Genomic DNA, 254,793 nt, shown 5'->3' on the forward strand with positions numbered 1-254,793 from the left:
TATTTCATGCATTCACCTCTTCACTTATAATGTATGAGGAAAAGAAGGAGCTGTATGAATCGTGTCAACTCAGTGTCAAGCACGCACACAGTGTAAAGAGCCTTTAATGGATCCATTCTTCAGGGAAATTCACTCATCCATGTTCTATGTAGGAGGAGAGTCAGTCTTGAATCCATTCTGATCAGCAGTTATCATGAGTATCTATAATTTCTGTTGCAGACAGCTACTGCTACTATACATGAAAGAACAAATGAAAATAATTACTGGCCTGGCATGCCTAATAACTTCAGACTATGTTTTTAGACAAATGCATGTGTCTACATCCACTCAAAAATGAACTCAATTCAATGAAATGTATTGTGAGCAGAATCTATCCATCCATCCATCCATTGTCTTCCGCTTATCCGGGGCCGGGTCGCGGGGGCAGCAGTCTAAGCAGGGATGCCCAGTCCTCCCTCTCCCCAGACACGTCCTCCAGCTCTTCCGGGAGGACCCTGAGGCGTTCCCAGGCCAGCCGAGTGACATAGTCCCTCCAGCGTGTCCTGGGTCTTCCCCAGGGCCTCTTCCCGGTGGGACATGCCCGGAACACCCTCCCAGGAAGGCGTCCAGGAGGCATCCGGTAAAGATGCCCGAGCCACCTCAGCTGGCTCCTCTCGACGTGGAGGAGCAGCAGCTCTACTCTGAGCTCCTCCCGAGTGACAGAGCTCCTCACCCTATCTATGAGGGAGCGCCCCGCCACCCTGCGGAAGAAACTCATTTCAGCCGCTTTTATCCGAGATCTTGTACTTTCGGTCATGACCCAGAGTTCATGACCATAGGTGAGGGTAGGAACGTAGATTGACCGGTAAATAGAGAGCTTTGCCTTTCGGCTCAGCTCCTTCTTCACCACGACGGACCGGTACAACGACCGCATTACTGCAGCTGCCACACCGATCCGCCTGTCAATCTCACGTTCCATCCTTCCCTTGTTCACTCGTGAACAAGACCCCAAGATACTTAAAACTCCTCCACTTGAGGCAGGATCTCTCCTCCAACCCGGAGAGGGCAAGCCACCCTTTTCCGGTCGAGAACCATGGCCTCGGACTTGGAGGTGCTGATTCTCATCCCAGCCGCTTCGCACTCGGCTGCAAACCGCCCCAACACATGCTGGAGGTCCTGGTTCGAAGAGGCCAACAGGACAACATCATCCGCAAAAAGCAGAGATGAAATCCTGCGGTCCCCAAACCAGACTCCCTCCGGCCCTTGGCTGCGCCTAGAAATTCTGTCCATAAAAATAATGAACAGAACCGGTGACAGAGGGCAGCCCTGCCGGTGTCCAACATGCACTGGGAACAGGTCTGACTTACTGCCAGCAATGCGAACCATGCTCCTGCTCCGGTCATACAGAGACCGGACGGCCCGTAGTAGAGGGCCCCGGACTCCATACTCCCGAAGCACCCCCCACAGAATGCCACGAGGGACACGGTCGAATGCCTTCTCCAAATCCACAAAACACATGTGGACTGGTTGGGCAAACTCCCATGAACCCTCGAGCACCCTGCGGAGGGTATAGAGCTGGTCCAGTGTTCCACGACCAGGACGAAAACCGCATTGTTCCTCCTGAATCCGAGGTTCGACTATTGGCCGAATTCTCCTCTCCAGTACCCTGGAATAGACTTTACCAGGGAGGCTGAGGAGTGTGATCCCCCTATAGTTGGAGCACACCCTCCGGTCCCCCTTCTTAAATAGGGGGACCACCACCCCTGTCTGCCAGTCCAGGGGCACTGTCCCCAACTGCCACGCGATGTCCCCTCCTTGAACTGCCACCTTATTGTGGTGGAGGGGTTTGAGTACTCGAATGATCCTAGGAGCTATGTTGTCTGGGGCTTATTGCCCCTGGTAGGGTCTCCCAAGGCAAACAGGTCCTAGGTGACGGGTCAGACTAAGAGCGGTTCTATAGCCCCAATGATTGACACAAAAACGAGGAAGACTACGTCGCCCGGACTGGCGTTACCGGGGCCCCACCCTGGAGCCAGGCCTGGGGTCGGGGCTCGTAGGCAAGCGCCTGGTGGCCGGGCACAGCCCGAAGGAGCGACGTGGGCCCGCCCTACAGTAGGCCCATCACCCGCAGGAGGGATCAGAAGGGGCCGATGCGGTGGGATTTGGGTGGCAGTCGTGGGCGTCCCAATCCCTGGACTCAGAATCTGGCAATGGGGACGTGAGCAGAATCTCCATCCAAAAAAATATATGTAGTGCCAACTCAAACAAAGTACGACCATGTTATATAATTTAACTGAGTTAGTAAAACCCATTTGCCAATGGGGAAATGCACAAGGAAAACATCTATGAGGTCACTGATATGTTGTTGGTTCTTAACTGAGTGGAAGATGAAAGAAGAAAAAACATTGTCCATTGTCACCTGGTGTTCACCTCTTATGCAAACAACTTGATCTTGTTTTTTTGATTTAGTATTTTCACATTTAGCAAACAGATTCATAATGATCTTCTGGAAGAACTCGAAGGTGTACTTGAGCTTAGATCAATGGCATAAATCAGCCTAGACAGTATGTCGAAAGCCATGATGACACTGCCTACGTTGCCCAGAACTTTAATGTCTTCAGTCACAAGTCCCACATCCTCTGGCTCCACATGCCCATCTATTCACACCGTATAAATCCCCATGACTGTATTTGCAATACAGTAATCCCTCGTTTATCGCGGGGGTTACGTTCCAAAAATAACCCGCGATAAGTGAAATCCGCGAAGTAGATATATCTTCATTTTTACTATTATTACGACGGCCTTGTTGCGGACTGTCACAGCTCTTTTTGCATCCGTGTTAAAGTTTATTGCTGCTGTTGCCCTGATTTTATTTTCCTCCTTCTTTATGTAACGAACCGAAGATTCATTTATTCCGTAATGACGCCAAACAGCCGCATAGCTTTTACCGTCCTTCAGCATGTCCAAAAGTTTAACTTTTTCTGTAATAGTGAGCATCTTCCTCGGCCTCTTCGGTGCGTCTGGAGGCCCCTTTGTTGGCGCAGAACGCTTCTTCGACATTGTGGGTTTTGTCAAGGAGAAAAATTGCAAACAAATTTGGCAGAATGTGCAGAAACGAAAACTGTCATAAAAATATCAACTTTTCACTTCTAAACAGTGAAGCCACTGAGCCAAATAGGATTCAGAGCACAATGCACTGTAAAAAAAAGCGCTGTAAAAAAAAGCGCTGTAAAAAAAATCCGCGAAGCAGCGAAGCCGCGATAAGTGAAGCGCGATATAGCGAGGGATTACTGTATCTCTCTCTATGCATCCTCAGCGGTGGAGGCCTTCATGTTCAGCAAAATGCTGAACACACCTTAGAAACAGGCAAACAATGTACAAAATTATGAATAAGTATTTTCTTAGATCATCAACTGCAGTTTAGAGAAGCAACTGCATCAGCAACTGTCAGTTTCACCTTCAACTGCCTTTTTATTGCATATTGAGTTATTGATACTGACAAAGTTTGTGCCACACCCAGACCTTTATAGCAGTGCAAATTGACCTGCTGTAGAAGCCATTCTATAGTGGTCTTTATTAAGTTCAGTTTTTACAGTGAATTTTAGTTACACTTAATTTAAGCAAACAGTAAATTATAAATACATTATGTTATAATATTAAGAAAAGAAAACCATTCATTTATCTTAGTGACGTTTGGATATGGGTGGAGTACCTGTATCTGGCCTGACGCACAGGTGTGTGTTTGGAGCCCTTTGTTCTGAGAGGGTGAGCAGGAGCGTCATGGCAGATGTTTTTTGATGTTTATGATCTCGGATCTTGAATCATGCCCTTTGAATTTTTGTATCTTGGATTTGCTTAAATTATGGACATTGTGGAACAATAAAAGGACACTAACATCAGATCTGTGAGTACTTTCAATTGTTTCATATTTTGGACTGTGGATACGCGTCAAAACCAATAGACTGCTCCTATCACCCAAGTGGCAATTTTTAATTTTATCTTCCTTGAAAATTGTCACTACACCTGCTATTAATCTGAAGTTGATTCCTTTTAAAAACTGCTGCTGATCCTCTCTCTTTTCCACTCATCGTGTCTACCTTTGCTTTCGCTGCAACCGCCCTCCCTGTTCTCTCTGCCTTTGCCTAAAATAGAAAAGGTCTCTCACAATGCTGAACCCACAGAATGAGCACACTTAGACCACTTTTATCTCATTGCTTTCCTTTCCAGCAGACACCATAAAGCCTGCACATAAAGTACGCCGTATGCTTAGGTCTCATGCCTAATGCAGCCCACCATATTCTCCGAGCTTCTCGAACACCATTCTCTCAGATAATGTTCCCACATCTGGTGTTGTGGTGATGGTGGTGGAGATGGCTGTCTGACATGTTGTCCACTATCTCTGGGGCCACAGTATATGGTTTCCATCATTTCATGCTCATCAAACCATTGAGTGACGCCTCTTCACCAGGGCCATAAGACTGTGGGGGAGACAGTGTCCAACAGAGGCTTGTTGGCTTATGGCTTGTTGTGCTCTTTGTCAGTGGGATTCAATGCTTGAACTGGGGCTCAGCTTCAACCTTTGTTCCATCAAGACAAGGTACTGTCTCGTTATGTATATCACATTATGTCATATACTCTTCACATAGCACATTATGTATGTATTCATGTTAGCTGAGTTAGAAGACCCATCCTTTGAAAAAAGATATGATCATTTATTCTATACACAACCCTGATGTGTGTGTTCACAAAGTGGTGAACCTCACTCCATCCTCGCTTGCGAATGACTGAGCCTTTCCAGAATGCTCCTTTCATCCCCAATCATGATACTATCATCTGTTACCTGTGTTACCAATCAAGCTGTTTACCTGCCTGTTTTTTTAACTTGTTTGAAACATGTTGCTGCATCAAATTCAAAATAGTCATATATTTGCAAAAATCAATGAAGCTGATGAGGTCTAACATTAAATATATTGTCTTTGTGCTGTTTACAATCGAGTATATGTCAAAAAGGGTTTGCAAATTAACTACATTTTGTTATATTTATGTATTATGTAGGGTCCCAACTTTTTTGGAATCAGGGTTTTAGAGATTAGATTTATTTTTTTGTATATGACTATGACTCTTTTCATCAAGGTTCCTGAATACACAGCATCTTTCTATTAAGAACACAAACAGGTCATTTCCAGTACATAATGTGCTATCTGGGGAGTCAGACATCAAAACCTTTGAAGGTAGAACAAAGAAAGCACATACTCATTTTAAATGCAGTTAATAAGTGACAGGTCCAATCCTGCAGACATAGTCTGTGTCGTTTGAACAGTAAGGCTTTTAGTCTGTGGGGCTCTGAAGAACTCCACCTGGGAATAAGCCAAACTGTGATCTGACAGAAGAGAACAGATCGAATCTAAATACTCATGTAATCTGAGAGCAGACTCATGTAACTGCTCTTGGGATGTCGCTAGTTGAAGGTGAGGTAAACTCTCAGGGGCGAGCGGAAGTTACCTGAAGTTCAGTCGCCATCTCTGTGAGAATGCAGGTAAACTCATAAATCCTGTTCACATCAAACAAACAATCACACACCACATGAGGCTTTTCAGAGCTGAACAATAGAAAAGTGCTATACTTGCTCAAGTAAGTTTAATGGAAGTTGGAAAACATCAAAATTGCGCAGTGCTACTTTCTTTCAGTAAGACTTGTGGCTTTATTGATGGACTGTTTTGAAAAACGTGCTGGTGACTCTGCTTGGTCTCAGCAGTGTAAAACTCCATTCTGTCACCTTCACCTGTGTGACCACTTTTTCATTGTTTCCATTGTGTCGGTAACACAGTAGAAAAGTTATCGTTCAAATATCTGTCTGCTTCTGTTGTCAAACAGCTCCATGAATATAACACGGCAACATTCCAGACAGTAAAACTTTCTGCCTTTGTTAGAAAGCGCCTGCTAAGCGAGGCTCAGGTTAAGTCAATGCTCCATGAAACAAATCGACATTTTAATGTCATGTTGTTGACCACAGGTCCCTTCTCACATTACAACATTACATTTCAAATGCGTTCCCCCTGACTTTTGGTGCTATAGTGCCGTCCTAACACTTGGAGTCCCCAAAGAGAGAAAAAGAAGCATTTTCAGATCAATCCACATCAAAGCAGACAGAGTTGTCCTGTTTCTGATTTAATTCTCCCATTTGTCAGAGGGGGACTCTGATTCATACTATTTCGCCCTCTGTCTTTTCACACTTTCTTTGTCGGTGCAAATGGGGCATTTAAAAATCTCTTAAATCATAAAAGTATTCGACCTGCACACATACACTTCATGCATCTTTAGCTTTACTTTATTCTACCACCCAATCAGGTGTGCACTATATCGTCACATAGTTTTCATTATCTTAAATTGAGAAATGTTGGTTTATTTTATTCTAGTATCTTAATTTTATTTTATAATCGTTCTTATCTTTCTTATTATCTTGTTTCAAACATGTCATGCTCAATGACAATAAAAAAAATCTTGAATCTTGAATCTTGAGAAAGATTTTTGATAAATACCTACCAGGTTTGTAATTACAATGAAGAGAACTGTACTCTTCTTCAAATAAAGAAGATACCGTGAACTGTGTCAGGAATTGTGTCACTGTGTCGTTATATATAACTTCCTGAACTTTGATGCCTGAAACACAGAGCAGACGCTCACTGTCTCACTGTGATGTGGGATGCGTGGGATGCTTTTATCCTCTTCCAGGATCGGTGTTTTACGCAGCGGCTGAAATGCTGCTGTACCTCGTGTTTTCGTCTGTCACCACCACTGATGGCTTATTAGAAACAACCTGAATGTGGGAGCTGGTCACCGTTCTAGGACGACATCTGTTGAATTGTTTATCTCCCCAGTTTGCAGGAAGCTACACGCCTAATTGTATGTATTCTGTTTGTTTTTTCTAATCTGTTCACAGTTCTTCACTGGATCTAACACAATTCCTGTGGACAGTATTGCAGCAGGTTATTAGTCAATTTATTGTTCACAGCACCCTAATTTAAGTAAAGAGAATTTAAAATACACTGTAATTAGCACTTAGGGAGTAATAGTGATTGATGCCAACACGTTATTGTTTCATATAATTTAACTCTGAATGGTCACAATTTCAATATTTTTACAGTATCATTCACAGAGGCATGAGTGACATTTCTCATTAAGGAGGACATTCATCAGGTTCTGAGGCTACATGTGGGTGATTGACCACAGGCTGCTGACACATGTAGCACATTACCTATTAACCACTGCAAGCTAGAGCCCACTTTGCAATGACTCACAGGAACGTTCTTTGGTTGATATATAGTGCCCTCCTGTGTTTAAACAGTAAAACACACATGCAGGCAGCCGCAGCGACATGGTGATGGAGCTTCATTTCGGTCATCTGTCAATAGCTGAAACCAAGAATAGAACCAAGTGCTTGCACGGGCACAATATATGATAATTCTGATATAAAGTAGCATGTTATGGCTGGGCTGCACTGAAAAGTGGGCAAAGAGAGATTAGAATAGCTGCATGAGCAAATGAGTGGGGCATTTTTGCTTGTGAGCATCACCACAGAAAAGGGACAATGTTGCTGAAGTGATTCAGAGCATCTCGATGGAGGAGACTGGAACAGTTTATTGGTAAAAGGCAACAAAATGTGGAAAGTTAAACAACTTGGGTCTCCTGTGCACAGTTCTGTCCACCATTCAGTCGTGATAACATTGTACTCATCAAAGTAACTGTGGAGAAAGAGAAAATCACAAAGAAGAAGACAAATGAGCAGTCAGACAGTCAGAGAGGTTGAAAACAAACCAACAGTTTAGTAAAATTATGAAAAGAACTTTATTTAGAGGCAGTGACAGTGAGGGCACCCAAAATGTCCTAATAATACCTTAATAAAAATGAGACGATCACTTGTTGAGTATAGAATTATTACTTCTGATAGAATTGATGGCCAAAAATCATGAAATTAAGCCCCAAATTGCAATTAATTAAATGGTCCTTTACTTTTGTTTACTTCAGTTGTTACCACTTTAGACAGCTACTGAACAGAAGGGTTTTGTTTTTTCATGTAGTCACACTTCAGCTCAGGCCAGTCATTTCTGTCACTGATAACTAACTCTCACAGCTGCGACAGGCCTGTAAGCCACAAAGTGACGCAGAACTGTGAAGGCGTGAAATGATTCTGACTTAGTTCACACTCAGGAACTGACTGTGCTTGCATGATAGTTCAAACTTTCTCAGACTTTTGAGGGACAAGAGAACGAGGAGGAAATTAAAAAAAAATAAAAGGCACTGGGCTGAATAAAAAGCCTTGTTTTACACCTACTCATGCCTTTTACAATCAGCCAAACACTTTTTGAGTTTTGACTTTTTGGAACAAAGAAAGATGCTAAGGTGCATAATTCTGCACAATTCTATTATCTGTGCATTAGAAGATGATAACAGCTACAATAATATCTTCTATAAAAAACACAGCCTGTCTGGATATTTAGCAAATAAACCTCAGCATACAGTTCATTTTAGACTGTAGATTTACTGACACAATGCAATATGTAGCACACCGAAGGTAATACAAGGGAATATCTTGAGCACAACAGGGCAGTCCTGGGGTAATAATATGGTCATTTGGATGTTAGAAAACTAATGTGTTACAGTAATATATTACTTTCTCCTGTGCATGCACTATGGACAGAGCCAGTCCACAGCTCAGAGACGGCCCGTCATGCAGACAGAAAACGTGACCAGTGCACCAAACTGGCATTACTGGACATAACAAGAAAACTGAGATGAAGGATATCACTCAATGGGATGCGGCTTCTCTCAGCAGCAGCTACATGAGAGCAGCCAGTGAGATAGACGATGGAGAGTCACAAATTCGTCCAAATGCTTCTCCAGTGACTGTTCCTGTTCTTGTTTACTGACAATAAATAAAATGTCTGTTGTATGCAAATACAGGAATGAAATGAATTAATGAAATGAAAAGATGTTGGGTTCCTCTTTATATTGATAATTTGTCAATATCGCCAGGTAATAAGCAAACTTCCTGTCAAAACCAATCGTAAGGAAAGCTAATGTTGCCATAAAAACCAGGTTACACTGAAACTATAGTAGTGACCCTAATATATAATGCTAGTCGTACTTCTGCAGTTATTTTGGTGAAAGTAATGCTAATATAGCTGCATTAACCACATTGACCCCATTTCTAATTTGACATTACACACAGTGACAATGCCACATTTTTATTAGGATAGTCTTAAAGCATGAAACTACTAATTATGAAATTGCTGGGAGCAGATTAATAATGCTGTTCACAATAATTGCTAACTTGTTATGACAAATTTATTGTTAATATTTTAACTATATCTGTTCCTGTTGTGACGAACATGTTCTTCCCAGTATCACTCTCGTGTTTCTGCCGTAATATTGCTTTATCACAGAGAACAAACCCTGATACTACTATAACAATCTAATATATAGTAATGATAATGCTTCTCATTGTTATCACCAAATTATTACCAGGCTATTAACTGTAACTACCATGTTATCAACAGTGTAATTACCATGTTATTAGCGTGTAAGTACAGGTTATTAACTGTGTAATTACTATGTTATGATGTGTAATTACAGGTTATTAACTGTGTAATTACCATGGTTATGACCTGTTGTTCACGAGACATTACCCCTTTCTACTTTGTAATTACTGATCTATAATGTGAAGTGCTACAAATTTAACTATACACTGCCACACATCCTAGTATTGAGACATCATTTGCATGCAAGAAATGTTATTATGCATTCACAATAAAGCCTCATACTGTTACATTTAGACAATACAGCTTTTATTTCTATTTAATTCACAAAAACATCATAACATTAGTTTGATAGTGTATAGAGGAGTGAAACTTGCCAGTTACTTTAGATTTGACAAAGCACTACATTGTGGTATTAATTCAGTTATTCTTAGCTAACGCAGTATTCAGTGTAATTATAGACATTTAAAACATGGGATTTCACAATCAACTGTGGCTGGCTGACATATTTTGCACAGCTTGCTTCACGGCTCTTGTTATTTCCCGCTTTTCGACACCGCCTGTACTGCTTTGATCCACTCCTTTCTTTCTTCAGCTGTAGCAGCTTGGAGGAAGTAGTGAGTCTCATCTGAGGTGATGATCTCAAAGAGGTTGCCATCAATGTCGTATTTTTTGGCTGAAACCAGGAAAAGAGGAAAAGGAGTTAAAAGGGATGGGTTGAAGAGAAACTACTGACAGTAAAAACAGCAATTACATTTCCTGGTCACAGTCTGTCACAGTGGGGAAGCAACACAGGGCATGTGTATCCTGTCACAACAGTGCCGCTCACCATCGGGGACATACTCCACGGCTGTAACCACAGAGCCACGGAGATGGATGGAGCCGAGCGGGTCGTCACCCTGATACGAAAGACAAGAGGCCGACAGTTGAAACAAGCAAAAAAGAAACTCTCATTCTTATTTCTGCTTGTTCAAGTCAACACATTTACCTTTGTAGGATCATAATAATGCATAAAAGCAGGGTCATCCCTCAGTATGAACTTTCGCACCTTCCAGTTCTTTCTCCGATGTCCCTGTGATGGAAGAACACAGCGATTTACTGAACAACGCTCAACAGCAAACATGGCACTCTGCCAGGCGAATGTGAAGGAGACTTCCTCTCTCAGCGAACATGACAACTTGCCAACTGTAATAACAAAAAGAAAAAAGCTCTCACTTTCCCCCACAGGGTTGCTGTGGAGGAACATGGCTTACCTAATTGTAATAACAAAAAAAAAAAAACATGTTCACATTTTCATCTGCAGGGCTGCGCCGTGTTATTTTTATCTGCATGCGTGTGAAAGTGAGAACTTCTTTGAAAAATGTGGCTTCGCGCCAAGGCATTTGTGTTGACACAGTGTTTGCACCTGACACGTTTGTCGCTTCATGGTTCACCTGTTTCAGCAAGCAGCCCTGTTTAGTGATGTTTCCTCTGAATTCCTCCTTCACGAGGACGTCTTCATCGCTGGAGTAGCCTTCACAGAAGAAGCCGCTGTCTGCCTGCCGCAAAGCACACCAATGCACACACAAACACATCATACAGAGAGCTAATACTGACTATGTGCCAACATTTGTCTGACTGGAAAAAGTGAGATTCAACTGTTCATTTACAGTAACAATGACATTCTTTGTCAAATGATAACTTTTTGACACTCAGCTGAACTTACAAAGTAATATAGAGCGTTTATATCATCTAAGAAGACTGATTGCTCTCCACTCTCTGCTCCCTCTTTTGACAGGTCGCCTGCAGGCTGGAGAAAACCCTCATTCAGGAGCCCCGTTGCTAACATGAGGGCCTCAGGCCTATTTCTCGCTCTTCCGTTTGAAATCAGCCACTCCACCACTGTTGCACCTGTGCAAAAAAAATGGAAGGAGCGACACCGTTACAAGATAAAAATAACAACTTCTTCCGCAGCTGTAACATCAATAAAACCAAGACAACAGTACCGGTGAAGCAGTGGTTGAAGACTCGATTCTCCTGCTCCAGTTTCAACTCTCTCACTCCATCATCTTGGTCTTTCATCAGCGTGTACAGCTCACTGAGAAAGCACAATGCAGACATTGTTCACAGGGCTCACCTTGCTTTCACTCTACCACTAAGTTTCATCAATACACCAAACCCCTGCCCCAAACCACGAGCGTTTCGGCTGTAAACCACATATAAGGGCTGATCAATCCACCTATTGGTCTTTTCAAATATGTGTTCCAGCACCGATAAGATTTTAAAGAACATACGTCAGGTTGACTGTGTCGGGCAGGCGGATGGAGCGGCGCGTGGACCTCCTGGCAAACTTTCTTCCCCCTTGTATGCAGGTAATGGCTCTCTTGATGTCCTTCACCCACAGCTCTCTCTCCTCCACATGTGAGGCTTGGAAGAAGTGATCCTGCTTCTTGTCTGTAGTAATCTTGAAAACCAACTAAATGGAGTGTTTTTGATCAGTCACACTGCTACATTTTCTGTTTACTCTATAACATTGATCACCAACCCGTGGGCCGCGGCCCACTAGTGGGCCGTGGGTCATTTGGTACTGGGCCGCACAGAAAGAAAAAATAATTTCCATTATTTCGTTTTTTCACATAATTTGTTTGTGGTCCTCTTGTCATGTTTAAAAAGTGGATTTATGTTCATTATTATTGTTATTATTGTTATTAAAGAGAAAATACCACAGTTTTTAATGCCGATCTTATCATTTTATTTTGTTTTTATCTGCTACACCTTTAGACTGGGCCGTGAAAATATTGTCAGACATTAAACTGGGCCATGGTACAGAAAAGGTTGGGGACCACTGCTCTATAAGATTTGTAGATATGAGGAAAACCAACAACAAATACGGCTGCTAACTTGGTAAATGACTTAACTATTCTTCGCAAATTAATCAATACATTTTCAAACTTGGTATTCTAATTTTTAAACATGTCTTAACTGTACTCTTGAACTCCATGACTCTTCTCCTCAGTGCCATTTTCACATCTCTAATCCTTCAGTGCTCGTTCAGATTTTCAGCAGCCATTCTTCACATTTTCTTACCGTCCTCTTGCCAAAATCCTGGCAAGGACTGATGAGCGTGGCTCCCTTTAGTGGAATCATTCCTTTCGGAGAACGGTCTGTTTTCTTTTTATAGAATTCCACCCCATCATCTGACAGCACCACCCACACTGCCTTCCAGGAGTTTAGCACTGTACCCTGAGGATCAATGAGACAGGTGACAACAGGCAGCCTTGAGGACAAGTGCGAAAGCGTTGTTGAAGATATAGTTGTTACAGAAGGCATGTTGTACATTTCTGAATATTTTAATTTATACACACTTTAACATTTCCCTGTCACCAGTAAAGGTACCTGAGTCTGTTATCCTCCTCATCTTCTCTCTTGCGCAAATAGCACCAGGAATAGCATCGTACATCACAAGCCTTACTTTCAACAGTGACCTTCAAATCCGAGGCGGAGTGCAGGGCTTTGAAGGTCACTAGTCGCTTAAAAGTAAGAAAGTTTCCCATTAAACAAGAGAGTTAGAGAGTTTGTTTTTGTTCAGATGATGTGACATGAAAAGCACTTCCCTCTATGTCCCTCTGTAAATACTCTTCTGCTTGTTTGGTCACATGAAGTGATCAGTTAACATGCAGCCTTGAAAAATGAAAGCAGACAGCGCTAATGTGATCAGCACATGCCAGCTGCATGAAAATGCAGAAATGAATCTATAGTTAGGATTCTGGTAAAAGCCTGCATACGGGGAAGAGGAATCACTGACTTTGGCAACTCCACTCTGGAGCAATTTGGGCTTGTGTTTATATATGTTCCTTGTCACTTGGCTTGGTTTTGAACAAACTATAATGGCCTGTTGAGCTCGCAGTGTCTTCTGCCTCTTGCACTCCCACAGGGAACATAAGCAGCTTGTTTGAAAAGCACATCTTCTTCCAGAAAGCCATGCTTTTGAGAATGTATAACATTTAAAGTTACATAACTTGTGTGCAAAGCCTTCCCAAAATATATTCGCTGTGAAACATATGCCTTCAATCATCACAAGAGAGCTGTGTGCAGATGTACGGCTGTGCTCATCAAATTAAACCACACAGGGGATAAATAACATTACAGAAATGTTTAATCATATGATGTTGGAATATCAGCCTTTTCCTTCTGAACATCTTCTATCATGTCATTCATGTGGTCCACTGTATAAAGCAACGTTGACTATCATATATTCTTCCATACATAACACTGTGTATTGTTTAAATACTTAAATGTTGTTCATGCAACACAGATTTGTAAAGTGTATGTCATTAAACTGGGCACACATTCATAAACCTGATTTCTACTCCACCAGGCATCAACACTAATCTAAACTTTTCTTACTGTTTAATGATTTTGTACATGTCTGTGGCACACAGCAGTACGTTCCCATGGAAGAAGCACAGGAAGTAAAAGCTGGTCAACAAAAACATAGTTTCTTTTTGATAGGTCATTAGTGATTTAAGTTGGCATTTCCTAAATCAGCTGGGCATTGTAGATTTTAGTAAAGAATACTTAAACAGGAATAAATAGTGCATAAATTGGGGACTATTTTCAGTCGTGGATTGATACACATTTGGTGCTCTTGCAAGTATTGTGTATATTAGACTGACTCAAAAAATCTACTGTGCCCACATTTACCTTAATTGATGTATTTTAGATGTATTTTGAAGGCCTTTGGCACAAAGGAATAAGCTACTGTATATCAGAGTTGGCTACACTCATTATAATTAATAGTCAGATCAATTTATTGCTGGTAGAAAAATTACCATCATTATCCTTTAATGTTGAAATGTCTGTTTTAATCTGTGTGTTTGATTGCATTTTATTGACAGTAAGTCGTCGATGAACATAGACATAGAGGCACCATGTCGCCTAACACCTGTGTCTGTTCCACTCCACGCAGAAGAAATGTTCTCTGACAACGTCTGAACCATCTTCAGGCGTGACCATTACACACAGCTGTGGCTATTTATAGCAGCCACAGTGTCATCGGATTGTGCATAAAATAAAACACTTCAGTCATGATATCTCAAACGATATGATCAAACATGGAAAAGGCAGTTAATAATGGGTTAGTTACTTACATGCACATACAGAGTTTGCAAATTGCTTCATAATTAAGGACAGCATGAAAAGAACATACGGGGCAACAAAGTTTTCTGTTATGTCAAGCTATTTCAATAAAAAGAATAATAAATCTGAGCACAGAAAAGCAATGTATTAAGATGTAGTTGATAAATGTGCCTTTGATTGGCATGTTAGATGTATGGAGAAGGAAAAAAGTCACACTTCGCTCAATGTAGAAAAACATCTGTGCGGTTTAAAGTGTGAAACAAACACATTTTCACAGCATTTTTAAAATACATCGGCTTATGTGTGAATGTTGAGCAAATACCGTGTTTATATATATATTCCTCCTCTGTCTATGTTTGTGAAAGCGGGTCGAATTTGCAGAGTGTTTGTGGACTTCACAGCACATTCGTGGCACATTGCAAAAAGAGTGTTTGTTTCAGGTCACGGCATCCTCACATTTGTGAAATATAAATCTGCTTGTGCGTAGAATAAACTGTGAAATGCGAGCGACAAAACGCATTTCATGTTTTACTCTTGGCTCAGGACAGAAGCAGGAACTTCACTTTTGTTGCAACTGAAGAACAGAAGTGTGTGGCTGCGTGTCAGGCAGCAGATTTCAAATGACATGCGCATATGACCCCCTAGGTGCTGGTTTGACTCAGAATATTCCTCTTTATCAGCCATGTTTTTCTGGTCCAGACTTTTTCAAGATGTTTGCTGATTTATTTTTGTTGCAGTGTGGGTGACTGATGTAACAGTGACAGTGTTAATCACCGCTTCAGCAGTCACCTCTTTAAAAGCTCAAAAATGGTCAAACCGCTGGATCAGTTCTGTATCTCTTTTAACTCAGAATGTTTCTACTTTCTATGTCAGAAGTGATCATAAAGTTGTCAATTCTGCTACAACGTTGTCAGTGTTAGACTTGTCCAGGCTCATGTTGAAACTCCACAAACCCAATGTGATGAACGGATTGTATTTTCTTGTAGTTCTTACCTTTTTCACCAAATATCCCTCTCTGATCTCTTGTGGTTCCATTACCACGGCTGCTCTTTGCTGCTGCCAGCTGCAACTTCTGTCACTTTTTAGAGGCTGTCAAAAACATTTCCTACACAGTCCACCTACTCTCTCGCTCTCTCTCCCTGTGTGTGTGTGTGTTACTCTCTTCTTCTCTGTCGAAACCACAAAAACACACAAGCAGGAAGTTGTGCCTTTGGGTGCGTTACAATGATGAGTGGTCAGCTTCCTCTTCTGTGTCGTGTTATCAGTTACAGCTGCAGCTTATGTCTCTAAGCTTTACGGTGTTATAATATAAAGCGGGAGCTCGACAGTGGTGAAAATGCTCGAAGATGACTTGGACATTTCAGCAAAGTTACAGTAAAACTTGCACTAAAACTAACATTTTAAACAGAAGAGCTGGAAATGCAGTGAACCACGGATGAGCCTATAGAAAATCTCTTTTCTGTAATGTTCATGTGTGTTTCAGTGGATCTTAGCTTCCTGTGGTCCTCTCATATAATTGTGCTGCAGTTTTCTACATTTTATCTGATGGTTTTATACTTTTTACTGTTCCGTAGCTAAGTGTGTGTTTTGAAATGCTCCAGAAATAAACTGTACTTCATTAGTAATGTAGGTTTGCACACACAAAAACCAGTTGTCATCTTAATATTATGAGTACATGTGTAGCTATGTTTGGATACATCGCAACAGCTGACCAGACTCAGACTTCGGTTTAATCTATTTCTGGAACAGCTAGGTTCCTCTTTTCCTAATTTATCAATGTGACTAAGTGTGTTGTAGTTGCAGCGAAGTGGACAGGCCACATCACAAGAGAGGGGAAACAACACTGCGCAAAAACTCATTAATTCATTCAAGTTCAAAATGAATGTAAAACGCTTCAGCAATCAGACTTAAGAAGAAACAGAGAACATATACTACATAATACAACGTGTATTCATTAATCATGAAGATGCTTTCTGAGTTGAGCTGCTGCAGCAGAATTCACTCGCTTCTTATCAGAACATGTGTCACAGCATGTCATTTCACAAACTTGTCATTTCATGGCATTGTAGGAAGTCTTTGTATCTGAGGTGTCAGCTCTCATCAGCATGTGACCCAACCATTTGCGTCAGTGGAACGACTCTGAGATCCGACCACGAAGTGACTGGCAGGGGCAAGACACTGAGTGCTACAATGAAAGGGTGTTTGCGAAGGCTGTGACTGAATCAATGCAGGTTTGTCTTTGTACTTAGCGGCTGATTTCTCATAATGTGAATAATTTAATACGGGGGTGGGGAACCTCTGCCCTCGGGGCCGCATACTGGGCCTGTGACACCGTTTGATCTGGCCCGCGAGGCAATTCATAAAGACAAAAAGCAATTATGTTTAGTCAGTGATAACTTTAAATAGCAGAGAGCAGGGGTGGGGAACCTTTTTAACATCAAGGGCTATTAAAATTTTCATAACATCCTTTGGGGTGTCTCTGGTGATTGGGCAGCACCTAAGAAGCTTATTATACATATGCAATAAGTGGGAGGGGGATGTTCAATTGTATCAGTGTGGCCATGGCCCCCCTGGCCACCCCTTGGCAGTGCTCCTGGCCATACTAAATTATTGAACACATACTGTGTTCAATAACACAGGTGTCTGATGTCATATGGTAGTGATGGTGCTACTCGCAGCTGGTTTCCCAGGTTTTTTGGTCAGTTTTTCTTTTTCTCTGCTGTTAGGTTGTTGCTTTGCAGCTCAATGAGTTCATGTGGAGGTCGCCAGGTACGTCAGCTGGTTCCACATTAAACGGTGAAGTGAATATGTTCAGTTCCTTTTGTTCGTGTCCTTGAACTGCTCGTCTAATGCCCGAAGGAGTTTTGCATGTTCCCCACCACATTCACATGTGTGCTGCTCCTGTGAAAATGTCTGCGAGCGTAATTGAGTTTGGTCCTCAAAGGTTGTTTTAAATAAGAAATGGCCCTTGATAGGAAAAATGTTTCGCACTCCTGGATTCAATTCATCTAATACAACATACGGCACAATATAAGTTTATTTCAATTCATCTTGCTCACCTGTATGGAGCAGCTTACAGGTGGTCAGCAGTGGACTGTAACTAAGCACATTTACTCAAGTACTGTTCTTAAGTCCTAATTCAAGGTACATGTACTGCACTTGTGTATTTCCATATAATGCAACTTTATTCTACGACTCCACTACATGTCAGAGGCAAAATTGTACTTTTTACTAGCTTTAGTTACTAGTTTCTTTTCAATTTACAATTCATGCCCTTTGTGTTCAGTATCTCCAAATCTGGTGATTATGGCTTGAGGAAGTTCTCCTACCCCTTAATCTAAATGAATCTAATTTAAAAACCCTCTTGGATCAGCTGGAAAATAAATCGTCACAAACCTGAAATCACGGCTGCCTCTCTGAGCTCAGCTGCTGTTTAGTGATTCTAACAGCATCGGTAAAATTAGCTCAACCATAAACACAGGCAGCAGTAAAATGCAACATTCACATTAATTAATTAATTATTAACCCAAAAATATCATGTATCATTGACATTTTGCTGATAATGCTTTAGGCTGGTTATTTCAGTATGAGTTTGAATGCGGGACTTTTACTTGTAGTGGTGTATTTTCACAGTTTGGTATTAGCACTGTTGCATAAGTCAAGGATCTGAATACTTCTTCCACCACTGACTATAATGTTCCAATACAACAGCTGAAAAATCTCATTTCCGTTCAATGGAAATCCTGAGAGATGCAGTTTGTGGTTTCAAAAGATGGAGATAAAATCAACACCTCTCTTATTCATAGTGCGTGGGATGACATGTTCTTACATCAACATCAGTTAAAATGGTTTGTTATGATGTGATGATGTCAATGTTCCTCTAGAGGGTCTCATAAACACATATGAACTGCATGACATGTGAGATGTGCTGCGCTGCATTCAGGGGCTACACCAGCACTAAGAAGAGGATGAGGAGGGGGTTTGAAATCAGTCATTGATTGGGTAAACATTGTTGAGGCAACACAAAAACAAGCTGATTGAATTATTTATAAGACGCCTTATGTATTCAATAACACCTAATGGAAAGACAGGTTTAAGACAGCTGCCTCTTTTTAAATCACAGTTTTTTCAAGACCATACTATTAAAAGTCACCTTCTGCTGATGATCTCATCCTATAAACGCGGATCTCGGGGACGTTCTCCACGACCGGGGCATTTATCAAAAGAGACGCTGGCCATGCTGTTTTTTGTCTGCCCGCCTTGGATCATGTTTTCCTCTTGCACATGCCATGAATAATCATCACGGGGGCTGGTGTTTATGAGTCCATTGATGAATCTCTGGGCGGTGAGTTTCATTAACTGTCAGCGTAAGAGTCGTCTCTGCGCCGCGGTGATTGAAAAGGGGCTCCAGGTATGGAATGTTAATGCCAGTGAGAAAACACGGATGGAAGCAAAGAGGACACAGCAGAGCATTTGTAATCTCTTGTTCTAATCAAGACCAGTCATCAAAGACGGCCTCAGAAAAAAAAAAAAAAAAAACATTAACCCTGGATGTCTTTGTATGAGACACATAAAGACGCAATGACAAAGGCTCAGAGAAAGGGAATCTCAATCCAAACAGCCTCTATTTTACTGAAATCATGTCTCTTTATCCTTCTGCTGTCTGTCTATCGACACATGGTGCACAGAGCATGTACGACGTACTGTACATCCTGGGAATAGAAAAAAGAAACTTAGCACAAAGCTTGAGGAGGAGATGAGCAAGGTACTGTAAGCATGATGAAACTGAAGAAACAGTACATCTTCAGCAGAAAAAAAAAGCAACACACAGCCCATCTCTTTCAATCCCATGAACCCCTTTCACACCTGAAACCACCTACGAACACGTATTGTTAAACATCGACCGGGGGTGCTTACGTACACAATGTACCATGACCGTTGTTACAGGGAACTGCTATCTTCTATACAATACATAACATGCTGCGTCCAGCTTCCTGGAGTCTGAGACGCTGTGCCATGTGTAGGTGAATATCCTGTCCTGAAAACTCTCCCAGGTCTTTTGTTGCATGTCATCCCCATATTTCGCCCACTCTCTTCTGTGGAAATGCAACGCTTTGAAGTGAAACTTCTCTTCAGGTGCTGACTGACAACCGCAAAGTCTGAGTTAATTTTTGCATCTGGCAGAAAACAGTCACGCTTTAATTCATTTTTGCAAAGAATTTGACTTCATGTGTTTTTCGTTGAAATATCCCTTGCGAAAGATTGATTTGTTTCTTGTTTCTCAGTTCTTAAATGTGGCATTAATAGAAACCCAGGGGTGGACAGCAAGGCTACTGTACCTAAAGCTGCTGTTTTTAACATTTCTATATTAACTATGGATCACATTACATGTTAAAGGGGTTGCTCTAAATAACAGATAATTGTTATTATCTCAGCGTCCCCCAAATGTCTTCTGACTTTTTACTGTCTTACTGTGCATTATTTTGTTTTTAGCCCCACAACTTTAATGTTTTGGTTGACTCTCATCAGTGTTTTCTTCAGCTGTTAACAGTAAAAAGGCTCGGATAAACCCACTGCCCACCACAACCTGCCCAGCACCATATGGAGAGCAGGGCAAAACTGGTGACTAGCAACTACAAGCACTGCTATGCTCACCAGAACAAAGTATAATGAGCAAGATATTTCCCTTGTGAGTTGGTGGAAGCCAAAGCAGAGCTACAAGGAGAGTGAATATTGGACTAAGATTCACAAGGTGGACAAATGCTTGACTCCCAATGAATGTTCATGCTGCTGGATGCGTATCTGTCGGTCACTGCAGCAGTGGTGTGTTCACAGCCTCTTTATGCTGCCCCCAAGTGGCCAAATGCACCAATCAGTGCACGCCTGAGAACAATATTGAGTGCTGCAAAACAACATTTTTCTCATATATCATTTCTTTCATTCAGTTATTGCCAAATTTATTGAAGTAAAGGAACTGACTGCCTCCTCCAACACTGCAAAAACAGTGTAGCACCAGTGCAGGATGAGTCCTGTTTCGCTCCACTTTGGAGATCAGCTCCATTTTTCTTCCTCTCTTCCCTCATATCGAACACAGCAATAAATACTGCATGTTGTTCCTCCTGGTGCCCCACCCTTTGCCATAGTTCTTGTTTTGCTGCCTAGGGATTGAGACATCTTCATCCCAGTCCTCTGTACCTCGCAAGCGCCATCAATAATTCTGCTAAAGAGTGCACTGAGCTGAAAATGGGAGGGGAGAAAGGGGGTGGGAGGGGGGAGTTGATAGCTTTTCCATGGTACACTCAATCTCTCTCCTCTGCCTCCTTTCATTCCTGTTGTGCTCCCACACTTCCTAACATGACCTCCTGCAATGTTGTTTATCATTTTGTGCTGTATGGACGACAGGCATGTACAGCAAGCACACAGCCTTTCGCTCTGACATAAAGAAGACCGGAGCTGCTGAATATACTCACAATAATCTAGTACACTCTAAGAAATGAAATGTTGATTTTACTTAATAAAGTTATGTCAACCGGTCCCACACAACTGTGTTGTTTAAACAGGAAAAGCAAAAGACTATTAATGTGAACAACACATATTTAGTGAATCTAACTTAATATTATTACTTTAAAGCTAGATGATACTGTTATGTTGCATAAACATAACAACATTATGTTGGATTTACTGAGACCGCATTAAGTTAACTTAATATTATTAAGTTCAATTAACTTAATATGATTGAGTTCAATTGACTTAACACAAATGAATATAATAAATGTGGTGCATTTGTGTTAATCTAACACACTGGTTGTACTGGCTAAATGAAAAAGTTAGATACAATTTAAGTTGCTTAATTTCACTTGAGCCTTTATTATACTCTGCAAACATTAGGAAATAGCAAAACTATTACAAATAATGTGTATCATTGCAAATCTGTACAGTATACACAGACATTCACAAAAACTGAATTAGGAAATCAAAATAAAGAGTATAGAACAAGTTACTCTTAACCCCACACCTGTTTAAATCTACATTTGTTGAACCAAGTAGGTTTCATAGATTATTTAAACATTTGGTTAACTATGAACTGGTCAACCTGAAGGATATGCTTATGAATTCCAACTCCATCACTTGTGTAAAAATGTACCACAGGTGGAAAATTTCAAATAACACAATAACAGACCAACAAAAAAATGTCTTGAAACTGAACAGCTGAGTCCAGCATCAGCCCACAGTTTTTTCTCTTGTGTAAGAATCCGCACAAATCCAGTTCTTGTCCACAGTCTTGATGGCAATTTACTCATGCAGTTTGTTTTTAAGGACTTGCACCTTAGTAGAGAGCTTGTTCCCATCCAATCCCATCACCACTTTTTGAAGAAACTCGAACGTGTATCGCAGGTCCTTGGGATAGCTCAGGTTTAAACAATAGATCAAGCCAAAGAGTGCTGCGCAGCCATTCGCCACATCTCTCAAGTCTTGTAGCACCACACATCCTTCAACGATGATGCCAACATCCTCCGGTGGATCCGTTCCCTCTGCTCCCCCTCGCTGCACAACGTAGATGCCCAAAACCACTTTCTCCATTTCTCCCTCTGCACCAGCACCAGCATCCTTAAAATGGCAGAAAGAAACCGTATTAATCAAACATGTATATTATTAATGTATATTTTTCATTAATATATGCCAGTGTCTATAAGAATAAGACTGGTAATTGTGCTCGATGAACAATTAATCTACATTATCCAATTAGGAGGAACTGGAATGATTTTTATCAGCCTGCAGTGTCTTTTCTAAATACCATACTTGTGACCATATATGTGACCAAACACATGTATACACGTCTCTGCTGTCATTGGAAAATTTGATGCTAAAATGTCATAATTACACATATCAAAGAGTATTTGAGTGTACACTATCCAAGCATGTTTTTGAGATATTAACATGAAATCAGGGTCAAAAAGTGATTTTCTATATTAATAGTGATGGTTGATCAACAGTGTCATAGCTCACCATGTACTTCTTAACAAGGTTGTCAGGATCTTCATTTAAGTAGACGCATAATGCTTTCAGTACGCATTCCCGTCTTACTTCAGTGCTTGGATTCTGTGGGAGACCAAAAAGAAATGTGTCTTTTTTTTTTACCAACCCTTTTTAAAATAATTGATGGTTTTAGATTTGTAATTCTTAATATTGAAGAGAGGTTGACAGAGGATATTGAATGATGAAATAAAATTAGACATTGTGTTAATGATGCTCATGAGTTCATTCTTTTATAATACTATATTTGATTATGATATGGGTGCAAAGCATATTTGAACTTGATGTGAAAGCTGTAGTAAGAGGTATAGTGGTAAAACAGTAACACCAAACAGCTTATTTATGTTGACCGTTCAACTCTGAGTCAGGGTTTAAGTGAAAAACACACACCTGGTCTATGGCTTCCATGATCTGGCTGATTCTGTGTCCTGCAGCTCCTCCCTTCTTTTTGTAAACCTTCGTCAGTTGGCTGGAGTGATGATCCAGTTGAGCCATAAAGGTTGACAGCAGGGGGACTGTGGTAATGCGGGTAAACTCTGCATTTACCTGATACACATTGAGACAGAATCTCACATGAAACTCTCACATCACTTTTGACTGGTCACATGTTGTGGAAATGTAACCATAAGTCTGCTATTGGTTCTAACTTTTGAGGTGGTGCGTTAATTGGGCATTGTAATGCAGACAGATTGACCACATGCATGGAATTTCTCCATGGCTCCATGGTTTTCACTTGGTTCAAAAGAATTACACCAACACTGACATACTTGAAAATCAAGAGCATTTTGTTCAATAAATGTACAACTATAAGAAAACAAAAAACATGAATATTACCTGATTCTCAGAAAACAGGGCTGGCCATCTGTTTCTGAACTCGGCAATGAAGGGCATATCTTCAATGACTTCTCGTCTCCTATGGGCGAAGGTTTTCTCCATTTTACAGTTGATTAGCTGAAGGTTGTTCTTCTTCTTCACCTCTAATGTAAGTGCTTCCCTTTCCTTTTCGAGGCTTTCTTTGGTCTCGCCTGCTGGGTAGTCAGGACAGAAGTTTACTTCTGCTTTCTTTGGCTTCTTTACCTGGTTTGGACTTTGACCCATGGCACCTCGCCTTTCTTTGACAGAATTGATGCTCAACTCTGGGCAGCCAATGTTCCTCAGTCTCGTGCGGTAGTTTGCCATTTTATATTTCAGACTAATTTTCCATCCATAGAAGCCTGTAACTGACCCCTGCTCCTTTAAACAAGGATACTTTGTTATCAGGGCCTGGGCGACATCATCGAACTCTGAACTTGAAGGATAAACTTTGTATTTGACAATTTCTAAAGCCAAACCATCAAGTATATCTGACTTTAGTTTGGGACTTGGACTCAAAAGAGTACCACTGTTCAGGAAGGCTTGGTTGGCCCTTTCCAACTGAATGTGTACCTCATAATTAAACTGGGGTATCTGGAAATTTTGGGGCCATGGTTGTGACCTAAGGGAAGAACCTGAAGATGTGGAATCAGATGAGGAAAGTATATCTGTGTCTGATGCTGAGGACAAAGAACTGCAATCTAACTGTGGAACAGGTTGATGTGTGGTGGTGTCTGACTCATCTGTTAAGTAAATGACTTTAACAGTACTCCTGTCTTTGATTTCTGAGATCTCTGTCAAGTTCACAAACTCATTGTCAAATTCAATGTCTCTGTACTGCAGTCTGAAACATCCAGGCAAGTTGAATTGTCTTTTAATTTCTTCTTTGAGAGCCTCTACTGAATCCGGCATCCCATTGGGCAGAGTTAGTTTTGATGCATTGTCCACTCCAAGCACAACTCTTAGTGAAACAGCCATCATGTGTTCATTCTGAAAAACAAAAACAAAATACTTAATTTTCTCACATAAATCTCATCAGCTTTTGCATAATGAATTTCAGCATTGCAACACTTTATTTAGAAGTAACTGAGTTTTAATAACTGACAAACCATTTTACCATATTTCATTTAAAGAAATCACCTGTGACATGTACAAATCTTTTTAAAGTCACCATTCGTACAGATCCAACTCTGTAGTCAGCCAGAGGATACTGGTCTGAAAGCTCTTTTAACTCAACCACTGCAAACTGTCTTGTTGGATGCAACTCAAAAGCTCGATAGTGGTCTCTGTACCACGAGGTCAGTTTTTTAATGATGAGACTCAGATCATTTCTTATTATGCACAGCTGAATTATTTCTGAAAATTCTGGCAGACCACCACATGATCCATGCACAACTATCATACCTTTTTTGTACTTTATGCCATTAACAGTGACACTTTGAGCAAGGTTTACAGTAGTGATTTCAGGGTATTTCTGGGTAAGTGTGTTCACAACATCATCATTGAGGACATCAATGGGGACCTCTGAGATTTGAACAACATCCAAGGAGAGGTTTTCATTGTCAGGACAGAGCATACGATGCGCAATCATTAACTGATGTTTTGTTGCCAATGACAAAGTTACATTCCTAAAGTTGTTTAAATGCCTAACCACCTGCTTAAAAAAGCTGTGTTTGGCTTCAAAACGCATGGTCCATAATGACACAAGGGGACCAAAACATTTTATCATTTCTGGATAGTGCTCCAGAAAATGATGTTTGGGCAACAACTTTTGATCAGGAAACAGTTCCTGATAACGTTTTCGATGATCTGATATTTTATACTCCAAGTAAGCAATTGATTCTAGACTATGAACAGGTGCAACAACTAATTCTGCAATATCTTTTAAATCCAAAATCACCTGCCAAGCAGGTTCCTCATTGGGAACAAGTTCTCCTACAATAAAAGGGAGTAACCGAAGGAGACACCAGTTCTCGTGGGCGTTGCCACCTACTGTGTGATGCTTTTGTAAAGTTTTTGGTAACAAATGAGGCCGGTTAGTTTTATCTCCCTCTTTGTAAGGAAAAGAATGGATAAGATTATTGAGGTGATCTAGAGTGAACAACTTTTTAGATATAAGTACACCAATGCACCTTGCTAGTTCGACAGGAACTATGCCCTCAAATATGTCGTGGACAATATCTGGGGGATAACCTGTTGTAACATTAAAGTGAGAAAGGCTGTTGGTTAAAATGCAAGACTTTCTTACCCCAAAACAGCTTATCTCCTTTTCTTGAGCTGTTTGGACGTGAAGCTGGTGAACTTCCTTGGTTCTGCACTCAAAAACTCCTGTCTTTACTTCCTGCGTCTGGATGTCAGAAAGCTGAGCTGTACAAAAACGACAGAAATATTTTCCTGAAAAACTCTCTACAAATCCAGCTAGCCCATGAGCGCCCAAATTGTCAGCAACAACACACTGTATTGTGCCCTTGATAAAAACTCCAAGATGTGGAATATATAGGCCTTGCTGTTCCAGAATCACTAGATCATGCAACAGAGGTTCAAATATCTTTTCATAGCCAAAAGTTTTAACATAATCACTTTTGCATAATAGCGCCAAGTAGATTGAGGAAAGGGTTGAGCTGCAACCAGGAGGTAAGTTACCTAAAATCCAGTAAACTGCACACAGTTTGTGTTTCTTGCGCGACGTCCCCAACGGATTGCAAACCTCAAAGTCGTCAATATAAAAACACAGGGAAATCCTTAAATCCTCACCAAAAAAAGGATTTTTTTTGTGATGCTCGCCATCCTGAAAACACGCATACTGGTTTGCACTTGCAGATGAGGTTGTATGATTATCAACAAGCTTATCAACTATATCTTTACGAGCAAGTAACTGCTGTAGAGACTTTAGTAAGGGAACGTACTGAAATGTTTTGTTGGACCTCGCCTCCAGTACATATTCGACAGGTTCCACAACCTTAAATTTTTCCTTGTAGTATTGTTTGCGTTTGAAGGCAGATGCCAGTGGACCTCCCTTAGCAATAGCTTTTACCAAAGGATTATTAGTAGAAATGGCAACACTGAGTTCATCAATTATCAACTGGTCAACCTGTAGATTATGTTTACTGAAAATGTCAAAAGCTGTGCTGTGTGATATAGGCAGCACTGCAGAGGTCAAAATGAAATGTAACTCCTCAAGCAAGCCATCAATTGCTGAACATGGCAGATGTGAAAAAACCTCTAATTTCAAAAGAACAGTTGCCAATTTTTGTATGATTGTTTCTTGCAAATTCTCATTTGGTGTGTCAGTTTCAATCAAATTATGATAATCTAAGTCCGAAGCAGTTTCTCCAAGATCAGCTGGATGGTCTTCAGAAGCATGAGGGTCATCATTTACAGTACCACCTTTCACTACTTCAACTTTGAAGTCTTTAACTGTGCAATGTGGATGCCTCCTATTCTTGTGTGATTTGTAAGTAGCATATATATTAGTTTGAAACGTACAATTCTGAAACACACAAGTCACTGTTTCATAACACTTAAGGTGATTGTTGATGTGAGAAAAATACTCTCTACTAGACGGTATTTCACTTCCAGGGCACAAAAGGCACGTAAAAACTCCTTGTTCTGCACTTCTAGTACGTAGCACATCAACATGACATCGACTCAGATGAGTTTTAAGAGCATTCCATGTTTTGAATGAGCATGGGCATTCATAGTATGTGCATGGATATGAGTGTCTCTGACCAAAATGACAATGCTTCAATTTGTAGTGTTTTAGTAACTGGTACCTCGCAGATACAGTCTCAGAGCACTGTTTGCACCTTCACATCCAGAGCCTAAAAAGAAGAGAGACAGTGATTAGTAATCTCTTGTAGAACAGATATGGAACATTGTGGATACCAATTAGACATTGTGCTTCTCTGAGTTACCAGACCTATACATTTTTACCAATAGTAATTAATGGACTTAAATTAAGATTTTTTTGCAACTACATTTAAGCCTCTGGCTTTGCATTTATCAGGTGAAACACAAAGCAATCAAACCACAACAAACAAAAACCTCTTTCATGGTTGGCACATAAAACTTACATGTATTTTTATATTATAATATTACATACATACATTTTAACATTTCCATCTTTGCTCACCATCTTATAATTTTAGAGATTTTATCCTTTATAACATCTTTTCATCTTTTTAAACATTCCACATGTTCAGATCCTTAAAAAATCTGAACTGAACTGCATCCCTAAATATCTGCTCTTACCATCACATTCTCTTAAAGATTTTTTAAAATAATTTCAAACATGTTGAACAGGTTTATCTGGACTTCAATCGATTACAACATTTAATCGGATTAGTCACAATTTAAGGCTGTGATTAATCATGATTAATCACATTTTTAAACTACTCCTTATTCATGCAACTCATTTTTACTTAAGGTGACCAGACGTCCCAGATTTCCGGGGACAGTCCACGTTTTGGATGACCTGTCCCCGGCTAAAGCTGTTCCCGAAAATGTCCCCGATTTGTGTGTAGACTAGATCAACGGTTACGGTAGCCGGTCGCGCAACATAAAAACATAGCAGAAGAAGAGCAGAGCGCGCTGCCTGCAAAAAGAGACAAATCTTTTTCATTCACAGAAACACGTAAAAAAACAAAACGTGTTGAACATAAAGCAAAATCACCACCCCATAACGATAAGAACACAGTTCAATGCGGTAATTTAATATTAAAAATCGCGACCTGCAACTGCTGCCTCTTCCTGGTAAAACGAAGCGACTTGTCCTGCATGCTCTAAACTGACGCCATTCAACAATTAACCATGGCAATTTACCACTGAAGATAAACTGCACTGGGATCGAAACAATGGGATTTTCACAACGATTCTAGCCAGTATTTGTTTCCTTTCTTTTAGTTCAAGCTTTAAAAACAAATTAACAAGAAACTGTCTCTCTCTGTGTCTGTGTGATTTAAGCTAGCAATGACCGTTTTCCAAACTCTTTCAAATGTACGACAGAGGGCAATAAAATCTGAAAACACGTATCGTCGGTTGACACAACGTACAGTTTCACACTGTATTATTAAGGAGATGTTTGTACTTACCAAGTTTTTCGAGGACGACCGCTTTCAACCGAGCACTTGGCGCGCGACAGGTGGCGACGGTTATTTTGCTCTGTAGTTACTGCGCATGTCTGAGAATGCGTTTCGTGTGATTCGTTGAGATGGTTGTGTTCGTTTGAATCTTCTGTGTTTTGTAGCCTTGAAATTTCTCACTATTGGCTAATTCCAATGAGACCTTGTTATTTTTTTGTAGAAACTTAATAGTTGTAGTAAATGTACCACAACAAAGTTACATAAAATGAACAACATCACTATTTCATTTCTTAGAGTGTATATCATGAGTTACTAAGGATAAGTATCCACAGGTAGAATGTACAAGGCAATTTCTGAAGGTTCATGACATTTGTTCGAGGATTATGTGGAAAAAAACAGCACGACATGGAAAAAAAAAAACAGCTACTAGACGTTACTGTGTGTTTGTTCGCACACTGAGCCGCAAAGTTCAGTTCTGTGTTGAGAGGATGCAATCTGAAAAGTTCAGTTCTCAAATTAACAAGAGTCTGCCTCACACATGCTCTCATGAAGCACTGAGAGTGATGCTAATAGTTAAGGTGTTACAGCACTTGTCTGTTTCCACACATCCCACTGAGCCAGTCCCTTATTTCAAACTCACATCTCCTGATACCAAATGAATCAGACGAAAGATTTTTTACTCTCTGGCTTGGAATGTAATAAAACCTCCCTGGACTGTTCTTTGATGGATATATTCTTTTCATCTGAATCCAAATAATAGTGAATTAAAAAAAATGTTTCTTTGCATTGGACATCTGTCACTTTGACATGTGGTGATGTGCGTGATAACATTGCACACATTTTATGAGCTGTCTACGAGCGTCTAATGCAATTCAGTGCCTTTGAATGTTTTCAGAAAACACGTTAGAATGAAAAGCCAGTTCAGAGTCATTAAAAAGATTTTATTTCACATGCCAGCTGTGTGGCTCTACAGATGCGGGACGAATTGTCATAAATTTGGTGATCCCTTAACTTCTCATCATGTGTCATCATCAGCTCAAAATTTCCCAGTGACACATCAGCTGCACTTCAGCTGTGTTAGGTGCTAACATTAGATGTTAGGGTTAGGGTTAATGTTCCACCTGATAAACTGATAAAATGACCATGTGATGATGTATCATCATTTGCCTACGTTAGCATTTAGCACAAAGCTTTTGCTGTGTTAATGCTGTATCAGTCTAGATGAGCACAGGTGCCTTTGTGTCTACAGAAATCCTCCCAGACTGCCGCTGAATTTATCTTTTTACTCCCAGTGGAGAATCTCTAGGGGTGAAATGTATTTCCTTTTGTAAGTAATTACACAAACAATCAGGAAAATAAATAAATAACTAAATGGGCAATTGCCTCCAACAAAACAACACAATACAACAAACTATCAGACAGAAAATTACAAGTACAATATTCCTACCGTACTGTATTGTTGCCATTTTTTATACAGCTACATGCTGAAGTAGCTGAGTGCCACATCTCTCTGATCTATAACATTAACTCAATTTTTTCTTATGGTGAATTTCTCACTAATTGCCTCTTGATTCAATCATCAGTTAGGGTGTAAAATAAAACAGGATATAAAGGGCAAAGACATCAAATTCACAGCCCAAATTGACAACAAAGTGAAATGAATGAGCTGCTGGAGAAGATGGCCCACTGTGGTGGGACTAATAAACCTGCAGGCTAGTTCAGACGGAGGAGGGGGCTCCTCCATCTGCCAATTAAAGGAAGAGGAAATTAATGGATAAACAGTTTCATTGGGGATCAGACACAAGTGATGGTGCTGCGAGCCCTGCAGGAAGCTTCACCGCACCGCAGCCACAACCACCACCACCCTCGTGTTGTTAACAGCCTCCAGGAACAAGCAAGCTTATTTATTCTCTTTTTTTTTTTTCTAATCTCTCCGTGCCATTGCCAGAAACTCCCTTCAAGAGTTTAGTTCTAAGGCAAAACTATGCTAATGTGATCTTTTTTACAGTATATTTGCTCTTATGCAGATAAGCCTTCTTATCCGTCACTTCACACCTGTTCTGCTGCGAGCTATTCCTGCCCATTATTGCGGATTGGATGATTGGGTACACACGCCAGGTTATGGCTTCAAAAAAAAAGAAAAAAAAAACTTTCCATGGATTTTCATATGATTACATTATATGGAGTGAAACAGCCACACAGTAGCAATACCAAACGCAGAAGCTGAAAGAGTTTGAGTGCCTTCATGTGCCTTGTCTAAACCCTTTAAAAGGTATTGATTTGAGTAACAGCCCGCAGCGTCTGAGGTGATTTCTTCTCATCATCAGACCGAAGCACTGAAGAGGCTTATCCATATGTCTGCGTGCTCAATCTCAGTGCCCTAAAGATTGTTTTTATTTCTTCGGCTTTTACATAAATTCTTTTTGATCTGTAGTGTTTTGGCAACACCTTTGGATGATGTTACAGCGTTGCACCCCTTTAGCTCCTTAAAACTGATACTGACATTCACGCTTGTGGCTCCAGGCTGGGCCATTGTGCCCACATCATTAGTGTATAAATATTAAATTGTGTTTTTTTTTTTATGTAAGCTGGGATGAATGATTGTTCCAGCTGTGCATTCATGTGCCCCAGGCCTTGATCTCAGTTGGCCTGAGATATAAAAAACAGATCGCAGTCAGCCTCTGCACCCAGTGAGATTACTTTGACAGCATACAGGCTTTTTTTTTTTTAATTCCCACATTCTATAATAATAATTCAACCCCCAAAACACATAGCGGTGATCTGTACAGACCTGTACAGTAATAACTATTCTGACATGTCATGGAAAAACAAATGTGTAATCTGCATTAAAATGCTTCATATCATCGCTGCTGTTGTTGATGATCTAGTTTAAATTAAAAGTAGGTAGTTGTGGCTGAGTGAGAGCACTGGCATGGAAATTATGTGTTTTGATGGGAAGAGCTGGCTCGCTCCTGCTCTGGGGGACAGAGGGTAGCAGGGAGTTAGAAGATGCCAAACAACAGACTGAGGCAGGATATAAATCAAATCTCTCTGGAGACAATGCGGAACACACACATACGCACAGCGTTTTCTGGGGTCTGCTGGAACTCCGGTGCCTCAGCCACCAGGTTGGTGACTTCAAACCTCGGTGGGAACAGAAGCATACACAAGCGATTACAACAGCAGAATAATAATTAGCAGGGAAAGCAGAGTAGATTTGATGTCAGAGAAATGTACAGGGAGGACTATTTTTAGCAGCAAAATATCCTTAAAATGTCAAAGTAAAAGTTCTCATTATGCAGAATGGCCCCTCAGTGTCATATGACTGCATCATTATTGATAAATTAATGCATAAGCAGAACTTTAATGTAACTTATTTGATTGAGGTAGAGCTAATTTGAACTACTTCAACTATTGGTTGATGCATCATATCCTATAAAGTGATTAAAAAAAATTGTAAAATCTTAATCTGAAGCTGAATTTCTCACCTTAGTTCTTCTCTTCCTCTAGTTTAAGTTGAAAAGTGAGGGGGGTTTTATGTCTAATCTGTGACTTGTCTTTCTCTCCTAATAACTACACTGGACCAGTCTGTGACAGATAGGGGGCTTGTCTGGGATCCACAAAACAATCCGAACCTGCTCCCCCTCCCCGAACGATAGTCTAGCTTCATAGAGACTAAGCTTAATGGTGCATTTGGGTGACCCTCGACAACTTGTAATGCCAAACATTTCAAGTTTATCACCAGGAAGCTGCCCTCAAATGGCAGACAAAGTGCAAATACCACAAGGACAAATAGCATAATATCTGATTTACAGAGGGAGTCTTGACACCAACGCATATTAGACTACCTATCTACCTGAGATGGATGACCAGCTGACGGTAAATTTGACATTATGTGGTATTTCTTAACTTTACAAGTAGACAAAGGTGACCTGAATGGCATCAGACAATTGACTAGTGCACACCTTCGTCAGATCTTGAAGGCTGCAAAGGATCCACCTGTTTTGTCCTGGGCAAATGAAGGCAGCACATCTGGTCTTGAAGCCCTTGAGATGAAGCTCTTCTCCTGGGGGATCCTGAACGGTTCCCAGACCAGGTGGGATATGTAATCCCTCTGATGTGTTCTGGGTCTGCCCCAGGGTCTCCTACAGCTTTAGTCTTACCCAGAAAACCTCCTCTCCAATCAGGTGAAAGAGCGAAGCTGTTTAGCTGGCATCCAGTTCTTAAACACAGTCTGGCTTCATGGTTGACTCCAGGCAAAAGTGAAGCAAAAGTAAAAGCTATAAATCTCCTTCAGTCTGTCTCAGAAAGAAGAAAAAGAACCCGGTCCATTAATCAGCACTTTCTGGATGCTTACCACAGCAACATGTGAAAGATGACATCAAATCCTTATGGGAGCCCACGCATACTGAGCTATGAGGTTGACATCCTGCCTCTAGCAGCAATGCAAGTGGTGCATATTGTGGTTCTATATGAAACAAGTATTGATTGGCTCAGCCTTCTTTGATCGTAAGTTATATAGACGGGTATTTTTACCCAGGCCTATAGCAGCTTTCAGAGAGCAAGTTGGAGCGGTCATCAACCCACACTGAGCTTGGCACTGAAAAATAACAATTCGGAGAAACTCACGTCATGGCCTTACACCCACTATCAATAAACTGTTTATAGATGTTGACAGAAGGACTCATTCTTCAGTTGCTTCAATCAAAATGCTAAATACTAACAACAGGCAACTCATTGCCTGGGTGTCAAATACCAACGCTTTCTCAATTTCCTACAACTCTTTAACCCTTTAAACTATTGCTGTCACATCAGCCTTCACAGGTTTGCAACCTATTCTCATTCTTAGAGTGTCATATATGGCCTGCTATCAAGAAAATGTTTGTAGATGATGACGGAAGGACACATTCTTCAGATGCTTCAATCAAAAAGCTACAGCCGACTCATTCCCAGGATGTCAAATATTAGCGTGTCTAATATTGCCGTGGATGGGTTGACATTGAAGTAGGCTGCAAGCCTCATACAGATGCTGAAGGATGCCTTGTGCATCTGAATGAAACGCAGAGGAGCCTGACAAAGCGCTAATATTCTACAAATATTAATGATAGCGGGCAATATTTGACGCTCTAAGAATGAGAATAAGTTGCAAACCTGTGATGACTTATGACAGCAATAGTTAAAGGGTTGAAGAGTTTTCGGGAATACCCTTATTCACCCTGCAAATTCAGTACAAATTAAACGAACAGGATATAAGGTGTTGATTAGTGAGCTAAAGAAGTGCTGATAGGTAGCATTTGTTAGCTTTAGCTTTGTTAGGCTAACTGTTTCCCCCTGTTCCCAGTCTTTGTGTCAAGCTAAGCTAACCCACTGTGGGTACACAGCCTTGCCTGGAGCCCATTTTTCTCTTAACTACAGCTATCCAGATTAAATGACTAAAATTACAGTGTGCAAAGAACTCGGCAAAAACCTGCAGAATTAAGGGTTTTCCATGCATACATGCAAGTGCTGTGATTATTTCATCCCTGTACTTGGAACTGATTGCCAAACGGTAAAGTTAGACTATAGTTATTCTAGTGTATCCTAGCCCATGCTCATGCCCCTCTTTGGTGCCAAATCTGGCCTTGCCATGCAAAGCACACAAAGCTTTTAATGTGCCACAGCATTAGGAATCCAGAGGCCTGGCACCTCCAGCAGCTCCACAGCCAACTCTTCTCCTGGCTGGTCAATCAGAGGCCTCTGGATTTTTGGCTCCATAGAGACTCACACAGTCACGTCCAGGAGGATCGCTGCAAATAAGTAGTGGGCATGATCAATAAATGTATTGCTTCAGGAAAGATGTCGCTCTGTAGTTTGTTTGTTATTGATCAGCACTGTAAATCCATCGATTCTCACGTACTAATTCATTAACAACCTATCATGCGTCTGCTTTAAACATGTTATCATACAGTTCTTGGATGTCAATCAGGTTTTCATTTCATTCATATGGATCACATATGTTCTACACATCATATGTCACACGCTACATCATTTAGAATTGGTACAAGATTAATAACATGAGCCCTTGAATCAAAGACGAGCTCACATTTCATTATAAGACAAGACTGGGTCTTCTCACAATGATTACACAATGCAGGACTCTTGGGAAAGTGTATTGGAGGTACTCCAGCTTTTCCCGTATGAAGGACTATTGTGCTGCTGTCTTAGTTTTGTGTATCTACCAAAACCTGATCATTATTATTTCAGCCTTCAGTAAATGGTAAATGGTAAATGGACTCTATTTATATTTTGCTTTTCTAGTCTGATGACCACTCAAAGCACTTTTACAACACAAGTATATATTCACACATTCACACACACTTGTACGTAAGAACATTTTCAAGTGTTTATTAATGTCTTTGCCAATAGTTTCTTCCATGAAATAGTCATAGCTTTTGTACACACAGTTAGAAGATGCTTCATAACACAGTACAACATAGTTGAAAACATATATAATCACATGTCTTCACTCGTTTAAAGCATCTCATTGAACACACAGCATAAACAATTTTAAATAGCTGTACACATTGTTAATGCACTGCAATGTCTGCATAAGCCAATATAAAAACATTGTAAACAAAATCAAGAAAACACAGGAAATTGTAAATCGTATTTATTTGTATTGTATTTGTATTTGTGCAAGTGTTTTCATGAGCTATAAGATAGTAGCAATCATGTATTAAATGTAAATACTTCTGAACAGTTCAAACAGTAATCAACCATGTGTGTCTTGCATGTCTGATATGGGGCTCAAGTTTTTTGTTCATTTTAATATTAACCAGTTATATGATGAGTTATGTACTGATCGATAACCAATTTACACTGTGGGACGTACTCAGTGATTTGAACTATTATCTTGATAATAGTTAAAGACATTGATAAACATGCGTGCCCTTTATCTGTTCATCATTACAATGTGTTAGAAACCATTTCTTATTTGTTTATGTGTTGGTTATACAGTAAATAAATAGCGGGGAGTGTTACCTAATAAGAGAATAAATGGTAATAAAAACTATGAATGTTGTTGCATTGTTGTGAGCTGTGAGTATGAACTGTTGAAGTTATGGCTTGCTTAGTGTTGATATAAATGTAACCTCTATTAACTGTGGGATGCATAGCACTTAATTATATAGTTACAGAGCCATTGTTCTGTGCTATCGTGTCTGAACCTGCTGCCAGGTATTCTCAATCACCTGTAGCTCTTGCACCACCTGGGCAAAATGCAATTTCAGCCATTAACTCCAGATCGCTTTCAAAGTAAAATATGCCATGTTTTAATTCGTATTGACTGTTTCCAGCACAGATAGGGACTCTGTGAATGCTTCATTACATGAGAACTGAGTTTATAAATCCAAGTCTGTCTCTCTTAGGCTGGCTGTCATTTAGTCTATAATTAAGAAGCTATTTCTTGCCTCCAGTGTCAGTATATATCTAGATCGATATGTCTTTTGTTGTTCACCTCCAATTCACTGATCGTTAGATACATGTTGCCTCTATGACATGTAGTTTCATTTGCTCATGATTAACTCAATTGCTTTACTGTGATGTAGTTCGTGCTGCTTATTTGTCAATGATGGGTGAAAATAATGGCCGTCTGAATGACACTTCTGCCATGCTTCCGCTGTCACCCGTAGGTCTCTGGTCGTGACAGCTCCTTTGTAAACAATGTGGAAAAGGGAGCCAAATCAGTTGGTACATTCACGACTGATTACCACCTGCCGTCAGCACACAGTGATTGGCAACCACCTGTCATTGGCCAGGCTCTTGTTTGAGTTGATCCTCATTTCAAAATCCATCCCATCACGTGCGCTGCCTCATGCATACCAAGCACACGGCTGCCTGGGAGGTTAAAACAGTTCAACATCTGATTATAGAGGGAAATTTGTGGAATCACCAGTCATGGTGTTGTAGTTGGTTAAGAAAAAGAGACAATTTTTAGCGGCAGAGGATCAGATTTGGCAAACAGCGCAGTGTATATTTTTAGCACAGGCACAACACATTGAGCACTCACTTTGGGCATATTAACCGAATGTGTCACATTTTGTTCTGTGCAGCAATATGTGTGTCATGTTCACAGTGTCCAAGATGTTAATTAATTATGAAAAATTATGAGCTGTGCATGAGAACTTGCCCCTGAATTTCTGAAAACTAATTGAGAGAAGGTTGCTGTTAAATTGAAATACAGAGTTAACCATGTTTGGTGTTAAATAAATATACCAATAGATCAAAAACAATAATACGTAATGTGTCATGGATTTCATAATTGTTTCATTCCATTTAAGTGAATAGCAATTTTTGTTTCATAACATTTTGTATTTGTCTGTATTCAGGGTGAATTAATGGTTATTAATCCTCTGACATCAATAAACAGGCTGTACACATGAAAAATGATGTGCTGTCATAAAGATTAATCGCGCCAGCTTTCGTTTTTGGACTCTGTTATGTGTACAGTATCTAAACGGCGATGGAAGCAACAGGGCACATGTTCCAAAAGATGGAGTATAAACTTTAAGTATGTTTCGAATGGCTGGAAAAATGAGAGCGAAAGTAATATCCTTTATGTAAATCAGAGCAGCGTTAGCTCTGGATTCAAAGTCAGATGGATGTACAGCTCTGCTCGAGCGTTATGAATCATTCAAGCTGTCAAGAAATGTTACTGCACAGTAAAAGAGACCCAGATCTGACATCTTTATCTGCATAACAAGGAAGGACAGCGACTTCTTACAGACAAAAACCTCAACGTTTCTTTGATGTAATCCGCATGTTTTATTCATCGAGAGCTTACTGTGAGATTTGTGGTTTGTCCAAGTGCTGCGTGCTGAGCCATTTAGCGCTAATTCCCCCTGAAATATCTGTTATTGTTTGTGCTTTAACAACAATACTACATCCTTTAAATCTCTTGGCTAATGGATCTGTCAGACAACCACAAATGGAGTTTAATTAGATTAAACATCTCTCTGCAGCCATTGGCCGAACTCCTGATTGAACCAGACAGATTGAGTTATTATGATGAAACTCTGTGTTTATGGACGAATGATTCCAACCTACCTGAAAATCGATAAAGGACACCTCAAGGACCGTTTTCATGAGAGGCAGCCTGCGTTGCATAATAAGGTTTCTCCAGCTTCTACCCGGTGATTAATTACATTCAATACTAGTGTTGAGCTTAGTCATTTAGTTTGTGTAGAGAAGCATAAGCTGCTTTAATGCCTGTCTCAGATTCAAATATGGCCTTTAATCCCTAATAACAGTCCCGCCTGAAATCCCCAATTTTTTCAGACGTGGTGTAACGTTGTGCACGTCTGTGTTTGGACATTTTGAATCACGGTGTCACAAAGTATGTAGTGTCCTTTGCTGAAGGGCTCTGCAGCTTCCCAATCGCACAAAACTGAGCGAGAATCTCTTGATGGGAAGCACCTCACACAATGCATTTGTTGAAATCAAGGTTCATTATTCACCTTTTCGTGGAACACTGCTGCTCCGCTTCCTGTGTTTTCACAATAGCACCATAGCAGAGGCTTTGTGGTTACTCATGTTTGCTGCAGGTTGTTCTGCTAGGAACAGCGAAACATCCGCGTGTGAAAGTTAGTCGAGGTTGACCTGCGCTCGCTTTTGTCTCCACTACTCATCTTTTCTTGAAAGTTCTTACGGGAAAGCATAGTAATGTGACACTTTGCTGAGAGATATACTCACGCCGCGACTGACCCTCTTGCAGCCTGTTCAAGATTGTGCGACCATGAAAAACAGCAGATCTCCAACGGCAAATAAAAAAGTATTTCAAATAGGCAATACTGATAATGTGGGACAGGTTTAATATTTTGGTATTCTGCCAGTTTACCAGACACACAAAACAATCCTCCTATGATCCTGTCATTGTCTTTATGCACTGCTATGAATTGTTTGATCTTATTTCAGGGCTTTCTCTAATATTTATTTAATACTTCATGCATATTTCATGCTTTGCATGTGTTGTGTTCTCCGACTGCCTGCATTTGAAGAAAATAAAGCCTTGAAGTTTGAATTGATATCTATATTTTTCAAGAGTTATTCATTCATTCCTTTCATTATGAATAAGGTTTTGGATTAAAGAATTTTCAAATTAAGGGACATTTTTTTTTCAACTAATTTAACAGTTCATTTACTCATCGAACTCGTGAAATTGTTTTTTCATCTACTTTTGTTTTTCTGGAAATAATAAATGTCAGGAAAGTGGGGACTAAAGGGAACTAAGGGGTAGAACCCACATGCAGACACACAAGGGGGTGCTTGACTCGAATTAATACATTTATTAAACACAAGGAAAACTCAAGACAACCAAAATTCAGTGGACTAAAGACTAACGACACACCAGGGTAACAGAATTCACACAAAGACGCAACGCAGGGAGAGATAACACATTAACACAAGACACATGAGAGCAAGGGACAAGGCTAGGAATAACTAACAACGAATAAGATAAAGAACAGAAAACGCTCCCGGAGGAGGAAAACGCAAAGGGCTATGGAAAACGGAACTGACTACTGAAAGATCTAGATAAGATAAACTAACAACTCTTGGAAAACAAAGAAACAAGAATCTTAATAACAAAAGTAATCAAACAGAAAATCACTCTTTAACGAGGAGAACAATTCGGCTATGCTAAGAACTGAGAACGGAAAACAGAAACTAGGTTTTAAATCTACCAACAGAAAAACACTCACAAAAGGACTATGGCGTGGAATCTCAAACAGTAAGGGAAACGCAGACAACACTAAGGACGGTGGAACACTGACAGAGAACAAAGCCTGGACATGAACAAGGATAACGCAACACGAAACACTTACATGAAACACGACTCGGACATGACAAAGGAATCACAATGACAAACACTCACTTACAGGACTATGGCAAGAACTATGACAATGGCAAGGTGACATGGACAACAAGGTGACGCAGACAACGACCCGACAAAGACAGTGGAGAAGACACGGACTTAAATACACAAGGACGGCACACTAATGACACACAGGTGAAACACATCAGACAATCACAAGGGCGGGAAAACACAGGAAGTGAACCAGAACACATAACATGAACCTTCAAAATAAAACAGATGTAAGAAAACCCAGACAAAGACAACACACAATGGGAAACTTAACAAAAACCGGCGTGCAGAGCACTGGTCGTGACAATAAATTACTCAAAGTCCACAATACATGAGGGGAATTGAAGATCATAACCCATTGACCCACCCATTCACAGCCCTCTGATAAAAACAAATGGAAGTCAGCAATTCAAGTCTTTGGTTAAAAAAAAAGTTAATTCATCTTCACAACAGCAACGCTCATACATGTCCAGAGAAAGATACTACACGCACAGCAACCATGGTAACCAACCAGGTAAAATAGTAACCTGTTATCTCTTAATTCACAGTGCAAACAACCTAAATAGGCACTTACTTGCACTGAGCTGGAAGAGCAGCAGCATCATTAGAGGAAGCAGCTAAAAGTACATCATGAAACTGAAACAGGTATTATCAACAGTTTCCATTCTTCTTCTTCTTCTTTAAAAAAGGGAATAAAAGTCAAGCTTGTGCCTTGCGGCTCAAGCGAGTCTGACAAAATGAAATTACTAGGATGAAATAATTGATCTAAGCCTCCTCACATGCTGTCAAGCATGACATACATATTTATAACGAGGCAGGTCTGACTGGTTTGATCAGATGTGGAGAGGCCATTTGACCCTTGGCCTCTCCACACTTATCATGTTATTAGTGATGTGACAAAATGATCATCAGGGTCAGTGCTTATGGATGTAGAATAATTGCATAACATCATGGCTGTAGCATTAAATCAGAATAGCATAAATTAAAAGTTTTGAATGGGAAGAACATAATCTTAAAATTACAATAACATAAATGATTTGCTTCCCGGTGTTTCTTTCCTTCCCTGATACTAAAGCCTTTTTTTTTTTTCCTTTTTACAGGTGAATTTGACCTGGATTTAAGTCTCGGTTTATGTCTGATCTTCCCTTTCATGGTAGGACACGGAGAAGTTGAGAAGAGAAACTGTTAAAAATGCTGACATATTTGCATACACTTGGTTGGAAGTTTGGAATTTGCAGATCAGGGCTTACATGGGATCAGCGTGGGATGAGATCGGGAGAGACTTTACATGCAGGCACCTCATACTGTACAATCTCATGTGCAGATTCAGCACTAAAATCAAATGCGCTTGACACCGAGCGTGTTTTCACTGTGCTTTGCGAGATTTACAGTAATGACAGAAACAAATAGACAAATCACAACTGATCTTTCTAGCCCCGCCTGACGGATAGATATTACATAGAATGTCGACACTTGCAAACAGAGCAGACTAAAAACACAGTCAACTCAGCTGTAAAAATATAATGCTCCTAGGCAGCTATAAATTGTTCTGTGCTGTATAGGAGTGCTTATACACTCTACCTCATTCTCTACAATCTGTCATTAAGAAGGAACAGCCGGCAGACATATGCTTATTTGTATGCAAGAAAACAGCAGATTAACTAGAAACGTCTAATTTACCTCATCAAACTGACAACCACATAAAGCCTCAGTGCTGCAGATATTATTATATTAGATTTAACCCTTACGGTGACATTGGCTTAACTTCCTCATTGTTCCAAGCTCTACAGACCCATTAATAATAATAATAATAATAATAATAACAATAACAATAATTGTAAAGTCAGGACTATCAGTTCCATTTTCATCTGACCTTAATAAAACCCAATAATGCCACAAACTTCTGAAAGTGACAAGACAGAAATGAGCATGATAAATTGTTATTATACCAAAAATAGGAAAGTCAAAAGAAATGTACAATAAGTTATCCCACAGAGTTACTTGCTATATTTTTTTAAGCCACTTTGACCCCAGAGCTCTGACTCCCTGTTAGACCTTCAATAAATTAAATAAATAAATTGGGGATTTTGGAGGTGTAGTGCTGCGTAAAAAGCACTGCCAACACCGATTACAGTTAGAGAGGATAACGAAAATCCATTGAATTCAACGACGCTTTGCAGCTGGGAACTCTAAGAACCCAAAGAGAATTCAAAACGGGCAGGCGAGCGGTCCGAACAGGCGGAGAGACTAATCCACAGCGGAGGACTCGGAGTGAGTCAAAGTGCGTAGCCTCCATGCGGCGGAGCTCATTAAGGAATTGGGAGCACGTACGCAGGTGGGTGTGACAGTCAGGTGATGGCTAAAGGCGGGAAATACTGAGTGCAGGCAGTGACAGGAGGAATTAGTGACTGGCGAACTGACGACAGGAAGACTGATTGTACGCAATGCTAAGAAGGTCGTAGCTTCAACGCGCTGTGTTCTTTTCATTTTGGCACATAAATTCACAACATTATCCATCTGCATTGAGGGCATTCAGTGGGGCTCCATGGCGATTTGGATTAGTTCCATCCCAGTGATATTTAATTCATTTGATGCTCCGAACAGAATAACGAATATGAGAATGAAATCGGATGCCAGACCCTTCACCAAATGATATAACGCAACAGAAATCACTGAAAGTGCGTCTCCAAATCCAAAATCTCATCATCTGGCCTAAATGTGGTGACGGGAGCTGGACATAAAGACATTCGGGAGTCCCTGCTGCGCGTCTCAAACTCTATAGCACAACTTTGGGTGGCGCCATAGCGCAAGAAAAGGGGAACTGGGGGGTAGATCGAGACAACTAATGGGTTAATCTGCCCGGAGGATCGCTTTATGGCTTCGGCCGTCTCCACATCCCGCTAGATGATGTGTGAATCTTTTCGGCGGGTGGTTGGACTTGCCACCTGTCAGGAATGGTGAACAGTCACCGCCGCTGAAGACCGAGCAGACCTCTTCCACCGTGTGGTTGGAAAACGTTCCCGTTTTTTGTGCAGGCTCGCCTGCATTAGTGAAATGAGCACGGACAACTTTGTCTGACCGGCTGCGCAAGAGAAAGTGAGCCGCACGCATATAACCGGCAGTGGTGAGATTATAAACGGAGTCTCTGTGCGCCCGGGAGGCTCCGACCCATCTCGCTTTGAAGATTAGGGGGTTGACGACGTCTGAAGGACACTAAGAACAGGATTAGGTATTGTGCAGTCTAACCTACTTCTCATCACTCCTACATCTTGTCCTCTGAATATTTGCGCAATGACCTTTGGTGCACTTGGAATACAGCGGGTGCGCCCGTAAGGTAAGGAAATAATTTCCGATTATTATTATTGTTGTTATTTGACGATGTTAATTACATTATATGAAGTTGTGTCCACTCTGAACACATACCAGTTTTTACAGGGAACACTGCATTCTTTTTGGAGCCTGTTACACGCAGGTGCCATCGCAATCCTTCTGAAACATTTAATCGAAAACTGCACATATTTGACGGACATGGTGATAGTGGATCGCTGTTCCTCTTGTTGCACGCTTAGCCAGAAACCGTGCGCGGTATTTCACGCGCTCGACACGTCAGACTACTCAAGCGCTCTGAGGAAACAACGCTCCGTGCGCATGAAGGCTAATGTAATTTGCAGGATGTGCACCAATTCAGAGGCGATCAATAGTTCAGGACTTCGTGTTTTGAGTCTGCGTTACTGCGTGTTTGGTGATGGCCAAAGCTGCTATAACAAGCCTCGACCTCTGATCAGGGCATCGAAAACGATTTGGCTTCCTTTGGAGAGCCACTATTAAAGGAGCACATGTGATTTGGACAGTGTTGGACAGTGCAATCATTTTTATGTCTCCCCACGCCTGGAGCCAAATGAGACATATTTCTTGTCATAAGAGCTATAACATGGAGGTGCTTCAGAGTAGACAAATCTTATTTTGGGAGTCAACGAAATGAATGAAACAATGAAGAGCACGTTCTGTTCTGTAAAGAAAACCAGCATTTCACAATGCTCCCAGGCTGTCCCTGCAGCAGCTGTAAAGAATTTACTATTTGTAGTTCACCAAAAATGCAGCAAAGCCTTTGAAGATACTTTAAAATAGACTTGTTGATGAACCGGAGTGCAAGTGATTCCGACCAAACGACTGAGGGCACAGAAAGCTGACTTTATTGCACAACATTAAAATGCAATGCCTTGACTGCAGTCTGTCCATCTATACAAGATCAAATCAAGGAACCGAGGGCCAAGTATATGAGCACAAGAGCCATTGTAGTTTGTTTAGTATAGTATTGGGTGGCATGAGCAAAGATGCCCCCTTCTGCAACAATCTCCCTCTGTATTCCGGGGGACACAGCTCTGTTCAGTGAAGTTTGACTTAAACCACAGCCATGTTTTGTCAGGTTGTGGTCTTTGCATCCCTCTGAGGATGACAGAGTGCTTCTTTTCTGAACCTGACACATATCTTACTCGGCTGTGTTTGTGTGGCTGTAGGTTGTTGCAGACTCATCCAGTAGGAATCAGTGAGATGATGCATATGGATATTATAGTGTGTGCATAGTGCTGCTCAGATAAAAAAAAAAAAAACACACAATCCTATTATCCTGTTCTTTATGGATGTGTTTAAAAATACTCTTCTCTCTCTACTATGGTGTTATTGTATCTTGTGTGTACTACAGTTCCCAACAGCTACCGGGTTGGGTTGTGCCAGAGAAGGGTGCAGGGAATGCTTAAAAAGCATTGCTATAGGGTGTCTTCATCAGTTTAGGGTTGGGCCAGCTCTTTCCAGAGGCTCACATTTGGGAAATGAGAGATGAAGAGTAGCGTAGCTCAAGCCAGCCAGACTCCATTGATATTCTGCCTGTGTTCTGCTCCATAGGCAGCCCATTGTCATGGCCCGCTCAGTGGGAGAGCATCTGATGATTGAGGGGTATGGAAGAGGGTTGAAAGCCGGTCTGGACAGAAACTAAAGGTTAATTTATTGAAGGTTAAAGATGTATCCTCACAGTAAGCTCGTACGTGTGTGCATATTGTGTGAGAGTTGCATCCAAAACATCTAGTATGATGTTAATGATCGTTTAGCTTGTGTTTCTTGATGTGCATCTCACTACAAGCCCAGACTAATGTGGTCAGTTTGCCTTTGTCTGCTAATTAAATTAAATTCGCTTTTACTTTCTCAGTGCAGGATAGTAATTCGGCGCATATTTAACACCTGACTTGTTCCTCCACGGTATGAAAATAAAAAAGGGATTTCCCAAAGCAACGCAGGTGCATCCCAGGTTTCAAAGGGTGCAGCCTCTCTAACGTCAGGTGCAACAGTGCCACGCTGTGTGGCCACTCAGCCCTTGAAGATTCATGGCCAGCCGAGCAGAAAGATTTATCTGTCGCGAGGGCGTGAAATTGCAATGCTCTGCAGTATTCTGTCCTCGGCCGGTGAGAGAGACAGATCCTCCGTTGCTTTGGGAAATAAAGAAGTAACAGAGAGGAGTCACGCACAGAAATGTAGCAAGCACTAATGGCTGCCTGTGCTCTGTGTCAGGTAGAGATGATCAAGGCCCTTCTCTTTCTCTTTCTTTTTTCCTTTTGTTTTGGGAAAGAGAGAAAGGAGATCAGCGAAAAAGAGCAGCAAAGAGGGAGTAACAGAGAAAATCTTCTGAGGAGGCGAACAAATAAGGGTAACTTTTGAAGAGTGAGAAGTTGAGACTGAGGTGCGAAAGTGGCTGCAGTAGTACGACTGCACTCTTCCAGCACTGATTATTTTTTCGCACTTTTTATGTGCTGCACCTTCCAAATGTGCTGCCACTTTCCGTGAAAGACAGCGTTGCAGTGTTGAGAGCTTATACAGAGGTGTCTAGTTCATGCTTACACACATGAATTGATTTAACTGCAAAAGGATTGCGCTCTGGTCAATAGGCGAATCAGTGGGTGTTCTGATCCTTACAGCCTTAGTCTGTGGATTCTGAGGTGTATATATCTGTTCAGAAGTTTGGAATCACCTGTCATGGTGATGCTTTTCATCTTTCTTTGAATAATGCCTGTTTTTACATGCATTTAAAACGTCTAATTCATTATTTTCCAGTCCAGAAAAGCATAAGTGAGCCTGTTTCATTACTGAACCACAACAGTGCAATTAGGCTCTAAATATTATGGGAACCTGTTTTTCTTTGGGCGCTCAGCAGCCTGCTCAGTGGTTAGATTGGATAGGTTCAAGCTGTGATTTGTCAGTCCACAGTATGCTCAGCTGATGTTCTGCAATCCATTTCCAATAGTGCGAACCCGAGACTACCCCTCTGTTTCTGTTTTAGAAGCTTCAAGAATAGCTTTGATTCAGCAGCTTGCCAGTTAATTCCAACTTTTAAATGGCATTATTGTGCTCTTGACACTGAAAGTAGAACCTATTTGAATATGCACCGGTTTTGATGCTAGGCTTTCAGTTTCTTTTACCAGTGATTGATCTGTGGCTGGCGTGTCAGGTGACGTCTTATTTAACCGCTGCTCGGAGATATCTTTGTCTTATTCTGGCCTTTCAGTTGTCAGTCTGTGCAAAACTTTTCTTTTTCTGGCAAACCCCTTCATACAGAATAGCATCTATTTGTAAAGAGGACTTTCTGCACTCTAAAAGCGTGAAAGACCATTCAGAAATACAGAATAGTACTCTCAGCCATCTCACCGCTCTGAATCATGAGGCGATTCCAAACTTTTGAATGGTAGCGTAGCTCTTACTGTGATATATTGATGTGTACATGCACTTTTGGCTCATGCTTTAGACCACAAATTAGAGGTTTGCCTGAACCATTTTATCAATGTACATCAGGTAATTGATTATAGTCATTATATTATAGATTGATAATATATGGAATTTAGAATATTATTAAAATGACAGTAAATATGCCAAAACAGCTAGTAAAGATTCAGATTTAGGGCATTTTTCCTCATTTTGGAAGGCCCCATGGGCTGCTGTGACCTTCAGATTGAGAATACAACATTTCATCAGCTCCGTCTTGAGGTGTTGTAAATTCACCGCCAAAAGCTTGTGGCTGCATTAGGTCTTAGTACAGCTTGACTAACTGTCATGGCCGGCAGCTGTAGCAGAAATCTGTGTCCAGGCCCCCACTGAAGCATGAAGGGAGGAGATGATTTCATATAAGTTATCTCCGTGTGGCAACACCAATACTCTCAAAATTAATGGAAAGGGGACTTGATATGAATATGAAAAACCATGCATATGGGCGCGCTGCACATCTATTCTCTGCTTTATCTCTTTTCTTGTCACTCTCACTCACGCATGACTAGTTCTGTTCTTTCTCCCTTTATCTCGGAGAAGAACGGTTTATACTTGGAAGCAGGTTTATGAAATAATTTGATTACAAATATGTTGGATTTTTTTTTTAAGATTTGGTTAACATACAGAGTTTATTGTAGTAGAGAGCACAATCAAATAATCCACAGGAGAGCCTTACAATGCTCAAGAGCAGTTCGTCCTCAGCTCCTGTGCTTCCATGCTCTTGTTAAGTCTCTGAATGGAGATCACACTAACTGCTGCTGACTGGGCAGCAGGGTCTTGTGGAGAGCAAGCGTTCAGACATTAAATGACCATTGTTGGATGGACGTCCTTCCTGGACATGCTAGCAAGATTGAAATATGTTGTTGTGACAAATGGGCCTATTCAGCTACTGTGCTTGAAAAAATAAGTCTTAAAAACAATAAGTCAATGTTTTTATGTCCAAGTGACTAATGGAAACAAATTTTTTTGATATTTTTCCAGTATTAAGCGAGAGCACTGCAACCAGCAGCCACAGAATGGGCTGCAATGTAGTCGGAATCAGATTATTATTCTCTGTATCTGACAACATTATGGAAAGGGTCCATACAGAGATGGACCTTTTTTGTTCAAGGGTAAGATCCAGAAACAATTGATATATCACTCAAGACACCAGACTCCATTCACAGAAACCCAAATTTTATCATCATACAACAAACTTCATTCAAACTTGACAGAAACAAAACATAACTCAACAAGACCTTTTTGATCCATCACTCTGGTTTGATCGAAATAGACTCTTAATTCACAGAATCAGGAGAGGAGCAAGAGAGAGGGCAGACATCAGAGACACAGCTGGGGAAAAAACAGCATGTAGAGCCAGAATATTTTTACATCTAACTCAGGAATTTTCACCAGACATTATGACCAGATAGATTTAAATATGTTGGACTATAAAGAAAAAACAAAGACACATGTATTTGTGTTTTTCATAGCAAAAATATGATCCATGATTAGCTCAATGTGCATGAATGTATGCCATGTGTTAGTTACTTAGAGGACAACTATGTCTGTGGCAACTGTCAGACAAATACAATCACAACAGAAAGACATTACGATGAAAGACAAAGTCTCACACACCTCATACGACTAGGATTTGTTTCACAGAGCTATATTAGAGGCTATGCAGCTGTATGTACTTGTACCATGTGTAACCGCTCTATATGAAACTCTCATCAGGTGAAAAAAGAGGCTGCGCAATAGGGTTTCCTCTGTATTGAATTGCCCATTTTAATAACAAACTACAATGCCAACTCGCTGATTACAGCAGCTGTAAAAGCTAGAATTGTGCAGTTATCATGCTGTTGATATTTGCGCCTTTGCCCTTTGAATCAATAATTAGAGGCTGAAAGTTGTGTGCGGCTTACTTGCCCCTCAGTTAAAGTCCATCTAATGAGCAGGATCCAACGGGTGCATTAGTAATTTTACATTAAAAGTCGTCTCCCTTTAGCAGCAGCCCTTGGAAGGAATTTATCATCATTTAAGTTTTTGCTCAAGGAACCACTGACAGCTGAAGTTCTGATGGGAAATTGAGAAAAGCAGATATGCAGATTATTTTCATCTGTAATTCGTGAGGAAGTTTGGCAGGTGTCCATATATTTTCTGATTGAAATTCTGTTAGCATAAATTAATATTTGCCCCAGCTCCAAAACAAATACTTCTGTCCTGATAGCAAATAGAGAGGAAGGATGTGGATTGCCATACTATGAAATAGCTTGGCTAAGCACTGGCTGCAGCATTTGTAAATGTGGACAGATAACATTATGGCCATGTTTTTAATTTCACACTTCAGCAAGAGTATTTATCTGTGGCCGGTGCGGCAGGTTACGGTGTATGTTCTGTAACTTCACCATCAAAGAAGACTGCATGAGTCCCCCATGACCTTGCTTCTATATGCACTTTATGATTACTGAATTATTAGAATGGTACATGAACAGTTAACTAATTTCTAAACAGTCAACAAAATCAGAGCTGCTGTCTTTGATATTTCTGGTAATTCCTTGTTACAGAAAGATTTTGAAGTTTAGAAGTAAAAGGCCCATCAAAATTTCATGTGACAATTTGGGGGCAGTATAATGAGCTGTAAACATGGAATTGATGTACTGTGCTATCCCCGTACAAAGTGGTTCCGGCAAATGTGTTATACAGTACATACTGGCTTATTTACACATCCAGCAGACATGGAGCAATATAAAAATTAATTTGGAGTCATGTTTCTGGCAACCAGATGACAAATGCAAGTCTAATTTGTACTCTTTTTAGCTCTGTTTTGGTCTCCATCAACTTCTGAGCTGCTAATTGCTTCACTATGTTCAACAGGTAGTTGTTAATTTTGCCTTTGTACCTTTTGGAGCCTGGCGGGCAGTTTACAGTTGGTTTTTTAGAGATTTTTACTGCTCTCTGCTACTGCTTAAAAATCCAACTCAGGCACGTCCATTTGGAATATATGTATATGTATATTTATATATAAAAACACTTGCAGACAACACTGCACTGCTACATGTGGTGCTGTTATTTTGGATTGGTCATTCAGTTTGGATTCTTATAAACTCAAGGATGCACTCAGTGAATTGACAAGCTGACAAGCCCTGCTCTGACACTGGAGCTGTGCACTCCACAGCCTCGTCAGGAAAAGCACCCTCGGTGTAATGATGCTTGATCTGTAATCTATTGGTTTTTGCATTCTGAATTCTGAACAATTCCGGACATATAGGTTACGCCATTGGCCATATCAGACAAATTAAAAGAAGCATCAAAACACAAGGCAAGCTGCTGAGGCCTGCCTGTGAAGCATTTTAATCTCAGAGGGATGAATGTTTGAGAATTTAAGATCCACACCGCCACCCTACCAATAAAACATCTTCAGCTCTCAAGCTCTCTCACTCTCTCTCTCGAACACACACTCAAACACACGGATGCATACGCACACACGCAGCTCTCCTTGAATATCTATTTGAAGCCTAAAAATAGTGAGATGCACACAATGCCATGGAGCTCTGAGGCAATGGCAGGTTGTGGGAGCACGATGTGTGATTCCAGGGTGACATTTCACTGATTGTGCTTTAAGTCATAGATAATCTGAAGCTTTGGGGTATTTTTCTCACCACATGATGTACACAATTAGCTGAAAATAATCACAGGTTTGTAGCCCTAAAGCTTCATATAGGGTCAAAAGTAGCTGCGGAGTAATTTTTGGCCTTTAGGTGGCCTTATAATTCATATAAAGAATTTCGAACACTAATGCTAGCAGGGTCTTTAAATTGCTTTCAAATGAACATATTGTTTGTGTAAGTCTACAATCAGCACGACACACTGTACCCCTCTTTAGGTGTGTGAATACTAAATGCAAACTCCATTTGCAACTGTAAGGAGTTTAAGAATGATAGGGAAGATAGTGAAATGAAGAGTTGCGCATCGTCAGCGTAGCCATGGTAACTAATGTTTAATATTGTTGCTAAAGTTTGGGAAGGAGGAGTCCAAGGATGCATGTCTGTGGGACCCCACATAGTGGGTATAATGGGTCTTTCTGACATTACACTTGATTCACTCCAACAAATTTGACACACTAAGACCACATATCGAGTGAATCCTGCATTGACAGACTTGGTGAATGAAGCATGTGACGTACATTGAAGCTTCCACTCCACCGAAGCAAATAAAAGTAGTGGCAGACAATAACATCAGATCTGCGTCATAGACTGTATAATAGTGGACAGAGCTTCTGGGTCTGAAAAGTGCAGCCAATGTGGAAGTGTCTTAAACCGGCATTATTTTTAATGGCCAGCAGGGGGCGACTCCACTGGCTGCAAAAAACGAAGTTCGATTGTATGTAAGCTTATGATAAAATGACTCTCAGGTGAGGTGTTATTACCTCAGTAAACATTTTCCTAATGAGACAATGTTATAATTGCTATATTCAATGCAGCATGCGATTATGGTCCCGTTTACAGTAAAACAGACTATAAAGCAGAATATGCTTTAGGGATCAGCTGCCTTGTGATTGACGTCGCTACCACGACGTGTTGTCAGACAGATCCAATAAGGGTCAAGGCGCAGCAATGTGCATCGTCCCCAGCTCCACGTCTCGTCCGAGTATGATCACTTCTGGCTCCAAAACGACCGAGATGGCGGCAGCCATGAAGCCAAACTCGCTTCAAAACGTTTGTCCAATCGGTGACGTCATGGTGGGTTCACACTTGGTCTGTGTTCCTCAAATTAATACATGAGACAATAATGATGCCATAATTCCCTCATGTTTTTCACATTGTTTTCCGCCCTTTGAGTTTTGACGTGTGCTCTTTTAATCATGTCGTGTTGCTGCACCCTCTTCTTCAGCTGTGGTTTAATGGCACCCGACTGGAGAACAGAGAGTGAATATTCATACAGCAGTTGTTGTACATGTACTTGGTCAAAACCGATTAGATGTGAGGACAGGCTGTCAGACCATTCTTGGCAAAAAGAAAACTTGCTCTTCACTGCTTCGGCGCCGAGTATAAATATTGTTTTAAGCTGTTTGAAGAAGCGACCAGTGTTGTCGGTTTTTCTGGAGAGAAGGAGATAGTCTCAAAAGATCATGTAGCTGGAGGCGCTCAGTCTATTTCTCTGCATGAAAACAATATCCAGCTGTTTGCTGCATGCAGGGAAGGACTTCTGAGCACATGCTTTTTTAAGGTTATCTTCATTAAACATTAGGCGTGAAACATCACACAATTTTTATCACTTTGATTGTAGGCACACCAGAATAAACAAAACTAAACCCCTCATGCATTATGTTGTGAAAATTGTGCCTCATCTCTTTAGCCACGCGAGCTATATCTCGACTTCCAAGACGCTGAATGCCGCACCTTTGTCCGCGTGGGTATTACCTGGCAATTTAGCTGCAGGTGTAGAGGTGAGACAGGTGGAGGAAACAGGTTCATCACAGCCGCCAGTGTCCTTCAACAAGAGCAAGGAGTCTAAATGTACCAGATGGAGATTTAACGCATGAAATGGATGAAGCATGAGCCTGAAGTCTGCTGTTGCTTTGCAAGTGACTTAAATTTGCTTTCAGGTGAGAGTAAATAAAGCCTCCTCATTCCCAACGACAGAGCCCATTTGGAGGCCCATTCACTGTCACCCCGTAGGGTTCTTGTGATATAGACTATTGATTCAGGAGCAATTTTGCTTTGCGAGGTTTGTTTTGGCTATGGCATAATATTTCTGTCACATTGCTCTCTGGAAAGCTTTAACTTTATTTGTCCTTTCCAAAACTTTTCTTCTGTGGCGTTTTGCCAGCAAGGCTTTCTCGCTGTTGTGTAGCAAAGTCTTAGATTGAATATTAATCAAAGCATACTTGTGACTGATGTGGCCTAAAAAAATAAACCCATTCATCTTAAGAAGGGGACATCATTGTGTTGACGTCTGCTGATAATCAGGTCAGATGAAGTAGAGCTTGACTTGATCAAAACCAATGTAGAGCCTCATTTGTAACACACATACTCCATTAGTCGCTCTACAATGAGCAGACCCTGCTTACTGCTGTCATTCTGAGTAACAGCTCAGTCTTGCGAATGCATATTTGATACTGCACATTTTCCACTCGAGGAAAGCGGTGTCCCCGCAACCCTTTGAGGTGGAATTTTTGTTTCGGTGCAAGCAATTAATGGTCAGGTTTCAAGCAAATCGCGGAGAACCCTGAACAGTTTCATTCATTCTGACAGAAAGTGTATGCGCTTAGCAATGCGCACGTGTGCATGTGTGTCAGGTCGAGTGCCTTTGTCACATCAGTAATGACTGTTGCGAAAGCAATAGAACAAAGGATAATTGTGACCTTTAAACGTCAACCAAGGCCTATAGTTCTTTACTTGCTCTTCACACCACTCGTGAGTCACTGCCAGTCATTGGCTGCAACAAGATATAAACAACATTGATGTTTTTCATTGAAAATAGCACTGGAAGGCTATAGACTGTCAGAAAAGTTGTAAGTTGAAAGTAACTGAACTGAGAGAATTACGCCTAATTGTTTCATCACCTCACACAGATTCTTGAACTCCCGTCGCTGTCTGCGTACCCGCTTGTGAAGTGTTGATTGGGAAGTGAGAGAGTCATGAGTGGCCCAGCCAGTCAATTAGGGGCACCTTCACCTAATTAACCTCCCTCTCTATAATGCTAGACGCTTACTGAAGAGCTTGACTAAAATACCATAGTACATGTCATGGCGCTGAATAATGAGAGTCCACTCAGGCCTTTCAGCTTGAAAAGGCTATCATAAGTACAGGCGGCCGCTGGACGGGGAACATGTAATTAGATACTTATTCCCAGGAGAGGAAGACTGGCGTCTGCAGGAATGATGTGGAATTGTGTGTGTCTCGAGCTAACAAATTGACTAACAATGCATAGAAGGGAAAACACTGACTGCTACCGTTTGATATGAGAAAATTGGCCAGCGAGTTGCAGTTTTCTGACAGGCAGTGGTCAACTGTAGTGGGCTTGTGTCGCCACAAGGCTGGCTCATGTCTAAAGCAATAACATAGTTGCAATGCAGCAGTGTCATAACATGTACAGTATGTAGGGTTTTTTTTGTTGTTGAGTCACAATCAATCAGTGCTTTCTAAGTCAGAGTTGCAACGTTTACGACTAAAAGACTATTCCAGTAGTGAACGATGCAAAGTCTGCTGTCTCTCAGCCCGCCGGCCAATTCAGAGCACGCCAGAATTTCCACTTTGAGCAGTGGCCAAACAGGTTTTGGGCATTTGCTCTTACAAATAATTCCTCATCCAACACTTACTCTGGATGCAGCAGATGTGTTCACACCAATGTCAGCGTGTTAACATGGAAGAACAGTCGTGGTCAATATTCATCCAGCGTAATGCCTGTGTTATATGTTAGGATCGTGTGAGAGCAATTAACTGAGCTGAAGCCTTGAACATTAAGGTTGGGGTACACTTGAAAAGAGCTTGTTCGTACGATCGTGCTCTGTTCAGTTCTGCAGGCAAAAGAGCTTCTAGCTGTTCAGAGCACCCACACTCAAAGCTGGAATGAAAAGCAACAACTTAAAAAAAACACGATGACGGTCAACTCCTTCCTTCTCTTCTCTCCTGGAAGGCATCCTTAGTGTTGCCCTCATTTGTACACATGGAAAGAGACAGAAAGACTTGTGTGAAGTATGAAGGAGAGAGCTTGAGAGCGAAATTCCACCCTGGCTGCTTCGACGGGAACAGGACAGCAATTTACTGTTCAAGATAACATTTGAGATTGGCACCCACCACTGAGGCTTTTCTTGGTATCAATTTGGTGTCGTTAGCAGGAAATCTCTCAAGGCACCGGAGCATTTCAACCTCAGGTGATTTGCTTCCTGTTTTTGGTGATCGTGATTCTGACTTAAGTTGCAAATTGTCTTCTTGGTTAAAATGCATTTCAACTTTTAAGCGCCACAGTATAGCATAGGCTGCAGTTAAAGAGAAGGAAGGGAAAAAAGTACTGTACCTCATTATATTTTACTCTCTCCTAGCGCTAATCACCGTGGTCCCGAGTCCACGCTGCTTTTCCCTTATTTTGACATTTTATATCAAATATTTCATTAATCCAGCCAAGGAAGGAGCTGAGAACACTGTTTGAACATGACAAGCTCAAGGGGATGAGGAGGAATGGGCTTTTAATGAAGAGGACAAGGTTTTAGCTTGGGAAAATGAACACCAGCAAAGAGTGGGAATTACTTCTCTGTCGCTTTGAAGTTAATGTTAGAGGCTCAATTAAATTGAAAAAAAAAAAAAAAGTTGTCTTTTTTTCTGCACTTTGCTCTGCTTAGCAGAAATCCGTAACCTCTTGCGTAAAGAGCCTCCCCACATGTCCCGGACGTCAGCGCCTCTGCATCTTGTTTCACACTCTGGGAGATGAGGAATTTGCTGTTTTTGCTGCATGTGGGCTGTGACACTCTTGGTTGACAGCAGCGTGTAAATGCACATGGTCAAGGCCCATTACCTCACCAGTGAGTGGTAGTACATTCAATAGAGAAAATGACTTTTTGGTTCAGCGAAATAAGTGAATTTTCTTCTCCATATGTGAGGATAAACACTTTCCTTGCTACAGGGATTGGAAATGCAGCTTGCCAGAGCAGACTGTTTCAGTCATTTCACATAAGGCAAAAACATGATTAATTTGCTTATTTGCACTGTTGCTTTGATGAAAGTTTACAGCACATGATATTCACACTTTTTCAGGGAACACATTATTTGCAGAGAGCTGACATTGTAGATTAAATCAGGAACAATGTATGCATTGAAAACCAACAATCTGTGCTCCCACTCAGCGATTCAGCGGATTCCACTGAATAACCGGACCGATTTGCAGGTATCTCTCGAGCCTTAGCGCTGCGTTAAATGCACATCACACGAAGAATGAATTTAGTTAAACATCAGCTCTCTTTCCATTAGAATTACCATCGAACTGCATCTTGTGTGTTTCAGATGTGATCCTACCTCAGGCAGCGGACTGAGAGCTTATGCTGATTATCAGACAAACTCCCCCTGAATTACTAGGGTTACTATTTGTAAGTCTGTGCCGACTCAAGGCCACACTAGACTCTGAAAAATGTTTAGGATGACTGGGGAGAAGAAAAGCCAGTGCAAAAAAAAGACAAATATATCAGATTTAATTTAGAAAATAGAAATAATTGAAATTAGTGACACATTTGTCTGTAAAATATACTGTAAACTGTATACTGAGGTGGTTTCACATTAGATGTCTAGGCTGCTTGATTGATGAGCACATATCTTCAATAAATTGTAAAACTCCTGATTCTTAAGTGTCTTTCATTAATACCACCAGCAGCAGCACAAAGACCAAAATGTTTATTAATGGAAGGCAATGAGACATCTGTCATGTCTTTTAGATTGCTTTGATTCATGCAGTTATGCGTCAGGGAATGAGTGAGTCATTTTGAACCTCCTGGAAGTGGACTATGGTGAATAGGGAAATGTGTATCTTCTTGATTAAGGCAGTCAATTGATGCTGTTTCAATGTAGCTCATGTGAAAACTTCTAAAAGGCACATTTCCACATTCCGTTGTCCATATAATGACTTTTATGAATGAGGCTATGTGAAGCATCACATAGGAACATGTGGGACTGCTTCATCTGATCGTTTTTATAACTGGGCTGGAGTATGTGTGTATACTGTACATATCTACATCTATTTATCTATCTATAGATATATTTATATCTACATATCTATATTCATCTATGTGTACCGGATATACCTATAATGTGCGTATATGTATGCATGATTAAGTTGTGGCTTGCTTAGGGGGTTGTGTAACCATTGTTCATACAGTTTGTTGCACATACATTAGTCAGCTATAACAACACATGATGTTAGAGTGACTGCTGGCATAGTTTAATCATGTTGAAAATATTACAGGTCAGCCAAACCTCTAGCTAAGTGGTATTAGGTGATACCATGGATGCAGCAGGTTGTAAATTAGCATGGTACTAACCAATAGCAGCAAATAAAGTAGTTTGTGGTTTGAATTATTTCATGTACCTACTTGCGCCGAGCAAATGAAGCCACTTTCCAAACTTCCACCCTGAGGAAAAGTTGCAGTGCAAGCAGAGGTCAGGCTCATCTGATGGGCTTTGAAGACACAGCTAAGCAAGTTTTCATTTCAGTCAAGGGAGACAAGTGAACGAAGTGAAGATAATTGTTTATTCTGACAGATGATATTTGATAATTAAGTCCTATCAGAAAGTCTTCGGCACTTGGACTCTACGGGGAGACTTTGTAATTGCGGGGCGTTGCCCTGAGCAACAGCAATAAAAATCCCCCCATGGAGTCCACTGGTGGTGGTGGCTGATGACTCTGCTGACTGATGGGGCTGATGAAGTGATGAAGCTGAGGAAGACCAGGCACATAACAGCAGCATGAAAGAACTAAGGCAGAGAGAGAATCATATTGAAGAAGACAATCTAAAGAAGTTGTTATGAGAAAGAAGCTACAGGTGTTAGCATGCTAAAGAGGAGCCCTCCTGACTGACCTGCGCTGTAGCTTCTTTTCCTGCAGGCATTGTGGGTGCAGCACAAGCCGGCCAAGTCCGACGAGCTGGCTTTGTACTGTTGCTTTACAAATGCAACTGTCAGGATAGTGAATGGTGAATGAAAGGATCTTAACATTAGCTATCTGCTACTTTGATTCACTGTGCTCGTTCCAAGGCTGCCACCGACTACCGACAACTTTTAAGGTGGAATTGTTTTCTTGCATGCTACTCAGTGCGTGAGTTGGCATCGTATCAATCAACACACCTTAAAGATCAATGACAAATTTGACTGTTCTGTTACTTTTATTGGCTCTCTTGCGTTAGTGATGATTGGATCTTCCAGCACATCTATGTGCTGGAAGATCCGTCTATGATTTTCACCCAAATTATGCAAAACCGCGAGTATTCTATTTCCTCATGTGGAGAAAAGAAGTGGCGGAGTGTCGTTTGGGTGCAGTCTGGCAGCACTACATCTCTCCATATATCTCACTCCAGTGTGATGACATTATTACCACATGAAAAGTACTACTAATGCGACTCTTCTGGTGCATTCTGTGCATTTTATTTGAATTTCTTTTCCATCTTGCATTTTCCTATTTTCTTCTCTGAGGAGAACATCCATTACAGAGGACACCAAATCAAGCGGTTTGCCAGAATGTGCTCTCCTCTTGTCTAATCCTTCCCCGAGAGTACCGCACTTATGAATTCTTCTGACATCTCCGATAACACCAGACGCTGGAGGGCTATTTATACACCAAAACGGCATTTGCATCTGAAAGCCACTTGGCGAACACCATCACCATTCTCGTAACACCCACAACAGGGGCCTCTTACAAATATTTCCTCAAGTTTGACAGTGCATTTATTCAGCAGGCAGGCTGGGGGAGCAAATGGCTGAATAACCTTGCATCCCATCCCGAAGGTTATCACTTTCTGAGCTGTGTTAGAATGTCTTGCAGGTGCGATGACAATTTCACGACCAATTACGCTCCCTCTCACTCATCACCGTTTGACAATGTCGCCCTAGATGAAGTTGAGGATTTTTACCGCTGTTAGAGCTAAACTGTGCTGCCCTCATCCTTCTTACTAAATAGAGCTTTACCTACACTGTTTTAGAAACTTGTCTTTTATCGCCGAATTCCTCTGAATATATGTGTCTATATATTCAGAATGAAACTGCTGGACAGGGCTCATGCTGATGGATGAGCGACTCGAGGTGAAAAAAAACAAAAAGAGATTGTGGAGCCAGAGCAGTCCTCTTGCTCACAGGCTGTCAACCTGCCAGCACTCAGCCGAGACCACAAGTGATTGCATACAGACCGTGACACAGTCACACAAGGACCACACAGGCCTCATGATAGTGTACATACCTCATACTGCAGATGGAATCATTAATAATCGAGTGCTGCTGTAAACTGCAGGGGCTGCAGAAGGCTGCGTGCCATTTGAAGGCAGTGTGGTTTATGCATTTATATTAATTGGCCTTTAGTAAAAAATCCCACAATTTGTTTAGTTATGCAAAGAAACTCCCAACATTTATTACAGTAATCTTCAGAAATAAGAGTTTTCTTTGACTGCTACACTGATCAACTTGCCTCTTTGTCTTCAAGCAGATCAAGGGGTCCCAGAGGAGATAAAACACTGTTTCTACTCCTCTGAGGGATGACATTTACCCTCCAAAAGCATATACAGTGAGCGTAGCCTTTATCAAAGCAACATATGACAGTGACATTTAAGAAAGAGCCACGTTGCACTTGCTTGCACTTGTAAGGCTGGTGATAAAGAGGGTTCCTCTCAGCTTGAGGCTTCATTAATGCCTTTCTGAGCGTGGAAAGAAAGGGCCAGAGTTTTTACTGGCTCCCAGCGAGATTGTGCACTAGCCATATACAGCTTGTGATCTCTGTAAATTAGCTGTGAAATGTGGAGTTGTGCTGATGTCGGGCTTTAATAGAAGCCCTCTTTTACACTTTTAAGGTGAGCTACGTGTTGGTACGCAGACATTTTTCTTTTTCTTTTTTTTTTACAAGTAGAGCATGACAAAACCTCAAAATTAAAAAGTAAATCATAGATCATGCTTTTCTTTTTTTCTTGTGAAACACATTCACACATTCATTCACTTTGTCTGTCATCTCAGCCTTCATCTCATCTCAGTCATCTCAGCCTTTTTCAGGGTTGCTGTAGGCTGGAGTCTCTCTCAGAATATATTGCCAGTCCACCCCGTTACAAATATATGGTATAAATTATTTGTATCCGACACACAGCCTATTCTCTGTGCTCTGGTGCCTGGAAAAGTGTTCCCATTTAGCAGCTTTTGTTTTTTACCTTATTGTTCAGTATGATAGGTTATCCAGCAAAATTGGACACGTCACCCCAGCTTATAGATGTTGTCCTTTGTGACCTTAAGTTCATACAGTAGAGCCCGGTCTTGTGCAAGAGAAATGGCTGTGGTCTATTTATGTTTATAGTTTTCCTGTAATCGATTTTCATTCGCAGGGATGCAGAGAAAAATCTGGGCCACCTTTGGAAAGGCCACCAATGCCTCACCAGGCAATCAATAGCCAGCATTCCTTTTTGCTGGTAGTGTTTTCATGGGGAAAAAAAAAAGCTTGACAGCAGACATTTTTACATACAAGTCTTGCATGTTAAATGTTACATAATGCAATGCTCAAACACAGGTTTTATTCCAGAGTTTACCAGTATAGGGCACAGCACCACATGCACACCTAACGGCTGTGTCTGTTTTATTTAGTAGCCGGTCAGACTGAGGTCTTGTTTTGGCAAGAACCTTACAGGGTTTAGTCAGAAAATGGGGACATCAGCACACGGACTCCTCGCAGTGCTGCGGGCTTTGCAATGGAGAGCGAAGCTTTTTCAGCACAGTCATGGTCTTTCATTTCCTGCAAAATAAGGTCAACGATAATTACTACTAACATAATCACTGTCGAGTAAGTGATAATCTTGGTTTTCTGGTTATTGAAATCTCCTTATTATACATTTCAAATGGGCCCGCATGCAATTCAAATAGCCATTCATCCGTTCATGAAAGGGACATTCAATGCATTCTAATAATTAAATTATACCCAATGTAAGGCAATGCTTGCACTGACAGCTGCCATGTTAATATCTTCACCAGGTGATCTTATCTTATTAAGGGTATTTTTCTTGACACCCTCAAAAATGGCACATTTTAATTTAGATGTAGTTGTTAAGTAGGTAAACATTGATTTTTGTGTATGTGGTGATAAAGGCTTTTAAGAGTTTACAGCCAAACTAGCAGCTCTGTGAGGCTTAAGTAAGGCACAGGTGCTTTTAGCTAAATGCTAATGTCAGCATGCTAATATGCAACCATGACAATTCTTTTTTATTTTCCTTCTTCCTCGCAAGACAAAAACCAAAACACTGACAATACAACACAAGAACAGCGAATACAAACCAGTGCTGTGTGTGTGTGAACAGGTGTGAGTGTGTGCAGCAGCTGTTGCTGGGGTAGAGAGGCCAGGAGACAGCAGAGAGCCTCTAGTGTTCCCGGCTTCTTTAACAATCAGGACAGACCAGGTACACCTGAGGGGAAAGGACATAAAAAGTTAAAAAAGACGCCACAGGGGACCAGCAGAGGGACAGCGTAACACTCATTAATCTTTCACATCACTCTTGGTTTACAACTTTGCCTCGTTTCTCCCAGTGTTTTGTTTCTGCACACGTGCCACGTAGGTCATCCGTGTGCTGGATGGAGGAAAGCAAAAGAGCAAGAGTTCAGCTAAAGAGCTAAGCTTCTTCGCAAAAAACAATGAATACCAATGAAGTCCCGCTGGTTTCCTGCTCTTTTTTTTCCCTGCTAGCCTTTGGGCTACCGCTCATTCCTCTGGATTTACAGTATCTGAATTATCAAGCAGCACATGTAAACCTTTGTCAGCGGTGAACCATGTAAACTCCTTTACTGTGTTCAAATGAAGATGTTATGTTCACATGAAAGAGAAAAAGTTGCAAAAAGCAATTCAAAGCTGTTACAAGTCTGTCAATAGAGAGCTCACGGAGTGTAATGCAGTTGCCTCCTTCACCGTTTATAGACACTTAGTGAATGGCTTGATGTAATCTTGAAGGCAGACCTTCAACTCAAACTCACAGCCTTTAAAATGTGTTCTCTGGACTCTGGAAAGCAGCCATCAATGATGGCTGTGCTGAGAAGGATAAGAAAAAAAACTCAATAAATTGCATTAATCTTTTTACTTTATTCTGGATTGTAATAATGGCATCTGTTATAAATTTGTGGACAAAATGGAAAGATCTCTCTCTCTCTTCTCATCTGTCTTGCTGTCTCTCACTTACTGTGTCCACACTTCCTTTACAAAGTGGCAGTTTGGGTGTGGCTGTTTTCTCCCTGGAGAGTGTCTCAATGGCTTTTACTTTCCATTAAAGCACATCAGCCATGACACGTGTTAATAATAAGAAATATCTCAGCTTAATGGCTACCGCCACAGGTCCTGGGCTGTCAGGCTGTGAGTGTCACCTGGTGAATGAATTCATAAAAGGGGAGCTGCTTTTAGCACCCTGCACTGACAGTGTTGATGAATGATCCCATGAAGTCTTGTGCCTCTACATACAGGGTGACTGCATTTGTGTACAGGTGTCAGAGGATTATTTTTTAGAAAAAAATGTTCCATCATAATACCTGCGATCAAACAATGAGCTACCAGTCATTGGCTGTGTGAGCTAACTCAAGCAGGTCACATTTGAAATGTTGCTCTAAACAAACTGAGAACAAAACAAATCAAACGCAACTCAAAAATGTGTTTTGAAGTCATGCAATTTTTGAATTCACACCTTTGACTTTACTTACACTCTTTTATGATGTTTTATAACGTTAATACATAAAAACAAGCAGTACCAATTTCAGTATGCATGATAAGTAGGAACAAAAAACAAACAAACTTGGAAAGCTTTTCCTCCCTAGTTTAGAATGCAGAGCTTCTAGCTAAAGCCCCAGATCACACCCTGCCTTACAAAGCTACACTGTCAAGGGCATCATTCCTCAACGGCCGCCCACCCTGGAACACTGACAATGTTTGTTGGAACATAGACCTTAGCCGAGGTTGCTGCTGTCCACGACTGCATTGAATTTCCTTTTTCATTCCTTTTTTTCCTTTTTTTTTTTTTTTTGCAGGCCTTTGCTCCTTTGTAACATGGAGTTATTATAGGTGAACTGGTACACGCAGTCCAGATGTCACTCAGTCCCAGTGCCCAGCCAGGTGTGCAGCATCAGCTGGTTTTGGAACGGAGGTTGCTGTAGTCCTAGAGCGGTTCACTCAGCGTATTGCCAAGAAGAACAGATGCACATTACTGAATTGCTATGCACAGCTAGCTTGGCTGTCAAGAGTATTTTGTTAGCAGAACCCAGACTTAATGAATCCTTAATTCTCATATGAAGCAATGCACCCAACTAGCACAGTGTTGCCATCAAAAAATCTTTCTAAAGCTTAAGAGTGGTACTGCGAAGGCGTTTTCACAGCAGCTCACAAGCAAGCTCTCAGACTGCAACCAAATGTTAGTTCAGTTAGAGTTTTAAGTGTTTCGACACAGTTAGAGTTTTGTGGTCTTTCGATCGTTGCTTGAGACGGGACACTGCTTCAGAGACTATACTGTGCCACAAAGCCAAAGTCATCAAGTTTCCCTCTCTGTTGGTATTGGCTTTGACAGTACTGTAAGTGCTGAGGCAGAAGGATATGCATGGCTGGATTGAGTCAGTAGTTGACATGAAAAACTTGAGTCCAACAACAAGCTGCTAGTAGCACAAAGCTTTTGTAACAGTAAAAACGACGGCTGAACAAATAATTTCATTAATGCGTTGACTTAGCCGCTACATTTAGAAAATCACTAACCCATTACCTGGTAGGTGGAAGTGCAGCACAGCAGCTTCCAGCTTGTTGATGGTTGTGATTTATGCTTGTGTCTGTAAAAGGGCAGTGTTTACCTGATGAAGGGCTCTTAAGAGCTTGGGCAGTACAGCTAATACTGTAATTACAATAAACAGTGTTAGGAAAAAAAGGTTTCCCCGAAGACACAAACAAAGAATCCACAGGCTGACCTATAGAGATGCTCTTCCTGCTCCCCACTAAAGACATCAACTGTTTCATTGTTGTGCGCTGCTCCTTTATCTCTCCCTCTCGAGTCTGCAGATAGACCAGCTCCTCGACTGCGGACAACTGTGGAAAGAGTAATGCATTAATTAATATGCACGGCCTACTTAATAGGGATTTTGCTGTTATAGTGATTTACCATAATGCTGTTTGAGGTGGTGCCTCTGTGTACACGTAGCCAAAGCTGCAAGACAAACACAACATGGCTCAACACTGATGAGTCACATAATCAGTCCTCATATGTGCTTTTTTTAATATTATTTTTAATTTAGTAGCTGCGTCTGTGTGGATAAGAATCATAAAGTTCCGACTGTTTAAAGGACCATGTCGTAAATCTTAACTTTGAAAATAAGATATTGATTTGCTTGCAGAACATATCTCATAATATGCAACATGAACACGCTGCTGATACTGGATTAGTAATAGTAATAGGTTGCCTTGATATAAAAAAGCAATGCATTTTCCTTGAATGTGCATTTCATGAAAATGCATCACTTAAATTTTAAAACACCTGCTAGAAAACCAACAGCTTCCATTTGGATTTTGAGGGCGAAGGTCCGTATTGAATTGTGATATCTGTAGATGTGCTGTTCTATCTTAATACCGCATGGCTCAAGCTCTGCCCCCTCATCGTCTTAACAGCCAGACTCTGAGACAGGCAATTAAGAGTGTGGTGGAGCAGTGCGGGGTGAAGATCCTGCACCTCAGATTTCTAATTATCTCCACAAAGCAGATTTTTAAACACTAATCTGTATGTAAGTATTGTTGTCTTTACTCAAAACTCGAGTTCAGCTTGCACGTAAACAGATTCCTTGTTTCCTCGCGTGTTTTACTCATCTAACCTTAATCATACAGTTTGATGTTTTGGGAAATATGAATTTGTGCAACTCCCACGTCTGTTAAATACAAAGCTATTGACAGGAGAGAGTTGGCTCGTAACAAAGGCAGGAACCTGACAAAGTCTGGCTTTGTCGAAATTAAAATCCGCCTACCATCACCAAATTAATTAAATTAACCCCCCCTCCTTTTTTTTTAATCGTACAGAAAGTTGTGGTTTTGCAGGAAGTTATGTGCAGGAATATCTCAGAACGGTTGCAGTTACCGCCTGTAGTCTTATCGACACTTTATGCGATTTCCTTCTGCTTCCGGTCTTTATGCTAAGCTATGCTAGCAGTCTCCAGGCTACACTTTCATATTGAATGGACAGATATGGGAGTATATTAGGATTTTGTCAAAACCCTCATATGTGTTGTTTTTGGAGCGCACTGACTAACCGCCAATTTTGTTATTTAGGTATGAGGACTTGTTGGCCCCTGGACAAGATTTCTAAATGTCAAAGGCGGCTGCGGTGGTGGATATACCACTGCCACAGGGAGAAGCCATTTTGAAGGCAGAGAGAAAAGCACCATATGGCCTCAACAGAAATGCTGCACTCTTTAGATATTGCCAGTTTATGTGCAAGATGGCCAAGAACAAAACACCAAATGGGATTTCTATGTCCTTGTTATTTGGCAAAATGTTAAAACAACTCCTCAGGTTCCTCAAGTCCAATAATATTCTTAATTTGACACTTGGCTTGTTCTTTCCAAATACATCATACCTGCGCAGTCAGCTGCAGAACAGACTTGCTCTGTATCCTGCTTGAATGTTTATTCTTTGGACTGACATAGTGGATGTAGCACTTGGCAGTTTAGCTGCTGCGAAAGCAACTCCTTGCATTCAAACTCTGTCCATCTCCTCACTTCGTATACCTCTCATATTCTCCCTCCCACTCCAAATCTCTGTTCCTTTGCTGCTTCCCCTCTGCTTTCTCCCGTTTCATGTTCCCTCTCTCACCCAGCGTCTATCATTTCCTTTTCTCTCCCTCCCTCTCTTGCTCCTCTCTCTTTTCTCTTGTTTCCTTTGAAGTGCTAAACAATGAGAGGGCTACACTCCCTGTTAAGCTCATAGGGAAATCCAGGCTGAAACTGCACGGCACAGTGCAGCACAGCAGAATCTTGTCCTCGGGACCACAGGGGGGATGGGAGGGGAGGAGGCAGCACCACAAGTACGGTCAGCGTGCAGTGACAACGACTGCACAGAGCCTTGATCCTCCAAGCCGTCACCAGACGACATCAGCACAACATGGCTGATGAATGCTGTGACTAATTTCCAGAGACTGTCTGTGTCTGTCGTGCTGATTGTAGAACCTTGACAGCTCTCCATTTCTTGACAGGATGTGCATGTGACTATCAGCGTGCAATTATGGAGACCAGGAGATTTGCATGTCAAGACCCTATTGACTATAATGATTGAGTTAAAGCATCTCATTAGGCCAGCACGTCAGTGTAGAAGCGAAAGACAATCACTTGTCCTTCCATTGTCTTTCTCTTCCCTCTAGCCTCTTTTTCCTTGCATGCAGCGACAGACACATCCATGCAGTGATGAATGCTATTCATTACTAAAGGATGGAACGGGAAATGAAGCAAAATGAGTGCTTTGGGAAGCAATCTGTGACTGGAGCGTATACTATCTCGTGCTGAAGCATCTGAGACATGTGTTTATCCACTCCCACATGTTTCCTTGGAGCTATATCTCGCAGTTACTCACATTATGCTGTACGCACCTCCGGTTGAAATCTGATTCGGCCTCTCTCCTCTCTAATTTCCTCTTTTCTGTCTGCGTCTGGCTCTTTCTCTCATATTCATAGACGCTAATGCCAACACTGCATGATGTTCTTTTATGTGGCCCTTGATGCATTTCTTGAGTCAATCTGTCTCATAGAGCAAGCTCAACATGTATAATTCACTTCCCATCAAACACCCTTAATGCAAGCGAATGCCTCTCTCCTCTTCATAGTGACATGGCTGATTCCACGAAGGGATTTGTGATGACAACTTGACATTTTGTATTTGTTTTAATGAATCAAGAATGTTATTGAGTTTGTATCTGTGTAGGAATAGCATATATATCACATCTGCTTCTCCTCTGCCTCTCCTCACACCTTTAATTGATAATTCATATCACATTGTTCATAAAGCTCATGCAAAGTTCATCAAAAGCTTGGATGCATGAACGTCCCAAACTGCAATAACCTGCAGCAAAGTCACTTATGTCAAGTCCAGACTTTGCTTAGAGGATAATTTCCACCTCAGAGTAAGTAAGTGCCCTTAGTCATACTTACAACATTGATCGTCAGTCTAGTGTTAAAAATGAGGTCTCTGGGGCCAGATGCATAAAACTTGATCCATGACTGAACCTGTGTGTGCACACAAAAAGGCAGAATGTGCGTACACACTCTTTTCATCAGAGTTACAAAGCAGTGTGTATGCGTGATCCTGTTTCATAAACTGAATCATCATGAAATTTTTATGCATGTGCACGAGCCTGCTTTCCACGCCCATCTTTAGCCAAGAAATGATGTAGACGATCCTTAACGGATCATTTGCATATAAAAAGGCTGTTTGCATTACAACTTATTAGACATGACTATGAAAACAAGAGCAAAGAAGAAGCACATTTTCACAAAATGTGAAACTGAGAACGAAGTATTTTATTCGGTGGCCTCAATTCTGGAATCATGAAAAGAAGAAAAACTACTGAATGGACAAAAGTAATGGAGGCTATCATCTTAGTATACCCAGAGCCAAGGACCCTGGCAGAAGTAAAAAAGAAAGGTCGGTTTACAAGCGAGAGACAAAAACTTCACACTAAGAAAGCGTTAGAGGCGACTCCTGCTGTATCTACAGCCGATGAACTCATGGCCTCTGTTTTGTGTTACACAGCTTTGCATGGAGTTTTTGGCGATAAGGAGGGAGATGAAACATGGTACAGTATGTTAGTCATTTTAAAATAAATTCAACAGTTGTTCCACAGATTTGAGTGTCCAGTGTCCGGTGCGTACCCCCCGCAGTTCGCCCATATGTGCGAGTCCTCATATATGCTGCGTTTGGGTCACATAAAAATCTCATTAATGCAACTGGCAAAGTTGCAATGGAGTTAAAGAGAGTTGCAAATTGTTTTGTCAGAGATAAATAGCGCTTGGAACCTATTTTCAATGCACTTTGCAGAAATGAAACTTCACTTTTAATCGATGCATCACACCAAGAAGTGTGTCATTAGCTGCTTTTGTTAGTGCTGCGTTACGCAACACAGCACAGGCCCAGATAATCTTGCAAACCTTTTCTGGCTGATACAATCTACCTCCAGATGAATCCAGGCGCAGCCAACTTCTTTTAAGAAGACCGATGCAGCACTCCACAACAGAGCGACTATGATGGCTATGCACAACTGGTAGTGCGTTTGTTGTAGATTAACGAAAGAGGGGCAGTCACCAGAGATGCAGGGGGTAGTTGTTACCACCTATAAAATGTGAAGCACAACAGATTTTGAATTGCGCACTTAATACTCATACAAACCTTAATACTATGCATGTATTTTTTTAATTATTCATGGCAGATCCTACCAGGGGGCCATCCCTCGGTTACTGCACCAGCTTGCAGATTTCTCCCTATGCTTTGAGACAGTATAAATGAGTCACGGGTTGAGCTTGCCAGTTAGCCACTGCGTGTGTCAACACCATTTGTGCATCACAAATGATTTGGATGTTGACAGAATGAAAGTGCGTTCTGTTTATACGTACAAAATCATCATCCCAAGGTTGCCTTATTGCGACATGTGTGCAGTCAATTGCTCTGATTGTGTTTGGAAAACACAAAAACACAAAAAAATCAGACGATATAGCTCCAATTTAGAGTAATAATGCCTTCACACACAAGTGACATGTGCCATGACCTGAAGACCGACAGGAATTGCATGATTTCTTTGGCTCTGGCACTCTGAAGCTACACCCAATTCTCACGCATCTCGAGGAGAACTGCTCTGTGAAGCCTAAAGCGGCATATTGGCCACCGATTATGTTGAGCCAGAAAATCAGAAAGATCTGTAAACACTCCTCTTAAAGTTGCATTGGCAAGGTCCTCCAGCAAGGCCAGAGCAACCATCCTTAAGCACGACCATTACTCATGGCTGTAGCTATTTATAGCACCCACAGTGACAGAAATAATAAGATAAAAGTACGCAGTCAATTATTTACAGTGCAATTAGTGAAAGGTAAATTGCACATAAAGTAACAGGTGTGTGTGTGTGTGTGTGTGTGTATGTGTGTGCGTGTGTGTGTGCGTGTGGTCTGAAGGATGTGTGATTCTCACCGCACACTCTCCCTGTATAAATACCAGTTTGTGGGCCTACGCATGGTTGTGCGTACACATCATTCATACATCCTGACCCTGCAGTGGTGTTTTGTGCGCTTTGTGAAGCATGTGGGTGGAAGATTGCATCGTTCTCAGTGGCTCTCTGCATTTTCATCTAATGGCTGTTTAATTTGTTTCATTACTCTGATGAGGTGAACAAGTCTTAAGGTCTCTCCAGAATTTGCAGAATTCCCAAGCTCTCTGCAGGTCATTTAACTCGACTAGAAACACGATTTCATAATTACCCAGCCCATACTAAAAGGTGTGTGTAGAGGGTTCAAGAGACAGGTGTCACAGTACAGGTGATCAGTATTGATTTGAGAATTGATTAGATAATATTTTTATGTCAAAATACACTTCACATTACATGAGTAATATCAAGAAATGTGTTTCTCCTGCCAATAATGGAACAATTAGTCAGCCAGATGAGAAGGCTGATATCAGTTTGTTCTCTGTTATATATTTTACTGCAAATGTTAAGCCTAGAACTGACTCAGGATCATACATTAGTCCTGTATGATATTTCATACGAGAATTTGTTGTGGGGGAAAAATAGTGAAAATGCAAACTCTGAGATGAAAGCTCCTGAATAACTTAAATGTCAGGCAGGTGTGAAATAACAGATAATAGCCTTGCTACCAGCTCTATGAAGCTGTTCTAGGCTCAGGCGTGTTTTGAGCTAACTGCTAATGTCTTTACCAACATTTTATCTTAGCGTGTTAGCATGTCAACATTTGCTAATTGGCACTAAACACAAGGCTGGGGTTGTCATCAGTCTTGCAGGTATTTGGTCACAAAAACAAAGCACAATATTGGACAAATTTAAATGTAGGCCAGGCTGTGGTGCTAGTTTTTTTTAATTAAAGGTTCCCTGTTGAGTTTTTGACCTCCAGTAGCACTATGAAGCTGTTTAGTTTATCTCATACAAACACACACACACGCTCATAGCTTTTGTTTGTTTGAATCAGGGCTGTGTTGAGCCAGCTTTTTTTTTAAAGAGCTGGGTGAAGCAGTTAGCCTCTAAAATAAAACAAACTGACCTTCCAACATCTCCAAAGCAATCCCCCATTATACATTATAGCATGCTAACTAGCAAGCTCAGTGACTGTAGCTGGCAATCACTCCAAGAGGACGGGACATCTGACACGCAGCATGTAGTCACTCTGTTGATCATTATGTAAGCTAACTGCCCTTGAATCCACAAAGTTTTTTATTGTACAAATTGATTGTCTTTCATTTCCTTCGTGTGGACAGCTGGCACAGAAAAATGTAATTTGATACTGTCACTCAGATGAACGGCAGCGTCAAGGCTGAGTCTATTGTATGCAAAGACAAAACAATCTCAACAAACTAGCAATTAATTGAACCTTCGCATTAACAGAGAAAACAAGAAAACACGTGTCTTTGTGTCTATTCAGAACAGGTGATGTGCATGTCAGACCTTTATGCAGTCTTAATGTACTGATAAACTAGTGTGTTTAACACTGTGCAACAGTTATGAAATGCACACAAATTCAAATCCAGCATGAATATCACACAGTGTGCAGTGCACAGTGTCCAAAAGGGTTCAGCTTTGGTCCACAAAATAAGATCTGGATTAGGTAAAAGACAAATCAAACACACTGATGATGCTTATTTTCCAGCCGGGCTGCTAGTTATCATAAAGGTGTCGGAAATACACGCCCAGGATCCAACCGAAAGCACAAGACGAAGTCAGGTGTTTCTGGGGCAGCTAGTGTATGCATGACTGAGCAGGATAATGGAGACTGACAGGAAATCTGAGAGAATGAAAGGATATTAACTGAGGAGGAGATTATGAATTAAGACTCATATTCACAAATAAGTGAGTAGATGATTGTGCTATAGTCGACTGAGACGTGGTATTCCTCTGCATTTGTTTCTGTGTAGATGTTATGAACTGTCTCACACAAATGTGCACTGTGAATCTAACTCTCTCCCTCCCTTTGCTTCATAGGTGTGTGTGTATATTTGACCAAAGGAGCGAGATGTGGTGCGATCACAGGAACCCAAATCAGGTATTTCTCCCTCAGATTTGAAACTTTTGGTCGTTTTTGTAGCCTATTAAAGATTCAGGCTGTGTGTTTCTGTTGTGTGCATGCATGTGTGCGTTAGTGTCCCTTCTGCCACTCGGCCAGCCTGTGATTTTTCTCTAGTGGACTAGAGTGGGACATGCCAGAGACATACTGATTCAGACAGGATGGACCGTGGAGGTTTTTAAAGCATTGCTTTGCTATGTTTTATTGATGTCCCTAAGATGATTCACCCTGACATTTGCTGATGCTCTCTGTCTCAAGCAAATCTCTTGCCATCATAAAACTGCTTGTCCGGAGTCCATTTAGTAAATATTTAAGGGGTCCCCCCGTTGGTGTTGACCATTCCCTATATGAGCCCAGGTTGTGTTGTCGGGAGAGCAAGAATTTTACTGTTATTGAGGATTACCAAGGTCTACTCTTACTCTACCTTTAAAGCCAGGGCGCAACGCAGTCTCTAGAACACACAGCAACAAACATTTGAGCTGCTGTGACTCAACCACACAGCCAGGCACCAAAAATTAGCTGAATGTGGTTAAGAGCTGCATAAAGCAGCAGTCTGTGGAGTTAATTTCCAGTGGGATTCACAGTACTAGCAACCGTTTCAAATTTCAGGGAATTATTTCATTCAGTGTCAAAAATATTGAATCTTCGTGTTTGGCCTCAACATTAAAGACTCTTCACATTTTGCTGTTTGTGGGTTTAAGAAGCTTTGAATTGGCAAGCCTCGGCGTTATGATTGATCCCCATGTCCATTACCGTCTCAGCAGAATCTCTGCTCAACATGATGATTCTGTCTGGCGCAGGTTGCTTTTTTTGTTGCTCAAAGGGCAAAACCAGCAGCGCATCTTGATAGTCAATATCTGTATCCTGATAGGGCGAAGGGGGCATGCAGAAGACAAAGCAGCTAATTCAGCAGGAACTGCTGCTGCCTGCACAGAACACATGAGGAAACATTGTGTTTTGCTGCTAAATTAATCAAACAGAGATGTTAGACTGTTTATTTATTTATTTAAATTCATTATTAACTGGAATGATGTAACTGACAGACAGCTGAGTGCTGGCCCCACTAGACAGAAGTGACACTGAGTGTTGTGCTTAGCAACAGCAGCTCAGTGTACGTCAGTGCTCGAGGGTGCCACTCTCAAACTGAGAGTTCTATAATTATTGACAGAATTATTACAAAATATACTTTTTACACCAGGTTGTAAAGACTTAGCAGATAGTTGTGCCGTGTTGAATGCTTGTACAACTGCAATTAATGGTGTTTTTCAGAATTTCTCCTAAAAAAAAGAGTCTTTTCAATGATGCCAGATGCAAGTACTCATATTTTTTTTTTTTTTTGCAAATGCAAATTAAGCCTCATATGTTGATGATTTGAATTTCTGTGTGCCTGTCACTTTCGGTTTTAACCGTCTTATTCGCTCTCTCTGTGTCTGCCAGTCCTTTGTTGTGTAAATAGGAAAATTCTTGTGTTGACTTTAGCTTTTGGTCCACCACTTCTGAAGGTAACGGGCCCAGTAACTTCTGCACATACACACTCACAAAGTTGTGTTTCCATCACTTTTGGGGACATTACATAGCCTTTCATTCATTTCCTGGAGACTTACCCTAACCATTTCCAATATTAACCTTAACCTAAATCCAAACCTAACCTTAACCTAAGTCTTCGATGAGTCCCCACTTAAACAGACCTATGTCCCTGCAACGTGAGTAATACACATGCACGCACGTACACACAGACACACACGCACACTTCTGTCCTTGTGAGGTTCAGGTTCAGAGTTTGTGTTTGAACTGAAGAACAAGGATGATGGAGGAGAGAGGTAGGATAAATAAAGAGGCAGTGGTGCAGGAAGGGAGGCGTGTACCACAGTATCAAGCATATATATGCTGAGCAAGTGGTCGGAGCGTCAAGGGGAGCGGAGACACAGTTGATGGGGTTCAGATGGTTATACTCATAGATAGCATGCTCAGTCAGACATCAGGCTCACATGTTGCTAAGATTGGTGGTTCAGGATCAGAGGTTGGACATGCAAGTCAATATTGTATGTGTAAGTGAATTAAATCACATCAAAGGATGATTGCATGCTTCCACTGAGGAGTCAGCGAGACACCATTTGTTCCTGAGGCGTAGCTGAACCAGGCGCAACGGCTTCATCGACTCATTGCCCATATTCCACATTGTTGTCTTGCAGAGCAGTCCCTGCCTCTTCATGTGATTTCTGTCAGAATAAAAGGGATGGAGAAAAGTGTCCCTCTGAGGACAAAGACACAGCACTCCTTTACTGCTTTACTGTAACACTGATATAATCTCCCTCCTCACTCAAGCCCCGGATGCATCTCCCCTGACAAAACCGTAATCAGTGCACTTGCCTCTGCCACCCATCCCATAATGGGATGTTAAAAACTGTGGCATGTTTATGACTGCTTTTTCCAGTAGGCAGAACACAAACAGCGATTCAGAGAGGCTGTGCTAACGACTTTGTGTGCGTCTGCGTGTTGACATCCTGCAGCCTGTTCTATACTGAACTGCTGTTCACTTTGGAGGCAGTTTGAATGGGTTTAGGAAACGTACAACACAGGTGGTGTGTGGACGCCGAGCACACAACAGGGTGGAATGATTATTATATTATATAATATTATATTGTTGTGGCATGTCAAAGAGAAGTGAGAATCTACTGTATATGTATATATCTAGTTGCAGATGATCACCATATCACCTCAAAACTGATGGCAAGTAAATGGCTTGAGTTAGCCATTGTCTGTCAGCCAAAAAAGTCCCCATCTTATTCTGTGAATTATCTCTAACAGAGGTGACCCAGAACAACTGTGCTGCGAGATGGAGGTGAATGACAGGAACAGGGAAGAGATTTTGTGTCCCTGTAAACAAATAAAAACTCACCATTCTCTTGTGGCCTCAATACTCAATACTTTATTTTGTTTTGCCCAAAAGCATGAAAAGCACTTCATTACCACTGCTGAACCATTTACCATTGCTGACCAGATTCTTGAAAAAGAATGAAATAGAACACAAAAGGTGTATAGGTTGATTGTCATTGTGACCTCTGCCCATGTGCACAATCAATGTGCATAATATTTTCACATCGGATGTACTGTGTGCATGTACTCTATAGGGTATGACCAATAGCTTCACAGATGTACCAGCATCTGCACGGATGTTTGCGGATATGCAGACAAATAGCAAGACAGTAAACTGCAGCAATACATTTGGCATATTTGAATTTTTGTTTTATGTGAATTTAGTAATAGCTCTTGTTTAAACTATAACATTTTCTGTTAAGTTTACTGTTCATAATTTACAATTGTGTTTTCCTGTCACTTCCACTGAAATATACAATAATACAATAAGGTACATTGATATGACAATGACGGCTTTGAATCAGCTTTAAATGTTTATGTTTTGTGTTTTTGTGAAAAAAAAAATCAGCTGATATACAAACCTGTTTTCAGCCTGGCCCCTGTGTAAAACGGAATTTAAACAGACTGTGATCATTTGCTAATTCCTTTTGACACATACGTAACTAAAAACAGTACAAAGACAAATGTTTTACCTCATCTGCTTCATTGATGTTTATAAATATCTGTTTATTCTGAATTTGATGCAGCAACGTGTTTCAAAGAAGTTGGGACAGGAGCAAAATGCTCCAAAAACACCTGTTTGGAACATTCCTCAGGTAAACAGGTTGATTGGTAACAGGTGATAGTATCATGATTGGGTATGAAAGGAGCATCCTAGAAATGCTCAGTCATTCACAAGCAAGGATGGAGCGAGGTTCACCACTTTGCGAACACATGACATTCTTTGCAAATGTTTGCATTCTGTTTTTATGTTTTACACAGCATCCCGACTTTTTGGGAGTCTGGGTTGTAGTGGGATTCACAGGTGTTTTAAATAAAAGGAGAATATATCTTCAAGTCATGCAGAAAAAGACGGTGTCCACATGTCTACTCGTCAATAAGCTGGTGTGTCTCTGGTGCAAGGGCATGTTCAGGAGACACAGTATCTGACAAGTGATAAAATGGAGTCCTTGCTGCTAAGCCCAAAGCTATGATTAGGGCCAAATTCTAATGCACTTCATTTGCTGTTCGTCTGACAGCTGTCTGTCTCCGGTCCCGTTCGGCCTCCAGTGTATTCAAGGCATCGCGGCTATGTTTTTGAAAATGGGCCCGCTCCTTCACCACCTTCAAATCCAATCCTTGTCACGTCACTTCTGTCTGATCGCCTGAGAGAAAGGCGTTTTATAAATGTCTGAAATTACATAGTGTTCATCACATGCGTTCATGTACACGCACACAAGCACTTTTTGCTCAGGAAACAGGAAAGACGTGAGCGTGGAAATGAACTGGCGGGTGCCACTCTGGGTGTTTGCAGAATGATTTTAAAGATGAGGTGTGTGCTTCTGAGAGGCACAGCTATTATGCGTGTAGAAATAAAACGGTTCGACTAAAGTCTAGATAGAGAACAATGTAGGCTAAGCACATTTAGCTGAATTCAGTTAATCTGGCATTTTCTTTGATTTGTGGGGGCTGTTTGACTAGACAGTCTTTGTCTCCTCTGAACACTAGTGAGGCAGATTTAGCTCTCTGCATACAGGGCACACAGGTAAAGGGCATTTTTGCAGCGACGGGGAGTTGCATCGCTTTTGTTCGTTCTCCTCCTCTCCGTATCCGCGGTTACTTCTTTATCTCTGCCCCATCTCAGCCTTATCTCCCGATAGCATCGCCGTCCTTTATCTCCTCCATCTTATCTGTAGTGCCAGACGCAGGGAAATGCAATGCAAAAGAGTGAGAGATAAAGGGAGAACAGGACTCAGAGAATTAGGGAGAAGAGGAGAGATGGAGAATAAATGGTGTGGCAGAGTGAGAAAAAGAGAGATTCAAAGGCTCTCTGTAGGTGCCAGTGAGCTCTGTACGCTCACAAAGTCAAAAAAAAAAAGGTTTGACTATGTGTCAGTCATCTTTTCCGCTGCAGAACAGCATTCAAACTGTGTCTTGTACAATCGTAATGTTAGTAATTTCAATATTTCATGATGAAAAAAGTCATGCATTTAGGCACGTATGTATTTAATGGTATTATTTCAGCTAAAAAAAGTAGCCTTTATCTTCTATAATCCTGTGGGCAAAATAATAATGCATCTTAACGGTCTTGTTTTGGCTGTGTATGGATTTTCTGCGAGTGATAAAAGATGCAATCCCGGCTCTGTGCACGAACTCTGGCTCCGGTCGGCGTCCTCACAAAGCGCTCACTTTGGTGCCTTAATTGATCCTAGTTTGCACAATCTGTCTGGTTCTGATGAATAACAAGCTCTCGATCCAATTCCGTCCAGTTCTGAAGTTGAAAGTCTCTGCTAGCCAGCTGAAGAAGTCAACTGCTCTTCTAGGTGCTAATGGACTCTCTGGAGGTTGCCCCTGGTTATAAAAGTAATAACCTGTGGTAGCTGTCAAAAGAGCTCTCTCTCCGAGGTTGCCAAGGTGCACTCTGAAGAGGAGAAGAAAAGGCAGGAAGGGGGTAAAAAAAAATCAGTAAGAGGGAACATTTTCATTACAGCCCTCAGTGTTGGTTTCTATGGCCTCTGGGATTCCTAGTAACAGATCTGGTGCTCGTGCGCTGGTCCTCATGTGTTCCAATTATCAGACCCCTTTAGCCTCTTTGCCTGTGTGTGCAGCCCAAAGAAATCACGTCTCATGAGCGTTTTCTGTCACGCAGCTGAAAGCCTCAGCTGAAAGAGAGAGCTACAAAAAGTTTTACAGAAATAACCCTGCAATTATTTTTAATTCAGCTGCATTCAGCTTAGTTACTAGTAGCAGACATTCCTTAAAGCCGCTCTTTTAGATTGACAGTGGCTCACGATGTTTGACATTACTTGTGTGCCAGAGGTGTCCATATTTTGCTTCAGCATGCAGCTGTTTTCAGCGATGTACCCACTGTACAATGCCTGTCCAGTTAGCAACCAGATGGTGAACACAGCGGAGCATTTGGCAGCTGAAGAGCCAGATTTTTCCCTTGGTGGAGAACAAAACAGAGCTCTAAAAGAGAGCAAATATTAGACCTATATTAACCAGGTAGCCAGAAACATGACTCCAAATGAATATTAATGTTGCTACACAGCTGATGGATGTGTACATATTTAGTTAATATTTAGTTAGCTGTATAAATTAAATTATGATAATAGTAATGTTGCTGTTGTGTTCACAGCTTTCAGTCAGTCATTTCGCAGAGTGAAAATCTCAAGACACACAGCTGGTAGACAAGGCTAAGCAAGCTGCCGCGAGTGACAAGATGCTTTTGCTCGTGTTGTTTTTGTTCGATTGTGATGATTGACCTGATGCACCTGCACAGTCGCACAGATTTCTCACACTAAAAGCCTCTTCACACCAAGAATGGTTTCTCATGCAGAAAACTCAGACAGCAATAAAATATAAATTGACTCCAGGTCTGCACTATAAATACTTGCACAGTAGCTCAACTCTGGGAGCAGTTAGATATTTTGCATAATTATGCACTTTCAACTCAATTGAATAGGACATTGTCAGATTAGTGCTTGGATTTAAATTCACATCCTCGCTTGGCATATTCCCTGCCTCAATAAAGACGAGGGAAACACCACAACATGGTGTTTTGAACAAACTAGTCGCAGCTATTTTTAAATCCACCCCCTGTACGGACTTAAGCCCATGGATATTCAGCGCTAAACTGGTGAGTCAGCTTTGCTCAGGCCTCAGTCCCCTCTTTTATTTTAGTTGGAATAACAGCTGAATAACTTAAATCTAAACTCAAATCGGTATCTCTGCAACCTCTTAAGTGTTAAAGTGTTCAGAGTATTGACGCCTGGCTTTCTCCAGGTAGCAGTTTCCTCCTCACCTGAGGTTACCATCGGACATAATTGTCTGTATTATCCCTGGGAATGATTAGAGTATTTGGAAGGCTCGCCTGCTCTCCATGTGTCTTTATTTCTCACTCTATCTCTTGTTCACTTGTTTTCTCTGACCTCTCTCTCTCTCTCTCTCTCTGTCACACACACACATACAGACACACACTCCGTTGGCTTTCTCTGACCTCCCTCTCTCCCTCCCTCCCTCGCTCCCTCCCTCCTTCTCGCTCCCTCCCTCTTGCTTGCCCGCTGTCTCAGTAGCTCTGACCTCTCAATATCACACAAGCTGTCAGTGCCAAACTATGAATGTCCCTTGACACTTATTCGACTCAGACTCCCTTCGGCATTTCCATTTGCACAGAGCCAATTTCAATTTTTATAGCTGGTCGGGTGGGGGCTCGGGTAAAGCCTGCAGTCAGAATAAGCCAAAGTTGGAGACACAGAAACAAGCGCCCTAAGCAGAACTATGTGCGTTCTTGTATGTGTGCCTGTGTCTTTGTTTCCTTGAAAGGGTGGCTCACTCAACCATGGAGGCTATCTGAACACACCTTTTGGCAATTCTACCATCCGAACCAACTACCCACCATCCTTTTAAATAGCTTGTCAAGTGCACTCCTTGGATATTTGTCTTACTGCTTAGATAAATCAGCCTAATGCATAACAACAAACTGTTAAAGAGATTATTAGCATGCTAATAAAGAGTCATGGCAGCGAGCTCACCAGTAGGAGTGTGTGGTGCTTTTGAGCTACGAAGCCTCTCTTTCAGCACCATGGTCAGCACCGAATACTTCACACTCTGTGTGGGAGTCTCGCCTGCTGCCCACATCAGTGTAACCATGGATAGTAGCTCTTAAAAAAAACCTCAGCATTCAGAGTATTTAATCGTTATGGAAAAGTTGGTTTGAGCTCTTTCATGTGTGGCCTTGTGGAGAGTAGAGTTCTGAAGTTATAGCTCTAAAAGTTTCGAAAAATGTGCTCATATTTTGTGTTTATTTTCTGGGAATGCAGGGATGGTGCTTTTTTTTTTTTTTGGCGGGAGGGGGGCTGTATTTTGAAGTCCACTTCACATGCCTCCAGAAAATGTACTGGGAGAGGACGAGAGGGAATGTGCCATGGCATCGCGCTGTGCTCAAAATCAAGGCATCCTTATCAGACCCTAGATTTTCTTCACACGTGGTGTCGCCTATCAGCTAGTTTGGAAGCTGTCTCGTCATCTCTCAACCTGTGGTACTCTGCGCAGATGGTTCGAAGAGAGAGGCGAGAGAGGGAGATTTTTTTTTGTTAATCTTATCATATCGTCAACAGAATACCTGGCACGCACGCTTGTTTCAAATTGCTGCTCAGTTGCAGGGTTAAGATTTGAGCCCCTCAGCTGTTTCGCAGCTTTAGATCTGCGTGTGTCTATGCGAGTGTACACACTCCGGCGGGGTTGCCTACGGGGAGCTCGCAGGCGGAGGATTTTGGGACTAAACAGCTGAGTGCATACACACGGTCCAGGGAAATAACGCTTCAGCGAGAAGAATTGTTCAATTTGCCCCGAGTGAAAAACAATATTCAAGATGAAGCATGTGTTTTTGTAGAGCCAGTATCTGCTCGCTCTTGATTTTTCTTCCTCACTAGGCTGGTGCTGCTTTGGTGAGCATGTTGACAATACGCTTTAAAAGCTCACGTGAAAGCAAGCCGTTGTGATCATTTTGTGCTCATCCGGGTATGACCGCGCACTCCTAGAAAAGAGCCTCTGAATGTTTTATTGTGCCGTTGATTCAGAGAGCTCAGAAAGAAGCACACGCCCCCAGTTGACTCATTCTCAAATAAGAAGGAAGCGTCGGTTCGCTTGCGCTTCCTTTCCAGGGCTGTGCTGACTGGATGGTTGTGTGAATCTCACATTAGTGGAGTGAATTGATAGTGCTGAATAATGTGGCAGATGGTGTGCATCCAATTACCAAAACAGTGTCTATCCAAGTCTGAAAACATCCAGTGGCTCTTTAAAAACAAGTCATATTCAAACATCAACATGTAATGACCCTGAAATCTGTTTAATACGTCTGCAAATTTCAAAAGATGAACAATACACCTTCCACCTAAAACAGAATGAATAAACACTCTCCGTTTCCTCCAAATACGACAGAAGAAGGCACTCATTGAGGATGATTAAACCACTGCTGTCTGTCACTGCAGGGAGTTCACATCTGCGAGGCAAACTCCACTCCTTGAGCTTTAAAGGAACGACTGAAGGTGTCGTATTAATGCGACATCACTAATAGGAATTATTTTCCCTGAAGAAGACTTGCCTGCTTAGCGATTGAACCCTCAACTGAATACAAATGTGCAGCGTACTGTACAGCATTCATGAAGGGACCCTCAGGCTTCCCGAGTTGTACAAGAAAACAGCACAAACATTGATACAACTCGGAGCGTACTCGGAAGAACGCACGGCACCTCAAAGTCAACTCACCTGCTCCTGGAACAAAATATTTTCTGTCTGCATAATTAGTTTGGAGGTGACAGGCTTGTAAATATTAGTTCAACTATGCATCGCTCATCCAACCCAAGCCACTGAGACGGATCCTTTCTAATATTGTTGCCATACTTTTTGTTATACAAACATTATTAGCGGAGGATGGGCACACACACTGCAGATATTTGAAGAATGATATTATGAATAATAGAATAATGAAAAGCGAATGGCTCGTTAATTTATAGTCATAAAAACTTTATTAGACAAGTGCCTGCAGTTATTATTGCACTTTTTTCTCCCTCATTCCTTTCTCGTTTTTAGTGATTAACTGACATACTGGCAGAGACACGTACATTCATACATAATAATAATCTCAACCCACATACATGCATAGATGGATAAATCTGGATATATTTATATATATAGTGGCTGCAGTGGGTAGCCGAGGCAAGACTTTTTCCAAAGAGCTGCACATCCCTTAATCACCCTCCTCTGTGGAGTGTCTTCACTCCTGCCTGAACCCTGGCCCCTCGTCTTTCTGTGCAGCAACAGAGACGAGATGAGAGGAAAGAATTAGCGCTGTGGCAGGGTCTGATTATTAGAGAGCTTCTGCTCAAAGCCCTCCTCATACCAAAAACAAGCTAGGCCAAGTGGAGGTAGTGATGACTTAACCCGGATTAGCTCTCCTTGCTCATCCAGGGCCTATGCATGCCAGTTTGGAGGCTATTTTGATTCAAATGTTAAATTCAGCGAATGATTGGTCGGCTAAATGTGCGACTGCCTTGTGTGGTAAATGCATCATTTAAAAATGTGCTGCGTGTCTTTTGAAATTACAAGTCGCCCAACAAAAATGACATGAAAAAAAAACAACATACAGCTACATTCTTTTGAAAAGGTAGTTGCTACCTCAGCCGGTCTCAAACACAAACTGACACGTCGTGCTCTCTAATGAGCCCACACTCCTGCATTATACATGGTGAAGAGAATCTAAGCACTCATTCAGTGGAGACGGTCAGAGTTTAACACTCCAAACACAAGTAAGTGGACCTTTGTGTTTAGATTCTTACTGTTCTCAAAGGTCAAGAGTGAACATCCATCCTAGTCTGAATTATATGTGTCAGTAGTGTTATTTAGAGGAGCGGTTCTCAACTTATTTTGGGTGCACAGCCCTCAGATACCCTTTGACACTGCTCACCATGTTTTACACTGTGTTTACGCTGTAAATTATAAAAAAAGTGGATGCTGTCAGACATGACCCTGGATTTGCCAAGGTTTTGGTTTGGTCTGTTCTTCTGATGATGTCTGTTGGTCTGTTGGCCAATCAGTTGATCTGCCACGTCGTTCCAGATTGAAATGTCTCAACAGCTGTTAGATGCAATGCTGCCGACTTTGGTGGCCTGCTAAACATCAGCATATATGCCATTACAATTTGGCCTTCCAGAGCTGCTAGCATGCCTGCAGACTTGGACATGGTGAAGTCTTGTTGCAGTCATGCACAGATTATGAGACAAAGGGCCCCCAGGCACAGACATGTAAAAGCATGTTTGTTTAAATTAGCATCTTTGCAGTGACATTTTGCAGGTTAACCAGAACCCACAGTGCTGCTGTTGATTGCGCCTGACTGATTTTCTCATGATTTTTCAAATTAGTGGGGCTACAATGTGATGTTTCCTTAAACCACAATCTGTTCAGCTGTTTTCATTACGAATACGTCTATTTTGATTATGCATGTTATGCAAGGGTGTCACTTTAATCTGAATCGTTTAATTGTGAAATTAATTTGACTTAACACTGCTTTTGTTAAAAGTCTTTATCGATACTGGCAATTTGTTCATGTCTCATCAAATCACATCTGCTGTTTGAGAGAGGTGAGTTTATATTGTCAGAAGAATTGGACTTTTGTCAACGTGTCATTTGCGAACAGGAGCTCCAGCTGCGTCTCTGGTGTTGAACTCGTTTTATTGGATATTCCCTGCAACCTTTCGTCAGGACTTATTCAGCACGCCATCCAATTAGAGTATATTGATGGGAGGCTTTTTTGTTGTTGATTGCGGTTAAGCTGGAGGGAAGAAATGGCCAGTGATTGTTGCAAAGTGACAGGTAGATCATACTGTAGTCAGCTGCCTCCAGTGGTATTATTTCTCAGCTCCACTCCAGTCGCTGCAGACAGACCAGGCTAATGGATTTAACTCTAAAATAATTGACAACTGACAGTAAATAGCTTTTGTTGACCTTCAGTCAGTTTGCTGTGTTGAGAGAATGACAGTGCAGGCCACGTACTGTAATAAGTTATGGATTAGTTTGACCTTCATGAGTGAGTTTGGTGGGTTTTTTTCCCCCCTGCTTCTTGTTTATGGCACTGAATATAATTTGTCTTGTGGGGTAGACACTGTACCTGAGTTGGTCAGCTGCATATCTAGCAGATATGAGGTTGGAGGAGGGGTAACGGAGGTTTAGCCAGGGCTCACCTTTACTGACCGGTGTAATAAGATTACCTGCTTCACACGTCATGTCCACACACACACACACACACACACACACACACAGACGCAGAGAGAGAGAGAGGGGAGAGAGAGGGATGAACAGAGCTGCTCCGTGCAGCTTGCTCGCATTAGACCCAGGATCCAGCCCGGTGAAGTGTAGCTGCGTCGGGCTAAAGACGCTGGGGCAACACAGTGCTGATGTGCCCGTGTGAGGAGGCTGCAGCTGCCCCGCCAGCCGGTATTCGTGGCTCTATTTCCCGACCGAAAGGGGGTTTTGTGAAGTGCTTCTGGAGCCAAAACATGGTAAGACGCGTGCTTACGTTTCCTGCATGACTATCGTTACAATGCGGGCTCATGAATTACCACATGGGCGTTACGATGCGCACAGGCGCCGTGGACCAATTAACGCTCTCGCTGCGTAATGTGTCATCTTCACCCTCGGAGCAGGAGCTCGCTCGGGACGCGCGTTGCCAGTGTTTCCACCGTATCATGTCGGTTCCCCGCCGTGAAATGAGTAAATCCATTGGCAGGGCGCAGTCACTCACCTCGTGCCCTGATCCGCGCCGCAAATCTCTGGAGGGTGAAGTTTTCAAACAGTGACTGAGCGCATCAACGTCCATGTGGGATTATCTGAGGGTGATATCCCATTAATGCCTGTGCTCGACTGTAAAAAGCAGTTATTAGTTTGGCAGAGCATGCAGAGGCTTAATGTGGTTGTTTTCCTAAATATTGGTTTATATGAGACTGATTACCGAAATAAAACATTTTTTGCGCGTGTGAGGAACCCTCGCTGAGTGCGTCAGTCCACCGGCTGAGCGCCAACAGCTGCGCGTCCCAGGCTTTTTCTTTGTCAATTTTAGGATCTCGACTCATACGCATATCAATAGGAGCCTTTAAAAAAAAAAAAAAAAAAAAAAAAAAAAACAGATTGGCAACCAACAACTTCCCCCTTCGGCTTCTTAGCTGTGTCGCGCTGCAGGAGGTAACGCACGGCCCTTCAGAACTTCATTCGCTTACTCAAAGCCCATTGACAGGCAGACACCAGTGCACTAATAGAGATTTTGATCCTGAAGTGTACTCTTTTTAGACTTTAGAAACCGTTTTTAACATCCCATATAACTGCAGGATCTAATCACTTTGGCAGTAAACGCCCATGTCTCTGCAAGTGGTTCTCTTGGTGTTTGGGACCCCCAGGTGCCTGAGATAAATTAGAGGCATATGATAATGTATTTTGCATGCTAAAAATAGCAACAACAATAATAATATAGTCAACCACAGCCTGCAGTCTAATGTGTTTTATTGTCTAGTCTCGGTATTTCTTGTAGACCAGTAGCCTCTCCTCTAATAATGAGCCTTACTCAATGCAACATTAAACTTGAAACACACATACAGCTTTGAGAGCCTTCACAGTCTGCAGTCTCTGGGTTAAAACGCTCTCTAACTCTACATGACTGATCCTCTTGAGACCTTATGTTCCCATTCGCAAAACCTCCACTCTCACAGAAAAAATCAGCCCGAAGCTCACTGAGACTGTTGCAGTTCAGCCGACCGCTCTGAGCTACGAATGATCAATTACGGCTCATTGTTTGTCAAAGTTTGCATCGGTTTGAAAAACATTTGGTGCTAAACTTGCATGCTTGTTGACGCGCTGTGTCATAGCAGCAAAAGCACTGTTGTAATTAATAACATTTGTGACGTCTGCGCTCCATTTAGGTGTGCCCTGTTCTGAATTGCAACGTATTCATCTGGCTCAGGGAAATTCAGTTTCTGTGTTAGTCATTTTCATTACAGGCACAGGTTATGTTGTTAAGATACCAGAATTTTAAACTTTGACACAATACTGGTATAAAGAAAAAGTCTCTGAATGCATACCAACACCTTTAGTTTTCTGCCCTCCTGTTCATCTGTGCAGCCTTGGGTTGAAAATCTGATAGTAAATAAAGTAAAGTAAAGAAGTAGTGTGATACTTTGGAAAACTCACACATAGACCAGAATAATATGCACACACACTGGAAACACAGTGGTGAGATGGCAGAGTGATGGGGCTGCAGCACATAGTCAATGTAGGATTCTTCGGGGCCTTGTTCAAAGGGCAGTGCCCTGGAGGTGAACTGGCACCTCTCCAGCTACCAGTCCAGACTCTGTAGCATGGCCCTGAACTGGCCACGCTCCAGTTCCCAAGCCAAGCTACTGCCCCCCGTTCTGATGGCTTGGCCTACTGTGACACTTGGACTGACCTCATTAATGTTACTGGCTCACCTGTGCTGTGCTGCTATGGCAAGTCAAATGTTTGCTGTTAGGAGGCAGTGCTAGTTGCTACCTCCATATGAGAAAGCTGAAGAAACTCTCGAGCAATGCTCTTTAATTGGCTGTTTTAGCAATAAATCCCATTATAGGAAAAAAAAACCTGAAGTGAGGACAGATGAGCTGATGCCCTTATGTTTGTAGTGCAATCTACAGGTAGTTTAGATGAGGTAATTTAGATGCTTCACAGGCTTCTTAATTAACAGGAGATGCTACGCCGATAGTGTGCAATTAGACATCTGCCTCTGCATGTTAGACAATCAACTTCAAATGGCCCCTGTACCATATGTTCACTTAGTTTGTGCATGTGTGCGTGCGTGCGAATGATTGTCATTGTTTTTCTGTCCACCTTGGCATTTAGCACCAAAACTGTCCAAGACGGGAGATAGGGAGCCTGCAGTTTGTTCTATAGAACCACTTGCATGTAAATGTTATTGTAATGCTATTTTAGTGGGCAGCGCCTAATATCACTGAAGGTATATAAGCCTACAGATCTGTTTGGCTTGTGTGTGGAGGTCTCAGAAGTCAGATGTGGGTTTATAGTTGTGCTCAAAATGCCCACCTAGACATTAGTAAGAGTGAGATATCAGCATGAAGACCCTGAACTTTCTTTAGGGTTTGCTTGGGGCGAGCGTAAGTGGCCATTAGAGGAACTGCATAATAATGTACTTCTGCGTTTCAGCTTTGGTTGATTGATATAAGGTCTTTACCTCTGTTATGGGCTTCACGACTGGGAAAAGGCATATACCATTTTTATTGTCATGATGGAGGACAGGAAGCTCAAGGCAGTCTTCTCTTTAAGTATTAATAGGGTGAACTAAAGATGTTATAAAATACTCTGGTTACTGAAGGGAACCAGAGGGGGTGAATTAGGCAGTGGTGAATCATCCTTAGAAATAATGGAGTGTCTCGTTCACACCAAAGGATGGAGAGGAAAGCCTTCAGGGTGTGGCTCGTACAGGTGGAAGAATAATCATCCCACCGGTTGATCGGCCCCCACCAGAGCTAGCAGGTTGTTTCAGATGGAGCAGCCTGTTAGAGAACTGGGCGGCTTCCCTTGTTATTCCGCCTCGGCTTTATCTTTCAATATTGAAAAAAGGATGCTCAGCTGTCCACAGTCACACAGCTCAAGGCGCCTCATGCTTGGATCGCTTTGGGCGAGCAGTTTGCATTCATTTAGTCTTCACCTCTTTATTACATGAGCTCACTCCAAGCAGATGCGTGTGTGCCTGTGTGTGTGTGTGTGTGTGTGTGTGTGTGTGTGTGTGTGTGTGTGATAGAATGGTAATTAACAAAGGCTGCAACACTCCCATGACTGACTAATGATCTAATCTTGTCTGTTGCATCAGCGCTTCACACCAAAAGCATTCTGCTGCTGAAACAAATAAGACTGCACTAATTTTGGAGCCCTTGAGCAATGAAGGCAGAAAACAGTCCTGGGAGTTTAAAAAATGGTCTAATTGTAGGCTTTTAGTGTTGTGTTATGCACAAACGTGTAACATAAACCACTGCTAGTTAAAGGTTGAGGCTTGCAATATTCTATAGTTTGGTCATTGTTAATAAATCCCATTGAAGACCATTGCCAACAATGTGTTAGTCTGTGTCTGTGGCACTTAACACCAAGCCTGCTGGTTCCCACTGAAGATGTAAATCTTTAAAACAGGTCACTCGTATATACTTTCATTTTAAATTTTTTTTTTAAAAGCAGCGTAGGTCGTTTTTAGCAGACATTACTCAAACAGGAGTAAATAGTGCATTTGTTGGGGGCTGCATCAAGCTGCAGCTTTGTCGAGCAAGCCAGTATTTACAGCAGCGGGGCCACGTTTGTGGGTCTGACTCAAGATAAACAGTGCAGTGCTGTGCCTCGTTGATGAGTTTTTTTGGACATCAGTGGAGGTTTATGGCATAATGTGTCAAAGTTTGGCTACACAGGCGGCACTTGTTAGTGGAATCAGGTTGTTGTTAGTTTTGGTCTTTTCAGGGGTTTTGCTGGAAGTAGGAATGTTTCCTGCCTTATCCTTTAAATGATGTTTGGTTCAAACAGTATAACTAATTCATGTTTTTTTTTATATGGTGGCATTTGTTTTGAGAGAAAGATTTATCGCAGGGGTTTTGTTTAAACCTGCATTAACTGTTTTTTGGCGCTCGAGTGTGTCGAAACGAGTAAACACAGCAGTGCGTTATTATGACTTTTTAAAGTTGTCATGGCCAATATGTCATTTACGTTCCAGCTGACGCGCGTCTAGTGTGAGCACCGATGAGAGCATTGAGGCTGAACCAAAACTGTAAAGTTGCATGCCAAAAAACCAGGACGATGATCTGAAAGCTGCTACAAAGCTCTGCGGAGCTGAGGGGAAATGCAAACTTTTATTTTGTCTGTGGCTTCATCAGTGTGAGCGATCTCTTCCACACACGCATCGTCTGTTGATCCAGTGATCAGATGAAAATATTTCTTGGAGCAGCTCTAAGTTTGGCTCGATGTTGTCCGAACCTGTTAAACACTGTAAAAAAAACCCCAGAATTTCACCAAAAGACGATAAGATCAAGGAAGTAATTAGGTGAATGGTCGCAGGTTAGCGCCTAAGAGCAGGCTTGGATTTCAAAATACAGCATGTGCTCCTGTGCTTGTGCTTCAATTTCAAATTTTTGCTCTCAAGTTTCACCGGCTGAAGAAACAGAACGAGTTATAAAAATGGGATTTCATCATAGCTTAAAGTATATTTTCCCCACAGTACATTACTATCATAACTTACTTATCATTCAGCAAATATCACTTTATTCATATGCACAATGGACACCTCAGGGTAACCATTTCAGTATTATTTGATAAGAGACTCGTGGGTAGTGATGCCTGAAATGATTTGGGCCCAAGTGCATAGAGAGAGGAAGAGGAAACAGGAATTGTGAAATGCTCTTTCTTCCTTTTCGCCTTCCTCCTGGTGTTTCAATTTCCAATGATGTTCTTTCGCACATTCGGAGGAGATGCAGTGTGTCGCAAGCCCGCGCAATGATTTACCACCTTCTCCCTCCCTGTTTCCATGTGGGGAAGGGCAGGTCCTGCACAGCAAGAACACCATTATCAGATCAGCAGCTCAGTGTCAGATATCAGAGGCAGTAAACTCTATTTCATCTCCGCCACCTGTAGTGAAATGAAATGTGCGAATGGGAACCATTAGTACTGAACCAGTGTAACAGGCTGCAGCGAGCATGGAGATGAGTCAAAGACACGGGCGTGGTGCATGAGATTGACAGATCTGATGTCTGCACCAGGGGAATGGTGTCTGTGCAGTTCTAGGACATCTATTTTAATATAATCACACATTTCTCAAGTGGTGCATCTTTTGTTTCTCCCCTATCAGTCTCCAATTGTTTGCCCTCTTATCTCTCCTTCCCACTCTCGACCCCGCTACAGTCGTCCTCATTACTGTCGATTACGGACTTGTCGCAAGTTTTGCATGCAACTAGAAAACTAATTAAATATTGAAATAAAGCTTGCAATATGATCTTTCTACATTCAGTCCACCAGTGCCGGTGTCATTGTGCCGTCAGCTCTTTGTTCAAGCCCTCCTCTCACCTTTGCGATACCAGAGTGTGAAAGCTTTAACAAAGGAAATAGCTCAAGGCTACAATACAGCTGCACATAAGTATGGATTCTCTTCAAAGAAAAAAAAAAGAATCAGCACAAGGTGTTTCGGGAAAGTAAGTCACTGTTAATAAGCTTAGCGGAGATAGAGGTATTGTACAGAAGCCGAGCAGTAAAGCCAATGAAGCGTGGGATCTTGCACTCTTTCTTAATTAACTGTAGATCACATATCACACATTGTAAGTAGGTAGTCAACATCTGTTTGGAGTTTTTCCCTCCCTTGAAAGGCATTTAGTGGAAATGCCAATGAGATGCTGTGGGCTGCTCGCTGAAGAAGAAGAAGACATGAACGAAGAAATGAATGTGCCTTGGCCTCTGACCAATCATTAGTTTATACTTTGTAATGAGAAGTTCATTGGAAAAGAAGAAAAAAAAAAAAAAGAAAGTTTGATTTGCGTTCGGCTCCTTGCTGAGCCGAAGCAATAAAAACCCTATTTGAAATTAGGGCATTTGCATTATTTATTTGTTTATTGTGACTTTAGTCTGACTGGTTGTGTTCCAGCTGTGAGCTGTTGACTGGAGGGAGGCTGGCATTACATCTGTGGCGCCTGTCACCACTGCAGAAATTCCCTTGAGCCATGCTTTAAACCGTGTGGCGCTCTGCAGCGGAGACAACAGTGCACGCTGAACTTTCTGAAAGTTTTACTCGTGTTTCTCACCATTACAGTGTAGCACACTAAACGTGCAATTAACCCCACAGCATTAATACACCAGAATTGCTCAGGGATTGTATACTTTTCCATTTTAATCACAGAATTGTTTTGTTTGAGAGATAAAGTTGCAGATTGTGAGCTGCTGAAAACCCCTCGCCTCACCTTCCCCTACAGTGGCCGCTAAAAACATGAGAAACGCAAATGGTGCTCTCTAGAGTCAGTGTTTGAATTGCCTGTTCTGGGCTACTGTAGAAACATGGCGGACTCCCTGCAAGAGGACTCGTACTTCCTGTATATATAAAGAAAAAGGAATGTGAAATGTAAACATCTCTAACTAAATACCTAAACAACCTATCATTTAGCAGCTTGCTTCGTGGTTTGGCTGTTTTCTTCTAATCACTTGGTTTCTCATGTTCTGTCTGGGTTTGTCCGTGATTTAAGGACACGGGACTGAGGTCAGGGATGTCCTTTGGGTTTAAGCATCCAAGTGGTGCCTGACTGTGCTTCTACTGAACAATCACTGTGACACATATTCACCCAAATGTTTCTCTTAGGCCTGTGTTGGCCCATGAGAGACCCATTTCAATACAGACGAGTTCAAAAATATGAATAATCGTGATATCTAATCTCAGACTTGAGATGTGTAATCTTATAAATCCATACAGAGTGATGAATCTGTTGGATATAGATTTCTGAATTGGATTGAATGATTGTCTTGTCCTGACCTTGGCAGAGCAGATGGAGAGATAAGATATTTTCATTCGTTTATTGAGGTCTACTCTGCGGCCAGAGGGGCAGATGGTAATGCAGAGTGTTTAAACGATATAGATTTGCTTTGTTTTTTGTTGTTGTTGTTTTTTTTTCACTGTAACAAAGATGCTGATGCTGAACAGGATATCTCACTGCTGAAAAATAATCACTGATACAGATGTACTGCACATACTAAGCTAACATCAGCCGGTGCACCACCCCAGCTCTTCAGGGAACAAGCATGGAGTTATTACGACTTTTGCTCATCTAGAGAAATCCGCCAGAAATGACCACGAAGGTCCTAATTCTAAACATTCCCCTTTGGATTTTAGTGTTCTGTGGACGGATTAGTGATTCCATTATGTGCTCGGAGACAAACCCTGTGACAATCTTAGCCAAGCTGCGATTAGCAGGGGTTAAAGTCACCCACTGAGGTGAAAGATTTACGAAAAAGTCAGAAACATGCTTTCGTCCGGCATCAGCTGCATGTGTTTAAGGCTGTGTGGCTAAATGGCTCCTATTGTGCCGAGCTGTGTGCTTTGTGACATGGATAGGGCACTGGCGATGCTAAGCAGACAGCGCCGAGTGGTTGTGGCACCCACATGGACTGAGCTCAGCGAGGGTTTAGAGATTTAGAACGCGGTCATGAGATGACTAAAGCAGAGGGATTAGAGCCTCTGAGAGCCGCCTCACCCGCTCTGAATTAGAGAAAATGAGAGCTATAGTGGACCACCGGGCTCTGTTGACATTGGATGCAGCTGAATACATTATCTACTTTACTGCGCTGCATGTAGGTTTACTTTTCAGCTTCCTATTATGGGTTATTTAGCAGAATAGAAAATGAAGCTCATAGAGATACTATGGTGTGCAATTATGGCCTTGTAGTGATCTGTGCTTTTTTGTGTTTGGTCCGATTTTGAATCAGATTTTAATGTGTTTGTTTTATACAATGTCTTTAAATATATTCAACAAAACACAAATCTAAATAATTTCTTGGCTTCAATAGAAGATGGTGGTGCACCCCACTGATTTTCACCCGTATCATTCTAACTTTCTCCTGCCTGCTTCTCAGCTGCTGCTTCATGTCCTGCAGCTAATAAAACATTAAAGCCAACAGCCCATTATTGTGTTACCCTGCTTTTCTTTATAATATCTAATAGGCTTTATCAAACTTTGCACCAATATATGATTGTTGCCCCTTTCTGATTGTAGCTTTAACTAAACCCTGAAGCTGTTCCATAATGAAGTAGTGCAGAATGGACTGCCTCTTTATGTGATGATGGCAGTAGCACTGTACATTTCTAGTGGCCTGATCTTCACCAGGTGGGACCTGCTTGATGCTTTGGCTGCACAACCCAGATTCCAAAGAAGTGGGACGCTGTGTGAAACGTGAAACAGAACGCAATCATTTGCAAATAAACTGTTTACCGACAATAGTTTTATGAAGTGTTCCTGAGCCCATGCAGTAATATCCTCTCGCTGCATATCTGTATGTTTGGAGGTTATTTTCACTGCTGCGTTTCTGTGTGCGCCTTATGTGCTAATTCACTTTTACAGTTTCCGCTGGCTAACCATTGGGAGGCTTTCATTGTGATGCAGCTATAGGAAGTGTATTTGTCACTGAGGTAGCAACGCTTTGGAAGCAGTGCTATTGTTTTAAATACTGCAGGGAGGAATAATAGAAAGCGAAATGTCCAGAGCTCACGGTGAGATGATTTGTTTGTGAGGCCAACCATTACATACATATATTCTTGGACAATGCTCATCATCATCACAGCTTATTTATTGTGTCATTATTGCCATTAATCTACCATACTTCCATATCCTGCCTGCAGATACGCAACAGGAAAGCACTGGAGCCCTCATTTCCTCTTTTCCTCTCAGTTCTTCTGCTTAGATATTTTCGTGTGGGAAAGTACATTGCATAAACAGGTGCACAGGGTTTAGCATGCTCAAACCATCCTAGCCCATCACAATAAGCATGAGAGCACTTGAGGCCTACATTAAATCTTTCATTTGCTGCTAGCAGCACTGCAGAAGCACATAATGGTGTTTATACGTTTTCCCATTAGGGTCAGTCTTTTCTGCCAAAATACCCCGGCTCAACATCTCAACCTTTATGTCTGTGTTTCGCATCAGCACCAGTCAGCTCAGCACGCTCCCCCATAGGGAATATAATAAAATATGCCCCGTAACAGAGTTGGCATGCAAAAAAAAAAAAAGTTATATAATGAGGAAAGCGAATGAACACTAACTGCATAATAGCTTTTCTTTTCTGTGTCAAGTGCACATTGAGATCACTGCTCCCACTGCCACCCCCATGCATACAATGAGCACCCTGTTAGGAATCACTCTTGTCATAATAGCGGTTACATCACACTACAGAGGGAAGCACCCGCAGTGTTTGTGATTAAAGACAAACAAGTAAATACAATTTTAGAGCAATCCAATGGGGCTTTACTACAACCCATTACCAAAACCGCCAATGCAAACACTATTGATATTGATAATGTGATATTTATGCACACACAATGGTGTGGTACCATACATTTACTCGACCAGAGCAGTCTCATGAGCTGTATTGCAGCGTTTACGATCGAGATAAAATAGCATTTGTGCAATTAAACCAGGATACGATGTGGGCTGCGTAGGTTGTTTACAAAACAAATGAAGCTTGATTGGTTGTGATACTTGCACTTTGCATTCATAGCTCTGCTTTGGTGTGTCCAATCGAATGCTCCGGATTCAGGGGTCAGCTGTCTGACTAGACCTCAGAGGGTGTTTGTTTTGATCACACTGTGGTTATCAAGTCTTGGCTTTCTAAACATGACATGTTGCTGCTGCTGCAAGAGTGTTTTAATGTCATCACTAAAGCGTATACTACATTGTCTGATTTCATAGAAAGAAAAGCTGATTTTTACATTTTGAATAGTAGATTAAATTATGCCCCCCCCCCCCCCCCCCCCCCCCCAAAGATAAATGAATAATTACGGCAATGCCAGCCATAATCATGGAGCCCAATATAATACGTTATTGTGTTGATGAATGACTCATTCTGCATCAGTTTCTGGTTGCTTTCCTCTCTGCCCTCATAAAGCAATAAGTAAAAATTGAAATTGTCAGTAAGCAGGATTTTGAGAACGTCTTGCTTCCCCAATTTGTCATACTGTAATGAAAGATCAGAGCAGGCCATAATGCAGAGAGTAATTACTCAAAAGCTTATACCAATCTGATATCTGTTAGGGAGGGAATTGCATCGGGTAGCCGAGGTTTGTTTTGCCAAAAGACATTATTGATCGACGCTGGACCCGCTTTTGTTCCATAAGACGAACCATTAAAGATGCACTCTTTTGGAGGAAGTAAAACTGAAATTTGGCATTTGCTGTTAAATCGGTGTGTATCATGGCATGTAAAATGGAAAGTCTAATGAGGTGGAAAAGCCATTTTTCATTTCACTGTGACTTTAAGAGCAAATTAAAAAGCTCTTTCCTAAATGAGCGCTCCATTCAAAGGGAACTGGATCCCCACTGGTTCAAACATCGCTGACCAGCCGGATTAGTAATCATAAGCGTGATGTGTGCAGTTTACTGATGTCGAGTCCAGTTCAAACAGTGGCTTCTCATAATAAACTAAGGTTGCCTGGTGCAGCTGGTCCAGCAGTGCAGAGCACGAGTTACAGTGTCCTCTCGAACGTCTCCCTGTCTCAGTGATCAAATACCTTCCAGTAATCAGTTAATGAATTGTCCTGGTGTCTATGAGCTGGTGGAGGTGGATTGTATAGATAAACACAGAGGAGGAGACAGATAAGGCTTTGGCACCAGCTGCTCGCCTGCATGTTTAGCCTGATCTCATCCTGTTTGTTATTTGAATGCTATCTCTAGCTGGGTGAGAGCCACGTGCAGGCCAGCCTGTTAGCCGGGGCTAATCACTCTCGTCATTAGAGCCTCTTGCTACCACTGATTGCATCTCACAGTAGGTAGTGAATAACTCTGCAGTGCACTGGCACACCTAAACACACTGAGTGAACATTTGCTTTATTTATCGATCATTTTTGTGGATTTGGTGCACATGCATGCACGTGTTTGTCTGCGTATGACCGTGCGTGAAGAAGTGTCAGGTTCGTTGAGTTACACACTAGAGTCGAGCACTTGGTGTTATGTTACTGTGACTGGTATAATATGTGATGCTTGAGGCTTAAGATCAACTTACATTCCCAGGTAGGGCATGACTTACCTGTGATGTAACCTGGCGAGACTTTTTGGTCATTTACTGTAATGACTGACGCGCTGTGTGTGTGTGTGTGTGTGTGTGTGTGTGTGTGTGTGTGTGTGTGTGTGTGTGTGTGTGTGTGTGTGTGTGTGTGTGTGTGCGCTCGCCACTGGTTGCTTTTTATCTGACCTGAGGCCCTAATCATATAGAAGCTGCACCATAACCAGGTTCTTATACAGTAACTTCCGTTTGCCAGGCTCAGAGCTGCCCAGAGCTGTTTCAGGTGATATTTTACGAGTCACCGGATGATCATAAAAATCACATCATATATCATAACAACACAGAACTTATAGTAAAAGCGCATTTTACAGCAAATAAAAAGCTGCCTGTTGGAGTAGCAAATGCGTCTTTCTAGGATGTCTGGAATTATGCATAAAATCTCATCTCTGGTGCTCTGCCAGCTCACAGTCTGGACAGCAGAGAGTGTGAACATGTTGTGCAGCTATGTGGCTGTGGATACAAGAAATATGATTTTTTGTCCTGAGGTGTCTGTATTTTCTTATGGTAATGGGTGAAATATGTGAGAAGTGCGACATTGGTGGACACTGGGCGACGTTAACCCTCTTGGGAATGCCAGGAGTGTTGGCAGGCGTGACGATAAGACATATTTTTACATGAAATGTTGCTTAGCGAGCCGTCATTAATCACCATTTTGCCGTGCTAGCGAGGCCTAGCTGGAAACAGCATGCCTTCTGCAAAAATCAGGACCATTGCGAGGCTAACTTGCAAGCATTCACTTTCATGCATACAGTGGGAAGTTCAGTTCCAACTGCGCCTGAGCTGCAGGTCTGTGGCTGTGTGTGTGAAGAAGGCACCCAGAGGGAATCAAACAAATGAACATGCAAACTCCACACAGAAAGCATCGGCCTTCATGTTGTGAGGAAAGAGCGCTGAGCCACAGCCAATCAAATGCTTTTAATCTCGTGAAATAAATCACAAAACACCCACTTTCCTACCAGCCCCAGTCTTACCTTCTTTTTGTTGCGATTGTTCTCTGTCTATATGTTTGCTGGCTTGTTGTGAAGGTCAGTCAAAGCATTTCTTTAGTTCATCAGTCTTTGGCTGAATGTTTCTTCTTGCTTCTTGTAACTTATTTTTCTCCGTGCTCCTGTGAAAGGACAACGAGTGCTGCTGCAGCTGTTTTAAATATGAACCTGACAGGACGGTCTGCTGCCATTATCATTCTAATTGGGATTTAATAAGGTTGTAAACATGGTGATTAAACAAATACTCCTTTGTTGCAGTTTATGTGAGCACGCTGGCATTATGGGTAAATTAGCGTCCACTGATATTTGATTTATGAACCCATGTGCTGCATCAACTAGGTTTTATGGCTTAGATCTTTGCACAATTTATCGTGCATTGTTTTTCATTCGGTCACTTGATCAATCGGACGTCTGGCGCTGTACTGTAAATGTGGACGTGGAGGAGCCATTCAAGGTGTAATCCACCGTTTTTGTCCACAATTTGCATTACCTGCAGTGCTGATATGAGTTTGAGGATGGGAACTCTGTTGAGAAATGACTCTTTGTTGGCACTTTGTTGCTGAATGTTCAGCTCGGTTGGGGATTCCAAGAAATGAACCACTAGCCACAACCTGAATAAGTTCAATTAAATTAAATCCCATTTAAATACAGCTTTGGAAAAACACTGAGGCCGTTTCATGTATTACTTTGTTAATGTGGAAAACAACACAAACAATAACATTAAACCCTGCGTCTGCAATGTTTTTTCCCATATTCCATTATTTTTATTGCGTGGTTGAACACACAGATGTTTGTGTTTTTTGTCCCCATTTATATCAGTGGAGGTAGGCTAAATAAGAGAAACATCTCTCTGCATAATGCAACACCGTTCACCACAAGCTGCAGCCTCCACAACGATCCAACAGTCGGTTCGACATCTCAATAAAAACATTTCCAACAAAAACTGTGCATGAAGGTGGGATTTATGCCAGGACTGTTGCATAAGACTGCATTTGTTTTAGCTAAGTGTACCCACATAACAAACTGGCAAATGAGTGTGGAGCCGGCACATTAACGGTGGTTTTAGCCAAAAATCAATGAGGTTGATGAGGTAAAACTGTGTCAAAAAAGGCTAGCAAGTTATCACAGTCTGTTTTCAAGGTAGAGGTTTCGAGTAGTATGATATTATGTTGATATCTCATCGTGACGTGGTTCTACAATTTTTCTGACGTAAACAGGGTGATTTTGAGCAAACTGTGATTAAAAAACATCCAAATTGAGTTATTGTAGATTCAGTTTTACAGATAAGAGTAAAGAGAAGAGTTTGGTCTCATGTGATGCATAACAATGGAACACAGTTCTTTGCTTTGAGCATCAGTTTGATGACTTAATGTGATTTTTCAACATATCATGATGTATTTCCTTGTAAACACAGTGATAATTTCAGCCATATTGCCCAGCACCAGTGTTCAGAATGCAGTGAAATATGTAACAGTCAAGATAAGACATTGTTGAAGTGGCGTATCAGCAGATTATGTCAGAGAGTTTTGGCTCTCTGCTTCTAGTCCATTTTGTTCTGCTACAGTGGTTGACTGTGCTGTTGCATATTTAACAGACGCTGGTTTGAGGTCGACCCACTGAAAAATCCTCCACTGTCAGCTTTCAAAGAGGCGCAGAATCCACACCTGCACTTAACAGCTGGAAAACAGCAGTAAGGTGTCATTAATTCACTGCTTCAGTGGTCACCATCTCAGGCCCACATTCTCTCTCTGACAGTTTTGGCTATTCTGTAGAAATGAATGGATGTATTTTGACATGAAACAGGCACAAGAATGGAAGCAGCCCGGCAGTTTCGTATAGCCTCTGCATGAAAGGAACATGTCGCTGCTGATTGTGTAGAGGGCGGATTCAAGAGATTCAAACATGACTAATTCTCACTAACTTCAGTCAGCACCGCCAGTCAAAGCCCATCTTTCGCCTCAGAGGTCACTGCCACCTTAACCACACTTGACAGTATTTTATTAGTCGTGTGAACTTGTCCGGTTTGACATTTGAGTGGTTTTCTCACCTCCTTCTGCTCCAAACACTAAATTACAGCAAAAAGCCACTTGGCAACTTTTAACAAAACTGCCTAGAAAACAATTTCACTCCTGGCTGGTATATTGATGCGATCATGAAATTTAAACTGAAAAGATTTATTTTTTTCAGCTTGTTAAATCTGCTGCAAGCGATAAATGACCGCTGCAAATTAGCAATTGATTTGTGTGCATCTTTTTTATTTGCTTATTTATATTTTGGTCACCAAACCTGATGTTATAGCGTGTGTGTTTGCTATTAATTGTGACTGCGTGATTAATTTAAGTGGTTATATTTTCTTCGTTCTGCATGGAGCAGTAAATCATTAGTAATATCACGCTTCCCGCTGTTTTGCGACATGTTTGGCCTTGAACAGTTAACAAAAAGTTGTGATTTTTGTTCGAGACATCTCTGACAGTCTGTCAACACCAAAGCACACGAACAGGAAGAGGTGGGAAAAGAAATCGATGCCGGATGAGAGGCGATCGAAGGAACACAGACAGAGGAAGAAAGAGAGAGGGAGACGAGCTGTTTTTTTTTTTTTAAACTTTCTTTCAGGGAGCGCAAAGCCCCTGCACTTAGGGGATAAAGAACTGCATCTTCACCGTCTGTGTAATCCATAACTGTGATTGCTTCATTCACCTCTCCCCACCCTACCTTTAACACCGTCTGCTCTTCCCTGACCACCCCCTGCACCATAAGTTTAATCACTTTTCCCGCTTCACCAGAGAGATATGATGGCTGAGATACTGTAAAAACATAATCGACAAGCCGGTTTTATTCTGCAGAACTTGCAGGGAGTTGAAGCTGGATTGCGGTTGCCGTATCTGCATTCGTGTGGAGCAGAATGGAATTGAACCGTTGGCCTCAGAGTTTCATCAAAGCATTGTGTTGTTGCCGAAAATATAGATAGCTGCTCACGATGTATTCATGGACCATTATGAGAGGCCTGCTTCGGAAATGGAGTATTAGAGAGGTTTTTTTTTCCCAGCACTCTGTCTCTCGGTCAGCAATCTCTTCAGTCTCCCTGTTCATTAAGTTTGAAGGCACATCGTTGTTAGCCTATGTAAATGAGATGCAGCGTTCCCATGTCAACCAAGAGGAGATTTGGAGGAAGCTATGGAAGGAAATAACTTGCCTCTTCAGGGTGGCTGGTTCTGCAGGAGTTTTCTCATGTGAAAGGGATCAAAGCAATCTTACTCAGCCCTCTTAAGAAAGATAGATGTACGAATGTGGGAAATCACATCTGCCTCAAAAGGGAGCGCCACTGGGAGCCGGAGAGATGAGAAGGCAATGAGAGAATAGGAAGCCAGTGTGAAATCACTCCTGTTGTTGCTGCTGTCTCCTGCTGTCCACAGAGTGCTCATGCAAGATGTCTGTTGTTTGGGTTCAGCGGTGTTAAATTTGTTTGGGTGTGTGTCTGCACAGATTTCGCAAGAAAGCAAGTGGATATGGGCTGTGCGTTGCGTGCGGTGGGGAGCGGAAACGAGAGGGAAAATCGCTCTTACAAATGAGGAAACGCTGATAGCGCGGTAGAGATTTAGCTGAACGTGCTTTGATATGATAGTGTTGACGTGTGTGAGTCCCCTCCCGTCCCTTTAACATATGCAATGAAAGCTGATTTCACAGCTTATCAGCTGCTGTGAGAATAAGCCTCATGAGGAAGGTGTGACATGAAATAGCTTAGACAGATAGAAGCTAAAAAAACGTTTCTTTCGCCCGCACTGACGCCTTGCCTTCCTCTAGCTGAGAGCGGAGGCTGTGCGTGCGATGGATTTGCGCCTGCGATGCACGACAAGGCTCGACGTACAATGTGTACACACTGCTTTGCCTGTGATTTCCACCAGAGCCTGAATAGCAGTATTTACAGTAAATCCTGTCTGTCACTTTGGCACTGGCACCATTATTTTTGGAGCTAATGTAACGCCTGTGCTGCAGTTAAGGCTGATTCTTTGGTGCTGGCTGATTGTGATTTTTAAAATACAAGGTTATGACTTCTGACAAGGCTGTTTGTATGTTAAATTCCACCTGAAATCAATTAGTTAAAACAAACAAAAAAAAGTAGTATAGGAGCCAAAGCATCCTAGATGTGATTTGGACTATGGAATAGGCCTTTATTTCATTTCTATAACTGCCTACTGCCATATCCTACTTTGGACATTGAAATTCAGTTTAACTGTATTTCACATTGTTGTACTTTCTCAGTCTCTAATTAATGTTTAGATTGATAACTTTGGATATATTTGTACTAAGCATGTTTTATTCAGATAGATGAGCCTAGGTAACTCTTTTATTTAGCTTAGAGCTCATGTTCATTTTTTAGGGTACTGGCCCTTTAAGGGACTCAGAGACTCAGCGACGGGGGTGAATTTGGACTAAGAGCATACAGTTTTCTTACTGTAACTGAAGCATTATTTCGTGGCAAACAGCCAAGTTTATGGTTTAGTCAAGGAAATATCATTTACCCCTGTAACGAGATTTCGCCTGTGGAAGAATATCATCTGTTCATCTGTCATCTTTACATCGGAGTGCAGCGGAGTTTTTCCCTGCTAGTAACGAGCGTACTTCAGTAGGAGTAACGTAAACAAGTCAAAATTTAAACAAGTATCAAAACTTTCTGCGAATCTTCCCAAACATCACTTACAGCATAATTCATTAGTCTTAATGCATTAAAGCAATGCTTCAGTCATATGGCCACTAACATTAAGTACCCTGCTCTCTTTTCACTCCTTCATGCCTCCACCCAGTCTGCTCGCCAGCGGATGCACATCTTTCCTTCTGATCTGTTAGTTGGCCGGAAATCTGGAGTCACAACACTAACCTGCCATACGGATGCATCCCTTTAGCGGGCAACAAGGCGGACTGATTGGTAAATCTGATTGGATTGCGCTCAGTGTTCACCTGAGTGAACACCGCTTAACCAGTCCTCTATGCGTTGTCTGTAAGGGAAGGGAAAGATGACAGCTGCTCTGAATCCTCCAAAGAAAAGTCAGAAAAGGTTTTTGCCTAAAATCAATTCTCAAGCATTTTTTTTTTTAAAAAGAGAGAGATTTGAGACAATGTGAATTAAATAAGGGCTGTAATTCCATTTAAATCAGCATGTATCACCAAACTATTACTCCGTTTTAGAAAGTTCATCTTTTTCGGTTAGGGATTTTGGAGTAATCCAGTGGATTATGTTATTTACTGTAAGAAAAGTTGGATTGTGAGATTAATGTGTTCTTCAGAAATATCGACCTGATGATAATGCTGTAGGTGTGTGTGTGTGTGTGTGTGTGTGTGTGTTCACGTGCATTGGCCACAGCTGTGCATGCGTGAGCGCCGGAGGGCTCGTTGAGACATGAATGAAAAATCCTCTCTTCCCTTTTTTTTCTTTCTTTTTTTGGTCCAGGTGGGCAGGCAATAAGGCTTGACAGAAGATGCGACGGGGGTGGTGGCTCGTCAGATGGCTGGGGACAGGAATGGCAATCCTCTCTTTGCTAACCCACAGCTGGGGCCAGGACACAGAAGGTATGAGCAGCCAGCGCTGAGGCGAACACCCTCAGGCCTCCCCCTCTTCAGTTAGCTGTAGCTGCACTGCCAAGAGGAAACTCGTAATGTGGAAAAGGCAATGTTTCTTTTCACTGTCAGAAGACCAGCATGGTGGAAAAGCCTTTGTACAACAGCAGAATGCTTCTGTTGCTGATAAATGATGAGCTAAACTGAGGTGTGGAGCGCTTGAGCAATTTTACAAACCCTTGCAAAATGGGCCAAGAGTAGAACTCCCCTTGAAAGATGTGAAAATGGTTTTACAGCTCACATGTAAAACATGTTTTTAGACATTTTGTCTTTATTCACACAACATATTTTATTTTGTAAGTCTGTAAAGAGAGTTTTCATCTCCCTGCGCTGTGAGTGCTGCCTGAGAACACATGAATATTTACAATTTTTATGCTCCCACCACTCACTCAGCTGTAGCAAATAACGCAATGTCGTGTTTACGGACAAGTAAGGATGATTGTTTTCATCCTGCAGTAACAGAAAGTCTGCGTTGAGTTTCAGTCAGAGCGTAGTAGTAACTTTCATGTGAGTTCAAGAAAAGTTTAATTTCGCTGAAGTGGAGGCGGACGCTGAGACGTTGCTCTCAACATGGTGCGTGACGTTTCAGCACAAATAACTTTGCTTTCGCAGTATCCCGACTGTCATCCCTTTCAAATTTCCCTTGTTTTTCAAAAGACATTATTTAAAGAGAGGGCGTAAATCCAGCTTTCTTCCTACACAGTTCACTGATAGCGCTAATCGGATTCTCCTTGTAGCTTCATGTTTAAGTTCCCATGTTACAGAGCGAACCTTGGAATTTATAGTCTCAACACACTGACTTTGCGGCAGATGCCAGTTAAAAGTGAATTTCAGCTGTGTAAGATTGGCAGGTCTTTAAAAGATGGTGCTGAGGGGAAGCTGCGCGTGCTTCTCGTTCCCCCCGGTGTGGCGGCATCGCACATAATTCAGGTCAATTTTGAGATCCCAACGCCGCTTCCTTCTCTCTTTTCATCCCTCTCCTGCCTCCCCGCCTTCCTTGACAGGCTCACTAATGTGAAAGCATTTTTAGATAAGAGTATAATCTCTGCTTACTGTCATTCGAATTAAGGTTTTGTTTTGAGGGGTTTGCATCATGGGTTCGTATGCTACCGATTTAGTTGAGGAACGTCTTGCTTTTTGAGCCTTTGAAGGTGAACGAGTGCCTTGTGGATTCCTTTTTGGATGAAAACGGCTCTGACCGCATTAATAGATAAGTTGTTGTGTGGAGGGAGGAAACCACTGACCCAAAACATAACAGCTGTGGAAGTGCAGCCTTACAGAATATGAGTTTGTGGGTAATTGCTCTTCCAACTTGGGATGGTGTTAGTAGCCTACACGAAGGTCTGTTTATCATAAGGTGTTGTTTGACATGCAGGACGATGAACTAGTGAAATAGGTTCACTGATCTTTGGAGAAGATTAATCTGTGCTCCGAGAAAGTTGTGCTAATGTGTAACGTGAGCAACATGAACGTGATTAAAACAAACAAACAAACAAACAAACAAAAAACAGTCTTTATTTGCCAGAAAGGGTTCAAAACATAAAATAGAAAGGCAGGAAGTGGAGTATCTGAAATGAGAGGAGAGCTGAGTATTTCAAAATAAAACAGGAAACAATGAATAATGACAAGAAGCCATTAAAAACTTAATCAAGGGAGCAGGACGGCTGTCAGTGTTTTCCTGCTCTTTTTGCCCAAGATTAAGACATCACAGTGGAAGGCAGCGATGTGGTTTTTGCCATGGAGCATTCAAGAAGAGCTTGACATAGATAGATATATACATCCACGTACCACATTGCTCACTGCTGTTCATTGGATTTGTACAGGGAGGTCACACGAGGTCTTTCCAAAATCAAAATCATCATGATTTCAACCAATTTTCAAGCAGTTTGGTTTCTCATACATGCCAGGCCTATGTTTATGATACAGGATACTTCAAAATGCAGGTTGCTATATCAAAATAATCCCATGTAGATAGTAGCAGTAATAGTTCTATAATGTAATATTTAAGATGAACTTACCCCACGTAATAAGCTTCTAAGCATATTAACCTATTCTTTTCTGTTAATGACTGCCTTGATGTAATTTTGTTTATTATTTCTGAAAAAAAGGCTTCATTAATAAAAAAGACACAATTACAACATTTTTAATTACACATTTTGTGAAATATTCACATTTCGCTAATTTACATTTTAAGTGACTGCATGTTTAAATAAATGTATAAAAAGGATAGATGATGATTGGTAACTGATATTTAACTTTCATAAAAGTGTTCTGCATTCTTTTTCTTAACCCGACATAAGGAGGCTCAACTTAGAACATGCACAGTCACTTAACTTTATGTTAGCTTAGCATAAGGACAACTTATTGATGCTATAAAATAACTTAGTATAATAAATAATGTTATATAACCTGCTGCAAGATCTCCCAAGACGGGTGCACCATCACTGTATACAATGTATATGTCTATGGGAGCATGACGTGAGAGGATTTTAATATAGACGCAACATTACAATATTGTTTCAGTTGTAATTTCTGGTTCTATTTTTAATATTCACTCAGTTCAGTGAAAACACATTGCCTCTTTTTTTGAACGTTGTACTTGGAATTTAAAGATGTGTTACTGTAAGGTTTTCTAGACTAATCATAGCAGACCATAAACATGTTCATTTTCAGAGTCTGTTCTGCAGGTAATGGATCAAATTGTCTCCTCTCTTCATCCTCAGTATTTAAACCCAACCTCATCATCTAGGAATTACGTTTATATACTTCTAATTTGCTTTGCCAATTGCTTTTTAGGGGGAAATGTAATTGCTGCCCGGATTATGTTCCTCCTTGGCAGTGTTTTTTCTCATGCAGTGAAGTCTCTTAATAGTAAAGTCTCATAATTGAACGCACAGTTTTTCAGTGTGTGGGTGCCTATTTAAGACCACAACAAATCCAACAAAGTCTCGGTTTCTATGAGCGATATTGTACGAAGAACAAATTAAATATTTTGTCAGTGGAAGTTATGCTGCAATGCAACTTGGTACGTAGTTAACAGAATTTCTTCATTCTGTTTATAGGAAATGTAATCTAAGCAGCATTTCTCACAAAACATATGTAATTGTAGTCTATTTGTTTAATTCCTAGAAGACACGGTTGTTGTTTGGCTTTTCAACATCTGGCAAAAAATGCTAGATTCCTGGAATTAACCTAATTCATGTGCAACTTGAAGTTATCATCAGTGATGTATGTTCATCCTAAATGAATATCCTTATAACACAGACACAAACTAAAACAACAGCATTTTTTTTCATATATATTTTGAATCGTTCATACTACAACTAAGAGCTTTCTTGTTCCCTTTCAGCTACATTTGTAAGCCTACTGTAAAACAGCTCTGTTACCTGAGATAACATAACGCTTTTCAAATAACCCCATATTTACCATGCCTCATGCCCCATGGAATAATATTGATCTGTACTCTGATCTATACTGATATTGTCAGAGAATAAAGGCAGAGGAGAGGGTTCATTCTGTTGATTATGGATGTGGCTGCAGCCTGTAATTTGACCGGTTGCAGACAGAAATAATTATGAAGGCGTGCGGGGGTGGTGTGGGGTGGGGGGGCAGCTGCGAATTAATGATAGTCACTCTGCGTGCAAATAAGCACTGATTGGATCAGAGTCTGCCAGCAAATGACCCACAGTGTCATAGTTGTAATAAGGGAGCAGAGGGTGAGAGTCTGAAGGGTGAGCGCACAAATGTGGATGCCGTTGTTGGCTCCCTTCGCCGCTCAGTGTCGCCCCCGGATGAACTTGGGATTTTCACCTCCCTCAACACCACATCCCTCATCTTTTCACTCATAAATCTCGCTGCTCTGCCCACCTCGAGGTGCCCTTGGACTTTTGGCTCTGTCTACTTGTTTGTTGTCTGTCTGTCAAATGAAAACAGCAAACTGAAATGTTTAGATGGCATTGAGCTGTGATGCGTATAGTAATTTCCCGTGGGCGTGCGCCGTTTCTTTCAATGTCTTGATGCAATTAGCGGGGAGACATAATGAGTCTCGGACCTCTGTTTAATGTGAGTGTGGACACAATGTGAGAAAATGCAGCTGACATTGAGAAACGTTCCATTTCCTTTTGTCTAATTGAAAAAAGTGTCAAACTATTAAATTATTGGCCCTCCTCGGATGAATACATTCATCCGGGGATCTCTTTGAAAATATTGTTTATCAAAACTAAAAGCGTATTTATGAATACTCCTTCGTGTCTGTTTCTGGAAATGACTTAATAGCTCATTCATCATCAAAAAGAACATATTATTAAGCTGAGACTGTAAATGACTGATTAGTTTGAACCTCATAGTGGGCAGCCATTAACAAAATTTAAGGATTGTTGCGTCTCTCGGTTGCTCTCTTCCATTTCTCCTCCCACGTTCGTTCAGTATTCTGTCCCTTAATTTCCTTCCTTAATACTTTAGAGGTTTCATTTTTCATTAATAATCTTCTCCTTCGTGTGCTGTTTCATGTTCTCCTCCTTACCTCGCATCATCTCAGTGCAACTCCGGCCGGAGTTTCGCTTTGCGTGCGCGTAAGCCCTGCAGCGTCCATCGATCCTCGCGTGAGTGGAGACGAGTGAACCCAGCAGTTTAACAAACGGTAATGACGGGACAAACTTCAATCCGGAGCCGAGTGGACAGATGCACACTGTCCATACCTCTAAATCCCTCCACGGCTAAATCCAGATGTCGGACAAATACATGTACTCACACCCACGCCGAAGCACGCTCGGTTGTATGTGTGTGTGTGTGGTGAGGTGAGGATTAGTTGGTATGCCTGTGTGGACACTTCTGCCATGTGACATCAGCCTACCTCTCTCACACTGCTTCCCTCTCTCTGCCTCTCTTCCTCTCTTCCCATCTGCACATCCACTCTGACCCACAATTGTTTGTCTATTTTTGGGATTGTCTGATTAGGGGCCAGATGTGCAGACTGTGTCTGGCTGCAGCAGAAGCCTGTGGAGCGGGGGAGCAGCAGAGTGACGGGGGGAAGGGGTTTTAATCTGCCCGCCAGTAGGCTGTAATCAGGCTCTGGGCAGCATAAGAAGGGGGGGGGGGGGCACTCTGCTTACACCGGGCGCCTGCTGCCAGGGGTCTGTACCACTAGGCCCATACTGGAGCTCAGTATGTGTGCATGTGCGTTCTGAACTGTTCACTGGGGGTGTGATTTCAACCTTTGCCCTCCTGCCTGTGTGGTTAACCTCACAGAGAGACGAAGACGGGCAGCAGTGAAGAGGAAGTCTGAAGATGAATGGAAGGCGAAGCTTCTGCGAGGGATTACACATCAGTAAAATAATCCCCTTCTCTCTTCCATTATCAGCCGCTAATGACTAACACGCTGCTCCAAGAATTCATTCCATGTATCTCTCTGACATTCTTCATCACTGTTACAGTCGCTGCTTCTTCTACCCCCCCCCCCATTCACTGCCCATCTCCCATTTGTTTTCCATTTCACGCATACATATTCTACCACACTACCACACTTGCGACCCTTAAAAATAAGTACATATGCACAATTATGCCGAGAAGCCCCACAGAGGGACCCAGGCTTCTAATGATGAGAGGTTTGGAGAGAAAGAAATGGAGAGAGACAGAGGCGGTGATTGCTTTCCCTGTGCCAAAACACAGACGCCCTGCTAGACGAAGTGCTGTCTGTCTCCACATCAATTTAGCTGTTTTTTCCTCTCAAGTAAGGGTGGGTGAGTGGCTGAATGTCAGCATGTAAGGGGGGGAGTGCTGTGAGATTTTTGGTTGTTCGCAAAACACAGCTGACACGTTCACTAGTATTGTTGTTATGTTGAGCTGTGTTTGAATTCTTGGGTTGTTGGCTGTTCTGATCCTTATTGGTTTGTAACTGCATCAGATCTGTCGTCTTGGGGAAATGCAGCGGCATGAGATCAAAGCTGAAACAATGCCTTCACCATAAAGAAAACAAATCATTCTCAGATTCAGATACTCGCTTTTCGTTGCTTTGCACATCTTGAAATGCAAACGTTGTTCAAGTTCCTGGCAAGAATGGGCTTAATCGTACATAAACTGGAATAAATCGAGGCTAGTACCTATGTGTAGCCCTTGTATTTAACATGATTTTCAAGCATGATTAAAAATCATCATTAAATTGGATTTGTATTTTACACATGTAGGATATTTCTCCTTGATGGTTTCACATTACAAATAACCTGAGGGTTCAGCCAGTCAGCATTAACAATCACATAGTGTTTTCAGGTGAAAATGATAAGCCCCCCCACATGATGCTGATGTTACAATGAACAACACAATGAAAAACAAAAAGCACCTCATATTTTAGATTAGACAGGAAAAAAAAGCACTTTATCAGGTATGCAGGGCAGTGTGTGATATATTTGTTTCTCACACTGTATTGAACATTTGGGTGGCTTTTCAGGTGAATTGAATGAGTGTCATTGCTACAAGCAAATTTTAGCACTTTTTGGCTAATAACTTACAAACATACAAAAAAATCTGGGTGCTACAGCATCGGTAGAGCTGCAGTAGCACCGTCTTGGAGCAGTCACACATATTTTGCGCATTTTCTAGTGTGCATGAGCAGGGAGGAGCAGAGGAACATGACCAATGCCTGTGACGAGTAAGGCTGATCGATCATCGTGATGATATTCTTGAAAACATGAAGCATTTAGATAATCAATAGTACATTTTCTCGTGACATGCTTGAGGTGTGACAGCACTCACTCAATACTTAAGCTGTGGGGGCTTACAAACCTGTGGGCCACAAGCCCACTCCATACTACAGGACCCCACCCATGTCCTGTGCAGGGCCTTCAAATAATTTTACTTAACCTGATGAACTTGATGAAGAAAAATGTGTCCTTTTATATTATATATTATGCCATTAAGTTGTTATTACTCATGCTTTAATCTAAAAGCAGGATTTTACTGTTGAAGTTGTCTTAGATAGACATAATTTTCAAGATGCATAGATGCAATAGATGCATCATAGTTGTGTAACTGCAGCTAATGATTACTTCCATTATGGATTAATCAATCACTTGAAAGTTTGGTTTGTTTGAAATGTTTTTGTACCATTGTCGAGTAATTGACTTGTCCATTGGCTGATCGATTAATTCACTAATCTTTTCTGCTCTACTTGTGGGGTAGTTAAATGTATGTGTATATATAAAAAAACATTTTATGGGCTCTTGCATGTTCTGCATGCAAAAAAAAATGTCAGATAATTGAAGTGGAGTAAAAAGTAAAATGTTTCCCTCTGAGATGTAGTAGAGTAGAAGAAGAAAGTGTCATGAAAAGAAAAGACTCAAGTAAAGTACAGCTCTTGAGTAAATGTAGTTACACTTCACCACGGGTTAATAGATGCATGTATCTCACATACATTAATTATGGAAACACTGAAGTTTACATCAGAATCAATCTCAATTTTAATTTGGATGCGCGCCAAAACGTCTTTTAGAACCTCAAGCAAGTCCTGTTGCCTTTGTAACGCACTCAAAAGAACAATCTCAATATGTACGATGCAAAAATCACTCGAACAAACATTTGAAGTCCTCGAGACATAGCAGAGGAACGACTGGTGGGGAATTCTCAAACAAGAAGGGAGCGTTATCGTATGATGTGAGCTGTAATGCACAGCGTTGACATCTAACCCCTGTGGACATCTGGCCGCAGCCTCTTTACGACAACACAGACCGCTCATCTGTTTTGACCTGCTGTCTCCCCATGAGCGGCCATCACCTGGCAATGGGTGACACTGGACAGCTGCCCTTTGTCTGTCTCGCCGACTTTTTGCCAGGCCTGACTGGACCTGTCCCAGAACCCCCCTCTGCCCCACTGGACATGGATCCATGCAAAATAAACTAGCAATCCGACTGGGAAATTAAAACAGTGTCCCTGTTTGCACTGTCTCCATTCATCCCTGTCGTGGGCTGCCTGCCGCCCCAGGGATTAGTCATTACTCTGACCTCCAACCTTGAAGTTTTTTTAAGTAGATGCTGGTCAAACCGGAGGTCAGCAGATGTCCCTCCCTCAGGTGGACCACTGGATGTGGCTTAAAGAAGAAAAATGATCTCATCCACATTTCCTGTCCTTGCTGGAGGAGCTTTCCGTAGGCTCTGTTAGATATTTTCTTATAGGGCCTGATATTTATATTAAAGAGCAGAAGCATTATGATTCTATATGGACATACAGTCTGTAACATTATATGAAAAGAGTAGCCTTGAGTTGGCTGTCTGCCATCCATCTCAAGGATGAGAAAGTAGTTCCTCCTTTGTTGCTTTTGCCCTTTCTCAAGAATCTTTCCCTCTCTGCCTCTGTCTTTCTTCACTGCCTCTCCGTTGACAGTTTCTAATGAGGGGCTGCCCACATGCAGAGAGGGCAAGTGTGTTTTGATGCAGTATGTGAAATGGTTTGCATTTCTTAGTTATTTAAATAAGATTCCTCCCCGATCCTTTTGTAAGTTTGTTGTAAAGGTGTGCCAGATTGATTGGGGCAGTGCAGCCGCCTGGACCATATTGCTTGTTAGGTTAGTTGTCCTTTAAAGTCTCTCTCTTTTATTTATTTATTTATTTTTTTTAAATCTCCACTCTCTGGGAGCAGCAGTTTGATTTATTGGTTGCTAAAAAGGTGCTTTTGCAGATGAAGCCACAGGAAAGCGCAGGCTATTGAATCGAGTGGCAGGTAAAGATGCTTTTTGAAACCAAATGTCAGTGAGCAGAATTCATCTTGCCGCTGCCTTGTTGCACCAGTAATATAGCAGTCGATGAGCTGCCGTGTGAAGACTTAAATTGCTGAGGAGGTCGTCTGCATCTGACACTGTGATGAAAGAGCTATGTATATCAAAAAGTAAACCCACATATTGGAGGTGCGTATGAAGGCTTTCATTTTCTCCTTTAAATATATAATATATACAGTAGACTTCCTTTGCATTCGCAAAAACATCTTCAAGTTGACAATTAAATTATTCACTGCATTTGCCAGAATGAATCTCATCACTGTTTAATTCACTTTTTAATTAATTTATTTTAATCTACGGCGTCTTTCAAAGTGTTGAATAGTTGCTCTTACGAAGGCTAAATTTGAAACAAGCATTTCATTGTTTTATTTGCGTTGATAAAGTCTTCTCAGCCCTTTTTGTAAAATGTAATGGTTTTGCAAGGAAGAGCGCTGTTTCCACAAACTGATTGAAGCTTGCTCGCATCTACCCCCCCCCCCCCCCCCCCCCACACACACACACACACACACACACACACACACTCACACACCTGATTCCTCTGTGAGACAAGCGGTAATCACTTTGTAATTGAAGTTTTGCGCCTTCGAGTCAACATTGTTAGGTTGATTAGTGAGAGGATCTCTTTACGTGAGAGCAAATTACCCCGACGTCAAAGTTAGAAGATTCTGATTGTCTTTGGATGAGGCCTCTGAAGTGTACAGTGCCCTGATTAGTGACTGGAAGCTGCGCGCTGCATTTGTTATGATTCCCCTCTTTTTAAATCCCCCTCCCATGTGAAGCCAACTTAGTACAACACGCCAACAAACCAAAGTTAGCTTGCAATGCTCCTGCAGTGAGAGATAAAAGTATGTTTAATCAAATCATTGGCTTTGAAGCCATGTTCCCTTGGTATTGCAAAACATATAGTATGAGCATCAAACAATGTGCTACTTGCCTGTTCTTAATTATTTGGGCTTTACTTTTGTCTCCTCAACAACTTGGCTTGTGAATGTGCTGAACACCTTTTATAATCTTGCACATGCTTCTATGTTACAAATGCAAACATCTTAGAGATGTACCCTGTACTGGCTAAGAATAAGCCAAATTTGGAGAGTCTCTTGGATCCAGTTATACCACCCAAACTCAGTTCAGTCTGCTCCTTGGTCACTCTTCCATTTCCACTCAAAGCGTTATGTTGCTTGGTTTGCCTCCTTGTCGTCATCATCTCAAGCTGCTTTCTTTTGAATATTGCATGACCATGTCATCACAATTCTGTGACTGATGTACCGACTTCAACCTCCCAACTGAAGGTCTGTCGAATATTTCCCTCATCCACCGGCACAGGATGTTCCACCACGTGCGTCCTCTTTCGTAATAGTATTGATTTATTATATGAAAACCAAGGCCCACAGCCCTTTCCAGTAAAAAAAAATCCTTTGGTGGAAGCGTTTTGTTACCTACAAAATAGCTAAAGCATTCAGCTGCCCAGTGCAGTGCAACCACACCGTTCTACTCAAGAAGTGAAGTTAAGAGTTTTGTGTTCTTACTGTTTACTGTTCAAAATGCATGTGGTTGAAAGCGAGTGAGTAAGTGAGCTCTCCATTGTGCTGCCTACCTCTCTTCCTGAGCTGTGTGATCAGCCCTGTCTTTCATCCTGTGCCCACTCCTCAGCTCTCTGTTGTTTTTGACTGGTTACCATTTTAAACAACTCATCTTGTCACTGACATTCACTCATGTGGACTGACTTGGGCACGTCTCATATTTAATATGTACACTAGGCCCTCCATATCTGCGACAACATATGCTACCTACTGTGTACAGTCGTGAAAAGCTAGGCTCTCCTCTGCACCACCCTCCATTTTTTTCATCCTAAATCAAGGATGAAGCTTTTTCGCATGGGACATGGTCTCCCAGATAAGTGGATTAATCAATAAGTAGTTTTCCGATCATGTATGTTTGCTGTATATATGTGTAAGCGTCTGCAGGTCACATCCTGCATTATTATCTTGAGCGCTGCAGGTGGGGATTATTGTTCTAGAACGTTTTTAATGCCAGGAAAGCTTGATTTAGAACGTCATTAGAAAATAACACCCGCTGCTCAAAGGTGTAAATAAGAGGTTGGGATCATTCCAATTTCGGGGTGAGCATGAACATCAACAGTGAGCAGGGTGTGTGTGTGTGTGTGTGTCTCACTTGCTCAGTGCAACATGTTTGTGCTGTGATCACAATATAGGACCGTTAGCACTGCGCTATTCCTTGTATCTGCTTGGTTCTACCTTTTGTCTTCAAAGCCGACTCTTCAAATCTTGCTCTCCTGCTGCAACTACCACTTAAAGCTGCGTGCACACACACACACACACACACACACACACTTGTGTCTGAACACACATATGCAAAACTAACAAAACAGACTGCCTGTGATCCTTTAAAAAGCTTCTCAAAATGAGCGCAAGTAACTTTTATTCCGCGCTCTCGCACACGCCCACATGTGCACACTCTTTCTACTTCACACAGAGTGTATTCTCTCAGAGCAGATTTGCATACTTATTTTGATGTTGCTTGTTGTTTATGTCTCAGATTGCGAGGTGTGACCCACTTGCTCTGTTCATTTTGTCGCTATTAAAGGAAACCCTCATCCTGCTATTTCTTCAGCAGATGGGTACAGGTTTTCTAATTGCTATAAAACCACAGAACTCTTAAAATAAACAGTGCGTACACCTCAGGAATTAGCAGTGCAAGATGAGTATTTGTTGATAATTACCCCTTAAAGGTTTTAGATAGAAAAGGTCGTGCATGCCTGGGGGGATTTTCAGACAGCCAGTCACATGTGGAGCAAGATGAGATTCCTTGTATGGATGCAAATCTCGGCTCCACATAAACTCTTCATAAATGACAACTTAAATTAGACGAGAGAAGGAGATGATGACTCAGAAATCAATGATTTGCATGAAACATTCCCTACTGTAGCCTCAGGTTTTCATCGCCATTTAATTGCTAATTATTGTGTGTATCTGCACTTTGGAAACAGCCATGATTAAAAATGCAGCTACATCACATCCTAAGGTTTTTTTTTTTTTTTTTTTGAATCTCTGATTAGTATGCACTTTTAAATCATCACATTAGTGAAGGCTCAGAGGCATGCATATTTAATGAGAAAACTACCCACTGCTTTGCACCTGGCAACAGGTGCACAGTTGCACGACTACAGTCGGGCAACAGAAGGCGGGTGTGAAACCCTATAGCACTGACTATAGATGTGGTGTCACTGACCATGTGTCTTTCTTTTCTGTCCATCTCTGATTACATGTAATGTAAGCGGACACCACCTGACTGCAAGCTGCTTGGGATTCAATATCTTCCAAGGTGGAGGCAGAGCAATTTAAGAAAGAGATGCTGAATAGCTTGCGTATGGGCTCCAGTGCCTTTTCGTGCTGCTTTTCCTGCTTGAGAACACATGGTACCACTTAATTTAGCGAGCAAAAGTGTTTTAGTTTTTTAAATTGATTCATGTTTGTAATGCACCCCACTACCTCTCTTGTGGAATAATGTCAGCCGGCAGCTACTGGCAGCAAGAAGAGATCCGCTGGCCATATTTGTAAAAACTGTGTGTGGTTAACTAACATACGCCAGTGTATCCTCCCTGAAACTGCCTCTCTCTTCCCCCTGTTTTCTAATATCTGTTCTTTTGTTTTTTATAATGATCTTTTTTTCCTCTTTCCTAACACCAGAGCTGTTCTTCTACCAACTGTTTCATGCTTTTCTTTTCTTCCATGCTTCTGCTCTGCTTCCCTCTGGCTCCACTAACCCCTGACCCCTTCAGACTGGCAGTATGAGGGTAAGAGGGCAAACATCCGTTGCCTGTTTTTACCTTTTGTTTTATTACATTCCTGTATTCTCTTTCAGCATTTCCCTCCGCCTCTCCCCTCCTCTCTCTCTTCCCTGCTGAAAGACAGTTAATCTTGAACTTTCCTCACATCAGCTGCAGAGCGCATTGCCTTGCAGCGCCTGTTCCTCGACACAAGACACCTCCCTTCCTCCTGTCTCCTCCTCTCCACCTCTCCTGCTGCCCCATCTGGTGCTGTCTGTCAAGCTGCCATTACCTGTGTCCCATGTGCTCGTACCATCTAGCTGCTGCGACCTCCATCTGCGCGGCTGCTCTCGTCAGTGCTCTGCTTATGATGTTGCACACATGCTTTGACCACCCCGTTTGTCTGGTGTCAGTATCGTACAGTCCATCCCCCTTGATGTTTGTGCAGTAGCAGTCATCGATGCCACCTGTTATAAAATAATGTGTCAAACGTGACAGCTTATGGCGTGACAGAAAGACACTGAAGCAACGTTTTGAGGTTTATTTCCTCAGACCAATGAAATATTTACAATGTCAGGTTGTTTTTACAGTGTTGTTCTAGCGTTGCTGTGGGCTTTATTCAGGCAATACTGTACATCAGGCCATTCAAAAAAACTGCACTTTAAGTGAAAATACTCCTGCTGAGAGACAGCTCCTTGACTAATGCATTATTATATATTAAATTGTTAAATTATTAATACTGTGAGTAGTGTTTCACTGCTGAAGCTGGTCGAGATATAGATAGTTTTAATTCTTTATATATAAAGTTAGGTTCCTTGGTCTAGTGGGTCCAGAGAGGATTAATAGGGGAAGAGAGACGAAAAGCAAAGTTCTGCTACATATTTTTAAGGAGATGTTTTTGGGACTTTTTGTGTAATTGTTGCTTTTTTTTGGTGGAATATTGGAGGATTTTTACCTCTTTCAGCCTCAAACAGTCATTTAATTAAACCATGGGAAAATGTTTCTGTAATGGCACTGCTAAAACCTCATAAACATATGAAATGTGCCCTAAGTTAAATTGCTTGGAAAACACTGGTTTGGCCTATAACAATGCACTGTATTTTACAAGCTTACAGTGTGAGATGCTTTGCTTGAAAGGTGAAATGTTTGATTATAGCTGCAAAATACATGCAGTGAAGTAAAACGTCCAATGTCTCCCTCTTAAATGTAGTAGAATATTAAGTATAGTACTCAAGTAAATGTACTTTCACAGTTTAGCCTCAGGACTAAATCTATTTGCAGTTCTAAAATATGCAGTCATTTTCATAAGCTGCCATGAAGCACAATATACCAGTGGAATTACAAAGTAAATTGCTTAGATAAAGCAAACAGAAATTGAGCTTCTTCTATTCTAATTTGCTTTTTCTTTTTGGGTATGCAGAGTGTAAGCTGTCCCGGCCAGGCCCCCCTGCAACCATAGTGACCATTGATGAGGAGAGCCCCAACGGTATGTACCAAGCAGTCGCCCACCTACGCTCCTCGCTTAGTTTTCCTCCACTTCATTCTGTATTCCACTATGGTAAATGATTCTGCACTCAAGTGGCGTGGATTACACTGCTGGGATTGTTTGTGTGTTACAGTGATCGTTGCTTTGGTAATGCTATACATATTAATACTTCCCCTGTTGGGATTGCTCAGTGCTGTAGTGTAATAGAGTACAGTCGCTCAGCTGATGGCTCTTGGGGTGGGTTGGTTATAGGAGATGTTTTGTCAGACATATTGGATTGTCACTTTGATTGCATTTTAAATTAAAGACAAATAAATTCTAGTTGTTCTTGGTGTGCATATTTGCGCTGCTCTCCCAGGGCAACTCGGAAGTGTGTACGTTTGTGTGTGTGTGCGTGTCTGAGTGAGTGAATACAGATGGTGTTTGGCATACAGACGTGACATGGGGCTCCAGTAATGAGTAGTCTGCTCCCCACACAGGTTGTCTTTACTGTGGTATACCTGTGCTACAGCAATACATGAATGCATAGAGCAGACATGCAGCTCTGGAGTGTGTCAGGTGAAACCATTCTGCTTCTCTGTTTCCTGTTCCTTTCCTTCTCCATTGTCTTCTGGCCTCTCCATCACCTGCACCCACTTATCAGCCCCCTCTAAATTCCCTCTCGTTTTATTCTCATAGCTCTTTGCTGTGAGTGTTGAGCATTTGCCATCTGTGTTTTGTTGTTGCCTTGTCTGTGTCTGTGTGAATATATATGTGTTTGTGTGTGCGTGTGTGAGGCTGGGGAGGAGCTATATGTTCATTGAGGGAATGAGAAGTGCATTTCCCTAAATGGACCAGGTGTGTGCTCGTCTCACTCACTTCTCCCTGCAGATATTAGTGCTGCAGGTTAATAGAGTTTAATGAGCAGCTCTCACTGAAGATAGAATCCAGAGCTTGTTTGTACAATCAGGGTACTATTTCACAGATGGTCCGCTTCCCTGCTATATGTGCTGGGGCACTGCTTTGTGGGTGGTTGTGTGTCTTACAGAGACAATTCTTGTGTGTGTGTGTGTGTGTGTGTGTGTGTGTGTGTGTGTGTGTTTACATATGCATACACCTTACAGTATGTGCATATTTGTATCCCATGAGTATTATTGGGTGGCTCTGTGTCAGATGAGGCCGTCATTCGTCAACGCAATAGCCTCCAATTCAGGCTGTCATACTGTCTCACCTACTCCTTCCTCTGTGTGTGTGTGTGTGTGTGTGTGCAGCTGTGAGTTGGGGCTTTGATCGATTGCCGGGGGAATGTGTGAGATGGAGGTAGCCAAGCCTGCATCCAAAAGCCTCCCTCGCCCCACGTGTGCCGATGCGGCGTGTGTGAGGGATTTGCGCTAATCTTCCTCATAAAGCACTCATTTACCTGGGATATGGGTCTCTTCTGGCTCCACCATCCTTTTATTTATCTCTCCTTGATGAAACGGCCCAGAGCCCGTCGTCCCCATAATGGAATGTAAAACAGGCAACCCGCCGTTATTGACCAAAGCAATTATCCTTCTAAATGTGTTTCATCTCTTCTCGTCTGTCACACAGAAACCATACAAATGGCACATAATAAGATTCCATCTTTTTTGAGCATTTGCCTTTATGGTCATTCATGTCAGTGAATGGGGAAGCAAACAACATAATCACCCGTCTGTCTGGCTTTGTTTGGTTGAGGTCAGAAAAGATAGACAAACAAATAAATGTGTAATCTGTTTCCCTTGGCTCCTCAGAAGAACAAATTTAACACCAGCCAGTGGAGCCAAGAGAGTGCAGGGTTCCCTCTGGAAGAGCTGCGTTGCTCAGAAACATGATGACATTTGCAATTGTCAAGGCACTGTGTCTCATCAATAGACCGTTCATTGATTGTCTCAGGTGGAATTATATTTGACTCAGTTATAGACATTGTGATATAAGCGAGTTTTCTTGGTTCTTTTAGCCTTTCTTTTCATTCTAAGCTTGCTGGGTTTTATTCTTGGAGGTTTTCACTTTAGAGAAACAGGAAGTCACGAGGGGATAGCAACCCAGTTGCTCAAATGAAGCGTAACATGTTTAATTTATCCAAGCTGCTGCTTCTGCAGACCCACTGACAGGTGCCAGACACAACACATAAAGTCTCACTCACTTGCAGGGGGAAGACGGAGCTTGTTTTTCTTTCTGTAGGCCCCTTTGCTCATTCAGCCTGTGAGCTAAATCCAAAAGCAGTTAATCAGATTGAAAAGACTTCTATCTCATAGGAAAGGGGCAGCTGGATATGAGGAAGGGGGAAAGAGAGACGGTGTATGTTCTCAGTGACAGAAAGCTTCCTACAACAGCACTGGGAAGTCAGCGTGTCCATAAATGAGGATGCCGTCTCGTAGCTTTTATCTTGTCTCTGTAAATTCATGATTTGTATCAACTGTTGCCTGAAGCGTGCGAGGATGCTCTTGACCCCCTGCATATTGAGCAACAGCTTATAGGAAATCAGAAAGAGTGTTGCTGAGGGGCTTTATTAAAAATTAGTCAATGCAGCTTTCTTTTATGTTGTGTATCTGCCAAGGTGGATTTACTCTCAGTGCCAATGAATGAATGTGACTTGAGGAAGGCTGACATCCACTTGAATGAGGCAATCAGAGTGAAAAATCCTCCATAGGCTGATGATGCAAGTGATGGTATCAGTTACTAAAATGCGTGCTTGACCTCAAACATTACCCTCTGGGTGCACTTAATGTTCAAAACAGGTGGTTTGATGGGTAATTGAAGCTATTCACCAGCCGCAGAGGAATGCAATGCTGTCAGCTTTGGAGGATTCCTTTGGTTATTGCAACTTCTCTCAACTACTGTTTCATCCATCGACACCTTAGGAATTAAATTGTTTTTTAAAACTGTTTAATGTTTGCATTTTCCCTGCCAGTGAAGTGTGAGATCTTGCCTTGCATGCACTTGCACAGGTGGTGGTCCAACTTTAACCTATAACCACTGCAATATACCTAGACAGCCTTGCAGTAATTGTTATGACAAACTATTTGATTGATTCAATATAAGCCCTTAATTAAGGCCGAATTCATCACCAGTGTTGAAACTGTGAAAAATAATGATTAAAACTTCATGTTAGCGCCACAAGCTGTTGATATTATGACCTACTGAAAAGCACAGCGGGGAATGAGGCAAATTAACAGCTTACTTCTCTCCACTTTAAAGTTTTGGAGATTATTTTATGGTAATTTAAGCCCAGTTCAATTTGCATTGGCTTCATATTTGCATCATTATATCTGCAGTGGATTCATGAAAAAAAAATAAAATAAAGCTCTTCATTTGAATAAGATAGTGGAGAAAATGTTATCTGAGAGCTGCACTCCAACACAAAGCGCTCCTAACCCTTCCATCACTTCATGCCCTTTCGCTGTTCCAGGTACTCAGACCCATCACTCATGTGATGAAAGTACACTCTTTTAGGAGGAAACAATATCCTCGTCTCGCCTCTGCCTCTTCACACTCATGTCTGAGTGTGCACCAAAGTCAACCACACAAAGCTCCGTCTGCTGGAAAATGAAGTGACAACTGCGCCACAGCCTGTCTGAAGTCGAACAAAGTGAGCCGCTGAAAACATCTGCAGAGTTTCGGCTGCTTTCTCTGGTCTATTGTCAACTCCTTGCTTCGTCGTCTTATTTGCGTGTCGTGTTTAGACTCTGCACTTCTGTTTTTAGACCCAAGACGACTGGCCGCAGAGCAGCCTTGACACAGCATTATAAGATCTGACAGAGCTGAATGATGGCAAACAGAAAAAATGTAGGGTGCAGATGCTAAATACCATGGAGTTTAAAGGTCTCTCATCTCATCCAGGATGAGCAACGCAGGCTTTTCCTCCTGAGCATAATACCAGGTCCTGTGTCTACTGCTTTGCCTCCAGTATTCAAAGGGCTTGAAGGCAGGTCTAGAAACTCTTAAATGCGTGAGCAGGCTTAAACAATTAATGAGACGAGCCAGCCTATGTGAGTGTTTTCCTCAGCCACCATGGACTCATTAGCTTCTCTCCTTAAAGTTAATTCAATCCCTCACCCTGTTTCTCTCAATCGAGCTTGTCATTAGTTCGATCATACTCTCTGTTGCTTCATTCCTTTACATTAACATGAAAGCGCTTCCCTCTCTCGGTGTCTACTTCTTTTTTTGGTCCCATATTTCCAGACACAACATCTAGCCAATTGTAGGAGTGATATTATCCGTTCATGTGCACCATATGAACCATGAATCATTTTTATGCACCTGTAGAGAGTCCTAACCCTTAAAATACGGAGAGTGATTAATACTGTGAGAAATTATCTTTGAATTTGTAATGCTTCTTTTGGACAGTGGATATTAAATCAGAATATTAAGTTGTCGGGCGCATTTTAAGAATAAATGCGCTGGCTGGAAATTAAATGTGTAGCTCAAATATCGTGTCAGGTTTTGTAATTACAATTGAACTTCCTCAGACATGAGGAGTCTGTAATTTTCCATTAGCTGCACCTGGATGACACAAACATCTCCTCCAAGTTCAGACCAACAGTGGGCTAACACTCCAGTTAGACACCCTCAAAGATGTAGCACTCTGCCTTGCTTGCAAGCACCTGTAGTCCTGAATTCCACTGGTTTCAAACAATAGTAGTTGTCAGCAAGGGAGCAAATTGATGTATAGGGCTTTCAGTGTAGTGCTTTACAAACAGCGAGGGCATAATTTGCAACCTTTTTGCCAAGTGGGGGGAAAAAGTTTTGATCCCGGGCTCAAGAGCAGAACGAGGCACGTTGCTCCATCATTTGCCACAAGTGAACAGAGTTAACTAACTGTTGGCCACCGTGCTGCATTTCAGCTGAATATATTATTCTTGAAAAAAGATATTTAAAGTTCCAACCAATTTCATTGCTTAAATATGAAAATGGTGCATCAAGCCTCTGCTGTTCAAACAGTCTGTCCTCACAATACATCTCATTTTTGATGTGGTTACAAATATCTCACTATTAAATTATTAATACACCCAAACAAAAACAAAACAGTCAAATCATCAAATTTATACATAGTAATATATATCCCAGTCCAGTACCAACATTCAGTGGTGGTGTGCAGGCAGTAGTGTATAAAACCCCTGAGCCCCACTAACTGTGTCCCAACACCCACCCTAACCCTTTACTCCCTCTAATCTGGGGTTTGCATTGCATCTCAGAGCGGGATGTTTGGGGATTGGTCTTTTTTTTTTTCACTGAATATTAAAAAAAGTCATATTTTTAAGTCTAATATCTGATCCTCTGCATTCGCTTTGATGAGCAGGTTGGTTTTCAACAGCTTGAATCGAAAATGTTCGATATCCTCGCAAGGTTGGCTTCAATTTTGCTGATCAGGACTTTGAACGTTCTTGTTCTGCCTAATAATTGCATCTTAACAGTTCAGAAAACATCTGGGCAAATCGGGCTGCAGCTACCCAAGTGGCCAATTTGATTTTGTGGAGCTGTGAATCTGTTACTCAAACAAAACGAGCACTGCTGTTCTGCGTGCACACACAACTGAGCGCTTGCGAAGTGTGTGTGTGTGCAGTTGCGGTGTTTGTTCATCTGTGTGAGTGAATGATACCTGGGGGACATGTTGCACTTGTCTATGATTTCCACTTTCTTTCTGTGATTAAGGTTTGAAACCATTCTCACTGTTGCCTTACACACACACACACACACACACACACACACACACACACACACAAACACACACATACTCTTTGTTCAATTCTATGTTCGCCTTCAGTTCTGATGATTGCTAGGTCATCAATACATAATTGGAGTAGAGCTGAGAGGCAGGGATTAGTGCACAGCACCTGTTCCTTGTGGATTAGAGAGCAAAACAGGAGGGCGGGGCATGCAGAGGGTTACAGTCTACCTCAGGACAGCATCTATATTTTTGTATGGTTTGTTTTTTTGTTTTTTTTTACACAACATGATTTATGGTAAACGCCATCTGAAGGTCTTTGTCTATCAGGTTTGAAGTGGCCTGCGACAGCCTGTACCTCCTCATTCATTTGCCCCTAATTAGGCTAATAGTCATGTTAATGCTACTGTTTTTCTTTAGAAGTGGAGAACATATTTTAGCGTTTGATGTGCGAATAAAAACAGCAATTACAGAAGATTGTGTAGATAAACGGTCAGTATAATTACTTCCTTTCCCGTTTTCCTTTCATGTGTTGGGCTGCGCTGTGTCATTATTTGCATGAGCATTCTCTGAGGCTTTAAATATCAGTGTAAAATGCTATCTGGGATGCAAATAATCTCTGGATAAAATTGCTTAATCAAATTTAATGTTTTCATGCATGATCAGAGAAAATAACAAAATGTTAAGTAATTGGTCTGGGCTAAATCCACCCAAACAATTTTCCTGTCATCAGATCTTGTTATAAGAGGTGACTGAAAGAAATGTCTTTTTTATGAGAGCTGGTCCTGGTGAGAGCGTACAACCCTCCCTGCATTATTCAGCTGGTTTTCCCCAGAATATGGTGAGATTGTCATCTTAGATTAATAGTGTCATCACAGAATATGTGTGTTTTTTTTTTTTTTTATTCACATCTCTCTAAGGGAATCCCAGTGTTCTTCCACTGCAGCATCTCCCCCAATGTACGTGAAGTGACTATAGAGCAGAATGACAGTTGCTGGTTTTCCACGCTGTGCTGTGGCGGAGACGAGTGGGGAGATCGCCGCAGTATGTAAAAAGTAACTTGATGGCCTCTGCCTGAGCAACACCACAATGAAATCTGCTGCACAAACAGTGAAAATTCTTCACACATTATGCAATGAGATTTTTAATCACAAAATCTACCCTTTTATATTGTAGCTCACTTGACATTCAAAGAGTTTTTCCTCCCCCAAAGCTCCAGAGCGAACACTGGATTGATGGCAGCATATAGCGAGATCCCAGAGCTGTTCCACTGAAACATTGATGCCAAGTTTGCGGACACCAGAATAATACTTGGGGCGATTTTAATGATACTGGCATTTTCTGGCACATAACTGTTAACGCTGCAGTGACACTGAGGTTAAACGAAGCCTCTGTGAGTCTTTGGAGTCGCACACAGCTCCTTGTCAACAGAAAGGACCATGTTTTTGCTGAACGTTTTGTGAAATATTGATTATATATTCCACATTATATCACAACTTGTAAGACTTATTAGTGGATTTATGTTTCTCCAGTATACTGCAGAAAGATAACAATTGAATTTTGTAAAGAAACACATACTATATGCTTGTGTGTGCTTTTCTTTTTTGACCTCATTTAAACCTGCTCTTTATGCTTGTTTAGATGCTGACTGTATTGTTGGATTTATTCGTGTTTGTCGGCTTTTTAATTTGCATTCCTCTGTTAATAAGATACGGAGCATTCGCCAATTAATTTCCAGCATATTGTAATGAGATTCTGGATTAGTTTAATCCTCACATTAGGCTGCACAGACATTAAAATGATTGGTCATTCATATTTCTTGTTTGGATCTAATTTTCACGCAATACAAATGTCCTAGCAGAACACAGTATGTGCTGTTCAACAATAGACAGGCTGCTGTGCAGATTCACGATGATACAATGACCACACTCCCACTTTGACTTTGGATTAACAGCCATGGTGGTAAAATGGTGGCGGTAAATGGACTGAACTTAACATATCTAATGATTTTCAAGGACAAAGTGCTTTACAATTTACCTCTGATTCACTCGCTGGGAGCAATTACAGGTTTATTTAGTAGCTCGAGGTTTAACTCACTAACCCTGTCCAACAAAGTGTTTTACAGCCGCCGTCAGTTACTCTGCAACAATGCACCATTGATATCCACCCTGGCCACTTGACCATGAAAGTTAATGAAGAAAGGCTGTAGAAGTCTGCTGACTGCTGAGAAGTGCTGTTTAAGTGTCTTGGCTCCAGGGAAGTCAATGTTGATCGGTTGGTCTGTCCACTGGTCTAAACTGCTGATTGCTGGTACATTTGGTACAGACATTTGTGGTCTCAAGAGGATGAAACCTAGTGGGATCCCCCTGACTTTTCATCCACAACCTGTTGACTGTGTCCCTTATTTAGAGAAATACCTTAATATCTAGTAGATGTTTGCAGAAAATCTTATACAGACAGTATTACAACCAGCGAATCCTAATGATTGTGGTGACTTCTAGCGCCACTTCTAGCGGTTGACATTTTTGGTTTTGCTTGAAATGTTTGTCTATGCACACTGGATGACTTGCCATAAAATTAAGTACATTCATGATCCCGGCAGGATAAATCTTTATTGTGATACCTCAGCTTTTCCTGTGCCTAAGTACAGCCTCACAGAGCTGCTAGATCAGATGTTAGTAAGGTATTGATAGTGAGTTCGAAATGAGGCGGGATGGGGTGAAACACCTGTCATCACAGACCACATTGAGACTGAAAGGTAGGCTGGCGATGTCTTCTGTTTACATGCACTGCAGTAACCTGGTTAGAATAAAACCTGTGTTTGATCAGTGATGAGATTTCTCCCACACTTTATCAGATTTCTTAACAAAGGCTGGAACACCTTAAGTGCATTTGTGATGCTATATGTGACATTTCAGCATAGTATTTGGACAGCTGGAGGACAGGCTCTGTTGTGTGAGAGCACTTTCTTCACACAAAACGCAGCTAATGGCCAAGAAATCGGAGATCTAGCGATGGGTGCCATGTTTCTTGTGATGCCTTTCCCAGTCACATATTTCTGAACTTATTTTACTGCCGGAAGCTGACAATTAAATGTGTTACTTGAGCTTGCATTGTTAAGAGCCTTGATTCTGCCTGTCTGACAGAGGCTGTGATGGGACTTTAAGCTAATCAGAGTGTTTTTACTCACTACAGGTTTAGCAGCAGGTCAGTACAGTCAGAAAGTACAAAGTCTTCAGTCATGCTGAGAACCAGCTCCCATTCTTAGGTTTGAATGTGGTTATTGCATACTACACTGGAGCTCTTGCAAAATGTGTCACACAAAACTATTCTTGTCCACATGGGACAACTCAGCACGATCCCAACAGAATATTTTAGGCAGTGTATTCATCTTCGAGAATTACATATTCTTCAGAGAGAACATGTCCGTTTTTGGATTAGAAATGTTTGAATTTTAGAGTTTTTCCAGAAATATAACTTAATCACTTAATGTGATCAGGAAACAGTGTAAATCTAGCTGTCAGAATAAAAAAAAAAAAAAAAAAATCAGTGCTGTACTCATGCACTTCAACAGCTTAAGCTGTTTTGGGGAATCTTCATCACTTGCTACCAAAGCTGGAACAAGAGAGATGAGTTTGCCCTGTCTCTGATGTCGTTCCAATGTACAGTTGCATAAAGAACTGCTTTAAAATGATGGCAAAGGAGTCAGTTCCAATCGGATATCTTTATAGCTAACATTGTGGGAATGTGCAAAGTTAGTTTCCTTTTCATTGTCGATGGAGTATGTCTGAACAACCAGAATATTATTCAATGCATTTGAGCACTTTCTTTGGCAGAGCAATGAAAGACGTGCCCTGCTGTTTATGTGCTAAAAATTTGTGGATGTAGTCAGAGATGGATCACCATAGCAGTGTGGACAAATGCAAAGCTATTTGGTATTTATAAGCATTGATAAAACTTGAGTCAGAGATCGAGGCTGTTCTTTTTTCATCAGAGCTGGGTGTCACGTACCACTTAATGTTTCTCAAGGTAACGAATGCTCTTTCAATGCTGGCAACAGCTTCTCGATTTAAGGTTTGGACCTGTTTAAAGGGCTTTGAGGGAGAAGATGAAGGTCTTGGACTGCCTGGGATGCTCATTATAAGTAAGCCTGGATAATTCCACATGTTAAACATGATGTACCATCCACTGACGTCTGCACTGTACTGGGAAGTCAGTGACCTTATCAAGGATCTACACGAATGCATTACACCCTTTCCAAAAGTCATAAAATGTGACACGTGGCCTTAGTTTTTAGGAATGGTACCAGACAGCACACATCTGCAGAGTAATTTTATATTGTACCATCACTTTTCTGCCTGCAGAGTTTACCTACATGGATTGTTACATATTGTTCACCCAACAGAGCTTCCAACATCAAGTGCTATCTTAAGGCTTAGCTGTCTCAGCTCTTCTAACAGTAAAATGCTTTTAATAAAACGGTGTGCATGGATCACACACCATGCTCCATACAATCCAGTATCTACGTTGTATCAATAGCACTGTGTTATGATGATTGTCCTTGTTTTGACAAGGACGTGTTTGAGGACGCTGGTGCAGATTATCTCATATATGGTATATAGTATAGGATATTTATATATACTGAACCATATACTTGAATCCAGTGGACTACTTGGAAGAGAAATAAGCTGTGAGAGTGTACTTTTATTGTTCTTTAGCAGTTGAAGCAACAACAGCCTTGGTCTCTATTTTAATGCTGTGCTGAGCCAGTGCTGATGGTTTAATGTACTTTTTCAGCATCATCCATTAAGTCTGTGTTGCCCATCTCTTCTTTCACCACACATCCCTCCTGTAACAAAGCAGCCATGTTCCTCTCCTGGAGAGCCTAACGCATGACTTGATTCTTATGTAAATGACGTATCACTGTCCTGCAATGATAGGTCTACAAAACAAAACCACCTCACATTGTTATGCATTTATGCAAGTTGCACTGTCAAAACTCTTTGGCTGAACCAATTTGCCTGTTTGAAAAGGAATATCATTATTACACAAAGAGAACTGGAATAATCCTGACCTTGTGGCACATGTGGGTGAAACTAAATTAAATACTAATTTGTTACATTTGTTTGCGCATTAGTTTGACTTGATTACAGTGTGACATCTGTCACCACTGTAATTGCTCTATTTCCATGCTGATCCCAGCATCCTCATCTTGTCAAGAGAATAAAATAAGGTCTTGTAATCAAAACCATTTTTTTTATTCATTTGCAAATGTGTGAAACATTTTAATATTTTATATGTCTTCAACTCGAGCAGCCATTATTAAAATAAACTGACAAATCATAACAAGCCTTGTAAATGGACTGTATACAGCGCTTTTATCGTCTTTCAACCACTCAAGCGCTTTACAACACGGGCCTGCATTCACCCACCTGCTCATTATAAGCATTAACACATTTACACACCGATGCACAACATCCGAAGCAACTTCATTATCTTGTTCAAGGATACTTCGACATGTTAACTGCCGAGGTCAGCGATCAAACCACCGACTTTCTGATAAGTGGGCGGCTGCTCTACCTACTGAGCCACAGTCCGTGGCGTGTTGTACCTACGGTACGGTGCATACATAAAGTGGAACATGTGAAATGGATCTTCCAGGCTTATTCATATTATTTCATCTTCATTTATGGCGGGTGATGCCAACAAACTTTTGGAAGCTGAAAATACTTGTTTCAACTAAAACCAACCTGCTCAACAACAAGTGCAAGTTACCAACACTGTGAACTGGAGACAGAAATCTACATGGGTACAGGTATCTGCAAATAGCTGCAACTGGCAACCAGCCCAGGGCGTTCCTTCTTCCATCCTTCTGATTATGCTCATTATTTCCAGACCAGCCTGAATCTTGCAGAGGCGTGAGATCCTGCTTTAAAAACTGCACGCAAATCTTACTTAAGATTGGGCCAGATTATTGGAGGATATAGGCAGACAATAAAGCTCCTGCTGCTGCTCGATATAGTCAAAGAAATGTGTTGCTTTTGTATGTTTATTAGTAATTTTGGATCAACAAGTATCAAGTATCATCTGGGCTTGGTCGCTGTAGTAATCCTTTCTCCAGTTTACCCATCAGAAGTTTCCAGCTTGTGCAAAATGCCAAGATACCCTAACCTGGTTGCAAACGTTAAGAATGTAAACAAGCAAGTAGCTGCAAACAGCTGTCTTTTGCAGGGTCTTCGGTCACACCTGCCCACATACAAATTTTCTAACTATAAAAGTTCTCCCCTGAGACTATTTAGCAAGAGCGCTGTGGCTGCATCCTGTGCTTTGCACCACTGTTGTGATTGGTTTAAAGAAATCCAAACAAGCCAGAGCCTTTTTTCCCACCTCTACCAGAATGGAAATGGGTGCAGCCAGACCCTTCTCCGGCACTGTGGGGATAGGTCTGGCTATGCGAGACTGACCTTGCCCTTCCTGCGCTTGCTGTCGATATACGCTGGAGCTGATTGTCAAGCTCTTCTCCAATCTTATAATGCCCTGCAGCAGTGTGGCTGCATCTCTGTTATTCAGGTGAACACACTGAGCTCTACTCTAGTCTCAGGTCATCTGTTATCATCAGAATAAATTAAGGTTTTGTTGGTAGTAGAGCTACCGCCAACACTGCTTCCTTCCTTTTGAATGTTGAGTGCCCCTGATCTCATAATGATATCTTAAAATCAAGACTGGACACTCAGTGTATGTGGTGGAATAAACTTCTTTACTTGATATACCGCAGTGTTCTGTATACATGTACATGCTTACATGCATGCACACAGACTGCGAAATGACTGCATTTCGATGTTTGAACTATAGTAGTGGATGGATTGCCATGAAATTTTGGCATAAACATCTATGTCTCCCACAGGATTAGTTGTAATCAGTGTAAATCCACTGACTTTTCATCAATTTGCACAACCAGCTGGGTTTATGACCAGATACGTTCAGGATTTTGATGTAACTATTTTGTCTTTCGTTACAGTGATTGCTAGGTAAACCATAGACATGCATTCACTTCAGACAGTAGCCGGAGTATTTGATATGTCACTACAGCATCTTGACCGTCGACACTGTATTGTGTTGAGCCAGGCTCAACATTTTTTCGTATGCAGCTCCACTTAACTAGATTGACTTCATTCAAATAATGCAGGGATGAAGTCGGTCTGAACATTAGTCTTATTACAGGTTTTCCATTGTTGGCATGCAAATTGCTTTGCGACCTCTCTTGGTAGTAGTGCCACGTAAATGTATTATAGAAAGAGTACTTGAGAGTAGGTTTGACATCAATACGCTATTGTACCATGGTGATTTTTATACCTCAATTTTGATTCGGGAAACAACGCTCGCATTTGGGCTCTTTTTGGGCTATCCACGTAGTGATGGGAAAAAGTTAATGGTTTCACCCAGACTGAAATTAACCCCATCTTTGAGGATGTTAAAACACTTCGTTTCTCCAGAGGAAGCAATTGCTGCAACGCTGTTTCCTAGGACTGTTCTTGGGATCCCTGTTTATTAAATTAAACAGCTGCAGCTTTTTCCCTTAGTCTCTTTGACTCTGGTTTACTTTGTCAGTGATGAATAAACACAGATGTTTTTCATGTCAAATTATATCAAAAGTAATTACAGCTTATTAAGCATTTCGAGTGCTAAGATGGCAGTGATATTATGTCCCTCCTAATTTGACATAGCTGTATTACACATTTTACTTTTGGCAATGTGTGCTGCACAGTGGGCCCTTTGACAGCTGGTGAACATGTATGTATTTATGAGTCAGTGCCTGAGTCGGCGTGTGGGCAAAGCAACCGCACATGACAGGTGGAGAGTACGCGTAAATAACAGCTCAGAGAATATATTGTGTTTTTACTTAGAAAAAGTCGAACAATCCTACAAGCTTTATCTGAGGCCCTCTAGTCTCTTTTTTATTTTAGTATGTGAACATTAACATTATGAGGCTCCTCCGCCACCATCCTGCATATGCATTCGCTTGGTTTGAGCAAACGCCTGTATACATTTAAGGGTGTTAGTAGAAATGGTCTTGGGCTCTAAAGACTGTTCATTGTTCAAACTGGCTGATCTTGTTTGGTCTTGAGACTTTTAAACATCCAAAACAGGAACTTCACAGGATCTCAGCAAGCTGGCACCTCCCATGATTTAAAACTAGTCTGTAACATCTTAAAATCACTTATAAAATGAGCAACCAGTGAAGTGATGCCAGGATATGGCCAATATGCTCTCATTTTACTGCCAGAAAGAAACCTTTTACCATTTCCAGAGAAATGGGAATTACAGTATTCCAGACAGGACTTTCAGAGACACAAATAGCAGTCTATGTGGTTGTTTTGGGAAGGAATGCTTAATCTTTTGAATTTTCTTAAGTTAGCGGATGCAAGATTAGACAACTGGTTGTCAGTTTATTCAAATTGAGTTTGTTCAGTTTGTTCTGCTGTGCTGAGTAACAGACTCGGGGGTTAAAAATTAGGGGCTTTGGTTATCTTTAACCAAAGCCAGTTATGTGGATCTCAAGATTTTTTGGCATTGAACAGCAGCAGTAATGGCTGTCCTAGAGACAGCTGTGGCCACAGCACATTTGTGCTTGCTCATTGCCCAAGTGAATCTGTGTCATTCATATCAAGATGGAAATAGATATTATGATTGCAAATATGGAGGGTCCTTGTGGAGATTTGTTGAAATGACCTAAACAGTGACTCAGTCCCACTCAGTCCCAGAGTTTAGACATGAACAGTAAAGTATTGTGTTAGTAATAACCACCAGTGGTTGGCTGCTAAGCAACACTGCAACAGTATCACATGTTGCGCAAAAATGGAGAAAAACGTTCCTCTCATTGGTCGATAAAAGGTCATTCGTTTATTTCAGCATTGTAAACACAATGGGCTGAAACTTTCCAGATGCGCGGTAGGGTTCTCATTCATAAAAGCCAAAAGTTGATATGTTGAACTGTCCAGAAGTTTTACACACAAAAATGATCTTTGAGATCAGTACAAAACTGTTGAAGTCACTGGGAGCAGGTACATGCTTTTTCAACAGGGGATCAAATGACGCATTAAAAGAGAAAAAAAGGGTACTGTGAGTGACAGAACCATTAAACACCTGTTACAGAGAGCTTTCATACTTAATGAAAATTGTTGTTAACCTATTTCCTTCAACTTTCAGAAGAGAGCTACGTGTATGTCATAATTGCACATAATTGCAGCATTTGCAATATTTTCTCACAAAATTAATCTTAGCCCCATCCTTCAAAAACATGCCATTATCTCTACCTGTGAGCTTATTATCTGCTCTCTTCTGAAGGAACAAAAATCTTTTTTTTCTCATTTGGTTTTCGTAGCGATTAAATGATACAAAACAATTTAAATAAAAAAAGTTAAGGCTGTTTGCTTGTTGCTGTATATACTTTATATACTCTATATACTTTAGTTGTGAGTGAACTGGCTGTTTTTGCGCTCCCATATGCAATTATTTCTTTTGCTTTGCTTCCCTGTGGCACCCTCTTATGAAATAAGATCATGGATTAAGCTCAAAGCATACTGGATTTCAAACAGGCCTCCATACTAATAGCAATAGGCCTTAATGCAAGTAACTTTTTTTTTTTCATACTGAACCTGGAGTCCTATCAGTAACAGGCCTCCACACTTATCTGGTGCCATCCTCTATGAATGCCAACATTATTGATATTTGGGATAAAAGTAAGCCCTCTGTGCTGTCTCTGTGGGGTTTGTCCCTGTGAAGCTCAGATCAGAGGCGCTTCTGACCGGAGATGACCCTAACTGAGTCACAGGCTACTAAAGAGAGAGTGATTTCATTTATTTGGAAATAAAATACATATAAAGCATGTTGGAACTCTGGATTGCTCTTGTTTGTATAGATCTGACAGGGCTTGCATCCTTTTGCCTGATGAGGACAACACCGCTGCTGTGTGACTGAGATTGAGAGAGGAAGTGCCCAGAACAGGGCGAGTATTGGCTGCCACAGCAGAAATGCTGAAGTTCAATTAACTTGAGAAAGAAAGGCGGCTCTCCGTGCCCTCCCTTGTAATTTTATCAGCGGCGTAATTTACGACCCAAGAGTTTCCAAAAGATGTAGCTCACCACTCAAGTTACCGAGGCAGATGTATTTATGAAAAGCTGTGTTTTAGATTAATGAGGCAGCAACAGGGGGGTCTTTTGACTTTTAAATTAAATTCCTGGAAGATCCATTTTTCAGATGGAGTTTAGCCCAAGTGAGACAGATAATTATAGGTCCATCTGATTACAACACACAAATGCATCAAACCCCGACTGCTGCAAACAGGGAGCGCAGTCATTAATAGTGGCTAAAAATGCAGCGGTGGGTATTATGATTATAAGGCAAAAGCTTCCATTACACCTCCATCCTTGCACCTTCACGAGTATCTGAGAGTCTGAGTGGCTCTGCAAAATGGGTAAACCTATTTAATGAAAGGATAAAATACAAGATGTTATGGGCAGTAATTAAAAAGCCCATTAAAATACCAACACCCTCTTAGGTTTTACAGCTGGTGGATTGGCGAGGCATGACAAGTGCTTTTAGTCTCTACAGTTTTTCAACATCTATGTATGGTTAAGGTTATTATCTTGAAACAAAACTCACTTTTCAGAGAAGAAGGAGAAGACGAAGAAGAACTACTTTATTTATCCCCTTGGGGAGATTCAGTTTTTCCCCTTTGTTGTTAAAACACGGTGTACTTTGAAGAATCTCCGCCTCACTTTGAGCACATTGTTAAGTACATGTGAAATGTGCTGAAAGCAAAGGGGATGAATTAAGGTGATGCAGAGAAGAAAGTGAAAGGCGATCAAAACCAAAAACAGCTGAATATTTAATAGCATAATCTGTGTGTTTTCATGCACAGCAGCTGTGATTTCGCCCATGTGTGCTCCGACAGCAACGTGGCTCAGTTGAAAAGACCTTCATGTCGTTACAAACATGATCTACCAATTATACATCCAACCATAAACTGAAGCCATTTTTCCCTCTTACTATTAACTGAGGCACACTTTGCAAAAGTACCAATGAGTGGAAACTGAGTGGAAACACATTCTTTCTACAGCATGCGCACATAAATCATGTATTCTATCCAAATGTAGTTTTGTTTGGATGAAACTTGGTGTTTGTATTTGCTTATTCTCTGGTGGATTTGAATAAATAAAGACTTGAGTGACCATCCGATCCTGATGATGATGCTTATTTCAACCAGTCAACTCCTACATCCTGTATGTCTACCACAAACTGGTGTTTCCTGGTGTCAGAGATGGAAATTGAAGATATTGCCTGTGTGTATGATGGTTATTATTGGGCTGCTGTATGTTACAAATAGGGGTGTGTATATCTCTACCCTTTAGATCATTCATTATATGTCTGGCCACTCGTGATTCAATACAGATACGTTTTCAGTGATATTATGCACTGCAATTCTAAGGTGGTTTGATCCAGTCACAATAAGGATTTGGTATGTTGTCAGAGCACTTGAGGAGGTTGCAAATGCAATGTGGAGATTTCGGCAGCATTGTGCACTTTGTCCCTGACATAGGTCTGTCTTTTGGCGTGTGAGTGGTTGCCTTGAAGTAGTTATGTGATTGGTGGAATGTCGCGAGCAGGCAGGAGATGGGTGGGATGCACAAACCAAAGAGCTATTTCAAGAATCGCCTTTTGACCTACAACATTTCCCCAATCCATGCAGAATTAGGTTGGATTTGTGGTTGTTTCCTGCTGTGGCTGGTTTCTCTGACTCTCTGTAACATTTTTCCGATACACATCAGTGATTATATAAACCCTACAAGCCAAGATGTACGGAGGAGGTAATTAGAAACGATGCTAAACAGGATTTGACTCGTTGGATTTAAAAAATGAATTCTTAGCTGCAGATAAAGAATATTTCATTATTATTCATTATTATTAGTCCATTGGAGTGACTGCAATATATCAATTTAACGTAGTTGTTATATTTTGCTACTGTACATATATGTCTTTAGATGTTTGTCATATGCATGCAACTTTCAAATTACCTGAAATTTTTGAGACAGTAGGCATCAGGGACATTTCCAGCATAACAGACCTTTTCTCAAGTATGACTATGAATTCCTTTTTGCACCACTGATCTCAATTAAAATACCAGACTGGATTTTTCTTTCTTTCTTTCTTTAGTCGACCAGTTTTTTTTTTTTTTTTTTTTCCACAAATCCACTAATTTGCCCACTTAGGAGTCATGTAATCAGATTTAACAGGCTTTGGGAGGGTTGTCCCAGAGGGCTGTTGTGGCAAAGTTTAATCAGTCACTGATTAAAAGCTGTGGAATATAAACCAGAAAGTGCTGGTGCCCTCCAGGGTGATAATTATCAATTTTATAGATTTTACCATGTCAAATGTGGAATATTCTACAGAGATCTGAAGCAGCCGGTCAGTAAAGCTGCTGTTTACTGGTCAGTGCGGAACCACTTAAAAATCCCATTTTCCTCCTGGATGTTCCACCACTGCAAGATTAAAAAAGCATATTGCACAGAAAAGGAAATTAGACAACTACTGTTTTAGATATGATAAAACCTTTATTCAAATAAGCGTTGTTTCATTTCAGTAAAATGCCCTTCATCATTTATTCACATGTTGTAAGAAAGAATAAATAATTGTCCTTCTACAAGAGGAACACGTATTAAATGGAAACTGCTCTGCATTCACAGGTACAGTTTTGGTGGAAAACATGCAGATAAATGGCCGTGCCCAAGACCCAGGCAGAACCATCTCGCTGACGTTGCTGGACAACTATGATTACTGGGTGATACTGGAACCAGCGCGACAGAGGCTCTACCTTAACAGCACAGGACGCGTTCTGGACAGAGACGTGAGTACAGGACTAAGGACGATGATCTGAAGCGAGAAACGCTCGTTCACTGCTGTTTTTAAATTAAATATCATTTCCGTCACACATGAATACGTTGCCTCCCTCGGATGAGCTCATCACACGCAGTAGCTGTTTATATGTTAATCATAGCAGGGTCATAGCGTATGATACCATAGCAGGGTTGATTGTTTCACATTTGTTTTTATCAGAGCTGTTTAAATCTACTAATAACTCATTATTTGTCATTTCTGAGGCCAGTGGAGGGCCATCCAAATGATGCGGGAGGAATAAAGCATATTCAAATGTTTCAATTGGCTATTAAATTTTTTTTTAACAGATTCTAGTTTTCTTTTAGCCTTAGAACATTTAATTTGTACCTTAATTAACTTTTTGTTCAGTTGTGGTGAACTCATTTTGGCTCTTTTCACTGAACATGAAAGTTAAGTCAATGTGTATATATATATATATATATACGTATATATGTACATACGTATATATATACGTATATATACATATATGTATATATATACGTGTATATACATATATGTATATATATATACGTATATATATATATATATATACATATGTATATATACGTGTATATATACGTGTATATATATACATATGTATATATATATATGCCATGCCTCATGGCCATCAATACATCATCATTTCCCATCATATTTGTTGTATTACTGACTAACTTCTTCATAACTTGATTTGATGAAGCACCTGCACACATGGAGAATAGAGAACGATGAGCGACCTGAATAAGGTGTTTACATGCCACAGAATCCTGGTTTCTATCAGAGCACTCCCGCAGGCATATCCAGGGCCTCTGCAGGTTTCTGAATCCTTGGATATGGTGTTTGCACATGCAGCACATAACCGGGATACTTAAAAAACCTGATCTCAACCTGCACCCTGCTTTTGCAGTCCTTGTCTCTCTTGCTCACAAACAATGACCAGATAAGAAAGGTGATGCATCAAAGTTGTCATGAGAGATGGCATAAAGTAGCATCTTGCAAATTTGATTGATAATAGCAGTCATGATGAAAATGATCAATACAATAAGGCATTTAACCTTGATTCTAACAGGAGTTTGATCTTACAGTAACAGTTCTCTCTTTAATCCTTCATTTTAATAACAAATTTGAATTCATGAGGTTTTTCACTCCTGTTTAGCAAGAAGGAGCAAAGATATTAAATGTAGTGTAGCGTTATAGTTCGCCCCAGTGCTAAATGTAAAGTAAATTAATAAATGCACCCACTCTGTCTGTATGTAATATGTTCTGTTGAGTTCTCCAGGGTATACAGTAAACCTGCAGAGAATACGAATCAGTCTAAAAGGTACAGGATAGGATGTGAGAGGTTAGCACTGTAAAGTGTTGTGACTGCTGGGGAAAGAAACCCTTATGGACGTGTGTGGTTAAATTATATGGACTAAGGGTAGAGTGCTGATGGGAATCCACTAATGGGAACGTCTCAGAAATATGGCCAATTAACAGGAGAAGTAACAACAGTAGAGGAGCATATGGGAGTCAAACCTCTTCCAAGTGAGAGGGGGAGGGAAAAGTTAGCCAGGCTGCATTACACCACAGGGCAAGATCATCCTTGTTTCTAAATTCAGATGATGTCTGAGAAGAAGCGGCGGCAACAACACAAGCTGCTGTCCAATGTACGTTTGAACAGAACATGGCACAAGGCTCGCAGCAGCCCGTCGTTTGATCAGACATTTGAATATTTATCACATGTAATATTTAAAATAGCAGAATCATGATGCACAGTGCAAATGCAAATAACACCAGTCACGTTTTGTTTACTACAGTGCGGTGCAGGAAGTAATTAATAACAAGAAATATACTGCAACAACACCGGCTGATGCTGGTAATCAGACTTTTTTAATTCAATTTGTATGTATTGTTTGTTGAGTGAAGGCTGGTAGAGCTTTGATTTTATCATCTCTGCCAAAGTATCCATATTACTCTTGATAAAATGCAAGATATTGCTAAAATTAAAAACACAAACATCGCAATAGCTTGTGACCGCAGTCAAAGCGGAGGACTGTATGTTAACTTCCATTGCGAATACTAAACTAACTAGTCTGTCTTTCCTCTCTCTCTCCCAGCCCCCGAACTATATCACCACCATTGTGGTGCAGGTCCAGTGCACCAACGAGCTGGTTGGTACTGTCATTTTGCACGAGGTACGGATTGTTGTGAGGGACAGGAATGACAACACCCCTCGCTTTCAGCAGCCACGCTACTATGTTGCAGTAAATGAGGTGAGGGAGCGATTCCTGTTTTCGGTTTCCTGCAGGATTTGTAAATCTTTTTTTCCCCCTCACTGACGAGAGAAAACATTTTCAGTGTGCCAAGCTCTACTGTAAGATACAATATAGTCTCTGTTCTTTTTCCTCAGGTTTGTACATGTGACACATTCGTGTTCATGCAAACCGGCAGGTCAGGAGGGCATTGGGGGATTTTGTTGCAGCCTGCTCTGCATTCAGTTACATGCATCTACTGAGCACCAGACAGGACAGCCTCTTTCAGCCAGAACAAACCAGCATAGGTTCAAGACAATTCATCAAGTCTTTATTTACAGTCACGTGTTCTGTGTTTGGGAGATAATTCCCTGCAGAGTTCAAGACTAGCACAACTTTAGTCTCTGTTGTTCACACCTCGTGTACATTGCGTGTTCAAAGTTCCTGTCACAGTGTGTTAGCATAGCCATATGCAGCTGCCCCAACAGTACAGTGAGTCATTCTACATTGCTGTCAACGTCTCCCCTGAACAAGCTCTCCTGCCCACTGCCTGGTCCTGTGGACTTTGCTGAAGCCTCTGGGGAACAGCGGTGGTTCTCATACTTACTTTTTGTTATTCTGTCAGCAGTGTGCGTAAGACTGCTGCTGACTGCAACATTTCCCCTTTTTGATGTTTTCTTTCTGCTTGTCTGCTAATGGGGTGGAGCAGCAACAGTAATAGCTGTATGCATGAGCTCTCGACTGTAAGTAGATGTTGTACTCACAGGGGGCTGTTTGAGCAGTTGACTTTTCTTTCCCCCCACTCTCATATTTGTTTCCAGCTCACACCAGTTGGAACAACCATTTTTACTGGCTTCTCAGGAAATAACGGCGCTACGGACATTGACGATGGGCCCAATGGACATATAGAATACAGCATACTTTACAACCCCAATGACCCGGTATATGGACAAGTCACGCCATGATAAACACCCTCTACACCATTGTAAATTTCTTCAGCAATCATGACCTATTGCGCACATCCTCCTTTCTTTCTGTCTTATCACATGGACTCTCTCCCTCTTCCAGGATTCGAACAGAACAGTGAGTGTTGCAAACACCCTTTCAGGACACATTATTCTGGCCGAGAGGCTCAACTATGAGGAGAGGACTCGCTACCTGGTTTTGGTCCAAGCCAACGTAAGTGAGCTAATCTGCACAAGCACAATCGCATTTGATTGTTAAGACTATTAAGTGCTTAATATCAACAGAGAATGAATAGGACCTGATTTGTACATTTTGTTTGACGTTGTGCACTTCACCACTGGCCTTGAACTCTTATTGCCACTGAATCTTTGTATTCAGGGGCAGCAGCTGTTTCTATTTGGAGAGCAGAATGTGAACATTCAAGGACCTATTTTGTGTTTCCACCATATTTCAGATCTTTCAATTATTTTAGCGCCAAATGTTTTGAACATGTGCTCAATAGCCTTGAGCCTGGTCACTGGCCTGCGTTACTTCTTTTCCTTCTTTTCAATGACGTATATTCCTTTATTCAAAAATGTCATCATTTAGCAAACCATCCTTTTCACTTTCAGTCTTATCACAAGAGAGATGCTTAATACCTAATTAGACATTTCTCAATTGACAGTCAGTATGAGGACAGTGCACAAACAAGTGACACTAATTCAGAGATTGCTCACAGTCAGCAATGTCAGGCCGAGAGGATTGAAGCCTCCAGTGTTTCATTACTACTTACGTTTTTTTTTTTTCGTTGAAAGTGATTGAAACTATCTCTGAGACGTTCTGAGATAACTGCTTGTAGTCTATCAGAGCAGCTTTGCATATCAGAGTTGTTTCAATTATGGATTTCACTTGAGGGAGGGCACTTTTCTTCACACTCTCACGGGGCAACATGAGAGTGAGACTGAGAAAATAGTGTAAAACAAGTAATCCTAACAATGCCGGTATGAATTCTAATGAAGACATTTTTATGTTCCTTCTCTGGTCCGTACTGTTAGCTATTAAGCAGCATCAAATGTGTATTGACTAAGGGCCACTGTGAAAGCCACTGGACAAGAATTTGACTACAAACACCCAGATTGGGATATAAGAGTTCCCCATTCGTATATGCACACTGCTGCATGATTCAAAGCCTTATTGTTTGAAAGCTGAGACTCCCAATATACAGACCCTCAAATAATTATATTGTTATAATCACTTCCCGATCACTGATGACATAATCACTCACCCTAACAAGCAGTGGTCAGACATTGCACGCTATACTATAAAATGGAGGAGGTGAAGTAGTGCAGGACAGATAATCATTTAGCAGCCAACCCATCTCCTATCCTCTCCATTTCCTGCATGAGGGAGCAAAAGACTCAGCCCTTTCGCCTGGCAAGAGGTCCTCCAGGGAGATTTCATTTTCTCTTGCAAGAGGACGTCAGAGTAGGGAAAGAAAGAAGACATGGTATTTACTAGAACTCTGCGCCGCTTGTGTCAAGAGTTCAATTACACTGACATCGCGAATCTTTGAAGTGCTGTGCTGCTCTGGGTACCACTCTGGGAAGCAACAGTACCACGAGGAGAGTCTTGAAGGATAACTGTTGTAAAGATATGTTTTATTGCCAAGAATAATTTTCTTAAGAAGGAAAGCTTCAGTGGAATGTAGATGAGTTGTGCTGCTCCGTCTGGTATGAAATGGTCTGATGTTGGATGTATTGTTTTCATTATAACATCTTTCTCTTTCCAGTGCTTGGACAAATGGGAGCTTCTTTTTACCTGAGTACAAGCTTATAAGCTCAAGGATGTGGCTTTATTATGTAACAAAATATACATACATGAAAAGGACAAATGTTTTATTTAGTCACTTTCAAATGTTCCTTGGCTGATGCAGTGGTATTGATGCAGTGTATTAAAAAAAAATAAATCACTTTATTTACTGCAAAAAATATTTAGATAATGTTCTGCTTGAAGCACAAGTCCGTAGACCAAACAAATGAAGACAAAAAACAGAATTAATGCATGACTGTGAGCTTCCAAATCGGTCACCGCTGTAATATATGCCGAAGAGCAGCTGCAGAGATCTGTCATGGCTTTAACATGTTGTATTGATTTTAGCTCAAGCCGTGTGCGGCCCCAGTGCACAGAGCAGCAAATCGTCTGGGAGTTTGAAGGCTGAAATTGAAAGCATTTGTTCATCTCGCAGGACCGCGCTCCATACCCCCCAAACAGACGAACAGCTACCACCACTCTGACGGTGGACGTTCTGGACGGGGACGACCTGGGCCCCATGTTCCTGCCTTGTGTTTTGGTGAACAACACCCGCGACTGCAACCCTCTCACCTACCGTGTTGCTATCCCTGAATTCACTGAACCGGTAAGAACCAGGCAGACAGGCAAGTGTGAACACGCTGCTGTTCCACAAGGTCATTTTGACAGAATTCCTCCCGTTAATAGTATGTGCATATTTGTATTTTCATGCACGCACATTGTGTTCTTATCTGTTGTCCTGTGTCTGCATGTACATGAAGTTGCTCTGCATGTGTACATTCCCGTTAAATCTTCAACTCTGCCACACCTGTTAAATAGCCTAATTGTCCGCTTACACTTTGTTTTTGCCTCCACGCCTGCAGGCAGTGTAAGCTTTGCTGATTTGTCTCAGCATGGTAATTCCAGGGGCATTTTCTGGTCTGTTGGACCAGCAATTAGAGCTGAAGGCTGAGTTGACCTGGGATGACAGCTAAACACCACTGGAGTTCATAAAAGTAAGAAAAATACAGAGGGAGACGGTGTGGTTGCTGAGATAAAGCGTCTGAGGTGCAGAGAACATCTGGTGCACCAATGGAAGCTATATGTACAAACAGTTTATCTTAAAAAATCTATATCTACTGTGTGTTCCTATGCATGAAAAGACCACTAGAAGTGAGCTGTGCTGAATGTTTGAACTACACTAGACCAGACTGGACTAATTAATAAAACAATCTCACCCAAAGTCCATTTAGTACTGTTCTGGGTTTTTTGTTGACAGTTCCTATTTGTTTTCTGTGGAGTGCGTGAGATCCAGCTGCACGTTGCATTATGGATACGGCGAGTTGATGGACCAGTTACCATATCTAATCATGACTCGACCTCTACTTTACGCAAATGATTCCAGCCATTATAGTATAGTACTTATTAAATATCAATCAAGATTCTGCCTATTGCTCACCTAAAACGTTTGCAGAAACATGTTTCAGTGTACTGCTTTTCCGTAATATCAGAAAGTTTGTGACCCGGCCTACGTGATGCAAATGGTTGAGCCAAAACCAAGCTGCGCCCAACTCGCAGTACATCACCCACCAGCAAGGAATCCACAATCTCAACTCAAAGTCTACTTGCTCTCTTGTTCTGGTGGATTCAGCTGTATAACACACACCTCATCAGCAGTCTAGACTGGGATTGAACTCTTTTGAACTGATTTGGATTGGAGCAGTCTGGATTGGATTTGACTGGATTTACTGGACTGGACTGGATTGGGATTGGCACTGTGCCGTCCTCAGAGCAGAAAGGTTGGAATCACAGCTGGGTTCCTTTCATTTGTGTCATCTGTTTCCGTAAAGATGTGTGAACGTTCTTGTCTGTGTCCTTTTAACATCCGAGCAAGTGGATTTGCTTTACACATAAAAGCAGAGTTATTTTTCTCCTGTTGTCACTGTTAATTGTAGGTTGGCAATCAAGCTTAAGATAAGATAAGATAAGAATATTAATCCCCAGCCGTGGCAATTTAGGTGTTACAGGCAGCAGGCAATAGCAGTAGGAAAAAAACAACAGAATAGGGAAATGCAAAGGTGGAGTACTTAAAGAGAGTAAAAAAGTAATATTGCACAAGGTAATTTGTGTATGATAAGTCACACATCAGTTCAAAGACATTCTGAATATGGACCTACTGCTACATTAAGCAATGCTGGAGTTGAACACTCTGACAGGTGTTGGTATGAAGGACCTGCGGTAGCGTTCCTTCTTGCAGAGTGAATGCAGCAGTCTGTTGCTGAAGGAGCTGCTGAGGGCCCCCACTGTGTCATGCAGGGAGTGAGAGGAGTTGTCCATTATTGATGTCGGCTTGGCTAACATCCTCCTCCCACCTACATCCTCAGTGGTGTCCAGAGGGCAGTCCAGGATGGAGCCAGCTCTCCTGACCAATTTGTGAAGTCTCTTTCTGTCCCTCTCAGAGCTTCCACAGCCCCAGCAGACCACTGCGTAAAAGACTGGAGATGCAACCACAGAGTCATAAAAGTTTTCAGCAGTGTCCTACATATGCTAAGGACCTCCGTTTTGAAGATGAAGATTACTTTCGCCCTTTTTTAACAGGGCATCTGTATTGGTTGTCCAGTCCAGTTTGTTGTTGAGGTGGACACTCAGGTATTTGTACTCCCCCACAATGTCAATGTCCAAATCCTGGATGCTCACTGTTGTGATCTGTCCCTCTTTGCTGCGGAAGTCTATCACCACCAAACTTATTGTATAGTTTCGTTAGTGCCACCAAATCGAGTGTGATGAAATTAAAGGATCGACGGAGAATACTGCTCTGAAGCAGTATTGGGAAAAGACCGCATAGACTGTGGGTTAAGTGTACTGGGTTGACATGCTTTGAATCCGGGAGTCGAGCTGAATTGAATTAAACTGAACTGAGACAGAGAGAGAGCTCAGTTGACACAGAAATCTGCAGCATGCACAGTGGGAGCTCTATACATTGAGAAAATCAAAAGCTATAGATTTCGGCCTATGCAGTTTATACATGTATGTTCAGGTACTGCATGAGCATGTGTCTGTAGCTGTGGTTGGGTGGGAGCAGCCATGGTGAGTCACAGTTGTTTGTCCAGGCTTTCCATTTAGAGTTTTCCCATGTATAATTTATGATAAAAGGTTTGCAGACTGCTAAGTATGCAGGACCTGGGAGCACCGGCTCCACAAACCACAGCTTTTTCATTCGTGTGAGAAAATGTTGGCCTTTCTCCCCATCTTCCCACTTTTCCCTTTTTTAACACGTTTCATCCTCCCCAAAGCTTCACCCCAAAAATGAGCTCTGATGTTGCAGTGATGTTACATTTACCTCAACTGTATTCATTCGCTTACATAACTCCCACTAGAATGTCTCCTCTATAGATTTTCAGTTTTTCCACAATGTTTCAAATGTGTTACGTCTGTTACACAACACTGACCTCCTAATTGCCTCCTTTTACTTTCCTTAAACAGCGAATCGTTTAATTTCACAACAGTTTGCCAGGAATGGCGTTCATTTGCTTTGCTGTTTTCAGTCAGTTTTGTTCTGACCTAGGATTCTTCTCCATTCTGCAGTGTAACCATTATGCTAACATATCTGTCCACGGGGAGATTTGTCTTCTCATAATTGATGAGTGTATTGTAATTAATCACAATGGCTAGACAGGCATTATTAAGTTGATCGGTATTTATTTTTTGCCCTGGGGGGATATAATGTGGGCTCTGGAGTCCCCTGGATAATGACTGCTGGAGGAGGGTATTATAGCTAATCATCATTGTGCAGAGCTAGGGGGATTTGATTTAGCGCACCTCCAGACATTGTAAAAGCGAGAGGGCTGGTTAGGGAGGGGTGTAAGGATTACTCCAGAGCTGAGGGATATAAATATACCCCCTCAGGGAGGGATTCTTCTTGCCAGAGAGCTGTTAGCCATGTGCCTTTCTACGCTAAGGAAGTTTAGCACAGGCCTCTTAGCATGCTCACACATACCATATAAGCCATATGGAGGCATTTTGCATGAGAAGAGATATTTATAAATGTGATGTGCTAAACAAATTCCCACTTACCCATATGTTAGTGCCAAAGTGTAGCAGCAGAGCTGGGCAATTAATGCTGATGGTGTCTGAGTGTGCATGAGCGGGAAAAGTAGCCTGCAGCACCACAAATAGATCATCCTTCATGTGAAACTCCTATCGGGCATATTTAGACGCATGTTCATGAGAAACAGATTTAATAGCTCTGACTTGTTAATTAAATAACCTAATAATTGGCCAGTGTGCTATACATTGTGGCTGCATGCTAAGGCACTGGCCTACATCAGAATTTTGCTCTTGAGTTAGAAATCAGAAATATTTTTTTTCTTGTTGTTGTTGCGTTATTCAGTTTTTGCAGCCTTATTTAAATAATAAAACAAACAAACAAACAAACAGCTTGCACACTGCAGGGCTCCAGTGTGAGTCCAATGAAGCGCAATTGTGCTTGAAACATCACCTGGGTGCAATAAATTAGTGGACGCTGGAGCCTTGCTATGTGCAAGCTGTTTGCTCACTTTATGCTCAGCACCTTCCCCGTTTGGTCTGGATGTGTCATGCACACTCCTGTTTAAACGCCTTTTTAAATAAGCCACCCTCGCCTCTCTTTCCATGACGGAGGTTAATTGTAAATGCTAGCGCAGAAGTGGGGCAAGCGCACATGGTCGCAGCGTTAGTGACCACAGGAGCAAATGCAAGGTTAGCACAGCACAGCACAGTGCGGAGGGAAGACATTATTTAAAGGAAGGAAGTATCAGCAGGTGGAACTAGGGTGAGCTTTATGAATGGCCAATCACAGCAGCTCCTGTCATCCCCTTTAAAAGCAGAATAAGGTTTAGTGGGCCAGCGTCCTGTTTTTTTTTTTATCATAAGCAGTTACATATAATTTACAACACGTGACATAAGATTATACAGCAGCCGATGTATGAATATATTGCATGTAGGGTAGAATATATACTCTTTAGAGAAGAATTCTCTATATCTGACTGTGCTGATTTCTTGTCTCTGAAATTATGCACTCAAAGTTATTTTAGGAGACAATATCTGTGCAGCTATAGGCTGCAACTACAATCAACAGAAAATAAATGGGTTTGCATCTGCTTGCCTTGCTGTTTTGTTGACTGACTCCCCCACCCCTTGTTGCAGAGCAAACTGAACCCGCTGAATGTGACCCCTTCTATCCGGGCTGTGGACATGGACAGAAACATACAGCCCCCATCAGACAGACCTGGCATTCTCTACTACATCCTGGTTGGTAGGTTCATCACATATCTTCTTTGATTTTGCACATTTTATGTTCTTTGGCTCAGCCAGCGCGCCATGACTTGACTTCTAAATGTTCATTCTGATGTTCTTGATTGGTATCGTAAAGTGCACCGAATCCAAATCTGTGAATCTTATTCTTTATTCTAGGTCATCCAGCCACATACCCAGAGTATTTCTCCCTGAACAGAACCACTGCAGAGCTGCGTGTTCTGCAGCCAATCAGCAGGGACTTGTATCAGAGGTTCACGCTCATCATCAAGGTAAACAGCAATGGTCAATTTGACTTTTTCACGCCTTTCGTATTTGCATTAACAGGATGGGGTTTTTGACTAAAGTAGAAGAATTTGTGAGTGTTGTTCAATCACAGATGCACAGATACACAATATCCCAAAAACTTTATAGGGTTTGCAATGTACAATCATGAAAAACCTGGCAAAGAGGAATTTAGTTCAGAAGTTTGCTGAATATTTTAATGCAGTTCGATGAATCACACCAGTTTTAAAAGTGACCTGTGTGTTTTTGAAATCACCCCAGAGCAGACAAGCGATCCACAAGCCTGCACCCACAGTAGACTAGTAGACTAGTAGCACGCTGTCTGGCAGGTCACGGGCCAAGCATGCCAAATACCACAGTTTTGTAAAGACCAAGCAAAATGTAGATTGTGTAGAAAAATATTCAGCACTTGGAAGAGTGGAGAGATGGTGCTGTGAGATGATTGGTTGTGGATTTATCATGCGTCCACTGTGGGTCAAATGTGAGCTGATCAGCTGGCCTGCGCTTCAGCAGGCAGATATTGAGCTGTTTTAGCCATTGTTTCTTGCTTTTGGGCTTCAGTTATGCGTTCTTGCTCTCTCCTTCTTATTTATCCGGATATTTTACATTACTGAAAGGAGATCCCCGTAGAATAGCTCATCAACACCCCAGGTGTACTGCTATTGGGTTGACAAAGAAGATATTTTCATGTAAAGCCATTCCTTTTATCTGTACAAGTGCTTTTAAAAAAAAAAAATGATGTCAGTAAACACAACACTAGTGACAAATAAATGAAACTCAAGGCCAACAACAAAATAATTATCACATAAAATACAATTAACTCATAAATGTTAAAACTGAAGAGATTATAACATTAATTTCTATTTTCAAGTGGTTTCCCCACAATGTAAGTCCGACCAGATCAGCAGAGACAACAGATACACACCTCATGGTAGCTGTAGGTGCGCCGCTCTGTCCACCCGTCCAGTGGATTTTGACATGATAGTAGACCGCCTGCTGTGAACTCCGGGAGCTCAAGTGTCGCAACACATAGTCGTTAGTTGATCAGGCTGCTGCTGTTTGCAAAACAACCACCGCTCCTCGCAGCGAGGGGGCCCAGAGTCTGTCACCAAACAGACTACAACCGCTTCATTTACATGTGCATTAGTATCCTGGTTTTGATTATATGTAGGATATTGAGTTTATATGAAACATAAAAAACCTGGTTGTTTATATACCTGTATACATCACGACAGTATCCAGGTCTCTGATCATCCGCCTGCAGGTGCGTCTTGATTTCTCACCATCTCGCCCACGATGAAATGTTGACTTATCATCAGTACTTACTGTATGAAAATGTACTTTGGAATTATTGTGGTCAATTTGTTGTATGTGCTTGTCAAGTCACAGAATGTTTGGTCATTAAAATTGGTTTAAAGTAATGCAAAATGGAAACTGATTCTTCTGCTACCTCTGAATTTCATCAAAACACCTCAATTCATATTTTTTACGTGCCTGTGCCACAACAAGTTTAAGTCGTATTGCGATAACTTGAGCATGCACCCTTTCCCGCTCCACCGAGATAACCTTAGTCCTGAAGGCCATTAACCTTATCTATAGCTGCTTTGGAGATGGGGGTGAAAAAGATGTGATGATTTATGGACTTAGCGGGAGGATGTGCTGCTGTGCTCTCATGAATCCTAATTCAGGGCAGATTCAGGGATTGCCTCGGTGCTGCTGGTGCAGAGCAGCAGTGCGGATGAACTTTCCATCCGCCCATCACTAACCTCTTGACACCTCTGAGCACTGTGTGACCTGCTGTTTACTGGGATGCCTGGGGAGCAAAGAGATGAGAGGAAGAGTTGCTTTCCGCGAAAAGAGGGAAACGAGGGGAGAGTGATCATATTAGAGCCATTTTACATGTCTTCGGGAGGATTGTACATAGCTAGAGGAGGGGAGACAGTTCAAAGAGGGAGCAGGAAAAGGCTAACGTAGATAGAGAGATGTGTGTAGAGGGTGGAAGGAGCCTTATCTACCAGCATTATGGAGAGGGGGAGGAACCATTGCTCAAGGACTCAGAGGGGCAGGAAAGTGAGAATTAGACTTAGGTATCTTGAGAGTACTCTGATGCAGCACAGTATGTGGTGCACAGTTTAATGCTTTAGGAGATAAAAAGCTGATGCTAGAATGATCAACTCAAGCATGTTTCAGAAAAACACATCTGTCGGTCTTCAGGAAGTCCTGATTAATCCCGATGGAGCCATATCCACCAAGATGACTGGGGTGACAATGAAGATGGGTGACAGAGGCGGACGAACATGGAGAGAAAACGTCTGGTTTAATGGGAGAAAAAAAAAGCAAAGAGATGCAGTATGATGGCTTGAGGATGATGGCGTCAGGACGGGAGGATCAAGATTGAGTGATAAACAATGATTTCTGGTAGCAGCATATCTCCTGCAGGCCTGTGTGTTGTAGCAGTGGAGCGCAGGTCATTTAGCAGTGCCTCCCTGAAATCGGGACACCGCTAAAGAGCTAAGTCACCAGGGAACACTGTAATCCTACACCCCGTCTTTTCTCTCTCTCTCTTTGACAAAAATGTGTGTGTGAATGTTGAGGAAAAAGAAATCCAGGCACACGCGCTTTCTCTGTCAATGACATGGCTGTTCCCTCAGGTGTTTGTGCGAGCAGATTGCATCTTTGGGTCAGCGCAGTGTGGGTGTTCTTTATTATCACTCAGATAAGGGAAAAAGGTAGCCAATTTTCAGGAAAGATAGTCTGGCATAACGTGGCAGTGTACCGCTGCAATAAAAAAAACAGTTGTGACACTGGAGTGAAACTCAACATGATGTGCCAATACTGCAAAAGTGTGCAGCTTACCGTCTTCGGGTACACACAATAAACAAGAGAAAACCAGAGTTTTGTGGCCCCACGTTTAGCAGCAGAACTATATTCTTCTGTTGCAATCGGCACTCTGCAACACAAGCCCAGTGAAATCGAGCTAATGTGCAGAATTAGTTCCAGGTCATGGCTTAAACTGATGTTGTCTCACTCCCCCACTCCATCTGTATTTTCAAAGCCTTAATGTTTCTGAAGCATCCCAGTGTGGGAGCCAATGGTGACATATGCGCTTAGGAGGGGAACGTTCGCAGCGACAGCTTGACCAGACCACATTCATTCGGTTTGGTCTCACTGGGCCGCTCTCAGACAGCTTCTTCAGTTTCTTGGTACAGTTTGAGGAGCACACATTTTGATTTGTGGTAAGATACTGTGTTACGAAAGCAGTCGTGTCGCCTTCCGTCCGTCCTGGAAAATGAAGGGGAAGGAATGTTTACGTTACGCCCGTATAGTTTGCCACGTGGACTTTCGAGTGAGCGTTTCACTCATGCATTTTGTGTGTACAGCTCCAGAGCTTTATGTGTAAGCTGAGTTTTAACATTTAATATGTTCGATTACACTGCTCGAGCATTTGTTAGTATTTTATAGGTTAAGGAAGTCTATTGATTTCATTTTATACGAAGTGGAATTTTATAGAATATCGCTGGTTTTCTGAAGAACTGATTACCTGATTCAGCTTTTTTAACTTTATAATATATACTTTATAATTTATCCCACATTGTTGTCTCTAGGAGACTTGCATGGTGACATTCAAATGAGTTGTGGTCTATGGCTGGCTGCTGCATGCCTGTTTTCGGAGGAGGATATCAACGTGACGGAGAGATGAAGAGCTGTCAGCTGGGATTTTGTTATATCAGGCTGTTCCACGGTTCATTCAAGCTTTCAGGAAAAACAGAGACGGTGTGCAGAAATGTGGTGAATTCAGTTCAGTTGAGTTTGCACACTCACTCAGACGGATTGAACTGGAAACAAGTGCTGGTACACTCGTTTACTATTTAATGGTTAATTTTGGCACATACTTAGCCAGTAATATTTCCTCCTTCTATCGTTGGTCACTCATTTGATGGAGTAGCAAGAGCCACTAATTACTGTCGCTCCCCTACAAATGATGGTATTTGCGTTAAGTACCCCAGTAATTACTAAGGCCTAATCCTAAGTGGGCTCCTGATTAAATTTAGTCAATGTAACTTTCTCTAATTGAAATGACACTCGGAGAAATGGCTCCTTTCTGTCCCTTTGCCTGCATAAGAGTTGGGACAGCATATCTCTTGAGCGTGTCTCATCATCCAACTCATTATTAGTGCTTCTAAATAAATTTCCAGCAGGCTGGTTTTTAGACTTCTTTAAAGCCTTGTTGATGTTTGAATTTCTTTCTTTCATTTTTTTTTCTTTCTCCTTTCTCTGTTTTTATTTTTTCAGGCTGAGCAGGACAACGGTCACCCCCTCCCAGCCTATGCTGACCTCATAATTGAGATCCTCGATGAGAACAACCAGGCACCGTATTTTCAGTTTGCCACCTATCAGGGCTACGTGAGCGAGTCCTCCCCAGTGGGTACCACTATCTCAGCCAGTTCCAACCTCACTGCCCCCCTGGGAATCATCGCACTGGATAATGACATTGAGGAGGTAGAGAGAAAATGCCGTTATCTGCTCACTGTTGCCTGAGCTTTACCCACGTCCACCCATGCATGTGTGCATACAAACACAAAGCCCTTGTAGTGCATTGAGTAAATACTGATTAAAGGTCCACATTTATTCATGTGTTTGTGTTGTGTACACACTCAAAGAGTCATTTCCCTGCTGTATTTGTTTCCTTGTTGTAGCTGGCTCCTGGTGATACACCTGTAGGTAAAGGGGATGTTTTTAGATGCAATGACACACACACACACACACACACACACACACACACACACACACAGTTGTGTACGATTACAGTGTAATTTAGGGATGTCCCGATTAAGTTTTTTGCTCCTAATTGCCCATGTGAGTCCTTTTAATATTGGGTGTCTCCTGATGCTGAGATTAATCCAATATTTATGCTTTCCTGCATAATACAGCTGCACGGTGCACACTTAATGGCTTAAAGTAGGCCTACATTTATGTCAGTTAAGAGATTCGACTGCTTAATAGCTCTGTGTTAAACCTGCATCACAGCTATAATTGGTCTCTTACTATATTTTGCATTGCAACGTAGAGTTTTGTATAGTATCTTCAGAAGCGTCAGTGTGGAGCTGTCGAGGCCAGAGAGTTCAGACAGGACTTCTCCTCATTTCCACTCTAAACAAATGGAGGTTGAACACATTTGTTTTGTTTGTTTGGTGTAAAAAAAAAAAAAAAAAGGAATCCCTTGCTTATTGTGGCACAATGTCAGTGCCGATATCGTTCATCGTAACAAATATTTTTGTTTTGACACCTGCCATACCGAGTGCGCGGTGAGCTACAGTACACAAAGGGTCAGAATTGGATGGGCTTCATGTAGTCAGTACCGATCCATTAAAAAAAGCCTCAATCAGCTTGATCCTTGCAAATTGACTCGGGACATCCGTACTGTTAATTCATGCATCATTCTGCGAGAAGTAAAAACCAAAGTGTGGGCACTCATCACTGCTGGAGACATCGTCAGCATGCAATTATAAACTTTGCAACTCAATTTTAGGGAAAAAATATACAATTGTGAGCTTTCCAGCAAAAATGATATGTTTTCTGTTATCTCAAAGTTTCGTAAATGGTGAATTAAGTACTAAGCAGGTCTCCGGTAATGATGCGTGCGCACTGACTTTTGTATCCTAATGGGAGTGTGTGTGTTCGGAGTGTTCTGCTGTGCTGTGTTGTCTTACTTTATATGCAGATGGATGCTTTTGCTGTGGTTTCCTGCAGTTGCTTACGTCAAATCTTGTGCAATTATTCTCTTTGAATGCCAGCCTCACTCTTAAAAAACGACTGTATTTTATGAATTGATTTTTGCGTGTGGTTGGATGAAGGACGTGTTTTGACATACTCGCTTGATTAATTAACAACCTGTGTGAGTGTGTGGCTGCATGTTTGTGTGTGTTTGCCCACCACAGTGGAGGATTCTCTCCATCCGCTGACTGCGCTGAGAGAGGTTTATATTTAAATGTGTGAAAACACGCCCACGCACACACACGCAGCCAAAACAAATGACTACTACCTTTAGTTCATCTTTTAAAATATCCCTTCACTCAGTCTTTGGAGAAGATTAACAAATCAAAGTGAAGTGGAAACAGAGATAACAAAATCAATAAGCCACCCAGTCCTAATGTTTACCAAACTCTCTAAAGAGGACTCATTGATGGACGTGAATCGAAGCCGACTCACAGGAATGGACTCCAGGTTTATTTGTTAACACAGTCTAACCACAGCAGTGATGACACATCTTTGGTAAATGGCTCTTTTTATTGTATTTTCCCCTGGAAAGGAGCAGGGGCAGTAATGGGTTTATGATGTGTTAGCAGAAGTCATCTTCTCTTCCTTTCTTTACTGATACCATCATGTCAAAAAGTCATCGGTTTTTGGTTCCTTCCTCAGCTCCGTCTTCACTGTTTTCTGAAGACAGATGAGGGACCTGCCAGCCTATTACTTTTTCGACTCTTCGGCTGATCAAAATTTATTGTTTGATAGGTTGTCTGAGCCCCACAGCTGTGGCCTTGGAAAAACTGCTGAAACGCTTGTGTCGGCATGGTAACATGTTTCTTTTTGCACATCTTTCTGTTGGAAGACAAAAGACCCCATGGTGAAGGTTACCCTGGATGACTACACCACAATCTTCGGCCTGACCCCAACTGGGATAATCCGCTACCTGAGGCTCCTTAAACCTGTTGATCGGGAGAAGCAGATGGCCTACACTTTCACGGTACCTCTCGCACTCGGTATAGCTATCTTCATGACGGCACTGAAGCCCTGTGACCTACATCTCCTATCCTGTGTATATTAATAGAAGTCACAGGTTAGCTCTATACCAAGAGGCACCTGCAGATGCAAAGCTGACCTGACACTTTCAGAGCAATATGACCTTTATCTGTGGTCAAATGGCAGTAAAACAGTCTGTTTACTTGAATTTACAAATTTAGATTCCGATGTAAACCAAATGCACATCAGAACTGTGTGTTCAGGTGAAGAAAGACTCACTTTATACCATATAGAGGCATACACAGTACTGTCACATAGGAAAAGTCGTATCTATATAGAAAGCACAAGCAAATGCAGAACAGGTCTGTGGTTTGAAATCACAAAGGTAGCATTTAGAGAGACTTTGACTTCTGATATACGGAACTCCATAAAGACACATTCTGCAGATACAGAAAACCCAAACAAATAAGTTAAGATAAACTAAACTCAAATCCCGGGGAAATTAATTTGTCACAGCCAGCAAAGTATAAAAAGAGAGGCATAGAAAGATCAAGATAAGAAAGGATACAGAACAAAGAACTATACATATACATTATATACAAGGTTATAAGAATACTGTTGCCGATATTGAATTGCACATGAGAAAAATACCTCTGCCTTGAAAAAACACTGAATTGCACATGAGTCAGACATGGACAGTAACTACAGTGTTTGTGCTATTTCACAGTAGAAACAAATATACAACACAGTAAAGATTGTGCCATATTACTCGTGTCACAGCGCTGCATTAAATGATGCTGGAGTTGAACACTCTGACAGCTGCTGTAATGAAGGACCTGGGGTAGCGTTCCTTCTCACACAGTGGATGCAGCAGTCTGTTACTGAAAGAGCTGCTTAAGCCTCCCACCGCCTCATGCAGGAGGTGAGAGGGGTTGTCCATTATTGATGTCAGCTTGGCTAACATCCTCATCTCACCCACCTCCTCGATGGTGGCCGGAGGGCAGTCCAGGACGAAGCCAGCTCTCCTGAACAGCTTGTTCAGTCTCTTTCTGTCCCTCTCAGAGCTTCCACAGCCCTAGCAGACCACTGCGTAGGAGACTGCAGATGCCCCCACGGTCTCATAAAATTTGTTTAACAGTGTCCTGAAACGCTGCAAGTTGGATAGAAAACTATGACAATTTCTGGGTGACATTAAAAACTGATGACGGTGAGCACCATGTTCATTTTAGTCTATAGATCCAAGATGTTTGGATGTAGACAGGCTGAGGGAGCGGGCAGGCCTGGGTAACGCTCGCTTGTATACAAATTCAGTCAGTCCATCACAGCGCTCATGTAGCACAGCCCTGCCTCCTAGAAAATAAGCTTGTATATTACTGAACTGTTTCTATTATTACGTTATGCAGCGTGTGTGTCCAGAGACAACATTTCTTTGATTGAATGAAACAGTACATTTACAGTCTAACAGTGTTGTTATAAGTTGTAAGTTGTACATGATTTTTTCATGCAGGCATTCTGTAGATAGCATGAGTCAAAGGAAGCAGGACATCTGGGGAGAGTTCGGAGACAAGCAAGATGACAAAAAAGCAAAACAAGTTAACGAGTGTTTGAATTGCATCTACTGCCATTAGGCTCTTGGCTTGGTTGCTTGGTTTGGTTATTTTATTTGCATAAGACAAAGTGGCAAACATAACATCAGTCTATTAAAAACTGTAACAACAGAATAAAAAGTAAAGTGTCCATAAAACACTGGTGCCGTAGGTTTGAGAATTCTCAGCTAATAATTGTATTAGCATGACTTTTAACATTGAATTTCAGATGAAATGTAAATGTTTGCAGTGTCCGTACATTCCAACAGAATGAAATGAAATGTAGACAGTAGTGTTCCAGCCAGAACAGCGAGGATTACCCAAAAAAAAGAAAAAAAAAAACTGGCGTGTCCTCTGCACACATCATCCCAGATGGTCAGGGCTTAGCCCCAGACCTTGTCAACTCCTAGAAATGCCCCTGGTGCTCACCAGTTTTTAGTGTTTAGTCTGTTGCATAGCACTGGTTTCCAATTTGGTGGTCCTGACCCCACCGAGGGGTCGCCAACACTTCCCAAGAGGCCTTCTTGATTTTAAAGGGTGTAAGAAAAAATATGCACTATCTCTCAGCATTCCATTCACTTCTATGAAGAAAACTAACTGAAGTAGTTATTTTTTAAGTGTAGATTATTTTTAGAAACATATAAACATGACGGCACAGTGAAAACCTGAACACAAGCTGTGTTCACAGAGCTTTCACTCTGCTAATCAGCCTCGTCGCATTAGAAAAGTACACAGCTTCAACAACAACCAAAGAGCTAATAGAACAATGGCCAAGCTTCAGGGAGAAGAAAACACTGAATTTGTCTGAAAAGAAGCCTATTTAGTATGCATGATTGTTAAAAATTAAAAGACATTCATAATGCAGACAGAGAATTGTATGAAAAAGTTCCAGAAATATCGGGAAGACTCATCCCTGATGCAGCATTCACAATAAATAATGTGCACAAAAGTCATCCAAATCGGTTATTTTACACAACCTCCTGCAGTTATTGCTTCCACTGTTTGGGGTTATTGTACAGTTTATCAGTTATTATGCAGTGAATATAATATGAAATATCCATAAAATGTGTTAGTCAGTTTACTCAATGATAGAAAAGGGGTCCCTCAAGGAAGAAGGTTGGAAACCACTGTGGTACAGAGCTTCTATATGTACTTCTTTCTTCTATATTTTCAGCACATTTCTTTATGTCAATGTGCATTGTCAAATTAATGAACATGTTTCTTAATTTGCTTGCGTTTTATCTATTTTTCTGTAGTTAAGTTGCAGACTTGAGTTCTCTTTCAGCCACCATAGACTTCAAATACACGTTTCACACCAAGATCAAACTCAGTCATAAATAATTCAAACACTCACACAAACAACTGTACAAAGCTTTGAAAATGGGCAATCAAGAAACAATTGTGATTGTGATACAACGTTAATTGCGTTGCTGTCAAATCAGACATTACAAAATCTGAAAAGACTAGTTTGACATTTAGGGAAAATGTTCATTTGTTTTTCTTGCCAAGTGTAAGATGAGGAGATCGATACGTTATCTGTCCATGACAATGAAGCTACAGCCAGCAGCTGGTTTGCTTCGGCTTAGTTTAAAGACAGGAAAAACAGAGGGGAACAGCTACCCCGGCTCTGTCCAAAGGTAAGAAAACCTCCCTGCCAGCACCTCTAAAGCTCACTACTAAATATATATTATCTCGACTGTTGAATCTGTACAAGAACAGAAATGAGCTTGGTGTCAATCCTCTCATCTTTTAGCAGCAGATGCTGTATGCGTCCGAGACACATTTCCTTCAGGACAGTGATCTTAACCCTCGGCCAGAAAGCGAATAAACACTCTTCCGAAATGTAAAATATTCCTTTAAAGAGACATATAGAGAGCATGTTCAGTGAGGAGGTTCGTTCTCACTGAACTCCAGCTACCCTCATGTTCAGTTAGTGTTCTGAAGTGGGTTACTCATAATCTGTCTGATGTTTCATTAATCTTCCCACTGTATGGTGTTTTTAACAGGCTTATTTAAGTGTCAGTTTGGCTGCTGCTACATCAACGTCAGCAGTCTGCTTTGCTAAAGTAGTTTGTCTCTGCGCCGCTCAGTGGGGTGGCAGCGTTTTACAGTTCGATACAGCAGCTCCTTCCATCCAGGGGGGATTCTTCTGGATTGAAGGGCATCAGTAGACCAGCGTTGAGCTCTGTGGGGATGGTTCCCTGGAGAACAGGGAGGATTCGGCTAACTGTAAATTCTGAGGTGTAATGCTGGGTTTGATTGGGTTGCTTTCAACATCAGCATCAGCAATTTGTAAGGCATAAAGGTAGAAATTAGAAAGGTAAAAATTCCACAACCTTTGAGTCAGTAGTGGCGTTGACATAAAAGTGAAAATCACCTGTTATGATAATCCCATCACAACCCCAGGAACATTCACATAAAATCAGAAAACTCAGATGAAACGCTGATGTTTTGCTTCGGGGGTCGATAGATTACGTCGATAGATCAGATCACAGTTAGTGCAGACTGCCGAACAACCTCCGAACAACATCCAGAGCAAGTGAAGTTATCAGAGAAGATACTGGCAACTCTTTTATGCCGCCTACATCAGTGCAGGGAAACTTTCATTTTGAGGAGATTCTAATAGTAAAAGTCTAATAGTATGGCAGAGGCAGTTGAGGAAAGCCAACAAACAGAAAACTACAGTCATGTTGAGAGATCAAATCATTAATAGCAAAACACTTACAGAGAGGGATCTGATACTCCAAATATTCCAAACATTTATACACTTGGTGATCTTTTTAGTAGCTTTTGCCAGCTCATCCTGCAGGAAAATACTGCAATAGCGACATGAGCACTGCCCATGTATGTATGTATGGAGAAAATAAAGACGTCATTTTTGTGTATCTGCACTTGTCGCAACCTTCCACAGTGTCCAATTCTCACAGTATGTGCAACTAGTTCAGCACAAGAGTGCAGTGACTTCGAGTCACGAGCCGGATGTTTCTCCTCAACTCTGAAGATGAAATGGGGGGGAACTGATCCGCAAGACAAGACGCAGCATCTCGGAGAAAATCATCTTAATTGGCTGTGTTATCAGACGTTGCAAGTGAATGCAGCGCTTTCCGAGTCCTTGCTAAGAGCTTGTTAACATCATGTTTACTAGATAACAGCGTTGAGGTTTGGAAGGTTGTGCTTTTGCGTCTCTGAAGATAGACGTTTTTTCAGAGATTGTTATTGAGAGGAATCTTGTCTTTCCGATAGCATTAAAATCAATTTTATAATTACTCTGTGTATCCTGGACTGGAAGGAGAGAGAGAGAAAGAGCACACTGATCTAATTTAGATAAATATCAGCCTTCAGAGATTGTTTTGTATGTGTTTTGTTTCAGTTCTGTTACTGTGTGTGCGTGTGAGGAGGAAGGAGGATGATGAGGCAGGCATTACACTGTTTACATCTGTTTTGTGTAGGTGTGTGTTTGTGCAGAGGCATGTGTCAGCGCGTGCACATGCGTGTGGAGTGTCTATACATACAGTTGGGATGACTCAATAAATCCAAATCTGCTCTCCCCCCCTTGGCTCCCCAAAAATGTCTTTGCATCCGGTGGCTGGCTTGAGAACAAAACCACTCTTTGATAGGAGAGAAAATAGCTGCAGTCGTATATGTATCATGTGTTTCTTCGCTGCGAATGCTTAGCTTCTACTAAAAGCACCTTCCTGATATATATTGTACAGTATTACCAGCGAGACGTGCCATTTCTATGCCAGCGCTAAGTGCACAGTTTTTGGGGAAGGCAATTTCCCTCACAGAAGCATGTATTTCTTGCTGCTGCCACAGTTGGCGTTTAGATCTCTTCTCTCCTGCACTTCATTTGTTCCTTCAGTCCATTTTCTTTGTTCCTTGCCAAGGAAGTGCTGGAGATCAGAGCTGCCAGGGACAAATAAACATGCAGTTTGCTCAGTTAGCAGACTGTCCTTTAGGCAAGCTTCATACAAGCTCTCTCCTCTCATCTCTGTAAAAGGCATCTCTAATGTTAAGGGAATGGAAAATGACATATACAAAGGCAAGGAGTAAGTGACTTCATTGCAGTGGTGGAAACATGTTGAGATTTGACACGTCTTATCAAAGCAAAAACAATCCTGAAAGCGTAAGCTCGGATAAAAAGATCTATTTTCTGTGATTCCTCTCAACAAATGTTTACTTGCGTTGAGTTTCTAAAGCCACGACACTTATTTCTCTTTCTTGTCTTTTCCAGATGGTGGCATCAGATGGCGTTCAGCAGAGTAGCCCAGTAACTGTCAACATCCTGGTCATTGATGCCAATGACAATACGCCCACGTTTGCCGAGGTCTCCTACAGCGTTGAAGTCTTCACAGACATGCAGCCAGGGGAGACGGTACTGCAGGTAATCAATCCAGCAGTCGTCCCCTCGCCTTTCCTCTGCTCTCTTGCTCTGGCACTCTGCTTCACGCCTCCGTCTTTGTCCCCATCACACAGAATCTCTCTCACACACACGTTCTTTCATGCTCAAAGCAAGCAACCACTACAATCCAGAGCATTGTGTTGACAGGCAAACCCCTGGAACGGTTCCCTTCGTCTCATCTGCAGTCATGACAGGCAAGTCGGAGAGAGTGTTTCTCTCCGTCCACAGTGCACAGGCCGGGGAAGCCTTCTGCTCAGTAGATCAGCTGCTGTCGTGACTGAGGTTAATTCATCGTGGTAGGCAGCAGCGATGAGCATTTCATCGATCCGCTCCCTCGCATAGAGAGGATATTAAAAAGGGTTTTTTGATTAATTTTACGGATAAGGAACATTGTTTACTTAATTTTATTAGCGCGCTGGCTTTAAAGGTTATGACTTTCTTTTCTTTTCTCGCACTTGCACATTACCAACCAAAGCAAGCATCCACACACATGCACAGGACACGCGCAGGCATGTACGTGTGCACACACGGTCATCCAAATGCGAATGCATAACCCCCTTCTGCTTTATCTATTAAGGTGGGGACTTCCATCATTCCATTGTCTCTTATTTAGTAGTCGGAGCATGATCTTTTCTGTCTTTCAGTTCATCTGTCCTCTCAGCGCAGCCACTCCAAAAAAAAAGTCAAACGCCGAAAAAGGTCAAGTTTAATCTGTTTTAAAAACCAGCCGCTTCGCCCTCCCTGAAATGAGGCCAGGGGTCACGGAGTGTCTGGTATGACCGTTTAACCGATTTTTATAAGCCGTTTATGAGAGCCGCAGGCCCCCTGAGGATGCTGCTGCTTATTCGACGGTACAGCTTTTACTCCCAACGTCAGAAGCATGAAAAAGGAGGTCTGGGCAGCCTGGATTAAAGTTTCAAGGCCTCAAAGATATGAAGCCAACCACACCATGAGGTGCCATAATTACAAGCAGCAGGATGCCTAATTAATTGGCTTGACGGGAATGGTGGCTGCTTAATTCATTTAATAACAGAGTATGTATTTTCTAATTGTACTACTCCGAAAGGAAACCGTAGGAAGGAAGGAATGCCAAGACTATAGGGTAGAGATTATAGGATCCATGGCAACCTTCCCCCTTGGACTCACTACTGTCCTGCACATTCACCTTCTAACGCTTTGACTTTCCATGTGTACTTTCAACTAAATGCCAGGCATTTGTACATGAATGTATCTAAATGTGTCCATTAAATGATAACAGGGCACAGAAATGAATCTACTGTAGTTTGGCTATTTGATTGAAGTCACTCACAACCCCCTGCTGAGAAGCATTTACTGCTTGACTTGTTCAGTAAGCATGTCGCTGGCAGCTGTGTAGAACTCCCCCTGCAAAACTGCAAAGTGCAGATTAAAATAAACATGTTATTTGTAAGATCTGTATCAGTATCTTTCTCTCTCTCTCTCTGTTCTCCCAGTTAACAGCAGCCGATGCTGATGAGGGACTGAATGGTCTGGTGACCTATGAGATACTGGCTGGTGCCCAGGGAGATTTCATCATTAGCAATCGCACTGGACGCATCACAGTGGCGCCCGGTGTCGCTCTGACTGTGGGAAGGTCTTACGCACTGACTGTCAAGGCCTCTGACAATGCACCAGAGATCCAGAGAAGGTACTGTACAGTCACCTTGAGTGCTAGCTCTCTTCCTATGTGTGATTTCTGCATCGGTAAATGAGTGCATGATTTTAATGTGATTAATGTGCTTTTCTTTACTGTTTTATAAGCAGTTTTGCTTCAGTTGTTTCGGAACCGATGTGTACATGCACATCTCCTCAGGATGGCAGGGTAGCTACCGACATGCGTTGTTTTACACGTCTTATTTAATTCAAGATGTGCTTATAGTCTTAGCTTCTGAATGGAACAGAGAGTCCTCTCTGGATTATGAATTATTGAGAAAATTGTGGAGAAATAACATTTCTGAGCTGTTGTGAGTCAAAAGACAGATGGTCTGGTTCCATCTAACACTGCAGAGCTTCTGGTATGACAATGTCTCCTCTTTATCTTGTGATTAATAGGAAATGATTTCAGTGCAAAAGCAAAATACCTCAGCGCAAAGTGTGCGAAGAGGTTGGAGGTGGAACAGGTGGCATCGCCAGGTAACACAAACGCTGGCAAAGGCACGTTCCAGTGGCTGAGGATTGAAAGAAGCTACTGCAGGCTCCAATCTGACATATGACACAATGTACAAGGCAAAGGTGTTATTGCACCGCACATGTCAGATCATCCTCAAATACATTTGTACAGCTACCTTCACAGCAATTCCACAAAAGAGCTCTCACACAATGAATGAATAAATAATCTGCAGCTCAGTTCCATTTTCACGTGTGCTGCTGTGAACAGCTGAGAACGAGCAGGCTGATTTTAAGCAAGCTGAATTTTGGCTTGTGATCAAATCAGGAATGAAAGGCTCGCACTGCGTTTGACACAGAATGGAGCACCATTCCCAATCAGATAAATGTCCAACTTAAAAGATATGTGACCAAAACCTGCTGACTTTTTTTTTCTTTGATGTGGGATTTTGTATTATGAACATTTTTCACTACGCTGTGGGCTGGGTACTTCAGTCCAGCTCAACAGGTTGTCAAGGAGAAACCGATGCTGTCAGTGGGCTGATGTGTGCTTTTCATCCTGCCAGGAGCTCCATCACTACAGTGTACATTGAGGTTTTGCCGCCCAACAACCAGAGCCCCCCACGCTTCCCTCTCCTCACCTACAGCCTGGAAATCAGCGAGGCCATGAGGATAGGAGCTATTTTGCTCAATCTGCAGGTGAGTCTGTGACCCATGAAGACAAACACACACGAAAGGCACATGCAAATAATATGTCGACTTCAATGTGGCATCCAGTGTGATGCAACAGTTTTTAAACTGGTGGTATTTTGGGTACACAGTTTAAGTATTTTGTAGTTTTAGGCAACAACACATCACATCATTTTTTCCCCTTCTCCATCACATTTCGCTCTCCAGCATTACAGTACGCTCACTCTGACTGCAGCCCAGCATCCTTGTTGCTCAACCGTCATATCTCATAACCGTCAGCTTTAATGGCACTATATGATCTTCAAGAACCTTGCTTTTCTTTTCCTTCCCCCAGGCCACAGACAGAGAGAACGACCCGATCACGTACCGCATTGTGAGCGGGGATTCCCAGAAGGTCTTCAACCTCTCTGAGACGTAAGTCCAGCTATTTTTCATTTCTCAAGCACAGACGGGCCACATAAAGTATTCCCTCTAAGGCCTGCTCGAGTTAGAATATGGATGTATGGATGGATGGATGGAGAGGCCAGTAAGTTATTGATCGAGAGCATTTTGCTCATAAGTTCCTTTGACAAACTGATTTTAAAATGAATAAATGAAATGAGTAGGGAATTGTGTCGAGTTTGGATTGCGTATGCGTGGGTTTCCCCCTGGTCATCTCAAAGTTTGGCTTGAAAGTCAATGTGGGTGAACTGGAGACTGTAAATTGTTTATTGATGTAAACATGTTTGTCTATACATGCTGTGCCTCTCTCTCCCAATGCACGTGTAACAGGGTTAGCGTGTAGGATCAATCAATGAATACGAACCGCTTGGCGAGATTGCAGTCCACCTAGCATAACAAGCCCCTGGCAAACTGACATCAGTTTGAGACTTTATTGAGGTTTTTGGGCAACAATACAAAAGCTGGCTGGGTTATCAAGCGCTTTATTGAACTTGCAAAGGCTATACACAGACAAACAGTAATAAGACGTTAAAACGATGTTTTTTCCTTGGCTGTAATGACCAGGAAAAAAGCGTGGTGGTGGGGAAGAAGGAATGAGAGGAGAAGAAATGCGTATTTCTGTTGGTAGAGAGTAGATGCTAGCCTGCCTATTATTGGTTTTGGCTGATTTATTTTAGCCACTGTATGACTTTGTTTTCTGAACACTGGCGCTGGCTGTTGGCACCATCAAGAATTCCAATGAACCAAGTAAAAAAATACACCTGTTTACACTCAGTGCCTGCCTCAGGCGCTTGTTTGTGCCCATGATTACAGTGCTCTAGTCAATTCATTGTTATTTGTATAGCCCAAAGTCCCAGATTTGCCTCAGAGTTTTACAATCTGTACAGCATATGACCCTTAATTTGGATAAGAACAAACGCCCCCAAAAACAATTAATCAGAAAAAAAAGGGAAGAAACCTCATTCATACAGAGTAGACAGAAACAACAATAGTAAAATAACATACTCGACAAACACTATATTAGGTAAATGGAATGTAAACATATGTAGAAAATGGATTCAGGAAAATGTCGTCCAGCTGCAGCCAAAGATAAGCAAGATCGTTTAGATGATCATATGGAACCGAGATGCATCTTTTTTTTTTATCAATGCATGAATTAACTCGTAGCAAATAAACAACAGTATCTTAGATTAGAGGTCTATTGCTTTGTGATTGGTTGCAGTTTTCAAGAGACCGGCACATTGCCCGTGATGTGAGGAAATGATCAGAACAAGGTCGTTTCATATATCATCAGAATACCATTAACGTTCTCCTTCTTCTCATAATATACAAGATGAAAGAAAACAATGAGAGGCGTGAATTCTCACCAAGCCGGAGCAATCAGGTCAGAGCTACCGCAAGTTTCTAGGCAGAGCTAACTTGCGATGCAGAAGAAATGTGCGGAAATAAGGATACGCAATGAGAAATTTTATTTGATGGCTGGAGTTTGCTTCTGCTCACGTTCTCTCTCCTGGTTCTCTCTCTCTCTCCCGTCCCCGGCCTTTCTGCTGTCTGAGCGAAGACGATATTTCCGGAGATGAAAAGGGCCCCGAATATCTTACCTCACCTCTCATAATCAACATCAGCATTTGAGAGAACCTGCCTCACTCGACCACGAGTAGGGAGCAAGGAAAAGGTGTGACGTGTTAAAGTGGTCAGCGCTTTTTAACCATCCCTAAAATAAGCAAGCAAACACAGAGGGAAGAGACGTGGGGAGACTGAAAATGCAGGACCCTGCCAGACACGTTTCTCACTAATTGATTAAAGCCTCTTTTGTCTGCATCCTCAGTCTCCCAGCTATCGAGGGCGAGCTGTGTTGCAGCACAACATCCCTGCCATTTGTTTACTTGTAATCTGCTCCACAGTGTTAAAATTTGTTATACCGAGGGATGTTTACTTTACACTCTTATAGTGGTAACGGTAAGCAAGAACACGTTAACGCGGTCAAAATAACGGGAGACTGCTATTGTTGCCAATGCCACGGTAATCTCTTAAACCAGATGTGACAGGAATCTTGCTGAAACAGATAGAGGCTTTCTCCTTCAGTGCGTTGCGTGGCAGAAATATTACAATCCCATCACTAGCCCTCAGCAGCCTGGCAATATAATAACTTCGAGCAGGTGCTGATATAGCACATGATGAATCAAAGAATGATTAGCTGGTGTGCTTGATGAGTGTGCAATATACAGAGCCCTACTTCAGCCGTCTCATTTTTCAACCCTTCAAAACTGCAACGTGATTCAGTGAAGTGATTTTTGCATTGCCGCATGTTCACATTCAGGCTACATAAGGGGCCGGCTCAGTCCAGTCTAAAACTCCCCACAAATGGGCCAGCTTCCCCTGAGGGAGGTGGGAATGCTTCAGATTCTCTCTCCATTAGGGTAGCGAGCAGGACGCAGCCTGCTCGGAGTCTGGCAGCCACAAGGCGTTATACACTGGGCGCTCGGTAATGACATACTTACTGGCATCACAGTTTAACACCTCATAAACAAGTCTGCTGTTTCTAATGAAGTCCCAGCTTCTGGTGGGACTGATGAAGACATGTCACATATTCCTGTAGTAACACTGACTGTTATAGTCAGTGTCGATTTGGAACAAAATTAGGCTTCAGAGAAAATAGATCTGAAAATATAATCAAGCACTGGAAATGTATTGCATACGCCTCTTAATGAGACACTAAATATGCGTCAGCTGGACCAATACATGAGCTGATTGTAGCGTTTCCACAGAGATTGGTATTGGCGTATGCGTTTAAAGTAATTTAGAAACAGTGTCTCTGTTTCATGAGTGTCCACCAGAGACAACTGACAAGTCATTTCACCTATAAGTTAAAACCGGTACCAATTTAAGGGATACTTATAAAAATAAAAATCACTATCATCTATATCACTCTTAAATAATGATATTTAAACTCTCAAATATCAGCATCAGATCAGCCGAGACTCAGACCGACTACAATTTGAACTTTATTTATACAGTATTTAGTCCTCCATGATGTTTAACATTGCAGATTGACAGCTGTAAATAGAGTTTATTGTAGATATGTAGTTTTAAGTGTAAGTGCTGGCCCATAAGTAAGAAAGTTAGTTAAGTTAATTACTATACTTATATTCTATCTATTAACATACTGTTACTGCATACTGTTACTGCACGCCAAAATATTATTTCCAGTATCGGCCTCATGAATTCAGTATCGGGAGAAGGCAATAATCCACTGCTATTCTTTTTTGACAGCATCCCCTTTAAAGCTTAACCTTTTTTGTGTAGCATCTCGGAAGACTGAAAAGCCTACAGGCCACATCAGCAGTGATACATGAGCTATTTTTCAGTGCCTCCTCGTGGCCCCGTCTTGTGGCTGGCAGCCGATTGTCTCGCCTCAAAGTGAAATTCCAACTGAAATTGAAAAGGAGTTCAGGAGAGGGTACCACTTTTTATTGCCCCCGTGACACCAAACGCTGCGGAGTCGGTTCTGAACGAATAGACTCAATACAAGCGTTTTAAATTGTACACTTCGAGTTTATTTTTTAAGTGAGTTATCCTATCAAAGTTATTGCACCTGAATAAAACATTCATGCGACCTCCAGCTCCTGCACATCAAGTGGAGCACACCAACCGCTGTCGCTCTATAATTTTAACACCGTTAACAGCACCCTGTCTTTCAATTTTTCATTTGTGTTTGCTGGGGAGAGGAGGCAGGACGCTATCACACATGATCAGTGAACCTCTCCGACCCAGCCGCTCAAGTGTAGTTCAGCGCTCCAGCTGTAGTAAGGACTAAACTCCCCAGGCAGGCTAAGTGTCTTTAATCATTCTAATCTTTGTCATTATCACCATCGAGATCATCATCATTAACACTGCAGTTATGACAATTATCATTGTATATCTTCATTATCGCATTCACATCGAAGCTTCCTGTAGCTTTAGCTCCATTTAGCACAGAGGAGCCTGTTTTCGACTGTTGTGCGAATGCATTAATAAACATGAGGACAGCAGCCAGTGAAGGGTGGTGCTGCATTTGATGGGTATTTTTCGGAAGCTGCTGTTGCCCTCCCGAATCGCCGATCGTCAGGCGTGTTGGTTTCAAAGCAGAGTGTTCGCCGTAACTCCGGGCAGGTGATTAGAGGATCAGACAATGTTAAGCGAGGTTTTGGTAATTTGCCTGTCAGATTTCGAGATGAGGCTCTACAGTTTGACGGCTATGGGCCAGAGAGGCAGGTTCTGCTTGGACCGTTTGGCCAGAGGAGCTTTAAATTAGAAATGTGAAGGAGCAAGGGGACAGCAGGGAATTGTGACGGGCATTAATCTAGCAGTGCATTCAGATGCATTCATCTTTCCTTCCATTTGCGGTTCCGGCAGAGCCTCTGCTGAGTGTGGCAGTGAAAATGTTTTGTGCATGCTGTGTGTGTGCGTGCGTGTGTGTGTTTGTTTGTGTGTGTCTACGCTTGAACTCACGTGTCTTGTGAGCCTGTGTGTGCAAACAAAGATAATTCAGTGTTCTGCTTGGGAATGCATCCACACTCTGTGTTTGGAATGCCAGAGTGCCAAATTATACCTTGTGAACGAGCAGGCGGGCCGCTGTGTCTGCTGCAGTCATTGGAAAGAAAACATGAATCTTTCTGTCTGTAGTCCATGTGCTTTGGGAGCAAGAGGCGGGCTTCAGAGAGAGAAAGACAGAGTGGGAGCATTTAAAAACCCACCTGCTCTTCTCCCTGAACTCATCCTCCTCTATCATCGACCATGTTTTATAAATCTGTCCAATCTGGAGGTAAATAAACTCTGAAGTGCAGCCCTCTCCATCACCCTCTATTGCATCAGTTATGATAAAGTATTGAAAACTATTGCTGTTGAGGTGACACAAAGAGGCAGCGCGGCAACCTGTCTGCACAAAGCCCCTTATTGTGTTCCTTTGTGTGATGTTGCTGTATTAATGTCTCTTGTTGTTTGTGTGTAATAGTAATACAAGCGTCTTCTCTGACCCCTCTCTGCAGGATTGGCCTTCTGCTCCTGGGCAAGCCTCTGGACAGAGAGACCACAGACCAGTACCGTCTGATTGTCACCGCCTCCGACGGCAACCCTGGAGGGGTGAGGCGCAACCCCCTTTATTAAACTCTTGGCCTGACTCCTCAGGGTCGACGATCCTCAAACATTTTGAACACATTAAGCTCAAATAAGATCTTCTCATGCAAGCTTATTAGCTCATATTAGCTCAGAAATTTGGCTCACTGAAACGGAGTGCTTCATTAGCCTGGAAAATCTAATAGTGCGTTTGAACTCTGTGGTTTTGTCACACATTCATAAAATCTGTGGTAGCACTGAGAGTCAGTAGCACCACTTCATTGTGCCAAACCAGCGCAACACCTATAAGTCCTCTGAGTCCATATACTACAGTATATGTGGAAATTCTGCATAAATTGTGATTTTGGTAACATGTTGAGTTCTTGACCTTTAAAAAATGAGCTGATAGATTTGTCCCGCAGCACAGATGTGTTCATCAGGACTGATGTTCAGCTTTCAGTCCATCAGTCGGTTGCTAATACAGTTACATCACTGTTCGTAATGCAAATGGATGTTTACACCTGCTTTTATTATTATTATTATTAATTCAACACCTGACAGAAGTATATTTTGGCGGTGTGTATTTTACCTGCAGCAAGTTTGAGCTCTCAAAGCAGTTTTGTTGTGCAGATACTGTATCTAACAGTTGTGTGCTGTTTTAAATGGCCAAAGAATTGTTAACGTCGCATCCAACACAATTTAGATAACAGGCTGAGGGGATTGGCAGTGTTGACTGTAATGCATGAAGAATAGCAACAGCAAATCCAGTGCATACATATAGCTGCAAACTGGTGGAAAGAAGCTTTCGTGTTACATCTTGTTTTCTTAATATCCACACACACACACACACAGTGGTTTGGGGTAATCCCACTCTTGCTATCCCACTTGCAAAGCTGATTCTTAAAGGAGTGCTCCAGTGATTTGATATTGCGCTTCCATAAAAAAAATGGTGACTCATTTAAAAAAGAATTGTCAAAATCAAAGCAGCAGAGACATCCAGACTTTCTTCCTCAGATGGGTCAAGCTCCAAAAACGTTGCATCCTAAATTTCCCATCATGCAACTCACAGCGCCCCTCTCTGTCTATTGAACGGCCCCATCGCCAGTTTGTAACTCTCTTTCAGAGCCACAGAAGAGCTTAAACAACTCTTTTCAGCCGTGCAGTACTAACAAGTCCACTGACTTTATATATTAAGGTACACATATTCACCATTAAGTAGTTGCTTATTAGCATGCATATTATTAGCATATAGAGTGCTGTGAATAAGTGCTTTATAATGACTAATAAAGAGCCAATATGCTACTAATATGCATGCTAATAAGCAACAATTTAATGGTGAATATGTGCACACAAATATAAAATGTTACCGCTGATCTTTAATTGTGAAATTGGAGGAGTGGACTAACCCTGTCTTTTGAGTGTTAACATTCACCAAGCTGTCTCTGTAACTTAGGCTTGAGGAACAGCAGACACTATAACTAAAAGTGAACGCTGGCAGCCTCGTCTCCCACCAAGAGCTGATAATCATATAAACCATCTTAATTTAATTAGACTTCACCTCAGTTGGCTCAGTTTTTGCAGCTGTCTCTGCTCCAGACAGAGGTGAAATGTGGTTTCCTTTTTAAGATGCTGTGTGTGATAGGTAATGAACATTAGCTGATGAGCTGTCACAGGAGTGATGTTGATTGCCCGCCTCTCACCTGCGCGTGCATAAACACTCAGATCTGCTGCTCCTTTTCATCTGCTGGCAGACCACGTGTGTTGGTCAAGTGGTGCTATATAAGAGGCATATGCTGCTGCCGGCATGTCGCAGCATTTGTGAGTGCGCCAGAATGGTAGCAGCTTAAATGGGGAACAGAGCGTAACAGTTAGGGTGGGAAGGGCAAAGGGGATGAACAGTGACAGGGTCAGAGAGAAAAGAGCAAATAAACAGCGAGAGAGTAAGATGGGGCTTCACCTCACAGAATGAGGTAACCACCAGCTGGTGCTCTTTGATGGACAGATTGTTCAGACCGACGCCCTTTACCTGTGCGGTGTGTGTGTGTGTGTGCGAAGCATCCTGTCCACAGAGTGAATTACCGGCCGACTCGTGTGCGCTAAATGTCACAGCTCGAAAGAAAGGCTGTCACAAAAGCAAGGAAGTCGAATGAGAGAGAGAGAGAGAGACCTCTCTCTCTGGGCTGCAGGAGGGTGGAGGTGAGAACTCATTCAGCGAGACCAAGTGCAGGAGACAGGGAAAGGATCAGAATGAGCTCGGGAGGGGGGAGGGCAGAAAAGAAAAAGCAACAGAGAAAAGGAGGGGGACGCCAGGGATTCGGAAGTGTAATTAGCACAGAACTTCGGTAACCATGGGAACCTGACACAAGGAGTGAAGCAAGACACCCCCTCCCCCAGTGCTGCATCTCTTTAAGTAAAACCAAATCTGCACACATAAAACCTTTTTTTTTTTTCATAATACCTGTTGAATTTGAACTCTTACATCCATTGTGCTAGTGCACGGAGCAAATTGTGTTAGTCTGTGTGACTAATTCAAAATTTGTATTCTCAACGGCGCAGGCTGTAATCATAACCCCCACGCAGACACAGATCTCAAAACTCACCCAGGGATGCTGGATAAAGCTGTTCTACTTGCCCTCCAAGGAGCGAGTACATGACTCTTAACAGCCTGATCATATCAGTCTGTGCAACGTGGCCTCTGGTCAGGGTTGTCACTTGAAAGGCAGAGCACCGTCAGCCACCTCTGGATCTCTCAGACAGCGAGGACAGAAGGCGAGACATCACACAGCTCCATCTATTTTATTTTATTTTTTTTCACACTAGTGGCCGTAGAGGTAGGATTTTTGGCTTTGATAAGAACACCCACGCCAGGATGGAGACGCTAATTGGCTTCAGGTCCTCTGTGAAATGAAAAATAAGTAGATTCCATCGCCACACTCATGGCGAGTGGCGTCCTCTTAGTGTTAAGGAGCGAAAGAGCAATAGATGCGTGGAGTGTGATGGTTTTCAGCTTGGGTTGCCGTGTCAGTTCTTACACGAAAGGACCGATTATGTACGTCTCGGAAGCCAGAACAAAGAAAACAACAATGGTGAAGGAATTCCCAACAGATGGCGAGATGAAGGTGACACTAACTAGGCCATTTCCTGCGCGACATGTGCTGCTGGATGTCTCATCTGCCAGGGCAACTTCAAACAGCTGTCTTCTGGGAAGTATTTTTTTCGCGCGAAGGCCAACTCCTCCCACAACCCGCCCATCCTTCCTCCCCCAAAGGAGACCATTTACACCATTATTTGCATACAGCTTCGTCCCAATGCACTGAGATATTATAGATAGCGCATATTCAGCCATTTTTTCTGTGCTGATTTATAGGAGTGCTGTAGGTGTGCGCACTGTGTCATTGTTTGAAGGTTAACGGCGGTACATTGGCCCCACAAATGAGTGAACGCCACAAATTACGCTGGAGGGGGCCAGGTCTGTTTTGCCCAATGAGCTTTGAGATCAAACAACCCCTCATAAAAAAGCATCATACAAAACACAGAGCAACATAATTGAAATTGACTGCAAACATGAGGAATGTAAATGTAGTCTACATTTATGACATCCTCTAATGCCATAAAGAGTTCAGTATTAATATATGTGGAGCAACTGAATTGTTCATCCTTGGCATATTGAACCATAAGTGTAGAGTCAGAGGAGGGCCGATGTTATGGACCTGATTTAATGCTTTCATAATGCATGCAGTGGCCCAGTCGCTTTTACAGCTGTGTACAGTTTGCTCTTAATAACTACCATAAATTCGTCTGTCGCACTAAGACCCCCGGAGGTCAACACACCTTCACTTCTCAATGGCACAATATGTGTTTGCCATCTTTCCGTTTAATATCACTAGTAATCACCGATATAATTGCATCTAGGCGTATTCCTCCTCACATTTAGATTAATTTTCTCATTCATTTGTACAGGGGTTGTGACACCATTTATTTTCATGCCAGTAATTATTTTAACGTAATTGCCAGTTTGCCATAGAACTATATTTTTGCTCTATGTGTGACCTGACATGGATGAAGATCCCTCCCTACTGCTTGGTGTTATGACAAACTGAAAGAAGTATTCACACACGGGTGTCCCATCACCTTTCATAGAAAGCTTTCCCACATGAAATAAGATAATTCCACCACAATGTACAGAGTCTACATCCACGGCTGCAGCGCTGAGCTTATGCTTAGGAGTACTGGATAAGTCAAGCTATTTTGACCTGACGATGGCGGTAGATGAAAAGTCAGAGGCTTGGCATCTTGGAACTATTGAAAATTTTCATGTCAGTCCATTTAGTAGTTTTTAAGATATTTCAGTGTAGACTGAAGCGGTGGTTCTCACAGCCATGCTGCTAGTGTAGCTAAAAATCAACACATTTTTAGAATACCGGTTTTATAAGTCTGATCTCCTTCCCATGATGTGAGAGCTTTATCATTTGCACATCAGTATACTGTTATAATGTTGGCTCACAAATCATTGGCAGAAAGTGTTGACAGCAAGGATGACTGTGCTTCTTATGACTGCAGAGTTTACCCAGTGTTTGCAGTGTTATGGTATACTTTTACTATACGTGCTTAATTCAGTTATTGTTTTTGCCTGTCGAGTCCAGGATGAAAGCTGTTGGGGATCTGAGTAAAATATGCATAAATCAGTGCCAGATAGCATAACTGAGTGTAAATCTGCCTACAACATTAGATGTTGATCAAGATCAGCAGTTTTCAGATCTTTATAAATACGATGAGAAAGTTCTACCAGATCTACCAGGGCCCCCTTTTCCTATGCCCTGCTTAACCTACTTGGCAACGCCTCCTAACGTCCTCTCTTGAGGATAATAATAATACATTTGTGTTCAATTTACCTTGATGGTTGATGACATTTTCACTGCTTTCCAAATCTGTGTCATCTTTTCTGAAATTTACAGATTTTTGTTTTTAAATGCCACTTCCTTCCTTATCCGGACGTTTCTGATAGCAGTAGCAGTTTAGCATTTGTTGTTTTTCTTTTCTCTCCCATTATTATCGTCCACTCATGTGTGACTGCTGTTCTACTGTTGTCTTTTGTTAACTAGCAATGAAGGAAAAGCTGGGTACATTTTCATGCATCACAAAACCTGAATGTTCCCACTCATTAAAACACACCTACTAATTTGTGCTGTTTCTCTGCAGCAACCTGTTTTCTTTTTGGTTTTAAAATACCTTTTGTTTGTCTTAGTTTTCACGGGGTAAAATGTACGTACTAAAACAACATTATATGATATTTATATGTTTTTCAGCAGTCAAGCTAATTTTACTGTGTTTCTGTGGTTTATGCTGTGTTTGTGGTCCTTGTATTACATTCAGGAACACTGAATGACATTGGTATTTATTTTGCTCTTTTTTTCTTTAGACATCCACAACCACTGTGAACATAGTCGTCACCGATGTCAACGATAATGACCCTGAGTTTGACCTCAGCATACCCGCAAATTTTACTGTCAGAGAGGAAGAGGCCAATTTGTTCGTGGGCCAAGTCAGGGTAAGTGTGACCTTTTATAAGACACATGTGGACTTGTGCTTTTGAAATGAACAAGCTGCTGTTTCGCCAGCATCCACAGTAGATCACATCGGATCTTCTCACTGTTGTATGTCCACATGTCCTTCCCTCATAAAGTCACAAGTGTTCCACACTACTCATTGTTGTCCATCAAAAACCTTGCATTTTCAAACATGGTTGACGTTATTGGACAGATTTATCCATCGGAGCTGCATCCCCATTGACTGGCTTGGTTCAGCACCACTGAGCAGCCAGACTTTTCTTATTGCTGAAGATTAATTGGCCGGATCTTTGCCAGTAGATTCATCTTTGAGTTATGACATGCACAACACAGTACAGTACGTACAGTAAATGCTCGAAACATGGTAGATGAGGCAATAAAATCCAGATGTCTTGATTTGTATTGCCTTTATTTCTCCTACAGATCCACCCCCTGATTTTAAAAATAATAAATCCCCACATTTGCGCCCAACTTCCTGGTTTGAAACATAATTTTAAAACAGTTCAGGTTAAAGTTTAAAAAACATTGAAACAGGAGAAATTTAGGGGGTTTGCAGGGGGGGGGGGTTGGGTGAGATGACAAAATCAGATGGTATCTTTGTTATTGAAAGAGTTTGCTCTGAGATTGGAAGTTGTCTCAGCCACTGGTCTTTGATGCAGGTTCAAAATATCAGAGAAGTAAAATGGAATAATTATGGTCCACAGTAAGATAATGGAGAAATAAATTTGATAATAAATGAATGTAATTAGTTTGATAATGAGTTATTCAAACTAATGAGCATGTGCAGCAGATTGGATAATTCAAAAAGTTAGTGGGTTGCTCAGTTGTGCTGTTTGACATGTCGGTGTACCTCAGTCAAGATGTAGCTCTACACATTTGGTTTGAAATTTCACAACACCATTCGCATCTGTACACAGGCAGAATCTTTTCATCATTTTAGGTCGACACCAAGGTGTTTGTGGTTTTAAAAGCTATAAAAATCTCATTTTTTAAATTTTTGTAATCACCCAAGCAAATTTTGATTAAAGTATCCGTTCCTGTTCCATTTCATTTCCCTGTCCCGTCCTTGTCATTGCTTATGCAAACAAAAGAATTACCAAGGATAAACAGGCACTCATATCAGTCACATTTGTCACCTCACAGGATATATAGTTTCAACAACAGGTATCCCATTACATTTTTCAAAGGGTAATAAAATGGAGCGGCAGAAAATGTTGCGAGTTTATGAACTGTGAAATAAGACAAAAGGACATGTGAAGGAAGCTTGGTGTTTGCATGAGGTAAAGCCACCTTCAGTCTCACTCCTAAGTGTCTCCTCTCAAATGCAGCCAGCAGCTAGATTGAGGCTTAGCCCACCCTACCGTCTCCCTCTCTTCCCTGCCTCAGAAGGTTTTTCTCAGCTGGCTCCTTGCCAACTTGAGCCGAGGCTTGCCTTCCCAACTGAGAGAAAAAGTACATTAGCTCAACACAATCCTGCTCTCCGTGCACATGCTCATAGAGAGGCTACAGCTTAGTCCGTTGTAGCTGATCAAGAAGCTTTTTTTTTTCTCTTTCAATGAAGCACTGTTTCAGAAAATCTCAGGAAGAAAGCCCAACCTCAGCACAACAGTGTTTTTTTTTTTTTTTTTTTTTGTCTTTTTAAACCTTCATTTATTTACTGAGAGCAGTGCTCTCTTTTCAGGAATGGCATGATTACATTCATGCATTTACACATTCACATCTGGAAGCCACTCAACCAAAGTCTCACCAGTTAGGGTTAAAATAGATCATGTGACAATAACATTAATTGAACATGTTATTTTCACCTTTTAGAAGTGTTGCTGTTGACTGTAGACACCCGTCTTTTATCTGAGTTCCCTATTTAGGCAAAACCCTACAAGACAGTAAGATTCATCTCCAGCTATGCAGACGACATCCAGATTTACTTTGCTCTTTCACCAAAAGACAGTGCTCTTATAGGCTTACTGTGTCAAGCAACCAAGTGGCTGGGATTTCAGTTACAGAAGGACAAAACAGAGATACCTATTCCATGGAAGAAATCCATATGATTCTATATATCAACAAGGAGGACAAGTAGTTATTACTCACTTTAATTCTCCAGGCGATAAAATCTAAACACCAAGCAGCATGTCAACTCTATATGACCCAAATTCCTTTAATCATGTAAAACAAAGAATTAGACGTTCCACGTCCTCATTCATACCTTCATCTTGTGCTAGATGGACTGTTGCCATGGTCTTTCATCTGGTCTTTCCAAAAACCGTGAAACTGCAGCCCATTCAGAATCCTGCTAAACCAGAAGAACTAAGCATATTATGCCTACTTTTCAATCATGAAACTGCCCTCCAGGTGGTCTTCGGGTGCTTTTACACCTTAAAGTCCAGACCAAGGTTCACGTTTTTATGTGCTACCATGGCTCATTTTTCCTTTTTCCAGTTCTGACGATAGCCTTCCTTAACTTCCTGTAATTTCAACAGAAGTCAGAACCTACCAAAAAATGTTTTCACCTTAGAAAATAATCCGAACCATGGCTCGGTTTGATCCGGACTGAGACCACCTCCTTTCGTTGGACCAAGGTTTCATGGGGAGGTTTCTCACCTGTAATTTGGGTTCAGATCAAACTGAGCGACCAAACAAGCTAGTGTGAAATAACCCTTTAAAGTGCTGCTTCAGTTAATGGCTTATGCCATAGATGCATTTCTGACATGCTTGAATTTAAGCTCAGCATGCCCCCTAGATTTTTAGGACGCAGTCATCTAGTAGTGCCTCCAGTTAGAAACTCATGTGGAGAAGCTGTATTTATCATAAGCACTTCACACAGATGAAAACTCTCCTAACTTTAGCCCTTTTCAAATCTAAATATATAATAATCTATATATTTTCATCTGTCTTCATAGGACTAATTTATTTCTCCTTTCAAGCTGTTCATTAACAATCTTTTTCTCTAGAATTTAATTATCTTTATTTCAATTATTCTACAATATTTGGATCTATATTCCATTTCTTTGTTGTTTTGAATGTTGCTGCAATGAATTTTTATGCCTTTTGTAAAGCACTTTGAATTGCCTCAGTTAAAATCTGCAATAGGAAAGGGTATGCCATGGTTAAGTAAATCAGAAATACTTTGACTAAAACATGAAAAACTTTAAATCACATGACATTTAGGAAGCTGAACACAGTTATCACAGGCAAGTTTACCTACGGTAGACAGAAATTACAACCTGCTATTTCTGTGTCCATCTGCAGTCTTTTTCTAGTATTTCCTTCACAGCTTCTTTCTGGTTTCTCTCTTTTGCTTAATCCTTTCATGGTGGGGAGACATTTTCCTCATTTTTCATGCAAGGGGCACATACTTGCATCTTAAGAGATCATGCTCATTGCACAGTAATTGAGGAGACCATGCCCTTCAGGGTGAGACTTCAAAATAAGAAAACACTTGTGCTGTAACATAAATAACACCATTGTTTAGTGATTTTCTAATGGGTTGCTGTTTTCTTTTTATATTTTTATAGTTGCATGCAAGGTGCAAAGGAGGGCTCATAGTTTAATAAATTTCCCCAAGCAGATAATAAAGGCATGTGACATTTACATTCACAGCCTCTTTAAGTCATCCACAAGGTGCACAGGCAGGATAAATATAGAAATGTAGAGGGAGAAACTTTAGATCTTTTTAATTTAACAGATTCTACAACAAAAGTAAGAAGACCACATTTTGAATAATATAGTTCATCTGAGGTGAAAACAAAAGGAGTGTGCAGGGTTGGAGGTGCTGCAGCTCAGATCTGTCGAGTTCACACACAGCGGGGACACATCTGACATTGACGACTTTCTAAAGTCCACTTGCCAGTGGTGAAAGAGAAAATGGGAATGGGAAAAAAGTTGTGGAGCAGAGCGTTGTCACATAACGTACACCACTTAAGCATTTCTCTGTGTTTCATCACCTGTCCTGACAGGTTGACAGATGTTCCTTCACTGCTAGATCTCTACTCTGAGTAACATCTTGTGATGTGGATGTATATATTTTTTTGCATTGGCTTTGTGTGCAAGTGCATTACAAGTTGCTCTTATTGAGCAAATGTTGTCCCAGCCAGAACAATAGTGTGCAGCTCACTGTCTAAAGACATTAATATTAAAGAATTAAAACACTATTTCTTTTTACTCAATACTTTCACATTTGAATGCGATGTGTTACTGTAAAATCAGTTAATCTCTTTCTGCAGCACCTTTATCTGCAGAGTTATATTGCAGCCAACCACAAGGCTTCAGGCTATTGCCAGCGGTGAAGATGACTACAGTGCATGTGCATAATGTTATTAAGTAGCCTAATGCTAGCCCTGGAGCGTTTTGGATTATCATTACAGTAATTGGAACTGGTTCCCACCTCGGAATTGACAGCACTGCTGGTTGTGCTAATATAATCACGTACTCTGTGACTTACAAATCCTAGGCCATACAAGCCCTTTCTCTTTGCTCATAAGGTGGAGCTGTAATCTTAGCATGCAGATGACCGGAGGACAAATCGATTAGCAGTCATGTCAGCCACATCATGGAAGCATCGTGTAGAATTGTTGCTAATTAGACCGGCTGCTGAACATTGAACATTTATGTTCTAGACAGGCAGATCCCTTGATAAAGTGAGTTTGACTCTCGTCCTACAACTGAAGACATTTGCACCGCTCTCCTGCACCGCACATACTGTTATCACACCTCTTTTGAGAGGGTGACATCAGCGCTTAAGTTTATGTTTGAAAACACTGCCCAAAACACTGCAGCATACTAAGTGAGCAATTAAATTTTAGGTTTCAGCATTAATCATGCACAGCAAGATGAATATGCTCTTTTTGTAAAAGTAAAAAGAAAAGAAAACGCTCGACCCGGGCTGGCAGCGCACAGAGGAGAAAAATTTCTCAGGTTTTTAAGGCGGCAGCCACCTGCTCAAGCTGCTTATTGTGCCGCGACCAGACGCACCTGCAGGATGTCCCCTCACCCTCCCACAGTCAATGTGCTGCGCCTGACCACCAGCTCAGAATCCAGTCTGTGCCAGTTACCACCAAGCTGCTACAGTGTGAAGAAGACATGAGCTCATCAGCGTCAGTGTTGAGCTGAACCGTAATTGAACTAGTAGTCTAAGTACATTTAGGAGTAGCTGGCTACTTCTATTTGCATAGTGGTTCAGTCATTGAATTACTTTTTTTGCTTTTTTGTGTGTGTAGTTAATGACTGAGACTGCAACCAATTTTAGGAAGGAAAGGAGTGATTTTTGATTTATTTTAATTTTACCATCGCTTCTCAAATGTAATTCAAAGCTGATGTAAAGCAGATTTTTTGCACTTTCCCAAAAATAGTGGGGTGTTTTTTGCAGTTAACTCAACTGAGTGGCATGTTTTGCTGGCGTGTGACTTTTTTTTTTTTATATCTTGTTAAAATCACATGCATATTGTCAATTTGATCTTTTTTTTTTTTTTTTTTTTACAAAGTAGTTTGAGCTACTTTTTCTAGGTAGCTTTAGTTAACCAAACTACATTTCTCCCTTGAGTACCTTTGCTGTAGTTCATCCTCCTGCAGTATGACGTAATTGGTAGCTGTGCTTTCAAAGCAGCTTCACCAACACTGACTTTGATTCAGGCTCTAATGCCAAATAGTCAGAAAAGACAAAAATGATTTGGTGCAAATAATTTGGGCAAACAAACAGACCGAAAGCTCTACGTTCGCCACCAGGGCCAGGCATTACAACATGACCACCTGTGTTTTTCACGTTTGCCAGCATCTGCTGCGGGCCGTGTGAGACCTGCACAGACCTCTATAATACATACAATACTTTGCAGTCTCAAAAATATGCAGATTTGTTATTTGATTTTATTGGCTGTGAATTAATTGGATTACACCTCTTACAAGGCAAGGAGCAGGGAGAATGTTTGTTATGTAATCACTGGAGGGAAGTAGTGATCCGTACGCACATATTGGCATGATGAGCTTTAGTCTGTTTGTCCAGTGCTTAATGCTGAGGTCCAATTTTTAGCCTTTGCTTTGGGTATTTGTCAGGCACTCCATGTAAAACAAATTGGGGACAGCTTTAAGCAACGATATGTGTATGTGCATCCCCCTTCCTCTTCCACTGTTTGTGAGACAGCTCTTCCCCCCTCTTCCTGCTGCCTTGTCCTTACTTGACTTGAGGTTGAGAAATTATTGCCGAACAGACAGATGAAATGTGACTTGATCTCCCTGTGTCATTTTTTCCCCTCCCCCCTTCCTCTCTCTCTGTCTCTCTCTCAATTACAACAAAGAATTACTGCTGTACAGGAGAATAAGAACACACACACACACACACACATATAGTATACACAGGCATGACCTGTCATATCCACATGGGAATTAATAAGTGTAAAACCGCTAACTTATTTTAGCCCTGCAGGATCATTACAGAACAGTACCACATGCATTTCCTACGCTCTGACCTTTTCCATTTTATTTTGCTCTTTTTATCCACAAAATCACACGTATGCTGTAGGGTATTTTAACATTCAGTGATTTCCTTTTGATGGAATGCAGAGTTTACATGATAAAGAGCCATTTGAACTCGCAAATGATTATTTATGAGTCCGTGAAAAAGACTCTCACAAAGATAAACTCAAACGTGTGAGCGTTGTTTTGGCTCGGCTGCGGCACCGTAGCTTACATGGCTTTGTACCTGAATCCTCAGTAAATATGTGAGGCGTTAAAGTAAAGCCAGGCTCTAATGGATCATGTAATGGATCACATCAAACTCACAACAGCTGCGGTTTGCCTAAAGGGAAATGCTTCTGCATTTCAGTTTTAAAATCTGTTTTTCATATGGTGTGTATTGGTGGATATTTAGCCCTCTCTGCGTAAATTTAAATGGCTTCTTAGTGGTTCCTACAGGTTGTCACTTTGCCTGAGCAGCATTGGGAGGGGGAGAGGGTTTATTGGTGACTTTTTATTGATGTTTCATTTAGTAGGCCCATTTTTTTTTTCAGCATTCAAACTCTCTCAGTCCATTGTAAGATAATGGCCATTGCAACATTAGCTGGCTATTATGCTTCCATCTGATTATCCAGGCTATATTTCATGCTGTCGCTCTCTGCTCAGTACATGCTGGCACAGACCACTACTCAAACAATGCAGATATGCAGGTGCAGTGAATTATGTTCATTGTAGTTCACTAGCTTGTTTTGGGCGCTTGGCAGCATTTAATGGTGATTTAAGTGTCAGGCATCGGATCACCCAAACTGAAGTCTAGGGGGGGATGCAGTTAATTAAGGTGGGCCAACAGCCCAGATATTAATTATTAATGGGAAACAAAGACTTTATTTACATCCATAATGGAGCCCGCTGATCATTTTCTGTCTCCCCAGGCCACAGATCCAGATGCAGGGGTTAATGGCCAGGTGCGCTACCGGATCGTGAATCATCCTGACTTGTTCACAATCAGTGTTAACGGCAGCATCTACACAAGAGTACCTCTTGACCGAGAGCTTAGGAGCCAATATGACCTGGTTGTAGAAGCCTCAGACGGGGCGGTGGATCCCCGGCGGACCACCTTGACCCTCCAGGTCCAGGTCATGGATATCGATGACAACAGCCCAGTCTTCTCCCAGGAAACTTACGTGGTGAACGTGCCCGAGAACAGCCCCGTGGGAACTGTGGTCCTGAAGCTAAGCGTGAGTATTTATGTGCATGTGTTTATATCCAAAGCTGTTTTCTGTCTCTCTATCCATCCCTACGTGTCTCCCTTTGTATAATGCAGCACAGGTGCTTGCAACCACTTGTTGTAACAGGCTTTTAGCATCTTTTAACTTAAAGTGCTGGCAATCTAGTATTTAAAATGTCAAACACTTCCAGATGGAAACATTTCCACAGACAAAAACATCCACACTCTGCTATACATAGCAAAAAGAAACCTGCCATGACAGCTTTTAGTCTCAAACAGAATAAGACGTGAAGCTAGATCTTTCAAGTCATAACCAGGCTTTAATAGACAATAATGTTTTCATCTGTCCTGACAAACATTAGTGTGACGCTCCACAAATTTTGAAAAACTTTGCAACTTAGTGGAATCTGTCTTTGGGTAGATTAAACGCTGTCAAACATCGGTGCTCGTGTTCGCACTGAAGCGAGGTATAGGGGAACCATACGCATGCAGGGCAACCATGGAGAGGAGGGGCGAATAATTGCTGCCATATTGAGAGTGACATTTCCCAGAGAGGGATAAAGCAAGAAGGGAGGGTGAGAAGCAGGGGGTTGAGGGTTGAGAGCAAGGGGTGTGAGTGACAGTGACACGGCGACACCATTAATCTCCCAGACAACATCACCTCGACTCTAAATGGACGGGGGTGGCTGGCAAGACACCTAAAAGAGCACAAGGAAGATAGTGAGATAAACTCTGGGAGAAGTAAGAGTTGGGTGGCTTGTAACCTCCATCTTACAACTGAGTGTATTTCGTGTGTGTGTGTGCGTGTGTCGTGTTTCAGCATCCATATACTGCATCAAATCACCTCCTATCGCAGCAGCCTTTGCAAGTTATATCTACTTTGAGAGTTGTGATCTTATGCGGTGAGGACCAGCTTTGCTTCTCCTCAGTGGTTTAATTTAATCAGAACCTATTAATGATTGATGTAAGGAACCCCTGCAGCAAAATTAAAATAGAAACATTAATATTCATTGTCCACAGCCAGTGCTTACATCTCTGTATATGTATAATCTTGAAAATGTATGTGAAAATATATCCTCCTTCTGCAACTTTTTCTCCGCACTAATGGCTTCAATGTACTATAATTATTTTTCCCACTCATCCCCTTCCTCGTCCTTCTCACAGGCGGTGGACTCAGACCTCTTCTCCAATGTCACCTATCGGATCAAGACTGAATCGGCCAGACAGCTGTTTTCTCTGAACCCCGTCACAGGGGAGATAGCTGTGCTGCAGACCCTGGACTTTGAGGACCTGGCAGCTATGGGCATGGGGGCCTCTTACACTTTCCAGGTGGAAGCTGTTGACCAAGGAGGGGTCATGCCCCCGGGGCAGGCTACCGTCACGGTCCGCATCACGGTAAGAGCCCCCGGACAGTCGGCCCGCCACAACCTCTCAGTGGTCTTTTCTCTTTCCATCTATCCTTGTTGTCCCTCAGGAGCTGCAGCACTGGCAGAGAATATGTGGTGAGTCATTAGCAGAGTTTTACAGGAGTAATAGCTTGACACGGTCCAAAAGGGGATTGGGGGCTTATTGTACAGTATTGCACCTGCGCTGGTTTTGTGACATGAAATTCAAGGTTCTGCAGCGCCGAAGCCAAGTGCATTTCCTCTGTAAAGCACATTTTGGCCTCCCGACCTGCTTGTCCTCGCCGCATCATCAGGACACAGACAATTTGATAGATGGGTGTTTCTGCTTTGCACGCTGTGCCGTTCCAGATCTGAATGACTCATTAGCTTTGTGACAGCAATTATGTCAGGTTTTTCAGGAGCTTGTATTCCCTTTACAACCTTTCAAGAGATTAACAGCTGAATCCCAACGAAAGGATTAGACGCCCAGTGTTGTCATACTATTCATGTGCATATGTGTGAGTGTTTGTTTGTGGTAAAGGGTGCGCGTTTTTGCTCTGTGAGTAATTCTGTGCCTCGAAATCTGTGCGTTTGCATTTATCTGTGTGTATGAATTCAGTCTACCCCCTAGTGACTGTCTCAAAGTCTGCAGATTTAAGCTCTCTATATTCCACTGAATGGGAGGAAATGCTGAAGCTTGTTCAAGCGGGCTCGCCGCATGCTCCGCCAACCTGTAGAATGAGTTTTGTCCTCCGATAAGGACACGCTTTGTTGCAGCGTTCGCACCGTCACTCAGGAACTGTGTTTGATAGGATAAGGCATCGCACGGCCACTGATATCAAACCAATGTCTGTTATTTGAAATGGCAGACATGAATTAGAATGAGCCTAATGGATTCACACGGGCTTCTCAGGGACTAGAGATAGAGCTTATTCCACTGATTCCGCTTCCTCCTTCATGTAACACCTCCAGAGGGCTATTTGAAGTCGCTTGCGTTTGATTTCCCCGTGTATTGTTTTGCTGTTGTCTCTTTCGTCGGACGCCTTGCAGTGATGGATTGAGTGTCCTGCGTGTCTTGCTCCGAATGCGTGTCCCAAACTTTTTCTTCTGTTGTTGTGCTTCAGGAGCCGTGTGGATTTGTCTCTGTCTGCATGTGCACGGATGGAGAAACAGCGCTGTATGTGTGCATGCACGCGTTGTTCATGCATGTTTCAAGCAAACACCTGTGTCTGTGCAACACTTGCAGCACAAGGATCGGGCTTTGTTGTTCAAAGTAAGAACCTGATCATAGATTTTCTGCTAGGAAACACTAAACCTGTGTATAGATCAAAGTGAGGCTGCCCTCCACCACCGAGTTTATAGAACACAAACTGTTACCCGTGGCTCAGTCAAAACAGTGGAAAGTGAAAAGTCAAGAGAAAGGAAGATCAAGCTCCAGCTGTTATACTACTGAGTTAAGATATTCCTGAGAGATGTGTGAATGGCTTCCTGAGTTTGCATTCTCACAAAGCAAAGCACAGTTAACAAGATTTCATTTCTTCGCAGGCCCATAAAATGGCAGAGCTCTGCTGTGCATTATTTACAGGGAGAAGGTCATTAAAAGCAGCAGCACAGTTTCCACGTGTGGGAAGCGTCGGCTGCAGAATCTCACTGGATCCTAACAAAAGGCATTCATCGCCTAAAGGGTGTTTCATGTAGAGAACACGTGGGACAAGAGGGCAGGGGTCACGATATCTCACATAGATATTACATACATGATCAGCGATGTAGCGTGGGCTCATCAGGTCTTTTGAGTCTTTTAGCAATCGTACGCCCTTGCCGAGTTGACCCAGCCAGGGTTGATCAGGCTCTGAACGCTTTCTCTGCAGCCTTGATCATGATTTTTTTTTTTTTTTTTTTTTTTTTTTTTCACTGTGAAGTCCTGTGATGCCAAGGAGCTTGAGGCCCCTGTGCAAAGCTTCTGCAGCCCACCTCAATCGAGCCCTCTCAATCAGCCCTCTTCCTTGCATAGGCCTCCTCCGTCCGATCTTCCCAGGATACAGCCAGCTCCAGCAGGACCACTTGCATTGACGTTTCAGGACCATGTCTGGGTTTAGTGTGGTCACTGTGATGATTTCTGGGAACTTGAGCTGCTTCCCCTGGTCAGCTTTCAGCTGCCAATCCCGTGCCGTGACAAGGAGCCCACCTGACATATATTGTCACATGCCATATATTTTTATGGTAGCCTGTCAGCCCTGTCATGCAGGCGATGTCACAGATCTCTTGCTGTTGCCTTTGTATGGTTTCACATCTTCATGGTTATTGTTTGGTTCAAGAAAGTATTATAATTTTGTCACAATTTAGTTAAATGTGGTGATTAATTACCATTATGTCAATGAAAATCTCAACATGCACAATGTAATTTTTAGCTTTAATCAGCCAGTCACTGTACTTTGTATATTCAGATTTTCCATCGCTAATTTTCTATTTCAAATTACTCCTATTTTAGAATATTTATGGATGATTGCAGTGTGTGTTTATGTGTGATCACATTCAGCTTAGATGCACAGTTCTTAAAGTGCACGGACAAAGCCTGGGGCATGGTGAATTACTGCAGTGGGAAAATTTGCCTGAATCCATAATAACTTGCTGGAAGTGTTCGCTGAAATCAAACAAAGCAGCAGCTGCATAGTCTGCACTGCTACAATATTACTCTTTCAGCATGCAGACAGCATCAGCAGACGTAGCAGTAGAATACACAGAAGCCAGCCCCAGTTATAAATTAATCCAGTGCATAACTGATATGTGCAATCTCTTTTCGTTTTTAGGACATGAATGACTTCTCCCCCGTATTTAGCCAAGACCTGTATAAGGGCATGGTGGCGCCCAACGCAGAGAAAGGAACAATCATCACCTCCGTTTTTGCTGAGGACCAAGACCCTCCAGTGAGTATAAAAAAAATCCCATCCGTCACACTTCAAATTTGTATTTATAATATGCAATGTGTGCAACATCGGTGGTTAAATTTCAAAGCGCAGGGAGCGTGTTGTGTCTTTAATAAAGGCAGCAGAGATAAAAGCCTCGCTCGGTGATTTTTCTCAGAACATCAGCCAATTCCAGCCGTAGGATTTGACACGACGCGTTTGGAAGACGTTTGTGACACTCAGATGCTCTCATTAGAGCTACAGTGCTGTGTGTATTTATTGTAAGGGGGTCTTGTTTAGCATCTACACTTGTATGAGTCATCTACCAGTTGCCTCAGACAGCGATGTGTTTCCTCAGACTGCGTTTCCTCACTATATCTGAGTAGGTTCTCCTGGGACCGGAGCTATGAAGATCTTTTTTTCTTTTTTTTTCTCTTTCTTTTTTTTTTTTTAGACGGGTGGGGGGTGGGAGGGGTTGTCTGCAAACCAAGGAACAAAATAACACAATGCAGAAGAGAAACTGTTACACACTGCGAGACTAGAAATTTTATGACTAAGAGGAGGCAACACAGGAGCAATCCACAACTTTTATTTTGTGGGGTGGGAATGCGTCACGTGGCTTTTTTTAGTTGTCGCTGCATCTGTTCGCAGCAATGCATGTGTATTTAGGGTAGTCCGGAGAACGTTTGGTTGCACGTCATTCACCTCGGCTGAACTTCTTTTATTGGCAGTGCCACCCACCTTAATATTTTATTGCCCTGGGTGAGTCAGCAGACTTTGTGCTCACATCCCCGCTTTCTTTTTGGTGGAGAGTTTTTTTTTCTTCTTCTTCTTCTTTATAGAGACCCCACCAAACCAACCTTTTCTCTCATAACACATGGAGTCTTTTTTTTAATAATTATTTTCAAAGTTTTGCTGTGAAAAAAAACTGAATAGGAGTCCCCCGGTGACCTCCCAGCCTTGCCCTCGTAGCCTCCACTTCTGAATGTGTTTTTGAGAAAAGGCCTGTATGAGTGGACTGGATGCCTGTTATTAGTGTCCCTCCTGCTGGTGGGGTCTCACTGGGGCTCGGTGAGCTTGTGTACTCTCTGCAGCACATAAACGCTGAGGGATATGGATGCCTGTCAGTCCCGAGCTGTGGGTGATAAAACATCGCCAGAGCTCGACAATGACTGCCGTACATCTCACTTCCCCTCTCAGAAGGAGACTCTCCCTCCTCCTGCTTTTCCTGCCACCCTCTCTCCACCTCACTGTCTGTGCAGCCCTAAAACCTTTTTAACGGGAACTCGTGCCTTTTGATGCAGGATTTTACCCTGAACCGTGCTTACAGAGAAATCTTCTCCAGTAGGAAATATCCAGCACTGCTGCAACACAAGTAATAATAAGGAAATCATCATTATATTACCAGGAGCCCTGTGGCAGCGAGTGAGACATGAGAGTGACTCTGCAAAGTGGTTTGACAGACAGGGGGATTAGATTTCCTAACAGGAGCCGACTAACCCAGTCTCTTATTGACCTGGATTTGGGAGCTCAAAGAATTTTATTGACAGGATGCCTGTCATAGGCACCTCTGATGGAACAGAGCTTAGTCTAGCGCTTGCTAAAAACACACACAAATGCGTGCACACACATTCTCACTCTCGATTACACGGGCTCACAAAAACCTGCACACACAAAGAAAGAAAGAGAGGAAGACACTCTGGTGCGTAGTCTTTATGTGACAAGCATGCAGATTTTGTCTGGAGGTTAAAATGGTGTCGACCACTCCTGCACCTATTCATGCTTTTGAGTGTGTACATTTTAGAAAAAGGCGTAGCTTCTATCCACCCTGGGAGAGATGATAATATCGTTTTTTAAAAAGCGATTATATTTTTGTCGCCGCCACTCAACCCCATAACGTAAATGTTAATCTCGACCTGAATGAGAGAGGAGATCACCATGGAGACAAAACGTTCCAATAAGAGGCTTTTTTTTTCTTTCAGTTGCGAGTGGAAAATAAAGTTTCTTTTTCTTCTGCAGTGTTGTTCATCAGAGCAGAGAAAGTTTGCTGTTTAAATCAGGCATTAATCATTTCACAACGCTACCAAATGAAATTGTGTTAATGCATTGGCTTTGCTGTTTTACACTCCCAGCTCCAGTTGTGGGTCTCTGAAGCGTCATTCAGAGCATCCCAGTGCTTCTGAGCTTGTTCTTTAATTCATGAACTGACTATTTTATACTAAAGAGAATTGGATTCTTAGAAAAGAAATACAAGCAAAACAAAAAGTATGTTTGAAAATAATCTTTCTTTAAAATGTTGCTCTAGGTTGCAATAAGAAAGAATTAGTATTCCCAAAGTGCTACAACCCAGATTCCATAAAGTTGGAATGCTGCGTAAAACATGAATAAAACATAATGTGACAATTTGCTAATCCTTTTTAACACATACTCAACTGAAAACAGTCCAAAAACAATATATCTAATGTTTGACCTCATCAGCTTCATTGATTTTTATAAATATCTGCTTATTCTGAATTTGATGCAACAACATGTTTCAAACAAGTTGGGACAGGAGCAACAAAAGACTGAGAAAGTTGTTGAACGCTCCAAAAACACCTGTTTGGAAATTTCCACAGGTAAACAGGTTCACTGGTGACAGGTGATGGTATCATGACTGGGTATGAAAGGAGCATCCTTGAAAGGACACATGATTGTATAAAGGGTGTTACTACATGGGCTCAGGATCAACAGTTTTACACAGCGTCCCAACTTGTTTTGGAATCGGGTTTGTTGTAAGAACTTTGTCAAATGCCAGCCTAGAAAAGGTGCCGTGCAGCAGAACATGTACGACGGGGACAGGCTGAGGTTTCTGGGCCACTGTGAGTTGCTGGAAAAAAAGGTACTTTTACAAATCTGAAAACACCGATCACACTGAAACTCAAGATACAGCTTTGAAAAGTATTGTGTTGTTACTGTGTTGAGTGAGGAAAATCATCTTATTATCCGACTTCCTTTATTGGTTTGCCTTCGTATGGCCCTGTTTTTGTAGGGCTAAGTAAGACATATTATGGGTTTCAAAAGGCAAACTGATGATACAAGTGGGGAGAACTAGAGGCTGACTGCTGTTATTGACTGCACTGTATGTTTAGCCTTGAGCAAAGCTCTTTTAACCATCTCCGCTGCAGAGACGCTGTAGCCACTGTATTAGATTCCTCTCTGGGAGGTGTTTTTTTATTAATGATCCTGTCCTGACATCTTTTCCATTACATGTTAGAAAACAAGTTGAAGAGCTTTTAGAGATGAGGCCCTTTTTTTCTGAGAATCCCCTTAGTGAATTCACTCAGATAGTTTTGTAACCTCTTAGAGACACATTTGTGTGAGTAAGCCTCCCGAGGGATCCACTGCTACTACAGGATTTACCTCTCTCTAGCCCCAGGTTTTACCCCGTCCCCAAGGAATAAAATCAGTTCAGGCAAGGGAACACAGCTGCAAAAAGCTTATTAAAAATAAGACTGAATTTGAAGTCCAAAGGGATGAAACTGGAATAAGATAAGCTATAGAGATGATTAGTAATCAGGAACCGTGATTAATCTTAATCAAAGGGTCATATTAAAGTCCAGGCTCTTGCTAATGAATGTAAGTGCGTTACTCTGGAGACGAGAGAGGTGAGTTTAATGGAGAAGTTTTTTATTGCAAATGAAAGGGAAGAGGCCTGAATCAATGAATAGCAGAGAGTTTACATCAGCTGTCTGATGAGGGGAGTGAGACATTAGGGTAATTTTTCAGGTTAAACAGAGAGAAGAGTCCAGATACTGTACGTGGATCGTTCTCAGATTGATATGTTCTTCCTTCTCCTTCCTCCAGGGTACGCCGGCCAGTTTTGTGCGCTACCGAGTGGACCTGGACAGGTCGCCGTACAGCGGGAGCATCTTTGATGTGGAGGAGGAGACCGGAAGAATCATCACAAAGGTCAACCTCAATGAAGAGCCCAGCGTCACCTTTAAGGTGAGGATATAGCACAAAGGGTGGAGGTTGGGGTGGTGGTCCAGCGAGCGTGTATGTGTGATAGTAAGATGTGTGTGCTTATAGTTGCCACAGTGATTATTATTGGACATTACAAGTCAAATAATCCTGACTTCAGTGCTCCACTCTGCTAAGAAAGTCGGACTTAATTTTTCTTGATTTTTGATAAAAAGGCAGATGTTAAACTTTTTTTCCAATAAATATGTGGTAAAAAATAAAATTGTCTTTCAACATTTGGCAAGTTGACCCGATAATGACGGTGGCGGCACTGACAAGTATAATTGATGATAATGCTATTATAATGGCAGTCATCATTATAATCTCATCCTGAACCCCAAACACAGAATCAGAGGGTTCTTTTACGCTGCAGAGACACCATCTACTTGTCATAGTTGATGCTTGCTGCTCTGCCTCGCGTGTTTTAGTGCTTGAGAGGATGGGATCAGCAGGCCAGATCAACTCTCCGAAGATCGAGTAACATTTTTAGGCCATTATTACCGTCAGTGCCAGTGATCATGTCATTGCTTCTCTTGTGTCTGTGGCCGGCGATATTGAGTTTTCTCATTGACTGAACAAATTCTCTTCTCGAAAGTGTTTATTTATTTATTTTTTAAGGTGACCTCACATAGGCACACCTGTAGTTGTGAGTGGTGGACCAGGTGTTCTGGGTTATTAGGTCCTAATGGGGATTTACGCTCTCATGTTGTCTGTCTGCCTCTATCTGTCTCCTTTATTCTCCTGTGTTTTCCATCTCTCTGTTTCTTTAAACATTGTGTGTGTTTATTCTCCTTCTGTCTATCTCCACCTCCCCCACTCCCCCCCTCTGCTTCCCCCAGGCCCCATTCTCCACAGTCTATGAATGTAGATCAATACATTCATACTCACTCTCTGGGAGCTTTGCAGGCTGTTCGCCAGATCCTGTTTTGCCAGGCTGTCTTTATTAGAATGCCGAACATGTCTGCATAAAAAAAAAAAAAGTGTCTGGCATCCTCAAAAAGGGAATTATTTGTGTAGTGAGTAGTAGTATGGTAAAAAAAAAAAAAAAAAACCCAAAAAACAAAATGTCATCCTTTTGTGCTTGCATTTGTGTGTTGCTCATGTGTGTGTTCTCTTGCCCACTGCAGCTGTTCGTGATAGCTTACGATGACGGGGAGCCGGTGAAGTCAAACAGTACTTTGGTGGAGATCACTGTCCTTCAGCCGTCACGCATCCCAATCTTCACTCAGGAAGAGTACAGGTATGTCTCCTTGACACGGCTGTTGATGCGTCTGCCCGTCAGTTCGCACATCAAAGGGCAGTTTTGGTCTGAAGTGCCAGACGGCGGGAAAAGGCTGGAGAAAGTGGACAAGGTGTGGTCAAATCTTCCATTCAACGTGTGTAGAACTTTGGTTAATATTTAATCACTATGTGAATTATATATCCTACCTTGAACTGCAGCAAATAGCCCTGAAGTCACTATTCCTTATGCTTTTGTTATCTTGCAACAGCGATAGCTATCTGCGCGTCGCTGTGCTCCCAACACTCGGCGAAGTGGCCCCGGTTTTGATTCTGTGTCTCCGTCTTTGTCATGCTCTCTTTTCTGAGCATGACTGATTAATGAGCTTTGAGAGTGAATATGCATTAGAGCTTGTGGGTAGATGCTGCAGATCATGCTGCTGTAAACCACACGTGTTTCTCTCTGTGGGCAAAGCAGGGCCTCTCTCTGAGTTTATTAAGAGTCTCCTTTGACAAGATTAAGTGTTTGGACTGAAGCTGGCACAGAGAGACGCAGGATGTGGGAGATGACTGCCACACATGCGATACAGGGCTCTGCTGGGCCGGGCCTGGGTGGAGTTTGTCTGTACTGATCTTACTGTTACTCAGGAGGAGGCCAAAAAGTCATTGATAATTAAAGATAAACATGGATTATTAACACTGCAGCTGAGGCTGCTTTGAAACATCTTCCATGTGCAGCGAGTACAAGCGTTAACAGTTGCATTCTGTCATGTTGTGCTGCAGCGGGTACCTGTCTGCAGTGTTCAGACGATCCTGGCCAGACTCTGACGCTTCGGGGTCTGGTGGCAAAGTTGCCTGGCACAATGCAGTGTCTGGAAGCTTAAAGCAAAGCTTGTTTTAAGTGGATTGATTTACTGGCTTGTATGTCAGTCAAAGTAGGGAGTCTTGGCAGACAATCCTCTGTAACAGAATTTGATATGCCTTTATGCATAAGACAGGGAGTGTAAGTCCTGCCCAGCCTGTCAACACATCATTTGAGGTGTGTGTGTGTGTGTCTTGTTTGTGCACAAGTATGTCTTTCTGCGGAACTTTTGTGAATGTGTGCCTGGTTGAGTGTGCATTCCCCTTCCACATGCATCCTTTATAATCCAGCACTTTGTGTGTGTGCTCACGTTCTCCTGTTGCTCAGCTTTATTCAGTGATTGATACACAGGCACAGCAGCGTAGCCGCTGAAAGGCCATTGATTAACACTTTGAGCGAGTGCTCCGTCTGACACACACACACACATGGAAGGTCGGGACCATAGGTGCAGACCTCTGTAGGGTTTCACATTGACAATGCCAGCCACACTCAGCGGCAGGCCTGCTGTAAAATGTGCACTGTGAAAGCATTAGCCAGGTGCTCGAGCCTCTCCTGCTGGACAAGGCGCTCTCCAGCGGAGACCGTCCAATCTGCTCACTCTGCGATGAACTGTCTCCTCGTTCCTCGCCTCTCTATCTCTCCCCGAGGAACCTTCTGAGCACAAATCACTCGCTAAATGTCTGCAGAAGATCTCGTCTGTCTCTGTGAAGGCAGTTAGTTATAGCAGCAATCAGGTAAGCTATGCCTACAGCTCCAGAGCACACAATTAAAACAACTCTGCAGGGCTTTGGCTGACTTAATGATTTCTGCTCCTGCTTTATGGTTGGTCCCCTCCATCTGTCAGAGGAAAATGAGGGGCTCCCAGTCATTGTTGGCTAAAATAAATGGCTCATGCCATAGTTGCTACTGTAGCAGCATGTTGCCACTTTCTTTTCTGAAGGTTTGAGCAAAACACATTGTGTTGTTTCTGTAGAAATACAAATGTTATGTTTGCAATTTCCCAATTTGTTTGGATTAGCCACTTGTGCAGGAAGTAATATCGTCACCAAAGCAGCTGACTCAGCTGATGTGAAAAGGTTACTTGTAGTGTCGAACTTTTTCAGCTCTGCAGCTTTACGCAGCTTTAAACCTCTGAGCTCGCTGTTTCAGTTCTCTAGACCGCATGTAGGCTGTATGAGCCTAACCGCCCTCATCAACCTCCCATTTGATACTGCAGGCAGCCATGCTGAGAGTACGCTACAGTACCTGCCGCAGCGTGAAGCTAGCACTGCATGGTGAATAACGTAAAAACAAAGAGGACGAGCGGCGGTAGGCCAAAAAAGAAATGAGCCCAGTGGAAAGGTCATGTCGCTCTGTATCTGCTGGATACATGTTAGCTATAACAGCTTGATAAGCCATTGGTATATTATGGCTGCCATCTGGGGTTTCTTTGTCTTCCTGACCCTGGTAGGGCTGAACGATTCTTGCTCAAACTTAACATTACAGTTTTCTCTCACGATTCATAGAAAAGAAGAATATTGAAAATAAATACCTATTGCATTCTTTTTTGTCTATATATCTTGACAGAAATACAACAAATTCTGTTACTGTGACTAGTATTTATATCTACTGCCACTACTTTTGCAGCAATCCAGTAGCATCACCTGCACAAATTGTAGCTCCCAAATAACCACAGAGTTGTATCAGCAACTCAACTGCGATCTGTTCCAGTTGACTCTGTTGATCGAAGCTAAATCTCCGGCCAGGTGATAAGTGATTGACTCTATAATCCCCTTGTGCCAATAGTTTATTGGTTTGGATTATCTGGTAGTTTTCAGGGGCCTGATAGCTTCATCAGCTGCTGCAACTCTGGCAAAACTTGAGCAAAGTATGTGTGCGTGACCGTCATCACATTTCTTTATTTTGACTGATTGTGTTGTTGTTTTTGTCTCTGAAGCCTTTTCTTCCCATTTTCTGTCTCTGGAGAAATGCAACGCTGGTAGAAATTAATAAGAGAGTGGTGAAAAGCTGAATGCAGGTGGCAAAAAAAACAAATCTCCAGGTGCGTTATGACATCTATATTATGCATTATGCTTATTATTGAGAAAAACAGTGATAATACATGTGCCTTATTTGCTCTTTTGACAGGCTGATGAACCCTCCTGTGTCAGGAACTCCTGAATTTTTATTTCGCTAAGTCATGCGCTGAATTTGCCTCATTGCTTGCTGACACAATTCAGAAAGTGGCACAAGCTGTCAGATCTTTCATATCAGATATAGGTGTCTGTGTTGTCCTCCTGAAATCAATTCAATTAGCATGACACAGTTCGATCCTATCAGCTATAAACCGTCTGAAATCCTCCTCCTGCCGCCTTGATATTCTACCTGCAGGCTTGTTCAGAAATGTTATTTACCGCATGGCATCAGATCTTGTGCAAATAGTCAACACTTCTCTGCTCAGGCTATTTCCCACAGCCCCTGAAAACTGCCACTCTGTTGTTAAGCCACTCTTGAAAAAAGAGTAATCTGAAGAGTTCACGAATGAAGAATTACAGGCCCATACAGGTAACACCCACTGGGCACCAGACAATTGTTTTGATGTTTTCCGGTCAGGCTTCGGGCGAGTCGATTGGACCCAGAGAGAAGTCAGTGCTCACCTGCAATCACCGACATTAGAGACCATAAACTAGGCCATAAATCTTGGTATACTCATGGACTCAGACCTAAATTCAAACATCCAACATTGCACACACCTTCCGGCTTGTCGAATGGCTTTTTTTTATTTCATATTAAATATGTGAATTAATTATAGCTAATGTGCATGAGTCCTTTTGTTAAACTGCTCTTAATGGCTCTTTTTCATGGAACTCACGGCACAACCCTTTGGGGAAGTCTTTAGCACTAAGCACATGGGAAGGGAAAGAATATTTACCCCCCCTCCGTTTGTGTGACTGGAGATGAGGAGGGTTAAGGTGCTATCTGGCACGCTCCCACTATGTGAATCCCCCCCTCTTGTACTGAGGCCACTTCTCTGGCCCGGTGTTGCGAACCCGCGGTCTGAGCAGTTTTCCGTGCTGCTTATCTCCCCCACAGCACTTCCCCTTCTAAATCTACTCTAAATCGCATGAGACTTTTGCCTCACCGCTTCTGAGTATGTCATTTCGCTCTCCTCCTCCTCCTCCGTTCACCCAAGCCCCCCCACATCCCCTGAGTTTTTCCTCTCAGCTTATATCGCTCTCTGTCAGCTTCTTTCTCACTTTGTCTTCCCTTTACTTCTCTCCTCACTGTACAGCCTATCATTTTCTCTTCAGCAAGGGGGTGAATTTCCTTCTGTGTGGGTATGTGTGGTTCTGTGTGCATGTGCTCGCACTTGAATTTGTGCATTCCTCCATAGAAAATTTTGTTCTCATTGTGGTCACTTGTCATGGATGACTGCATATTAAATCTGTGTTTTGGTATAGTACATTTTTATGTGACATGCATCATATAGTTCATTGTAAGAGGAAGGTGTTCGTAAGTTTGATAGACTTTCATAATACCCGTTATCTCTGCAACACCTTTCAAAAGTTGGTCTTTTCACTGATTGAAGAGGATATCATTTGGGAGGGAAATGTCACACCATTATTTATTCTCTCTTCAGTAGTTCAGTGTAGCAGCGGTGTCACAAACAGCAGATGTTGTGCCGTACCTGTCACATTAATATGCAGTCTGGCAATCCTGAGCACCATTATTGAGCGATGTTCTTACTTATACTGATAGCATAGTACACAATGTCAACATTGAGTATTACCACGATCAACAACATGCTGTCACTACTTGCGCTTGCCGCCCCACTAATTATGCAATTAGCGACAGTATGCTGAAATTGTTGTGCAGGCATTTTGTTTGGCGCTCCATGCGTGCATGCACATAAAAAAAAAGAAATTTTCTCTCTTTCAGCATATAATCTTAAAGGTGCCTTTTGTGTGGAATAGAGGTATTTTTTCTCAGCCTTGAGACGTAGCCTTTTCCCCACTCCTCCATTAGACATTGTTACTTTGGCCATTAATGTGAATGTCAGTGGCAATAGCTCAAACTGTGGAACAGTACGTCTCTTTTCTGCAGTTTCTTGACTTTTACGGACCACAGAGACTGCCCGTGTAAATTTTCTGTGGATGTCTGACCACAGCGTTACCATTGATTTAATGTTCTCAGCAGTCCGACTTACAAATTGCTGCACAATACCTGAAGTAGATGGATATCCCGTAGCCAGCCACAGTGGACACCAGCACCATTAGCCACGAATCAAAAAGCAATACATTACTCATCAAATTAAAGGAAGAAAATGTACTCCACCAATCCATCCTGGGTCACTTTAGAGGAATTAAAAAGACTGCAGCTCAAACCTGCACCCTCCATCAATAGTAGCTGACATCTGGAGGAAAATAGCATCATCGTTTTCAGAGAAAACAAATCCATGTCACATTTCCAATTCAGACAAGGCTGTAATTCTTACATAATTAGGCAGATGACATGCTTTCATAGCATACAGCTCTTTTATTGGCAGCCCACTTTCAGCGTTTGTTTCGCCAGACGTGTATACGAGTGATTGAGGTGCTCACAGCCGAGTCATCTGCGCTCATTGCCAGGCATTTAAAGGGTTAGCTGTAAACCCAGCAGAGTGCTCTCCCACACAATGTCATCACGCCTCACTGCAAACCTATATTTAAAAAAGCAGTCTCAACCCTCTCTGTTTCCATCCATCCACCTATCTATCACTCTATCCTTCCTCCTCTGAGTCACAGCTAGATGGTGTGGAGCGCTTTTTATGCTTCTGAAGGGCATGATTGATTTTTAGCCACAGGTTTGAATCTGCTGCCCTGAGCCTTGAACCTCTAAGCACCAGGAGCGCACTGACCTTTCACTCGTCTCTGCTAAGTAGGCAGGCATCACTTGGCTGTCTAACAGACGCCAAGTCACACTCATTGCACACATCCCAAATATCAGCTAAAGGTCGTTGCCGAAAGACAGGGAAGAAAAGCAGTGTGACCTATCATTAAACTAACTAATAATTATCAGTGTACATACCAAACCAACAGTGCATATGTGCATGGTGCTGAATAATTATGTTGCTTGCGTTTGGATTTCTGAAGTGTTTGGTCAGCTATTTCCAGCTTGAAGGGTCAGCTGTCACATTATGCTGAGTGATGGTGAAGCAGGGCATTATTGTGTAAGCTCTGGTACAAATGAAAGTGCCTCTCTCACGTCTTGACATGCCTGCAAGTTATTTTTCCTCTGTAATTTCCCTAATTTTAACAGAACAAAGGATGATAAGCAGCACAACAGAGGGGCTGGAGGGGCAAGCGCAATGACAAGCACGCCACTTTACTTGAATGTGAACACATTTAACAGTGAAGAGGGCAACATAATTCAGCTCTTCCTGTCCTCCAATGACCTGCAGTCACACTGAGATGACTGACAAAGAGACAAAATGGAACATTTTGATCTGTCTGGCCAGACAAGGGAACATATAAAACTAAAAGGATGACATTAACTGGAAATAGTTTATAGTTTAGTCAGTTTAACCAACAATATTACTTTGCTATGCATGCATTTAAGAACAGAAGTCACATTTGATAGCATACATTAGGTTTTAAGCTCTTTTGCACTTGAAAATGACAGCTATGAACATCATCAAGTGACCAAATAAAGGTCAAATTAAGTGGATTGGGGAAGCATAACTCAACCCTGTGCACCTAAGGGCATATTCATGTCACATCAGATTTATTGTAATTACAGGTTTCCAACATCTAAACAGCCTTCATGTCCACATCAAAGTCATAGTTACAACTGGGGAAACTCAGATTTCTCTGAATGCTCCGATTCATCCCACTTGACACTTAATAATACTGCAGTGCAACAAATATTAATGCCTTGCATCAGCATCCTTGGTTCAGTGTAATTAAACTCGAACGTAAAGTAGATGTTGTTATGTTGTCAATACACAGTCTTTTAACCCTCACATGACCTTCCATGCAACCACCTTAATGACATCCATCCCCTTACACATAAGACAAAAGAGGACCTGTGAGTGGGCTCTCACTGGAAACATTCAAAAAGGGGGTCTGTAATTTGTGGTGGCCTGTCCAGCACACGATTTCTGTTACTGATATTTCCTGCAGCATTCTGCTAGTTAGAGAGGTACTGATGGCCTCCTGAAGGTGAGTCCCCCAGCTGTTGGTAGAGTAGATAATTTGGGCAGGAGCAGTAAATTGACAGTAAAACATGCAGGATGGCATCAGCGCATACATTGGACAGCGTGATATCACATTGCAGGCCTCAGAGGCTGCACCGAACTCGTCCACCAGCGTTCAGCAGACATCCACTGGCCGGGTCTCCTCTGGGCTACTAAACGAGCCAGTGGATGATATGTGAAGTGATGTCTTGTGGGCTGACATGGCTAAGCTGGCACAGAGTGCTCCCACTGTCTGGCAGCGCAGTAAATGTTGTTTCTCCGGCTTTGTTAATGTTTTCCATCTTGCCCTCCAGAAGATGTTTGATTGAAGCCTCTGTCTTTCTCGTGGAACTCAGAAAAATGGCTCACTGTGAATACAACAGAAATTCTGGGTCTGTTGTGGCAAGATAAGTGATCAGAGGAATAGCTGAGGGAGGAACATGATCAGACGAGGGGTTGTAAACACTTTTTTTTTTTCTTGTTTTACTGAACATGATAGCTTAACGTGAATGCTTGCTTAAGCATTACTTCGTGTCGGAGGTGTTGGATTTCCAGGATGTTTGTTAGCACCAGAGAGTTTTTTTTTTCGTTCTTTTTTGCTAAATCCTCTTAGCAAGTATGAGTCAGCAGCTCATAAACAGTCTGTGCTAATATCTGCTAGTGTTGAATTTGGTTTACAACAGAGGGAGCATTTGCTGGAGGAGGTGATGAATTGTTCAAATTTTAGGAATTTGAGGAAGCCTCGATTTGTATAGATAAAATGTATAATAATAGTTTTGAATTGAAGTAGCTCGGGATAATGTTGTGTTTGGAAGCTTCGGGGCTTTCATATTATCATAAGCTGTGCAATGCTGGGAAGCTGAATGACAAATATACACTTAATGCATTAAAAAAAATCCCCTTTTAGATGAGCATGCAGAGTAATTTTGAAATGGCCCCCATCTCCTTTATTAACAGGGCCATTGCCTTGTGCTGGTGTCTCAACAATTATGGAATATCTTAAAATACAGCGCCAGTGGAAATTTCCACAGCAGTTGCTGAAATAAGTTCTCCATCTACCAAACCCCTCCTCATATTGCACAGTTTAGCTGGACGTTAGTCACTTATAAAGAGTATATTACCATATTCGCATTTAAATAAGTTGCTCCTTTTTTCTTTAACATTAACGCTTAAGTGATGCAGACATAGATTTCCTCTCAAAGTAGACTTGTGAAATGTATTAATGAGATACAGTATTTGGCAGTGAGGTATGAGCTATGTAGTTTCAAACAGGCTAGCATGCTCTGCTGTGAAAGAGTTGGTGGTACTGCTGATCACACCAGGAAGCAACATGGCCTGCAGCCGCCACTTCCAGCAGGAGAAAGGCAAAGAAGGTAGCCACAATAAGAGGGTAATTCAAGAATGAAGTAGAAAAGCAGTAAAATGCAGTATTCTTTATTGTTGTTGCAAGCATGTGCACATATTTACAACCATAAATGCATCCACAGTCGAGCCTGTCTGCCATGTTTTTGCTCCTGGAATGTTTGGAGTTAAACGGTGAGTTCGCCTGCAGCACAAAAAAACACATTTTCACTTATTCTTAGTGGCATCTCTGTGCAGGTAGCTTCGGTTTCGTGTGCTGAGGTTTTGGGTTGATGTGCCTTCAGATTTCTGCCGCCACCACCATACATCACAGAAACAATGTCCCTGTTTCTCCGACTAATCCACAGACCTCACTGTGGACAGATCTCACTGGAACTATCTGCTTTTGTTGGATGAAAATGGCCTCGCCCGTGCACATACGAGGCTCGCCCTGCACTCTGATAGCGTGCGCACTCAAAACCAACACATAAAGAGCTTTCCACACATCACGCCAGAAGCAGTAAGACCTTTTGTGACAGACAGATTTTGTTTTTCATCTACCATCACACTTTGCTCTGTATTATAATGTAGATGGAGTATTTGAATTTCAATAGCAGTTTTGTATTTCAGTGGGCTGCACGGCGCTCTTGTGGAGGATGTGTGCTCCTGCATCTTTTATGATGTGTTAATCCAATTTAATCTGTACTTTCTGACAGTTGACATTAATGGTGTAACCTTTATGCCACTGTGTCGTTGTGGCCTAGTCAGATGTTGCACTCACAGTTGTTGGTTATTTTCTCGACGGTGGCAGCAGCATATTATATATTCTAGGTAAAGAATTGACTCTTGGCAAATGAATTAGCTTTGTAATACCCCTGCTGTTAAACCCTGCACTATTTTCTAAAACCTTTTGAATAGCTTGACTGGTTGCAGGATGTCATAATAGCTCTTTTTATCTGTTTCGTGTTTGCCTCTCTCTTCTTCACTCCGTCGTCCCTCTTCGGTCTTGCCAAACATAACCTACAATCTTTGAAGTTCACCCTTCAGTCAATAACACACTACAGCTCAAATAATATCACATTAAATCAAGGATGGTGCACTTTTCATCTCAGGGTGAACCTTGATTTCAATGGAGTGCAATGTTTGAAAAAGGAGGATATATTGTAAATAGATTTATAAGGAGCCAGTTTCACGGTATGAAAAGCAACGTCTGTCGTTCTATCATAGAGTCGATTTGCATTTTTGGAACTATTGCACACATGATACAGTATTTACAGATGGTTCTGGCATTACAACACAGTGTCCAACATCTGGAACTGGGATGTTGTGATTAAATGCAAAACTGAAGAATTCAGACAGTCATTTTCATATTCATTTAGAGCACGCTAATGAAATTTGAAAACCTTTAATAAGATTCAGGTTAAAAGGCTATTTCCTGTGTAAATCATGCTGTGTGACTGAGCTGACTTTGCCTTGGCTGTCAAAATCACTTAGAACCGTGTTTTTAATACAGAACATGAGCTTTAGATTCACAGCAGCGTTTTTTTTTTTTTTTTTTTCCCTTTTCGTCTGCTCCTGTTCGTCGAGGAGCTGAAATGCATTCCCTATGTGCAATTAGGTTCAAGTCAGAGGAGCCTCGGCTTGTCGCTCTCTGAATTTGCTTCCAGGCAGGAACAAACAAGTTAACACCAGGGTGACATAACAGCTAGCTAGCAAACTCCCATGCACATATCCACCTCAACAGTCATCGAATTAGCCTGATTCATAATTGCCGAACAAAATGTTCAGCGTAATACCAGCAGTCAGGCAGAAATGTGCTGCAACACATTTGCAAGAACGTATTTATGGGCTTTCGCACGCTGCTCATGATGATGTTTGGGAGCGAGTGCATTGCAGTTAACTGTGTGATGTCTGCCTTTGTCGTGGTGGGAGACCTTTATGCAGCACGGCGTCCACACACCCACCAGAAGAACACAAACTTGCACCCTGTGAGGTCACTCCTTGTACCTCCCGGCGCGTCCATCGCTGCTTGTTCACTCGGTGATGCAACGCACGAATAGAGAGGCGAGGCGAGGTAGAAAGGGAGTCGACACGGTAACAGCGGCCCCTGTGGCGCACGACGAGGTGTATACGCCTCTGCCTTGTCTCGTAAGCATCACTCCGCCATTGGCCCTGGGGCAGAGCGCTCGCTGACACCTGTGTGCCGCCCGCGCCTCTCAGTGGCGTTCCATTCACCCTCTCTCATGTTGACACCGGGACTCTCTGCTGCTGCCTGTAGACATGTCAGCATCTTCCCCTTCTCTTTATCTCTCTGTGTCTCTCTCTCTGGATGGGATTTTATTTGCTCATCTGAATATGAAAGGAATGAAACGTGGCTTTGGCCCTGCTCAGTAGCACATGGTATTGCATTATGCATAATTGACTCTCTGAATTTGGGTACTGCTTGACTGTTGAATTCACAACTTATTTACCTTTTTTGGTATCTTCAAGTGTCTGCATATCAGCCAGCTCATAACTACCCCTGTTTAATTACTGGATATTATCAGAAGGCTTGTGCTCGAGTAGCTTTTTACTGCGCTGTGACATTTTATGCGCCTATAGTACATCCTTTTGTCTGCCCTTCCATCTGTCTATCTACCTATCAGTATCTGCTGTATCTAACCTTTCTCTCATCCTTTCTGTCTACTTGTGGATACACCTTTATACTAATCTGCACACTTCAAACACCTTCACACACACACACACACACACACACACCCCCCCCTTGGCATTTCTCCTCAGCGTACAACCCTCAGGCAGAGCCACTTTGTAGGGAAGTGATAACATGTCAGTTCCGCCTCTTCCTGGCAATCACACCGTGCAGCCCGGCGCTAGTTCCACACATGCTTTCATACCGAACTCACACTAGAAGAACAACCTGAGGAAAATGGATGAATGGGTCAGTGCCGGCTACACCAGACCGGAGTTTATCCACAGCTGAGCGCGCCAAGAAAACGTAGTGTTTTGAAATATTTTGGGAAATTTCCAGAATTTTTTCTTAGGTATGAACAAAAATGACTGTCATACCCCCTTGACCTCCACCCATCATGGACCAGTTTACCTAGAAAACCATTTTTGTGCCTCCACACTGGTGAAAGCCGTGGCCAGAGGTATTATATTTTTTGGGGTTGTATGTCCATCCGTTCCATTCAAGTGAACATGATACTGTATCTCAGAAGCGCCTTGATTTCTTCAAATTTGGCACAAACACCCACTTGGACTCAAAGATGAACTGATTAGATTTTAGTGGTCAAGGGTCAAAGATCAGTCTCACTCAACTTCTTATATTCATAATGGTCTGAAAAATCACTTTTATGGCCATTATCCAACACCATAACTCAGGAACCGAAGGGAAGATTGTGACCATATTTCACATTTGGTCAGATACCGAATTGGTGACACTCATTGTGGGTGTCTGTCCACCTTGAAAATGTGCTGACTGCAGAGATCTGCTGGGTGGAAGATGTGTGTGAAGCATCCATGCTTACGATCTGTAGCTTCTTTGCAGCGACATCCATTGTAGTCCACCACAGGCTCATTGGTTCTGCTGTTGTTCTTTAGGTGATTGTTGTTGCACCATGTGATGAAGCTCTCTATCAGACCTCTGTACTCGTCTGTGAAAGTAGTCTTGAAATGAAGACAACATGTTTCTCTCTGGAAATTATTCACTGGAATTATGCAATTCAATATAGTGATAACTTCAATTTCACCAACAAACACTTAATAGCTTTTATTATTTGGACAGACATGGATGTAAACTGCAACTTGACCGGTTGGTGGAGGCAAACAACCACAAGGTTGTAATTCTGTGTTAGCATCTGACTTCATGCCGTGCTGTTCCCTGCATGTGTTATGCTACGTCTGCTAATTGGAAACTCCACAGTGTGAAGTTCTTTTTACTCTTGGGTGACATCGTTGTGCGTTAATTTTGCCCACAAATGGAGTGGAACAAGTGACCTTATATTCCAATGTGGAGGCACCAGTTGTGCTAATGATCCAATCTCATGAATGCACACCTCCTCACGAACAGGTGGCTTGTGTCAGAGTGACACAAGCAATTCAAGTTCGTGCTGTCAAGAAAGTTTGGTGAATTTGACCCGAAGTAGGTCTCATCAGGATCTAAGTTTAGGATAACAACATGAAAATGTTCCTGCATGAGGCCTATTACCCTTTTATTACATGAATTTGGTGTCTCAGAGGCTAATGTCACAATTTATGGGTCTGGAAGAGATTTTGAAATCATCGCTAACAAACAGCAAGGCTCAGAAAGAAGTATTTGCTCAGGCTCACACTTTGGTTGCACAAAACTACCATGAAGGGGTGAGCAGAAAACCCAGCTCCAGGCCTTGTGAATGTGACACATGAGGCTGATGCTACCTTGCACTTGTGTTAAACGGTGGGCACATTTTAAGTATATGTGCATACAGCAGGCAGTAGTAACAGCAGGACTGACAAAGAGGGTTTCTTTCATAATCATGTAATGCTTTGACCAACCCCAGTACTTGACCTTTTGAGCATTAATCTGGTTTAAATAGTCACACACCAGCTGAATCTGTGGTCACTGGCATGCATTATAAACAGGGTTTGTTTGTGAAACATGTATTAGTCTCATCCAATCAATGAGATCCCCACTTCTGGGCTGTTCTCCAGAACAGACATGAGATTGCTGAAAAGCGTGCTAAAATTGAAGGCACATACATTTAGTGATAACTGTTGTGTCACCCTTGGTTCCAATGAATGGCTCATTTATGTGACTGATTTAGAGCCCCCCGACTAACAGTCGTTCAAGGGCTCGCCTCTGTGTTTTTGTCAGCCTGTTCCCGGGCCAAACAGGTAATCTACTTATGTGACGGCCACATTAATGAATTGGATCCCATCGCTGCGGAGCATGGTGTGGCTTCGTGCTCCTGGATGCCACAGAGATGGCAATTATTCAGTGACAGCCCACCGGCGCACCTGGAGGGAAATTGAACATTTAGTCATTTAGTATTATCAATAACAGCACTGTATGTTTCATGAAAGGCTTTGTGAGCACATGCAGCTCAGTCATTTCATCGCAGCACAAGCTCAACAATATTGTCTCTCGGGATGGCATGCTATATCATCCTCTACCCAGGAAAGTGGCTCATATTTTCCAGAATTATTCTCAACCCGAGATGTCCTTGGGGAATGTTTGTCTCCAGAGATAGTAACTGTAGCCCCCAGGATGGATAGACAGATTTTTTTCACTCAGTGTCCTTCAAGAACGTACTGTTTGAACCTTTGTTTGCCTCTGAAACTTTGCAATATATTCTATGGTGACTGTTATACCTGCCAACTGTCTAAAAAGTTACCGACTTTGTTGTCATACTCCAGGGAGCGGCAAAGACAGTGTCATTTATTTTCTAAACACATGTGCATCCTTTCAGGAAATGAACTTCTCGGTTTCTGTGCGAATTAATTTCATCCTGCTCTTCATCTTCACCCCTGGCAAATTGGTCCAGTCGTCCTTGTGGAAACTCTCACAGCTGCAGTCCCATAAAGGGGGAGTTGCTTCATAAAATAACAATCAACCCAGAAGGGAAACTTTGGACGATTTTAGTATTCATGCCGTAGAATGTGTTGGAAGGGAGGGGTCAGCGAAGACGAGAGATGAAAGAATTCAATTACGTGCTATAAAGTTGGAGGTGTGTAATCTTTGTTTGTCAAGATGGGGTCTGCTCCTAAAAATACCCTTTAACACCGCATAGAATATGACTGATTATGGTGTGATATGGTTAAGCCGCAGTGAATAACAATAATCCCATTTTTAATGAAAAAACACCAGAGAAGGCATAACCACCGTGCACAGCTGAACGCGTACGCAAACTCCTCACATGTGGAGATGAGAGAATAAGTGAGAGAGCAGTCACAGTATCACAAGAGGGTGTCGCAGTGGGATGACATTATCAGCTTAAATCAGGCCTCACCGACACACCACCAAGACAGGGTGCTGCTGCTATTTATGGCAGCTGTAATTTCTGTGGAGAGTGGTGACAATCATATCTGCTGGATATGATTACCCACTTGTAAGCCTGATAGTTAGCTGTTACAAAGTCTCACTTATCGAGGGGGAAAAAAAACACTCAAATCCGTTCGTAGAACAATTCATGCTGCATTTACTGTCAAATCTTTTTTGGACACTTTTAAAAAAGCAGTTGCATTTTGGATGAAAAGGCCTTTTGCTCAAACTTGCTCGAAGATCATCACATTCAAAGCAATTGAAAAATTACTAAAATTGTGAGCGAGTAAAATATCAGTTGTGGATTTAAACTCCAAACTTTCAAAAAAAAAAAGAAGCATGTTTATGATTTTACCCATTTTCAATTCTGCTTTGAGAGCAGCTTGTCCTGGTCCCGTTTTGCTCCAGCAGCTTCCTCCAGCTCCTCCTGGTGAAAACCCCAGCGCTCTCAAGAAGGTGAAAGATCTAATTCTTCCATAATATACAGGGTCTGCCCCGGCGCCTCCTCCCAGGCGGTCGTTTCCGAACACCCCCCGAGAAGGAAGCAGTCAGGAGGGCTCCTCGCTAAGAGCCCAAACAACCTCAGCTGGTTACCCTCAATACAAAGGAGCAGCAGCTCGATACAGAGGTTTCCTTGAGTCGCTGAGCTCCTTGCTTTATCACATCGAGAGAGGCCAGCCACCCTGCGGAGAAACCTCATCTCAGCCGCTTGAATCGTCAATCTCGTTCTCGCGGTCACTACCCGGAGCTCGCGGCCATAGCGGAGAGTGGAAGCAAAGGCTGAGCAGAAAAATGAGAGCTTTGCTTCCCAGCTCAGCTCTCTCCTTACATCCATGCTCGGATTAAAGCCAGTGTTACTGCAGCTGATGCACCTAACCCGCAGTCTGTGTTCTTATCCTCACTGCTAAGTTACTAGTGGGTATGTGGGGAGATTTGGCAGCCGTCAAAGCAGTTGTGGGGTGATTTATTTATAAGTCATATTTCTTTTCCCAAACTGCATTGTGCTCCCTCGGAGTGAAATCGTTTACTTATTCATTTACCAGTGAGGAAAAAAAGCATGTGCTGCATTGTTATCTGGAGGCTGGAGCGAAGTGAACCTTAAAACTACAGAAAGAAATGACAAAGTAATCAAGCGAAGCAAAATAATTGGTAGAATAGGTGGCTGTTGTTGAACGGCTTCATTGAGATGTTATTAATTATGTCTTTTTTTTTTTTTACTTACATCTTATTCAAAGCAGAATACAAGAGCAGAAAAAGAGCAAGAATACACACTCAGTAATAATCCTTAACAACATGATTCCCACTCAAACAGAATTCTTAAGAGTGGAAAAAATGCTAATAAAGTTATATATGGGAAACCTCAGTGCTGTGCAGAAGCTGTGCCTCTGGTGGATTCTTTACCACAATATTAAAAAATTATCATAAAAATAGTTCAATTACTTACACACTCGCAGTAATCAATTCTGTTCAAATTCTTTTCATGCATTAAGTGGGAATCCAGTGATTAAACTGACTTAATCAGTTTGAATTTATTCCAAACATTATATTTTTTATTACAATATACGTAGATATACTGTAGCTTTTATGACAACTTTTGTGTTCATCTTAACCTTTTTATGCTGGACTTTTGTTGTTGGACCGTCTGCCACTGTGTCGATCAGCTGCATTGAGTCTTAGTTCCGTTTGTGTAATGATTTGTGTTCCATGTCTTTCCAGGTATCCTCCAGTTAGCGAGCTGGCTCCGCTTGGCACCCCAGTGGGGACGATTCTGGCTGCTGCTATCAATCAAACCATCTTCTACTCCATTGTGGCCGGAAATGAACTAGGTACTGCAGATCACATACAGTCCCATGCATCAGTTAACCCTGCAGTCCACATCTGCATGAATGTTTTTTACTTTGCAATACAATAGATTTTTTTTCCCCCAACACTCCTGCTAAACACACATGCGCTGTGTTTGAAGTCCAAAGTGTCTCTGGTTTGTATTTATTTTTCCATGCGAAGAAAAGATGCTGTTGTGCCTGTGTGTCACTTTCTCTGACAGCCGCAGATGTCCACAAACCAGATTTCCATCACAGTAAAGAAGAAAATGCTGTTTTTACTAACATCAAATTATGTGCAAACGGATCTTAAAGTACTCCTGAAAAAGCTCTCACATTATTTTGATAATTGTGGGATGCATGCCATCGCCATAGGTACTGTTTTTCCCATCTTTGTCTAGAAGTAGTGAGAGAATTTTGCAGCCTTAGATGGCTTTTCACACCTGTTGGCAATGTCTGAAGAGCATAATTACACCCTGGGAGAGAGAGAGAGAGCACCAGACAGGTGTGAGGTTAGCTCAGGTGTTTAAGCTGAAAGTAGGAGGCATACCTGTCAGCTGGAGAGAGGGACAAGTGGGAAGGAATCTGTCAGTCAGGAGCCCCTTCTCGCCGTGCACCTCAAGTGCTCCTGCAGTGATCTATGTCATGTGGAAATAGGAGCTGGAGTCACTTTTTCTTAGATGCTCCTGGAAATTGCAGGCTCAAGGCCTAGAGTTCCATAAATCTACCTCCAGGCTCTGAGCAGTAATATTCTCAGGGAAGGCAAAAGCGTTCTGAAGCATGACCTTTTTACATAGTCACAAAGGAGTGAGGGTCTTTCCGTGCCATTGAAAGTTGTTGAAACATCGGATGTATTTCTGTGAGATTTACTCTGTCAGTGCTCCAACTGAACAGTCATTTAGCTGCAAAATCTATCCAGCATAGAATTTAAACAGTTTTTGTCATTTCCTTATTTCCTTGTGTGCTGCCACTCACTACTACCTGTTGTTTTTAAGTATTCTATAGCACATGTTTGAAGATTAACACCTGTTTTGGCATGCAGATACTTAAACTCGACGTTGTTGCATCTTAAGGACCAATTGGCCACAAGGGAAGATTCTGTGAATATAAATGAATTGTTAAACCTACAGAGTGGCTTTTAAATGTTGATGTAAAGGTGTGTATAGTGCCAAGAGTGCATGCACAGCTAGTGCATGTGTGTCTGATCAGAAGTCTGTGTAACTGTACATCTAACCAGTGCTTCCATCCATTCTGTTACATGTGTCTTAATTTAGTCCTTTTCCCAGCTTTTCATGTGCTGTGATTATGTTTGCTTCCAGGTCATTTTCAGGTGAACAGCAGCACGGGCGTCATCTCCACAGCTAAACCCCTGGATTATGAAAATGTGACCACCTACGTCCTCCGGGTCCAGGCAGACTCTATGGTGGTTGTCATGTCCAACCTGCGTGTGCCTTCTAAAAGTAAGCAACAGCAGCCAATAAACGGCTGAATGTGGAGGTTGAGTTGTGTCGTAGGCAGGGATGAAAATACGGTGCATGTAATTCCAGGTGTTGCATTTATATTTAATCGTAATCCCTCACCGTGACAGATTCTGATTGAATACAGTAGAAATTCTATCGCATCTTATTTTTACCCTTCATATTTATTTTCATGTTTGCCACAGAGCTGTTCTGCATTGTATGTTTGCACGTATGTGTTGATTATTACCTGCTTAATTCCGCCACACTAAAGAAAACTCACAGAAATATTGAACATGCTGTCTCGCTGCCTCGAAGGCGCACATCGGCAACATCAGCTGTGCCGTTAAAATGACAGCAAAAGCACAGTCTGCATCAGAAACTCCATGAACGTGTCATTACACGACTTGGACATATGAAATCTATTTGTGCCACCGATGCTGTTAGGCTGCAAGTTTGGATCAGAGCAAGATAAACATTGTGACATAGTGTACTTTTATGCTTTATGCACTGTTGTCTTTCTTCACTGCATTGATCCGTGTGTATAATTGATGGCAGAAATGCTGGTTTATGGATTTTAAATTGAGTAAGGATGTAATGTGTTTGGTATTTCTTGTCTAGCTCAGCAGCTGCTTTTTCCAAAATCTGTTGATCATTTGTAGACGGGGTTTGTTCACTGTGGCATTTTCAGATGAGATGGCGTACTATTTCAATAACTATGTTGCAGTACTAGTAATTAGTTTTTATTCATTTTTAGAATTTCAAAACATGGTGAATATTTACAACTACTTGCTATAGAGCTGCTCATGGTATGAAAATATGAACATGTAATATATGCATTTAATGATTTGCATATTTAACTCCCATCTTTCAGTCACAGCGATTATTAAAGATAATATTAAATACATGATGCATCGCTACCTTCAGCCCAGAATGACAGTGCAGCAATATCATAAATCCGTAAAAACATTAGGTCCAAATTAGTCGCGAGAGTCTAACAATCAGAAATGGCCCATTTGTTTTAATTTAGGCAGACCACCTCCAAAACAAGGGTGGGTGACAAAACATTAATCACCACAGATTCTCAGTTAAGGCAGCTCTCTGTGTGTTCCCGTGGTTAAGGCCTCAGATCATGCAACTGCATCCCACTAACTCCGAATTCACTGCCTTTTGCGCATGGTCGCAGTATAATAGGGGATAATGGTGCATGTACGATATGATACAGTGCAGCTTTATTGTCAGTTCCCACTGAAATTCATTTTGCATCCTCACCATCAAGACTGAGCAGTTACACATATGACAGTTCTCGAAGACATACATCAAGCAGGCATAATGATTGTACATATGACATTACAGTTCACCCTCTGGACTCAGATCTCAGTAAGCAGCGCACTGATTTTGATTTAGCAGCAGGAAAGACTGCCTCTAAATTGCCTATTGAAGGACAGGATTTATTAATATGTCCTCTCCTCAAAAGCTTTCATGAAGTTGCATTTGTCCACACAAAAAGAGATGGAAGTACTTAAAAAGAGCATGTGCGAGAACTGGCCGTGGCTCAGCTGCAGTATCGTGAGGCTTGTTTACGGACAGTTTACTGACAGAGATTTTGTAAACGGATGGATGAAGTGCTAACAACAAGTTGGATTCATATCTCGCCGTCGATCCATTTGAGCTACCAATGAATAATCAATGAACCTACTCCACCTGCCTCCCTCCTTCTCACGCCGTCTGTCTCTCACACACTAATGACGGCAACTACAAGCCCACAATACTCAGGCATGCACAAACACATCTCTTATCTGGCGGGTGTAAAGCAGAGGACTCTCTTCCACACAAGGGAGAGAGCTTCCCTGGCATCTACAGGTCAACGTCCTCTTTTGGCAGAGTGCAGAGAAGCCGTTTCTTTTCTCACCTGAATTAATGCAAATCAGGGCTCCACCACAGGGAATACTGCTTATTAATGAGTCTTCACTGAGTTCATCATAACATTACTGGAGTGAACTGTTGTATATAGTTTGCACCCACATGGCCTTTGTGCACACATGTGTGCAGTGTATGCTCTGACATTTAGAAAACATGCTTAATTAAATCCTACTCTGGATTATTATATGTGTGCATGTGCACACATATAATAATCCAGAGTAGGATTTAATTAAGCATGTTTTCTAAATGACAATTTGCTCTAAGGCACACTCAAACTTGCTGTGTCTTAGAAGCAATCCCTCCTCTTAATGAAGTGTATCTTTCATGCGTCTTTATGAGGGTGCGTGAGAGCGAGAGAGGAGGGCGGGGGGGCTGCATTTATGTTTTTTAGGTCCTGATACTCTAAGGGTGGAATATACAATATACAAAGAGAGGGAGGAGAGAAGAACTGTGCAGACCTCTCCCCCGTCCCCCGGAGTCCTCCCTCTGTGTCTCACACTACAGCTTTTGTGCCTGTAATTTGATGTGCTGTGTTTTTGTTTGTCCAATTCCCCTGGTGCATCCTTAGCTCCAATGCCACACGACTTTACATTTTTTTGTGCCGCCAGAAGAAAAATGGTCCTTGACACTGCATATTTTTTACCTAAACTGCAGTGTTGGAAGGATTTTGCACCGTAAATATTTATGCTGTACATTGCACACTGTAGGTGTAACTGTGACAAATAAGGGGGACAAATGCTTAAAGTCAGTATGTGTGTTTTTCCTTTTAAAGGCATAGGATGAATATTTCAAAAGCCTCACAAAAAGGCCACTGGACCAGCAAATTTAGTATTAAAATACTGCATTTTCTGCCTCTTTCCCCATTTATTTCTCCTCTAACTCCAGGGAAATTCTTGCTGCTTGATTACTGGATGTCCTTCAAATTATTATCCCCAGTAATGTGCAAGTTGCTTGCCTGTGAAACTTTCAGAGTCTTGTTGTGCATCAAGTTGACTTCTCAACAATACATTTTGTGAGGAATAATGGCGTAGAAGGCAAGATTTCATCACCATTTTTATTATTTCACAGAGCCATATTTCACTCAGAGTGTGCGTGTTGTCACTAATTGGTTGGTAAACAGAATGCAAACTGGCTCAGTTGTTTTTCTGATCTACTTATCGGGGACAGTGAGAGAGAAGTCATCTGCATACTTCAGACTCCGTTTTTCTCCATCTCGAAAATATTAGCAGAAATCAAAACAAAATTAACCTCGTCATTATTGACTCAAAGATGTCAGCGTCACCAAAACAGCGTCTCACGGTGTTTCATTAGGCAGGGTTGATGTAGGATTAAGGGAACATGTTGCTCTCTCCAGCAGCAATTACCGGTCCACTTCAGATAGTTATTGCAGTGCAGCTGAAGATAATGACTCAATGAAGAAAGGTTTTCTTAAACTCACTGAGTCCACTTGTGGTCAAAATAGAATCAAGCAAATAGCATTTCAGTTCGCAGTGAACATTTTCACATAAACTATTTTCAGTTAGATTTCAAAAGCTTGCCGAATCTGATTCCTCAATTTCAAAATGAATAAAATTGATTTCAAAATTGGCCAGACCGCCCGTCCTCAGATGATACAAAACTACGCACTTTATATAAAATTGGTGGTGGCAAGCCAATCTCATTTGACAACGTACTGTGATGTTTCTGATGACTTGCAAGATATTCTGGGAAGTGATTTCAAGCGGCCTTTTGAAGTTGTGGACCAGCTGATGACCATGGAAAAATTACACTGACGTGACAATTTTGAGGCTAAATTATGTAACATTTGATCGACGCCAGTCTTCAGAGATGTGTTTATTCTACAGATGGTAGGAGTGGTGTTATAAACTTTTTGGGCTTGTGTGCCCCAGTTCTCATTTTGTGAGGGTGCAACAAACCTGAGTAACCAGATGCATTAAAGTACGCAGACTGGACGTAAATGCTGTGTGTTTGTTAATTGTTCTTTGTTTCACATGAACTGGCAGAAGTGGCCTCTGGTCTTATGCTATGCTAAATCTGTATTTATGAGTGATTTACTTCTACGGGACTTGAATGCATTCTGGTGCCGTTTGCTTTTTGCAGCTAACACAGCCAAGGTGTTCATTGAGGTGCAGGATGAGAATGACCACCCTCCCGTCTTCTCCAGGATGCTCTACATAGGTGGCGTGACGGAGGACACCAAGATCTTCAGCTCTGTGCTCAAGATAGTGGTAAGAACACATCAGCTTGGTCTCTTCTACTTTTTTTTTTCATTAACATACATGGAAACAGGCAACTAAGGTGCCCGATTCTGCGCCCACTTCTTTAAAACTTACCCTGCAGCCGTGGTGGGAGAATTCATCCGATCTGCTCTTTGCGGCACAGTTTCATCTCTTCATCTCTATCGCTCGCTGCATATCCACCTCGATTTCCCTCTCCCCGCCGTCTGTCCACGAGCAGGTTGGATCAGAGCGAGCTGAGTGGTGTAATCCTACTATGTTCACAGGAGCATGGCCGGACATCGTATCTGATTATCAGCCTGCTCTGCCAAGGTTTCACTTAGTCATCCTGTGTACGACGCTCTATGCCTGTTCATCATTCGTGGGTGGATGTTGTACTGTATAAGTAAGCTTGTATTTGTGTACAAAATCCTTGAGAAGCAGTGCCCGCGGTGCGTACCTCGAATGTCAGCACAACAGCTGACAGTCATGCGTTTGTTGTACAGTTGTCATGAAAAAGTCTCTCTGCTCTCTTATTGTCCAACCACCCACACCGAGTTGAGAGAAGGTCTCAGCTGATAGAAATGCTGAGACCTTCATTCAAAGTAATGACATCGAGGAGCAGCAGCATGTGGTGCAGGGAGCGCTATGCTGACTTTTTTTTGCTCTGGGTTTTGTTTTTTAGGCCATTGATCCCCAACCCGTGGGCCATGGGTCATTTGGTACTGGGCTGCACAGAAAGAAAAAATAATTTCCATTGTTTTGTTGTGGAGGTGCCTGACAGTGCCAGTCTGCAGCCAGGTCCTCTTGACATGATTAAAAAGTGCATTAAAGAGAAAATACCACAGTTTTTAATGCTGATCTTATCATTTTATTTTGTTTTTATCTGCTACACCTTTAGACTGGGCCATGAAAATATTGTCAGACATTAAACTGGGCCATGGTACAGAAAAGGTTGGGGACCACTGTTTTAGGCTATACACGTGACTGAATAAAGGTATACTTACAGACTTTACTGAGGTGTGAAAAGAAGCACTTCCTAATTTGTTTTGCAGCTAAAATTTCTATTTACAGTTAATACTTAAAAGAAAAGAATTACTAAACTAGAAAATGAGTCCATTTTGTTAGAGTGACCATCATAACGGTGCTTTTACAAGTCAGTGAAAACTGTAAATGACCCAGATATATCAATAAAAGGCCCGACTGTACGAATGAGTGTTCTGATGTGTTTAAAAGAGCCCACGTTGCTTTCAGACCTATAAAGTCAATGGGAAGGTTGTTGTGGTCTCAACAGAAGTTCAGTTACCCTTGGCCTTGAGAGGAACATCCATTTTGCTTGGGTCAGATGGCCTTCAAGTCCTGCCTCCACATTATTGTGTTCAGTGTTCACAAATGCAAGAAGGAGCTTGATGAGAGAGTCTTATATGTGATAAAGAGAATCCTGAATTCTGTGCTCTGTATTTGTAGACAGGAGGCCTGTGATGTGCAGCTAGAGGTGGGCAGGTCTGAGGTCAACGGTTGCACATATGAGCGTTGATGCAGTATACTGAACAAAGAACGATTTGCGAAGGCAGTGGTCAGGTAGGACAAAACAACTGACCTAAACTGAGATATATCAACCAATCCTGCTTGCGGGCAGAAGGTAATGAGCCGCCATTAAAGCTGCAGCATCTACCAGCTAGTCAAGGGCTACAAGAGTTTTACTGCTTTGCCATGAAATTCCAAAGGTCATGATGCAAAGAAAACGCCCATAATGTGTCAGCAAAATTTCACTTTACCAATTGTTATCTGTTTCCTGTTTTTTGTGCAATTGATGTTTTTCATCTGATTAAAATTCAATAAATCATGGATGCAAGTTAATGCCAAATAATGCCTTTTCTAATGCCATTTAATACCAAACTGCGTCAGACACAGCTTTAGGGTTTTGAGGCGTAGACATAGAATAACTTCACCGCATACCGTAATCAACCAGACTCCTTTTTCAACGTCAGTGAAAATGTGTTCAGTTCATTTTTGCCACCACAGTAATGGCGGTGGCGCTAGAGAGCACAACACATACTGTACATCAGCAGGCACGTTATTTTATAGCTGCGTGCATGTAGGTGTTTTTCTCTTTTTTCAAGCCCCAGAATACGATTTAGTGTGGGCTGACCAATGCTAAGCTGCATCTATGATGTGATACAATCAGTGGGTGACCATCTCCTCTTTAATAGGGAGATAATCAGCCCTGCAGAACGGCTAACTCTTACCTTTAACCTGATTTTCAGATGTGTATCATCCACATAAGAATCGACAGAGGAAATTTGTCCAAGTGGAAACATGGATGGAAGTGAGGCTGTGTTTGTCATCTGTTTGAAGGTAGGGTGAGTCATTCCGGAGAAAGATTGTTCATATTTGCTGAATTTAAAATTCAGTGAGTATTCCTCAAGGTCCGCCAGCTGTTTGTTCTGCATGTGTACTGAAAAAAATCCAGCTTTTGTACACAGCCCTGGCTCTACATGGGAAGCAAACAGTACTATTCCAGCCAATCAGCAGCATGCGCTGTTCATGGTTGTGCACAGGACAAGGGGGCGGGGTAAAGGTATATCTGGCATGCTAGCACGTAATCGCGTTGTGAAAGAGGAGACATGGCAATATCAACAGTCTTTCTCCAAAACGACTCACACCACCTTAAAGCTAATTTCATCTGCCTGTTTGCTTCGACACTTCTCCGCTGGGTTAGGGTGCTGTCATTGGAGCTGTGTGGCACTCATTTGTGGTCACGGCACAACACAGACCAACGGCGTATTATTGGTTTTACTAACAACCCGTCAAATAGTTGGAGGTGAAAGGAAACGTTATTAGGAGGAACTGTAGCCGTTTTAGATTAAACTGGGACCTGGCCAGAAACACGGGAGCTCTTTGCAGTATAATGGACGTTGGCCGCAATCCAACGGTGTCTAGAGAATGTTTAAGAAAAGAAGCGAGAGTAATATCCAGCAGGCGAGTGGAGCAGTACGAAGGTCATGAAGAGAGATTCATAAAAACATATTTCAGACCTCCCACATGGAAAGAATCAGCCACAATCATCAGATGATATGGAGGAGGTCACTAATCCTTCTCCTTATTAATATAATAAATATAATAGGCAAGAAATGTGTTGCTGTCTAGCTCAAAAGACAGGAATACCAGAGGCTGTCTGGGATTATATTCATTTTATTGATGGTCTCAAATAAAACTCGGGGGCTGCTTTTACTGCAGGAAATGAGCTTATCTTTAATCTTTATAACTTTAAAAAAAAAGCTTTTGCAAGAAAAGAAAAATTCCTGAAGGACTTTGTAAAACTGTCTGAAACAGATGAATGCATGTGAAAAGACGCAGACATTATAGGAGATGCCTGTCAAAGGAGTAAAATCAGCTTAAGGCATCAACCCCTGCAGAAAACCTGAAAAAGGTTTGCATAGGCATTATTTGAGCATTTAACACCACTGAACACTCAGTAGCAGAACAAAACATGTACATTAAACTTAAATTTATGACGTTAAACTGATGTGAAAAATGCTGTTTAAACCTAATTTGAACTAACATGTTTTTTTATTTGCATTCTTAGCTAGAGGCACAGTCAGTGGCTGCGTTTCCATTACAGTTGCTCGCATAATAAAAGCGATATTTCTGAAATTTCAGCAAAGTTCAAATGCAGAACGCAAACTTGCAGGTGTTTCCATTGAACACTGTTTTGCGAACCAGCCGAAATTCTCGTAAATTCTCGGACATTCCGTGAGATTTCATTTTGAGGAAGATGGCCAAAACTGTTATGGGGGTCTCGGGACACTGATTTCGGGAGCTGCTACGGCTGTTGCTGTATTTATTATGAACAGAAGGCGGAGGCACCGCGTAGTTGCTCAAGGACGAAGCCCTTTATTTATTTATCTTTTTTATACACAGAACATATTAAAATATATATTCAGAAAAATGTAAGGAAACAGTTTACTGTCATAAAACATGCAGCAGATATGTGTGTGCGTGCTGTGCATCGGTAAAACTTAACACAAAGCCCTACAATTAAAAAGCACATGCATGCTCCTGGCCTTGTAGGATTGCGCATACTCTAATGCACAAATGCTGAAGGTGAAATAAAGGAATGATCTGTTAACTTGGAGTGATCACTGATTTTAATGGCCTATTATTTATCACTTTGTTATTAGGCGAGGCTCTGACAGCATGCTCGCGCCGGCGGAGCAGCAGCAGAATACAGGACTGTGAATTACTGAAGAGTCCTTTGAACATATTTTCTATCAGCAATTATGTGAAAATATTAAAGTGTTTGGCGTGCACGCGTGTCTTCCACATAGCTGAGGTGCACACACTCATCACAATGGCAAACACTGTGCTGTCATTCTGTGCGCACGTGTGTCTTTAAAGTTCACTCGGTGACGTGTAAATGCGAAAAAAAAAAAACGTTTCCATTACACTTTTGCGATACACTTTTATATAGACCGTCTGAAAAACCACCTCATGAGAGCGTCAAAATGTTTTTGCGATATTTGAGAGGATTTTCTAAATATAGGTGTTTCCTTTACCAGTTATTTATTGCGATATTTAGGATTTGCGCATTTCTAGGGGCAATGGAAAATGCAGCTATTGATTGGCAGATCTTCAGGTAACAAAGAGTCAGAGTGAATTAAAACACAACAACAAAAAAAAAACAAACAAACCCAGGCCTTTTTTTTCCATAATAAAATGAATCTCCTGCCAGAGCTTAGTGTTTAAAGCTGCTGTGATAGAGGGTCTTGAGATAACGCCGGAAATTACAGGCTGAAAATGATATTAATTAATTGCCTTTTTTTTTTTGCTTGAGGCGTACACGAACTCATCTAACCAGAACAACATGACATTAGAGTTTAGAGGCAACAAATAGACAAATTAAAAAAAAACATTTCACAATACTTTGTGGAAATTCAAGCATCCTAAAGTGGTTTACATATGATGTCAACTCAAGTTGTTGAGACTTTTAGATGGTCTCATCCCACATTGTCACACTCTCACATTAGTTTTTCTGTAACATATCCAGGAAACTGATCCTGATGGACCTTTTTCACAGGAGATATTTCGAGCACAGGTCTAATTAATGAAATTAACAAATAAATGGGATGCACACACTATGAAAGTTCTAACATCTGTGTTCTCCTTCCAAATGTCAATGAAATACAGTGAAAACAGTCTGTTTTGCTTGCAAATTGTACCTCTGTTACACGCCATTAAATGTGTTGCTTGTAATGTCTTTTAACTAATAAATATGTGCTAGTTGCGTTCCCAGTAGCAATTTAAAATCTTATGTTATATGTGTGTGTGTGTGCATTTGCATGTGCATGTCAGTGTGTGGACATGTATGACGCTGTTGGGACATAAATCTGCTCACACACTCACATTGTGGGGACTTGCCTTCCCTTTGGGGACAAAACGCAAGTCCCTATAAATTTTAGGGTGAGGACTTGGATTAAGGTCAGAGTCAGTCTCACAGGAAATTAATGTAAGTCAATGTAATGTCCTCTGAAGTGTGCTTGTGTGTGTGTGCGTATGTGCGTGAGTATGTATAAAATAATTATGTACCATCTGAAAATCAGGGATTGAAGTTAGTGTAGTTTTCAGATAAGGAATGCAGAGCAGAATCCCCTCTTCTGGACTCATGAGTGATGGAGATGATTTTTAAATAGTGGCTGCTTCATGCTTGTTGCCCAAGTCCTCTACACATGTAAAGCCCATCTTGTGTAGGCTCAGATGTGGCACTGAATAGCGAAGCATTGATGAACACTGTGCAGCCGCTTCAGCCGGTTGACCAATTCAGAATCCCTTTGCTGCCTTTCCTTTAGCTTGGAATAGACACCAAAGTGTAGAATTATGGGTCAAGTGCTATCTATAATTTCCCCGGAGCCAAGGCTTCTTTGGAGTACGGCTAGTGCGAGGCGTCTGTACTTGACTTAATTAGTAATGAAGCTGAGCGCCCATTTCTCTGGAGATAATCCATGGAAATACCGTCAACATTTGCCATATTCTGACACTGCTGACCTTCACTTATTTCACTCCAGTGGAGCCACACAACGTTGTCACAAGCAGTAACTGGCTGGGATTTTTCTAAGCAAATAACAGGATTGCCTCGCTCGCTGCCGAAGTTGGATTTCAGTGAAGCGGAAAAGTTAAGCGAAAAATATTTCATTAACGAGGTGGAAGTGTGCTGTTTAGAAGAAAAGTCTGATTACGTGATTACCCCCTGCTCCTTGTGACACTTACTTGACCCTGTTCTTTAATCAGTAGGTAATTGGATTCATGGGTAGCCAAATGACAGTCACTTTCTATCAGCTCCCTCCTTGACTGCTTGGCCCGTTGTTTTAAGCACAATGAAAAGCTTTTAGAACAACAAGGAGATGCTTGAAGGTTGGTGTTCTGAAGGATTATTAATGTCAGCCACAAGGATCCATACATTTTTCCTCACTCGGTGTATTCCCCCACTGTCCATAACTTTTAAAAGGTTTGCCCTAGATATATAATGCTGGTGCATATATTTAGTAAGTTTGTCTTTACCCAATGAGGATATCTCACTCTGCTGATTTATGCAGCCCTTTCACTGGGACCTTGCTCCCCCTCCCCTCCTCTGCCAATAGCTGAAGAAAAAAAAAGATTGCTCCTATTTATCAGTGTCAGTCGCTACAGACAGGCACTCAGAAAATTGATGCCTGTGTGTGAGCTCAGTGGCCGGTCACAACTTGCACCTCAGAGGGCGAGAATTCTGCGGTTTGGCCAAATAAGACATGAAGTGGTTTCGTGCAGAATCTCATAAATGAAATGTTGTTTTTCAGGATAAAAAGGTCCGCCTGTCAGTTTCTCGTTTCACTGAAGAGAAGGTATTAGCACTGGCCCGAAATCACCCAAAAAATCTAAGTAGGCACTAAAATTTAATAGATTTCCAAATTTAAAGTGGCTATAATGAATAGTTTTGTAATAATTTATCAAATGGCAGTGTCTAATGTGAGAGGCTGGTAGCAATGAACCTACAGAGAATTATCACCCGACTCTGCAGCTCCCCTTGCTGAGCTTTATAGTGAGTTTCAGCTCATTGTTAAGCTGTCTGACTGCAACTTTACTGTTTTGGTTCACTCTCGCCGCTCTCACAGTGTCGCGTCAGGGGAAAAATAGATCACTGTACAGTCCCTGCCCGACACCAAACGGCAAGCAGACAAAGTCGGTGACGAGGTGGTGAACCTAGCGAGGCGGTTAGCAGCTAAAGAGTCAGGTATTTCCCTCAGGAGTTGGTGGAGAACAAGAAAAGAGCTAGAAGAGAGGGAATATTGCTTTTACAGTCACCAGGTGGACAGAAGCATGACTCCAAATGAAGGATAACATGCTCCATAACTGCTGTGTGGGTAATCAGTTTGCAATATCAGCCTGAAAGGTGATAATGTGTCAGTGTTGTGTTCACAAGGAACAAAAAAATCAGATATCGCCAGGTTAAGTGTCTCATTCACTGAGAGACAATTATTTCAAGACCAGGCATCTGGTCATCAGAAAAGTGACCGGGGCTCTGCGTACTGCTCACAGAAACACATTTTTAAATGACTTATTGCACGTTTAAAGAAAAGAAACAAACAATTCAACATACTTTAATTAAAAGTGTTCGAAACAGTCAAATAAATGTCAGGAAATGTTGCCTCCTCTTGAGCCTTTTACAGCAGGTAACAATGGTTAGAGCTGCAGCAGTGTGAAACAAACCACTCGAGATAACTTACGAGCCTTTGTCAGCTACTTCTACTGAACATCTGCATGGAAAAGAATCATGAGCAAATATGTGGAGGGGGGCGCACTTAAAAGCTCCACTCATTCACCTCTTGTTTCAGCCTGCTGTGATCAATGACTTCTTAATATAAATGTACCCAACAGTCAGTGGTTGCCACTCCACACCACACCGCTGTATTGTAACATAAGGTTATAATGGTTGTCCATCAATGGTTTTGACATCATGACTTGGCACCATGGCAGCAAATCATGGATGCATTAAAGGAAATGTCGTCTCCAAAGGAAAAAAACAAACAGCATGACCCCCCAGTTTCACAACCAGGCGGCTCTGATGCACTGTCCTCTCATAATTGTGTGATGAATTACAGCGAGATAGATACACAACAGGGGAGTTTTGGGTGTAAATCGACGCCGAAGCACACAATATCCTGTCTGCTGTGTTTTCTGTGTAGACTTTGAAGCATATTGTTCCTTCTGGCCCAATTCACTAATGTCACAGCAGGTGTTTCCCATTGGCTGTCGAAGATAAAATATCTCCTCTGATATCGCTGATTGGGAAGAGGCCAGAAGTGCAATATGCTTGGAACGGAACAGCCACCATCATGGGCAAGAGCTCAAGCAATGGTTGGTGGCTGATGGCTCAGGATGTATGGAAATCACTAAATACAAAGTCAATTTTTTCCATAAGACATTTTTCTCTGAATAAGTATTCCCTGTTTTCCTTATTATATAACTGTAACACATTGGTTTTCCTGTCTAACTTTGTTTGTGTGTGCTACACGTGTGTTGCAGGCGACTGATAAGGACACTGGGAATTACAGTGAGATGGCATACCGGCTGATTATCCCACCCACAACAGAGGGCCAGGACAGCTTCGTCATCGAGACCTACACAGGCGTCATCAAGTCGGCCATCATGTTTCGAAACATGCGCAGGTCCTACTTCAAGTTTCAAGTTATCGCCACAGACGACTATGGGAAAGGTCTCAGCAGCAGTGCCGAAGTGGTGGTGAGTACACAGTATGGTGCTTACTATGCCATATGTGTATTTTTGGAATGATCAATATATGTACTGCACATGTTCTGGTCTGTGCACACGCTGGTGAACATGTTCTGTCCTCGGCTTATATGTCACCTGCATGCCGGTGGCATATTGATTTGACTGTGTGCTTCTACATCGTGGCGTCTCTGCAGAGAACGGTAGTTTGAAGTGTGGAATCGGTTTGCAATGTCACCTGTCTACGATTTATTGATACAGGGAGCCGTATTAAAGGTTCATTCCCCGAATTTTGCATGTCAGAGTCAATTTAGTAGTCTGTGGGGAGTGCTGTTCAGCTTGTGAAAGCAATGGCTCTGGAGGAGCTTTGTCAAGTCTGAATAAATGACTCAAATGACATCATTTTAGTGATCTCAGATTTGTCATTTTGGGATTTTTAAAGCAAAAGTTTAAAGCTGCTTCTTCCCTTACTGGCAGTATTAGATGAGTAATATGTATGTTAGCTTAGCTTCGCACAAAGACTGAAAACAGCTGGAAATAACTAGCCCGGCTCTGTCTGAAGGTCAGATGGACAGATATGAGAGTGGTATTGATCTACTCATCTCACTGAGCCAGAAGCAAAAAAAAAAGCATTTTTCTCAAGATGTTGAATTATTCTTATAGTCTGCATTATGGATTGTGAACGTGGAATTTGAGAAGGTATGGAAGGTCTGATGAAAGTGATGATTTCATGTTGCATTACGGGAAGCGTAGGCTCCAGCGTTTTGGAGCTTGACCCACACTTGGAGGTGAGTAAAAGTCGAGATATCTTTGGAATCTGCTGCACAGATTTTGAGCATTTTCCTTTCTCTCTCAGCTCCGTCTGCTTCGTGGAAGTGCAATATTAAATTGCTGGCAAGCCCCCTTAACATGTGTTTTATAGAGCAATGCTTGGTGAAGCGGGCACAAATGGCAGTTATAACAATCATTTTGGCAATATATGAAAAGATGCCTGCCACGAACAACAACCACAAACTGTGTATGTGAGAGCAAATTAGGTTTGTTAATTCTGAAGAAGCCTCTGCTCTGTTTTTCTTCGTACTAATTTGTTCATTTTGAGTTTAAATGAAGCTTTTTTGTTTACTCGTGCTAAATGTTTTGGTGCCAGTCTACTGAATTATTAACAGTAGGTACAGGACGTTCAACATGCGGCCTCTGCTACTGGCTCATGATCCAAGTAAATTCTTTCAGATATACATATTAACTCTGTACACATTATGTACATCTGTGTGTGTGTGTGTGTGTGTGTGTGTGTGTGTGTGTGTGCGCGTGTCACTATGTTTGTCTAAATGTGTATCTGTGCCTCTCATCTCTGTGTGCGTGTCTTCTTCCTAATAATTTCCCCGCACACCCGCTGAGATCGGGCTTAGCTTTCCCCCCCGATTCAAAGCTCATCTTTCCTGACTGTGGGCAGGCTTATTTTTCGTTTCTGTGAAATATGTCTGGCTAACAAGCCTCTAACGAGACAGAAGGAGGGTCTGGGACATTGCCTGGATATGAGAGAGCAGCGAGTGCTTAACCATGGTGCTCGTTAATTTTCAAGGGGAAACCTAATTTCACAGGAGCCGCATGGGAGATTTGGCTTCAGAGCACAGAGGCTGTTGCCTATGCACTTAACAGCGGCATCAGAATTAGGTCCTGTTAAGTTTGCCGCATGGCGCAAATACACACAGGCAATTAGAGGGTCTCATTTGGTCAACCAAAGGAAGCATTTGAATGAGTCGACAAAACTCACAGTTGGCCACATGTGAATAACTTTTTTCTGCTGTCTTTTGTACCACTTGGTCCTTTCCCTCTCGCCCTTCATCCCAGCTGCAGCATGGTGGCTCAGCGGTTAGCGCTGTCGCCTCACAGCTAGAAGGTCCCAGCTGGGGGAGGGCTTTTCTGTGTTGAGTTTCCCTCATGCTTGCATGGGTTTTTCTTCCAGGGGTTACAGTTTCCCCCACCGTAGTCTTGGGTCAATTCTCTGTCAGTGCCTCTGAGGTATTTATACCCTGGTCCCCGAGCGCTGCACAGTGGCTGCACACCGCTGCTGAAGCGGTGGGTTAAAATGCAGAGAAGTTTCACCACGTCAAGTGTGCGACTGTATGTGGTTCCTCTGTGTGACAATAAAGGAATACTCTGCTCTCTCTCAGGTTTCTGTGGTCAACGCGTTGGACATGCAAGTCGTTGTGTCCACTGTCCCACCCACTTTAGTGGAGGAGAAGAAGGAGCAGCTCATTAAGTAAGGCAACATGAAATATGAAAGTAAAACCAAATTGCCTGATGAATGAGAAGAAGCCAATATGTCTGTTTGCATAATGCTAAGAGTAAATATTTGTGTTAATATTTTATAAAGCAAGCTGCTGTGTAATAAGGAGAAAAACATCAAATATTCATCTTTGAACAGGTGCCCGTCACCACATCTCTTCCGCCTCGTCTCGTCCGCGCAGCTTATTATGTTCCTGAACATTTCCTCGCCTTCTAATATTCCTTACATTGATTGATTTTAGGTTGAAGTGACACTGCAGCATTCATTTCATATTTTTGCGCAGTGCTTTGCCCACTGTGATACGAGGTGAACTTGGTTCAAGGTGGCACCTTCATTTGCATAGAAAATGAATTCTGAAGGGCTGGAGTGACGCATGTGATCCAGCAGCGCCAAACAACTAATGAAAATAAACACGGGCTAATGAAAATGAAGCGCTACGTCACACGTTTGTTCAATTGTGTTGTTCGGTAACCATTGATTGATCAATTAAGATCATGGATTAGCCAGTGAAACAGTCAAGTCCATCCTCTAGAGTCTGTTTTTCCAGTCCAAATTAATTAATGATAGAGTTTCATGAAACATCTTTTTGAAGCTCTTGGGGCAGCGATTAGTCTAATTAGTCGATCTGAAAGGCAAATGGACGTTAATGTTTGTTTTTCCAGAGCTTGCTGTGTCTCTTCCACACAAGTGACACTACTCTTTAGGCTGAAAAACACACACATTAGTCATGTTGAGCTCCTTGCAGTAATGTCATTTGAGAGGTCTGCAATTTTTCACAGCGCTGGTGATGATCCAGGGCCATTTTTACCTGAGCGCTCAAACTGCTTATCCACTTTGGCAAAGGCAAACGGCAAGGGTTTCCTTTATTGGCTTTAATTTGAGGTGTGGATTTCTCTCTGCCTGAAAAGGATCATCAGAGCCTTGCTTTGCCAAGAGCCCAGTGTGGAGAAGAAAACTGCTGCCCAATGGAACACTCATTGCCAGAATGGAGTACTTAAGATTGGTGGCTCTCATATTGCTTTGGGCAGAGGTGCCAGAAATGACTAACGTGAACCTGGATTTTGGCTCTCAGTCTAGACATGAACTGCTTTTTAGTGTTTACGCCTGCAGTGCTTTCTTCGTATAAGTTTGACATTTTTGTGTCTGTTTCAGTATTCTGGAGCGCCACGTCCAGGACCAGATTCCAGGCGCTAAGGTGATTGTAGAGTCCATCGGGCCACGTCGTCATGGCGATGGCTATGAACTAGAGGACTATAGTAAGTCGGACCTGATGGTGTACGCCATTGACCCGCTGACGAACAGGGCCATTTCGCCCAAGGAGCTCTTCAAGTGAGTGGGTGAATTTTATTACAAGAAGCACGGCCCATCATTTGGTTTAAATTGATGTCCTAATGTTCCTGCTGTGTTGCATGTTTTCCCTGCAGTCCCTTTGCCCTCTTTCCATGTCAGCACATGTCTCTTTCTCAGGGCGCCCATGCCTCCATTTCTTCACTGCCTTCACTTTCTTTACAAGGCTTTGATAATCCCGCAGGTGCATATGTCATAGAAAAGGGGCAGATATATGGGAGAGACAGGAGTGGGTGACGTTAGGGAGTGACAACATGAGAGTGAAGCAGGGCATTTCAATCAGTCCATCAGCCAAGCTCAGAGGCGGTTCCAAGAGCCTGGAGATACGGCTGCAATACATTTCAGTCGTTTCATTTGGAGCCATATATAGAGAGAGATTTCTGGGTGCTAAAACCCTGTTTGACCACTGAGAGGCCTTGCTCGCATGCTATTAAGCAAGTGGCCTTTGCTGGGCACCTGAGGACAATCCTGTCCTCACCTTTCTCAGGTTTCCCAGCCCTTCTGTCAAATCGATCAGACACCAATCTTAAAAAGGCAACTCCATCGGAGCATGAGAGTCGCCAATCAAAAGAGTCGTCCCCTTCACTCTCTACCAATTTGCTCTCCTGCTTATCTCACGTTGACCTATCTGACGCCCTCTGCCTTTATTTCTCTTCATGCTTGGTTGCTGCCAATTCTATTCTGCGTGTGGCTGCTAAGAAACGTCGTGCCTGCAATGAGACCGTTTCTGTTCATTTGGAAATGCTCCACTCAGATGACATTTAGAGGTGCTTTGTGTATGTTCTGAATTAATCTATAGACATTATCTCAGTGTCCTTGACCATCAGTTGAGAGCCTCCGCTGGCCTTTTTTAAGTGGGGGATTGAAGCTGGAGGCATGGGAAGGGTGGCACTTGTGTTATATAAACAGCTTCTTTTTTTTTTTTGCCACAACTGGTGACTATCGCTGTTATCACAAGTGGCAGCTTTTGAAAGAGTTGAGCTAATTTAAAAAGAGACTTCCCACATCCCTGCTTTAATATGAATCTGCTTCCTTAGATGCAGATACCGTCAGGAAAATCATTTAGTTTAGAGGAGAAAAGCTTTTTATGTATGCAGTACACGTCTGACAGTGTTGTGGGGTAATTGCATGTAATATATCTGCTGTAAGATCACAGAAGGGAGAAAGAGAAAGACAACAGCGAGTGGATTCGTGCATGCGAGTGTCCTTATTCCACCTTGAATGCAGCTACCATTTGAGCTCTCTAGAGGATAGATTGCCAGAGAAGCCATTTAATAACCTTCATCTCCACTCATTTATTCACCTATAGAAAAAAAATTGACAGTAATTGGATCTGGCAGTGTGCTCACTCTTGTGATGCTGAATTTTTGAAAGCCTCTCTGCTTGTTGTTACATAATAACACTGGAACAACAGTGGGTGCATTGCTTGTATGCATGTTCATTTTACTGCGACGTTGATGCGGAATCTGCCACAGGTTTAGCAAGTATTTAATTCATTTTTTTAAGCACTCCTTTTGACAAATCACTTGCAATTAAGAGACAAATTTCAATGAGGAGCATGCAGATCCCCAATCACTTTTACATCTTTCATATTGTGGTGATCTAAATTACCAGATGCCACTGATCTTGAAATAATTGTCTCTCAGCGAATGAGACACTTAAATCTTTTTTTTTTTTTTTTTTTGGCTTCAGAAACAAGTTTTAAACACAGATCATTCACATAACATCACCTCTTATGATGATATTTTGAACTTGTGTGCAAAAACAGCTGCTTATTTACACATCCAGGAGTTCCAGATCAACATTATCATTCATCTGTTTCTGGCGTTTCTAAATAAGATATTCACTCTCTTTAAGCTCTGTTTTTGGTCTCTACCATGTCTAATGAAGGAAATATCTGGCTATCTTTAGCTGCTAAATGCTCCACTATGTTCACCAGCTAGTTGCTAACTGTATCTGTCTGCAGTTTGGTCCTGAGTCTGTGGTGTTCAGTGGGTTTTTAGGGCTTTTTACCCTAAAACATCTACATCTTGTGGCCAAAAACAGCAGTAAACTAGCTGGCTGGACAGCTAAACAATGAACTTGTTAGAACGCTCAGGTGATTCAGGTGATAATTCAAGTGATACAAGTGATGCCTTTCACATCGTCACATTATTTGTCTCATTATTTGATACACTGTTATTAGAAACATATGGATTATAGCCGCTTTAAGCTAAATATGATATTCAAGAGTTTGCAAGATCAAGATAAATCACTAACTCAGGCACAGTGCTGCTAGAAAGCCTATTTTCCTGTTCTCATCATGTGACACAAACAACAGATTTCTGGACGGGAATGTGCTGGAAATCAACAAGGAGTTCCAGCCGCACCTGGGCGAGGGCGGCCGTATCCTCGAGATTCGCTCTCCGGACATCGTGGCCAGTGTGAAGAAGGCGGCCCAGGCTGTGGGCTACACAGAGGGAGCTCTCCTGGCCCTGGCCATCATCATCATCCTCTGCTGCATCCCGGCCATCCTCATCGTCATGGTCACCTACAAACAGTGAGTCCTCTCGCCCCAGTAATGATCGCTGCCCTGCTGCCATCAATTAATCAGGTTTAAGCAGTTGTCAGGAAATTAAGAAGGAAATATATTTTAATTACGCAGAGCTTTATCTTTGTCTTCCACTTTTTAGCGAAAGGGTTTTTCCTCACAGGCAAATCAGATATTTATTGTTTGATTGTAAACAATTTTTCCCGTCATGTAACCTGCGGCCTGTTAGAACAGCGCTGGCAAAGCCACAAACAGCACTGCTAAAAACTGTATTTCTCAAGTATTAAAGATAAAGCGAGAGCACTTCTTGCTTGGCTGCTGTCTTTCTGTTTGCTCGTCTCTTTCTCCCTCTCTCTGCCTCCCTCTCTCTCCCTCATCAGACATGCTGACTGCGCACTCTGCTGGGCTAATCTCCCTGCTCATGCTCTGTGAAAGCAGATTAATTAACACTCATTTGTGACAAATATCTACAGCCAATTGTGACCGTCACAGTGCGTCTTCACGCTACTTAATCATCTCTGCCTGACACACACACACACACACAGTAAACAACGCTCTCTCTGTCTGGCTTGCTCTCTCGTTCACGCACACACTGAGCACTTCACGTTTTTTTTTGTTTAAAGCACCGTTCAGATCGTCTCGGTTATTGAACTCTTGGTTGGCAGGAGTCAGATTCTTATACCCTCTAATCATTGGTATGCTGCAAGTAAACGGTGATGCTTGGGAAATGTTTATTCATGGCAGATGGGCCGAGTGGTCGTCCTCACGCAAATGCACAGACCAAACACACAACGGTAATCTGCTGATGGTGACATTAGACCTGACGCGCAAACTGTCATAGCAGATGGCGCTTTGTCGGTGGCGACATTACTTTGGTAAAATGAAATGATTTAGGGAATCATATCCTCATTTCTGCGCGTCAACAGAATTCACTGTCACCTAAATATGGGAATGAATATGACATTTGAATAACTTTATTTTGTTGTCAATAAGTAATGGTGGCATGAAGCAGAGAAGATTCACTTAAGGAAAAAGCAGTGGCTCCTTGCATGTAGCCCTGCAGTCACTGCTGGAGGCTTGAGTGCTTCTTACTTTGCATAGAAATTGGAGAAAACACACCGAAAGTTTTTTTTTCCTGTTTCTTCTTCTAAACATAGTGTGTTATAAAAAGATCTTCTTCTGTCTGAGTACGGATAGCATGAATAATGCTCCATGTGTCTGTATTTTAAAAATACTTCCCAAATGTTAAATATCTTGCTGTTACAGTCTTGCCCAATTTTCTCATGTTACTCATCTTTTTTGTCCCGTATCTCTCTCTCTCTTCCTGCTTTCGTCTGAATCAAAACCACCAGGTTCAAAGAGTAAGTAACTTTTCTTCTTCGTGTTTTACAAGCTCTCGATGTGTGAAGTGTGTGTGGGAAGTACAGTGTCTCTCATCTTAATTATTCTTTAGTTATTTAAAGATGAGTTGAGTATGTGAAGTTGGAACAAAATGCATGGCAGCTAATGCCACCCTTTTGAAACGTCTCAAGAACAATGACAAAAAAATGCAACACTGGTTCGTCTTGTAGGTTACAGAATGAATGTTTAATTTGGCAGAACAGTTCCTCTTCATGTGGAAAATCTGCTGCAGTTCAAAAGAAAAATCAACCCAAAGTCAAGGAGACTCTGTGACTTCTGTCCTAACATCTCGCTCAGCTCTAACGTTCCACTCATCACTCAGCAGAAAGCAGCCTGATCTGTTCCTCATCAGTTCTCAGGTGTCCTACGCAGAAACTGCACATGCATTAATGTTAGACCTCCTTGTGAAGAGAAGTATAATCACACATGCCATTTTCTATAATAACAGCAGGTATCTTTGGCTATTATAACTTCACGGCTCTCTTGCAATCTAAAGCATTCTTGGGTTGCGTTCAAAGCTCCATTAAAGCAATATTTTTGGTATTAACACTGGACCACGCCTCCCTCAAAGGTGAAAGGGTTGCTAGTGCTGTCGATCCCACTGAGAATCAACGCAACTTTATGCAAATAGCTGGTGAAGAGAGCTGAATCAGCTAACAAGAGCTGCATATTTGGCGTAACAATCCAGGACAGAAATGTCGGTGAATACTGGACTTCCATGTTGTCAGCAATTGTTTGCTGCAAATTAAATTAATTCAATTAGTTTATAGTAAAATTAAGTTAAGCTTTGTGTTGACATGAAATAAGAATGGATGCTACCTTTACCTCATCCCACTATCCCAAAATATGCTTTTCCTATTCCCAGCATCTCTTTAGACATGGCTGAACATCACAGTATTTTTAGTTTTACCACCAGTTACAGCAGGTGCCTCTTTTTTCCCAGAACTACCTTGTGAAAACACATTTTTAATTCATGTGAGAGACTTCATGCATAAGTGATGTGTCTGCTCACTTTTTAACCTGACTGAGTTCTTTCTTAACTACATTAAGTGTGAAAGAAGCACAGACTGGCGTCTTGGGTTGATTTTTCTTTGTAAGTTTGTGTTTGAGGGTTTTTTTTTTTTAATGTCTTTTTGCATATGGACTAGAATCACAGATCTCTGTGACTGTAATTGTTAACACTTCTCTCAGGCGACAGGCAGAGTGTGCCAAAACTGCCAGGATTCAGATGGCTTTACCACCAGGAGGCAAAGCGCCTCCAGCGGGTGCTCCCACTGCTAACCTCTATGAAGAGCTGGGCGACAGCAGCATGTGAGTCAACCCTGACCCTTTATTATCTCGCTCCCATCTCCCATCCCACCAATTCCACCTTTTCCCAAGACAAGCAGGTACTAGATCTCGCTCTTTGGGTTCCTTTCTTTGATTTTCAGATCCAAACTTGGAAGGAATGATTTGAGGTTGAATTCTAGTTCTACTGTCTAAGTATTTTCCTGCTTTTTACACCAACCTTTGTGCAGGATTCAAAATCATATCACTCCCTCTCTTCTGAAATAACCACTGATTAGACTTTAGCTTATGTACGTTTTTCTAATTTGACTTCGACTTTTGCAAGACCCTTTCTCAAGGTAAGATCGTGTTTAAGTTCATAAAATATAGTTTACAAAATCAGGCCTGTGCTTAATAATTGATTTGGTCATTAATTACTTCAAAGCTTCCTTTTATTAATGCCTCTGTTGAATGCTCCCTGAGCTTCCCTTTATGTCCAAAGTGTTTTGCCATCAGCACAGTCAGATTTCACCTTTCATGTTAAATACTACCTTGAACGTGTAATGAAATGTTAATGCTCACGGATTAAATGAGGCTGAATTCAAACAGCTGCCCCGCTGGGTTTAATAATTTTGATTTACAGCATGTTAAAGCAATACTGCTACTAACACCACAATTGCTGTTAAAAAAAGAAAATGGAAATTTAATGGCAAGCTGTAAAGACCTTTTCGCAATGTTTACAACAGATGTTGACCAACGCTCAGCAGCAAGCAGAAGTTTCTGGTTCTGCAGCAGGAGGAAAGCTCTCGTGGGGATTGTTTTGTAGCCGAGTGTCGTTTATTTTGGGGGTTATTTTCCAGCCTGCACAAGGAGCAAGAGGAGTCGCTCTTATAAACAACCCCATTAAAACACTCTGAAAGTCCATGTATAAAACGCTCGCTATGCAGAAAGGTACAGTGTGCGTGAGTCTGTGTGTGTGTGTGTGTGTGTATGTGTGTGTGTGCTTTGCGTTTGTGCCATACTCTCAGATGCACACAGCAAATAAAGGACTTACCCTCAAAATGCAAAAACTTGATGCACCCTTGAGTCTAAAGTTCATCCATGCCTCTGACATTACTGCATTAGTCATCTTACCATCTATCTGTGTTTCTGTCCTCCCCATCATTTATATTCCCCTGTCTCTCTGGATTCAGACTGCAGTAAGTAAACCCAAAGCACATGACGTATGAGGTCTATGAATATGATCAGCATTATATGTGAATACAGCACAGCAGCACCCTCATTTCCCTCCCTTTTCAATCGCAGTTGAGCTTATGCATAGCATAGACTTTATATATGTGGGTATGATTTTGATATGTATTTAACCTTGATTCAAATGGTAGTTGTTGTTTTTTTTTTTTTCTTTTATCATTAATACCCTTGTGCGTAAATGCATTTTTTACCTGGCAAAGCCTGTTTTGTTCATTTACCTTGGAGAAGTGGTAGCAGTTGGAAAGTTTTGTAGTTTTTTTAGTGAAGTCTCTTTACTTTCATGTAGTCAGGAAGCTCCCTTTGTTCCGAGGTAGCACACTTCAGTAGATATCATTATAGCTGTCTCCTCTCTCCCTTCCCATTAGGCAGTCGTCTCCTTTTGTGCCCAGTCGCCCTTACTGTCACATCTCTTCGTGTTGTGACTGATTGCACTAATGCATCCAATATGGGTTAATGCCGGTTGTTCACTGTCTTTGGACTAAAGCCCAGCATATCCGTGGGCGTCTGAATTTTACTATTTCAATATTTAATCGCGTCATCTTTGTAACTCATTGTAGAAAGTTTTACAAAGCAGTCTTTTTCATTCGATTTCGCCTACAGATGTGCATCTGTTGTTGTATTCTGGCAGATGTTGAAAGCCGAACCATATATTAAGATATTTAAATCAATAATCTGAGCAACAGTCACAGTACTTAGAGTCATAATCAGTTTAGATGCAGGAGTGAATGATAGCGCTTTTGCTTTTGCTTCATCCTTTTTCTTTGCTTCGCTCACACTTAGACTATCATTCTTCACCTGTTTCAAGTCTTTTTTTTCTTCTTCACCTCCACCTTTTACCGGGGCAGGGCTAAAAAGTCTGTCATTGAGGAGGCTGACCACCAGAGGATTCTTAGCACCTTTGCCTGTCGCGCCATTGCAGCCCGCGGCAACGGAGCATTGCATGTCAACCTGCCCAAGTCGGAGAGCAACGTGACCTTCCTCTCCGACCGCAACCCGCTCACCACTCACAACCCTGTCTACGTTGACAACAGTCCCCTCAGCAGCCCTGATGTCTCTGCACGGGCCGAGAGAGAGCGGTTCTCCTTTTTTCCTTCCCACTCAGCCGAGTCGGGGTGCGTCTGGTCAATGCCTGCTCGCATTCACGGAGGGCAGCACAGTTACGAGGTGCCAAGGAGACAAGCTCTTATGGACCCGGACGACTGGGAGCTGCAGATAGCGCAAGCGGCCATGAGAGGCAGGGGAAAGCCGGAGAGTTTGGGCACGTTTCACCTGAGTGGCAGCACGGAGACCAAGCTGTCGGTCCGTGAGCAGGCCAGGCAGTTTGAGCAACAGGCCCTCCAGGAACAAACCCTCAAGCAAAACAGAGACTCCCTGGGCTCCCTCGCTTCCATCCTTGTCAGGGATAGAGACAGCGATGACATGCTAGAGCTGACCTCAGAAACCCTGCTTTCCATAATGGATTACTCCTACAGCCCCGTGTCTGTGGGCAGAGATGTGCCCCCCAGCGTCATCATTACTCAGGGCGAAGAGACGTGGCCCCTGGCAAGCCAGAGACCAACTCCACCTGTCCTCAGGAAGTTCAGCTCCAGCATCTCCAACTACATGACCGTTCAGCCTTGTCAGATCACTGTGGAGATCATACCAGACCCACCAGAGAATCCACCGCCTCCTCCTCCACAGCGACCACAGCCCCCTTCCCCACCCATATCTCCTCCCTCTAGTCCCCCTCCTTCTCCACCTTCACCCTCCTACCTTCGTAAACCTCAGAATACCCCACCTCCTTCTCCTCCTGTCAATAAACCGCTTGCTCCCCCACCTCCGCCACCTCTTCCTCCCCCTCCCTCACCTGCTAGCGATCAGCCGCGCCCAGTCGTCCAGTTCGTTCCAGCCTCTTTGCCCCCCGTGTCCTCGCTTCGCCCTGTTTCAGAGCGCAAACACCCTCCTCCCATTGACCCATCACAAGCTGACGGCGGGAAGAAGAAGGAGCTGAAAGGGATCCTGAAAAACATCCAGAATCTAGCCGACATAGAGAGGTCTGTTGCCAACCTGTACAGCCAAGTAGACAAAAACTGCAAGGTGCCCAAGTTTAACAAGAAGCCACAAGTGACTGAAGAAGCCGAGGATGCTGACAAACTGCAGAGCTCCGATCCCTGGGATGAGCAGAGCACGCCAAAAATGACCAGCTCCAGCTCCGCAGTCCGAAGCAACTCAACGACAAGTCTGAGCTGCACCGAAAGTAAGACGAGTCGACTGAACGTGGCGGCGGAGGCTCAGCAGACAAGCCAGTTGAACTCGAACAGCCCAAACGCTGCAGAGCTCAGTGAACAGCTTTCCTCTCAGTCTACAGTATTCTGACTTTTTCCTCTGTGTCTCCAGTCTCTCTTTATTTCCATTTATACATCTTCATGCCTGTTTTTATGTTGTTTCTGAATCTTTTTTTTTTGTACCGTTATTTATAGCATTTTTCTAAGCTTTAGCCAAGTCAAAGAATTTTGACTGTGTGGATTTTTCAGGGACAGAATGGTTTATTACTGAACAAGTTGTGTGCAAATCAAATTTTAGTGTCACCTGCCAAGAAATGTCCTCAGCTCTGCGAACACTGACTGTACAGTATGCTCAGAGGCTTGCATTAGAACATAAAAGATGCTTGCATGTATCAGTTTGGCTCGGTTCATTTCCATGTTTTAATTATCTGAACTGCTAATGAAAGCGTTAAGTATACCCCAGAGTTAGCAGATTAGTCCGTTCATCAGGTTATTTCAGTTCGTAATCTTAACGTTAACATTTCATAACCAAAGTTACTTTAATTAAATGATCCTAAACACCAACATGTATAAATCCCACAACCCCGGGGTCTGTTTCCCACCATTTGCTTGCTGCATTTGGCTGATTTTGCTTCTTCACAAAGATAAGGATGAGCATGAACATGTAGGATGCTGTTGCTTCGTGCAGAAGCCAAATTAGGCAAAAGCAAAAATTATAATGCTCGATGTTTTTTTTTTTCAAATGAGGGAGAATTACCATAACTGTTGAGAATTTCCCAAAGGTATGCAAATTCAGCGAAATAAGCTGCAGTGTTCAGGAAGGATGATCGCATATTTGTTGATGAAACATATTCAGAGAGTTGTTCCAGTGACTTAATCTGATGTGAAATATTACATTATTTTTTAGGTGTATTGAACAGGAAATACGTATAGTGATGAATGAAGGTGAGATATAAACTTAACAGATGATGCAGCGAAAAGAAAATGACTAATTGTCACACCCAGCGAGGGGCACACAGAAATATATACACTGAAACCAACATTACATGACATTAAACTCATTGGATATTACACTGAGGCAGGCTTCAGGAAATCCTTTCATTTTAATGGAATACAGTTGAACGCAGACTTGACGAGGCCTGGCACTTCTCAGTGAAAAACATCTTCTTGTGTTGTTCGAAGCATCGGCTACATCGTCGGCCGCGATCCCCGGCAGGCCTGTGCTGAATGAAGAGAGCCAACCTCTGGGGGACCTGTCCATTCACATGTCTGTAGAGATCCTCTCAGCATGATAAAGTAGTCACTGTGATGTTCGGCTGCACACTGGAAAAGGCTAATTAGAGAACCAATCAATCCTTAACTAGGGCCGCCGCCTGTGGGACTGTCAACTACTGTTACCCTCTCCTTTCCTTTTCCATCCTTCTGACCTTCTGCCTGCCCCATTTGTCTGTGCTTCTCTCTCCGACTTCCTCTCCCTCTGCAGTTAGCTCTAATACTTTGCAATCCTTGGCCTCTTCTTGTTAATCTTTCCTCTCCGTCTCAGGAGATTCTGTTACCTTCTTTACACTCATTGCAATGCGGCCTCTGTCCCCTATCGCTTCCTTTTTTTTTTTTTTTTTTCCTGTGCTCAGGTTTTTCCGCCTCCTTTCCTCTCTGTCTTTCTCCCACATACCCTTCATGTGTTTGTTTCACCCTGCATGCCCTCAGGCAAATGGTCTACTAGCATACCTCCCTTCCAGAGTGATGAAATGTTTGATTCATCACACGTTCCCCTGATGGGCAGATCGAAGGCCTGCTAATTCTGTATTCCATGTTCACTACATGGGGTAATCTCTTTTGTAAAAAGGCTAGCAGCTCACATGCTGTTTTTTCTTTTTTTTTAACCCAAAAAGCAGAAAACCTTAATGGATGCTTTTCTTTATAATCCATTTTTGCAACTGGTTTTTATGAAACTCTTTTGTGCCCTGACTGATGATTGAAGGCAGTAATGTGAAAAAAAACAAACACAAAGAAAACAGAATCAAAAGCATTATATAAATTTCGATAATTGCAACCCCAGTTCCAAAAAAGTAGGGATGCTGTGTAAAATGTAAAATGCAAATAAATACAGAATGTAATCATCACAAACAAGCTGTGTTTACTGACAACAGTTTTACAAAGTGTTCCAGAGCCCATGTAGTAACATCCTTCAATGACTGAGTCTTTCCAGGATGCTCCTTTCATCCCCAATCATGATTCTATCACCTGTTACCAATCTACCTGTGGAATGTTCCAAACAGGTGTTTTTGGAGCATTCCAAAACTTTCCCAGTCTTTTTTTGTTCCTGTCCCAACTTGTTTGAAACGTGTTGCTGTCATCAAATTCAGAATCAGCAGATATTTACAAAAATCAGTGAAGTTGACGAGGTCTAACATTAAATATTTTGTCCTTGTGCTGTTTGCAACACGTCAGAAATGGTCAGCAAAGATCACATTCTGTTTTATTTGCGTCCCAACTTTTTGGAATCTAGGTTGTTGTTCTAAACTTTATTTCTAGATTGCTTTTCTAGTATAGTAATTTAAATCAAGGTAAACATAACAATAAAAGTTTTGAGTAGAAGCTTTAAAGATGACATAGACTCAACTAACCAGACCTCAGCACAGTATGTTCAAGATAATACAAACCGAAGACAAAAAATTAGGCCACAGTTAATATCCATATACACACAAAATGCTGATCAGAGAGACCCTTGTTGCATGTAGACATCCGCCTGCTCTTACAGAACATAATACATTCAGTTTTTCTCTACAGTAAGAATACAACATTTAAGGAAATACTCTTTCTCGCTTTCAATGATGAGATCAATACGTACCACTCTCACGTATGTATGGTAAATATAAAGCTATAGCCAGTAGCCGGTTAGCTTAGCTTAGCACAAAAAAAGGGAAAAGTTTAGCTTGTTTAGCTTATCAGTCTTTTCATCTCACTCTCAGAAAGGATAAACGTGTTTCCCAAAATGTCAAACTAATCCTTTAATTTAATTCAGCTCCGACAGGTTGGGTAACTTTGTTTTCTTGCAGAATAATAAGTCTTATTTTTATTATTTTCTACATAATATGCAATAGAAAATGTACAGTTATTTGTGAAGCCAGCATCACCTTACAGCTGTAGCTATAACACAGTGGGCTCTTCAGTATTCAAGCCTTGCAGTAATTCTGAGCTCACCTGTCTCACATCTTTTATTACAACATTACCTTATCACCCATCTTCCCCAGAGTCCCCTCTTGTGCAAACTTCCTATGGCCGCTGTCCGCTGGGCCATTTTTCTTGATGTCGCATGAAGCAGCAGTAGCCAGCAGCCAAGCCACCGGGTCATCCATCAGATCCCACTCCCATCATCCACTGTGCCTGGGAGGTGTGGCCACATGGCTCTGCCCCGTCCCCTGCTCCCAGCCCATAATAACAGATTACAGCTCTCCAGAGGAAGCTCACATCATTGCTTGGCCATATATCTGAGCGTGAAAGTTGTCATTATTTATGGGCCCGGACAGGTTACAGTTGTACGCTTGTGAACCTGGAGGTTTCAGCCGGATTGCTCCATTACTCGCCATTTCTCATTGACTTGTACCGAAAACCCCGCACTCTTGTCCGCGGGAACAGCTCTGAGTTGTTTTCTTTGTCTGTCTGATGGAGTGAAATTCTTATGATTTACTTCCTTGTAGCTGACAGACATTGCCGTCTGTTGAAAGAAATTGGCACATCATGACGTGATAACGAAAGACAATTTTATTAACTTTCTTTGAGTCACTAATTCCTCCCTGAATCACAATGTCCCTTTCATATCAGCAAGAAGATGCTCCAGATATGTCTGTATAAACACTGACTTTTGTTTTTTCAAATTCCAATCTTCTCAGCCTCTTTGATTTGTGCATTTATTGTATTTTTTTTTCTCCCTGTTTGGTTGAGATAACACTGTGGCCTTAGGCACTCTTTATTAAACTGAACTGAGATCTGCAACTCTGTAATTTAACACATGAAAATGCACAGTAAGTAAAGCTGCAGTTTTCTCAGTGGTCAGCAGAATGTAGACGCGCTAGTCCTGTAGACGCAATATTTCATTTATCTGAAGCCGCTTGAAATGTTGCTGTCAATCCATATTCATCATTTGTCTCATTTCCTCCTTTCTGCGGCACACAGCAGGCGAGGCTACGGCAGACAGGTAAGCGCTCCTGTTGTGATGTGTTTTTATCTCATTGTTGTGCCGAGACATTTTGTCACTCTCAAGGCGGCTTGAGGCAGCTTATATCCTATTATTCTTATCTACAACTCGCTTGATGGAAAACACTGAATGAGATTAAGATGAGATGCCCGCGATAGGACTTCTGACACTGACATTACAGTTTAGATTTGATTCGAGAGTCTGTTGTATTCTCCAGTGTTCCTGTCAAACAGAAGATAAGCATTCGGATGACTTTTTCTCCTCTGTTGGGACAAAAAAAAAAACATAATCAGGGACCAAATAAAGTGACTCTGTTTGACAATGCTTGACATTAAAGTCTTTTTTTTGTCACCCTCAAATAATCTGTGAATTGTCAGCATCAAACATATGCAGGATGTTTAAGTTTTTGTGTTGCCATTTCTGACCTCCCAGCTGCTTAGTCTTTCTTTTTCCTTTCTTTCTTTCCATCAGTATTTTTACTAATCCTCCTCCATGGTGTATAACATAGACCTAGCAATAAACGTGAGAGAGGCCTGCGTTTTCCGACTTTAAATCTGAAGTGTGTAGCGTGAACTCTTCCTCATGTTTGTGTCTCTCCTGACCGTCCCTTCCTTCCATTACCTTATCCTTCTTCTGTACTAATCTTTGGCAGCAACAGCAGCTGCTGAGGCCATCTCTTCTGAGACCTGAGGTAGAAACACTCCTGCTTTTCTTAATTCACAGGGATTGTAGTCATACTGCTGCTATACTCACCCTGTATGCTGCCGCTGCTCTTCTTCCTCAGTCTTCCCCCTCGGAGTGCTGAGTAATTCCTCTCTCTGCCTCTCTGAAATGCAGGAACTCTCCATGGAGTCAGGTATCGACCCAGGCCAGGACTACTACACGCAAGACTACTATAATTACGACCAAGGGTGAGCACGCATCCCGCTGATCGTCTCATCTTTCATCAGTCGTGCTCTAATCCATGGAACTGATCTTCATCGCTTCATTTAAAGTTAAAAAATTACATCGTTAGGGCTTATTTATTGCAACCTTGCCTTCCAGCTCCCGGTGCTCGGGTCCTCGGGAGGAGGAGAGCATTTTAAAGAAGTTCAGAATAAAATGATGAGCATAACTTATGCTGCCCCTTCAGCAGCACGCACCATCCGAGCGTTTACCCTCTCTACTCCCATCAGATGAGATCAATTATGCTGCCTTGAGTCGGGCACCTGAGACTGTGAAAGTGTTTTCCCATGGTTTAATGGATAGAGGGTGTTTTAGACTGCCTGTTATATTGCCCATATGGTCTAAAGAGGAAAAACATGGAACTCAAAGCCGTAACAGCTGCTGAGAAATTGTTATTCATTAAACTCTCCCACTCTTTGGCAGGTGACTTGCACAACTCTGGGGAGTTACGCTGCAAGTTTTTCAAAACAGGGAGAAGCTTCGGCACCTTACAGGCTTTAATCTGACAAATGTTAAAAAATGACTTGAAATGGAGCGCTGTAATCGCCTCTGTGGTTACTCACTGACCTACCTGTCGTCTTTACTAACTCTAATTACCTCAGCTGTTGCTCACTCTGCCTAAAATCACACTGGCCTTGATTTACAACAAGCTGTAATTACATTTTAATGACATGTCACTAGGTTCATTGCAAAAGCTGCTGTTGCAAATGAGTGTATCATCGCTGTGACCGGATGCCTTTGATCTCATTGTATTTGCATTGAGGGGCACACTTAGACAGCGGTCAAGCTTTTAATCCAGCAATCACCTGTGCGGTCCCCGTAGCAGCAACGCGAACTTCCATCTGCCTCTTTCCTTTCGGCTCCTCTCTAATTCAGCATTGTAGCGTTAGAAGAATAATTCACGTGATCAGTATCTATCCAACACACTGATGCAGACAACCTAATGCTGGATAATGTTTTGGAGTAAGATTTATATGTTCAAAATGTCGCATCCACGCTGTCTTCAGGTCATGTTCTGGACATTTGGCCATCAACATTGAAATCGCAAATCAGTGAAAAAAATGATTAAATATCTTCTTCCTTGTCTTTCATTTTAATGACAAAAACTGCATTCTGCTCTCTCTGGTAGGGAGTGTGGTTGGATAGATAGTCTCATTTAGTGCTCCCCTGATGAAAGAAGTGTAGCCAAACATGCTCTAGAATGAAAAACAGCACATCGGAGAAGAGTTACGTAACCTCATTTGATCAGTTTTAAAGTGTTTTAATGGGCTTTTAGGCATTACTTGTTTCTCCGCAGGTTCCCATATCAGCATGTTTTTGCATCCATGTGATTTATTAGACCCCTTTGACAAACATGTGGAAATATGTGCTCTGCTGGGTTTATTTTTGGCAAAGCTGCATGTTTTTTTTTCTTCATTATATCCCTCCAAACATGCCCAGTGATTTCGAGGAAGAGCTGCAAATCACCACAGCAATTACTGCCTGATCAAAGATATTGGCAAATCTCAAAGATCAGCCAGACCCAGTCACGAATGGAGCCAGCCTGATATAACAGAGGAAGATTTAGGAGAAGGAGTTAAAAATGAAAAACAGATGATTCTGGCAATGACATTAATGCCTGGACAGACTGGACAAGTCACGTTATACCGCATTTACCTTAATGACAACAGGTGCCTAACATGAACCAGAGGGTATGGTGTTTGATTTTTTTAGGTAATGCATTTGCTTGTGGCTCTTTGTCGCGTTTAGAAGGATATTTTTTAAACTAATTAACTAATTGTTGCTGATGCTTTCTAGTTTAGAGATTACTAAACCATTAAAATGGTCGAGGTAGCTCACAGTAATTCTTAAACCTTATTATTTGCCATATTCTCTGTCTATTTCTCAGGTATGACCTTCCTCAGTATGGCAGTCGGAGGAGGCTGATAACTCCCATGTATGATGAATATGGAGAGGTGATAATGGAGGATGATGGGTATTACTACAGTCCTCATGGCCCTGAGGTATTTCCTTTTCACTTAATTCACATCTAAGGAATTTCATGCTCTCTGTGATAATGTCAAGATTTAACAATTTTTGCTTTAATAGGTTATGTTCCAGTGTATTATTGTAACAGCAACATAAACCCTTTGTGACTTTCAACATTGTGGCTTTATCTTTATAAAAGGTTGCTAAATTAAATATGACTGTCTTAGGGCCGAGGCAGAGGCAGGGGTCGTGGTGGCATGCGGGGTAGAGGTCCACCCAAGAGGGTTGCATTTAGCGATGTGCCACCAGAGGATGAAATCGTACAAGCTGAGCCAGCAGACGGGGGCGAGCCTTCTAAGGCTGCCAAGAAACTGAAGTCTGTCATGAAACTCAGCAAACTCCTGGCAGCCAGCAAGGGAGGAGAACAGCCTTCTGACGCTGGTCCTTCTGGCCCATCTCCATGGAAGAGGGCCAAGATGTTCAAGATGTTCGGTGCCGGGAAGAAGGACAAGGATTATGCCAAACTGATGTCAGCCCGCCGCATTGATAGCCAGGAGAGTCTGACTGACGGACCAGCAGTTATGGGACCAATTGACAGCAAGTCTGATACCCGCAGCCGGCTTGGCAAAGTTTTGAAGAAAATCAATTTAGGCAACAAGTTACAGCTCCGGCGGAAGTCACAGAGTAGTGTGAGTCGTGGCTCGGCCACAGGCAGCGAGAGAGACGAGGAGGCCTCACAAGTAACCAGTGAGGATGATAAGAAGTCTAAAGTGTCCATTAGTGTGACAGAAAGTGAGCCAGAAGCAGGTGCAAGTGGAAGCAGTAAGGAGAAAGGCTCTGATGAGGAATCCTCGGAGAAAAGCAGTGTTGACAGAGATTATCTGAAAGTAGATTTAGACCGAGATGATGCCAACGAAAGCACGGTGGACTCAGAAGAAGAGCCCGATGAAGAGCCGGGGGATTCTGATGAGGAATCCAAAACTGAGAAGGATTCTGTCAGCGAGAAAGAATCTGGGACTGAAAGGGAATCAGAATCAGAGAAAGATTCGGAGTCAGAGAAGTCATCGGCTACAGAGAAAGAGTCAGATACAGAGAAAGAGTCCGAAACAGAACAGGAAACAGAGTCAGGAACGGGCACGGGAACAGAGAAGGAGACCAGCACAGAAAAGGGTTCAGGGACAGAGAGGGACTCTGATGAAGAGTCTGAGGAGGAGGAGGCTTCAGGGAGCACCCGAGAAAGTGGGTCTTCTGCCCGCTCTTCAATGAGATCATCAGCTACTGAGGCCAGCAAGGAGAGCAGCGCTGGGAGTGGTACTGGGAGTGGCAGTGGGAGTGGGAGTGGTACTGGGAGTGGCAGTGGCAGTGGCAGTGGGAGTGGTACTGGGAGTGGCAGTGGCAGTGGGAGTGGGAGTGGGACCAACGAAAGTGAAAGTGCAAGTGAGAGTGGCAGTGGTAGCGCTAGCAGTGCTGCATCTTTATCTGGCTCAAGCGTTAGGTTGTCACAGAGAACCAGATCATCAGAGAAGTCCAGTGAAGAACTTAGTGAGGCCGAATCAGGGACAGGGACAGCCAGCGAGGCAGAGTCAGGGTCAGGAAGTGAAGGCTCCTCATCTCGTGGGTCCAGCCAGAGGAAAATGTCTGGGTCAGAGTCCGGCGGAGGATCTTCATCCGGTAGTCAGATGACAGACAAGAGTTCCCTGGCCAGCGAGGAGGGTTCGGGTAGTTCCCGATCCACTAGTGGCAGCCGGCGTTCCCAGAAGTCCAGCCTGAGTCGTGGATCTGAGGACACAATCACAGAGGAAAGTGAAGACGAGGACGAGGAAGAATCTGAGACTGCTGATGAGAGCAAAGATTCAGCCAGCGAGCTCAGTGATGAAGCATCGGCTAAGAGGTCCAGTGTGGCACCTCGAGACCCTGGGCCCTCTGCCCCCTACAGCGGTCCCCCATACAGCTCCGAGATCAGAAGCATTGGTGACACCTCTGTGGAGACATACGGAGGACTGTCCCCCATCACTGAGGTGGACGAGGACGCCATCTCCTCTGACAAATCTTCAGCCACTGGCTCTGGATCAGAGGCCGGCAGCGCGTCAAAGGACTCAGAAGAAACAGAAGCGACGTCAGATGCTGATTCAGAGTCTGAAGGAACTGCCTTCTAGAGAGATATATTGTCCACTGTGAAGTAAGAGTGAATAAAATCAATTACCCTTGCATGGGAGTGAAGAAATATTGCTCTCCTCTACAGAGTGTTTCAAACGTCGACTTTTTCCTCATTTACCCTTGGCAAGGAAAAACTTTGGTGGTTTCCTGCTGCAAAATATCAGAGTTTTCCTGTCTTTCTTACGTCTTTGACTTCTTCTCTTTGATGTTCCCTGAGTGTTTTTATGCCTTTACCTTTAGTATAACACTCGGCTCTTTTCTGCTTGGAGCCTCTGCATGTTGCATCACTATCTGCTTTGACAGAATGTTTTCCTGTCATTTTCGCATGATTACTTTCTATGAGTATACAGTGTTGTTCTTTTCCGTGGAAAAAACAAGATTTCTCGCCATAAATTCAGTTCTGATACTGATTCTTCTGGTACATGAACTGAAGTTCATGTTATTCCTCAGTCCTCAAATACACATGAGCATAACTTCTACTAAAAATCTGAGTTTTTTTGAGTAGTTTTCCTGGTGCAAGGGCATAAATTATGGCGAGGAATCCTTGAGAATACTATAATCTTCATATGAGGTGTGCCACCCAGCAGTGTTTGTGTTTGCATTTTTGTTTTCCGAGAAACTTTTATACCTTTTGTAAAAACTAGATATTGACCTCGACCCCTTCTCTTCTCCTCAGCCTGGGAAAAAGAAGCGCATTAAGCTGGTGGTCGATCGGGAGAATGAGACCAGCTCCACAGGAGAGGAAAGCACCACAGAGACCCAGCGGAACAGACTTCCCAACAGCCACAGCAACATCAACGGGAACATCTACCTCGCACAGAACGGCACTATCGTCCGAACTAGGCGGCCGCCCCACCCAAACAACTTGAAGGTGGGCTCTCCGTGCCGGCTCGGTAAGCATTTTAAAAAACTAGACAAATTGGGTGTGACTCATGAGGAACCCCCTCCCATTATTAGCATCGAGGCCACAGGAAACGACACAAAAAACGAAACAGGCACGTGTGTTCCCTCTAACGTGGACGTCAACCTCAACACTCGGTCCTCCTGTGGCTCTCTGGGATCCACCATCACAGATCTTAGGCGTTTTGGGTCCAAAACCAATTTTGCCAAGGCCTTGATTGACAGAAACAGCAGCATCCCGTGTGTCAATGAGGAGCAAGAGACTTCTGTTGACAGCCACAAGGATAGCAGGGAGACACTGGAGTCCCACAGTGACCACACATTATCGGATGAGGAGGAGTTATGGATGGGACCCTGGAACAGCTTGCACATACCAATGACGAAACTCTGACTGGCCATGCAGAAAATTCATTTTCTCTGTGTTATGTTCCTTTCTTTATCATGTTGCTTTTGTTTAGAAAATGATCCTAAAGGAAATGATTGTGTGCCTCAACTGGACAAGCTCCTATCACTGTCCACAACATGTGATTGCACTTATCGGGTCAAATTTTATTTAACCATGATTAGTACCGAACGTTTCTCACCGACAGGGCTATTACAGACAGGAGAGCTGAAAGGCAACGAGTGCCTCAAAGAAATATGAAATTTTCTGTGAACCGTGCTTGACTGTAATTTTAACTCCTAATTCAGCACAGAAGATGGGCCTCTTTATTGAGTGTTTCCACGCTTTTTCTTTCTTTTCTCAGCCACTTTTTTTTTTAAATCCTGAAACGGATCACAAAGAGATTGTCATTTATTTCACGATGATGAGGCATTTACAGAGAAATCATGGTGGGTATATGGAGAAATTGTGATTATATAGTCTATGATAAAGTAAAAGAAACTTATTTTGCTAATAGCATTTTACTTGCAAATGATTAAGATTGTCATTGATTATTTTATGTTGTGATCACTTGACAATGTTTTTGAAAATTTCTGAAAAATATATGAAATTATTTTTGTCTATTTTGTATCTAACAGAGATGGAGAATCTAACATATGACATTAAAGACATAATACCCACTTGACTGTCATCGCTGTATTTCAACAGTGGAATATGACAGTGTGATCACAGTCTTTTTATATGGATATTTGTAACAGAATGTGGTATTTTCAACCCCTTTACATCATGCAGATTCACTCTGTTCATGATAATTTATTAACTGACACATCAGGACCCCATGCAGGGGGAAAGGACTACCAAAAATGTACCAGATTCAACAATAAAGTTCTAACCTATTTTAAGGTGTATTGTGAAGCATAATTGCAGGCCTTGACTATTTCTGCCACTTCACGCTGTCCTCAACATCAGGGTTCTTCAGCAACATGGATTTATGGTAATAGCAGCATTGTTTGCCTTTATGATAATATGAAGGATGTTTGGGGGTTATAGATACAGTCCTTGAAGTGCGTAGTGGGAATGAAAGTTGAATATAAGGCAGGCCACAGAGTAGAACTCAACAGTAAGCTCATGAAAATACAATGTCTGCAGAGAGAGGTCTGTCAGAATGAGTCCTTCTCTGTGCAGTGGGCTTTCACTCTCCAGAAGAGCAATGACAGGTCACCAAACATGGGGATGTGGATCGCTACTGTATCTCTGAAAAGCAGTGGGAAGTATGCCGGGAAGTCTGAGAAACTGACAGCCCTCTTGAGCCGACTTTCTCACCTGTCAACACAAACTGCAGAAAAGAAAAAAAAACAAACGTGTTTTTAAAGATGGCAGCGATTGTAACCAAAAAGGCAGGAGGCAATAGACATCTCAAGCACATTCTCATCATTTGTTTCTTGGTTTATCAGAGATTGACACATCTGACGCAGAATGACATTTACAAAAAGTGTCCTGCAGTCAATCAAACCGTGAGAATGCCAATCAAGTTCACAGAGTTCTTTGGAGGCAGAAGTTCAGAAAGTAGCAGGAGCTGAATGCCAGAGTGAAGTGGCTTGAAAAGCTGCTCAGAAAATAGGTCAGGAGGGAACCTTGTTCCCACCACAACAAGCCCGGTGTCCTACACGATCAAAACAAACTTCTGCACTGTGCTGATGTGGAAAAAGAAAAAATGGATGCAAGACCTCCAAAAAAGCATAAAGATCAGCCCGTTTTAATTGTCAGTTGTGTCTTTTTCAGCTATTAAATGTGCGACACCTTTGCGCAGGATACTTTTTGCATCTGCAGAGACAAGGCGAGGGTTCTCTCTAGTGTTCACTGTCTATCAAAAGCCAGCCGCTTCACTCTGCATGCACACTCACAGGAGCTGTCGCTGCTGACAGGAGAACAGCACTGTATGAACACTGTTCAGTGCAGATGGCGCTCAGTATCACATTTAATAAAACTTATGTTGTATGCATCTTAAAATGAGAGCATATTTTAAAAAAAAAAATTAGCAGTAGGCATTAAATGCATCTGTGCCCGAGTCTTCTCAAACACAAGGACATACTTCACCAATCTCTTTTTGGAATACTCACCTGATGAATTGGATTAATGCTCACCCAACAAATATAGGAAGCGTTTCTACTGAGCGTTTCGCTCTGTCACAGGATTATGTCCCAAGCCTCTTTTTTTTTTTACTCCTCACCCCGATCATTTCACTTAGTAGATTAAATTACAGCGTTAAGAATGGACATATCCCTGCGGTAATGAATTTTTGGCTTGAGAGAACCCACAATCCAATGTCTCCTTAAATGAGATTTACTTGTCATTTGCATTTAATACTTATAAAAGAAGACCGTCTAAAGATGATGAAATGCTGCACACCTACGGAGCATTTCTAAGCAGATGTGAAGTTTCATTACTGTCGCAACAATTAGGTTAGAGGCTTGCATATAAGCAAGAGACAAGACGGAAAAAAACAGTGACAGTTTGCAGCAATGTAAAGATCTAATTTGCTGTGATATACAGAAAAGTCTTGAACGGGCACATGGAAGTGAAATGAGATCACATTAAATAATACATCTAACCAAATAAGAGGCTATAATTGGAGACATTAAGTTTATTGGAATAGGAATCCAATCTTTTTAACTCCAGCCTGCAGGGGCCACACAGTGAAAATTCGAAGTTCGAAGGCATCCTCAAAAATATCAGTTTGGTAGCTGATATATAAGTCTACAGGAATGTAATTCCAATATGCCAGTCCATCGTCATCATAAATCCTAACGTTGTTGGTGACCCACTGACTTTCCCTCTAGTGCCAACAGCAGGTGAAATATCTCAACATTTACCAGATGGATTGGCACTGTATTTGGTACAGACATTAGTTGTTTCCGGGATGACTAATGGCTCACTTTTCCTCTCATGCCACCATGAGGTTGACATTTGTGGGATAGAGTGAAATGTCTCAACACCTGTTTATTCAGTACACACCTTCATCCCTTTCTCATGATTAACTGCAACAACATTTGTAATTTCTCATCCAGCGCCATCATCAGGTGCAAAACTAGTGGCATTCCCATCAGGCCGAGCCTGATGGGAATGCCACTAGTTTTAGCAATTAGCAAACATTATGCTAAAATGCTAAATGAAGATGGTGAACGAGGTAAACATACCTGCTGGAGAACATGAGCATGCTGGTGTTAGCATTTAGCTCAAAGCTCAGTACTGCCTCACAGAGGCGAGCGTCACCATAGACTCTTAGTCTTGTTTGAAAATGTGTTCTTGCCACCTTCCTCTGGAACTGGGTGTGCATGCATTAATGCAAATATCCAGGTGCAGGTTTTAGCTATTCCGCACATCAATAGCTGAAGTCATTTTGCACGAATGGGTGACATCTGCCGTCGTCGCAATGCACACGTTTAAAAATTTACCATCAGTTTTTGTTTCAGTAAATTAGTCACAGTGATCCTCATAGTTAACAGATATGTAGAAGATCAGTTTTATAAACTGATCACAGGAGTGGCAAGCAGTATTTCTGTGCCCCTGTATCATAAAATCTACGCCTGGGGGTTCATTTAAATGTCGAGTATTTATACATCCTTCAAAACAGGTTCTGCCACAGTTTGTGTTTATGTGAAGTCATTTTCTGCAGCAGTAATTCTGTAATATACCTGTGGATGTAAATCATGACACAGAAATACTGCTGTACTTGACAGAGTTTCATAAATCCCTAAAGGTTTTATAGAGGGTGATTATTCATTTGCCTTGAAGGCTGCAAAGTTAGTAGTGCAATGTATGCACCAAACAATGGTCCAGGGTCATGCTCTGCCTCTGCGCTGGCTTCTGACTGCCTGCTTATTCTAATTGGCTGATTGAGGCCTTGTTCCTTGCCCTTAGTTTGATCAGTGCAACAAGCTCATGCATGCGTTCAGATATACGCTTCTCTAACAGAGGATGTATTATTGCTTCAGCAGATCGAGCCATACAGCTCCTGAAATGTTAACATTCAATTTGACAGGAAGAAGAAGTAGGGGCAACATCACAGAAATGCATCAATTTTGAATCACTTTTTAATCAAATATTCATAGTGAAAGGAAAATAGAAACCCAATTAGGATTCTGATTTTTCTTTTTTTTTTTCAGATAAGCACGTGTCAGTACTCTAATATGTTTCAGACTCTTGATTCTCTGTGTTTTATGAACGCGTTTCTCACACCATTCTACTGCATTTGATGTCAGAAGAATTATGAATTATCTGGAGAGCGTTCCCAGTAAAAGGGCGAAGTAGAGGTACTCTTACACACTTGTGATGCTGCCAGGAGTATAACTCAGTATTATAATCACTACTGTTTAAAAACATAACCTACATGTCATTTCATTCGTTTCATTCAATCATTTTGTGTGCTATGCCGGCCGACTGTCCAGAGAAAACAAAACGGGCACATGTATCATTCTGAGGCTGCAGTCCTGAAACGCTAATGATTCAAACGGTGCAGCCTCAGTATTAAGATTACTAGTTGATTTGTGCAGCCATGTTTGTTGATCCTTACTCCTGTGTGTGTGCACGGGGGCCACACTTTTATCGCATGTAACTAATGCATGTCATAAATGTGTAAAGAGATGTTTGATAGCTGAAGCCATAACATAAGCAGGCAGATTTGATTTTCTGTGTACACAGGAGGAGTGGCTAATACATTAATGCCATTTCCACTCGCTCAGGAATGTACAGGTAAGCACTGTTCTCATTCCAAGTCCGCCGGCGAGCCTCCTGAGTTTCACCTATTAGCATAGCCTATATAGGATATCCTGGCCTACAGCAGGCAATATGGTAATCTACCCATGACTCATTCTAAAGGAGATTATCACAAATCCCCAACGGAGGCAGGAGAAACTCCTCATAATACCTATCCGTCACCATTGCTTATTGCATGCTCAGACCTGGAGGGCAGGACTTCTCGTTTCCAACCTAGCTCCAATATGAGATGATCCATTTCTCCACTTCAGTCTTAGAATTAGAGGTCACATATTTATTTACTGAATTGGCTAAGATACAATAAATGCGATGAAGACGAGGAGTCAAGGAGAACAGTTGTATTACCATATATTTTAGAATCCTGGGCCCTAATACTGAGGCAGGGAGCTGTGGGTTCTGTGAGAACACACCGCAGCAGATACTGGTGAAATTGCAGCTCATGCCATGTATCCGGTGTGTCATTATTTTTGTTATTCAGTGAACTCTGGCTTTTTGCTCATTAAACTACATCAGGTCTGCCCTGCAGCCAGCGCCGGGAGAGATGGGAATATTTCAGTGCTGCAGGGGAGGCTGGGGCCGCTCGCAGGTTGGTTATTACAGCGGAGCCACATAAGAGGGTGCTGTGCAATACTGTTCATGCCAAACGTACCATCTGGTGTCGGGGTCATTTCTTTGATAAACAGCAAAACGGTGAGGTGAAGGTCCTTTTTTATTAGTAAGAGACTAAATCTTGATGATTTTCTTTGAAGGTAAGTGGGGTGCATGCTGGTGGTTTTCCTGATTCTTGGGTTTGGTTGCACACACACACACACACACACACACACACACACAGGTACAGTGCATGAAACTGTGATTAATTTGTAAATTCTGGGATGTTCCCACTGGTCTAAATTCCTTTACTGGTGTAGAGTAATGAGCTGATGATGGAATTTTAAACTGGAATCTAATAACTGAAATCCTCAGCTGAAATCTGTATAAACTCTGTATAAGAATATTATGTTATTGATACAATAGTAAATCAACCAATACAGTAGTTTTCTAAATGTTAGTACTGTGTGTATTGGATGAAATCATTGCAAATATGTGTTTTTTCCATTCCATTAGGAATATAGAACTCTGAGTGTCATGAATATCGGCTCAGGGGTTTCCATACTAGGGGTCCAGGTGCCCACAAGGTAAATTCTAGGGGTCTCAAGACAATTAATAGGACATTGACCAAAAAAATCATGGATAATTTTACCTCTTTGGACCTCTAAAAAATGAAGATAATTGTTTTTTTGGTTGTTTAAATCCCCCTTACTCTATCATTATCAGTCTTTGTTTAAACTGCTAGCACTCAGTGGTGACATATGCGGTAGGTGATCAGTGGTTGCAAGTCGGCACAGCTTCACTTTAATTTGATTTGTCACAAGCCAGAAATGGTGCTAACTGGAGCATCACCTCTTCCTCTTCTGGTCAGAGGGGGCAGTGCCACAGATTTATGTGCACCTTTAAAAGAACCATAACAGAAGTCCATTCCATGTTTTGTGGGGCGGGTGATGCAGAGGTGTAGAAAGCTTGTGAGCTATAGACTGCAGTGCTTGAAGTTGCCAGGGACAGGACTGGGATATTGGGGAAGATGGAGTGCAGATCTTGAGATATTAATTAAATAGTTTAAGCAGTACTTGATGACCGGGGACTGAGAGCCATCTGGTTCTTTCCATCGTGTGGTTAAGGACAAATTGAGGTTCATTTGAATTGAACTAAAAGGAGCCCACGGCCACACAGCTATGATACAAACATGCCAGTACCTTTGGTGAGTGATACATGTTTAAATAGATGTCTTTCAAGAGATATCCACTTAAGCCAAAAGCTTTCTTTAATCTTTGAATAGAATTTATAGAATACAAAGACTCTGAGACTGCCCCTGACCTGAGCTGAACACCGCTGAACCAACAAATCCTGGTGGTCCTTTAAGAGGATAACATTAAGCATAATGCACACAGCGTTAACGCTGATCACTTATCTTATAGTCAAGATAAGGAGCAGAGACACTGGTTTGTTTTGTCCTTCTTGCTTCATTGGGGCCAGATGAAGCTACAAACTATATTGTATTGTTCTTGTGCCCTTTTCCGTATTGCTTACACAGCTGAGACACTTATCGAGCTCTGATGTTGTTGCATCTCTCGATAGTTCATTAATCCTGCTGACAAGTGATGGTATTGTAGAAGCTTTGGCCTTTCCGGATCGATGCTAAATTCATCACAGCTTCCCCACCGGCCATAACTTGATTAACCGCACTTAAGTCCAATTCATAAACATTCCGCGAATTCTCATCGGGGCACCCAGAAGCCTCTAATTTCACCGGTGATCAATGTGGCTCTCACCTTTTCAGGGTTTTTTTTTTTTTTTTTTTTGCCCTGCAGCTCAGCCACCTGTTAAGATTACACCACAACCCAACTTCTCCACATTTCAGCACCTCACTGCTTACTAATTAGATTTCCTCTGGAGTGCAGTGGAGTCAAAACTCTGATCGGAGAGATAGCGCGAGGAATCAACTGAGGATAACTATGGAAATGCCTGCATGACCCAGTGCAGGCATCCAAGAGAGAGAAATGAGGGAGAGATGATAAACGGCCAGCGAAAAACATCAAGTGCTGGACTTTATTTTTTTTAAAGGAACAAATTATTTGCAGCAAAAATGCACGTCAGGCAAGTTATTCTCATGCACACCTTGCATCATTTTTTTGACTATGTATTATTAAATGCCATAGTCATGAAGTGTTAGTTATCTCTCAGTCACTAGTTATTCCTGCTGCCAATCACTCAGAATATATTTGCACATTTGATTTCTTACATCAGAAAAAGGCAGGCAGCAGAGAGGTGATAATGAATATTGCCATGACTTAGAAATGGAGAGCCATTTGCTTCCAGACACATTAGTCATTGTTATATAAACCAGTGCCTTGCTGTCACTTTTGCAGCTTTTTACTCTGTGATGCATTAACTGAGATTTACATATAAATATATTCGCCGTTCGTTTTCAAATTTTGTTCCGGAGTGAAAACAGAAAAAAAAAAAAAAAAGTGAAATCCTGGCAAAATAAAGAAACCATTATCTGAAGTTTGCCTTGTTCATGCCCTGAGTGCCTGAGTGCTGTGAAACCATCGAGCTCATCCATGATGCATCACTCTCAGCCTCATTTGAACGCAGATGTTGGACAAGCGCAACCACAAGATGGCGCCTGAAACTCACGGCTGTGGCTTGGCATCTGCCTGTGAGATGAGAAAGGAACATGAAGGGATGCAAATTGCTTGTGAAGAGGCGGCAGTGACGGAGTGGAAATTAAAGATAATACTTGTGACTTTTGCTCCCTTTGGACTGCACGGGCCCTGCAGCTTAGGTGGTTATTTGTCTTGTGTGGGTTTGTTACTACACTGAGTGAGGACATGCTGGGAAGGATGACGTTGATAATTCTCTTGGATCAAAATAGAAACATGAAAATACTAATTACAAAGTAGCTGTTTAATTGAGCTAAGTCATATTTTTGGAGTCTTTTTGAACAAAACTTTCCTTTTCTCGTCGCTGTGGATCTATTTTTCTTTTTTTATTTGTGTGGCAGCCCATTAAATATTAGTCAAATATTAATTAAATCAACTGAGTTTTTATCCTTTTGATTTGATTTGATCCTTTTGATCCTACGAATGTGGCCATGATGATACTGTTTGCATCCACGGCTTGTTGTTGCTCCCGCCTGCCTAATTAGTTCACATTTCTTTCAATCTGATTATTTTCTTCCTTCTTTCTGGCATGCAGAGGACAACAGATCACTCCTATTTTCGGAGAGCCGTGCTTAGGCAGAGGGTAGATTCAAGTCCATCATCATCTCCTCATTTCCTGCAGCTATTTAAGACTGTGCCTCTCCAAAATAGGCGCCCGATGACCGCAGCCGGAGCTATCTGGGGACCTGCTTTCAAACTAATTCGAGGATATTAGGATGTCTCCGAATGTTTTTGTTTTGACATTTCTATACCTTCGTCGACCGTCGTGTGCACAAAGCGTGTGCCATCTAACTTAATTTCAGAAGTCATCTCAGATGTTTTTGGGTTTCCATAACTATATATTGTACATCTTGAGTGCTTTATAATTTCTATGCTGCACATTGTTATTTTGGAAATGTACTCAAAACCCAAAGTAAGGTTTAACAGGTCACACACACACACAGACACACGCACAGACACACACACAGAGCAGCTCAGTGAGCCCAGGCCTACAACATCCCGCCCAAAGGTTATATTCTATCCGAAATGTTGGGTGTGTAGTAAAATACATGCTCCACACTGTCTGGCTCTCCTAATGAAGGGGTTTATGACTGGTAGTCCTGTGTTTGTACCATGTATCATGCTCTGCTGTATCACTGGATACAAGGTCAGATCATATCTCATCCTATATCCGCCAGCGGTGCAAGTCTGCAATGAGAGCTCAGTCTATTAGACACAGTGGAGACATCATTCCAGGATGTGAAGCCACCATAAAAAAAAAAAAAAAAAGATTTTGATAGCTTCTCAGGGCATAAAAATAGAATTTAATGCCTTTTGGAGACTTTTCCTGCTCTCATTGTTCTCGATTTCACAAACAGCAAATAATGGAGTTTTTTCACAAAAAGCCTCGTGTTATTCTGAGTCAGACGCAGCTGTGCGTGGCCAGACTTGTCAGACTGCGAGCTTTCAGCACCCACAGTGTTAATGTATAATGTCAACGCAGTAGGGAGCCTTGTTAAAAAGCAATTAAGCCAAAATGATTTAAACATTGTGTGGTTTGGCCATTGGCGAGCCTCGAGGTACACACTGTGTTGTTGTCTTAAAATGAGAATTTCACTGTCTGCTCACACTGAAAACCGCTATTTGTGTGAGTGTAGCTCTAACCACACTTTCCCACACCCGCCAAACCATACCAAACCACAGACTTCAGATGAGTATGCGCGCCACACACACACACACACACACTCACTCACTCACTCACACAGAGACACACACACACACACAGTATTCACATGAAGAGTAATTGAGGGGTTTGACTAGTTTTTGGTGCATTAAAACAGTAGCTGTTTTAAATGACAGGGGCTGAGACATACTTGCATTGATGTCTGTGAGGCTGGTAAAGATGGCTGATTACTCAAAGAGGACGTGGCATTCAGTAACTCTTATTATATTCCTCTTTATTCAGTGGAGTTTGACTGAATCACACCATTTAAGCTGTTCCTGGCTGTAATACATTCTTAATCCGTGGCTTTCTTGCTCAGTGTATTTATTTCTTGTGCGATTTTAGGCCCAAGCCTTTCTGCAAACAGCGCTAGACTTGGTCTTATTTTTGACGATCAAAACATTACTGCTGACAGCTGAGAGTCTTCAATAGGCAACCCAGAGCTATTAGTTGCTTGCCCTGTTTCCAGAGCAACAGCTCATCCCATATTCCATGTGATAATTTGCCATTATGTGTGTGTCTCCCAGTAAGTCTACCAGAGTTACGTAAGCAGCTTCAATTTTAGTTCCAGTGGCCGTTGTCTTAGACAAAGATTAGTGCTAGGCCATAGTCAGACACATTTTAGCTGTTGGCAGATTGTTAGCTTACACTCTGTGTGCAAATGTGCTCATCACAGCCAGACTGCTTGGATGTGGTTTGGAACATCTGTGTGGTCCCCACTCCAGAAGAAGACAGACAGGGGAGAGACAGAGGGTGAGGGACGGGGGAGGGAAGGGGTGGTGGGACCCCAGGGCTGCTCAGAAAGAAGCCCTCAGTTTTTCCATCACTGCTGTCGCCACCACCACGGTGGTGGTGTTGCCTCTGAGCAGAGCCAGGGGACAGCGTGAGGCAGATGCAAAGTGTGTGTGTGTGTGCGTGTGTGTGGGAGAGGAAGAGAAAGAGAAAGAAAGATGGCGGAGAGAAAGCGAGACAGGGACAAAGCGACTGTGTGGGGAGCCGTCAGTCTGGTCGATGACTGATGAAGTTGAAGGTTAGGTCTGGCAATTGATGGAGCTGCTGGCGGAGGCGGGGAGAGGGGCGTTAAGAGGAGCCTTGGTCCAAACCTGCGGTCGGCTCCCCCACCACCAGCAGCAGCAGCACCACAGCACAGCTCCCTGCCTGTATGCGTGTGGTGTTTATTTACGAGCCCGTTTAACCACGGCGCGGTCCCTGTGGTGGACTGACACAAGATGACAGCAGCCTAAATGTCTTGCCCTTTAAATCCAGCCTAATGGTCGCTTAGCGCTGTGGAGACAGGCACTGGGATAGGCGCCTGGGGTCTTTTCATAGGGGCCCTCTGAGTAACACATCAGCTAACACATCTATGGGCCACCATCCAGGGCCTTATTACTACCTGCTTCTGCGGCTGTGGCGCCACTGATTTAGCCATGGCTGTGTGTGGAGGGACAATACGAGCATGGGAATAGACACTATCCACCTATTACAGCTGCTCTGACAATGATTTTGGATGTGAATGTCTTTTTAATATCTGTGTCTGTGGCGTCTGGGATAGTTTGAATAACCACTGGAGGGCTGGTTATATGTGGAGTTCAAAAAACAGCCCTTTAACATGATGTTTGGGACGCCTGCGCTCCACAAGAGCCGAGTTCTTGATTTTAAACCTATGGTTGGATTTCTGGAGCAGAAAAATTTCATTTTTTTTTATTGTTGTTGTTGTTGTTGTTTTTAATATTTCAGTGGGGACTTGAACACAAAGAGTTAATCCCTTGTGTTTTTTTTGCCTGAAGTAACTCTGTGGTAACTTAATAGCAGATGTGAGTGTTATTGGGCAAATTATATGCAATATGAGAGCAAACATACACTTCACATAAAAACGACCTGCGTAAACACACCATTCATAACTGCATACCATTCTGTGTGGGCTTGCCAGCCAATGCAATTAGATGCTTTCTGAGAGGAAGAAAAGATTATCATCCAAAACCTTGTGCCTTGCTCAATTCGTGTGAAAAAAAGAGATGTTTATTGTGAGTCAGATTCTACCTGTCAATAATCCACAACAAGTCTTAGTTAAAGTCATTCTGATCACACCTCTGGGATCTGTGAGAGGAAACAGGCGAGGGGAAAAGAGCTGGCCACAAATCCCATGGGAATCCATCTCTGCACAAGAGCCCTCTCCTGAATCACCTGTTGGCCTCGCTCGCTGTTGTTATCCGAACCTCAACTTGTTGCTTAATGCAGCACACACACACGCACGCGCACACACAAACACAAAAAGGCTTTGAGCTTCAATCTGCATGCTTCGGTCCTGTGCAAACACAGATCAGACCATACTCATTGGGCCGTGTCTCTGGCACTCATCAGGCTGTTTGTACTGCAATTTCCTCCCCGCTCTTATCCATGTTTTGTCCACTGTCATTCCAGCGGGATTATGGGATGCTTTCATCATGCAGGAACATCAACTGAGGCAGTGGGGGAAATGCAAAGGAGGCATGTTGTTTTGCTCCTCTCATCACACATAGTGTTATCATCACATGCCATAATGAATGCTGCAGTCTGCAGTTATCCTTAGAGCTAATTATTATTTTGTTGCTGCTCTCCTGTCCATCTAAACAAATATAGTATTTAAAGCAAACTCGTATTCATTCCGCCTCTTCCGACCACTGGAAAACGCTGTATATGTTGTACATATCACAACCCTGCTAGGCCGGCACGTGTCCTTAAAAGCAACAGGTATTACTGTAGTCAGAGGGAGCCATACTGCACTAACATTATCTTTCTTGCCTGGCACAGTTTGATACAGCTCGTTTTTTAGCTGCATTCACTCGAACATTTGTGCAGAGTTTGAACACTCAGCTTTGATAACTTGTGCATTTGAACAAATAAATAAAATGTGTAAATGTCAGAACACAACTGGCCCAGACCTCTACAAACCCACAAACTTTGCAGCGACCTTTAAACTTCGCAGTTTGTACATATGAATTTTAGTAAGACTTGTGGTTGGTCCTGGGACATAAAATAGCAAATAATCAGTAAATTGGTGGGATTTCTTCAACATTTTCCATCATATTTCATTCATCAGATGGAGTGTTTTCTCTTGTTTTTGTGAACGAAGCCCTGTCTGTCCACATCTGTCCTTCAGGAATGCAACAAAAGCTGACGAAAAGAAAAGTAAAACAACCATTTCCATTAAATCAGTGGTCTAGCCTGAAATTGGTCCAATTTGAAACCAGTTGACTTTTATAGCGTGTCGCCTCATGGTCAGCCTAGAATTGATTTCAAGATGTTACTGATCACCTGTGAGGCGCAAATGGTTCTGAAACTAAACTGCATCGTGGAGCTTTTGGGCCCTGAAGCACACCTTAAAGAGCCACACCAACGTCTGGATTAAAAACAAGACTAAATCTCTCTTTGCTACAAGTCTTTGAAATTAACTGCTTCAGGCGCCCAAAGCTTTTGTGTGTCAGTTAAACTCATGTCTTCGTAAAGCTAGTCTTTGTCAGTGTGCTTTTGTGCAACAACGTATAAACCTTAATTTTACCATCAGCTGTTTTTAAAGAGTGCAGTATGCATACATTTTTAAGGTTTTTAGCGGAAGCATATGTGTACATTTTACTACTTCATTTTACTTCTTCTTTTTTCAAGATTTCTTTATTTGACATGTCATTGAGCATGACATGTCAATGAAATTTGCATTGCAACCCCATGTTAGAAACAAGATAATAAGAAAGATAAGAAAGATTCTAAAATAAAATTAAGATACTAGAATAAAACAAACCACTTGTGTGCCTCTATGTGTGTAATCTCCCTCCCCAGCTACACCAGTGATGTCAATATCCTCATCTGCAAGTTCTTAGAATAAGTCATCAGAGTAGATTAAGGCTCCGTCTAGACACAATCTGTGGTTGGTTTTTGTTTTCTCTTCATATTAGTTAAGGCTTTGGTGAGGTTAAGATTATCCAAAGTCGCTGCTTCGAGGCTTCGGCCACTCGTGGCTCTAATCTGTGGGGGGACAGTTTAGTTGATTTAGTCTTTGATGAGGTGCCCTCCGTCTCCAATACTGATGAGCTGTTAGTCGTCACCACTGCCCAGTCTTGCTGCTGTGGTCTAGGCCTGCCGCCTCCCTTCTATCCAAGAGCCTCATTCATCCCAAGACAAACAGACACAGTCATTACAATTAAGCAGTGCTATTAAAGGGACAGGCTACTGGCAGATTAAGAGAGGAGAAATGAAGTGGTTCTTTGTG

The 254,793-nt window shown here is 42.0% G+C and overlaps 2 protein-coding genes across 2 annotated transcripts; one reads left to right on the top strand and one right to left on the bottom strand.

Moving 5' to 3' along the window:
• Positions 1-9,802: 9,802 nt before the first annotated feature.
• On the bottom strand, positions 9,803-15,780 carry plek (pleckstrin). The gene is made up of 9 exons (XM_041947338.1): positions 15,627-15,780; positions 12,582-12,737; positions 11,789-11,970; positions 11,501-11,592; positions 11,221-11,405; positions 10,949-11,053; positions 10,504-10,587; positions 10,345-10,414; positions 9,803-10,191 (listed from the first exon to the last, which is right to left on the bottom strand). Exons 1-9 carry the CDS (start codon positions 15,666-15,668, stop codon positions 10,052-10,054), a joined length of 1,056 nt encoding a protein of 351 aa, XP_041803272.1. The 5' UTR covers positions 15,669-15,780; the 3' UTR covers positions 9,803-10,051.
• An 84,405-nt stretch (positions 15,781-100,185) lies between these two features.
• pcdh15a (protocadherin-related 15a) lies at positions 100,186-241,135 on the top strand. Its single transcript, XM_041947023.1, has 35 exons — positions 100,186-100,276; positions 114,293-114,358; positions 132,767-132,927; positions 135,056-135,211; positions 136,012-136,131; positions 136,259-136,369; positions 138,381-138,551; positions 143,108-143,216; positions 143,375-143,487; positions 147,794-148,000; positions 150,111-150,245; positions 156,062-156,211; positions 157,702-157,895; positions 158,920-159,052; positions 159,378-159,457; positions 164,512-164,605; positions 169,998-170,126; positions 177,519-177,824; positions 178,979-179,209; positions 182,007-182,123; positions 185,946-186,086; positions 187,229-187,341; positions 203,451-203,560; positions 204,874-205,014; positions 209,035-209,162; positions 217,710-217,925; positions 220,088-220,176; positions 221,356-221,532; positions 223,871-224,089; positions 225,433-225,441; positions 226,673-226,792; positions 234,439-234,460; positions 235,298-235,371; positions 237,294-237,408; positions 240,207-241,135. Exons 1-35 carry the CDS (start codon positions 100,186-100,188, stop codon positions 240,819-240,821), a joined length of 5,163 nt encoding a protein of 1,720 aa, XP_041802957.1. The 3' UTR covers positions 240,822-241,135.
• The last annotated feature ends 13,658 nt before the right edge of the window (positions 241,136-254,793 follow it).

This window comes from Chelmon rostratus, chromosome 11 (genome assembly GCF_017976325.1).
Source record: "Chelmon rostratus isolate fCheRos1 chromosome 11, fCheRos1.pri, whole genome shotgun sequence".
Taxonomy (NCBI): domain Eukaryota; kingdom Metazoa; phylum Chordata; class Actinopteri; order Chaetodontiformes; family Chaetodontidae; genus Chelmon; species Chelmon rostratus.

Excerpts from the sequence above, each read along its gene's own strand:
- plek (XM_041947338.1), bottom strand. The coding sequence starts at position 15,668 with ATGGAACCACAAGAGATCAGAGAGGGATATTTGGTGAAAAAG. Across the intron at positions 11,971-12,581 it reads AGGATTTTGGCAAGAGGACG|TTGGTTTTCAAGATTACTAC; the intron begins GTAAGAAAATGT and ends CACTCCATTTAG. Across the intron at positions 10,192-10,344 it reads CGTGGAGTATGTCCCCGATG|CCAAAAAATACGACATTGAT; the intron begins GTGAGCGGCACT and ends TCCTGGTTTCAG.
- pcdh15a (XM_041947023.1), top strand. The coding sequence starts at position 100,186 with ATGCGACGGGGGTGGTGGCTCGTCAGATGGCTGGGGACAGGAATGGCA. Across the intron at positions 159,458-164,511 it reads GTCTTCAACCTCTCTGAGAC|GATTGGCCTTCTGCTCCTGG; the intron begins GTAAGTCCAGCT and ends CCCTCTCTGCAG. Across the intron at positions 221,533-223,870 it reads TCGCCCAAGGAGCTCTTCAA|ATTTCTGGACGGGAATGTGC; the intron begins GTGAGTGGGTGA and ends CACAAACAACAG.